This window comes from Tamandua tetradactyla, chromosome X (assembly GCF_023851605.1).
Source record: "Tamandua tetradactyla isolate mTamTet1 chromosome X, mTamTet1.pri, whole genome shotgun sequence".
Lineage (NCBI taxonomy): Eukaryota > Metazoa > Chordata > Mammalia > Pilosa > Myrmecophagidae > Tamandua > Tamandua tetradactyla.
In genome coordinates this window covers 61,118,558-61,406,915 of record NC_135353.1, presented here as the reverse complement: position 1 = coordinate 61,406,915, position 288,358 = coordinate 61,118,558, and the positions used below count along the sequence as shown (strand labels likewise).

The following is a 288,358-nucleotide window of genomic DNA, read 5'->3' as shown; positions in this document are numbered from 1 at the left end:
TCCAGGCAGAGAAAATGGAACACACAAAGGCTCAGAGTCAGGAATGAGCTTGATGTGTTCAAGGAACAGGGAGGCTTTTGTATCTTGAGTTTAGTGAGCAAGGGGACAGTATCAGGAGATGAGGTTTAGAGAAGTCAGCAAGGATTAGATCATGTAGGGCCTTGTAGACCATGGTAAGGAGTTGGGATTATATTCTAATTGTGTAGGTTTTAGTAGATAAAGGATATGATCTGCTCTAATGTTTTTAATGTTAATATTGCTCTGGCTATTGTGTAAAGAACTGACTGTGGGCAGAGGGCAAGAGTAAAGGCAGGGAGACCAGTTAGGAAGTGTTATGCTTGTCCAAGTTGGAAATGATGGGATATAGATTGGGGTGCTAAAAGTGGCCATAAATGGGTGGTCATATGCACAGTTACATGTGAAGGTAGAATTGACAGGACTTGGCTCCTAGATTGGGTGTGGGGGGGGGAGGGGTGGTGAGGAAAAGAACTGTCTTAAAATGACTCCTGTTTTGACCAAACAACTAGGTGGGTGGTGACACAATTTACAAAAATGGGGAGCATTAATGTATTGATGAAGATCACCAGGAACAACCTGTGTTTAACAAGTTGGGTTTATTCCTCATTGCAGCAAGAAAGAATGCACACCATCGAGAGCCATGGGTGTCTCAGGAAGAGGGTGTTAGAAAGGATTTATTATTCAATTGGGACTTATGTTTGGTGATTTGGGGAAGGGTACAAGGGAGCCAGTATTTACTCTGGATTGAGTGCTGTCAGGAAGTGAGAATAATTCTTTGACCGAGTGTCTTAATAAATCTTATCTGGAGTGAGGGTAGTCTAGAGTGATGCTAAAGCTATAAGAGAGGAGGATGTTTGGTATTTTGTGGATTTCATAGTTAACCCTGTTTTTGTCAATGCTTAGAAAAGCTATGAAATGGCCTCGTTTTGTCTCACTTCACCATGGTCATAGAGTGACTCTGACTGATGCTGGTGTTCTGTGAAATTGTTTCTGTCCAACAGGAGAATAGAACGGCCTACCTGAGAGCACCAGATCAGCTTCTAACAACCCTGAGGCCTAGATGTGAGTGTCAGACAAGTTCCCAGATGTCAGCAGTTGCTTTTCCTTTCTCAAGTAGGAGAGTGAATTCTATTTTTCCTTTGGGGCAGCGGGGAGACTTGAGAACTCTGTTTTGGAAATGTTGACTTTGAGGCAAGTTTAGATAGCTGCATTGGATTGCTAATACTGCTGGAATGCAATATAGCAGAAATGGAACAGATTTTTTTAAAGGAACTTATTAAGTTATAAGTTTACCTTTCTAAGGCCATAAAAATATCCAAACTAAGGTATCTAGGAAAAGATACCTTGACTCAAGAAAAGCCATGGGTCCAGAATACCTCTGTCAGCTAGGAAGGTACGTGGCTGTGTCTGCTGATCCTGTGGCTTCTGGTTTCAAACATCTTCCCCAAGGGCATTTTCTTTCTGCATCTCCAAATGTCTGGGTCTCCTGCTGGCTATCTCTGCCAGCTTGGTCGGCTCTGAGCTATTTCCAAAATGTTTCCTCTCTTAAAGGACTCCAGTAAACTAATCAAGACCCACCTTGAATGGTCAGAGTCACATGTCCATCTCATCAAGAAGTCACACCCACAATTGAGTATGTTATATCTCCATGAAAACAATGCAATCAAAAGGTCCCACCCTACAATATTGAATCAGAATTAGAAGAACAAGCCTTTTCTGGAGTACATTACAGCTTCAAACTGGCAAAATACCCAAGTGGAGGTATTAAATGGGCAGTCAGATACGCATGTCTGGAACTCAGAATAGGAATTTTGAGAGTCAGCATTGTAAAGATTCTACTTATATGTAAGCATGGTTTTTACCAGGTTTGGTCTAGTTGACATTACCGAGAGAGAGCAGATGGAAAAGAGAAGAGGTCTCAGGATGGAGCTATGGACAGGTCAGCATTTAGAGGTTGAGGAGGTGAGGAGATAAGGACGAAGCAGCAAAAGAGACTGAGAAAGAAAAGGGCTGGTGAAGAAGGAGGAAAATAAGGGGAGTGAGGTTTTCAAGAGAAGAGTTTCAGAGAGGAAGGAGTGATTGAGTGCATTAAATGATGCTAAATAGTCACAGAAACTGAAGGCTGACAATCAAGCTTTAGATCTGGCAACATGCAAATCATTGGTGACCATGACAAAGCAGTTTCACTGGTATGGTGATGATGACAACCCTACTGCCATGGATTAGGAGAGATGGTTAGGTGAGGAAGTGGAGCCTGAGCGTAGACCACTTATTCAATGAGTTTTACTCTAGGTAGGAGAAGAGAAATAAGGCAATAGCTGAAGTGAGGACTGGGGTCAAGACAGGGTTATTTTTAAGATGGGTAAGACTGATCGGTTTATATGCTAATAAGAATGAGACAAACAGAGTTTAGAGAATAAGGAAGGGTGGAGAGATTGGAAGTCAAGATGAGAGTGAAGTACGGAATGATAGTTACCATTACTGAACCATCACCCTGAACCAGGCACTACGTTTAACATTCAATCTTCACAACACTGGGAAGAAGGTACCATTATTACTTCCATTTTATAAATGTAGAAAGGAGACTTAGAGAAGGTTAAGTAAATTTCCTGACATCTCCCAGCTAGTGAAAGGCAGACCATAAATTTGGACCTAAGCAATATGGTTTTTAGAGTTCATACCCTTATGTACTACAATAATTTTGCTTTAGTGGTAATGGAGAAACTGAAAACATGGGGGCTCTTGAACTCACTAGCACCCCAGAATTGCTACAGTGTAAGCCCAAACCTCTGAGGGATGGTGCTAGTTACTCAGGACCTGGAATAGAATCTAACCCAGTTGACTCTGGAGTTGCCGCTTCCAAGAATGGCTTGGTTTAGTGCAGACTTTCAGGGAGATGGCAGTAAAATGATGAGAATTCTATCCTTATAGTCCTCAGGGGGTGCATCCTAGAATTTTTTTCCTTTACTGACCAGTCAGTCATCTCCTGAGACCTGTTTGCTAAAGTAGCTTTCCAATAGGCAGATAGCTAATTGGGGAGAGGGACAAGAGCTGATCTCCTTTCCCATTTGTTCCAATTACTCCTATCCCTAACCCCACCCTAAGAAATGCAGGTAACCACCTAACTGGCTGAGGGATGCAGTCTGCCAAACTTCCTCAGAGGGAGTCGAGATAAAGAAAAGCCATAGTTCTTTCTTGAGGAGCAAGCCTTATCCCTATCAGGTTTGAGGGTCCTAGGACGAGCCCCTCTTCATATCTCTTTCCTTGAAAGACGAATTGCATTTCTTTGGATTACCATTGGAATGAGTAGTAGATTAGATGTGAATGAGTATGATCATTAGATCCTTGTAGGAGGGAAGGGATAGTTTGTGAGTGAGGGGTGGCAACGGGAAGCTTGGAACAGAAAGGGAAAAATGAGATCAACACCAGTCCCAGAATTTGATCAAGGGCTGTCCTGACTGTGGTGCCCCAGAGAACTGGGGTATGGTAGACAACCCAGCGAAGAGTAGAATTAACACGCTCCTTGTCTCTATTCTTTCTTTGGCTGGAACTGCTGTGTCTACAAACCCTACTAAATCACATTGAGATCCTACAAAGAGTGAAGGGAAGGCCCCCTGTCCCTGAGCTGTTTCATGAATGAGCATCTTTTGGGCCAAGTAGATTGGAATTCTGCATATTTTTACTGAAACCCAGTCATTCGTGGCCACCCTCATTCTCCCCAGGGTTCCAACAGCATTTGGTATTGAGTAGAATGTGACTGGAGAAGTTGTGGAAAGTACACACTCACAGGGCATCCTTCTGAACATGCATGAACATTTCAAGGTATCCCCCCTTCCAGATCCCACTGACATTGACAATTATAGAGTCTTTCCTTGGATCGTACCCTTACATAGTCCTTATTGATCTTTAATAAAATGTGAATATCCCTGGAAAGGGAATTATCTCAAGCAACGATTAAGCCCTCAGCTTATATGTAAAGTTATTTAGCTGCCTGCTTTTTTCTCTGATTTAGAAGGGCACTGTGGGCCTTCAGGTAAAGGAAAGTAGAATAGGATGGTGAGAGGGTTATGTGCAGTTTTCTAGTTATACAAAATTCTGAGAATGGAGGAGATGTGTTCAGAAATCTGGGAGTCAATGGCCAAGAGCCTGCAACCCTCTTTGAGCAATAAAGGTAGACTATATATAGTGGAGAATTTTCTCTTCTGCCTCCCCAGCAGCCCAAAGACACTTTCCCTAGGAAGGAAAAGGAAAATGTAAACCTAACATATAATTTATAATTCTACAGCTGCTATACTTCTTCTGGCCCCTCCCCATATATCTCACTTGATCTTCAAATCCCCACGGCTGTGGAGAATCGGTTCTAGAGAGTTTAAGCAACTCACTCTGAGAAAGAACGCCTGTTAATTGGCAAAGCCAAGGCTGGACCCCAGTTCTCCTTACTTCTGGTCCCTTGCTCTTTCCACAATACCTCAGTGCATTTGCTTTACTCTCCAGGCAAGATTGTTTGGAAAGCAGCCCAATTCCTTTTTTTTTTTCTTTGTGGATACAAACCATATGTAGATCTTGGGATTACAAGCAATTGCAAATTGAAAAGGAGATGATGGTAACGCAAACAAGTGAAAAACCTCATTTATATCACTCTAGAATAGTAAAATCAGCAGCACAGAATTATTTTTGAATTGTTGATGAGCATTTCCAGTCATTGGAACATCTCCTAGTCTTGCTTTGTCAAAAGCCTCAATTTACGAGTGAGGAAGCATGGGTCTCCTGCTTCATTATTATTGCAGAGCAAAGATCTGAAACTGAACTGAAACAGTATCTGCTTACACTAAGGGAAGAAATAGTTTGCTGGGGAGTTGAAAAAAGAATCTTTAATTTATCCGAATGTTTTACATCTTTGAAATTACATTAAAGACCAGGCTATCATTTTCTCCATTTGTAGTCAGATCTTGCTATTTGGGGATTCATTATGTGGGTTGGCCAAGCACCTAGTTGTTTCCTCTTCTCTCTTTTTTGCCGACCACAATTTGGTCACTTCACTGCTGTTGACACCGCAACTGGCTGGTAGAGAGTTGAATGTAGAGAGTTCTGTAGCTACTCTCGTTAAATGTTTTTAATGGGTAACCTAAGTCATCCTAAAAAATGTTAAAATACTTTTAAAAGCAGGGATATTTTGCAACTTCCTTTTTTTTCATAGTAACACATTAATTTTTCTTACAGGTATTGTCTCAATTGCTCCCAGATTCCTTTCTTTTTGGCAATATATTTGTAAAAGATGTCTATGAAAAACAATGTTTCAAATATGGTTTTGGAATTCCAACATTTAAAGTGGTGATTGTGTTTCTGTTATGACAATGGTTTTGTGTTTCCAGCTATGCCAGATAAAGAAGGGACATTACTGTACTTGAAATACAGGACTGGGGATTGAGCCCCCACATGGTCCTGGTGTGCTCATACATCTGTGCCTTCCCTCCACATCCTGCTCAGGCTTCCCTGCCTGGCCGAGATGGTTCTCATAGCATGCCCTTCCTCTTCCCCTCACTCATAGCATGCCCTTTCTCTTCCCCTCATTGTCATGGGCAGCTCCCCAATTCCTGGTTGCTACCTTCCAGGAGAGGGGTAACCTCAGGACTAGAGCTAGGACTGGAGAGGAGCCAATGGGGCAAGGCTAGTGTATCTTTAAGGAGTGAAGCATGGGATGGCAGTAAGTTCATTTATCTTGATAGCTCCAGTAAAACATCAGATAGGATAGACAGTCAAAACTAATGACTAGAATGAGTTTGTGTATTACCCACGTATTTAAGCGACCCAGAATATCTTTGTCCTGTGATTACTGTTAAACCAGCTGTATTTAAGCAAATTGGCTTTAGTACTAAGAGGTGATTTTATGTGTTTGATGAAGCCCCAACAGTCATCATCAGATATAAACATTTCAGCCCTAAGCAGGCAAGTTTCTGATGATCTTCGTGATACAGGGAAAATAAACCAATGAACCCAAACCTCTAATTCTTAGTTGGGAATTATGGGTTGGGAATTCCTAGTACAAGCATTCTTCTTTTTGATTTAGGATATACACTATTTGTTGACTTTTTAAAATCTTTTAATAAGCCACTTTTTTGAGAGAGTTACAAAGGTGACTAATAAAAATTAGCTTTGATGGTTGCTAATTGTAATTAGTATGAGCTTTTTTATAAAGAACACACAGAAAAATTGAAAAAGAAAAGTGGGAAATCCTTATTAGTACTGTGATATTTGCAAGTGCTTCAGAATTAAAGAAAAAAGTGATGGGAAGTAATAAAGCATTGGAAACACAAAGAAACAACCTATTTGGTCATATAAACTTTTTCTTCCCCCACAATCACACCTATTATATTGAAACTGGATATGTAGATAGAGTTACACAGGTATAGATAAAACAACAACCTAATACCCAAATCCAAACATCCTTTCCAATAACAAATAAGGTTTCTTCTCTGGATGATACTTGGTCTCAGGGCTGGGATTTTTTTTTTTTTTTTTGGCATGGGCAGACTCCAGGAATTGAACCCAGGTCTCCAGCTCAGCAGGCAGTGATTCTTGCCACTGGGCCACCGTTGCACCACCCAAGGCTGGGATCTTTAAGAGAAGAGACTTAGGTTATTGTTTCAACAACTTTTATTATCTGCTTCTGACATTTCCCAGAGTTACAGAACAGGGGCTGTCTGAGCCTCATGATCCATTGAGAAGTAGACAGCTGCAATGACAACTGAATCAATACAGAAGAGGCATTTGGAGGTATTGGGGTGATACACCCAGTAATGGCTACCAAGAGCAGAAGATAACAAAGCTACTGAAAATCAGGCAAGTTACCTTGGGGATGATAAGTGAGGATGCAAGAAAACCATACAGTTAGAGCCATAGGTCTTCCCTTCCCTTTTAAGCCCCCCTCCCCCCTCAGTCATCATTAAGTCCATTCTATCCCACAGACTGGTCCTAGTGTCCTGCTAACTCCCTGCTGAAAAAGGGAGGGAGGGAAAAAATGTCTAAGATCTCTTCATTTTCTTTGTCTCTGTCCCTAAGGCAACAGTAAGCTGGAATTGCTGCGGCTGGTCTGGCAGTGATGGCAAGCCTGTTGGCTCTGCAGAGTGAGCAGTCCCTGACGGCCCCTAGAACAGCTGCCAGTTAGACCGCCCAGAGTTTGATAGCCTTCACTGCTTCAGTTCAATGCCAAGTATTGGATTTGTTGGATTCAGCTTCCAGAAGGCTGGAGCATGGTGTCGGGGTTGTCTGAAGACAAGAGAGCAGAGGCAGTTTAGTGCGCAAGGTGGGGGTGGAGGCTTCTGGGGTGAGGTGGGAGAAAATGGCCAGGAGTGTGTAGGGTGGTGCTTCTTCTTCCCAGGGTCTTCCGGATAAGGTCTCCTGGCCTCGCATCATTGCCTGGCCTCAGGTGAGGTGAATCCTGAAAGGGAAGGAAAAGGCGGGAGCCGCGCCCTGGGATAAGCCGGATGAGGCCGGCGCGACCAAGTTGGGGCTGTTGTTCTAGACCCCCTCGGTGCCCCGGGCGAGGGCAGGGATCTCCCCGGTGGCAAGCAGGCGGCGGCCCTCAGCCAGTGAGCGGGCGGCAGTCTCGGCGGCGGCGGCGGCGGCGGCTGGGACGCCTCCGGTGGCCCACTCTTGCTCAGCGCAGAACTGGGAAGGCTGGTCCTTGACCTCGACGAGTTTGCGGGAGCGGGTGTAGGCTAGGATGAGGCCTCCGGCCAGGCAGGCGTAAAAGATCATGATGAGCAGGATGTAGAGATAGGCGTCGTCGCCCTTGGCTCTGGCCACCTCGCGGCCCACGAAGGGGTCAGGCACGACCCCCATGCCCATGCCCATGCTCGGGCCCTGGCCGGCGCCCAGGCCGCTGGCATTACCCCGGTGGTGCAGCTCGAGCAGCAGGCGGCTCAGGAGGGTTCGCAGCCGCTGACTCTCACTGCAGTTCATAGCTGTCAGGGAATGACACGGCGACTCCAGGACGCTGCTGACCTTCCCCCCCCCCCCCCTCCCCGGGCGAGGGGAAGCGAGCGAACAACCAGAGAGCCAGGCGCCGGGTGCGACGGGCGGCACAGTGGCTGGGGGCGCCCCGCGGAGGCCTCCTTATCCTCTCACCCGCGCCCCTCCTCCCTGTCCCCACCACGCCCCCTCCCGCCCTTGTCCGCCTTTTCCCAGGCTCCGGCTGTCTCGCCACTCTGGGGAAAGGGGACAGCTGGTTGGGGGGGGGGGGGGAGGAGACGAGGAGGGGGCGGGGGTTCGGAATGCACGAGTCCCCAGGCAGCAGAGGCTGGCAGGGCAGCTTGCTGGGGCCAACCCTGGACCCTAGGCTGTGGAAGAGAATTCTTTCCAAGCTCTGGCCACCTGCCCTGCCAGCTGGGCTTTTGTCCAGATACAGCATCAGGACCCCCAAGGCAGGCCCTGCCCAGGGGCCCTTGAGCCAGGCTGCAGAAACCTTTTCTCTGCTCTCCTGTAACATGGCAGCCAAGACCCTTTGTCCACATGTTATGGCCATAGACAAGGGCCCTGGCCTGTCACATCTTTCTAACCCTCATGACCTTCCCCCAGCCCAAGGGGAGCATCTTATTCAGAAGAGCTCAAGTCAATTTTGGTGACTTGTTGGCCAGTCACTTGCTAGAAGACCACAGAATGTAGGACTCCTAAGTCTTCCGAAAACGTTTTGATACTCTTTCACCCTCCTTGGAAATATCCCTGCTCTGATCTCCTATCACCCTTTTAGAGGGGCCGACACTCCTGGCATTTAAGAGTACCATCCAGGATGTGGACCCGTTTCCCTTGGGTAAGCTTTCTTTCCAGAAGTGAAGCCAAATTCCTCCATTAAGAGGAGCAGGACCATTAAAAAGCCCCTTTGACTACAGTTTCTAGATGTCTCAGAGTCTGAAAAGTGCCAGTTCTTAAGAATATGCTGACCCTCCCCCCACCCCACTCCCAATTAGGCCAGACAGCCATGTGCTGCTCCAGGGCTTGGTAGCTGTTCTAATTAGCCAGCTGCCAGAATGCAATATGCCAGAAATGGAATGGCTTTTTTAAAAGGGAAATTTAATAAGTTACAAGTTTACAGTTCTAAGGACATGAAAATGTCCCAATTAAAGCAAGTCTATAGAAATCTCCAATATAAGACATCCAGGAAAAGATACCTTAATTCAAGAAGGCTGATGAAGTTCAGGGTTTCTCTCTCAAGTGGAAAGGCACATGGTGAACACGATATCATCTGCTAGCTTCCTCTCCAGGCCTCTTGCCTCATGAAGCTCCCCCAGGGGCATTCTCCTTCATCTCCAAAGGTTGCTGGCTGGAGGACTCTGTGGTTCTCTCAGCCTCGTGGCTCTGCTTGGCTCTGCTGTGGCTTTCTTGTCATTCTCAAAAGGCATTCTCTCAAAAAAATGCCTCCTTTTACAGGATCCCAGTAAACTAATCAAGACTCACGTAGAATGGGTGGAGACAAGTCTCCATCTAATCAAGTTTAATACCCACAAATGATTGAGTCACATCTCTGTCGAGATAACCTGATCATGTTTCCAACCTATAGTACTGAATAGGGATTAGAAGAGACTGTTGCTCCCACAAAATAAATTAAGATTAAAGTATGGCTTTTCTAGGGTACACAAATCCTTTCAAACTGGCACAGTAGCCAATCGAAGTTTGTGGGGCAGCCATTTTTTCTCACAAGGGTATCTTCTTTTCAGGGGAAAACAGACACTAAGACAAAGATCAGTCCAGAGTATGTTAAAATGGAAACAGACTGGGCTTCATAAAGGAAAAGGGTTCAAAGTGTTGACCTATAGATAGTGAGGTAGAAAAACAATGAGATGGCTCTGGCTAGGTTTGTTTGTATATAAATGCCAAATAAGAGATAGAAGGAAAGTGTGATGGTTAGGTTCTGGCGTTAATTTTGCCAAGTGTTGATATCCAGTTATCTGGTCAGGAAAGCACTGGCCTGACCATTGGTCAAGGATATTTTGTGGCTGGTTAATAAATCAGAAGGCTGGTGTATTAAATCATCAGTCAGTTGATTGCATCTGTGACTGATTACATCTGTGATCAAGTAAGGTGTGCCTCCCACCAACAAGCTAATCCAATCAGTTGGAGTCTTTTAAGGGAAAAGAGGGACTTTTTCACACCTTCTTCAGCCAGCAAGCCTCTTCTGTGGTGTTCTAGCTGCCGGAATGCAATATACCAGAAACGGAATAGCTTTTAAAAAGGGAAATTTAATAAGTTGCTAGTTTACAGTTCTAAGGTCGAGAAAATGTCCCAATTAAAACAAGTCTATAGATATGTCCAATTTAAGGCATCTGGGAAAAGATACCTGGGTTCAAGAAGGCCAACAACGTTCAACGTTTCTCTCTCAGCTGGAAGGGCACATGGCGAACATGGTGACATCTGCTGGCTTTCACGTGGCTCTACCGAAAGAAGACTCTCTCCAAAATGTTTCTTCTTTTCAAGGGTTCCAGCAAGCAACTCCACCTTCAGTGGGTGGAGACACATCTCCATGGGAATCATCTAATCAAAAGTTACCACCCACAATTGGGCGGGTCACATCTTCACGGAAACAATCAAAATGCTCCCACCCAGCAATATTGAATTAGGATCAAAGGGCATGGCTTTTCTGGGGTCCACCACAGATTCAGACCAGCACACGTGGATTTCATCCAGACCCTTCATCGGACCAGCTACACAGCCTGCCCTACGGTTGTTGAACACTTCAATTCCCATGGTTGTGTGAGACACCTTTATAAATCTCATATTTATATATCTCCTGTTGGTTCTGTTGCTCTAGTGAACCCTGACCCATAGAGCTTGGTACCGCAAGTGGGGTCCTCAGGTCTAAGAATGATCTCCTGACCGACCCATCCCTTAAGAAAATGGGGAGAAGAGAGACTTAAGGGAAAGTGATTGGAGGCAAGGCATAATACATCTACTTTCTGTATGGATGAAAAAATCAGACTACTAAAAGTAACTTTGCCTTTTTCAGCAGAGACAGTTTTAATGTCTTAATTATATTACTATTTTTGAAAACTTTTTAAAGAAATATTCTTCACTACTTTGTGAAAGTCAGTTTTTTGTTAAAATGCTATTTAAAAAAATTTAAAAACAAACAACAAAATCCAAATAAGCCTAAAGCTGTCTTTGACCTAGAGAAGCATTTATACCCTTGTTAAACTGGTCTACATCTGACCTATTCTTAAAATCACTCAAATGCTGCCTCTGAAGCCATCATGATTCCTGGCCAGAAGTGCTCTGGACCACCTGCGACCTCCTGCAATTCTTGCATCTCTGGAGTGAGGGGAGGTGCCAGTCATTTAGGACCTCATGTTGTCTCCCCCAAGGACAGTGAGATCTTTAAAAGCTCTGAGTTCCCTCTTTCCTTTTTTCACCACTCAAAGCACCTGGTGTCCAACAGTGACACACAGGGTGAATTAATTTGTATGGTCACCCAGGAAATAAGCCTGTTTTTGGAGGTTGATTCCAAAACCGTACATGTTCCTGTGACAGGGGGTTGTCGTTGATTAAGAATAATACTTTTTGCTAGTGGTATATTTCTTTTATTGTTATAAAATTATAAAAATAATAGTGTTAAAATTCTGAAATAATGGCCATCTCCTCTCTGGAAAATGACACCAAGGACCCAACCTTTCCCCTACTATATTATTTTCCTGTTGCTGCTGAAACAAATTACTACAAACTCAGAGCTTTAAAGAAACATGAATATTTCATCTATGGTTCTCTATTCAGAAATCCTGCATTGATCTCCCTGGACTAAAACCAAGGTGTCTGCAGGGCTGTGCTCTCTTCTGGAGGCTCTAGCTGTGACTGTTTCCTTACCTTTTCTAGTTTCTAGAGGCCACCTATTCCTTGGTTTGTAGTCGCTTCTTCCAGTTTCAAACTCCTTCTCACATCACATCACTCTGACCTCTTCTGCCTCCCTCTTTCCACATTCAAGAACCTTTGTGATTACGTTGGGTCCTTATATTTGTAAGGATTTATATAATCTAGGATCATCTGTCCATCCTGAAGTCCATCCAACCACTCCCTCCTTCTCCCCTCTTTGCTAAGTCTGGATTGACACTCAGGGAGCTGATTTTTCTCTCCCACTTTTGAGCTAACACCAAGAAGGATTTCATTTGTGTCCTGTGCTAAAGGTGATGGCACAATTTTGGGTTGGGTTCTCTTCTTCTATACAACCCTGAACAACTTGTCAGGATGGAACATCTCCTGATATAATGAAACTGGCAAATGGCTCAGTCATCTTTCCAGTTTATGATAATGAGCAAAGCAAGATTCTTCTGGGGAGAAGAGTACATGACTCTGGATTCACTTCTTTCAGCAATAATTATTGTCATTGTTTGGGGTAAACATGAATGAACACATGATGTGCAATCTGTCAGTCACCTCGGCTGACATTGCTCAGTTCACAGCAAGAGACCTTCATGCTCAGCAAAAATCATTACTTTCTAGCCAAAGGAGTATTTGATAATCACATTGTATTAAACTTCCTCCTAGATAAACAAAGAGACTTGTGCTATTACTAACACCTCTTGCTATATGTGGATTAATACATCAGGTAGGTAGGAAAGGAGGTGACTAAAAATGTTTGCATTTATATATAAGCAAATATTTTGTTTTCCTCTTATCATAAAAGTTTTTCATGTTATAGCATTGAAGTCATAGGATATGAAGTTTAAAAGTGAATGTTACCTAAGGACTTGCACCCTATTCTAGAGAGATGTAGTGCATTTCTGGTTGTACGTGGGATAGATGAGTATAGTTAGATGAAACATATATCTGTTATTGTTTTCTACTGGGAAATTAAGCATGATTCAAGGTGATGTGTATAGCTGCAAAGTTGACAATTGGCAGACTGTACTGGTTAGATTCTGAGGTCAACTTGGCCAAGTGATGAAGCCCAGTTATCTGGTCAGGTAAGCACTGGTCTGTCCAATGCTGCAAGGATATTTCATGGTTGGTTGATAAACTGGAAGGCTGATTATTAAATCATTAGTCAGTTGATTACATCTGTGGCTGATTACATCTGCAATCAACTAAGGCATGTCTCCCAGCAACAAGATAATCCAATCAGTTGAAGACTTTTAAGGAAAAAGACAGGCACATACAAAGCATCAAATTCAGTTCTTGATATCATTTACTGAGTGCCTATTATATGCCAGGCCCATTATATACATTATCATCATTAACTTTACACAACACTTTAGGGTGGATAGAGGTGATACTAAAACCATATAACAGCAGAAGAACTTAGATACTTTCCAATTAGAATGGAGTAGCAAACAATCATAATAAGTCCTAGCTATAAACAACCTAGCTATAAACAACATCTGTAAGCCTGATGTGTGGCTTACAGAGCCACACATCAGGGAGCAAAGAAGTAGGAGAAGGACACAGACTAAATAGTCTTCCATTGTCCAGAAGATCAAACCAGGATCTCATTTGTTTGGGCTTCAGAGCTGTCCTAGGGTCATTCTTGAGACACTCCTTTGCCCATGCATGTTCCCACCTGATTCCTGTGCTCATTGCAGGTGCATGGAAAGCTCCCTTGCCCACCAAACCCCTAAAGCAGCAACATCTATTGCAGGTGCCCTTTCTCCTAGCCATTTCCTAAGGATGTGACTCCTTGGCTCGAAATTCTTGAACAGGTACCACTGGATTGTCAAATGATCACCTTAACATGGCCTTCAACACTCTCTGTGCTCTGGCTCAAAGATGCCTTCTAACCATGTTTGCAACAATAACTACCCAACATGTCTTCAATGCCAGACATTTTCTCAACTAGATGAAATCTCAGTCTCCATAGCAACCCCACAGTGTAGAAAACAGTGATGTGTAATATGATAAGCTTGTTCAATGTTTCCCATAGTCATTTCAAGGGCAGGTTCTGTATTCTTCCTCTTCGTATTCCTCACCTAGTCTGACACATAGTAGGTACTCAGGTAATATTTACCTGCATCTGAGGTCTGCTTTCCTCCAGTGAAGCTTTATAAGTTTGGATATGGAAAGAGGTTCACTCTATGCAGGATGTGCAATTTTGTGGTTACATTTTCCCTCCAAAATTCTAGCATGAAAAATTTCAAATATACAGCAAAGTGAAAGATTTTGTAGCAGATACCTTGTTACTGATCCACTAGAATCTACCATTAATATTTTACTATGCTGCCTTTATTACATATCTGTTCACCTATTCATTCCTCTATACATTTATCTATCCATTCTCTCTCTCTTTTTAATTTTGAAGTTATTTCAAAATAAGTTGCAACAACCATTACGTCACACCCAAGCACTTTCAGCATGCCTGTTTTATTAACTAGAGTTCATATTTGCTTATTATTCTCTTTTTATTTCAAGGCAAAATTTACGTGCAATGAAGTACACAAACCTTAATGGTGCATTGCTATGTTTTAACAAATGTGTTTTTGTGTAACTCAAATTTGTATTAAGATGTAGAACACTACCACTGATCCAGAAAGTCTCCTTATGCCCCTTCCAGACAACCCCCCACCCCCACCCCCAGTAGCAACCACTGTTCTGATTTTTTCCCACCATTAGTTAGTTTTGCCTGTTACTGAATTTCATATAAATGGCAGTTGTATAGTATGAACTCTTTTTGTGAAGACTTGCCTACTTAGCATAATGTTTTAGAGAAACATCCATGACCTTGTATGTATCAGTAATTGTTCGTTTTTATCACCAAGTAGTACTCCATTATATGACTGCACCAAAGTTTCTTTATCCATTCTCCTATTGGTAGATACTTGGGCTGTTTTCAGTTTCTGCCTATTTTAATTAAAGCTGTTAGGAATGCTTTTATACAAATCTTTGCGTGTGGACGTATTTTTCTGGGGTAAATAGCTAGAAGTGGAAATGCTGGGTCATAGGGAAGATCAGTTTTGCAAGTAACTGCCGGACCTTTTTCTAAAGTAGATGCATCATTTTGCACTCCCACCAACAATGTATGAAGGTTCCAGTTGTTTGTGGTTACTTTTGCATCTCTCTGCTTTAGTCACATACTTTGCTTTGTCTTGCACTTGTGAGATGCATTTACTTGTGTACTTATTAAAGACTCAAACCTGACTATTTGTGGTTCATTATTTAAAGCTTCCTTTTCCTCCACTTTACTGGCTGTTAAATGTACAACCAAACTCTTGAAAGTTGCTAAAACTGTGACAGTTATTTGTATGTAATAAAAGCTTTACCTGAAAGCTTATATGTCAAGCACTGTGTTAAGTATTTATATGCATAATCTCACTTAATCCTTACAGAAACCCTGGGAGATAGGGACAATATCATTCCCACTTTACAGATGAGGAAACGGAGGCCCAGAGAGGTTGAGTAACTTGCCAAATGTTGCATAGCTAGTAGGTGACCAAGGTGAGGCTTGAACCAGAGACAATAATCTTTGTTACCATCATGCTATAATGCTGCTTTATAATGTCCTTTGTAGAGAGGCTAACGGGGGAAAAAATGTCTCTGAGTTGGAAGGCTCATCTAACTATCTTATTTTATAGTTGAGGATACTGAGGTCCAGAGTGGAAAAAAGAACTTGCTTGAAGTCACCTACTGGTTAATTAATGGCAGAAACATCTAAATGTTTCTGCTCCATTCCATGGCCTCCTTCAATGCTTTTGTCAATTCAGATTTTATTTATAGCTTTTTAACAGTGACAAGGGCCCCAAAAGTACTTCAAGATCTTTGAAAGACGTGCATGAATCTCAAAGGTTCAAGTAAGGTCAACCTCTTCTTTTTGGTCAAGCCGTGAGGTCACATATTAAATTGCCAAACTTGTGTCAATTACAGCCTAAACATTATCTTGAAAATATTTCTCCCACCCACTCTGTTTTATCTGGAAAAGGAAAGAGAACAATGTGGGCTCTTTCGAAATTCTGTGGGAAAGGAGTGGGAAAGAAAAAGTCCCGGAAGGCACTTTTTTCTTGGACTCCAACAGCACCATCTGGTGGATGCCTCGGTTTTCATTTCTCTTCATTTAAAATGTTTTCCAGTTTTTTACCCACCTCTGTGCCAGGCACTGGAGATGCAGATGAGACTTGATCCTTGGCTTGATGGTATTAACATTCTAGGGGAAGGGAGGGAGACACCTACCCAGACCATTACAACAAGGTGTGGTAATGTTCTCAGATGTAAATAATAATGCTTCAGAGCATCAGCTCCTGCCTCAGATGAACCCGCTGTGTTACCTTGAGTAAAGTCACTCAACTTCTCTGTGCTCCAGTCTTCTCATATGTAAAATGGAAATTGTAATAAAAAGTGTTTGCCACAGGGTTCTGTGGCAATTCTTGAATAAGATAATGCTTATAAACCATTTAGCATTGTGCCTGGAACATATTAAATATTCAATTTTTTTTAGTTGTTGGTATTTCATCATTAACAATAAGCGTATGATACTGTGATAACCAGAAGAGGGGCATTTAACTGAAACTTAGAGAGCTCAAGGAAGACTTCTGTAAGGATGTGACACTTGAGGTGGGTTTTGAATAAGAAATAGTGACCCAGAAACTTTCTCCATGTGGAAAACAATGTCAGCAGCATATAGGTAAAGAAAACAACAAAATTCATCTCTTCTCACTCCCACATCATGAGTGATGGCAGAGCATTTTTTTTTCCCGTGGGGTTGCCAAGGATTTCAGTGAGGGCCTTTGAGCTAGAAAATGATATGGGAACATTTGGGAATTGTTGGACTTGGGATACAGACCATGTGAGAAATTTCCCATGAAGGGTATGCAAAGCCTGACTTGAGACTAAATGCTAAGAGAAAAATCAATACTAGTGGTGTCAATTGCCATCTGTTTGTTTTAATTTTGACTTTTTTCTTGGGCAATTATGCTTCGTGGTTCTTCGTTCATCCAGCATTAAGTTAATGCTGGGTCAACATGACGGGGCCTCATAATTTCCCTCTGTTCCAACACATGAACAATTCTAGGACTCTGAGCTTCTCTACAGATTGTGCCTGGCTGACATCATGATCATATCTGACTCTATTCATATTGTTCATCTCCCATGGAAATGTTTCCAAATTCTGCTCATCCTTCAAGACCTAGACTTTCTCTTTTATTCAATCATTCATTCATTCATCAAAGAGTTTTTGGGTATATACTACATACCAGGCACAGTGGCAGGCAATGGAGGCATAACAGTGAATGAAGCACAGTCTCGACCTTTACAGAGACTACAGTCTGCCTGGGACTATGGACATAAAAACAAGTCATTGTGACCATGCATTTCCAATGATCTCGAAAAGAGGGATACATCCAGAATGGTGCTTCCTAACAATTTTCATCTCATACCACATGTAGATAATATATATGTCCCACTGGGATAAACAGAAAAGAAAGCAACCTGCTAGTGAGCTCTGGCGGTCTCAAAGGTGGAGGGTATCAATATCACAGAAACAAATCTCTTGGAAATCTCTCATCTAAAACCACAAGCTATGGCCCATGAGAATCTTGTTGCTCTCACCCCTTTTAGCCCTTGAGGGCTGATGGGGCACAGAAGGGATGCTGCTTCAGATAAATGAACACTCTTTGCTATTAGCTAGTATTTGATGAGTCACTTTTGCCCCTTTGACATTAGACTGAGACTGGAGACCCCAAGAAAGCCTTTGCAGATAACTGAAACCTAAAATGATCTCTGTCTTCTCTAAATTCCTACACATTTAGAGTCTTTAGCTCACAGTTAAATTAGAGAATTCACACCCCCCATAGTCTAATATTGTGTAGTGATAGCACAAGACCTGCTCTTGTTTCCCCTCTTGTATCTAGCAATACTAAGAAATTAGAGGACTAAGAAGTACTCTTTGTTAGGTGTCATGTTTTAGGATGAAGGAAATCTAAGAAAATTGGAATTTAACAGCAACTTAAGCAAAAATGGCTTTGCTATCTAAGATAAGTCCAGTGGACTTTTACAAACTAAAATGTTCCCTAAGTTTTAAAAAAGAGAATGAAGTCAGCAGCTCAAGCTAACGTATTTGTACAGACTTACTCCTGGAGACAGGATGCTGAATCCCTGTGGCTCTGGGCCAGTTGGGGACTTTTACTTCTCTGAGGAAAACCAAAAGGCCAAACAAGATATCCCAGAACCCCAGGAGCTGGGGTTGAAAGATATATGGTTTATACCATATCCTAAAAGGACAGAGTTCACAAGCAAAGAGAACCCAGGGGACCTCTGGCAAAGAAGACAAATATTCCTGCTGAAATGAAACCGAAGCCTCCATATCCTTTCCTTTCACTTGGACTCCCTGAGAAAGGTTCATTCTTTCACCACCATTAAACTCAATGTGAATAAAATGCAGATCTGGATGAGAAATGATGCAACTTAGAGGGTAGGTTGGGGATTCAGATTTGACAGATTTTAGCTCATATCTCTCCACATTGCTCCCTCAGTTAGTCCATCCTTCAGTCACTGGGTGGAAACGCTTCCTGATTTATTTCTCTGTTCCTTCCTCATCCATTCTTGGGGAACTACTTTGCAGCCTTCCTGCGCAGATGCTTGCCATTAATTCCGCAGTGAGTGCAGGAATTAGAGTGACCTATCCTAAGGAATCCTAAAGGTGCAGCTGAGGTGAGAAAGATATTTATGAGAAGAGCTGTTGACCCTAAAGAAGAAAACACATGTGTACATATGTGTAATATATATGTTTGTAGCACATATATCTGATTCTGAGCTTCTTGTAACTCCATAGGGCTAGCAAAGAGCTGGGAACAATAATAAATATCCGACTTCAAAAGGATCATTTCCAGATTTCTGCTGCAAAAGTCACAATAGAGAGTCAGACTAGTGGGTGGATTTGCATATTGTCTCTCTCTTCTTTTCCCTTTTCCTTTGTCCCTTGGATATTCTCTTAACATTTTTTATTGTGAAATATAGCACAGATAAAAAGCAATAAATTTTGAAGCATATTGTAACCAAGTCCTTATAGGACAGATTTCAGAGTTTGGTGTAGATTACAGTTCCACAATTTCAGGTTTTTCCTTCTAACTGCTCCAAGACACAGGAGACTAAAAAAAAAAAAGTCAATATAATGATTCAGTGTCATACTCATTTCTTAAATCTTATCTTCACTGTTATAATTCTTTCTTTCCTCTGATTTTTCTCCCAAGCTTTACGGGTGTTTGAGTTATGTGCATTCTGAATTTTTCATGTTGCAAAGAGGTGTTGATAATATGGGATAGGGAAATGGAACTAGTTGATGTTCTTGGAGAGGCTGGCCCCTCTGGATTTCAGGACTTACCTGGCCTAGGAACCATCTGAAGGTTGTAGGTTTCTGGGAAGTAAGCTTAGTGCATGACACTTTTGTAGAATCTCAGATAGAGCCCTAAGTGTTCTTTAGGGTTAATAGGAATGGTTTTGGTTGGGGTTTTGGCAAACTTTGTGTGCTGATTTGAAAGGATGCATGCCCCCTAGAAAAGCCATGTTTTAATCAAAATCCCATTTCATAAAAGTAGAATAATCCCTATTCAATACTGTATGTTTGAAGCTGTAATCAGATCATCTCCCTGGATGATGTGATTTAGTCAAGAGTGGTTGTTAAACTGGATTATGTGACAACATGTTTCCACCCATTTGGGTGGGTCTTGATTGGTTTACTGGAGTCCTATAAAAGAGGAAACATTTTGGAGAATGGGAGATTCAGAGAGAGCAGAGAATATTGCAGCACCATGAAGCAGAGAGTTCACCAGCCAATGACCTTTGGAGATGAAAAAGGAAAACGCCTCCCGGAGAGCTTCATGAAACCGGAAGCCAGGAGAGAAAGCTAGCAGATGACGCCGTGTTCGCCACGTGCCCTTCCACCTGAGAGAGAAACCCTGAACTTCATTGGCCTTCTTGAACCAAGGTATCTTTCCCTGGATGCATTTCTATAGACTTATTTTAATTGGAACATTTTCTCGGCCTTAGAACTGTAAACTAGCAACTTATTAAATTCCCCCTTTTAAAAGCCACTCCATTTCTGTTATATTGTATTCCGGCAGCTAGCAAACTAGAACACTATGGTAATTAACAATATTTAGCTGAAACCTGTGTAAGAATAGCCTCCAAAATAGACTTTCTACACTATTTCAACTCTCTTAGCCACTCATAACTTATTTTGTTACATTCATTTTCCCCCTTTTGGTCAAGAAGGCGTTGTTGATCTCATCATGCCAGGGCCAGACTCATCCCTGGGAGTCATCTCCCATGCCACCAGGGAGACTTTCACTCCGGATGTCATGTCCCACATAAGGGGGAGGGCAATGGTTTCACTTACAGAGTTGGGCTTAGAGAGAAAGAGGCCACATCTGAGCATCATAAAAGGTTTACTGGCAGTAACTCTTAGGCATAATTGTAGGTAGGCTTAGCTTCTCCACTACAGAAATAAGCTTCTTAAGAGCAAGCCTCAACACCAGGGGCTTCACCTATTGACTTAGAAGTACCTAATGTTTGAGATAGTGCCAGGGGTTTCCCAGGTGGAAAACATTTTAAACATTTTAATAGTTCCATATGTTTTCCCCATCCCTCAAGGGACATTGCCAATACTTTTTAATTATCTGCCCAACATACTCTGGGATGTATCCAGATACTTCCTGCCCAACATATTCTGTGATATATCCAGATATTACCTTAAGCTATACAGAATTACAAGCCCTCATTCTCATTCTGGACTCCATGTGTTTGGGTTGTTTAAATGAACTATCCAGACAGGTTGAGTTAGATTATATGCTACAGAAAATTTAGGTTTTGAACAATATAAATTTATCTTCCTTTGGTCTCATGTAGTAGGTGAAGTTCCAAAATACAGACAATGCCATCCTTAACCTTGTATTCTAATTTACCTTAGTCCTGACCAGACTGGCTTGGTTCTTATCTCTAATTGAAGTCTGTTCTCTTTTTTGGTTTCTTTGACAGTTGTTGAATGTAGCAATGTTGACTTTCAGAGGTGCAGAACTCCAACCTGAGTCTTAGGTGTCACACTGTAAGCCAAAGCTCCAGGGAGATACCAGGTTACACATATATAGCACAGCATCTCAAAATCTAGAAATAACATTTATAATTCCATCCTAAATGTGACTGCTATGAGAACTTACAATCCAGGTCCTGATTTTCTTATAAGTATTTCCTAAAAGAGTCCATACAATATTTGTTCTTTTGTTTCTGGTTTATTTTGCTGCACATAATGTTCCCAAGTTTCATTCACCTCATTGCATGCCTCACAGCTTCATCCTTTTCTGTAGCCATGCAATATTCCATCATATGTATACACCACAGTTCGCTATTCCTACTTCTAAGTCAACGTATCTTTCAGCCACCTCCATCCATTGGGCGTCATGGATAATGTCCAAAGAAAACATTCCAAGTCTTACATTATCTTCACTTAGTTGTTCCATCTCCAACACTCTCAATTTAGACAACTTTCATTGCTCCAAAGAGAAAAATAATTGATAAACGCACCCTCACCAAACAGAAAGTCCAAACCTACTCTTAACTCTAGTCCTGCCCTCACCACCAATTATTTACCCCTGGTATTGGTGTCATACTGTTGATGTCTTCCTGTTAAATATAGCCCATAGCATGCAATAGCAGTTTTCCCCCTATGCCCCTAAATTATACACTCTTTGTACAAGAATCATAACTTTGCAGTAGTTCATTCAAGAACATTTATATTTGAAGTGTTAATCATTGGGATACCTGGCTCTATACAACCCCTTTCAATCATGTTCATCTTCAATATGGCAATATTACTTATAAACCCCCTATTGAACTGCCTTCATTTCTATCCATTATCTTACATTTAAGTCTAATCACATTAGTTAACTGTTCACCCATCTCTAGCTGTAGGGTATCGCTAGGTCTCCTATATTCTACATTATATGCCTCTGAGTTTACCTTTACCAGTGTCATAATAGCGAAATCCTACAGTATCTATCCTTTTGTGTCTGGCTTATTTCACTCAGCATTATGTCCTCCAGGCTCATCCATCTTGTCATATGCTTCAGGACCTCACTGTGTTTTACTGCTGCATAATATTCCATCATATGCATATACCACATTTTGCTTATTCACTCGTCTGTTGATGGGCACTTGAATTATTTCCATATTTTTGCAATTGTGGATAATGTTGCTATGAACATCAGCGTGGAAATGTTTGTTTGTGTAACTGCTTTCAGCTGTTCTGGGTATATGCCGCATAGTGTTATTGCTGGGTTATAGGGCAAATTGATATTTAGTTTTCTAAAGAATCACCAAACTGCCCTCCACAGCAGCTGTACCATTTTACATTCCCAACAGCAGTGAGTAAGTGTACCAATTTCTCCATGTCTTCTTCAACATTTATAGTTTCTTCTTTTTTTAATAGCAGCCAATCTTATAGTTGTGAGGTGATATCTCATTGGAGTCTTGACCTGCATTTCCCTTATAGCTAATGAAAATGAGCCTCTCTACATGTCCATTTTAGCCATCTGTATTTGCATTCATATCTTTAGCCCATTTTATAATTGGGTTGTTTGTTCTTTTGTTATGAGTTGTACGATTTCTTTATGTATATAGGATATCAAACCTTTGTACGATGTGTGATTTCTAAATATTTTTCTTCCATTGAGTTGGCTGCCTCTTCACCATTCTGACAAAGTCCTTTGAGGCACAGAAACATTTAATTTTGAGGAATTCCCATTTATCTATTTTTTCTTTTGTTGCTTGTGTTTTGGGTATAAAGATGCTACCTCCTCTTAATAGGTCCTGAAGTTGTTTCCCTATATTTTCCTCTAGGAGTTTTATGGCACTAGCCCTTATTTTTAAGTCTTTGATCCACTTTGAGTTAATTTTTGTATGGCATGTAAGGTAAGGGTCCTCTTTCATTCTTTTGGCTATTCATATCCAGTTCTCCCATGTCCATTTATTGAAAAGACTATTCTGTCCCAGTTCGGTGGATTTGTGGACTTTGTTGAAGATCAATTGACCATAGATTTAGTGTTCTATTTCTGCACTCTTGACTCAATTCCATTGGTCAATTCTTCTATCTTTGTGCCAGATATACATGCTATTGTGACCACTGTGGCTTTACAATAAGCTTTAAATCAGGAAGTGTCTGTCCTCCCACTTAGTCCTTCTATTTTTTTAAGGATATTTTTAGCTATTTGAGGCCTCTTTCCCTTCCAAATGAATCTGATAACTAGGTTTTCCAAGTCTTCAAAGTAGGTTCTTGGACTGATATTGCACTGAATCTCTAGATTGATTTAAGTATAATTGACATCTTAACTACATTTAACCTTCCTATCCATGAGCAGGTAATGTCTTTCCACCCATTTAGATTCTTAATTTCTTTTAGTAATATTTTGTAAATTTCTATGTGTAGGTCCTTTGCATACCTGGTTAAGTTTATTACTAGGTACTTGATTATTTTAGTTGCTATTTTAAATTGATTTTTTTCCTTAATTGTCTTCTCAGCTAGGTCATTCCTTGTGTATAGAAACATTACTGATTTTTGCATATTAATCTTGTATCCTGCCACTTTACTGAATCAGAGAAAGTACTTTGAAAAATTTCAATCTTCTTAAATTTATGAAGAACTGCTTTTTGCCCCATCTTATGATCTATCCTGGAAAATGTCCCATGGGCACTAGAGAAGAATGTATATCCTGGTATTTTAGGGTATAAAAATCTATATATGTTAGGTCTAATTCATCTATCAAATTGTTTAAGTTCTCTATTTCCTTGTTGATCCTCTGTCTGGTGGTTGTATTTATAGAGGAAAGTGGTGTAGTGAAGTCTCCCACTATTACCATTTAATCACCTATTGCTTCCTTCAGTTTTGCCATTGTTTGCCTCTTCTTGGTGAATTGTCCCTTTTATTATGATATTGTGTCCTTCGTCTCTTAAGATGTCTTTACATTTAAAGTCTATTTTGTCTGATATTAGCATAGCTACTCCTGCTTTCGTTTGGTTACAACTTGCATGGAACATCTTTTTCCATATTTTCATTTTCAATCTATTTGTATCCTTGGGTCTAAGATGAGTCTCTGTAAGCAGCGTATAGATGGATCATATTACTTAATCCATTCTGCCAGTCTGTATCTTTTAATTGATGAGTTTCATCCACTAACATTCAAATTTATTACTGTAGAGACATATTTTGATTCTACCATCTTTTCCTTTGTTTTTTATTTGCCAGATCTATGTATTCCTTTTCCTCTTTCTTTTTTTTTTTTTTATCCTTTAAGCTATCCTTACTAGTACTCTTTCATTCTGTGCCCTCCTCCAGACCTCCCGCTCCTGTTTTTCTGTTTTAAGAGGACAGAACTCCCTTTAGTATTTCTTGTAAGGCCAGTCTCTTGTTGATAAATTCTCTCAGACTTTGTCTGTCTGAAAATTTTAGTCTCTCCATTAATTTTGAAGGTCAGCTTAGCTGGATAAAGAATTCTTGGCTGGAATTCTTTCTCTTTCAGGATATTTCATATCACTGCCTCCTCACCTCCATGGTGCCTGTTGAGTAATCTGATCTCCATCTTATGTGGTTTCCCTTTTATGTGGTGTGTGGCTTTTCTCTTGCCACTCTCAGAACATTTTGCTTTTCTTCAACATTTGACAGACTGATTAGTATGTGTCTTGGATTAGGTGTATTTGGGTTTATTCTATTTTGGGTTCATTGGGCTTCTTTGATTTGCATATTTAGGTCTTTTATAAGAGTTGGGAAGTTTTCCCCCATTATCTTCTCAACTAATCTTCCTTGCCCTTTATTCTTCTCTTCTCCTTTTGGAACACTGATGATTCTTATATTCGTGTGCTTCAGGCTGTCTATCATTACCCTGATATCCAATTCAAATTTTTCCATCTTTTTTTGTTCTTTTGGGCACTCAGATTCAATTGTCCTGCCCTCTAATCTGCTTATTCTTTCTTCTTCCTCTTCAAACTTGCAGTAGTGTGTGTCTCTAGTATATTTTTAATTTGGTTTACAGTAGCTTTCATCTCTGTGATATCTGCTATCTTTCTATTTATTCTTTAAAATTCTTCTTTATGCTCTCCTAGTGTCTTCTTGATATCTTTAATGTCATTAGCCAACCCATTGAATTTATTTAGGAGATTTCTATGAACATTTTTTATTTGTTGTTCCAAAATCTGTGTCCCTGCCAATGATTTGATTTGTTCATTTGGCTGGGCCATAGCTGCCTGCATCTTCATATGCTTTGTGATTTTCTGTTGGCTTTGAGGCATTTGATTATCTTGAAAGTGTTATTTTGGAAGTTGATTTCCCTAAGTCATCTAAGGTTTTGTCTTTCTTGAGTTTGTGTAGAAGGTCTTATTTTGCACTTGGTTTGTCAGTAATTCTTTGTCAAACTAAGGCCCAGAATTCATGCAGGGGATGCAACTCTATTTGAGGATCTGTTTGAAGCTAAATGGATAAGCAGTTTCCCAAACTGCACTTTCCATTTCTTCCCAGGAGATGGTGCTCTCTGACCTCCTATTCACCTCAGGCCTGAGGTGACTGCAGCAGTCAGCTGAGCTGGTTGGAGACCTGGTGCAATTCTAGCCAGGTGTACTATTCCCGGTGCACACTGAATGCTGCCAACCCCAGGGCTGGGGGGTTGGCCGTGTGCATCTTATTGAGATTCTGATTGTATGATGGGTCTGGTGGACCCCAGGCCCCTGTTTGGAATGACCTTGGTTTATGGAACTGGGTATTTCAGCTGCCTCTGTCCATAGCCAACCTGGGTATGCTTTCTGGCTAGGTGTGGTAAAGGGCACATGGTACAAGAGTGTGTGGTACATCGTGTGAGGCACAGTACATTGGGTGTACAGTGGGACATTGGGGTGCAGGGTAAGATGGCGCTGGATGTGGAGGGGCATGGCATTCGGTGTGGTGTGGGGTGGGGCATAGGGCATCGCTCAGGTGCAGGGCATAGGATATGGCTCAAGGGTGGGGCATGGGGTATGGGGAGGGGCAAGATGCAGGGTGTGGGGTATGCCAGGGCATGGGGCATGGCACAGGGGCATGGGTGCATGGGGCACAGTGTGGTTTATTCCCCCATCTCTGCTTCCTCATCCATGCACTCCAAGGGACTTAGGAGTCTCTTTGATGCTTTTTTTCTTTTTCAAAAATATGAATTGGGCAAAATTGGTTTTTAGCAACTCCAAACAACCCCACCACAAGTCCTCATTTTTTATTCCTGATACCCTTGGGAATGTCTTCAAAGAAATTTACTGGTTCTATATCTCATCCTCTCAAGATTTCTTAAGGTTTCTTGTGCTGACAGAAATATGTAGTTAACCTGCCAAAGCAAAAGAAAACTCGGTCCTGTACAATAAAAAGCCAGCTAGTAACCAGGAAGTTGTCTTCCTTTGTAACCTGTGAAGACTGTTGCATCTTCTGTGAATTATTGTTATGGCTTAATCCTACAGAAAGTTGCTGATAAAATAATCTACAGATCTGGCAGTAAGGCCACATTGGTCAGTGAGGGAGGATGAGGCATGGGCACTGTTTTCTCTGTGGTTGCTGTATGTATATATATATATATATATATATATTTTGTTATTGTTGTTAACTTTCCCATGTGATTCCTATATGAAGCCAGGGTGTAGAACAACTAGAATGGACAAGCTTGGCATCATGGAGAACATGAAAGGGAAATAGAATGGGCAGTTCTTGCTGAAGAGATAAGGTAGGGCAGGTCTTTTGATTCAGGGACCTGAAACTCAAACTGACATTTTTATTTGAGTAAGAGTGGTATCAGTAAGGTAGTGTTTTAGGCAGGTAAGCTTGGTGGGTATATGCACAAGATTGAGTATATTGGCAATGATGGTAAGAAAAGGTCTGCCAAGAAATCAGGTTGGAGTAATCATTATAGGTGAAAAGGGGTGAGGCTCTTTGACGCATCTACTGTGAGAATGAAGACCATTCTCAGCAACAAGACTGTCGACATTCCAGAAAATGCTGACATCACACTGAAGGGAGGCACAGTTATTGTGAAGGGACCCCCGGGGAACCCTGCGAAGAGACTTCAATCATATCAATGTAGAACTCAGTCTACTTGGGAAGAAAAAGAAGAGACTTTGAGTTAACAAATGGTGGGGAAATAGAAAGGAGCTGGCTATGGTTCACACTATCTGTAGCCATGTACAGAACATGATCAAGGGCTTCCGTTACAAGATGAGGTCTGTGTATGTGCACTTCCTCATCAACGCTGTTATTCAGGAGAGTGGTTTTCTTGTTGAAATTTGAAGTTTCTTGGGTGAAAAATCCATCCACAGGGTTCGGATGGGCCAGTATTGCCTGTTCAGTATCTCAAGCCCAGAAAGATGAGTTAATTCTTGAAGGAAATGACATTGAACTTGTATCAAATTCAGCTGCTTTGATTCAGCAAGCCGCAACAGTGAAAAACAAGGATATAAGAAAATTTGGAAATGGTATCTTTGTATCTGAAAAAGGAACAGTTTAGCAGACTGATGAATAAGATCTAAGGAGTTTGTGGCAATGGAAACAACAAGATACCAGACCTATTTGATTTTAAAGATGCAATAAAGTTTAACTGTTAAAAAAAAAGGAGGTGGGAGGGTGAGAATCTGAATGGGTATGGTAATAGTGGGGAAAGAATAAATGATGAACTTTAGATACATGAATATGTCTTGTCTCTCAAAAACTAAAACTATCTGAGACCACATTGGAATAAAGATTGAAATATACTGGCATAAGTTCAGTTATTTTTAATTCACCCATGTTTCCTGGCCACTCACTTCATAGCTGCTCAGGCCTGCTATCTCTCAATAAGGAATACAGAGATGACCCTCATCAAATGTCCTTTCAGATTAGCCCATACCCTTAATTAAGTACACCTGCTCCAAAGAATGATCACTTTGAGAATTAGCACATGCTGGATAGTATATGGTGGCTCTATTTGGTTCATCCTTTTCTCCTCCGACACACACAAATATACCCACCCTTCAACTTCTCCTCTACACTACTAATCTCACTTTCCCAGACCAGACATGTCTGACCCTACCCAGGATGTTCCTATAAACAAGAAATAGAACATTTCCAGTACCCCAGAAGTTCCCTCATGCCCTTTTCCAGTAGATGCCACCACCCACTTAAAGAAAATCACTATTCTATTTTTCTGTCACCGCAAACCTGTCTTGCCTGTCCTTGAACATGAAATAAATGCAATAATAATGTATTATTTTGTGACTAGCTTTTTTCATACAATATAAAATCTGTGAGATCCATCCATGCAACTGTAAGTAATTTGTTTTATTTGTTATGTAGTATTTCTTTGTATTGATACACTGCAATTCATTTATTCATTCTCCTATTGATGGACATTTTAGTTGTTTCCAGTTTTGGCTATTATGAATAGTTCTGCTATGATCCTTCTTGTACAAGTACTTCTGGTGGTCAGAAGCACTCACTTCTCAGGTATATATGTAGGAGTGGATTGCTAGGTCAGAGGTTAAATGTATGTTTAACTTTGTGGATAGTCAAACAGCTTTCAAAAATAGCTGTACCAATTTCCACTCCTTTCAGCAATGCATGAGAACACACATACATTGTTTCACACTTTACAATCCCTTCATATTGCCAGTCTCTGTAATTTTAGCTATTCTGGTAGATACATAGCTAAGCACCGCTTAGTAACTAAAGTGACAGGTCTCTTCCCATTTGATAAAGAAATCTTAGAGTGATTTCTGGGTAAGGAATAAAGGAGTTCCAGAAAAAAAGAAAGCCCACTAAAAATACAGGAAATTAAAAAAAAACTTTTATTGTATAAAATAATATATATTGGGCAGGCAGTGGTCGCTCCGTGGCAGAATTCTTGTCTGCCATGCCAAAGACCCGGGTTTGATTCCCAGAGACTGCCCATGCCAAAAAATAAAAATAACATATATTAAGAAGCAATAAATTTCAAAGTACACTGAAACAAGTAGTCATAGAACAGATTTCAGAGTCTGGTATGGGTTACAGTTCCACAATTTTAGGGTTTTACTTCTAGCTAGTCTAAGCTACTGGAGACTAAAAGAAATATTAATATAATGATTCAGCACTCATACTCGTTTGTTAAAATCCTACCTTCTCTGTATAACTCCATCATCAGCTTTGATTTTTCTTCCGCTCTTTAGGAGTATTTGGGCTATGCCCATTCTAGCTTTTTCATGTTAGAAAGGGTCTCAATAATATGAGATGAGATGAAACTAGTTGATGTTCTTAAAGAAGCTGGTCCCTCTGGGTTTCAGGGCTTATCTGACCTAGAAAACCATCTGAAGGTTGTAGGTTCCTGGAAAGTTATCCAAGTTCATAGAACCTTGTAGAATCTGATAGAGTCCTAGATGTTCTTTGGGTTGGCAGGAACGCTTTTGATTGGGGGTTGGCAAACCATGGTAAGTAGCAATATCTGGCTGAAGTTGTATAACAGTAGCCTCCAGAATAGCCTCTCCACTCTATTTGAACTCTCTCAACCACTGATACCTTATTTAGTTACAATTCTTTCCCTTCTTCTGGTCAGGAAGGCATTGTCAGTCCCACAGTACCAGGGCCAGATTCATCCCTGGGATTCATCTTCCACGCCACCAGGGAGACTTTCACCCTGGGTGTCATGTCCCTCGTAGAGGGAGAGGGCAACAATTTCACTTGCAGAGTTGGGCTTAGAGAGAGAGAAACCTCATCTGAGCAACAAAAGAGGTCCTCCAGAAGTAACTCTTAGGCATACCTGCAGGTAGGCTAAGCTTTCCCACTACATACATAAGCTTCACAAGAGCAGGCCTCAAGATCAAGGGCTTGACCTATTGACTTGGGAGTCCCTAATGTTTGAGACTGTCAAGTGGTACAGTAAATAATTTTTTAAAGCTATAAACCCAGAAGGACTGGGAAAATAGAAGTGACAACAGTAACAATATTTTGGAAATGAAAGACAAATGGGAAGTTGTATCTTAACAGAATGTTAAACTGGCAGTAGGAAAACAGAAGTAACCTGATTTATTGTGTAGAATATCCAAAAGGTGCTGAAATAGCAGCACTAGATACCTCTAGACAAGATGTAAAGTAGTTGAGGCCAAAAATAAGGATTGGTTGAAAACTGCTTACAAAAAATAGATCCATAGATGACCTCTCTCAACCACACTGCTGGGGAGACAACTGTTCCTCTCCTTAACCCCAGCTTCAGATTTTATCCCCAATAAATCTAAGGAGGTATTGGGCACAGGACAAGGGTACCTTACAGAAAACAAGAGAATTAAACAAATGTATGCATGCTGAATGAAAAAATAACCCCCACCTAGCCCTTTTCCTCCATTTGGCCCCTAGAACACTGCCACTTTGAAATTTACCCTTCAAACAAGAAACAGGAGAATCTTCTCAGGGAAACTGGATTGCTGCTATCAGAAAAATCTAAAAATACTGACATGGATTTCCCAAATAGCTTACCCAAATTCACCTTACAGTGAAGTTCATTCAACAAGCTCCACCCACACTTAAACTTTCCAGTCAGTTTTATAGCACTTCTTTTGAAAGCAGTGAACATGGATTACCAAACCTAATTTGAGATAGAGGCTGAAACAAGCAGAAAAAAGAAAAGTGGAATAAATAAACTCTGCAGAGTAAAGAGAATGTAAAAAAGGAGAAACTTAGAAAAATAGCATGAAATAAGAACAGAAAGCTGCAAAAAATGGAATATGCAGGTAACAAAAAATCACTCTTGGAACATATAAATGTGACAAGAAACAGTGAAAAATTCAAGAGAAGAGTTGAAATAACAAGCTAAGGAACTCTCCTCTGAAAGTATAATCTTTCTTAAGGATGAAAAATAAGAACAAATACATGAGAATATTAGAGGATTATCTGAGAAGACTCATCATTTGAATAATAGGAATTCTAAAGAGAGAGAATAAAGAAAATGGAGGGGAAGATAGCAATAAAATAAGTCAAGAAAATTTCCTAGAACAGATGAACATGAGTTTCAGGACTGCAATGACCTGGCACAATTAATGAAAACATACCCATACCAAAGAAAGGATCAGAGAAATCAGAATATCTTTAAATTGCCAAGAGTAACACTGGAAGCTAGATGACAAAAGAATTGCATCAAAGAAAGAGGAAATAATCCAAAGAACAAAAAGACATGGGATACAGGAGACAAGAGATCCAATACATGAGAAAGGTGAAGGGAAATCCCAGGATAATGTTGAAGGTAGACCTCAAGATAATAGATAAAGGAAAGAAAATAATCTAGATTCAAGCAGGTCCAAATGTTTCTACGAGACATTTCCTCAAGAAGATGAAATTGTTAGAATTCTTACTGGTGGAGATTGGTAAGTACATAGAAAACCGAGCAAATAAAAAAAGACAGTTATTAGTTCCAAGGGGTTAAAAATGTAGGAAAGTAAAATTAATTTAGATTTTCTACTACACATTTCAGCTCTGAATAGCATAATTATTATGATGTAAACATTTATCATTTATCTAAGTAAACATCTCTATTTGGAGGATGGGAAGTGTGCCTATGTATTGTGAGAGGTCAATAAATAGTGATGATTAAAATAAAAGATAATTATGAGAGTAACAGATTCCATGTACCTGGCAGAATCCTTATTTCTTCTGATGACATCATCCACAGCTTTATACCCCACTGTGGGAAACTAGGGAACTGGGACATCATTAAAAAACAAACAAAGCTTGGGACAGCAAAATCACAATCTTACGTCTAGACCTGATGGATCTTATGGACTATCACATCCCCTAATTTTTTTGTCATTTGTCTTTCCCTCTTTGTAAGGAAATCTCCTTTTTTGGGAATCTACTCTTTTTTTAAAAGAGTTTTATTGAGATATATTCACACACCATACAATCCATCTAAAGTGTACAATCCATGGCTCACAATATATTCACAGAGTTGTGTATTAATCTCCACAATCAATTTTAGAACATTATCATTATTCTAAAAAGAAAAAATCCATACCATTTATATCCCCTTATTATTGATGCTGAGCACTGGTGTGATGCCTTTGCTGCAACTGATGAAAGAATATGAAAATATTACCATTTTAGGACTTCCGGAGAAGATGGCGGCTTAGTAAGACGCGCGGGTCTTAGTTCCTCCTCCAGAAAAGCAACTAAAGAAACAGAAACAATACGAAACAGCTCCCGGAGTCACGACAGAGACCAAAAAGACAGCGTACCCCATTCTGGAACAGCTGAACGGGCAGGGAGAATCTGCTGCGGTGAGCTACCCGAGGGGCGCGCGTTTTCCCGGCTGGGGCGGCTGGTGACTGGGGTCCCCTCCACGCACGTGGCTCCCCGGTCTGACTGGGAACGTTGGATAGCGGGGCCCTCCCGTCACGCTTGGCGTTTCGGGCCAGCTGGGCAATTAGGACCGGCACTCTCCCAAGCCGCAGCGGCCAGCGACCCCCACCTCCACGCGCGGTTTCCCGGGCCGACTGCCGTGCAGACAGACGAGCGCCACGAGCGCCACCTACTGGGCAGGAAAAGAAAAACAGAGCCCAGAGATTTCACAGAAAAACCTTTCAACCAGCTGGGTCCCACACCCAGGGAAATCTGATCAAATGCCCAGACACCAGCAGAAAATAATGGATGACGCTCGGAAAATTGAAGATATGGCCCAGTCAAAGGAACAAACCAATAGTTCAAATGAGATACAGGAGCTGAGACAACTAATGCTGAATATACGAACAGAAATGGAAAAATTCTTCAAAAACCAAATCAATAAATTGAGGGAGGACATGAAGAAGACATGGGCTGAACAAAAAGAAGAAATAGAAAATCTGAAAAAACAAATCACAGAACTTATGGGAGTGAAGGACAAAGAAGAAAAAATGGAAAAAACAATGGATACCTACAATGGTAGATCTAAAGAGACAGAAGCTACAATTAGTGAACTGGAGGATGGAACATCTGAATTCCAAAAAGAAACAGAAACTATAGGGAAAAGAATGGAAAAACTTGAGCAGGGGATCAGGGAACTGAATGACAATATGAAGCGCACAAATATACGTGTTGTCGGTGTCCCAGAAGGAGAAGAGAAGGGAAAAGGAGGAGAAAAACTAATGGAAGAAATTATCACTGAAAATTTCCCAACTCTTATGAAAGACCTAAATTTACAGATCCAAGAAGTGCAGCGCACCCCAAAGAGAATAGACCCAAATAGGCGTTCTCCAAGACACTTACTAGTTAGAATGTCAGAGGTCAAAGAGAAAGAGAGGATCTTGAAAGCAGCAAGAGAAAAACAATCTGTCACATACAAGGGAAACCCAATAAGACTATGTGTAGATTTCTCAGCAGAAACCATGGAGGCTAGAAGACAGTGGGATGATATATTTAAATTACTAAAAGAGAAAAACTGCCAACCAAGACTCCTATATCCAGCAAAATTGTCCTTCAAAAATGAAGGAGAAATTAAAACATTTATAGACAAAAAGTCACTGAGAGAATTTGTGACCAAGAGACCAGCTCTGCAAGAAATACTAAAGGGAGCACTAGAGTCAGATACGAAAAGACGGAAGAGAGAGGTATGGAGTAAAGTGTAGAAAGAAGGAAAATCAGATATGATATATATAATACAAAAGCCAAAATGGTAGAGGAAAATATTATCCAAACAGTAATAATACTAAAAGTTAATGGACTGAATTTCCCAATCAAAAGACATAGAATGGCAGAATGGATTACGACCCAGCAATACCACTGCTAGGTATCTACTCAAGGGACTTAAGGGCAAAAACACAGACGGACATTTGCACACCAGTGTTTATAGCAGCATTATCTACAATTGCAAAGAGATGGAAACAGCCAAAATGTTCATCAACAGACGAGTGGCTAAACAAACTGTGGCATATACCTACGATGGAATATTATGCAGCTTTAAGACAGACTAAACTTATGAAGCATGTAATAACATGGATGGACCTAGAGAACATTATGCTGAGTGAGTCTAGCCCAAAACTAAAGGACAAATACTGTAAGGTCCCACTGATGTGAACCGACATTTGAGAATCAGCTTGGAATATATCATTGGTAACAGAGACCAGCAGGAGTTAGAAACAGGGTAAGATAATGGGTAATTGGAGCTGAAGGGATACAGACTGTGCAACAGGACTAGATACAAAAACTCAACAATGGACAGCACAATAATACCTAAGTGTAATGTAACTATGTTGGAACACTGAATGAAGCTGCACCTGAAATATGGTTTTTTGTTTGTTTGTTTGTGTGTTTGTATCTTTTGTTTTTGTTTTTTTTCTTTTTCCTTTTTATATATATATATATATAATTAGTATTATTATTTTAATTCTCTTCTCTATATTAACATTCTATATTTTTTTCTGCTGTTTTGCTAGTTCTTTTCCTAAATCGATGCAAATGTACTAAGAAATGATGATCATACATCTATGTGATGATACTAAGAATTACTGAGTGCATTTGTAGAATGGAATGATTTCTAAATGTTGTGTTAATTTCTTTTCTTTTTTTTAATTAATAAAAAAATTAAAAAAAAAAAAGAAAAAGAAAATATTACCATTTTATAGTCTATTAGCTGGCATTAGGTGTATTTTCCCATATACCAACCTATTGTTAACACTTTGTAAAAGTGATGCACCCTTGATCTAATCCATGAAAGAACATTCTTATGTTTATACTATTAATCACTTTCATCATCCACAACAGGGTTCTCTGTGTTACACAGGGCTATGTTTTATCCTCTACCTTCCCTTCTAGTGACATGCACGAACCTAAACTTTCCCTTTCACCCACAATCCAACAGATAATTTGGTGCTGTTAATTATCAATAATGTGCTATCATCACTTCTATAAACCCCTAAGCATTTATGATCAATCTAATAAAAAATTCTGCACAAATTAAGCATCAGCTTCTCATCCTCTTCTATCTCCTGGTAATCTATATTCTAGATTCTAACTCTATGACTTCGCTTATTATAATTAGGTCATATAAGTGAGATCATACAGTATTTACCCTTTTGTGTCTGGCTTATTTCACTCAACATAATGTCATCAAGGTTCACCCATGCATCGCATGAATCAGGATTTCATTCCTTCTTACAGCTGAATAATATTCCATCATAACTATATACCACATTTTGTTTATCCATTTATCCCTTGAAGGACACTTGGGTTGCTCCATTTTGGGGCAATTGTGAACAATGCTGCTACGAATATCAGTGTGCAAATGCCTGTTCAAGTCTCTGATTACAGATTTTCTGGGTATATAACTAGTAGTGAGATTGCCAGAGCATATGGAAATTCTATACTTTGCTCCCTGAGGAACTGCCAAACTGTCTTCCAGTGGCTGTACCATTTTACCTTCCTACATGCAGGGATGAGTGTTCTCATTTTTTCACAACTTCTCTAACATCTGTAGTTTTCTGTCTTTTTTTTTTTTAATGTGGTCATTCTAGTAGGTGTGAAATAATATCTCATTGTGGTGTTGATTTGCATTTCTCTAATACTTAGGGATGGTGAGTATCTTCTCATGTGCTTTTTGGCTGTTTGTATTCAAGTCTTTTGCCCATTTTTTTAAAACTGGGTTGTTTGTCTTTTTTATTGTTGAGCTGTAGGATTTCTTTATACATTCTGGACATTAAACCCTTATAGGATACGTGGTTTTCAAATAGTTTCTCCCATTCAGTAGGCTGCCTTTCCACTTTGTGATAAAGTCCTTTGACACACAAAAGTATTTAATTTTGAAGAGGTCCCATTTTTCTATTTTTCTTTTCTTGCTTGTGCTTTGGGTGTAAAGTCTAAAATACCATTGCCTACCACACGACCTTGAAGATGCTTCCTTAAATTTTCTTCTCTAGTTTTATGGTCCTAGCTCTTATATTTAGATCTTTGATCCATTATGAGTTAAGTTTTGCATAAAGTATGAGATAGGGGTCTTCTTTCATTCTTTTGGGTATGGATATCCATCCTCCCAGCACCATTTGTTGAAGAGACTATCCTATTTCAGTTGAGTGGACTTGGAACCCTTATCAAAAATCAACTGAGGGCAGTGCAGTGGTGGCTCAGTGGCAAAATTCTCGCCTGCCATGCCAGAGACCTGAGTTCAATTCCCACTACCTGCCCATGTAAAAAAAAAAAAATCATTTGAAGGCTGTGCACTGGTGGCTCAGTGGCAGAATTCCCACCTGCTCTGCCAAAGACCCCAGGTTTGATTCCCGGAGCCTGCCCATGCCAAAAAAGAAAAAAATCAACTGAACATAGTTATGAAGGTCTATTTCTGAACTCTCAATTCAATTCCATTGGTCAATATATCTATTTTTATGTCAGTACCATGCTGTTTTGACCACTTTAGCTTTGTAACATGCTTTAAAGTCAGGAAGTGTGAGTTCTCCAACTTCTTCCTTCTTCTTCAAGATGTTGTTGGCTGTTCTTGGCTACACATTTCCCTTCCAAATAAATTTGATTATTAGATTTTCCATTTCTTCAAAGTAGGCTGTTAATTTTTTATTGCAATTGCATTGAATCTGTAAATCAATTTGGGTACGATTGACATGTTAACAATGTTTAGTCTTCCAATCCGTTCATGTGGAATTTACTTCCTTTTATTTAGGTCTTCTTTGATGACTTTTGTCAATATTTTGTAGTTGTCCTTCACATCCCTGGTTACATTTATTCCTAAATATTTGATTCTTTTAGTTGCTATTGTAAATAGATTTTTTTCTTTGATTGCCTCCTCAGACTACTCATTACTAGTATGTAGAAACACTACTGGTTTTCACATGATGGTCTTGTATTGTACCACTTTGGCAAAGTCATTTATTAGCTCTAGTAGCTTTGTTATAGATCTTGGGGGACTTTCTGGGATCGTGTCATCTCCAAATATGGAAAATTTTAATTATTTCTTTCCAGTTTGGATGCCTTTTTTGTCTTTTTCTTGACTAACTGCTCCGGCTAGCACTCTAGCACAATGTTGATTAACACTGATGACAGTTGGCATCATTGTCTCGTTCCAAATCCTAGAAGGAAAGCTTTCAGTCTTTCACTACTGAGTATGAGGTTAGTTGTGAGTTTTTCATATATGTCTTTTGTGCTAGTTAGAAACTGTTGTGTGCCCAGAAAAGCTATGTTCTTTAGTACTCATTCAATATTGCTGGGTGGGATCTTTTTTATTGTTTTCAAGGAGATGTGGCCCACCTGATTGTGAGTGGTACCTTTTGATTAGCTGGACTTTATGCAGATGTGTTGCAAGCCATTCCAAGTAGGTTGCTTACTAGAGTCCTTTAAGAGGAAAACATTTTGGAAAAAGCTTCAGAGCCAACAGAGCCCACATAACCAGAGACCTTTGGAGATTTAGAAGGAAAATGCCCCCAGGAAAGCCTTATGAAATGAGGAGAGAAAGCTAGTAGACATCATCATGTGCCTTCCAGTTGAGAGAGGTATTCTGGATGGCATCAACCTTTCTTGAATGAAGATAACTGCTTGTTGGTGCCTTAATTTGGACATTTTCACAGCCTTAGAGCTGTAAACTTGCAACTTAATAAATTCCCTTTTAAAAAGCCACTCCATTTTTGGTATATTGCATTCCAGCAGCTTCAGAAAATTAAACACCCTTTATCATGTTGAGGAAGTTTCCTTCTATTCCTAACTTCCAAAGTTTTTTTATCAAGAAAGGACGCTATTTTAATCAAATGTCTTTTCTGCATCAATCAAAATCATCATGTGGTTTTTTCCCCTGTGATTTGATAATATGGTACATTACATTGATTTTCTTGCATTGAAACACCCTTGTATTCCTGGGATAAATCCACTTGATGATGGTGTATAATTCTTTTCACATGCTGTTGGATTATTTTGCAAGTATTTTGTTGAAGATTTTTGCATCTATAGTCATTAGAGAAATTAGTCAGTAATTTTTTGTAGTATATTCATCTGGTTTTGGTATTAGGGTGATGTTGGCTTCATAGAATCAGTCAGGTCGCTTTCCCTTCCCTTCAATTTTTTGGAAGCGTTTGTGCAGGATTGGTTTTAATTCTTCTTGGAAAGATTGGTAGACTTCACCTGTGAAGCCATCTGGTTCTGGGCTTTTCTTTCTTGGGAATTTTTTGATGACTGATTCAATCTCTGTACTTGTAATTTGTCTGTTGCAGTCTTCTATTTTTTCTAGAGTCAGTGGATGTGTGTTTCTAGGAATTTGTCCATTTTATCTATGTTGTCTAATTTGTTGGTGTATAGGTATTCACAGTATCCTGTTATGATCCTTTTATTTCTGTAATGTCAGTAGTAATGCCCACCCTCATTTCTGTTTTTATTTATTTGTATTTTCTCTCTTTATTTCTTTGTCACGCCACCTAAAGGTCTGTGAATTCTATTGATCTTTTCAAAGAAACAAATTTTAGTTTTTTTTTAACTCCATTGCTTTTTTTGTTGTTGTTCCCAATTTCATTTATTTCTACTCTAATCCTTGTTATTTCTTTCCTTCTATTTGCTTTGGGTTTAGTTTTCTGTTCCTTTTTCTCACTCCCATGTGAACAGTTAGGTCTTTAATTTTGCCCTTTCTTCTTTTTTAATGTAACTGTTTAGGGGCCATAAATATCCTTCTCAGCACTGCCTTCACTGCATCCCTTAAGTTTTGATTTGTTGAGCCCTCATTTTCATTTGTCTCAAGATAATAACTGATTTATCTTGCAATTTCTTCTTTGACCCACTGATTTTTATAACATTTTTAATTGTGAAATATAACATATATACAAAAAAGCAATACTTTTCAAAGTACATGTTAACAAGTAGTTATAGAACAGATTTCAAAGTTTGGTATTGGTTATGATCCACTGATATTTAAGAATGTATTTTTAAAAATCCATATATTTGTGAATTTGCCAGTCCTCTGCCTTTATTGATTTTCAGCTTCATTCATTATTGTCAGAGAAGTGCTTTGTATAATTTCAATTGTTTGAAATTTATTGAGATTTGTTTTATGACCCAACCTGTGGTCTATCCTGGAGAATGATCCATGAGCACTTGAGAAGAATGTACATCCTGGTCTTTTGGGGTGCAATGTTCTGTACATGTCTGTTAGGTCTAGTTCATTTATCACACTGTTCCAAATTCTCTGTTTGGTCATTGATCTTCTGTCTAGATGTTCTTGTGTATTGATGAGAGTGGTGTATTAAAGTCTCTAAGCATTATTGTGGAGATGTCTATTTCTCCCTTCAGTATTGCCAATGTTTGGGCCAGGTATTTGAGGCACCCTGATTAGGTGCGTAAATAATTATGATTGGTATTTCTTCTTGGTGCATTGCCCCTTTATCTTTAGTGTGCTTCTTTGTCTCTTATAAAAGCTTTGTATGTAAAGTCTATCATGTCTGATATTAGTATAGTTACTCCAGCTCTTTTTTGGTTCCTCTTTCATAGAATATCTTTCTGCAACCTTTCACTTTCAATCTATTTGTGTCCTTGGAGTTAAGTTGAGTCTCATATAAACAGCATACAGATGAATCATACATTTTTATTCATTCGTCCAATGTCTGTTTTTTGATTGGGGAGCTTAATCTAATAACTTTCAATTATATTATTGAATAGGCAGTACTTCAAACATTTTATCCCTTGGTTTTTACATTTTCTACCTTATTTTCATCTCTATTTTTATCTTTTTACTGCCCTTACATGCAATCTTCATTTCTATATTCTGCTCCAAGCCTCTCTCCTGTATTTTCCTTCAGCCTGCAGAACTCTCTTTAGTATTTCTTGTAGGACAGGTCTTTTGTTGATGGTTGCTTTTCCAACCCCCCTCATTTAAAAAATTTTTTTTTCTTGTATAGTATAACATATATACAAAGCAAAGAAATAAAAAAGCAATACTTTTCAAAGCACTCTTCAACAAGTGGTTACAGGACAGATCCCAGAGTTTGTCATGGGCAACATATGATCCTCTCATATTTTTCCTTCTAGCTGCTCCAGAATATAGGAGGCTAGAGGGCTTAAATATTGTTTTATCACATTTGACTTTTTTTTCCTTCTTTTTTTTAATTAAAAATAACATATATACACAAAAGCTATAAATTTCAAAGTACAGCACCACAATTAGCTGCAGAACATACTTCAGAATTTGATGTGGGTTACAATTTCACAATTTTAGGTTTTTACTTCTAGCTGATCTAAAATATTGGAGACTAGAAGAGATATCAATTTAATGGTTCAGCATCCCTCTCTTTAACGTTGTTTGGGCTATGGCAATTCTACATTTTTGCTATTGAAAGGGTCTATCACTAATATGGGGTAGGGAGATGGAACACTCCGATGTTTTGGAGAAGCTGGGCTAGATTTCAGGACTTATCTGGACCAGGGACCCATCTGGAGTTGTAGGTTTCTGGAAAGTTACTCTAGTGCATGGAACCCTTGTGAAATCTTATATATTGCCCTAGGCGTTCTTTAGGATTGGCTGGAATGGTCCTGGTTGGGAGTTGACAGGTTATGATAGGTAGCAAAGTCTAACTGAAGCTTGCATAAAAGCAACCTCCAGAGTAGCCTCTTGACTCTATTTGAACTCTCTCTGCCACTGATACTTTAATTACACTTCTTTTTCCCCTTTTGCTCAGGATGGAATTGTTGATCCCATGGTGCAGGTCTGGATTCATCCATAAGAGTCATCTCCCACGTCACCAAGGAGACTTCCACCCCTGTATATAATGTTCCTTGTACTGGGGAGGGCAATTTCACTTGCAGAGTTGAGCTTAGACAGAATGAGGCCACATCTTAGCAACAACAGAAGTCTTCCAGAAGTAACTCTTAGGTATGCCTATAAGTAGTCTAAGCGTCTCTGCTGTCTACATAATCTTCACAAGAGTAAGCCTCATGATCGAGGGCATGGCCTATTGATTTGGTTATGTCTAAAGTTTGACACAGTATCAGGGGATTCCCTGATAGTAAGGTTTAATCGTTCCATATTCTTTCTCCCATTCTTCAGGGGACTTTGCCAACATTTTTTGATTATCTGTTTAATATGCTCCAGGATGTTTCGAGGCATTACAATAATCTATACAGGATTAAAGGACCTCTTTCTTATTTTGTGCTACCTGGGTTTCAATTGTTCAAATGAGTATACAGATAAGTTGAATTAGATTATGAAGTACAGAAAATTTCAGTTCCAGATCAAATAAACCTTTCTTCCATTGGTCTCAAAGAGTATGTGTGGTTCTAAAATATAGACACTATCTTCCTTACCCCTATGTTCTAAATTATTTTAACACCAACCTGTTTGGCTTCATTCTTATTTGTAAATATCATGTTACATACATAAAACAGCCTCTCAAAATCCAGAAATAATAATCACCACTCTGGATTTAGTGTTTCTGCTCTAAAAGCTTATAATCTAGGCCTCTGTTTTCTTATAAGCATTTTCTAAAGGTGACCATACAATTCTTGTTCTTTTACTTCTGGCTTATTTTGTCTCACCAAATGACCCACATGTTCATTTACATCGTTGCATGCCTCATGACTTTGTTGCTTTTTGTAGCAGCACAGCCTTTTTTCATAAGTATACACCATCATTCGCCAATCTACTTCTCTGTCAGTGCATCCTTCAGCCACCTTCATTAATCGGGCATCATGTAGAAGGCCAAAGTCTACAGTCCGTCAACATTCTCAATTTTAGATAATTTCATTGTTCCCAAGAGAAAGAAAACCAATAAACACACCCTTGCCAAATAGGAAATCTAAACCTCCTCTTAACTCTTGTCCTTCACCCCATTATTTACCTCTGCTGTTGCTGTGGTCGTGCTGCTGGTTTCCTTTTGAACATAGCTCATAGCATGCAATAGCAGTTTCCCCCCTGTACCCTGGACTCTTTATACAAGAATCATATCTTTGAAGTACTTCTTAAGAGAACTAATTCATATTTCTAGTGTGAATCAGTGGGACATATAGGTCTATACAACCCCTTTCAATCTTGTTCATCTTCAATATGGTAATATTATTTCTAGACCCACTAGTGAATCACCTTCACCCCATCTATTCCCTTACATTGGAGTTCAACCTCATTAGCTAACGGTTCACCCATCTCTAGTTTCTGTGTATCTTTAAGTCCCCTATATTCTGTATTTAATGCCTCTGATTACACATTCATGCTGGTCATAAAAGTGGACTCATACAGTATCTATCCTTCTGTGTCTGGCTAATTTTGTCCATCATTATGTCCTCAAGACTCATCCATCTTGTCATGTGGTTCAGGACATTATTTTCTCTTGCTGCTGCATAATATTCTATCGTATGTATATACCACATTTTTTTGATCCACTCATCTGTTGACAGGCATTTGGTTTGTTTCCATCTTTTGGCGATTGTGAATAATGCTGCTATGAACTTTGGCGTGCAAATGTCTGTTTGTGTCATTGCTTTCAGCTCTTCTGGGTATGTACCAAATAGTGCTATTGCTGGGTCATAGGACAATTTGATATTTAGTTTCCATAGTGGCTGCACCATTATACATTCCCACCAGCAGTGCATAAGCGTCCCAGTTTCTTCACATACTCTCCAACATTTATAGTTTCCTGTTTCTTTAATAGCAGCCATTCTAGGTATGAAGTGGTATCTCATTGTAGTCTTGAACTGCATTTCCCTTATAGCCAATAAAAACGAGCATCTCTTCATGTTTTTTTGTTGTTGTTGTTGTTATTGTTGTTGTTGTTGTTGTTTTACGTGGGCAGGTACCAGGAAACAAATCCAGGTTTCCAGCATGGCAGGCGAAAAATCTGCCTGCTGAGCCACCATGGCCCACCCTTGTCTTGTGCTTTTGAGCCATCTGTGTTTGCACTTCAGAAAAATGCCTATTCATATTTTTAGCCCATTTTATAATTGGGTTGTTTGTTCTTTTGTTGTTGAGATGTATGATTTCTTCGTATATACAGGAAATCAAACCTTTGTCCAATATGTGATTTCCCAATCTTTTCTCCCATTGAGTTAACTGCCTCTTCAGCTTTTTGACAAAGTCTTTTGATGTTCAGAAGCATATGATTTTGAGGAGTTCCCACTTATCTAATTTTTCTTTTGTTGCTGTGCTTTTGTGGTAAAGTTTAGGAAGCCACCTCCTATTACTAGGTCTTGAAGATGTTTCCCCACATTGTCTTCTAGAAGCTTTATGGTGCTAGTCCTTATATTTAGGTGTTTGATCCACTTTGAGTTAATTTTTGTGTAAGTTGTAAGATAGGGGTCCTCTTTCATTCTCTTGGCTATTGATATCCAGTTCTTCCATGCCCAATTATTGAAAAGACTATTTTGTCCCAGTTCAGAGGATTTGGGTGCCTCGTCAATAATCAGTTGACAATAGATTTGGTGGTTTGTTTCTGCATTCTTGATTCAATTCCATTGGTCAATGCTTCTGTCTTTGTGCCATTACCATGCTGTTTTGACCACTGTGGCTTTATAAAAGGTTTTAAGGTCAGGGAATGTTAATCCTCCCACTTCATTCTTCTTTTTTAGGATGCTTTTAGCTGTTCAGGGTCTCTTTCCTTTCAAGAAAAATATGGTAGTTAGCTGTTCTAGTTTGCTAGCTGCCAGAATGCAATATACCAGAAATGGAATGGCTTTTAAAAGGGGGGATATAATAAGTTGCTAGTTTACAGTTCTCAGGCCAAGAAAATGTCCCAGTTAAAGCAAGTCTATAGAAATGTCAATCAAAGGCATCCAGAGAAAGATAGGCTGATGATATTCAGAGTTTTTCGCTCATCTGGAAAGGCACATGGTGAACACAGTCACAGTTTCTCTCTCGGCTGGAAGGGAACATGGCGAGCAAGGCATCGTCTGCTACTTTCTTTCCTGGCTTCCTGTTTCATGAAGCTCCCCGGGAAGCATTTTCCTTCTTCATCTCCAAAGATCACTGGCTTGTGGGCTCTCTGCTTCTCATGGCTATGTCGTTCTTCTCTGCTCTTTCTGAATCTCCCATTCTCCAAAATGTTTCCTCTTTTATAGGACTCCAGAAACTTATCAAGACCCACCCTAATGGGTGGAGACATGTCATCACCTAATCCAGTTTCGCAACCACTCTTGATTACATCACATTGCCAGGGAGATGATCTAATTACAGTTTCAAGCATACAATGCTGAATAAGGATTAGAAGAAACGTTTGCTTTTACAAAATGGGATTAGGATTAAAACATGGCTTTTCTAGGGGACATGCATTCATTCAAACCAGCACATTAGCTTTTCCAAATCTTCAAAATACGTTAGAATTTTGAATGGTACTGTGTTGAATCTGTAGATCAATTTGGGGAGAATTGACATCTTAACCATATTTAGCCTTCCTATCTATGAGCAGGGCATATCTTTCCACCTTCTTTGATTTTAGATCTCCTTTGATTTCTTTTATCAATATTATGTAGTTTTCTGTGTATGAGTCCTTTCAAACATAGTTAAGTTCATTCCTAAGCATTTGATGCTTTTAGTTGCTATTTTGAATGGAATTTTTTCCTTAACTGACTCCTCAGCTAGGTCATTGCTTGTGTATAGAAATGTTATTGATTTTTACACATTCATTTTATATCCCACCACCTTGCTGAATTTGTTTATCAGCTCAAATAACTTTGTGGCAGATTTCTCAGGATCTTCCAAGTATAGTATCATATCATCTTCAAATAATGAAAGTTTTACTTCTTCCTTTCCAATTTGGATGCATTTTATTTCTTTTTCCTGCATGATTGCTCTAGCTAGAACTTCTAGCACAATGTTGAATAATGGTGTTGACAGTGGGCATCCTTGTCTTGTACCTGATCTTAAAGGGAAAGTTTTCATTCTCTCTCCATTGAGTACAATGCTGGCTATTGGTTTTTCATATATTCTCTTTCTCATATTGAGGTAGTTACTTTTGATTCCTGTCTTTTGGAGTGTTTTTATCAGAAAATGATGCTGAGTTTTGTCAAATGCTTTTTCAGCATCAATCGAGATGATCCTGTAACTACACCATTTAGTAGACTACACCATTTAGCCTGTAGTTTTCCTTTCTTATAGCCTCTTTACCTGGTTTTGGTACTAAAATGATATTAGCTTCATAAAATGAGTTAGGTAGAGTTACTTCTACCTCAATTTTTGGGGAAAATTTGAGGAGGATTGGTGTTGGTTCTTTATGAAATGTTCGATAAAATTCCCCTGTGGTGCCATCTGGCCCTGGGCTTTTCTTTGTAGGAAGATTTTTTATTTTTTATTTTATTTTTTATTTTATTTTTTAATTTTTTATTTTTTTATTAACGGAAAGAAAAAAAAAGAAATTAACACAACATTTAGAAATCATACCGTTCTACATATGCACTCAGTAATTCTTAACATCATCACATAGATGCATGATCATTGTTTCTTAGTACATTTGCATCGGTTTAGAGGAACTAGAAACACAACAGAAAAAGATATAAAATGTTAATATAAAGAAAAGAAATAAAAGTAGTAATAATAGTAAAAAACAACAACAACAAACAAACCAACAAGCAAACAAAAACAAAAAAAACCCTATAGCTCAGATGCAGCTTCATTCAGTGTTTTAACATGATTACTTTACAATTAGGTATTATTGTGCTGTCCATTTTTGAGTTTTTGTATCTAGTCCTGTTGCACAGTCTGTATCCCTTCAGCTTCAATTACCCATTGTCTTACTCTGTTTCTAACTCCTGCTGAACTCTGTTACCAATGACATATTTCAAGTTTATTCTCGAATGTCCGTTCACATCAGTACGGATGGCCAAGAGGCACATGAAGAGATGCTCAATGTCCCTGGCCATTAGAGAAATGCAAATCAAAACCACAATGAGATATCATCTCACACCCACCAGAATGGCCATTATCAACAAAACAGAAAATGACAAGTGCTGGAGAGGATGTGGAGAAAGAGGCACACTTATGCACTGTTGGTGGGAATGTCAAAGGGTGCAACCACTGTGGAAGGCAGTTTGGCGGTTCCTCAAAAAGCTGAATATAGAATTGCCATATGACCCAGCAATACCATTGCTAGGTATCTACTCAAAGGACTTAAGGGCAAAGACACAAACGGACATTTGCACACCAATGTTTATAGCAGCGTTATTTACAATTGCAAAGAGATGGAAACAGCCAAAATCTCCATCAACAGACGAGTGGCTAAACAAACTGTGGTATATACATACGATGGAATATTATGCAGCTTTAAGACAAGATAAACTTATGAACCATGTAATAACATGGATGGACCTAGAGAATATTATGCTGAGTGAATCCAGCCAAAAACTAAAGGACAAATACTGTAGGAAGATTTTTTAAAAATAATTTATTAATTAAAAAAATTACAAGAAACGCAAACATCCTTAATATATGCTCATTCCACTCTACATATATAATCAGTAATTCACAATATCATCACATAGATGCGTATTCACCATCATGATCATTTCTTAGAACATTTGCATCAATTCAGAAAAAAAAATGAAAAGACAACAGAAAAATAAAACAAAAACAGAAAAAGAAAAAAAGAATTTTACATACCATACCCCTTACCCCTCCCTTTCATTGATTACTAGCATTTCAAACTGAATTTATTTTAACATTTGTTCCCCCATTATTTATTTTTATAACGTATGTTCTACTCGTCTGTTGACAAGGTAGATAAAAGGAGCATCAGACACAAGGTTTTCAGAATCATACAGTCACATTGTGAAAGCTATACCAGTATACAATCATCATCAAGAAACATGGCTACTGGAACACAGCTCTACATTTTCAGGCAGTTCCCTCCATCCTCTCCATTACATCTTGGATAACAAGGTGATATCTCCTTAATGTGTAAGAATAACCTCCAGGGTAACCTCTTGACTCTGTTTGGAATCTCACAGCCATTGACACTTTGTCTCATTTCACTCTTCCCCCTTTTGGTCGAGAAGGTTTTCTCAATCCCTCAATGCTGGGTCTCAGCTCATTCTAGATTTTCTGTCCCATGTTGCCAGGAAGATCCACACCCTTGGGAGTCATGTCCCACATAGACAGGGGGAGAGTGTTGAGTTTGCTTGTTATATTGGCTGGAGACAGAGGCCACATTTGAGCAACAAAAGAGGTTCTCTTGGGGGTGACTCTTAGGCCTAATTTTAAGTAGGCTTGACCTATTCTTTTTGGGGTTAAGTTTCATGTGAACAAACCCCAAGACTGGGGGCTCAGCCTATAGCTTTGGTTGTCTGCACTGCTTCTGAGAATATCAAGAATTCAACTTGGACAGGTTAAATTTTCCCCCATTCTCACCATTCCCTGAAGGGGACTTTGCAAATACTTTTCCACTCACTGATCAAATCACTCTGAGATTCATTGGGACATCACTCTGAGCAAACCAATAAAATCTAATGTCCTACCCAGGGTTCCATGTACTTATATTTCTCAACCAACTATCTACATAATTTATATTAGGAGATGCACTAGTCAAAATATAAATTTTGTACCAAATAGACATTTTTTAATTTAGTCTCACATGAAAGTTGAAATTTTAAAATATTAATTACCATCTATTTTCAGCACCCTGCAGTAATGACATTCCTTTGTTCTTCCTCATACAAAAACATTTTAAAATTTGTACATTTACTTATTATCATTATACACTCTAGGCATTCCTAGATTGTACCATCTCAATCTTTATCATCTATCTTTCTTTATGATTTCATTTATGCCCCCAGTCCTCCTCCCTCTATCATGCTCACATTCAGCTTCATTCAGTGTTTTAACATAATTGTATTACAGTTAGGTAGTGCTGTGCTGTTCATTTCTGAGTTTTTATATTCAGTCCTGTTGCACAATCTGTATCCCTTGAGCTCCAGTTACCCAATATCTTACCCTATTTCTATCTCCTGATGGTCTCTGTTACCAATTAAATATTCCCAGTTTATTCACTAATGTCAGTTCATATCAGTGAGACCATACAGTATTTGTCTTTTTATTTTTGGCTAATCACACTCAGCATAATGTCCTTAAGGTCCATCCATGTTGTTACATATTTCATAACTTTATTCTGTCTTACAGCTGCATAATATTCCATCGTATGTATATGCCACAGTTTGTTTAGCCACCCATCCGTTGATGGACATTTGGCTGTTTCCATCTCTTGGTAATTGTAAATAATGCTGCTATAAACATTGGTGTGCAAATGTCCATTTGTGTTCTTTGAGTAGAGAGAGCATATAGATGGGTCTTGTTTTTTAATCCATTCTGCCAGTCTATGTCTTTTGATTGGGGAGTTTAATCCATTAACATTTAGTGTTAATACTGCACGGGTAGTACTTTCTACCATTTTGCCTTTTGGATTTTATCTGTCATATTTAATTTTCCTTCTTTTTACCTTTACTCATAGTCTTCCTTTCTACACTCTTCTCCACATCTCTCTCTTCTGTTTTTGTATCTGTCTCTAGTGCTCCCTTTAGTGTTTCTTGCAGAGCTGGTCTCTTGGTCACAAATTCTCTCAGTGATTTTTTGTCTGAAAATGTTTTAATTTCTCCCTCATTTTTGCAGGACAATTTTGCTGGATATAGAATTCCTGGTTGGCAGTTTTTCTCTTTTAATAATTTAAATATAACATCCCACTGTCTTCTCACCTCCATGGTTTCTGCTGAAACATCTACACATAGCCTTATTGGGCTTCCTTTTTACATGATGGATTGCTTTTCTCTTGCTGCTTTCGAGATTCTCTTTCTCTTTGACATCTGACATTCTGATTAGTAAATGTCTTGGAGTACGTCTATTTGGATCTATTCTCTTTGGGGTACGTAATCTTGGATCTGTCATTTTAAGTCTTTCATAAGAGTTGGTAAATGTTCAGTGATAATTTCCTCCATTAATTTTTCTCCTCCTTTTCCCTTCTCTTCTCCTTCTGGGACACCCACAGGACATATATTCATGTGCCTCATATTATCTTTCAGTTCCCTGAGTCCCTGCTCATATTTTTCCATTTTTTCCCTATATTTTCTTTTTCTTGCTGGATTTCAGCTGTTCCATCCTCCAGTTCAGAAATCCTATGCTCTGTCTCTCGAAATCTATCATTGTAGGTTTCCACTGTTTTTTTCATCTCTTCTACCGTGACTTTCATTCCCATAAGTTCTGTGATTTGTTTTTTCAAACTTTCGATTTCTTCTTTTTGTTCATTCTTTGCCTTCTTTATATCCTCCCTCAATTCATTGATTTGGTTTTTCACGAGGTTTTCCATGTCTGTTCGCATATTCTGAATTAAATGTTTCAGCTCCTGTATCTCATTTGAATTGTTGATTTGTTCCTTTTACTGGGCCATACCTTCAATTTTCCTAGTGTGATTTGTTATTTTTTGCTGCCATCTAGGCATTTAATTACCTTAATTAGTTTATTCTGGAGATTGCTTACACTTCTTTTACCTAGGGTTTTATTGCTGGATGAATTTATTGTCTATCTGTTCTTTGACATTCAGTTCAGCTTTATCTGCACCTCTAACTTAAGTTTTGTTTAACAGAGGAGAATTTTTCTGTTCTTTTTTTCTTGTTTCTTGCCTTGCTTGTATGATGCCTTTTCCCCCCACACTTAGGAGGGTCTACTTAGGTATTATAGACCACAGCCAGATTTTCCCAGACCAAACTGGCCTCCTATCAGGAGGAAAGAGTCACCTGCATTGGTTTTCCCCAAAGGTGAGACCCAGCAGGTTGAAAGACTTTCCTGTGAAGTCTCTGGACACTGTTTTTCTTATCCTACCCAGTATGTGGTGCTTGTCTGCCTGAAGGTCCCACTAGCATAAGATAATGCGGTACCTTTAACTTTGGCTGGGACATGGTGGAGACCAAAGAGAGGTTGTAGGCTGGTTTTAATGGTTTCAAATTACCAAGCCCTGGTGTCTGAATTCCTTGAGAGAGGGATTCCACCTGAGTTGGGCTTCACCCCTCCCCTGGGCAAAAATGAACGACCTCTGCTTTGACCAGGTTCACCTGAGCTGGGGGCCTATTTTTAGTGGTCATAATTTGTTAATTAATTCCACAATTGGTGTTTGGTTGGGCTCAGCCCCTGTTGCTGATAAAGTCTCTTTCCTTTCCCCTCAGGGAAGTGACCTGTGGGGGAGGGGCGCTGGCCACCACACTTGGGGAACTCACAGTTCTGGGGGGGCTCACAACCAGTCAAGCTGGTCCAGATTGGGGTATGCTGTGTGTCTGGTCACTGATGTGGCCCCAGGAGCTGTTCTGTATTGTTTCTGGTTATTTAGTAGTTGTTCTGGAGGACGAACTAAAATGCGCACATTGTTAAGCCGCCATCTTGGCCCCATGTTCTGTAGGAAGATTTTTGATGACTAAATCTCTTTACCTGTGATTGGTTTGTTGAGGTCTTCTATCTCTTCCTGAGTCAGTGTAGCTTGTTTGTGTGTCTCCAGGAATTTGTCCATTTCATCTAAGTTGTCTAGTTTGTTGGTGTATAGTTGTTCATAGTATCCTCATATGATTTCTTTTATTTCTTTAGGGTCTGTGGTAACGTACCCCTTTTTATTTCTGATTTCATTTTCATCCTCTGTCTTTTCTTCTTTGTCAGTCTTGCTAGTGGCCCATCAATTTTATTGATTTTCTCAAAGAACCACCTTTTGGTTTTATTGATTCTTTCTATTGTTCTTTTGTTCTCCCATTCATTTATCTCTGCTTTAATCTTTGTTATTGCTCCTCTCCTATTTGCTTTGGAGTTAATTTGCTGTATTTTCTCAAGTTCCTCCAGGTTTGTTGTTAAGTCCTCGATTTTTCTCTTTCTTGTTTTTTTTTTTTTTTTTTTTTTTTTTTTAAAGTGAGAGGGAGGAAGGGAAGGAAAGACAGAGAAGGAAGGAAGAATGGAAGGAAGAAAGGGAAACATTTTTAAACATTTTCTTGTTTTATTATATTTTGTTTGTTTGTTTGTTTTTTACATGGGCTGGGGCCGGGAATCGAACCGGGGTCCTCCGGCACGGCAGGCAAGCACTCTTGCCCGCTGAGCCACCGCGGCCCGCCCTCTTTCTTGTTTTTTAATATAGGCATTTAGGGCAATAAATTTCCTCCTCAGCACAGCCTTTGCCACATCACATAAATTCTGTTAAGTTGTACTCTCATTTTCATTCATCTCCAGATGGCTACTGATTTCTCTAGCAATTGTTTCTTTGACCCACTGGTTGTTTAAGAGCATGTTATTTAATCTCCATATATTTGTGAATGTTCTCATTCTTTCATGGTTATTGAGATCCAGCTTCATCCCATTGTGATCAGAAAAAGTGCTTTGAATAATTTCAATGTTTTTATATTTATAAAGACCTGTTTTGTGCCCGAGCATGTGTTCTATCTGGAAATGTTCCATGAGCACTAGAGAAGAATGTATAACCTTGTGTTTTGGGGTGCAATGACCTATATATGTCCATTAGATCTAATTCATTTATCAAATTATTTAACATCTCTATTTCTTCATTGATCTTCTGTCTTGTTGTTCTATCTAGAGAGGACAGTGGTGTATTGAAATTTCCTACTATTATTGTTGAAATATCTATTGCTCCCTTCAACTTTGCCAATGTCTGTCTCATATTCTTTGGACTCCTTGATTGGAAGCATAAACATTTATGATTGTTATATCATCTTGGTAAATTGACCCTTTAATTAGTATATAGTGTCCTTCTTTGCCCTTATGATGTCTTTACATTTCTTTTGGCTACAACTTGCGTTGAAAACCTTTTTCCATCCTCTCATTTTCAATCTTATTTGTATCCTTGTGTCTAAGATGAGTCTCTTGTAAGCAGCATATAGCTGGATTATGTTTCTTTACCCATCCTGCCAATCTGTATCTTTTAATTGGTAAGTTTAGTCCGTTAACATTCAAAGTTATTACTGAAAAGGCATTTCTTGATTTCACCATCTTATCTTTTTTATTTTATTTGTCAGATCTATATATTCTTTTCCCTCTTTCTCTTTGTATTCCTTAAATTACCCTTAGTGGTACTCTTCAATTTTGTGCCCTCCTCCAGGCCTCCTTCTCTTGTCTTTTTTTTTTTTCAGCCAGCAGAACTCCTTTTTAGTATTTCTTTTAGGGCCAATATTTTGTTGACAAATTCTTTCAGGACTTCTTTGTCTGTGAAAACTTTAATCTCTCCCTCAGTTTTGAAGGATAATTTGGCTGGGTACAGAATTTTTGGCTGGAAATCTTTCTCTTTCAGGATCTTGAATATATCATACCACTGCCTTCTCACCTCCAGGGTGCTAGTTGAGGAGTCTAAATTCAGTCTTATTTGATTTCCCTTGTATTTAGTAGATTGTTATTCTCTTTCTACTTTCAGAATTTTCTGATTCTCTTCAACATTTGACAGTCTGATTAGTATGTGCCTTGGGGAAGGCCTATTTGGATTTATTCTGTGTGGAGTTCTTTGGGATTCTTTGACTTGTGTATTTGTGTTCTTTATGAGGTCTGGGAAGTTTTCCCCCATTATATCCTCAACTACTCTTCCTAGCCCTTTATGCCTCTCTTCTTCTGGGACACAAATAATTCTTATATTTGTGTGCTTTGTTTTGTCTCTCATTTCCCTGACTTCCCATTCAATTTTTTCCATCTTTTTTTGCCAATCACTGTTTTGAGTCTTTGAAGTCAATTATCTGTCCTCTGTAGCATTTATTCTTTCTTCTGTCTCTTCAAATCTGGTGTTGTGTGCCTCTAGTATGTTTTTTATTTGGTCAACAGAGACTTTAGTCTCTGTGATATCCGCTATTTTTCTATTTATTCTTTCAAATTCCTCTTTATACTCTTTTACTGTCTTCTTGATCTCCTTTATGTCATTTGCTGTCCCGCTTATTTTACTAAGTAGAGTTGTATGAACATCTTTGATTAGTTGTTCCAGCATCTAATTCTCCTCTGGTGTTTTAATTTGGTCATTAGGCAGAGCTTTACCTGTCTGCATTGTGATATGCTTAGTGATCTTCTGCTGTCTTCATGACATGTAAATATCTTGATTGATTTACTTTGGGGGTTGATTTCTTTCAGTAGTCTAAGGCCTTGTGCTTGCGGGATGGTTGTACAGCAGGGAGCAGGGTACAGGGTGGGCACTCAGTATGGTGATTTGTTTCAGGGCAGGTATGGGCACAGGTAGGGTATATTATGCTGATGCTTGTGAACGTGGGTGCCCAGAAGCCAGGGAGGATATGCACCGGTCTGGGAGCCATAACCCTGGTGTGTACTGGTCTAAGGCACACAGCCCTTTGTGTACCTGTGTAGAGCTCTGGCAGCAGGTCGGCGTTATACCTTCGTGGATTGGGGGCAGATGTGACCCGGCTGTGCAGGTCAGCACTTTCTCAGAGCTGGGAAGTGTGGCTGAAGGCTGTGCACATGCAAGGTTCTGGGACTGCTGTAAAGTTCAGTTCCCAGAGCTGAATGACGTGATTGGGGGCCCATGCACATGCATGGGCCTTGGAGTGCCGTAAATGGATGTGTAGAGCTCAGGTGGGATGGAGTGGGGCTGTTGGGCTCTATGGGCGAAGGCGCGGGCAGGGGTAGCCTAAGTATGGAGGTTAGTGTCCACAGCCTTTATTCACTGGCAACAGCCTGCAGGGAAAAGGGAGGTGAAGGTAGTGCCCAGGAGGGATGCAGAAGAAGTGGGTTGGGCTGCAATTGGGGTGGGGGTGTGGGGCAGGTATTTGCACTGGAGGCTGGTGGGGTTGGGGTGCCTGGAGTGTGGGGAATGGGAGCATATGATGGGGTTTGGGTGTGTGGGGTGTGGAATGAGTTGCTAGTCATTGGGCTGTGCTGGTGAGGGTAGTGCACCCAAGGAACACAGCCTGGCTTACTTCTTAGTCCCAGGCTCACTTCCATGCACTCCCACAGGCTCCGCAGCCCCACACCACTGCACCAGGCACCAGGCTCCAGCTTTCTGTCTTTCATTTCCTCAGCTTCTGCAACCAGGGCTGCCACATGTGGTGCAGAAGGCTCTCTCAGGTCAGCTGCACTCCTGAATCACCACCTCAGTTGCCCTCCTGTCCTTTCTCTAACTTTTCCATGGATCAGGGCTAAGCTTGAGCTAGTTTATTCAGCCATCTTCCTGGATGTCTGTCCCTCCCTTATTTTTTAAAATCTCCTTCATTAAAAAAAATTTTTATTGTGAAATACAACATATATACAAAAAGCAATACATTTCCAAGTACATTTTAACAAGGAATTAACAAGGAACTTAAAACAGATTCTGAAGTTAGGTATGGGTTACAGTTCCAGGATTTTTCATTTTTTCTTATAACTGCTCCAAGACACTGAAGATTAAAAGAAATATCAATAACTCAGCAGTCATACTCATTTGTTAAATCCTATCTTCTCTGTTATGCTCCTCCTTCTCTTCTTTTCTTTTTTTGTGATAAATAACATATATACAAAAAAAGCAATAAATTTCAAAGCACATCACAGCAATTAGTTGTAGAACAGATTTCAGAGTTTGGTATGGGTCACAATTCCACAATTTTAGGTTTTTACTTCTAGCAGCCCTAAGCTACTGGAGACTAAAAGAAATATCAATATAATGATTCTTTTTTAAATTAACTTTTTATTGTATAATATAACACATATACAAAGAAAAGAAAGAAAAAAGTAATAGTTTTCAAAGCACTCTTCAACAAGTAGTTATAAGAAAGTTTCCAGAGTTGTCATGGACTACCATACCAACATCTCAGATTTTTCCTTCTAGCTGCTCCAGAACATTGGTGATTAGAAGGATTTTTTAAAGACTAAAGTCAACTTTCTTTTCTTTTTTGTGAAAAGTTACATATATATATATAAAAGCAATAAATTTCAATGGCCAGCACAACAATAGTTATAGACCAGATTTCAGAGTTTGGTATGGATTACAGTTCCACAATTTTAGGCTTTTACTTTCAGCTGCTCTAAGATACTGGAGACTAAAAGAAATATTCATATAATGATTCAGAAATCATACTCATTTGTTAAACCTTATCTTGTCTGTATAACTTCAGCATCACCTTTAATCTTTCTCCCACCCTTTAAGGGTATTTTGGCTATGGCATTATAACTTTTTCATGTTGGAAGGAGCTGCTAACAATACGGGATAGGTGGATGGAACTAGTTGAAGTTCTGGAGAGACTGGCCCATCTGCATTTCAGAACTTATCAAGTCCAGGACCCCATCTGGAGGTTGTAGTTTTCTGTAAAGTTATCCTAGGGCATGGAACATTTGTAGACTCTTATATAAAGCCCTAGGCATTCTTTAGGATTTGCCAGAATGGTTTTGATTGGGGTTTATCAAGTTTTGATAGCTAGCAATGTCCAACTAAAGTTTGTGTGAGAGTGACATCCAGAGTGTCTTCTCAACTCTATTTGAACTCTCTCAGCCACTCATACCTTATTTGTTATACTTCTTTCCCCCTTTTTGGTCAGGATGGCATTGCTGATCCCACAGTGTCAGGACCAGGCCTATGCCTGAGAATCATCTCCCACACCACCAGGGAGGCATTCGTCCCTGGATGTCATATCCTATGTAGTGGGGAGGGCAATGGTTTCGCTTGCAGAGTTGGGCTTAAAGAGAGAGAGAGGCCACATCTGAGCAGCAAAATAGATCCTTCAGACATGACTCTAAGGCTTATCTATAGGTAGGCTAAGCTTCTCCACTACATACATAAAAGCCTCAAGACCAAGGGCTTGTCCTATTGATTTGCATGTTCCTAATATTTGACACAGTATCCAGGGTTTCCCCAATGGTAAAGTCTAAGAGTTCCATATTTTTTCTCCCATTCCTCAAAGGACTTTGCCAATACTTTTTGACTATCTGCTTAATATACTCTGGGATGTATCTAGGCATTACATTAAGCTATACAGCATTAAAGGCCCTCATTCTTATTCTGGACTCCCTGCGTATTTGGATTGTTTAAATGATCTATCCAGACAGGTTGAGTTAGACTATGTGCTACAGAAAATTTAGTTTTGGACAAAATAAGTCTTTCTTCTTTTAGTATCAAAGAGTAAGTGAAGTTCTAAAATAACGATAATGTCTTCTTTACGTGTATTCTGAATTATCTTAATCCCAATCTGATCAGTTTTGTTTTTATCTTTAAATACCAAATTATACATAGATAAAACAGCCTCTCAAAATCCAGAAATAAAAATGGTACTCCAGACTAAATGTGACTGCTAGAAGAGCTTACAATCTTAGGCCCCTGTTTTCTTATAAGTATTTTCTAAACGAGATTATACAATATTTGCTCTTCTGTTTCTTGATTATTTTGCTTCAACAAATGTTCCACAGAATCATTTGCATCATTGCATGTCAACTTCGTCCTTTTCACAGCAGCACCCTGTTCGATCATATAGTTACACCATCATTCACCAATCTACTTCTCAGTCAGTGCATCTTTCAGCCACCTCCATCTACTGGGCTTCAGGTATAACGTCTGAAGACAACAGTCCTTCAACACTCTCAAATTTAAATAATTTCATTGTTCCCAAGAGAAAAATAGCCCATAAACATACCCTCACCAAATAGAAAATCCAAACCTCCCCCTACATGTTGCCTTTCCCCCTGTTATGAACCCTCGGTATTGCTGCTGTCCTGTTGATGTTACCTGTTAAACATGGCCCATAGCAAGCAATAGCATTTTCCCCTCTATACCCAGAAATTATACATTCTTTGTATAAAATTCATAACTTTTTACTCGATTTCTTAGAAAAGTTTGAGCAGGTTTGGCATTAGTTTTTTTGGAAATGTTTCATAAAATTCCCCTGTGAAACCATCTGGCCCTGGGCTTTTCTTTCTAGGAAGATTTTTGATGACTGATTGAGTCTCTTTACTTGTGATTAGTTTGTTGAGATCTTCTATTTCTTCTTGAGTCGGTTTGGTTTGCTTGTGTATTTCCAGGAATTTATCCATTTCATCTAAGCTGTCTAGTTTGTTGACGTATAGGTATTCATAGTATCCTCTTATGATTTATTTTCTTTCCTCAGGCTGTGTGGTAATGCACCCCTTCTCATTTCTGATTCTGTTTCTTTGCACCCTCTCTTTTTTTCTTTGTCAGCCTTCCTACTGGCCCATCAATTTTATTGATTTTCTCAAAGAACCAACTTATGGTTTTATTAATTCTATTGTTATTTTGTTCTCCCATTCATTCAACTCTGTTTTTAATCTTTTTCTCTTCTTCTATTTGCTGTGGGGTTAGTCTGCTGTTCTTTCTCAACATACAGGTGAGCAGTTAAGTCCTCAATTTTTTCTTTCTTTCGTTTTGTTTTTTTTTTTTTTTAAATGGGCAGGCACTGGGAATTAAACCTGGGTCTCTGACATGGCAGGTGGGAACTCTGCCTGCTGAGCCACTGTGACCTGCCCTCTCTTTTTTATAGGTATTTAAGGCAATAAATTTCCCTCTCAGCATAGACTTTGCCACATCCCATAAGTTCTGATATGTTGTATTCTTTTTTTCATTCATCTCCAGATAGCCACTGATTTCTCTAGCAGTTTCTTCTTTGACTCTTTGTTTAAGAGTGTTATTTTATCTCCATATATTTGTGAAAGTTCCCATTTTTGGGTGGTTATTGATTTCCAGCTTCATTCTATTGTGATCAGATAAAGTGCTTTGAATAATTTCAATGTTTTTAAATTTATAAAGACCTGTTTTGTGCCCCAACAAACGATCTAACCTGGAGAATGTTCCATGTGCACTAGAGAAGAATGTATATTCCTGGTGCTTTGGGGTAAAACTACCTAAATATGTCTGTTAGGTCTAATTCATTTATCAAAATGTTTAAGTACTCTATTTCCTTGTTGATTCTCTGTCTGTTTGTTCTATCTATAAAGAAGAGTGGTGTATTGAGGTCTCCTCCTATTACTGTTGAAACGTTTATCTCTCCCGTCAGTTTTGCCAATGTCTGTCTAATGTACTTTGGAACTCCTTGATTGGGAGCATAGACATTTGTGATTGTTATTTCTTCTTGGTTAATTATCCCTTTTACTAATGTATAGTGTCCTTCTTTGTCTCTTATGATGTCTTTACATTTAAAGTCTATTTTGTCTGATATTAGTATAGATACTCCTGCTTTCTTTGGGTTACAGCTTGTGTGGAATATCTTTTTCCATCCTTTCAGTTTCAATCTATTTGTATCTTTGTGTCTAAGATGAGTCTCTTGTAAGCAGCATATAGCTGGATTATATTTCTTTATCCATTTTGCCAATCTGTATCTTTTATTTGGTAAGTTTTGTCCATTAACATTCAAAATTATTACTGTAAAGGCATTTCTTGAATCCACCATCTTATCCTTTGGATTTTATTTGTCAGATTACATATTCCTTTCCCTCTTTCTCTTTTTATCCTTTAAGTTACCCTTATTGGTACTCTTCAATTCTGTGCCCTCCTCTAGACTTCGCTCTCCTGTCTTGTTTTTCTCAGCTGGCAGAACTCCCTTTAGTATTTCTTGTAGGGCTGGTCTGTTGTAGACATATTCTCTCAGCCTTTGTTTGTCAGTGAAAATTATAATATCTACTTCAGTTTTGAGGGACCACTTGACTGGGTACAGAATTCTTGTCTTGAAGTCTTTCTCTTTCAGGATCTTAAGTATATCATACCACTGCCTTCTTCCCACCTCTACGGTGTCAGTTCTGTAGTCCGAACTCAGTCTTATGTGGTTTCCCTTGTAAATAGTAGATTATTTTTCTCTCGCCAGTTTCAGGATTTCCTGCTTCTCTTCAACATTTGATGGACTGATTAGTATGTGTCTTGGGGAAGGCTATTTGGAATTCATTGGGCTTCTTTGATTTGCATATTTATGTCCTTTATAAGGGTTGGGAAGTTTTTCCCCATTATATCCTCCACTAATCTTCCTAGCCCTTTAGATTTCTCTTCCCCTTCTGGGACACCTATGATTCTTACATTTGTGCACTTTATTTTGTCCCTCATTTTCCCTGAGATCCAATTCAAATTTTTCCTTTTTTTTTTTTTGTCATTTGCACTTCTGTGCATTCAAAATCAGTTGTTCTGTCCTCTAGTTCACTTATTCTTTCTTCTGCCTCTTCAAATCTGCTGTTGGGTGTCTCTAGCATATTTTTTATTTGGTCTACTATTTGTCTATCTATTCTTTCAAATTCCTCCTTATGCTCTTCTAGTGTCTTCTTGATCTCCCCTATGTCATTAGCTATCCCACTGATTTTATTTAGATTTATATGAACATTTTGATTAGTTGTTCCAAAGTCTGTGTCTCCTCTGGTTTTTAATTTGGTCATTAGCCTGGGCTATATATATCTGCATCTTGATATGTGTAGTGATCTTCTGTTGTCTTAGCGGCATATAAATATCTTGATAGGGTCACTTTGGAAGTTGATTTCCTTCAGTAGTCTAAAGCTCTGTATTTGCAGGATGAGTGCATAGCAGGATGTGGGGCACAATAATGCAGTGATGGGTTGTGGCACAGATATATGCACAGGTTGGTGATGCTACACTGGTGCCTGTGAGCATGGTGTGTATGTAGATCGTGGAGTTGTGGAGGTGTGGTGTGTGGGCCATGGGGGCAAGGTGCAGCTCTGGCAGGCCTTGGAGCACAGGAATAGTGTGGGGCATGGGGGACACCTATGTAAGGTGTGGTGGGGGACTGATAGGGGTGTAGTGTAGATGTGCTGGGGCTGGAATGTGGGCAGGATGGGGAGTTATATGGAGCATGTGCGTCATGGGTGTCACTGTGGGGTACAGGGCACAGAATCAAGGCACAGGTAGGGCAGGGGTCAGGTATTTGTGTGTCCTTGTGTAGGGGGAGGTGACCAAGGGGGCTGGATGTGGATGTATGAGTGTGCAGGGGCAGGATACAGGTCGCAGACATTGTGAGACTTGTGTCAGGGATGAGTGATGTTAGATGGGCAGGGCCCTGGTGCCTATGTGGCAGTGCAGAGTGGTGGGGTGGTGTAAGGGTGCACACGTGTGCAGGGTGGGGGCTATGTGTCATAGATAGAGCACCCGCCAGATGGAGGAGAAGGGTGGGGCAAGAGTGTGCATGTGTGCGGGGCAGCGGGGGTGAGGTGCAGGGGTCAAGAAGTCAGTGCATGAATAAGTGGGTGAGTGTTGCACCTGCACAGGCTAGGGCAGTTGTGGCCATTATGAAGGTGGGCGCCTGCAGGGAGGTGGAGGTGGGGGTAAAGAGGCTAGAAGCAAGTGCGTGGGTCTTGGGAGGGGTGGGGTGAGACTGCACTTACATGAGAGGTGGGTTGGGCGGGATAGGCTTGCATGCACGCATGAGGCAGGAGTGTTGGGCGGGGATGCATCGAGGGGGGAGTTGAAGTGAGGTGCTTAGAGTACGATGGGGGGGCGGGTGCTAGGGTTCAGGTGCATGGAGTTTGGGGGGAGTCATGGTTCGCAGGGCTGGGGTGGCAGGTGTGAGGATAGTACTTTCAAGAAATGCTGCTTGGCTTCTTTCCTTGTCCCTGCCTCTCTGTCCCTGCACTCCTGATGGCTCCAAGCCTCTGTTTGGAAAGGGGCACATTAGGTTATTTGCACTAACTGAACGGTCTCCAGTTCTTTGCATCTCAATTCTTCAGCTTTTGCAACCAGGACCTTCCTTTGTGGCGTAGAAGACCCTGCTAGGTCACTTACACCCTGGAATTGCTGTCCTAGGCGTTTTTCTGCCACGTCTCTAGCTGTTCCTTGGAGTAGGGGTTGAACTCAACTTATCCTATTCTGCCATCTTCCCAGAACTCTATGTCCTGAATCTCCTTCATTTTTTTTTAAATGTTGAGAACTCAAAAAAAATTTTTTTTTAATTTGCATGGCCAGGCACCAGGAAGAAAACCCGGGTCTCCAGTATGGCAGGCAAGAATTCTGCCACTGAGCCACTGTCGCACCTCCCTCTCCTTCATTTTTGAAGGACAGTTTTTCTGGATAAATAATTTATGGCTGGCAGTTTTTCTCTTTCAGTATCTTAAATATATCATACCTCTGTCTTCTTGCCTCCTGTGGAGGCATGGGTGAAACAGTGACTGCCAGCCGCTTTTGTCCCATGCGGGTTTAAACCTTAGCTCAGAGCCAGTGTTCTGAACTCGTTAAGCAAAGCCCATGAACAGCGCTGGGCTGCTGCCACCACCTTTTTGGGGAAGAGCCACACTTCAGAAACTGTTCCCAGCAGCCCCAAGAAGTCACTCTTTGAATTGCCCCCATTTCCACCCCTGTAGTGGGTAGGGTTGAAACAGAGGCTGGTGGCTTTTTATTTTGGGCTGTTCGAAGTTGTAACTGCCCTCAAATCTGGGGTGTAGGCTTCCCTATTTGCTAATCAAAAGCCATGATTGGTGCTAGGCTGTGCCCCACCTCTACCCGCTCTTGGAGAAGAGGACTTTTATTTCTAGACAGAGACTGGATCCTGAGGCACCCTACCATGAGAATGGGAGATGGGCACTAGCCTTCCTAGTGTGAAAAGTAACTCCCAGCTCTTTACTGCAGGTTATCAGTCTCTTCTGCTCTTCCCTGGATGGTGTACAGTTTTCTTCTGTCTCCAGAGTCCTGTTTCAGACAGTTCCTGGCTGTTTACTAGCTGCCCTGGAGGACACACTGATTCTTGACACTCCCTACTCTACCATCTTATCTGGAATCTCCAGAAATGTAGTTTCTTTTATAAAAGTAAAGCAAAACAGAACAAAAACAGGAAACTAGGGTGTGCTGGTTTGAAGCTACTATATACCCCAGAAAAGTGATGTCGTTTAATCCTCATTCAATATTGCTGGGTGGGATCTTTTTTATTGATTCCATGGAGATGTGATCCACCCAGTTGTGGGTGGTAACTTTTGATAAAATGGCTTCCATGGAGCTGTGTCTCCACCCCTTCAAGGTGGGGTTGCTTACTGGAGCCCTTTAAGAGGGAGTCATTTTCAAAAAAGCTTCAGAGCCCACACAGCCAGAGGCCTTTGGAGATGAAGAAGGAAAATATCCCTGGAGCTTCATGAAGTAAGAAGCCAGGAGACAAAGCTAGCAAACTTCCCCACATGCCCTTCCAGCTGAGAGAAAAACCCTGAACTTCATCGGCTCCTTCTTTGGAGTTAAGGTATCTTTCCATTGATGCCTTAATTTGGACATTTTCATGGTCTTAGAACTGTAAACCCACAACTTATTAAATTCCCCTTTTATAAAAGCTGTCCGGTTCTGGTATATCATATTCCAGCAGCTTACAAACTAATATATAAGGCTAATAGGAGTGTTAAGAAATTTGCCCATGGTTACAAAGCTAGTGACAGAATGACCCCAGGTTTCGTGACCTCTAAATCCAAAACTCTTTCCACAGAATCTTTAGACTAGGCAGGCAATCTTCTTAAGGCCCTGAGTGTGCTTAGCTGGTACTTGAAAATAACTGAACTAATGTATATTGTCTGGATACAATAATGATAATAGATAACATAAGTTTATTATTTATTAGGCATGGTTTTAAGCAGTTTAAATGAATTAACTCATTTTAACCCTCACAAAAACCTTCTGAGGAAGATACTGTCACCATCAACCCCATTTTTCCAGGTGAAGAAATGCAGCTCAGAGATGTTAAAACTTGCTCTAGTTACACAACTAACAAGTGGCAAAGCCTGGAAACAGACTGAGGCGGAGTGAGTCCAGAGCTTTTAACACTGTTTTATATACTCCCTCTTGTAACTCAGATAAACTAATTTCTCCTTAATTTCTAACTAGCCTATATATTATATATTATTATATTAGCACCTACTAATAATACACACAACATGGCTATATTTTGTCCCATAATTATAAGCATTACACAGGGGTTCTACTCTATTAAATGTATTAAAGAAACAGAATGGGTTCAAATACTCCAAACTAATGCCTGGGACTGGCACAAGTCAGGTTAACTGATTAATTTCATTAATCTAGAGATGCGTACTTTAAAACTGTGTTCAAAAAATAGTTAATGGCTATAATAAATAATTTGGAAAATATCAAATGTTGGTAAGGATGTGGAGACTCTAGAACCCTCGTAGATTGTTGGTGGGGATGTAAAAATGTTTCAGCTACTGTGGAAAACAGTTTGTGGGTTCCTCATTAAGTTAAGAATAGAATTGCCATATAATACCACAATATTCCCCCCAGGTATTCAAACCTAGGATTTTGAACAAGTATATAAACATGTATGTTGAAAGCAGCACTATGCACAAAAGCCAAGAGGTGGAAAGAGCTCAAATGTCTGCCAAAGGATGAATGGATGAACAAATTGTGGTATATCCATACAATGGAATATCATTGAGGCATGAAAAGGAACAAAGTTCTGATACATTCTACAATGAGGATTAACCTCAAGAACACTAGGGTAAGTGAAATAAACCAGACAGAAATGGTCACATATTGTATTATTCCACTTATATGAAATATCCAGAATGGATAAACCCATAGAGACAGAATACAGATTGGTGGTTGCCAGGTGCTGGTACGAGGAAGCAGTGGGGAGAAAGAGCTTCATGGTATGAGGTTTTACTTTGTCATGATGGAAATGTCTTGGAACTAGAAAGAGATGGTGGTTGCACAACATGTATGTTCTAAATGCCACAGATTTGTTTACTTTAAAATGGTTAATTTTATCTTATGTGAATTCCACTTATATATATATATATATATATATATATGTATTTTTTAAGTTTAGCTAATACTCTTCAAACTCGCAAATTTCATTCTTGACATATAATTAAGCACAAACTGGCTTGATAACATGGGTGGATTTATTTCTTAAGATTCAAGTGCAAACTTAAAAAAAAACAAGAACAAAGCTTTTCATCAAGAATAAACACAAAAATCTAAACAACAATCCTGCAATCGTGCATTTTAACAGAAAGTACAAATATGAATACATTTAATCCATAACTACATTTGAAAATCTAGTATTTCTCTGCAAATCCAAAATGTCACACATTAATCTTTAACCTGTTCTCATATCATTACCGTAGAAACATTTGTCATATGCTATCAGGAAAATATAAGCAAGGATTATTAATCAGTCCCTATGACCAAAGAAACAATACCCTCCTTAACTTCTGACTTTTTGAATAATTCATCTGTATTTCAATTTTGAAAAATCACACAATTATACCTCCATTCTAGAGAAAAAAAGAATGAATACAAATATCAAGGTGGCAGGAAGATATATTTCATTATATCATTAAAAGCAAAATGTCTCAAGTGTTCGGCTTAGAAATGTAAGTATCTGTAAATTTTTAAAGTACTTTGATGGCTGATGTAGTAATAACATTTAACAGTGAAAGATTTAAACAGGTATAAAAATGTGGGATTAAAATCTTTAGCCTCAAATACTTGAAAAGTCACCATGAATATGGAAAGATTTGTTTACATAAACGTATATTTTTAGATGAAAAATCAGGGGGTAGTGGCATCTCCCTGGTCCCTTAATAATTGGATTTTTGCAAAGAATTAACAGCACCCAACCTTAAGTGTTAATTACGTGTTTCTAAAGGACCTATACAACAGATTAGATGGCAGTGTTCCAGCTTTCGGGAGATGGGGATAGGTGGGGGTGCAAACATCTGAGGTACGATAGCAGGCATATATCACACATTTAAAATCACCATTTAAAATGGGAAAAAATCACGTATTAAAAAACTCTAAGAAAATCATACTTAAAGGATAAACAAACGGTGGGCTAGGAGCAGAAGTTGAATAGTAGTCTACTTGATAATAATGGTCTTTCACTCCTCAGAGGCAAGTTGTAAAGAATGAGAATACTCACATACACAGAACTTCAGGGAAAACTTGTCAAGAATTTTATATTGTAGAACAATGAACAGAAATCTTTACAAAAACCTTCATTCTTGTTTATGATAATATCAGATGATTTTTTCCTTTATTACCACCATATACATAACAGTTAAATACTTCTTTATAAATATTTCAGAGCAAAACAGAATTCATTTTGTTGCAGTGGTGGCCCACATCTGTACAATGCAATGTAAGCAATATATATAATGATTAAGAAAAAAATGCAAAGAATAACAGCATTAAGAATTTTTGCCTTTTACAGTAACTATGGTTCAAGTGTGAATATCTATCAGGGATATATGAACCCAAATTATAATAAAGATTCAACAAGAAATCCACACTCCAAGTTGCTGTATAAATATCAGTTCCTTACCGAGTAACTCTTCCCTCCTCCCAAATCTAGCATTTCCAGTTTCTAAACTCTTCATAAACAGGAAAAAAAAATAACAATGTTTTCTTTTCTTTTACTTTACCTTCCCAACATTCATCCAAACTGATAGGTTTAAATAAGAGATTGGGGAAGTCATTCATTATAACCCACTTTGCTAAAATTAAAGCAAAATGAAAGGCTTTCTGAAAATACAAAGTAAAGATCAAGAAGCAAACCAGCAACAGCAAATGAACCTTAAATTACAAAGGTAATTTAATGCAAGTACATTTTTAAATCAATTCCTGTTACTAAAGACAATTTCAGAGTCTAAATATCTTTCCCAGATTCAGTGCTGTGCAAGGGTCACAATTGCAAATATTTATGATTTTATCAGCTTTTTTTAAGAAAATGCTTCCTGCTAAACTTTAACTCTATCCTTCTACTCTTGGTCTCAGGCTATCATTTTGAACAAAAATAGAAAGACAGTTTTCAGCATTTTAAAAGATATATTTTCTTCTTAAATCATTAAAATAATTAGCTACTGATTTTATAACTCAAAGTTCAAAAAGGCAGTTCAATTTCCCTGTAAGTCTATTACTAAATATTTTTGGTGTATACATGTTGTTGTATTCTTACTTTAGGCACTGTAATTGTTCACGATATTACAATGTTTCTACATCTAATCTATGCAACAGTTATGAATCTTAAAATGGTTTCCAGAGTATTATTTGATTCTGTATATTATATTACAGTTGAATTTTCTCTTCATGGTAAATGATTGGAAGAGAATTTTAAAGCCCTGATGCACATTTGCTTTGAGTAGTGTTAATACCTATATTTTGTCATGCTTAATATGTAAGCTTCTTCTGAACGAGGAAGACAATAGACAGTAGAAGCTGCAGACTCAAACTACATTCTACTCCAACTCCACTTTATTTTGTTCAACATTAAATATTTCCTTAAGAAAACAAGTATACCTTAGGCTAATTTTTAAAAACAGAATTTCCACTATAAAATTAATAACAGTTAAAAGGAAATAACTTTTCAATTTCAGCTTTGCTAGAACTATGCAAAACTAAGCTAAAGTAGACAACAGCTATTTCAATCATTTTTGTGTTTTTTTAATTACCATATCTTTAGAATGAAACACCTACATTCTTACAGACAGCTCGACATAGGCTTAAAACTCTACAACTGAAAGCCACCAGCCTCCTCCTATACTACTATAAATAAGACAGCAGAATTTATTTGCCTCCATACATTCGCTCAATGTCCTTGAGGTAATGGTTCTTCAGTTCCTTCCTTTTCAGTTTGAAAGCATCAGTTACCAAACCAGTTTCCGGGGTCCATGGTTCTGGGCTTAAGCAAACCTTGATTGGAATTTCAAATCGTTCCAATTTCACTAAAATGAGAATGGGAGAAAAAAAGAGAGGGAAAGAGAAGTAATTAATAAACAGGAATTTTGCAGGATTTACCTAGATAATGCAGGTGATGAGGCAAATTTATTTAACAGTATGGTAAAATAGATGATCTACTATGGTATTTTATTATGGTAAAATAGTTATACTACTAACTTGCAATTTCATTTTATATTTCTCAAAGTACACAAATTCTTTCAGCTAGATAAAGTTGTAATCTTTAACTTTTTTTTATTCTAATATATATATATAACCCCTCCACTTCAGAGCCTTTATATTTGTTGTTCCCTCTGACTGGGATGCTCTTCCCCAACATAGCTGCATGGCTCATTCCCTCACTTCGCCCAGGTTCAGGTCAAATGTCGCCTCTTCAGAGAGGACTTCCCTGACAACTCTTTAGAAAACAGAAAAGCCCCCTTTGTCTCTCTGTATCATCTTACACTATGTTTTCTTCAAAGTACTTATCACAACCTATCATATTACATATTTCTTTGTCTCACCTACTAGAAGTAAGCTTCAAGAAAGCAGAGCCATTGTTTTATTCATTGCGATCCCTGGGGCCAACACTGAAAGGCCTCAATAAATACATATAAGTTTATTAATTCATTCTATAGAAAGTTAAGTCTCTAGACAAATGCTCTTCATAAGTTTTCATTATACACTCAAATAAGAATCGAAAAGGGGTGTATCAGTTTCACACTTTTAAACAGTTTGAGAATTAATGTAACACGTGTTTGAGTTGGAAAATGTACGAAAATAAGGGCATAGAAAAATCAATACAGTATTCAATAATTTTCAATTTGATAACATATATCCCATAAATAAATGCACTTTCATCCTTAAGATTCTGAAGGTCTATTAACAAATGTTAAGCTACAGATGAACCTTATTTTATGTGAGCATTTAAAACAGTAATTGCAAAGAAGCAAACATCTGTATGTTTAAAAACTACTTCTAAACAGCCTTGGTGACTTTAAAAACAATCTGGTTTCAGTGACAAGTCAAAGAACTCAAATTCATGAAAGTTCTAGTTTTAACACTAGTCTGGGTTTTGATGAAAACTTGGTTAAATTTGTCAGTTTTTCATTCAAACATGAGAAAAACATAAAGCTTATTGTGAAAAACAATCTTTCAAATATTACTTAGAATCAACTTCCTAATAATGCCTGAATATGTAATAAAGGAACATAAAACATGCTTAAGTGAACAATTACTAGCTGCTGATATATTTTAGCGTAGTTACATAGAGGTACAAGCAAAGGAGTTCATTTGCATTTGATCTCAAGGAAACAGTTGAATTCTCAACTATAGTCTTGACTGTAAAACCTTTTATTTAATCTTAATATTTACATGGACTCCATTTCGAAAACACTGACAAAACAGGGTCAAGGCAGAAACATTATTTCAGATCCATACAAGCAAACTGAAGCATATTTATAATGTTCTTGTATTTAATCTTTATTAACTATATTTCTGTTCAAAGGGGGGAAAAGGCTGCTTTAGTAGTATCGTTTTGCAAGCCCCTAAACATTTTCTAGTACGACAAGCTATAGAGCAATGGGCAATCACTCACTTTCCTATGAACAAAATTAATTGTCAGAAAGTGAGAAAGATTAGGGAAAAATCCCATGACTTTACATGTGGGTATTTTTATCCGATTAAATAGAACATTGTGAAATATGACTTGCAAGTGGCAACAAAGGTCAATTTTTACAGACATTGGTCATTGCTCAAATCACTCCAAAACAATTATTTTGCATTCTTATAATAGTACCTATACCTTACACTTCTATTTAAAACATGAAAAGACCTGGTATTAAAGATGTATGGTTTCTGAGAGATTTAGCTGATAAGAGTCAAGACTATTTTACACTTTCTTATTGAAGTCTCTGAAATTACAATTTGAAGAAAAATCTTTTGTGACACACAAAAGTTGATGAATGTACATTTAACTCATGATTAGTGTTCACTATCTAAAGCATTAATTGTTCAATTACATGCCTCATACCAATACAGGGAAGTTATTTGGCCTAGGTATCCTTGGATTATATTCTGCTTTCCACCTGATCATGATACAGCTCAACTATCACCATTAGCGCTGTTAGTTACCCAGTCAAGTGTCCAATGACAAACTACTCAAGTCACATTCTATTCCACTAGCTCATTCAGGTAGTGACTCAGAATCTCTGCAGTACACCTCTGACACATAGCCTATTGGTTAAAATACATTTTAATTTGTTTTATATTTTACTTATATAATATATTCACATACTATGTAATCATCCAAAGTGTTCAATCAATAGCTCACAATATCATCATATAGCTGTGCATTTATCATCACGACTATTTTTTATGAGATTACATATATACAAAAAAGCAATAAATTTCAAAGCACATCACAACAATTAGTTGCAGAACAGATTTCAGAGTTTGGTATGGTTCACAATTTTAGGCTTTTACTTCCAGCTGTTCTAAGATACTGGAGACTAAAAGAAATATCAATATAATGATTCAGCAATCATACTCATTTGTTACACCTTGCCTTCTCTGTATAACTCCACCATCATCTTTGATCTTTCTCTCACCCTTTAGGGGTATTTGGGATATGCTCATTCTAACTTTTCATGTTGGAAGGGGCTGCCAACAATATGGGATAGGTGGATGGAACTAGTTGATGTTCTGGAGAGACTGGCCCCTCTGCATTTCAGAACTTATCAAGTCCAGGGCCCCATTTGGAGGTTGCAGCTTTCTGTAAAGATATCCTAGTGCATGAAACATTTGTAGACTCTTATATAAAGCCCTAGGCATTCTTTAGGATTTGCCAGAATGGTTTTGATTGGGGTTTATCAAGTTTTGATAGCTATCAATGTCCAACTAAAGTTTGTGTGAGAGTGACATCCAGAGTATCTTCTCAACTCTATTTGAACTCTCTCAGCCACTCATACCTTATTTGTTATACTTCTTTCCCCCTTTTTGGTCAGGATGGCATTGCTGATCCCACAGTGTCAGGACCAGGTCTATGCCTGAGAATCATCTCCCACACCACCAGGGAGACATTCGTCCCTGGATGTCATATCCTATGTAGTGGGGAGGGCAATGGTTTCGCTTGCAGAGTTGGGCTTAGAGAGAGAGAGAGGCCACATCTGAGCAGCAAAATAGATCCTTCAGACATGACTCTAAGGCTTATCTATAGGTAGGCTAAGCTTCTCCACTACATATACAAGCTTCACAAGAGCAAGCCTCAAGATCAAGGGCTTGGCCTATTGATTTGCATCAATATTTGAAACAGTATCAGGAGTTTCCTTAGTGGTAAAGTTTAATAGGTCCATTTTTTTTCCCCATCCCTCAAGGGACTTTACCAATACTTTTTGATTATCTGCTTAATATACTCTGGGATATATCCAGGCATTATATTATGCTATATAGGATTAAGGGCTCTCATTCGTATTCTGGGCTCCCTGTATTTGGATTGTTTTAATGATTATCCAAACAGGTTGAATTAGATTATGTGCTACAGAAAATTTAGGTTCTAGACAAAATAAACCTTTCTTCCTTTGGTCTCAAAGAACAGGTTCTAAACTACACAAATGTCTTCCTTACCCCTGGATTCTGAATTACCTTAATCCCAAACTGACTGGCTTCATTTTTATCTCTAAATACCAAGTATTCATATATAAAACAGCCTCTCAAACTTCAGAAATAACAATTACCGCTCCAGACTAAATGTGACTGCTTTAAGAGCTTACAATTTAGGCCCCTGCTTTCTTATAAGTATTTTCTAAAAGAGACCATACAATATTTGCTCTTTTGTTTCTGGTTTATTTTGTCTCACCAAATGTCCCATAGGTTCATTCACAATGTTGAATGCCTCACAAATCCATTCCTTTTTGGTAGCAGCACAATATTCAATCATATGTATATACATCATTCACCAATCTACTTCTCAGTGTATCCTACAGCCACCTCCATTCATTGGGCATCATGTATAATGTCTAAAGACAACAGCCCATCAACACTCTCCATTTTAGATCATTTCATTGTTCCCAAGAGAAAGATAACCAATAGACACCCTCACCAAATAGAAAATCCAAACCTCCCCCTTAACTCTTGTCCTTCCCCCATTATTTACCCCTGCTATTTTGTGATACCGTTGATGTTTTTGTGTTAAACATAGCCCGTAACTTACAATAGCTGTTTCCCCTCTATACCCTGAAATTATACAGTCTTTCTACAAGATTCATACCTTTGCAGTAGTTCATGCAAAAACTTACTTACATTTGTAGTGTTAATCAGTGGGACACATGGGTCTATACAAACCCTTTCAATTATGTTCACCTTCAATATGGTAATATTTTTTATAGATCCACTAGTGAACCACCTTCACTTCTTTCTATTCCCTTACATTTACGTTCATCCTCATTAGCTAACCCTTTACCCATCTCCAGCATCTGTATATCTCTAAGTTGCCTATACTGTCTACTATAAGCCTCTAATTTTACCTTTAATATGGTCATTAAATTGGACTCATACAGTATCTATCCTTTTGTGTCTGGCTTATTTCACTCAGCATTATGTCCTTAAGGCTCATTCACCTTGTCATGTGCTTCAGGGCATCATTTCACCTTACTGCTGCATAATATTCCATCATATGTATATACCACATGATTTAATCTCCAACAGTATCCAAATTGCATAGTGTACCAGTTTGAAGCTATTATGTATCCCAGAAAAGCCATGTCTTTTAATCCTCATTCAATATTGCTGGGTGGGATCTTTGTTATTTTTTCCATGGAAATGGAACCTACCCAATTGTGGCTGGTAACTTTTGATTAGATTGTTTCCATGCAGATGTCTCTCCACCTATTCATGGTGGGGCTTACTGGAGTCATTTAAGAGGGAACCATTTTGGAAAAAGCTTTAAAGTCAACAGAGCCCACACGGGCACACAGTTTTTCTTTAAAGTCAACAGAGCCCACACAGGCAACAGAGCCCAACAGAGGCACACAGTTTTTCTTAATGCATCTCCTTTGGAGATGCATTAAGAAAAACTGCCCCTGGGGAAAACATTGAAGAGGCCTGGGGAGAAAGTTAGCAGCCGTCACTGATGTTGCTTCCTATGAAACAGAACGCGAAGGATATTATGGAATGAGGAGAAAGACAGATGGGATCAGGGATCTGAAGCATAGCAATAACAGACAACAGACAACTTTATTCTTAACTAGCTCCTGCTTATATACTGCAGGGTTTACATGACAAAAAGCATGCATGCATTTCGTGATAAAGCAGAGTGTTACTCTTCAGTATTTTACTCCCTACATACAAAAGATAGGTAAACCTTGGGGTTTAAGAAAAAACAAACATTCGCTCCCTCCCAGACTGTCCTCCAATTAAGCAGACAACAGTCTCCACAGTTTACTCTGAAGCCAGCTGCTCCCAATAAATTCCGCAGGTCTTCCATTAACCCTTGCTCCTACAGGCACCAGGTATCTTTTCAGCTGAGAGAGAAACCCTGAACATCATTGGCCTTCTGGAACCAAGGAATAGTTTCCTAGATGCCTTAATTTGGACATTTTTATAGCCTTGCCTTAATTTGGACATTTTCATGGCTTTAGAACTATAAACTTGCAATTTAATAAATTATCCTTTTAAAAGCCATTCCATTTCTGGTATATTGCAATCCAGCAGCTTAGTAATTGAAACAGATTTTGGTACCAAGAATGGGGTGCCGCTGCAGTTTGCAAATATAAAAACATTGGAATGGCTTTTTAAAGGGATAAGGGGAAGATTCTGGAAGATTTGTGAGGATTTTGATAGAGAAGGCCTGTGTTACTCTGAAGAGACTGTTGGTAGAAATGTGAACTCTAAGGGTAATTCTGATAAGGCTTTAGACAGAAATGATGCATGTGTTATTGCAAACTGGAAGGAAGATGATCCTTGTTTTAAAGTGGAAAAGAATCTGGCAAAATTGACTGCTGGTTTAGACGGAAGGTAGATTTTAAAAGCCATGAACTTGCATATTTAGCATAATGGATTTCCAAATTAAATGTGGAAAGTACAGCCTGGTTTCTCCTTACAGTGTATAGGGAAATGTGACAGGAAAGAGATAAGTTGAGAACTGAACTCATGTGTTCAAGGAAAACAGAATTTGATGGTCTGGAAAACTCTGGACTTCCAGAAAGGGAGATCACAGAGAAAAGTGCCCCATGCAAGGATTTAACCAAACATGGAACCAGTCAGCCATTTCAGAAAAAGCCAGGATTGGAGATGGAGTTATCCAGGAGGATTTGTGGAAAGTCCTTTTGTCTGATGGGCATGATCCCAGCACACTGCATAGAAAACCAACAAGAGAGTTGTGGGATCTGTATAAATGGAACCACTTTTAGTCTGGACTGAAAGGGACAGAAAAGAGACAAATTGAAGGAAAAATAACTTCCATGGCAGAACCATGGAAGCTAAGGTCTGAAGTCAAAACCTCAGGCCAGGAGAGCAGACCTACCCAAGTTCTTGGAGAAGGTGAATTTGCTGCAAAGGCAGAGGGTGGGCCTTCTACCTCGCTGCAATGGGACAGTTGTGCCCCAGGCCTTGGGGAGTGTGGAGCACATTCCTAGGGGGTTGGGGAGAGCCTGGTTGCCACCACATTGTTCTGGAGGGGTTAGATCTGTACCCCAGAGATGACAGACAGATCAGATGTGGTCCCAATGCTTAGAGAGGGTGTACCTGAGAAAAAGGTGGTCTCACCAATGTCCCCCAAGGTTGTATTTGGAAAGAGGTGGGCTACTGCTAGGCCCTTGGAATGGGTGGGAGCTCTATTTTCTAAATCCCCAAGTATAAATGATTCTGAGACTTTGAAATCTAATGGAGTTTGCCTTGCAGGTTTTCTGAGCTGCTTGGGTCTGGTGACCCATGTGTTCCTTCCAATTTCTCCCTATGGAAATGGGAACATCTATCCTATAACTGTTCCTCCTTTGTATGTTGGCAGCAGACAACTTGTTCTAAATTCTACAAGTTCAGAGCCTGAGGAGAATTTTACCTTAGGACAGACCATGCCTGTAGCTGACTTTGTTGAAATTTTGTACTGTTTCTGACTTTGTAAGGTATTTGTATTGTAACTGAAATGGTTTAAGGCTTTCTGATAGTATTATGGAAGGCATGTACTTTCCATTTGGAAAGAACATGTCTTTTGGGGGTCCAAAGGGTAGAATGTGATGGTTTGAAGCTATTATGTACCCCAAAAAAGCCATGTCCTTTAATCCTCATTCAGTACCAATGAGTGGGAACTCTTTTTTCTTCTTTTTTAAAATTATTTATTTTTCCCTCACACAAAAACATTTTTTAATTTGTACATTTAATCACCATCACTGTACACGCTACACATTCCTAGATTATAAGATCTCAGTCTTTACCGTCTATCTTTTCTTCTGGTTTCATGTGTGCCCCCAACCCTTCTTCCTCTATCATTCTGTTTGAGCTTCACTCAGTGCTGGGTGGGAACTTTTTTATTATTTCCATGGAGATGTGACCCATCCAATTGTGGGTGTTAACTTTTGATTAGATGGTTTCCATGGAGATGTGTCTCCACCCATTCAAGGTGGGGTCGCTTCCTGGAGCACTTTTAGAGGGAACCATTTTGGAAAAAGCTTTAGAGCCACCAGAGTCAAACAGAGCCTACACAGCCAGACACCTTTGGAGATGAAGGAAAACACCCCTGGGGAAGCCGCTGAAGAAGCGTGGAGAGAAAGTCAGCAGCCATTACCATGTGCCTTTCTAGCTGAGAGAGAAACTCCAAACATCATCGGCCTTCTTGAACCAAGGTATCTTTCCCTGGATGCCTTAATTTGGACATTTTCACAGCCTTAAAACTGTATACTTGCAACTTAATAAATCATCCTTTTAAAAGTCATTCCATTTCTTTATATTGCAATCTGGCAGCTTACTAACTTAAACACATAAGAAGAAGTAAAGCAATGTCTATCTCGAGACCACATGTTCTATATATAGAAAATCCAAAGAATCTACAAGAAATCTACTAGAGCAAATAAATGAATTCAGCAAAGTTGAAGGGTACAAGATTGACATTCAAAAATCAATTTTTGTTTTCATACGCACAGACAATTTCTTGTAGATACATAATAATAGTTAACTCTGGCAGGTGTATGGATTAGTATGGTACTTTTATTTTAACTTTATATACAACCATTTTAGTTGAATTTTAAGAATAAGCATGATTTTAAAAATAACAAAACAAAAATTTCTAATTACACATGTCAAGTGATTTTAGACAAGAGTACCAAGAGAATTCAATGGTGTAAGAATAGTCTTTTCAACAACTGGTGCCTGGACAACTGGATAATTGCATGCAAAAGAATGAAGTCAGACTCCACATAACACCATACAAAAAAATTAACTCGGAAAAGATCACCTAAATGCAATAGCTAAAACTGTAAAAGAAAAGAACTGTAGAAGAAAATAAAGGAATGTATCTTATGACATTGGGTTAGAAAACTGTTTCTTAGATACAACATGAAAAGCACAAGTGACAAAAGAAAAAATAGATAAATTAGATAATCAAAATTAAAGCCCTTTCTGCTTCAACTGACAATATCAAGAAAGTGAAAAGACAACCCACAGAATGGGAGAAAGTATTTGCAAATCAGACATCCATTAAGGGATTTGTATCTAGAACATATAAAGAACTTTTACAACTTAATAAAAAGACAAATAACCCAAATAAAGAGTATGTAAAGGCCATATGACCCAGCAATTCTATTCCTAGGTATATACTCAAAAGAATGAAAACACTGTACACCAATGTTCATAGCGGCATTTTTCACAATAGCCAAAAGGTAGAAATAACCTGAGTGTCCATCAAAAGATAAACAGATAAACAAAATATGGATTATACATGTAATAGAATATTATTCCTATTATTAATAGGAATGAAGTTCTGATTCATGCTACAACATAGATGAACCCTAAGAATGTTATGCTAAATAAGTGAAAGAAGCCAGTCACAAAAGGACAAATATTGTATGGTTCTACTATATGAAACTCTGGAACAAGCAGAAAAGACAGAAAATTGGTGCGAGGTACTAGAGTCCAGGGAGAGGGAAGAATGGAGAGTTATTGTTAAATGGATACAGAGTTTTTGCTCAGGTAACAAAAAAGTTTTTGTAATGCACTGTGGTAATGGTAGCACTAATGAGGATGTAATTAATGCCACTGCACTACACACATAAAAATGGGTAAACTTGCAAAAAAAAGAAATAGATTGGTTTTTTACACTAGCAATTAACAATCTGAAAAAGAAATTAAGAAAAAAAACTTCATTTACAATAACATCTAAAAGAATATAATATTAGGAATAAATTTAACCAAGGAGATGAAAACTATACTACAAACTACAAAATACTGCTGGAAAAAATTAAAGATGACCTAAATAAATGGCAAGGCATCCCATGCTCATGGATTGAAAGACTTAATATTGTTAAGATAGTAGTACTCTACAAATTTATCTACAAATTCAAATGCAATATCTATCAAACTTTTAGCTGCCTTTTCTGCAGAAATGGAAAAGTCAGTCTTTAAATTCGTATGTAATTGCAAAGAGCCATGAATATCCAAAATTTTTAAAAAGAACAAAATTGGAAGACTCAAACTCCCTCACTTGAAAACTTACTACATAGCTGTATAATCAAAGGAGTGTGGCACTGGCTTGAGGGGTAGATATATAGACCACTGGAATAGAATTGAAAATTCATAAATAGAACCATTTATCAATGGCTAATTGATTTTTGACAAGAGTACCACATACATGCAATGGGGAAAGAATAGTCTCTTTAAGAAACCATGTTAAGAAAATTGGATAGCCACATGCAAAAGAATGAAGTTGGACCCCTACTTCACATCATACACAAAAACTAATTCCAAATGGATCAAGGTCTTAAATATAAGAACTAATAAAACTCCTTGAGGATAACATAGGAGAAAACCTTTATGGTCTTGAATTCAGCAATGTACTCTTATATTTGATACCCAAAGAATACAAAAGAATCAATAAATTCTGCTTCATCAAAATGAAAAACTTTTGTACATCAAAGAAAATTATCAACAAAGTGAAAAGACAATGAAGAGTGGGAGAAAACAGTTGCCCATCATGTATCTGGTAAAGACTTGCTATCCAGAGTATATTAGGAGATCTTACAAAGCAACACTTAAGAAAGAAAAAAAAGAAAAAAAAAATTTAAAAATGGGCAAAAGATTTGAACAGACATTTTTCCAGAGAGGATAGACAAATGGCCATTGTAAGCACATGAAAAGATGCTCAACATCATTAGTCATTGGGGATATGCAAATCAAAATCATAATGAGACACCACTTCACACTCACAAGTATGACTATTATTTAAAAAATGGACAATAGCAAGTGCTGGAGAGTATGCAGAGAAATTGGAACTCTAGTGCATTGCGGATGGAAATGTACCACGATACAGCCACTGTGGAAAGCAGTATGGTGATGCCTCACAAACTTAAATATAGTATTGCCATATGACCTATTAATTTCACTCCTGGGTATATACTGAAAGAAACTGAAAATAGGGACTCAAACATACTTGTACATGAATGTTCATAGCAGCATTATTCACAATAGCCAAAAGTTGGAAACAATCCATGAGTCTATCCACAGATAAATGTGGTAATACATACAATGGAATATTATTCATTCACAAGAAAGAATGCAGTTCTGATACATGCCGCAACATGGATGAAAACATTGTGCTGCATGAAATACACAAGGCACATTAAAGAAAAATACTATATGATACTCAGCATTTTAATGTAAACAATATTTCTTCCTTCAGGAGGAGTGCAGTTTTGACCTGTATGAAGGTTAAGTGAAATCTGGACTTCTATTAGAAAACAGCCATTCACATTAATGGCAACAGAAGGTTAAAGAAGAGAGCCTGGAGATAGTCCTCAAGAGCAGATAAAGGGTGAACTTGACAGTCACTCCTGGGGTTCTAGCCAAAGGAGCTGAGACATTCAGAGAAGCAAAGCAGCTCAGAAGACTATGTAGGGGCTTCACAAACAACAGCTTCAATTTCAAATTCTGGCTCTTTCCATTGGCTGTGATATGACCTTCAACAGCTCATCTGGTTTCTATTGGTCTGTTTCTTCATACAATGAGAGAATTCTTATCATAGAGGCTCATTGGGGAGATTAAAGGAAACAGTGCTTGTATCTTGCTAGACCCATAATGTGCTAAAAGAAAAGTGCATATTGTATAGAATATGGAAAAATTATGTTGTACTGGAACTATGTTTCATTTTAACAAATGTTTACACAGCACCACCTGTGTACTAAGGCACTGTGCATGGAGCAGGAGACAAAATAAGTTAGCCCTCAAAAAGGAAGAAAGAGACAAACTAAATTCTACTGTTAGGTATTTACCCAAGAGAAATAAAAACATACATCTGCACAAAGATTTCAAGAATGTTCATAGTAACTTTATTATTAATATCCTCAAACTGGAAATAGCCCAAGAATCTATCAACAGACAAATGAATGCACAAATTGTACCACATCCACACAATGGAAAACTCAGCACTAAAAAGAAAAGAACTACTAATTTACACAACATGCCTGAATCTCAAATACATGCTGAGTGAAAGAAGCCTTACGCAAGAGTTTATCCCATATGATTCCATTTATATGATGTTCTAAAATAGGCAAAACATGAAAAACCGCAGAAGAGTGACTGCCAGGGGTGAGAGTGAGGGAGGAGATTGACTAGGAAATTGCTGGGTGTCGATAATGTTCTATACGTTAATGGGGTTGGATTATGTAGGTTTGTGAGCTTGTCAAAATTTAGTAAATGTACACTTAAGATTTATGTATTTCATTGCATGTAAATTTCGCATCAAAATTGAAAAAAAATAGTAAGCACATATTGAACTCTGATAAATGATATATATCCAGAAGTATATTTGTAAGTTATACTGAAATGTATCAAATGTAAGATGGATTAATGGATAGATAGAGGCAAGGAGAGATGGACAGATGTCATGTAACAAGTATGATAAAACGTTAATGACAGACATACTAATATAAGATTTTAATAATAGGGGGCCATGTGGAAACTCTCCTTTTTTATGCATGGTTTTACTGTAAACCTGTAACCTCTTTAAACAAAAAATGTTAATGGTAGAAACTAGGTGCTACGGATAGGGTGCTTGCTGTAAAACTGTTTCAACTTTGCTTATGTTTGACATGTTTCAAAATAAAAGGTTGAAGGAATAAACAGAAAAAGTAACCTCACTACCCTCAAATAACTACTAAGCAAATAATTATTACTCTTCATCATAATTTTCTGTCCTTTCCAAATTTTTATGAGTATGGCTACAATTCAATCTAAAAACAATGGACTGAAATTAGGTTAACAGCTTCCAATTATATTAAACATAAAGAGTACAAATTTATCTCTGCTCCCCTAGAAAAGAATTTAAGTAATTTTAAATAATTAAAAACCTAAAAGGTATTACAATGATAAAAATAAAACAAGAATCAAAGTTTCTGTATGGGTGGTGAAAAATTGGAGTAATCGATGTTGGTGGTGATGGTAGTACAATATTGTCAATAATTAATACCATTGAATAGTACACTTGAAAGTAGTTAAAATGGGAAATTTTGTGTCCCATGTATGCCACTACAACAAAAGTTTAGAAAATAATAAAATAGAACAAGAGAAGAGGGCACTGGATGAGAGATTTCAACAAAATTTTAGAAGACAAAAGGCAAACAGATTTAGAGCAGAAAAAGCTAAAACCTAACTGTCTATAGGGAATGATGCTAAGAAGAAGCACACGGACCTCACAGTAACACTTTGGAACGTGCCTCTGAGCCCATGCCTCTGAAGATAGGGATGAGGGGTAAAGCTAAGAACAGGAGGCCTTGTTCCAAGCCAATTCACAGAACTGCTCTCCCTCACCCTGTACAGTCCTTCCCCAACAAGAGTGGAGACAAGAAAACCTGAACTAGAGGATTAATGCTCTAAATAAGAGCTAAAACTATAAAACTCTTAGAAGAAAACGTAGCGAAGCATCTTCAGGACCTTGTATTAGGCAAATGGATACTTAGACTTTACACCAAAAGCATGAACAACAAAAGAAGAAATAGACTAATTAGACCTCATCAAAATTAAAAACTTTTGTGCACTGAAGGACATTATAAAAAAAAGTGAAAAGATAACTTACAGAGTGGGAGAAAATTTTTGGAAACCATATATCTGATAAGGGTTCAATATCTAGAATAAATAAACAAATCTTACAACTCAATAACAAGAAGACAAACAACCCAATTTAAACATGGGTAAAGGACTTAGAGATTTCTTCAAAGAAGATATACAAATAGGTATTAGCTATTTGCACATGAAATGGCCAATAAGCATATGAAAAGATAAGCAACATCATTGGCCATTAGGAAAATGTAAATTAAAACTACAATGAGATACCACTTCACATCCACTAGAATGGCTACTATTTTTTTTTAATGAAAATAATAAGTGCCAATGAGAATGTGGAGAAACAGGATCTAGTACATTGTTGGTGAGAATGTAAACTGGTGGTGCAGCCACTATAGAAAACAGTTTGGCCAGTTCCTCCAAAAATTAAACACAGAACTACCATAAGACCTGGCACATACCCAGAAGAATTTAAAGCAGGGACTCATACAGACATCTATCTGTACACCAACATACAAAGCAGAATTGTTCACAAAAGCCAGAAGGTGAGAACAACCCAAATGCCCATCAACAGGTGAACAGATAATCAAAATGGGGTACACATGCAATGGAATATTATTCAGCCACAAAAAAGGATGGAGTTCTGATTCATTTTACTACATGGATGAACCTTGAAGATATCATGTTGAGTCAAATAAATCAGACACAAAAGGACAAGTACTGTATGGTTCCACTTATATGAAATAACTAGAATGTGCAAACACTTAGAAACACAAAGTAGAGTGCAGGTAGTTACCAGAGGTGTGGGGAGGGAAAATGGAGAGTTAAAGCATAGTGGGTAGAGGGTTTCTCTTTGGGGTGATGAGAAAGTAATGTTAATGGATGGTGGTAAGAGTAGCACAACATTGTCAATCTGATTAATGGCAGTGAATGCTTGGCAGTGGTTAAGACAGGAAAGTGCATGTTACATATAAGTTTCCACAGTGGACAAAAAGAGCAAATAAAAGTACAATGTCAGTTAAATGCAATACATGATCCAGGACTGGATCTTACAGTGGAGGAGAAAATACCAAAAGGCTCTTTACTGAGACAATTTGAAAAAATTAGAAAATAGACTATAAGCTTTATATCAATGTTTAAAGTCTTGAACTTGATAACTGTACTTAATGTTACTATATAAGTGAATGTCCCTGTTCATAAGAAATATGCATGGAAGTATTAAGTGTTCCAGGAGCATGATGAATGCAACCTATTCTCAAATATTTAGAAAATAAACAGACAGAAAGAATGAATAATTTAACAAATGTAGTAAAACGTTAAAAGTTGGTGCATCTGGGTGTCTAGGTAGGGGGTTGTTCTAGTTTGCTAGCTGCCGGAATGCAATATACCAGGAACGGAATGGCTTATAAAAGGGGAATTTAATGAGTTGCTAGCTTACAGTTCTAAAGCCGAGAAAATGTCCCAATCAAGTCTATAGAAATGTCCAATCTAAGGCATCCAGGGAAAGATACCTTGGTTCAAGAAGGCTGAAGAAGTTCAGGGTTTCTCTCTCAAGTGAGAAGGTACATGGTGAACACAGTCAGGGCTTCTCTTTCAGCTGGAAGGGCTCATGGCGAACACGGCATCATCTCCTAGCTTTCTCTCCTGGCTTCTGGTTTCATGAAGCTCCCTGGGAGGTGTTTTTCTTCATCTCTAAAAGTCACTGGCTCATGGACTCTCTGCTTCATGGTGCTGCAGCATTCTCTGCTCTCTCTGAATTGCTCTCATTCTCCAAAATGTTTCCTCTTTTATAGGACTCCAGAAACATCTCAAGACCCACCCAAATGGGAAGAGACATGCCATCACCTAATCCATCTTAACAACCACTCTCGACTAAATCACCTCATCCAGGGAGATGATCTGATTACCATTTCAAACATGCAGTATTGAATAGGGATTATTCTACCTTTATAAAATGAGATTTTGATTAAAACATGGCTTTTCTAGGGTCCACACATCCTTCAAACCAGCACAGGGGTATATTGGAGTTCTTCTGTATTGATTTTGTATTATTTTTCCAATGGTCCAGTAGTTTGAAATAATTTCAAAATTTAAAAATTAAAAGAAATATATTGAATGAGAGAGATGTTGGACTCAAGAACACCAGGAACAACAGAGGTTGGGAGTAAGGCTGAAAACAGGAGGATTCGGTGAGAGTTAAAGCCTGCCATCCCTTCACCCCTTCTGGTTACCAGAATACGGACACCCAGACAAGAGACTGGAGAATTCTTTGGAGAAATGGAGTGAGCAAAAAGATAAAGACATAAATATTTGAATAACTTTTCAGTGACGCCCACTAAAGCCTTCTAAACAGCATTTTAGTACCTCATAAAAATTAATGGAGGGTGCATGGGTGGTTCAGTTGTAGAATGCACACCTTCCATGCAGGAGACCTGGGTTTGGTTCCCAGGCCATGCACCACCCCCCCCCCCCCCAAAATGGACAAGCTGGAAGATGGCAGAGTGGAGTGGACTGAATTTACCCCTGTTCTGTGGGACAAGATAGGGGACAGGGAGAGAATGACTGGGACTGCAGTCACAGGGGGTAATTGAAGAGGGTCTCCAGGGTCTGAGGATGAGAGAGGGGCAGGGGTATCGGGTTAGGGAGAGCAGGACAGGTCAGGGAAAGCATCGTGGGTTGGACTGACAGTGATCCCCACCGGGGACTGACAGCAGGGAGGTGCAGATTGGAGGGAACTGACCGTCCTTACACTCCAACCTACACCAGTAGCTATCTGGGGAAAACTCCCTGAACGGCTCCACCACTACAAACAACTGTGGGGAGTCTGGAGGCACAAAGAGCTGTAGCCCAAAGTTCTGGAAGAGGCTATCCAGCCGGGTGCCACAAATAACCACCTAGTCGAGCATGGCATGTATGTGGATCCATGGGGCACCAGATATTTCAGGTCAGCTGATACCCCCGGGCCACCACAGGCTGGAAGTAGACCTCCACCTTGTATGGCATCTCTCCAGCATGCAGCTGCAGTCAAAGAGGAGGAGCCTGAGGGGCACCACCTGCTGGTTAGAAGTATAAGTGCAGACTGGCTGCTGCAGCTGTGGAGGGGAGGGTCTGAGGGAGGAGGTACCTCAGAAGTGTCACCTTCTAGTGACAAGCAATAAGTATAAGCACTGGACTCCTATCTGCCTAGGTTGTTTTTTTATTTTTTCCCTTTTTAAATTTTTTTCTATTTTTATTATAGTATTATTGTGATTTTTAATTTTATTTTTATTCATATATTTTTACATATTAATATTTGATTTCTTTTTTATTATTCTATTGCATTTATTTACTTTTTATTATTTTCTCTCCCTTCTGAGGTACCAGCTTGAGTACATTCCCAATATATCTTGGGGTGTCCACTTCTTACTTTGGGACGTACTGCTGGTGATCTGTGTTTTTTGTTTTTGTTGTCCATATTTTTATTATATTTTCATTTTATTATTATTATTTTTGTTGTTGTTGTTATTATTTGGATGCATGGGCCAGGAATCAAGCCCAGGTCTCCTATATGGCAGGGAAGTGTTCCACCACTGAAGTACTATGCACTCCACCCTAGCTTTTAATAGACCTTCAAGTAGAATTGTACACACTACATGAAACGTGCCTTGGTTTGATGGAGAATTACTGACAAACCAAGTACAAAAGAAAATCTTCAATGCAAAACTAAGGAAATACAAAACTTTAGATGAATGAAGGAAAATAACTTGCAAAATAACCTTATTAAGATAATCAATTGCCCCAAACACAAGAGAAAATCACAAGCACAAGAAGATCCAAGCAGAAACGGCCCAGCCAAATGACCAAATCAAAACTCCGGAGGGGACAGAGAATATGGAACAATTACTCAAGGAAATTTATAAAGAAATAAAGGGTATCAGGAAGACAGTAAAAGAGCATAAAGATTTAAGAAAAAGAAAAAAGTGCATAAAGAAGACTTTGAAAGATTAAACAGAAGAATGGCAGATCTCATAGAGATAAAAGATACAGTAGACCAAATTAGAAATATTCTGGAGACATAAAATTCGAAGAAGCAGAAGGATGAATAAGTGAGCTAGAAGACAGAACAACTGCATCAGAGCACATAAAAGAACAAATGGCAAGAAAGATGAAAAAATGGAGCTGGATCTTAGGAAAATGATACACAAGAGGTACACTAATATAAGAATCTTTGGTGTCTCAGGAGGAAAAGAGAAGAGTAAAGGACTGGGAAACTTACATGAAGATATAATTGGGGAAAAATTCCCAACCCTTATAAAAGACATAAATATGCAAATCAGAGAGACGCAATGAACTCCAAATAGAATAAATCCAAATAGGCCTACTCCAAGACACATACTAATCAAACTGTCAAATGATGAAGAAAAACAAAAAGTCATGAAAGCAGCACGAGACAAGTGATCTACTACATACAAGGGAAAACACATAAGACTGAATTCGCACTACTCAACAGGTACTGTGGAAACAAGAAGGGAGTGGTATGATATATTTAAGATCCTGAATGAGAAAGGCTTCCAACCAAGAATTCTTTATTCAGTCAAGCTGTACTTCAAAACTGAGGGAGAGATTGAAATTTGCAAAGACAAAGACTGAGAGAATTAGTCAACAAGAGACTTGTCCTATAAGAAATACTAAAAGGAGTCCTGTCAGCGGAAAAAAAAAAAGGAGAGAGAGGTCTAGAGGAAGTCACAGAATTAAAGAATACCAGTAATGGTAATTTAAAGGAAAAAAAAGAGAGGGAGGGAAAAGAATATATAGATCTGACAAATAAAAACTAAAGGATAAGATAGTAGATTCAAGGACAAGCAGAAGAAAAATTGACAAATGGGAATTCCTTAAGATCAAGAGCTTCTGTGCCTCAAGGACTTTGTCAAGAAGATGAAGAAGCAGCCAATTCAATGGGAGAACATATTTGGAAACCACATATCAGATAAAGGCTTGATATCCTGTGCACATAAAGGAATTATACAGCTCAACAAAAAAAGAACAAACAACCCAATTATAAAATGGGCAGAGACACTTTTCCGAAGACCAAATACAAATGGCTAGAAAGTATATGAAGAGATGCTCATTTTCATTAGCTGTAAGGGAAATGCAAATCAAGATGACAATGAGATATCACCTCATACCTATAAGAAAGGCTACTATTAAACAAACAAAACTGCAAATGTTAGAGAAGATGTGGAGAAACTGGAACACTTATTCACTACTGGTGGAACTGCATAATGGTGCAGCTGCTGTGGAAGACCATTTGGCAGTTCCTTAGAACTCTAAATACTGAGTTTCCCTATGACCTGACAATACCAATACTCAGTATATGACCTGAAGAGCTGAAAGCAGTGACACGAACAGACATTTGCACATTGATGTTTCTAGCGGCATTATTCACAATCGCCAAAAGACAGAAAAAATCCAAATGCCTATCAACAGTAGAATGGATAAACAAAATGTGGCATATACATACATTAGAATATTATGCAGCAGTAAGACAAAATGAGGTCCCAAAGCATATGACAACATGGATGAACCTTGAAGACATAATGCTGAGTAAAATAAATCAGACACAAAAGGATAGATAATGGAATACTGCATGATTCCATTATTATGACTCTGGTAAAGGTATTATCCATTAGGCGGGCCACGGTGGCTCAGCAGGCAGAGTTCTCACCTGCCATGCTGGAGACTGTTTCCCAGTGCCTGCCCATGTAAAAAAAAAAAATTATCCATGATGCACAGCAGATGGAGGGAGCCAACAAAAGGTACAATGACTGAGAAGCAGAACAGTGAACTGTGATACATTTATATGATGAAATATGGTATGGCTACAAAAAAGGAAGGATGTCAAGATGTTTATTCACAACTGAATAAACTTTAGGGACAATGTGTTAAGCAAAATAAGCCAGAAACAAAAAGAACATATATGTTAAGGTCTCTTTCAGAAAATATTTAGGAGAAAAATTGAGCCTAGATTGTAAGCCCTTACAGCAGCCACACTTAGTTGTAAATGTATTTCTGGATGCTGAGACACTGAGCTATATGTGTATCAACTGGTATTTCACTGAAAATCTGAATAACTCTGTGACACCTAGGACCCGGAGATGGAGTGCTACAGCCTTGAAAGTTGGCAAGCTATATATAATGACAGTTAAAGTAGCTGAAGGGAAGATTAGGTTCAAATCAAAGTTAAAAATGAAGCCAATCTGGCAGGGTCTTAGGCAAATTAGAATACAGGATAAAAGATGATAGTGTATGTCCTCTAGACCTTCACCTACAGTATGGGACCAAAGACAGGAACCCAGAACCCAGATTTTCTGTAAGACATAATCTAAATCAATCTGTCTGAATAGCTTATTTGAACAACCCAGACTTCTTGGGTCCCGGGCAGGAATGAGGCCTTGTATTTCTGTGTAGCTTGGTGTAATGCAGGGATACATCTCAGACTGTGGTGGGCTGATAGTTGGGAAGTGTTGCAGTCCATTGAGGGTCTGAAGTAAAACACACACACACACACACACACACATATACATATATATACACATATTGAACTTTTCCATCTGGAAAGTCCCGGGTACTATCTCAACCATTGTTGACCCAGGAAAATGGGCCAGGCCCTTGATTTTGAGGCATGCTCTTATGAAACTTGTTTCTGTGGGGGAGAAGCCAAGAATGTTCATGGTGAGTCCTAGGAGCTGCTTTCTGGAAACCTCTTTGTTGCTCAGACGTGGTCTCTCTCTCTCTTTCTAGGCCCAACTCTGCAAAAAAACGTCATTGCCCTCTTCCCTGTGTGGAACATGACATTCAGGGATGAAGGTCTCTCTGGCAGCGTGGGGCATGGCTCCCAGGGATGAGTCTGGTCCTGGCACCATGGGCTCAACAATGCCGTCTGGACCAAGGGGGTGGGGGAAGAGATGTAATAAAAGTATGCATCAGTGGCCAAGAGAGATCAAAAGGAGTTGAAAGGCTATTCTTGGAGGCTACTCTTATCTAAACTTCAGTTAGATAGTGCTGATTGCTCTGGTCTGCTAAACCCCAACCAATATCACTCCTGTTGAGTCTTTTTTTTTTTTTAACTTTTTTTTATTAATTAAAAAAAATTAACAAACAAAACATTAAGATATCATTCCATTCTATATATGAAATCAGTGATTCTTAATATCATCACATAGTTTCATATTCATCATTTCTTAGAACATTTGCATCGACTTAGAAAAAGAAATAAAAAGACAACAGAAAAAGAAATAAAACGATAATAGAGAAAAAAAAGATTATACATACCATACCCCTTACCCCTCGCTTTCATTTACAACTAGCATTTCAAACTAAATTTATTTTAACATTTGTTCCCCCCTATTATTTATTTTTATTCCATATTTTCTACTCTTCTATTGATACAGTAGCTAAAAGGAGCATCAGACACAAGGTTTTCACATTCACAGAGTCTCATTGTGAAAGCTATATCATTGTTCAATCATCATAAAGAAACATGGCTACTGGAACACAGGTCTACATTTTCAGGAAGTTCCCTCCAGCCTCTCCACTACATCTTGAACAACAAGGTGATATCTACTTAATGCGTAAGAATAACCTCCAGGATAACCTCTCGACTCTGTTTGGAATCTCTCAGCCACTGACACTTAGTCTCATTTCACTCTTCCCCCTTTTGGTCGAGAAGGTTCTCTCAATCCCTTGCTGTTAATTCTCAGTTCATTCTAGGGTTTTTCTCAGTCCTATGATGCTGAGTCTCAGCTCATTCCAGGATTTCTGTCCCACGTTGCCAGGAAGGTCCACACCCCTGGGAGTCACATCCCATGCAGAGAGGGGGAGGGTGGTGAGACTGCTCGTCATGTTGGCTGGAGAGAGAGGCCACATCTGAGCAACAACAGAGGCTCTCTTGAGGGTGACTCTTAGGCCTAAATTTTAAGTAGACTTGACCTATCCTTTGTGGGGTTAAGTTTCATGTGAACAAACCCCAAGACTGGGGGCTCAGCCTATAGCTTTGGTTGTCCACACTACTTGTGAGAATATCAAGAATTCAACTTGGGGAAGTTGAATTTCTCTCCACTCCCACCATTCCCCGAAAGGGGCTTGCAAATACTTTACCAGTCACTGATCAAATCATTCTGGGATTCATCGGGGCATCACTCTGGACAAACCAACAAAATCTCATGTCCTACCTGAGATTCCAAGTATTTATGGCATTCAATCAAACTATCTACATGAGTTATATTAGGAAATGCTCTAGTCAAAATATAAATTTTGTAACAAATAAACATTTTTGCTTTAGTCTCACACATAAGGTGACACTTTAAAGAATTAATTATCATCTATTTTCAGCACCCTGCAATAATGACATTCCTTTGTTCTTCCTCATGCAAAAACATTTTTAAAATTTGTACATTGTACATTTCCCTATTATTATACACTCTAGGCATTCCTAGACTATACCGTCTCAATCTTTAACATCTATCTTTCTTTCTGATTTCATTTATGTCCCCAGCCCTCCTCCCTCTATCATTCTCACAGGTAGCTTCATTCAGTGTTTTAACATAATTATATTACAGTTAGGTAGTATTGTGCTGTACATTTCTGAGTTTTTGTATCCAATCCTGTTGCACAGTCTGCATCCCTTCAGCTCCAATTACCCAATATCTTACCCTGTTTCTATCTCCTGATGGTCTCTGTTACCAACGACATATTCCAAGTTTATTCACTAATGTCAGTTCATATCAGTGAGACCATACAGTACTTGTCCTTTAGTTTTTAGCTAGTCTCACTCAGCATAATGTTCTCAAGGTCCATCCATGTTGTTACATACTTCAAAAGTTTATTCTGTCTTAAAGCTGCATAATATTCCATCGTATGTATATACCACAGTTTGTTTAGCCACTCGTCTGTTGATGGACATTTTGGCTGTTTCCATCTCTTTGCAATTGTAAATAATGCTGCTATAAATATTGGTGTGCAAGTGTCCGTTTGTGTCTTTGCCCTTAAGTCCTCTGAGTAGATACCTAGCAATGATATTGCTGGGTCATATGGCAAATCTATATTCAGCTTTTTGAGGAACCGCCAAACTGCCTTCCACAGTGGTTGCACCATTTGACATTCCCACCAACAGTGAATAAGTGTGCCTCTTTCTCCACATCCTCTCCAGCACTTGTCATTTTCTGTTTTGTTGATAATAGCCATTCTGGTGGGTGTGAGATGATATCTCATTGTGGTTTTGATTTGCATTTCTCTAATGGCCAGGGACATTGAGCATCTCTTCATGTGCCTTTTGGCCATTTGTATTTCCTCTTCTGAGAAGTGTCTGTTCAAGTCTTTTTCCCATTGTGTAATTGGATTGGCTGTCTTTTTGTTGTTGAGTTGAACAATCTCTTTATAAATTCTGGATACTAGACCTTTATTTGATATGTCGTTTCCAAATATTGTCTCCCATTGTGGAGGCTGTCTTTTTACTTTCTTGATGGGGTTCGTTGATGCACAAAAGTGTTTAATTTTGAGGAGCTCCCATTTATTTATTTCGTTCGTCAGTGCTCTTGCTTTAGGTGTAAGGTCCATAAACCCGCCTCCAATGATAAGATTTATAAGATATTTCCCTACATTTTCCTCTAACTGTTTTATGGTCTTAGACCTAATGTTTAGATCTTTGATCCATTTTGAGTTAACTTTTGTATAGGGTGTGAGATACGGGTCCTCTTTCATTCTTTTGCATATGGATATCCAGTTCTCTAGGCACCATTTATTGAAGAGACTGTTCTGTCCCAAATGAGTTGGCCTTACTGCCTTATCAAAGATCAAATGTCCATAGATGAGAGGGTTTATATCTGAGCATTCTATTCGATTCCATTGGTCAATATATCTATCTTTATGCCAGTACCATGCTGTTTTGACCACTGTGGCTTCATAATATGCCTTAAAGTCAGGCAGCATGAGACCTCCAGCTTCGTTTTTTTCCCTCAAGACAATTAAGGGAATTAGCAATTCGGGGCACCCTGCCCTTCCAGATAAATTTGCTTATTGGTTTTTCTATTTCTGAAAAGTAAGTTGTTGGGATTTTTACTGGTAGTGTGTTGAATCTGTAAATCAATTTAGGTAGAATTGACATCTTAACTATATTTAGTCTTCCAATCCATGAACATGGTATGCCCTTCCATCTATTTAGGTCTTCTGTGATTTCTTTTAACAGTTTCTTGTAATTTTCTTTGTATAGGTCTTTTGTCTCTTCAGTTAAATTTATTCCTAAATATTTTATTCTTTTAGTTTCAATTATAAATGGAATTCGTTTCTTGATTTCCCCCTCAGATTGTTCATTACTAGTGTATAGAAACACTACAGAATTTGAATGTTGGTCTTGTAACCTGCCACTCTGCTGTACTCGTTTATTTGCTCTAGTAGTTTTGCTGTGGATTTTTCAGGGTTTTTGACATATAGTATCATATCATCTGCAAACAGTGACAGTTTTACTTATTCCTTTCCAATTTTGATGCCTTGTATTTCTTTTTCTTGTCTAATTGCTCTGGTTAGAACTTCCAACACGATGTTGAATAACAGTGGTGATAGTGGACATCCTTATCTTGTTCCTGATCTTAGGGGAAAAGCTTTCAATTTTTCCCCATTGGGGATGATATTAGCTGTGGGTTTTTCATATATTCCCTTTATCATTTTAAGGAAGTTCCATTGTATTCCTATCCTTTGAAGTGTTTTCAACAGGAAAGGATGTTGAATCTTGTCAAATGCCTTCTCTGCATCAATTGAGATGATCATGTGATTTTTCTGCTTTGATTTGTTGATATGGTGTATTACATTAATTGATTTTCTTATGCTGAACCATCCTTGCATACCTGGGATGAGTCCTACTTGGTCATGATATATAATTCTTTTAATGTGTTGCTGGATTCTATTTGCTAGAATTTTGTTGAGGATTTTTGCATCTATATTCATTAGAGAGATTGGTCTGTAGTTTTCTTTTTTTGTAATATCTTTGCCTGGTTTTGGTATGAGGGTGATGTTGGCTTCATAGAATGAACTAGGTAGCTTTCCCTCCACTTCAATTTTTTTGAAGATTTTGAGCAGGGTTGGTACTAATTCTTTCTGGAACGTTTGGTAGAATTCACATGTGAAGCCATCTGGTCCTGGACTTTTATTTTTGGGAAGCTTTTTAATGACTGACTCAATTTCTTTGCTTGTGATTGGTTTGTTGAGGTCATCTATTTCTTCTTGAGCCAAAGTTGGTTGTTCATGACGTTCTAGGAAGTTGTCCATTTCATCTACATTGTTGTATTTATTAGCATAAAGTTGTTCGTAGTATCCTGTTATTACCTCCTTTATTTCTGTGAGGTCAGTGGTTATGTCTCCTCTTCCATTTCTGATCTTATTTATTTGTGTCCTCTCTCTTCTTCTTTTTGTCAATCTTGCTAAGGGCCCACCAATCTTATTTATTATCTCATAGAACCAACATCTGGTTTTATTGATTTTCTCAATTGTTTTCATGTTCTCAATTTCATTTATTTCTGCTCTAATCTTTTTTATTTCTTTCCTTTTGCTTGCTTTGGGGTTAGTTTGCTGTTCTTTCTCCAGTTCTTCCAAGTGGACAGTTAATTCCCGAATTTTTGCCCTTTCTTCTTTTTTGATACAGGCATTTAGGGCAATAAATTTCCCTCTTAGCACTGCCTTTCCTACACTCCATAAGTTTTGATATGTTATGTTTTCATTTTCATTCGCCTCGAGATATTTACTGATTTCTCTTGTAATTTCTTCCTTGACCCACTGCTTGTTTAAGAGTGTGTTGTTGAGCCTCCACGTATTTGTGAATTTTCTGGTGCTCTGCCTTTTATTGGTTTCCAACTTCATTCCTTTATGATCCGAGAAAGTGTTGTGTATGATTTCAATCTTTTTAAATTTGTTGAGACTTGCTTTCTGACCCAGCATATGGTCTAATCTTTGAGAATGATCCATGAGCACTTGAGCAAAAGGTGTATCCTATTGTTGTGGGGTGTAATGTTCTATAAATGTCTGTTAAGTCTACCTCATTTATTGTAATATTCAACTTCTCTGTTTCTTTATTGATCCTCTGTCTAGATGTTCTGTCCATTGATGAGAGTGGGGAATTGAAGTCTCCAACTATTATGGTATATGTGTCTATTTCCCTTTTCAGTGTTTGCCTCACGTATTTTGGGGCATTCTGGTTTGGTGCATAAATATTTATGATTGTTATGTCTTGTTTAATTGTTCCTTTTATTAGTACATAGTATCCTTCCTTGTCTCTTTTAACTGTTTTACATTTGAAGTCTAATTTGTTAGATATTAGTATAGCTACTCCTGCTCTTTTCTGGTTGTTATTTGCATGAAATATCTTTTCCCAACCTTTCACTTTCAACCTATGTTTATCTTTGGGTCTAAGATGTGTTTCCTGTAGACAGCATATAGAAGGATCCTGTTTTTTAATCCATTCTGCCAGTCTATGTCTTTTGATTGGGGAGTTCAATCCATTAACATTTAGTGTTATTACTGTTTGGGTAGTACTTTCCTCTACCATTTTGCCTTTTGTATTATATATGTCATATCTAATTTTCCTTCTTTCTACACTCTTCTCCACACCTCTCTCTTCTGTCTTTTCGTATCAGTCTCTAGTGCTCCCTTAGTATTTCTTGCAGAGGTGTTCTCTTGGTCACAAATACTCTCAGTGACTTTTTGTCTGAAAATGTTTTAATTTCTCCCTCATTTTTGAAGGACAGTTTTGCTAGGTACAGAATTCTTGGTTGGCAGTTTTTCTCTTTTAGTAATTTAAATATATCATCCCACTGTCTTCTTGCCTCCATGGTTTCTGCTGAGAAATCTACACATAGTCTTATTGGGTTTCCCTTGTATGTGATGGATTGCTTTTCTCTTGCTGCTTTCAAGATCCTCTCTTAGTCTTTGACCTCTGACATTCTGATTAGTAAGTGTCTTAGAGAACGTCTATTTGGATCTATTCTCTTTGGGGTGCGCTGCACTTCTTGGATCTGTAATTTTAGGTCTTTCATAAGAGTTGGGAAATTTTCAGTGATAATTTCTTCCATTAGTTTTTCTCCTCCTTTTCCCTTCTCTTCTCTTTCCAGGACACCCACAACATGTATATTTGTTTGCTTCATATTATCATTCAATTCCCTGAGTCCCTGCTCATATTTTTCCATTCTTTTTCCTATAGTTTCTGTTTCTTTTTGAATTTCCGATGTTCCATCCTCCAGTTCACTAATCCTAATCTCTGTCTCTTGAAATCTACCATTGTAGGTTTCCATTGTTTTCTTCATCTCTTCTACTGTGCCTTTCATTCCCATAAGTTCTGTGATTTGTTTTTTCAGATTTTCCATTTCTTCTTTTTGTTCATTCTTTGCCTTCTTCATGTCCTCCCTCAATTCATTGATTTGGTTTTTGATGAGGTTTTCCATTTCTGTTCGTATATTCTGAATTAATTGTTTCAGCTCCTGTATCTCATTTGAACTATTGGTTTGTTCCTTTGACTGGGCCATATCTTCAATTTTCCTGGTGTGATTTGTTATTTTTGCTGGTGTCTAGATATTTAATTACCTTAATTAGTTTATTCTGGAGATTTCTTTCACTTATCTTACCTAGGGTTTTCTTGCTAGATGAGTTTGTTATCTATCTGTTTTTTGACCTTCAGTTCAGCTTTTTCTGGGCCTCTAGCTTAAGTTTTGTTTAACAGAAGGTAATTTTTCAGTTCTTGTTTTCTTGTTTCTTGTCCTGCTTGTAAGGTGCATTTTCCTTCCCCACCCTTAGGAGGGTCTACATAGGTATTACAGACTCCAGCCAGGTTTTCCCGGACTAAACTGGCCTCCTATCAGGGGGAAGGAGTCACCTGTGTCAGTTTTCCCTGAGGGTGAGACCCAGCAGGTTAAAAGACTTTCCTGTGATGTCTCTCGGCTCTGCTTTTCTTATCCTGCCCAGTATGTGGTGCTTGTCTGCCTGCTGGTCCCACCAGCAAAAGATGTTGTGGCTCCTTTAACTTTGGAAGGCTCTCCCTGCTGGGGGCGTGGTGGAGACATAGGAGAGTTTGTAGGCTGGATTTAATGGCTTCCAATTGCCTAGCCCTGGGGTCTGAATTCCTTGAGAGAGGGATTCCACCTAAATTGGGCTTCACCCCTCCCCTGGGGAACAGGTGGGAGACAGCCCTGTAAGCAGTCTGTTTCTGCCTATGCCTGGGGCAGTTGCAGCCCGAGTAGTCCTGCCACTGAATCCAGAGGCAGCCAAGCCTCGGTAGAAACAGCCACAAAAACTTCCGTTTCATCCACTTTCCTCTTTTTCGGTTAGCCCAATAAGCGACCTCTGCCTTGACCAGGTTCACCTTAGCTGGGGGCCTATTTTTAGTAGTCAGAATTTGTTTATTTATGCCACAATTGGTGTTTGGTTGGACTCAGTCCTTGCTACTGTTAGAGTCTCTTTCCTTTCCCTCTGGGAAGCCGCCTGTGGGGGAGGGGCACCAGCCGCCGCAGCTTGGGGAACTCACGGTTCCGGAGACTCGCAGCCAGTCCAGCTGGTCCAGACTGGGGTACGCTGTGTGTCCGGTCACTATCGTGGCTCCGGGAGCTGTTCTGTACTGTTTCTGGTTATTTAGTAGTTGTTCTCCTGTTGACTCTTGAGAACACCTACGGCTCAAACTGAGACTCTATAAAGGTTTCATGCACTAAGTTTGCTTTCCTGGAACCTATAATTCCAGAACAGTTCCTAAGTCAGATAAATCCTGAAACTCAGAGGGACCAGCTTCTCCAAGATTATCAATTAATTATACCCTCTTATCCTTTCGTGTTGACAACCCTTCTCAACATGAAAAAAGTCAGAATGGGCACTGCCCAAAGATCCCTATAGACTGGGAGAAGTATCAAAGAAGAAGAAGGAGGTATAACAGAGAGAATAGCACTTGGCAAACAAGTATGACTGCTGAATCACTACATGAAAATTCCTTCCAGCTTCCAGTGTTTAGGAACAGTTAGAAAGAAAAATCTGAGATGGTAGAATAAGTAGCCCATGACAAACTCTATGATTTAACCTGTAACTACTTGTTGAAGTGTGTTTTGAAAATTGTTGCTTTTTTTCTTTCTTTGCTTTGTATATGTTATATTTTACAATAAAAAAAAGTTAAAGAAAAAAAAAAACAGACCAGAACCTGAGAGGAAGGCTCTTCATTCTTCGGCATTTATACATACAAGAGAAATAAAAACATTTACTCATGTGAAGAAAAAAATAAATGGACAGACAAGGATCAGAAGTCACCAAGAGGCTAAAATTAAAGTAAGCAAAATTGGAACTTGGAGGAAAATGAGACAACAATAGAAGAAAATGTCATTAAAAAATCCCTCATCCTCATAGAAATATGGCACAGCACAATGCACTCATGAAAAAGCAACAAGACGCTATTAAAAAGAACATGAAAGAGCTAGAGGACATGAAAGAGCTCCTAAAAATTAAAACTGTAATAGTAGAAATTGAAACTTAAATAGAACAGAAGATAAAGTTGAAAGACTCTGCCAGAATATAAAACAAAAAGATAAATAGATCCAGGAGAAAAAAAAAACAGACGAAAAAATAGAGGATAAAATCAGGAGGTCTACCAGCCATATAAAAGCTGTCCCTGAAACACACACACATACAAACAAACACACACACACACACACACACACACACACAAACAACTTAGAGGGAATAAATTATGAATGAAAAACAAACAAAAAGATCATAAGGGGACATCAATAGAAACTAGTATCAGAATATCAAGAATTTAAAAAATAACCCTGTAATCTTTGTGAGATAAAATACAAACACAAAGGATTAGGAATTAGAATGGCACTAGACTTCTCAAACAGCAACACTAGAAGTTAGAAGACAATGGCCCCAAGACTTCAAAGATCAAGGAAAATTGATTTTCAATCCAGAGTTCTAAAATATGCCAAATTACTTCTCATATGGATAGAATAGATGTATTCAGACATGTAAGGTATCCAAAATTTACTTCCTATGCACCTTTCTCAGTAAGCTACTGGAGAATGTGCTCTACCCAAATGAGACAGTAAACCAGGACAAAGACAGACATGAGATCCAGAAAACAGAGTCCAACACAGGAGAGAAGAAAAGGAAATTTCTATGATGATACTAAAGGGAAGCCCCAGGGAGCAAACACTCCAAAATTTTTTTGGGGGGGGAGGCTGTACATGGTCCAGGAATCGAACCTAGGTCTCCTGCATGGAAGGCGAGCATTCTACCACTGAACCACCTATGCACCCAAACACTCCAAATTTTAGTATGAAGAGGAAGGGTTCTAAAAAGGATATCTCCAAAAATATCCTTTTTTTTCTTATCTTTCTCTTATTTTTGAGATAAGTTGCTGTTAAGACTTCTCAAACAGCAACACTAGAAGTTGGAAACACATCTCTGATGTGTTTTCTTGTATACGAGGACTTTTATAACTCTTACCAGAGTTTACACTTAATTATAGGTACAAAGGAAACTAATAAAGAAGAGAGACAATTTTTAAATCCAGGAAAAAGCAAAAAGTTGTCCAAGAAAGACCTATAATCATAAAAATACTACATTACTCAGCTATGAATATTTTCATAGTCATAACAGTATAAACATGGATATAAAATGTAAAATTGTACTGTATATCAGGAATGGAAGTGTGTGGACTTGGACACAAGAAAGTGAAATCATCCTCTATGGTAGGAAGCCAAGAGATAACATCTAAAATGAAAACAGTCAAGAAATAGCAATATAACCATTTTCTTTAGAAAATGGGAGACAAATGCCAGAAATTACAAAATAGCTGAAGTGGAAGGGGCATGGGATTTCAGGGTGAAGAGGGACCCATCATGGGCTGATGTTTGAGGAAAACTGCATAATACTACATGATTTTTAAAAACTATGTACATTTTTATTACACTGATAAAAAAATGAAAATTAAAACTTAAAAAAGTTATACAAACCACTCTGTATTTGGCTTATTGAAAGTTAATTGTTAATCTAATTTCCCAATACAATGTTCCAAAAAGCCTTTTCAGACCTATGTGCTAAATTTGAAACCAATGTTTACTTCCTTTTTCCTGAGACTCCCTTAACAGTGTCCCACACTGCCTTTGCTTGCCTTGCTTCTTACTCAACATTTCTCCCATGACTTTTCTTCCATCCCTTCCTTAAATGATGGTTGACCAGAGACCCATCCTCATTTTACATTCTTTCCTCAGTTGAACCCATCTTACTTTTCATGGCTTCAAATATTCTCAAGTCTATATGTAGACCAGGTATCTCTTATAAAGTTTGGACTAACATATACAACTTCCTACTGGACAATTAAACTTTGATTATCCAACTGGTACTTCAAAGTACTTATGTCCCAAACTGACCCAATCACTTTTACATATAAGCCTGCTCTTCCTTATGGACTTTCTAGTGAAATTAGTAGTACTAATCTACCCTATTGTTTAAGCTATAAATCTGGAGGTTAACCTTGACTCCTCTTTCTCCCTTACCTACATTACCCAATTAATCAGCAAAGCTTGCCAATTTTGCTTCATGTTTTTTGACATCTATCACTTCCCTGGTTCCAGCCTTATTCTCCACCCCCCCCATCTAAACTTCTACAGCCCTTTTAAACTAGCCTATGGCCTCAGTCCTGATCCCCTCAAATGTATCTTCAACATAACCATACAGTGAACAGATCTATCTGAAATGCAAATATGACCATTTCAATTACCTGCTAAACTCTATCAATGACTCCCAACTGCCTACAAGATTAAGTCCAAATTTCTGAGCATGGCACACAAAGCACCCTGTGACTTGGCCTCTGCCTACCTCTACAGCCTCATCTTACACTGTGTAACCTTACCAATGACACCAAACTCCTTGGTCGTTCCTTGCACACACTATCTTTTTCACAACTCTGCCTTTATCATGTTGCTCCTTAGCCTAGAATGCCCTCCCTAATTAATTTCCAGTCAAGCCTTAAAGATGAGCTTAGGTGACCTCTCCCCAAGGAAACCTTCCATGACCTCCCAGGTAGGGTTAGGTACCCTCCTCTGTGGTACCATGTTTCTCTATGCTGTTAAGATTGCTGTCCCTCTATGTGTCCTTCTCACTAGACAATGAGTTCCTTCTGTATTCCTGATGCCTAATATAATGCCTGGAATGTACTGTATACTCAGATGATCTCCAATTGGTTGAATTAATGCATCATCTCGGACAGTCCACTTAAAGAGCCAATATACATAAACAAAATATAATCAGGGTTATGATACTATTAACTAAAGAATTATTAGTTTCTACTTTACAGATATAAGGTAGAACTTCATAATAGTTCTATCCAGATTTGGATCTTGGGGAAGTGTAAATTCCATTCCAAAAACAGGGCTAATTTTGCAGGGATATTATAATATGGAATAAAGAACTAGATAGGTTATTTCACTATATGGCATTTAAAGATTCTTCAAACACAAAAATTCATTCTATATAATGTATTTGAGAGGAAGTTTTTTTAAACCCTATATTTTATTATTAAAAGAAGCACACTTCTTTGAAGAGCCATAATGCCCAAGACACCATTGAATGAATTTTAGGGACTTCAAAAGACAAGCCATCTTACTTACTGGCATTTGCAGCTTCTTTAATTTCTTTCAGTATTTCAGCTTCCATGGCAGGGTTATTGCAGATATCAACCCAAGTTCCTTCTACCCCTTTCTGCTGTGCCAAAAGAGTTAACCTTTTCTGATTAGGGACCACAAAACTGATCACATAGGACTGATCACTAAAATCAAACAAAATAGAAATTGGAACATTGAGAACAATTATTTATAAATTACTCAAAGAAACAATACAGTACAGAAAAAGCCAAATATATATTTTTTCTTATTTGATAAAGTTTAATTAAGAAATAATAAAGATCATAATAACAAATACATATTGCCACATAAAGAAAAGGGTTCAATCTCTCAGGCTTTTAATTTACAAAGACCTGGGTTCAAAACTGATATCAACATGTAGCAGTTATGTTACCATCTTGGGAAAATTATGCTAAATGAATAGATATTGAATGAAACAACTTCTGTGGCATAGCCAAATATTAACAAAATATAGTAGGTGTTCAATAAATAGTTAAAATATCTGGATTATCTCAACTGATCTTTAAACTACTGAATTCAAGTACTTTCAGAAATGTATAACATTTTCCAAAACTGATGACTATTCCAAGAAGAATTTGAGATTACCCTTAAGATTATATATAGTCTTATATATATATATATATATATAAGAGTTTGAAACTGTTTGCTAATCACCCTTTTAGTGTAAGTATATGAAACACAAAGTTCAACTTTTGAAAGTTACCTTTTGGCAAAAGCACAGATGTTGTCAATAAGTGGACAGTTCTTCAGTGCAGCCTCTACTTTCCCAAGAGATACATATTCTCCTGCTTGCAACTTTACCAGATCTTTCTTACGATCTAGAAGTCAGGAAGAATGTTAAGTTATCCACCGTTCATTTACTAATGTATGTACAATTCTGATTTTCTTTGAATCTCTTTGCCTTGATCTTTATTTACAACGGTACTTCTTTTAGGGGTGCAATGGTAGTTCAGTGGTAGAATTCTCAACTGCCATGCAGGGGACTAGAGTTCAATTCCCAGCGCATGCACTAGCCCCACAAAAAATTCAACAAACGGTGCTGCAATAATGGGATAGTCACAGGGAAAAAGAAAGTATGCTCCCACCATGCAGTATATATATATAAAAAAGGTACTTTTTTTAAAATCTTGTTATATATAATGCTTGCTCATACACATCAGTTAAAAAGAAAATGCAAAATGCTACATCCTATACCCAAGCCTTTAACATCTTAATCATAATCTTAAATATTATAATGAAGTTATTAGAAGGAACAAAGATTTTGGAGCATTTTTTTTGAATTGCAGCTCTGTTCATTACTTGCTATGTGACTCTAGGCATGACAGCTAATCTCTAACTCTCAATTTTATCAGAAATAATGAGGCCTACCTCAAACAGGCATGTAGCACAATGTCTGGCATGCAGAACATGCTCAACAAATAGTAATTCACCCTTTTCCATATTTCACATCATTTTGCTAAAATGACAGTGCTCTAAGAAAGTGCTGGCACAGGATAACACAGCTTATATAATCATCAGGTTGCTAGAACCTTTGTGTGAGTGCTGATATGACTATCTATATATTGGGAGCCCACCCTATATGCTCAGGAAACAACCTGTAATTCCAGAGAAATTAAGAATCAAGGGAGAAAAAAAAAGGATTACCAGTTCTAGACTGGACCATGTTTCCTGGAAATTTCCCCCGAAGATAAGACTTCCCAATGGGCTGCAGAAACAACCTTCCTAGGAAATTTCTAACTAAATTCAGGCCATGTGAGCTCTAGCGGCAGACTGCAAGGGGTCACGAGATGGGATAGGGGAAACTTTTATGTCTCGAAAAAGATCTGACAGTGATCGTGCAGAATAGTTCTTATCAGCCAGTCAATTTTTATTCTAACATTTGCCTGATTAAAAATGATTAGCATTTAGGGCCCATTTTAGAGAAGCTTTTTGAACTTGAAGGTCTCCTTCAGTAGGCCCCAAAATGGCAATGTCATAGCAACCGGCACTTTCAGAGTAACAGACTAGTATTGAGAGTTTATATCATCCTTTTCTAAAATTCAGGGTTAGTTAGAGCCATATAGATGGCCACCAGAAAAAAAAAATTTTCTCTTAGATGGGGAGGGAAACTGACTACAGGGGTCATATCAGGTAAGAGTAAAATGATAAGGTGGAGGAAGGCCTAGAATAGGTATGGTACAGTAGATAATTATACAGAACTACATGTGGTTGACCAAAAAATACCTCTTCTGACTTCTTTTGCTTTCTCATTACCAATCTGCTGCTTTCCTGCCCATTTCCCCACCCCTGTTGCTGCTGCTGCTTCTGTTACTCCTACTATCTACCAAGTATAGATATTGCTTTAAACACTGTATATATGTCAATGCCTTTAATCCTCATAACAACCCTATGAAGTTGGTATTGTTATCTCTATTTTACAGATGGGAAGGCACAGATATAAACTGAATAACTTGTCCAAAGGTTGAAAAATGGAACCATCAACCCTATTAATGACCCCACCAATATTACCTGTCATACATATTGAAGTTATTAAAAGCAAAAAAAAACAAACAAAAAAACCACACAAAAAGAGAATACACTGACCAATAATCTGTAAACATCCATCGGGATGGAATTCTCCAATATCGCCAGTGCAAAACCACCTTTGACCATTTTCATCCACAGAATAATCCTCTGCTGTTTTCTCTTCATTTTTAAAATATCCCATGGAGATATTCTGTCCACCAATTACGATTTCTCCTCTGGGATTTGGCTTGTCATGAACTGTATAACCACCTGGTAATCACAAATTAGTTAATATTCTAAAACAAAACTGACATTCATTAATTCTTAAATATCCTAATATTTTCTCTGCTGGTCAATTTTACATCACTTTATGTAAGAATATTAATTTATATTTACTCAGATTTATGTGAGGATAGTGACCGCTTGCTGGGTGTGATTTCAGAAGTGCCCAGGAAGGCTCAATGAGAATCGTCACCAAGAACCACCCATCCCAAACCCTCCCATAACTATAAAGCTAAGAAATGAAATCTTACAATTAGACCATCATTCAGCTTAATGATTTATACAGTATTGGTAAGATAAAATTACCCTCAAGAAGGAGGATTTTAAAAAAATTACTAATACCTTGATATTCATGCATTTCAGATGTTTTCTAAGGAGGTTTTAATTAAAGAGAGCAAGAAGTAAGTGCCTAAGGAAGGCAACACCAATAAATGACAGGAAAGGGAGGCTAGGGGAAATAGGAGGAAAATTTTTTCTTAATTTTGCCCATGGCCAGTCATAACTTTAAAAGCTGACGCACTGAAATAATTGACAATAACTACTGAAACATTTTATCATGACCTCTTTATTAAGGAATAAGCATTACTTTAAGGAAAATACATAAAACCCTGAATTCACAAATTTAGATATTGGTTGGATTTTGTGTCATAAAAGGATTAAAAGCAGAGTTCCTCTCAGCTGTTAACTGTTCTTATAAATTTGAAACTTTTCAATATTCCAACATAACAATTCCCATTACATGTAAATCATAAAGATCATTCCTATTGTATAAAGCAAAGGAGTCTTCATAGCAAGTAAACCTCTCCCAAAAAAAGAGCAAACAGACCTACTCCCAAAAACTGACACTAAAGCACAACACAAGAAAATCAGAAAATAAAAATTAATGGTAAAATTCTCCTTACCAATTTTTACTAAAACATTGTTTCTCTGACTCTATTGCCTAACAAATTACCCAGTACAATAAGACAATTTTGATGCTGATGCCCAATATACAGTATTCTGTTTTTATTTCTTCAGGTTTTTATTATAAAATTGGAAAGGCATTATCTGAGGAAAAAGAAGGAAGAGGACTTAGTCCCAACCTGCAAGACTCCTGGGAATATAATTGGATTTTAAATGTGATTAAAGAAAAAAAAGTTATTTGTTCATAGAGCATTGGCAATAACGTGCATATCAAGAAAGTCACAAAGGAGAAACACCTTTAGAAACTTAGTTTACATCAGATAAAGCCCATTCCTGGGATTTGAACAACCTAAGGAAAATGTCTTCCAAGGTAATTAGTTCTTTTATTTTTAGTCCATGGATTCATCCCAAGGTAATATATCTCCTTTAGTATCTTACATGTTTTAATTACTCTTGCGTCATCTGGTGTGACTAGGCTGTTAATTATTGGTTTATTTAACAATCCATCTTATTGCAGTTGAGGTGCTTATTTAATACCTTTCATAAATTCATTATAGAAAGACTGGTTTACTTTTGCCTTCAGCTGATGTGTAAAAAGATTATCGCCATCACCGAGTTTCAATGTCTGTAAAGTGTAAATTTACTCTAAGTGGCTCATCTCTGCAGTTACATATCAAATTCAACTATATAAGTAGCTAGACAATTGAGTCTCAATTACGAAAGTGTTGCTGAGGTCATGATATAAGAAGTGTGTGTGTGAGCATGTGTGCATACACATACACATAATCAGTTACTCCAACTTCTGAAAATCTGAGGTTTCACTTCCTATCTCAATATGCTCACTAGCAAAGTTGAGCTTCTAACAATAGGGCATACATATCCTCACCTTCTCCAAACCCAGGGAAAGCCCCACCAAGCAATTTTTCTCTCTTTACCATCAAGTAGTCCCAAGTTCAGAATTCTCATGCCTAGATTCTAGAAATTTCCTTTCCTCTTGGGAAACCAAAGATAAAAATTTACTGGTGAAAAAGAAAGCAAAAAACAAGCAGTGACAAAGAATCATTTGGTACTCATGCAACCTAGCACTTTAAAGAAATTAACATCTTAAGGCTCACAGTCGTTTTCAACCTATCTAGTATCACTGGAGATTGTCATAAAATTCTTACCTTCCTGCCAGTCTTTTAGCTTAATTTCACAGCAAATAAGAGGGGCTCCAACCCTGCCAGTGGTGTAGTCAGTAACTATGAAGGAAAAAAGTAACAAAGATATTGGCATACCACATTTCAGATCAGCACTAATATGAGACAAAGAATACTGGAATTAGAGCCAGTGTTTGAAGAATGACAAAAGAAGAAGCCATAGTGAAAGAAAGCACAAAATATGATCATTTTTCAATATTTAAACTCCATTTCAACAGTAAAATTAATTCCAATGTTGTTACACCATTTTTACTTCTTATGATTTTTATTTATTTATTTATTTATTGCATGGGCAGGCATCAGGAATCAAACTCGGGTCTCCAGCATGGCAGGTGAGAATTCTGCCACTGAGCCATTGCTGCACTGCCTGATTATATTTTGGATAATTAAGTACAAAAATCTCTGTTAAAAAAGGAGAACTGAGGCTTTGATTGGCATTCCAACTCTACTACTTCTTAGCTGTATAACTTGGGCAAGTTATTTAACCTCTCTAAACCTCGGTTTCCTCATCTATCAAGTGGGGATAGTAACAGAACCTAGTAAGGATTAAATGAGATGATACACAGACAGTGCTTAACACTTTCTGGAACAAACTAAGAGTTCAATAAATGTCAGCTGCTATTATTAAGTATGATGATAATGATCCTATTATCTTTTAGAAATTTGCAATTATTTCTAGTACTAATCAAGAGTTTTTGGGCAGTCTATTACACCATCAGCATTATATTCAATGTTGTGAGGAAAACATATAAAGGAGAAGGAGCTCCTGCCCTCAGTGAGCTTACAAACAAACTATTGGGAACAAATGTACATGAAACAACTTAAAAAACATTTAAATACTAAACAGTGTGGTACTGATTGGTAAGCACAATAGTACCTGAGAGACCAGAAAGATAAATGTAAAATGAGTTAGTTGGGAAATAATTTATTGAAGAGTTAGGCCTTAAAGGACAACTGTGAACAGTAAGCCAAAGAGCATTATAAGACAAGAGAATTGAAAATGTAGAGATGTAAGAGAAAGAATGCTTGCATGAGAACTACTGAGAAGACTGGACTGTTGAGAAACAAAGCCAGGCGTGTGTATATATATATAGAGAGAGAGAGAAAATAATGGAAAGTAATGATGGACAGGTACAATGGTGACAAATCAGAGAGGTCTCAAAAGCTAGGTAAAGGCAAGTTTAGATTTTATACAGCAGGTATCAACAATGTGTGAGGTGCATCCAAAGACATACAGGATAAATTAGAAATGATATAATATAGGCAGACACAGCAGTTGAAAGCTTTACCTCAGAGCAGTGAGAAGTTATAAAAGGTCAGGTGGCAAAGATGGCACAGAGTGAAAGGGGAAACTAATGAAGAAATAGTAAGACCTGATGAAAGTTAAAGACAATAAAAAATAACCAGATGACTGTAAAGCTTATACCCTAAATTACTTTTAGGATGGTAATACCACTGACACAAACATTTTGGCTATGGGGAGACAGTATAGATAATAGCATTGATGAATGACAGAATAAGCTTGAGGTAAAAGTGAGATAATCCAAGGAAAAACAATCTGATAGCCCAGAGATTCTCAACTGGGGATAATTTTGTCCCCCTGGGTTGACATCTGGCTGTTAAATGCCCTAAAGTAACAGGAGAGCCCCCAAACAAAATAGAATTTTCTGGTTCAAAGTTTTGGTAACTCCAAAGTTGAGAAACCCTACTACAGTCTGTTTTAAAATAAAAAACTGAAAGAAAGCAAGAAGACACAGCAAGTATATAAATTCAAGGGGTAACATAAAAGTCATACTTTAAGCCAAGTTTGCAGTTCTGCAAGGAAGTGAGCATTTAGACCACGGAGACAGAATGTTGAGGAATGACACTGTCATAAGTCATTATAAGACTTAAAAACAAGGTACACATGATATTCTAACTCAAAGTTTATAAAACTAAAATCTAGGTAGGTTTGCATAGAATCAGATATTACTTAAGAGATAACATAAAGTTATCATGGTTTCCAAAGGTAATCCAAATGGATTTTATTAGTAGTGGCTAATGTAGAATGATTTGCCACATTAACAATGCTTACCTTAACTACAGAGGCAGTAAAAACACAGTGGTTACCAGGGGATGTAGGGTAGGAAAGAATAAATAGACAAGAGCACAAGGCAATATTAGGGCAGTGAAATTATTCTGTAAAATATGATAATGGTGAATAAATGACATTATGCATTTGTTAAAATCCATAAACATGTACAACACAAAGACTGCACCCTATTGTAAATCACGGACTTTAATAATTTATCAATAGTGGGTAATCAATCATAACAGATGTACCACACTAATGCAAGATGTTACCAACAGAAGAAACTGTGTATGTGTGGAGGGGGGTATATGGGAACTTTACTTTCTGCTCTATTTTTCTGTAAACCTAAAACTGCACTAAAAAATAAACTCTATAAAAATTTGTTTTGAAAGTTGTGCTGGTTTGAAATGATGTATGGACCCTAGAAAAGCCATGTTTTAATCCTAATCCCATTCGTAATTAGATCATCCCCCTGGAGATGTGATTCAATCAAGAGTGGTTGTTAAGCTGCGTTAGGTGGAGGCATGTCTCCACCCATTTGGGTGGGTCTTGATTGATTTACTGGAGTCCTATAAGAGAGGAAACATTTTGGAGAACGAGAGATTTAGAGAGAGCGGAGAAGAATGACATAGTCATGAGAAGCAGAGAGCCCACAAGCCTGCGACCTTTGGAGAAGAAGAAGGAAAACGCCTCCCGGGGAGCTTCATGAAACAGGAAGCCAGGAGAGAAAGCTAGCAGATGATGCCTTGCTCACCATGTGCTCTTCCAGCTGAGAAAGAAACTGTGACTGTGTTCACCATGTGCCTTCCCACTTGAGAAAGAAACCCTGAACTTCATTGGCCTTCTTGAACCAAGGAATCTTTCTCTGGATGCCTTTGATCGGACATTTCTATAGACTTGCTTTAATTGGGACATTTTCTTGGCCTTAGAACTGTAAACTAGCAACTTATTAAATTCCCCTTTTTAAAAGCCATTCCATTTCTCGTATATTGCATTCCGGCAGCAAACTAGAACAAAAGTGCTTTACCTTCAGTAACTGTCCCAGCACCACATGATTCTGTCAATCCATAGCCCTGGCCAATTGGACAACAGAAACAGACATTCATGAATCTATGTGTCTGAGGAGACAGCGGTGCTCCACCAGACAGCATCATCCGGACATTCCCTCCTAGCAGAGCCTTCACCTTTTTAAACAGTATTCTGGATAAAAAAAGGGAATACATTATTTTAATAGATACACACACCAACACTATTCTTACTAATATGCTAATTAAGCCCTGGGAAGGATTTTCGCAACATTACTTGAACACCTCAATTTCAGAATCATGATGATAATGAGAGGTTAACAAAGCAATAACTAGTAACACTGAAAAAATGCCAGAAAAAAACTTTTTAAAATGCAGAAGTATATACAGTGCCTGGAAACTGCTTTGACACACAGCAAATGAAAGAAAATGATGATGTCAAAGAAAGAACAAATTTTAAAGTTATCTTTGGAACATTTAATCACCTATTTTATCTCCCTTCCAATGAAATACGGTTCTCCATTCCCACTCCCCAGCCCCACATTTAAAATAAGTATTATATTTTCATATACTTACTACACTGTTTTATGAGTACAATAAATCAGAAGGCTTCATGCAGAATAAATCTAAAGGTAAAGCTCACTTTTTTAGCTAGAAAAAAATACTGTTTTTCAAATATGTTGATTCAAAAGTCTATTCTAGCTTTTCTTCATGACACCAAATTTTATCATTAAATCTGTTGGTTTTTTATTATGATAACATATATATATGTTATATATATATAAACACAACTTTCCCATTTTAATCATTTTTAAGTGTACACTTCAGTGGTATTAATTATATTCACAGTGTTTGCCAACCAATCACCACCATCTATTACATACAATTAAATCTTACATATTCACTCAATTATTAAAATGTATATGCTGGTTTAAAGCTATTATGTACCCCAGAAAAGCCATGCTTTAATCATGGCTTAATTTTGTGGGGGCAGTCATTTTTTTTAAACCTGATTCAATATTGTAGGGTGGAAACTCTTGATTATATTATCTCCACAGAGATGCGATATGCCCAATTGTGGGTATGACCTTTTGATCAGATGGAGATGTGCCCCACCCATTCCAAGTAGGTCTTGATGTTACTGGAGCCCTTTGAAAAAGGAAACATTTTGGATAGAGTTCAGAGCTGAGACAGATGCTTGAAATCAGACAGAGAGGGCTGATGCAGATACTTGAAGAACTGGTAACTTCAGAGACACAGATGTTTGGAGATGCTTGGAGTGCTGACAGACAGAGAAGATGTGTAGACACAGGCAGAGCCCAGCAGAGGTAGCCATGTGCCTTCTCATGAGATGCTAAGCAAGCCCGAACCCAGAGTTGTGTCCCAGAGGAACTGAGTGAAGGCCCACAGGTGCTTAGAGAGGAAATTATTGGCATCAGAAGCTGGAATAATGAACCGGGAATAAGGACCAGCAGATACTAGCCAAGCAATTTCCCAACTATGTTCCGGCCAGATTCAGCCCTTCTTGAGGGAAAGTAACCTCTTTTTGGTGCCTTAATTTGGGCACTTTGACTTCCTTAGAACTGTATACTTGTAATTTATTAAATTCCCTTTTCAAAAGCCGTTCCATTTCTGGTATATTGCATTCCAGCAGCATAACAAACTAATACACTGTAACTGCAAAGATCAAAGTTCAGGGTTCTCTGCTTGCTATATAAGCAATGAGAATTAGAATTGAATGAAAGAGAAATTTGATCTTATTATTGTGGTGGTGACACTCAAATTAAATTAACTTGTCATGTATTTATTCATCTCCCAGATTTAAAGAACTCAAAAAGATTTAAAGGCTCAAACTACAGAGCCCATGAATTGTACTTACAGATTGCAAAGAGGTGCATCATATCCCTTTTTAATCTGTTCCAGTTTATAATCATACCCTATTTTGAACAGAGTTTTCTGAATATAGTTCATCTCTTGTACTTTGCTCATAACATTCTTATAAATTCTATCCATGATTTCCTAAAAGGTAAACAAGATATTCAATATTCTGAAAAGAATAACACCAACACTGAGACAGTCTTTAGTTGCAGATAACTTATTTACAACATTTCAGTTAAAAGCCTTTAGTATAATAGACATATTTATTTCTTTTATTATATAATTAATTTCATTGGCTTTACTTGTTCACTATTTTAAGAAAGACAAGTATAGGGGTTTCTTCAGTTCTTTATATTAAGTTCATCTAAAATTTTAAGAAATGGTCAACCGAAGTGTAGATCATTCATTCAACTCCCAAAGAAAGGAATTTTTTTAAAATTCTCTTATCTCAAATATATTCACTTATTCTGAAACACTAGCAAACATTCCCAACTATGTTAAACTTGATCCTGATGCTTTTCTCTTTTTTACTGCTAACTTCTGACTCTCTCATAGCATGGTAGAGAGCTCTATAGATTCTTAAAAATCTGACATCCTTAAAATTTAGTGATTTGTATTCCATTTTAATAGAAATAAAGTTGAAAAAAAATAATAGAATTCTTTCTCATAGCTATTTAGAAAATTAGGCAAGACCAGGTTTGGGTTATACTGACTCCCAGGTTAATATTTTCAAAACAAAAACCAAACAAATTCAACCCAGATTATCATTAAATGATATTTTCTTGAAATCACTTAGCAGCAAATTAAGAAGAATTATTCCATAAAGCACATTTATTTATAAATACCTAGCTATAAATATTTTAAAATAGCAATTATCAATATAAATTATTCAACTGTGCTATAATAAATAGCTTTATGGATGGCTCTTTCAAAATTAGAATACAGTCACCCGTTTAAAAGGATATATCATTCAAGCATGGTACACTGCTGTTTTCTCTAGTTCCACAAAAGGAATCACCATTATAAAACTGAAACAAGTGTCTAGATCTGTGGTTGAGAAATCCCAGTAGATCCCTAGAAGGACTTTAACATACTTACAGCTATCCCTCCTAAAAAGTGTGTAGGAGACAGATGAGTAAGAACCACTTCCACTGCTCTCAATTTTAAAAATGAGGAAACCACTCCCACTGTTCCTTCCTTCACTATTTACTAGTCATAGGCATGGAAAGGCCCCAGTGAGTAAGAAACACAATAGAGTTGCAACAAATTGACAGGGTTTATTATTAGCTCATCATTTTTAAAATTAAGTGCTTAACAATACTACCTAATTGTAATGTAATTATGTTAAAACATTGAATGAAGCTGCATGTGAGAATGATAGAGGGAGGAGGGCTGGGGACATAAATGTAATCAGAAAGAAAGATGTTAAAGATCGAGATGGTATAATCTAGAAATGCCTAGAGTGCATAATAATAGTGAAATGTACAATGTACAAATTTTTAAAATGTTTTTGCATGAGGAAGAAAAAAGGATTGTCATTATTGCAGGGTGCTGAAAATAGATGCTATCTAATACTTTAAAATGTCATATTATGTGTGAGACTAAAGCAAAAAATGTTTATTTGTTACAAAATTTAGATTTTGACTAGAGCATTTCCTAATATAACTAATGTAGATAGTTTGATTGAATGTCATAAGTACTTAGAATCTCAGGTAGCACATGAGTTTTTGTTGGTTTGTCCAGAGTGATCCCCCGATGAATCCCAGAATGATTTGATCAGTGACTGGAAAAGTATTTGTAAGCCCCCTTTGGGGAATGGTGAGAGTGGGGAGAAATTCAACCTCCCCAAGTTGAATTCTTGATATTCTCACAAGCAGTGTGGACAACCAAAGCTATAGGCTGAGCCCCCAGTCTTGGGGTTTGTTCACATGAAACTTAACCCCACAAAAGATAGGTCAAGTCTACTTAAAATTTAGGCCTAAGAGTCACCCCCAAGAGAGCCTCTTTTGTTGCTCAGATGTGGCCCCTCTCTCCAGTCAATATGACAAGCATTCTCACCACCCTCCCCCTCTCTGTGTGGGACATGACTCCCAGGGGTGTGGACCTTCCTGGCAACATGGGACAAAGATCCTGGAATGAGCTGAGACTCAGCATCATAGGACTGAGAAAAATCCTAGAATGAGCTGAGCATTAACATGAAGAGACTGAGAGAACCTTCTCGACCAAAAGGGGGAAGAGTAAAATGAGGCAAAGTGTCAATGGCTGAGAGATTCCAAACAGAGTCGAGAGGTTATCCTGGAGGTTATTCTTACGCATTAAGTAGATATCACCTTGTTGTTCAAGATGTAGTGGAGAGGCTGGAGGGAATTGCCTGAAAATGTAGTGCTGTGTTCCAGTAGCCATGTTTCCTGATGATGATTGAACAATGATATAGCTTTCACAATGAGACTCTGTGAATGTGAAAACCTTATGTCTGATGCTCCTTTTAGCTATTATATCAACAGAAGAGTAGAATATATGGAATAAAAATAAATAACAGGGGGAACAGATGTTAAAATAAATTCAGTTTGAAATAGTGGTAGGTGAAGGCGAGGGGTAAGGGGTATGGTACGTATAGTTTTTTCTCCATTATCGTTTTATTTCTTTTTCTGTTGTCTTTTTATTTCTTTTTCTAAATCGATGCAAATGTACTAAGAAATGATGAATATGCAACTATGTGATGATATTAAGAATTACTGATTGTATATGTAGAATGGAATGATTTCTAATTGCTTTGTTAGTTTTTTTTAATTAATAAAAAGAAAAAAATTAAGTGCTTAAACAAAATGATCTGTAAAGTGTATTCTACCTTAAAATACTATAACCACATTTCTCACTAGGTAATTTGAATTAGGTTATTTTCATTACTTAATTTTCAAGTATCGGCAAACATTAACGGGCATACATTACAGAAATTTGCCATTTCATCTTTCTCAGTACTTATAAACCTTTAAGGAACACATCTGCCATAATTTCAACAAAGTAAAATTATCTAAAAATATACAAGCAAATATGGAGAACATTACTTTTTTAAAAGCCCATGTGCAATCAAATAAATTATTTAAGTGATCCTTTTCTATTCATATTCATACCCTATACTCACCGGAACAGCTGCCATAAGTGTAGGCTTCAATACAGTACAATCTCCTTTGCTTCCTTTTTTAATTTTGCTGGACTACATTAAGGAAAAAGTAAATACAATCATGGAAACCAACTTCAGCAACATTGTTCAATTATTAACAATAATATAACCAAAACTGTATTCTAATGTGGCTGTTTCCAAAAAGGCAAAGATTACACATGGAATTTGATCTACTGCTCTGTGTCATAACCTATATATTATGTTATTCCAGAGATTATTTCTTCTAACACCTATTAGACACCTTACAAGAGAAACTGATCCAGAATAAGCAGAAATGGATACTCTGACAAATCAAACATTCTTATAAATAATGTATCAAATATAGCACAGACTACCCAATTTTATTAAATAAAATTTAAAAAACCAGGCGGGCCGCGGTGGCTCAGCGGGCAAAGTGCTTGCCTGCTATGCCGGAGGACCTCGGTTCGATTCCCGGCCCCAGCCCATGTAACAAAAACGGAGAAACAGAATACAATAAAACAAGAAAATGTTTAAAAACGTTTCCCTTTCTTCCTTCCTTCCTTCCTTCTCTCTGTCTTTCCTTTAAAAAAAAAAAAAAAAAAAAAAACCAAAGTAAGGTAGAGCAGACACTAAAACAAAATTGAAAAGAATCTGAACTTTCTTTGAGTAGTCAAAAGGCAAAGCCACATCTCAAAGTCATCATTATGAACATCAATTAAGATCATATAGAATTACTAATTTGATAACATTCTGGTTGGCAGAATTACAAGGACAGGACACCGCCAGTGATCAAGAAAACTAAGTAACCATACTATGCACACATACACACAATTTGTATGTTTTTACTTGTGTGTGTGGGATTTCATACTAGTTGGGATTTCAAATGTCAGAGATCAAAAGGTACAAAGTTGATTAAGAGTGAACCACTAAAAAAGTATATAAAAATAAGAAACTGACTTCCTGGAAGATGGCGGCTTAGTAAGACGCGCGGATCTTAGTTTCTTCTCCAGGACACCTACTAGGGGAGTAGAAACGATACAGAAAGCGCCCAAAGCCACAACAGAGATAAAAAAGGCAGCGTACCCCATCCTGGAACGGCTGGCTGGCTGAGAGAAGCAGCTCGGGTGAGATCGCCGAGGCGCGCGGGCCTTACCGGGCGGGGTGGCAAGCGGCCGGAGTTACTCCCTTCCCCCTTCCCGGGCCGGCTGGGAGAATTGGAGAGGCGGTCCCCTGAAACAAAGACGGCTGGCGCCCACACCACGCGCAGCCCCCGGACCAACTGAGAGAATTGGATCGGAAACCCCCAGGCCGCGGAGAACGGTGACGGGTGGGGGAGGCCCCTTCCAAACCCGTGACTCCCGGGGAACGTGCACTCTCTCGGGCGGGCCGCTGCCGCTGGCGCCCTCCCGCCACGCTTGTTGCCCAGGGCCGACTAGGAAATTCGGACGGGCTCTTTCCCTGGCTGCGGCGACCAGCAACCCTCCCTGCGTTCGGACCCCGGGCCGGCTCAAGCCGTTTCGGCTAGCGAACCCCCCGGACGGCGAGAGTTTTCCAAAGTTTAAGGTCCCACAGCACCTTTTACTGGTGGGACCCGCAGACAAACGTGTGCCACGAGCGCCACCTACTGGGCAGGATAAGAAAAACAGAACCCAGAGATTTCACAGAAAAATATTACAACCTTGCTGGGTCCAACACCAAGAGAAATCTGAATAAATGCCCAGACGCCAGCAGCAGAAGATAACTGTCCACGCTCAAAAGATTGAGAATATGGCCCAGTCAAAGGAACAAACCAATAGCTCAAATGAGACACAAGAGCTGAGACAACTAATCCTGAATATACGAACAGAAATGGAAAACCTCTTCAAAAATGAAATCGATAAATTGAGGGAGGACATGAAGAGGACATGGGCTGAACATAAAGAAGAAATAGAAAAACTGAAAAAACAAATCGCAGAACTTATGGAAGTGAAGGATAAAGTAGCAAACATAGAAAAATAATGGATAGCTACAATGATAGATTTAAAGAGACAGAAGATAGAATTAGTGATTTGGAGGATGGAACATCTGAATCCCAAAAAGAAACAGAAACTATCGGGAAAAGAATGGAAAAATTTGAACAGGGTATCAGGGAACTCAAGGACAATATGAACCGCACAAATATACGTGTTGTGGGTGTCCCAGAAGGAGAAGAGAAGGGAAAAGGAGGAGAAAAACTAATGGAAGAAATTTTCACTGAAAATTTCCCAACTCTTATGAAAGACCTAAAATTACAGATCCAAGAAGTGCAGCGCACCCCAAAGAGATTAGACCCAAATAGGCGTTCTCCAAGACACTTACTAGTTAGAATGTCAGAGGTCAAAGAGAAAGAGAAGATCTTGAAAGCAGCAAGAGAAAAACAATCCATTACATACAAGGGAAACCCAATAAGACTTTGTGTAGATTTCTCAGCAGAAACCATGGAAGCTAGAAGACAGTGGGATGATATATTTAAAATACTAAAAGAGAAAAACTGCCAACCAAGACTCCTATATCCAGCAAAATTATCCTTCAAAAATGAGGGAGAAATTAAAACATTCTCAGACAAAAAGTCACTGAAAGAATTTGTGACCAAGAGACCAGCTCTGCAAGAAATACTAAAGGGAGCACTAGAGTCAGATACAAAAAGACAGAAGAGAGAGATATGGAAAAGAGTGTAGAAAGAAGGAAAATCAGATGTGATATATATAATACAAAAGGCAAAATGTTAGAGGAAAATATTATCCAAACAGTAATAACACTAAATGTCAATGGACTGAATTCCCCAATCAAAAGACATAGATTGGCAGAATGGATTAAAAAACAGGATCCTTCTATATGCTGTCTACAGGAAACACATCTTAGACCCAAAGATAAACATAGGTTGAAAGTGAAAGGTTGGGAAAAGATATTTCATGCAAATAACAACCAGAAAAGAGCAGGAGTGGCTATACTAATATCCAACAAATTAGACTTCAAATGTAAAACAGTTAAAAGAGACAAAGAAGGACACTATATACTAATAAAAGGAACAATTAAACAAGAAGACATAACAATCATAAATATTTACGCACCGAATCAGAATGCCCCAAAATACGTGAGGAATATACTGCAAACACTGAAAAGGGAAATAGACTCATATACCATAATAGTTGGAGACTTCAACTCACCACTCTCATCAAGGGACAGAACATCTAGACAGAGGATCAACAAAGAAATAGAGAATCTGAATATTACTATAAATGAACTAGACTTAATAGACATTTATAGGACATTACATCCCACAACAGCAGGATACACCTTTTTCTCAAGTGCTCATGGATCATTCTCAAAGATAGACCATATGCTGGGTCACAAAGCAAGTCTTAACAAATTTAAAAAGATTGAAATCTTACACAACACTTTCTCGGACCATAAAGGAATGATGTTGGAAATCAATAATAGGCAGAGTGCCAGAAAATTCACAAATACGTGGAGGCTCAACAACACACTCCTAAACAACGACTGGGTCAAAGAAGAAATTGCAAGAGAAATTAGCAAATACCTCGAGGCGAATGAAAATGAAAACACAACATATCAAAACTTATGGGACGCAGCAAAGGCAGTGCTAAGAGGGAAATTTATTGCTCTAAATGCCTATATCAGAAAAGAAGAAAAGGCAAAAATTCAGGAATTAACTATCCATTTGGAAGAACTGGAGAAAGAACAGCAAGCTAACCCCAAAGCAAGCAAAAGGAAAGAAATAACAAAGATTAGAGCACAAATAAATGAAATTGAACACATGAAAACAATAGAGAAAATCAATAAGGCCAGAAGTTGGTTCTATGAGAAAATCAATAAGATTGATGGGCCCTTAGCAAGATTGACAAAAAGAAGAAGAGAGAGGATGCAAATAAATAAGATCAGAAATGGAAGAGGAGACATAACTACTGACCTCACAGAAATAAAGGAGGTAATAACAGGATACTATGAACAACTTTATGCTAATAAATACAACAATTTAGAGGAAATGGACGGGTTCCTGGAAAGACATGAACAGCCAACTTTGACTCAAGAAGACATAGATGACCTCAACAAACCAATCACAAATAAAGAAATTGAATTAGTCATTCAAAAGCTTCCTAAAAAGAAAAGTCCAGGACCAGATGGCTTCACATGTGAATTCTACCAAACGTTCCAGAAAGAATTAGTACCAATTCTCTTCAAACTCTTCAAAAAAATCGAAGTGGAGGGAAAACTACCTAATTCATTCTATGAAGCCAACATCACCCTCATACCAAAACCAGGCAAAGATATTACAAAAAAAGAAAACTACAGACCAATCTCTCTAATGAATACAGATGCAAAAATCCTCAATAAAATTCTAGCAAATCGTATCCAACAACACATTAAAAGAATTATACATCATGACCAAGTAGGATTCATCCCAGGTATGCAAGGATGGTTCAACATAAGAAAATCAATTAATGTAATACACCATATCAACAAATCAAAGCAGAAAAATCACATGATCATCTCAATTGATGCAGAGAAGGCATTCGACAAGATTCAACATCCTTTCCTGTTGAAAACACTTCAAAAGATAGGAATACAAGGGAACTTCCTTAAAATGATAGAGGGAATATATGAAAAACCCACAGCTAATATCATCCTCAATGGGGAAAAATTGAAAACTTTCCCCCTAAGATCAGGAACAAGACAAGGATGTCCACTATCACCACTATTATTCAACATTGTGTTGGAGGTTCTAGCCAGAGCAATTAGACAAGAAAAAGAAATACAAGGCATCAAAATTGGAAAGGAAGAAGTAAAACTATCACTGTTTGCAGACGATATGATACTATACGTCGAAAACCCGGAAAAATCCACAACAAAACTACTAGAGCTAATAAATGAGTACAGCAAAGTAGCAGGTTACAAGATCAACATTCAAAAATCTGTAGCATTTCTATACACTAGTAAGGAACAAGCTGAGGGGGAAATCAAGAAACGAATCCCATTCACAATTGCAACTAAAAGAATAAAATACCTAGGAATAAATTTAACTAAAGAGACAAAAAACCTATATAAAGAAAACTACAAAAAACTGCTAAAAGAAATCACAGAAGACCTAAATAGATGGAAGGGCATACCGTGTTCATGGATTGGAAGACTAAATATAGTTAAGATGTCAATCCTACCTAAATTGATTTACAGATTCAATGCAATACCAATCAAAATCCCAACAACTTATTTTTCAGAAATAGAAAAACCAATAAGCAAATTTATCTGGAAGGGCAGGGTGCCCCGAATTGCTAAAACATCTTGAGGAAAAAAAACGAAGCTGGAGGTCTCGCGCTGCCTGACTTTAAGGCATATTATGAAGCCACAGTGGTCAAAACAGCATGGTATTGGCATAAAGATAGATATATCGACCAATGGAATCGAATAGAGTGCTCAGATATAGACCCTCTCATCTATGGACATTTGATCTTTGATAAGGCAGTCAAGCCAACTCACCTGGGACAGAACAGTCTCTTCAATAAATGGTGCCTAGAGAACTGGATATCCATATGCAAAAGAATGAAAGAAGACCCATCTCTCACACCCTATACAAAAGTTAACTCAAAATGGATCAAAGATCTAAACATTAGGTCTAAGACCATAAAACAGTTAGAGGAAAATGTAGGGAGATATCTTATGGATCTTACAACTGGAGGCGGTTTTATGGACCTTAAACCTAAAGCAAGAGCACTGAAGAAGGAAATAAATAAATGGGAACTCCTCAAAATTAAACACTTTTGTGCATCAAAGAACTTCATCAAGAAAGTAGAAAGACAGCCTTCACAATGGGAGACAATATTTGGAAATGATATATCAGATAAAGGTCTAGTATCCAGAATTTATAAAGAGATTGTTCATCTCAACAACAAAAAGACAGCCAACCCAATTACAAAATGGGAAAAAGACTTGAACAGACACCTCTCAGAAGAGGAAATACGGATGGCCAAGAGGCACATGAAGAGATGCTCAATGTCCCTGGCCATTAGAGAAATGCAAATCAAAACCACAATGAGATATCATCTCACACCCACCAGAATGGCCATTATCAACAAAACAGAAAATGACAAGTGCTGGAGAGGATGCGGAGAAAGAGGCACACTTATCCACTGTTGGTGGGAATGTCAAAGGGTGCAACCACTGTGGAAGGCAGTTTGGCGGTTCCTCAAAAAGCTGAATATAGAATTGCCATACGACCCAGCAATACCATTGCTAGGTATCTACTCAAAGGACTTAAGAGCAAAGACACAAACGGACATTTGCACACCAATGTTTATAGCAGCATTATTTACAATTGCAAAGAGATGGAAACAGCCAAAATCTCCATCAACAGAAGAGTGGCTAAACAAACTGTGGTATATACATACGATGGAATATTATGCAGCTTTAAGACAAGATAAACTTATGAACCATGTAATAACATGGATGGACCTAGAGAATATTATGCTGAGTGAATCCAGCCAAAAACTAAAGGACAAATACTGTATGGTCCCACTGATGTGAACGGACATTCGAGAATAAACTTGAAATATGTCATTGGTAACAGAGTTCAGCAGGAGTTAGAAACAGGGTAAGACAATGGGTAATTGAAGCTGAAGGGATACAGACTGTGCAACAGGACTAGATACAAAAACTCAAAAATGGACAGCACAATAATACCTAATTGTAAAGTAATCATGTTAAAACACTGAATGAAGCTGCATCTGAGCTATAGGTTTTTGTTTTGTTTTGTGTTGTTTTGTTTTGATTTTACTATTATTACTTTTATTTTTTTCTCTATATTAACATTCTATATCTTTTTCGGTTATGTTGCTTGTTCTTCTAAACTAATGCAAATGTACTAAGAAATGATGATCATGCAGCTATGTGATGATGTTAAGAATTAATGATTGCATGTGTAGAATGGTATGATCTCTAAATGTTGGGTTAATTTCTTTTTTTCTGTTAATTAAAAAAAAAAAGAGAAGGGATAATTGGAGATGAAGGGATACAGACTGTACAACGGGACTGGATATAAAAACTCAGAAATGGACAGCACAATACTACCCAATTGTAATGCAATTATGTTAAAACACTGAATGAAGCTGCATGTGAGGTATAGGTTTTTTGTTTTTGTTTTTTTTGTTTTTTTTTCTTTCTATTATTGTTTTAATTCTTATTCTGTTGTCTTTTTATTTCTTTTTCTAAATCGATGCAAATGTACTAAGAAATGATGAATATGCAACTATGTGATGTTATTAAGAATTACTGATTGTACATGTACATTGAAATGATTTCTAATTGTTTTGTTAATTCTTTTTTTAATTAATAAAAAAAAGAAAAAAAAAAAAATAAGAAACTGATATATAGTTCATTTGTCCTTAAGTTCAGATATATCACATTTCAAGCAATGTTCCTCAAGTATTATATTAGCTATAGCATACAGAAAAGAAGAAAACAAACAAACAGGTATTCAGAAGCAGTGTGAGCCCCAGAACCACCTGCTTTGCCATATAGGAAATTCTGCTGGTAGAACTAAATTGCTTTTATCTTGCTTTTCTTCATAAGGATAAATGAAAGAAAAAAATTACATGTATTTTCTATATGGGCAAGTGTGTATGCATTTGCGAATGTAAGTCTACACAGGCACACATACACCATATGTGGAAGGGCTGCTCTGTAAGGAGAAAGATCTCTTTCACGCCAAAGCTGCCTTCAATGTGCTGCTAACTAGGGTTTGCTATCAAAAGTAGTTCCAGGATAGCAGTAGTCACAAGAAGTTCTTCCTTGTTTCTTTGTCACTCTAGGTAATAGCACCAGTTCTTTTGTCTTATTATGATCACAAACACCCTGGTTGTGACAACACAGCTATCATCTGCTGACTTCAAATGTGATGGTTCTGGTCTCTCAAGTCTTTCTGATATCCTTTGTGAGAGAGATTCCTGGATTACAGATTCTATATAAGACTGAGATTCTTTATAAAAAGATTAATGAACAAAAGTGGTTATAAATACCCCTGGCTTTTTAGCAATAAGCTTCTAATGTATTACTTAGCCTAGGACACCAGCAACAGACTCTAACAGCCCCTTCCTTATTGAGGCTATTGCTTGTTTTAAAAAAAGAGTCGTTAGTCACTGGCTTCTAAGCTTCCCCAAAGGGCAGAAAGCAAAAAGCATACTCAGAGTTTATTACATCTGATAACATCTCTGAACATAAGAGAAACCCACTATAATGTATCAAAACATACTCATCATAATTATTTTTAATTTAAAATTTGAGTCCTAGTCTTATTCCTAGGTCTATTTGGGCATTATGGAAACAATTTTTGTTTATTAGTTTTCTTGACAGTTTACTTCTCTCCAGTACTATTCTAGAAGATTTTTAACTTGAACTTTTAGCGGAGTGATATACTTAAATATAGCAGCACCCTATTTTACAAAAAGGTTGTGTTCCTTAAAGTTCTAAAAATAGCCAGTTGTCTGGTGTATAGAACATTTTCTCATTGAAAAGCCACCTTAAAAGGGAGTGTCAATGACTAGGAGGGGATGCAAGGGACCCTTCTGGACTGCTGCAAATGTTCTTTTTCTTGATCTAGATTGTGATGATCACAGCAGCATATGTATGTATATGTATTAAATGTACCAAGCAGTACATTTAAGGTTGGTGCACTTTAAGTTATGCATTTAAAAAAAAAAGGAGGTTGGAATCTCAAATAAATCCACACAAATCTATTTAACTTTTTTGTCTGAGTACCTATCACCTCCCTAAAGTGGTGTTTCTACAAAAAATAAAAAGTATTACAATTTCTAGCTGGTAGCACCCAAGGGCACATCTTGCCAAATACACGCTCCATCAAGACCCTCATGCAAAAGGCAGCTTTGCCTTGGGTTCTAAAAAATAACAATGGGGTTCCAGTATGGGAGTGGCAGAAGCCACATACATAGATAGGCAAGTCATTCCTACCTATACTCAGTTGATCTTTAACATGGTAAACCTCACAGCACCCTAAATAGCTGTTTTTATTTAACCCTGCTTATGCCTGGTTCAGGTTTTCTATAGCAATTATTCCAAAGAGCAGTTTTTCTAATTGTGGACAGTAGATATTAGAGGTGTGATTTCAAATGGGCTTAAAATACATGAGCTAGCCTTATCCACTATTGGATTCCTGCTATGAACAACAGAGAGAAGAAGGAAGAACCTTCAATCAGTGTAATAACCAGAGGGATGCCTTTGAAGATGTTATAGCATTATCCAATAGAATGTTCTATGATGATGTAAATGTTCTATATCCATTGTGTCCAATATGGCCAACACCAATTACACATGGCTACTGAGAATTTGAGATGTTACTAGAATGACTCAGAAACTGAATTTTTAATTTTATTTCATTTTAACTTAGATTTAAATATATGGCTTTTAACTCCTGTATCTGATAGCACAGCTCTGGAGAAAACTGAGGAAAACTGGGATAAAACCTTACATTCACATCCCTTCTAAAAATCCCCAACAATATTCATGGACAATATGTCAAAAAGGCTCACTATATTTGCTATCTTAGCTATCCAGAGAAAAAATTCTAATCAAGACAGACAAGATAAAAATAATGATTAGTTTCAAAATAATTTTTAAATATATAGATGCTACAAATCCACAAATCACTCATGGAAGCTATGTTTGAAGGAGAAAGTTTTAGATGAATTAAAATACCTAATGAGTTTTTAATAGTATGTTCTCAGCCATACAAAGTAACTTAATATGATCATGCCAATGTACTGAAAAATTTTGTCACCTGATCAGAGAGTGTAAGTGGAGAAGAATATCCAATCCTACAGCCATAGGTAAAGCAGGATATCTCTGCTGTCAATTCTAGCACATGTGCCAAAGGCAAGTAGCCAATATATGTGTCATTTGGTCTAAAACAAAATAAGAGAAACATTTTAATTATTCTTAAAAAGACATTTTAAATTAGAAATGTCAATAACTTTTCATTGTAATATAGATTGAATTTAAAGAATGCCAAACATGAGCCCTGACTTTGGAATTCTTAAAAAGTTAAATAATTCTTTCTTACCCCAATCCAGGTATTCTTTCACATTGGCCTGTCATTCCAGCTATCAAATTGCTGTGATGCATCATCACTCCCTTAGGTCGGCCAGTTGATCCACTAGTATACATTACTATAGCCATGTCTGAAGGTGTTGGTCTATTTGGAGGAATGCTTGCTAAATGAATGAGAAAGTAACACGTTTTCTTCAGGTTAAAAGTTAAATTACTAAACAAAGCTATTTAGATTTTGAAATAATGATAGACCATAGACTACTTCTACTGATAATTCAAAGCAAAAATGATTATCAAATTCCAGTTAAATGCAGTGAAGATTTCAAAGTCAATTGGGCCGATTTTCTGGATACTTAGCCCACTCCCTGTCTTCCCATGGCTCTCCACAGTGTAATATTTAGAGCAGTGTTGTGGAACACTCTCTGGGACTTTGGAGATTTGGGAGGATTGTGTATCATGTTTAAGCTCTTCAGGTCTCAAGTTTCCTAATCTCTAAAATAAGATGGTGGAACTAGACTGTGGTTCTTAACCAATGGTGGGCATAAAAATCACCTGCAGAACTTTAAGAAGATACTATTCCTGGACTCTATTTCTGAAAATTCTGATTCAGTATGTCTGGGATGGATCACAGGCTCCACAGGTGATGTTCATGCACAACCCTGGTTGAAAACCAGTGAACTAGATCTTTAAGGTGACTTCGACTCTAACATTCTTAGATGTTAAGTTTTTTCTGCTTTTGTTTGTTTGTTTGCAGGCAGTGCATGGCCTGGGAACCAAACCTGGGTCTTCCAAGTGGAATATGAGCATTCTACCACTGAACCACCCGTGCAACCCCAGATGCTAAGTTTTAAACACCACACTGGAGCTTCAACTTTCAAAATAGTGTATTGTGCTAACCTAGGAATCTCCTTTCCTTTCCAGAAAACACCAAAATAGACAAGAATCCACATATATACCATCAGAATTAAATAAGGGTTTAACAAAATTGTTGGATTACAGAAAGTCAGTTTATAAAAAATAGATTACATTTTTTATATACCAAGCAGTTAAAACTACAGTTTTAAAGAGCATTCTTTACCAAAAGAAATAAGAAGATAAAAGGTACACTGCAGGTAAAGTTATTCCTAAATTGACTATTTCTAATGATTTATAAAGCTATCTACTGTCATAGTTTATAAACCAAGCAGATAGAGAAACTGTAACCCTTCTCAGAGAATTAATCAAAGCATTAGCAGTAGCTATGTTACGCTCTTCTGAGTCTAAGCAAACAATGTGATGGTTGGCTTCTGCCCATTTTTTTTGACAAATATGCAAAAAGTGTCATCATCGTAACAATTTTCTTCTCAAATAAAGTAGCACAAAAATATAGGTATCCTATCTGTGGTAGGTTGAATTGTATACTCCAATTTAGACATGTTCTTAGTCTTAATCATATTCCTGGGGGTATGAACCCATTGTAAATAGGATGTTTTGAAGATGTTATTTTTTTAGTCAGGGGTTGGGGGGGAGGCAAACTGAGCCCTTATAATGGGAAGCCTTACAAGGAGAAGGTCACAAGGCAAAAATCAGTGGAACCCAGAAGAAAAAGGAGAGGACATTTCCATGTGATTGGAAAGCCTATCGTCAAAACTGTGAGCCAGTCAATTCCCATTGTTTAAGCCAAAACCAGTTTGTAGTACTTGTGATAGTGGCTCTGGAAAACTAAGACACTATCAATTAAAGAGATAAGTGGAACGAGGTGAGACACATGGTCTAAAATGATACTGTTCAATCAAGATTATAAGGGCTACTATTTCCTTAGCTTTTTGCTAACACTCTTTAGTGAATCCACAGAATTAGCAACAGATCCCTACCAATCAAGACTTCCTGGTCAAATTTATTCCCATTTTACAGGGTCAATCTGGTGTCAAGAGACAATTCTCCACAGGTCTCCTGCATTGCTGCACATCTTATAAGGACAGCCGCTTACTGCCCTTTATTCCAGACTATGTCTTCAAGTTTGTGTGTACAATGAACAGTCTTGGAAGATGGAGATAATATCTCCCTCTGGAGCAAAAAGCAGGCATGCTTACTATCCAATAAAGATAATATGTCTTTCCAGAGCAAAGGTCAACATGCTTACTGCCCATTATGAAAGATTCAGGTTCCCTAAGCTCAGGGTTTCTCTCTATTGCACAATCCACTGTGCATACAGGTGTCAGCTTGCCCTCTTCAGATTGCCTAATGAAAACTGGGGTGCAAGGAAACAATACAAATGCTGATACTCTGGTTACTGCTATGCTTTGTGTAAAAAACTGTCTTTTATCCCTGACAAGGAGTCTTGTGTCTCTCTATGTAAAACCATGGCTGGCTAACTGTAAGCCTGCAAGTAAAGTGAAATCTCAGTGACTCTTCCCTGTTCTTGACACTGGGTTGAGAAAAGTATCTGTACATATTGTAATCACGTGTTCAGTTTCAAACGGTAAAATATTCAGCAGCTGAGCAGACATTCAACCAACATTTTCCCCTGCCAAAATAATCCTTTCCTCACATAGTAGGGTATCTGACCTTCACATTACACACAAGAAGGAAACTATTCAACCGGAGTATTATATCCCCAACTCTGTCTTGATGACCAATTTTTTAACATACTTTTGGCTACAAGATGCATTTACTTATTTCAAATATAACACCAGTGTCATGGTCAGGTTCATGTGTCAACTTGGCCAAGTGGTGGCACCTGTTTGTCTGGTGGGCAACTGCTGGCCTGTCTGCTGCAATGAGGACATTTCATAGAATTAGATCATGATCATGTCAGCTGCATCCACAGCTGATTCTATTTGTAATCAGCCAAGGGGAGTGTCTTCTGCAATGAGTGATGCTTAATCTAATCACTGGAAGCCTTTTAAGGAGGATTCAGAAGAGACAGGCTCTCTTCCTGCTTCGGCCAGCGAGCCTCTCCTGTGGAGTTCATCCAGACTCTCCATCGGAATCGTAAGCTTCACAGCCTGCCCTGTGGATTTTGGACTCTGCATTCCCACGGTTACGTGAGACACTTTTATAAATTTTATATTTGAGAGTGTTTCCTGTTGATTCTGTTTCTCTAGAGAACCCTAACTAATACAACCAGCTACCAAATCCTTGGTAGATTAAATCCAAGCATGACTCTTGGTAATCAGCAATGCATTCTCTGAAACACTGTTAAGATCAATACGCTTTAAGCATTAAAAAAACAATTCATGGAATAAAAGGCCTCAGATTGTTTCCTTATATGAGACCCCAAATAGATAGCTATGATAAGTTATTTACAAAAAAGAAAAGTTTGGGAGCAATTGCCAGAAAGTCTGAACCCCTGAGTGCATCTCAACTATTTAGTAAATTTTAAACAGTTGTTATCTTTCTGTGGAGAAATGAGGATTAAAAAGCCATTATATATTATCATGATAGTTTTTAAATATTTAAAAACATATTTTTATATCAAAGAACTTTAGCATTTTCACTTGAGTCACTTCTTTTACTAACTTATTGAAATATACTCCAAACAGATTAATAAACTTGCTTTACTTACAGTTTTCTGGCTTGGATCCCAACTCTTCTACTGTTTGCATGCTGTGAATCTCAAATCCTTCAGGGTATTCTGTTTTATTGATAGTCTTGTTGTCCACATAAATGATATGTTTAACACAATTGATTTCTAACAATGCTGTCTGTTGAGCAGAAAGAAAACCCAGCATTAAATTTGGGCCTGTAATGAAAACTAAATTACTGAACATTTTCCTATCCTGCCAGATGGGTTAATGGGTTAATGAGAAGGGGTTAATGAGAAGGTGATTTCTCATTGGTTAATGAGGAGATTTCATATTTACCTTAAGTTTATTTTCCAGCAGTTCAACACTAGTAATCAGATAGGAAGCCTCAGATTCATTTAGTCCATGAACTACTGCCTCTTTGCCAAGTGTGGCATATAAAGTCACAACTACATAATAAAAAAAACACAAAAAGTAAACAAAAAAAATTTGTAAGAATGACATATTAAGTTGGCCTTTAATGCCACGTATACTCACACACATAAAAACCTTTTATAATTTAACTTGATTTCCAAGTCTTGCTATTGCCCTTCAACCTTGCTCAAGCACCCCAGAAGCTTGAAATTTTCGTATAAATTCTCAGGATTCTAAACCTAGAGAAATCCAGAATTACTAGAAGTCTAAAATCATCCGATTAAGATTCTCAAGGCCAATAGGTTCTAGATGAGTTCTTAATTCAGGATAGAGCTAGCCCAGCTAGGGCTCCCTTGTGGTACCCACTCTCATTGGTTATAACCCCAAAGAATGGGTAACTCCTTAAAATTCCTCAAATTTTGAGGATCTCAAGTCAGAAGATCAACCATGAATCATATTCTCACTCCTGCCAAAAAGCTTTTCAGTGGGTCCACTGTCCAATCTGATTGGTGACCTCCGTGTCTGAACTGTAGTGGCTGATAAAATTTACTCCCTAGGAGCCACAAGGCAAATATAACATAAACTGAAACCAAAAGAACAGTTAGAATTGAAGGATATCTGCTAAACTTAAAACAGACTGGGATATTCACCTCTAGGCTATAACTAAAAACAGTAATATCGTTAAAATGGCCACTTTCCAGGAGTGATGTAGTGTTGAACTTGGATGATGGGTACATAGAGGAGCATTTTCATATTACTCATTTTTGTTTCTTTGAAAGGCAAACTTTTGATTACTACACTAAGCCTACAGTGTGAAATTTCATTCAATAGATAATTGACTGATTAGTATTGACAGGCACATACTCAACACAATTGCAAAATAAATGCTTAAGTAGCAGAAATACACCACATTTTACAACTCTCCAGTGTATCTAATGCCAGTTCACATGCTTATTTCACACGTAAAATGGAATAGGTCAAGTAAGAGGTCTCAAAGTGAAGCAATGAACTAGAATTCGCCCAAGCAATATTTTTAATGTTTCAATCATTATTTTGGGTATCACCTTCCAAAACATACCCCCAAATCCAAAATCATTTGCATATAATTTGATTCCAATTCAAAAACAAAATTCTAAACTATATCCATAAACTGCCAATTCCCATACTAGTCTTAGAAGTTCTTACATTTACTAGGATTAATTAGATAGCTTTTAACCACATTACATACTGTCTTATGGACATAATTTATGTGGAAAAATAGCTAAAAAGAATATCTACTTTGAAAGCAAGAGCATCACAGGACAATTTTCACATATAAGAAAAAGCCCTCCCCCACCCTCTCTGAAAACACACCACACCAGGAAATACACTTACGAGGAAAGTTGTACTTAAAGCAGGTCTGTGCTGCAATCATCCACTCGGCCCTGGTCTCACAGAAAATGGCGATAGTGTTCTTTGGTTTTAGTCCCAATGCAGTGAGTCCACTACCAAAGTTATTCACTCGGCAGTTCACTTCAAGATAGTTAATCCATTTATAATTCCCAAGTATTAACTGTTAAAGTGAGACATTCTCTAATATTAGTACATTTATTCAAGCAAACATGTAAATTACTACTTGAAATGTAGAGCTTTAAAAACTTCTTTAAGTGAATATACAAAAGCTATGAGTACCTGTAGAATAAGTTATACCTACTGTAGTAGAAACTCTACATATTTGAAATGCATTCCACTTATGATAAATCACAATGTACCTTCCCCCTTAAAACGAAATAAAAAGCACAAAAATTCTTCACCTTCTTAAAAACCTTTCCATTCGGCTGCATTTCATTTTCTTCACTCAGGATTTCCCTGGTCCCAAGGCTGTCCTTCTTCCCAAACTTGGATACAGCATGATCAAACAATTTATCCAGGGTGTCTGCTCCAGGGATGTCTATGACAGCTAGCGAGTCGAAGTGCGTGACAGAGCGATATGGACTTCCAGGTTTGTCAGAAGTGGGCTTAGCTTTTATTCTCTTTGCCATAGCGTTTTTCTTCTTGGCATTGGTAAGAAAATACCATGGAATAAATATAAGGGCACTGTATATTGTTATTAACAAGTGGACAGGCAGCAAAATAATGGTGAGAACATTTAGCTTAAGTTTCATAGTGGATATGCTTCTAAAACTGGTGTTTATTTCTTGTTATTCTGTGGCTTCTGAAAGGCTTATTTTGCTGAAGAAGGCAATAAGGGAAGCAGCAGTAAGAGCAGCAGTATAGCCAAGGCAGTTCAATTTTAATATTATAGATAAAAGTTAGTAATCTTTGGAAGCCGACAATAAAGTACACCTGTAGGTGAAGACAATGAACCAGGCTGAGAGCAGGAAAAAAAAAAAACAAAAAACAAGAGAGTGTTAACAAGTTGATAGCACTGTTGATTTAAATACTCAGGTCTTGATTAGTTTACATAATTGATTTGATTCAAGAAGCTGAAATAACTGGTCTGAAAGACTGGCATTTTCCATTTTTTATCATTATTGCCATAAATTCTTTTTAGTGCACCACATCTGAATTTAATTTTTCTCTAGGCTATGAGGTGTTCTGCACATCATTCTATAAGTTAGTTGAATAACACAGCTTCAATGCTACATGAATGATTGAATGAATGAATGATATTTAAGTTTGCCCAAACAATGGTGGTTTTCTCTTAAATATGTTTATATAACCCAGACTTCTCTAAATAGGATTAAATTTTGGATCCAAAAGGGGAAAAAAAAAAACACCAATATATGTTTATTTCTCAAAGATGAACCAGAATTATTCTGGTTTCTTCATTAAGGTAAATGTCTGAGGTAATTCTATTTACTATCTCCTACCCCCATAACTGGACCAATACAATCACTAAAATAATTTTCCAAGTGTCCACTTTGTGTTCAAAATTGTACCAGTTGCCTGAGAGCAATAGGATAAGTCTGAAGTAGGGTAAGGCACTTAGGAGGAAATTAGCATGCAAGATAGATCCGGTGTTTTCAAACTTTGTCTTCAAATATAAATTCACACAGACTGCCAATACATAGAACTAAAAGTGGAGCTGCTCTGGCTAAAACAGGGACTGGGAGGGTGTCCAAGGTCCCATCCTGGATTTCCCTGAACCACACTACAAAGGTGATCACTGAAGCATTTCCAATGAAAAACACAGAGGTAATAATAAATAAGTGCTAGAGCATGCAGTACAAGCAATAAATGCAATAAGAGTTCAGAGAAAGTGCAAACTGGCCAAGAGTAACTGAGGGAGACTTTGTGGAGACAGTTTAAATTGGACGTCATATCGGGGAACCTGGAAATGAAGGAGGAAGAATAGAGGGCATTTCAGGCAGGGTAACCATATGAAAAAAGAGCCAGAGACTGTAATAAAAGGACTTTGAGAGAGCAAAGAATTGCTTATTCAGTGGAAACACTAGCCTGTCTGGGGTATAGGGTACATGTTGGTTAAATAGGCTATGGTAGTACAGGACCTGACAAACCAAGTAAAACAGATTTTATTTGATTAGGCAGAAAACTAGGGACCACTGAAGGTCCAGTAAAACAGTGCCAAGTGGGAAAGAGCTGTGGAATGAGCCTCAGGGATAATAATTCTCTCAAGGAATTTGCCTTCACCTGAGAGGGCAGGGCTCTGGCACTATTTTGATGAGTGGCAGCATATTTCAACCACAAAAACTAAAATATTAGTTCACATTGAAAAGACAAACAAGTCCATCTTTCTGCAGCACTTAATTCAGTTAACCCCACTGTTGGGGATTCAATCATGTTCCCCACAAAGGGCATACTCAGGTCCAAACCCCTGGTCCTGTGAGTGTGAACCCATTTGTAAATAAGACCTTTGAAGATTTTATTAGTGAAGATGTGTCCAAATTGAATGAGGGTGGGCCTTAATCCAATATGGCTGAAGTCTTTATGAGCAAAGGAAATTGGACATGGAAGGAGAGGACACGGGGAACAGCCAGAAGAGAAAGAAGGCACAGCCATGTCCATTGAAAGGGCAAGGAACCCCAAAGAGTGTCAGCCAGCCAGAAGATACTGGCCACGGGAGGAAGCAAGCCTTCTAGCCTCTGAAACAGTAAGCCAGCAAATTCCTGTTAAGTCAACCGATAATAGGTTATTCGTTTTAGGAGCTAGGAAATGAATACACCCACCTTAACAACCATATTCGGGCTAGGTGTTTAGTTTCTTTGCTTTTACACCAAATTGATAGCTTAATCCTGTTTGTGCCTTTGCTCCTGTCCTTCAGCTGAATATGGAGGAATGAACAAGAAACCAGAGGTGGAAAGACCTGGTATGCCGATTTGAATCTGTTGTGTACCCCAGAAAAGCCATGTTCTTTAATCCTCATTCAATATTGCTAGGTGGGATCTCTTGTTTCCATGAAGATGTGACCCACCCAACTGTGGGTGATTCCATGGAGATGTGTCTCCACCCATTCAAGATTGGGTTGCTTACTGGAGCCTTTTAAGAGGGAACCATTTTGGGAAAAGCTTTAGAACCAACAGAACCCACATAGCCAGAGTCCTTTGGAAATGCAGAAGGAAGGTGCCCAGGAGAAACCTGATGAAATGAGTAGAGAAAGCTGGCTGATGTTGCTGTATGCCTTCCCAGCTGAGAGAGGTGTCCAGAACCCAAAGACCCCAGCAGACACCAGTCACGTGACTTCTCAGCTGACAGAGTTGTTCCTGACAGTATCGACCTTTCTTGAATGAAGGTACCTCTATTGGTGCCTTAATTTGGACAATTTTCATGGTCTTAGAACTGTAAACTTGCAACTTAGTAAATTCCCCTTTTAAAAACTTTTCCAATTTCTGGTATATTGCATTCTGGCAGCTTAACAAACCTAAACACCTGGGTTTCAGTCTCCACCTCTGCCACCAAGCGTCTGTGTAACCTTAAGCAAACCATCTATTAGAATTTGGGCTCAGACTATATCAGTGGCCCACTTTAACCTCTTAGAGGTGATGATCCCCCCTGAGAATCCAACGAGAACTATGAACTCAATATTCTCCTCAGAAAAATATGCAAAATTGTATATACAATTTTAGGGGATTCATGAGTTCCCTGAAATCTATCCACAAATCCCAAAAAGTGACACCAACCCTGACCTAACAATTTCTGGTCTAGATGATTTTTCCAGGGCCCTTCCAACTCTAAATTCTATGAGTTACCCAACTTAGAAAGTGTTTTCCCAATTTCTCTGACAAGTCTGGTCGTTCTTTTTTCATGATAAGGTATGTCATGTGTCTCAACATGGGGCCAGGTCCTCAATATGCGAAATCCCCTCTTACAATTCTTTCCTTCATGCACCATTTCATAACTACCCAAGTTCACAACAGTCTGTCTTTTTTTTTATAAGTTTCTATATCACTAGAAATATCTGCTACACATTCTGATACCAGATTATACTACCATTATTTCCAAACATCTGAGCTTAAGTATAGAGCATAGACCAGTAGTTCTCAATCCTATCAAACTCAACACCTCTTTCATTTAAGAATTATTTTGTTATACTGCTTTATAAATCTTAAAGGAAGGTCATAGATGATAGCTTGCATACATAATTTTTAAAATAATATAATTCCTTAATGGTAATAAAAAGGAATACCAAAAGAAAACTAATTAGAAATAAAATAATACTTATTTAAGTATGTAAATTCTCAGGGACAATACCAAAAGACCAAAACCAAAATGCCCTCACATTCATAAAATGCCTCTAGAAATGAGTACTACTCTATCCTCAATTGAAAAACTGTCAGATTTAGGACAGAAGATAAATAAAGAAGCAGGACTTATAATCTGGTTGGATTTAAACTCTATTGTATTTTTCAGTTCTCCATGTCTGACACATACTTTATCTTTTATACATATTTGCCTTAAGCCTTGGTGGAAGTGATATGCCTTCTACTTAATCCTCATGATGCTTTGTACACACACACACACACACACACACACACACACACACACAATAGCAAGGCATGGTTTTCTATTTTTAAAAAGTCTTACTTGATTTCTACCCTTTCAAGTTAGCATTACCAATTCAATTATCTTTTGAGGATACTGCAGAGGAAGGATCCAACCAGAAAAGGTAAAACTCCTAGAATAAAATATATGGTTGGGATATATTTCAAACACAAGCAAATCCCTATAGTTTGAGAAAGGTAGTGGGTGAAGGGGGTAGACATAACAAAGGAGCATATGGAGGAAGTCTAGAAGGCACTAACGGCAGGCATGCAGACAGACTAAACCCAAGGTACTGATCCCACATCTTACAAAGAAGTAATCAGTAGCAGAGTATAAATTGACTGTGGCCCATCTCCAAGTCCAGTGTTCTTTTAAGCATGCCAGCCAGCCTCTAACTAGTTTTGCCTATCATCTTAAAATCCTTTCTTATCAAAGGCTTTTTGTTTTGGTTATACACAGTCTGTTGATAAATTTATTTCAAAAACGATTTGAACATCTACATCGTATAAAGGTATGGTGTTGAGCACTTAATACAGGGATGAGTAGAACTCACTCTCAATCCTGTAAATGCATGTACGCACACATGTGCTCATGCGTAGTAGGGGGGCAGGGAGATCAATTTACAAATAATTATAGGACAGAATATGATAAGTACCATGAGAGAAGCAAGAATAAAATGCTAAGGTTATTCAAAAGATGAGGAAAATACATAGTTTTGGGAAAAAAGAGATGAGGGAGGAAATGCAAGATCAAGAAAGGCTCACAAGAAAACACAGTATTTGAGGTAGACACGAAAGGTGAGTATGTTTTCAAAAGGAGGGGGAGAAGTCTGGGATATGAGAAAGACAGTCCTATCAGAGAGAACAAGTGGATGAACAAATTAAGGACAGATCAGTACAAGACACATTAGAAAAACAGCAAGCAGTTTAGCAATGCTAATGCTTTCTGTGTAAAGTGCTACTCTACTTTTATGATGGAAGTCAACGGGAAAAATTGAATTACTTTGTAGTCAATCTTCTAGAACATCACTATACCACAAAAGACACATGCATTTGATAAATGGCAACCAAAAATTAAACACCCTATTAATGTATTAAAGGAAAATGAACTATTCTATAAAGAAAAGGAAGTCTGGTATTCTGGGGGACTTCTGCTAAACTGACTTAGGAGATCTGAGTTCTAACCTCAATGTCTGCTGTCAAGGGTAACTTTGAAAAGTTATATGCCTTCTCACTTAAAGGCTCTATATCACAGTGACTTCATCTGTAAAACGGAAATACTGCTTGTATTGTGTACCTTGTAGTATTATTGTGAGAATCTTTTTTCTTACCCAGTTTATAATCTATGGGCAATCATTATAACCAGTTCTTGGCATACACCCTAAACCCTCTTGCTTCTTCCTCATTTTGTGGATTTAGCTAAACCACAACCTGGTTAAATCCAATTCTCTACCTCATCTACACCTGTATCCATGCAGTTGCATATGACCGGAGAAAAACAGGAATGTGCTAAGTACCTCTCTACGTTCATGATTGCTACCTTAAGTGGGCCCTTAATGTTGCACAGAAACCATACTGTATTTCTCAAATCTATTCACTGGCCCACTCTCTAAGATGACTATTTTATACTTTATTTTCTCTCTTCAGACCACCAACACTCCTCCTCCATCCTTATTCTTAGCTCTTGACCTGGCTTCCTATTTCATTGAGAAAGCAAAAGCAATCCAAAGAGAACTTCTACAGACTCATACCACTATATCTGCCCACCTAATTTGCATCTAGGGCCAGATACTCTTTTCCTTCCTGTGACAGGGTGAACTGTTGATGCTCTTAGCTAAGGCCAGCTACTTCACTTGTCTACACAAGGAACTCATAGTGCCCCTCTATCAATGCTCCCCCCTCCTACATCATAAATTTCCATGTTCTACTGAATCATTCCCATCAGCATCATAAAAGGTCACATTTCTTTCATCTTAAAAACACTTGATCCCACCTTTACCTCATGCTGCAGACCCATTTCTTCTCCTTTCCTTTAAGACTCCTTGAAAGAGTTGTTTATGCTCTCGTCTCCCATTTCTCCCTTCCTATTTTCTCCCAAACCCATTGTTCTAGTTTGCTAGCTGCCAGAATGCAACACACCAGAGACGGATTGGCTTTTAATAAAAGGGGATTTATTTAGTTAGTTCTTCAGAGGAAAGGCAGCTAACTTTCCACTGAGGTTCTTTCTTACGTGGAAGGCACAGGATGGTCTCTGCTGGTCTTCTCTCCAGGCCCCTGGGTTCCAACAACTTTCCCCGGGTGACTTCTTTCTGCATCTCCAAAGGCCTGGGCTGAGCTGCAAGTGCTGAGATGAGGAATGCTGAGCTGCTTAGCTGTGCTACATTGCGATCTCTCATTTAAGCACCAGCCAATTAAGTCAAACATCACTCATTGCAGCAGACACGCCTCCTAGCTGACTGCGGATGTAATTAGCAACAGATGAGGTTCACGTACCATTGGCTTATGTCCTCAGCAACAAGACCAGGTATGCTCACCTGGCCAAGTTGACAACTGAATCTAACTAACACACCCACTAAACTCGGGCTTTTGCCACCCCCACGACCCCTGCCCACTCCACAAAATTGTTCTGATCAAGGTTACTAATTACTTCTGTGGTATTAAACCAAAAGTTAATTAAAACTCAGGCTTCATCTTCCTTGACCCATGAGCAGCCTTTGAACACAATGGATTCCTCTTCTCCTGCTTGAAACTTCTTCACGTGGCTTTCAGGATACCAGATTCTTCAGGCTTTCTTTCTACTTTTCTAGCCATTCCTTTTCTGTCTTCTTTGCTGATTCTTCATCTACCTGATCTCTAAATGCTAGAGTACCCAAGTGCTCAGTCCACGAAATCTCTTCTCTTCTTTATCTATACTCACTCCCATGGTGATCTCATTTAATCTCGTGGCTTTAAATACCATGTATGTGGTGATGACTACCAAATTTCTCTCTCTCTGGAGATGGCCCTTATATACCAGATATGCATACCCAACTGTTTCCTCAACAGATCCTCTTAGATTCAGGTAAGAATCTCAAACTTAACATGTTCAAACCTGAGCTATTGGTCTCCCGTCTACAAACCTATATTCTACTAGTCTTGACCATCTCCACAAATTCTAGTTGCTTTGACCAATAAACCTTGGGTTCACCCTTTTACTCATCTCTCTTTCTCATACATTCCCCACCCAATCATTAGCAAATCCCATCAACTCTACTAGATAATCTAATTAAACTATTTCTCATCACCTTCACTGCTACCATCCTGATTCAAACCACTCTCATCTCTCTGGATAACTGCAATAGCTGACCTGATCTTCCTGTTTCTACCTTTGTATCCCTATCATAAACCATTAAAATGTTAAAAGTTAGATCACGTCATTCCTTTGCTCAAAATCTTTCAAAGAATTCCCATATGATTGAGAATAAAAGCTATAATCATTACAATGACTTTCAAGACTACATGATCCTTTTTACCCCTTACTTCACATCCTACCATATTTACAGTTGCTTATTCTGCTATAGTCCTACTTACTTCTTGATGTTCCTGGAACATACCAAGCATGATCTTGTTATAGGGCCTTTGTATTTGCTATTCCCTCTGATTGTAATGTTATTCTAAGATACCTGAATAGCTCCCTCCTTTTCCCCCATTTCATCTTTATTCAAATTTCCACTTCTCAGTGAGGACTTCTCCAGCCACCCACTCTAAAATTACACCCCCAAAGCTTCTTGTCCCTTTTCTGTTTTATTTTCCTCCTTAACACTTATCACTAAAACCATGTTTTATTTTTATGTTTATTGTCTATGTCCCCATTAGAATATAAGCTCCATGAGGCAGAGTTTGTTGTTTGCTGCTGTATCTTCAGTGACTAGAATAGAATACTAGAATATAAGTTGTTCAAATAAGTTGCTGAATTAAATAAGAACATATATGAATTGCTCTGAAACTATAAAGTAAAAACGTATGCGAGTACAATAGACTGAAAGTAACTAACCTTAGTCATCTTAAAAAATTACTTGTCCATGCCAATAATCTAGGAAATAGGATACTTATAATCTCTGGTAATTAAAATAAATTTGAACATGTTATTAGTTGCTTAATAGAAAATATGGAACTGGAAAAACTGCCTGTTGCACAGAGGGAAAAGATGATGCTGTAAAAGCATGAAGGTTACACAATTGTACTATGTACTTTTTCACTGATTTGCCTTTTATAAAGCTATGCTGTCCTTCGATGTATGAGGAGTGATACTACTGTCCCTTAATGAGTAGAACATGAATTCTGAGTTATACTTTCTTGAGATCAAGTAATGTATCTTTATGTCAGCTAGCAAAAGTCAGAAGTCATCTTCATTCATGGAATAGTTAGTCACTCTTGTACTTTAACATTTCATATGGAAAACAGATTAATAGCCATTTATTTATGTGCTTTGCACTGTGCTATGTCCTTCAGATCCATTACTGCATTTAATCCCTCAGAAAACACCTTTAGGGTAGTACCTTCATTTTATAGATAATTTAACAGACTCAAAGAGATTAAATATGATGTCCAAGCTAACAGTTAAGCAGAGATTTGAACCCAGTGCTATCTGATTTGAACGTCACATTGTTTGTGACCCTAGCAATTTTGATATAATCTAAATAGATGAGAGTGGCAAACCTTGTGTATGAAGAAGTCCTGGTAACAATTTTGAACACTGATGTTTATCCTACACAGCTAAGACATTTTTACAGAAAAATAAAGGCCCTTTAGATATCTAGTAAATATGCGATGTTTCAGTGTAAAGTCAGACACAATTTTCTTTTTTTTTTGAGGTCCAATTTACTGATAAGTGTTTCATTCCAGTTACTTCAAATACTCGGAGATAGTAAGGTTACAATTTTTAAAAAAAGCATTAGTGGTACAAACAAACACTAAATACTGAATTTAAAAGAAGAAATCATCTTCCCAGAGCATATGACACAAAAACAACTTCAGAATGAAAGAGAAAAATTAATAAACTGAACTCAGTTAATGCCAAGTTGTTTTTACAAATGCTTTAGAAAATGGACTACACCAACATGGATCCATGTATCTGCCAAGTTCAAACATATAGTAGTAACTAATTAACTTTACCTGTCCTTAACATAACAGCTTATGAAAATATAAATAAGGCAAGTATGAAAAAAGGATTATATAAGTACTACTTTAAGAAATCACATTTCCAAGTCATACATCATTTAAGGATAATTTTAATTCCAAATAAAGTGATAAACTGCCTTCTGAAAAGGATTTTATCTGTATACACTAAACATTAAATTAGAAAACTATCACAAAAAGTTCCAAGAGATTAAACAGATAAAAATACCTGTTGTACTTTAAAAGATCCTATTTCTAAATAGATGTTGCATCATCAAGATTTTTATAAAAGGGTGGAGTGCTTTTCAAAAAAATTAAAAACTTGGAAATGATTTTAAAACATACAGGAAAAAGCTCAAATACCATGTGAACAAAGAATGGACTGCATTTGGTTAATGAACTCCAACTTTATAAGAGATATATTACAATAAATTAACTTTATAATATTAAAACTTACAAAATGTTAATATTTTAAGAAAATAAAGGCATCAAGACCAGCAGGATCCTTTGCTATTGGACAGTCTGCAAGACTGAATAATCACGTGAAATGTTTATCAGTCTTTCCTTTGGAAGTCTCATTTGATTCAAATTGCTATACTGCAACTAATGATCAGTCTAATCAACATGAAATAGCTTATCCAATCACACTTTAACCCCCGTATAGAGTAATTAGAATAAACAAACACATTTGAAAAGAAAAGCAAAGCAAAAGCATAAAACCTAAAATTAATGTATAGATGCCTCACACCAACACATTATACCTGTACCAGCTATTTTTGACTAGCTATGACTGATCTTTGGGTGCGTCTCTCACAAGGTTAACCAAACCTGTTTACTTCATCACCTGAAGTGATATTAACTCCTGAAGTCGCCATCCTGCCAGTCTCTTTCCAGCTTTTCCCAGCAAAGAAAGCACCTTGGCAGCCATGATAAAGATGCTCTTTCATGGTCTAGCAAGAGTTCCCTCCCATACTGACTTAAGAACAACCCCAGCATGCATCAGATACTTTTTTTTCTAGGTCATAGGATGGAAAATTGGGATCCTATCTATATATGTTGAAATGAAGGGCTCTAGAAGCCAATGTTGCTGCCTACACACTTCACACACACCATGTATAATTATATTTAGCTATTCCTCATTTAAAGTGATCACAACACACTTGATTTTAAATATGTAGATTTCTAAAGTTAGATATTAGTTCTTAAAAAAAAAGAAATCAGTTCTATATAATTTAATCACAAGCTTAAATTTAAGGAATTTTGAGGACGAATCATGCTGGTACTGGCACCTACTGGATAAGTATGATGTCATAAATCCAACTTTATTAGACATCATGAAAAAGAGGGGAAAACTAAATTCTGGCAGTTATGGGTTTGGGGAGTAACTGCTATAGATCCCTGTAGACAAAACCTTGTCACTAAATTAGACTGCCAATTGAGCTATCGTGTAGACTTTTCGTTTCACCTGTAAAGTATTCCTTACTGGGTTTTTTTTCTCTATGGGAACATTTTTATGATTTTAACATAAGTTAACAAAAAAAAATGAACTGCAGAATTTAATTTTAACACTAACTTAGTTATAATAAATGTGTTTTGTTCATGTAGGGAATATATACACTATATCTATAGGTTACACAACTATCTCCAGTCATCTTACATATTTATTATAATAAAATAATATAACTGAAGGCTGCCAACCATGAATACAGATTCAAAAAAAAAAAATCTGTAACCAACAGTAGGAGTACTTCTTACAGGAACGTATTGTCTTTACAGGGAGAATTTTGCAATCATATCCTCTACATTTGCTTGAGGAAAGCCAATTTAAAAGGTTAGTTCTTTGCTAATGTTGTTTCCCAGTACTTCACACTGTTAAAAATTATTCAGCAACAACAACAAAAAAAAAATTATTCAGCAATGTGGTCTTAAACTTATTTCTTAGAAAATGGCCAAAACAAGTCACCACAATTCAGTTGCCTGGCTACCATAAAGTAAAACTGTATCATGGCACAAAAGCTCACTCTGTTCTTCAGTATAAAATATATCTTGTAAATGAGACTAATAAAAGAACTCAAAGACTACTAAATCTGTTAAAGATTGAAATCTTATGGCCATTCAGTCAACTCTCAAATATCAGTGCTAATAAAGACCAGCGGCACATATATTCCAAAGACTGCAGATAATTATAAAAATGTATTTTTATCCTTAACATTTGTATCAGACATTTCAGAAATTAAAGAATTCTTAACTAAATAATGAAGCCATACAATGGTCAAATATAAGAAGCCACAGAAGAGTACTCCCAGAGTTAATGTAGCTATGCTAGGGATGGGAAATAATTTCCATACTGTTCTCTCTCTTTTTTAATTCATTGGTTTACCTGGCCCATACTTCAATAAAGTGAGTGAAGCCAGGGAAATAAAGGAATTAAGTATTTCCATTTTGAAATGCATTTAGAATAGCTGAGGGAAAGGTATGCCAGTTGAAAGGGGAGCCTATAAAGTGTCACACAGTACACTCTGTAAACTCCTGAACACAACAGGCCAGATGTTCCTGCCAGTGCTAGTTACTTCCACTCTTTACCTTTGTCATTTATCACCTTCCAAGTCTAGATGGGCCGCAGGCCTATTGCCACATATGTGTGTGTGTATGTGTGTGTGTGTGTATGCAAAGTAGGGGAGGGAAGGAGGGGGAAGGAGGAAGAGGGAGAGGGAGAGAGAGAATGCACTCTGTGGATAAATAAGATAACTACAGAAGCTTGACTAATACTACCCTCATAATGTAATCAGTCTGTCAGTTTCCCAAAGGCAACACTAAACTCTTTTGATAATTTACTTCCTTTGTCAATCATGCAGGTAGTATGGTTCCTAACCAGCAGAATTCAGAAACAGCTAATTCTGTCCTGCTGATGGAAATCTTTAATCAGGTTTAAGATTTTTCTGATGCTGGCTAATTGGTGAACTTGCTACACAAGTACATATGGTCTTTTGAATTTCTCTGCTTGCAATTCAAAAATAGTCATTAGCTCATAAGAGACAGTAGATATTTTTGTTTTAATTTTACAATCTATTAAAATGAAATTTATTCTCTGAAGACCAAAAATACAAGAGAGGCAGCATCGCATACAGAGTTTTAGTCCTGCTTCAACAGCTTTCCAGCTCTAAGATGTGGGGCAAATTAAATAACCTCTCAAGATCTATTTTCTCATCTGTAAAATGAGAAAGTTGGATCTAGATTTTAAAATATCACAGGCCAGTAAAATTTTTAAAAAGAAAAACAGGATGGTGGTGGGATTAACACAAGGCTGCCAATGTTTTGCCAGGTATGGACATCAAAAAAAGCAATACAAACACACACAAAAAATCTATCAAAATCATTTCAAAAAACAAGGATATGTTTAATCTCCTTAAATTAGAAGGATACAGCTTATAATAAAAGGAAATCCTTTAAATTGAATAAGTTTAGCTTTAAAAAACTCAGGACCTAATTGTCCTTATTTTCCTCACTTTCCCCTGAACCAGTAAGAACTTCATCACTGTTCAGCATTGGTTTAAAAATCTATGTTTGGGAAACACTGGACTAGACAATTTTAAAAGTCCAAACCTCAAACACTATGGCTCTAGTTATAGGTGCTTTTTTTATTTCTTTAACTCTAGATTACAGTCTAGAGAGTAGACAGTTCAATGAAAGACAGTGTGAATACTTAAATTTTTAAAGATCAGAAATATACTTAAATTAGTCTGAGAAATAGCCATTAAGCTAGAATAAGCTTCTATTTATTGGGGCAAGTATAAACTGATAAAGATTTAAATTCATCAATAATAAAGAACCATTCATTATACACTTACTATGTGAGACAAATCCTTTTTGGGTATTACTCAAAGAAATCCTTTATACAATACGTCCTTTACTCCTCAAAAATTCTGTGGAGAAAATATTATAAAGCCCTTTTACAGATGAAAAAAAGTGAGGCAAAGTGAAGCAAAGTGAAGCTCAGTAGCTTGCCAAAGTCTCACAGCTGATAAGCCTTAATAGTCAGAATGAGAATCCCAAATTGATGACTCCATTTTTGGGGCATTACTTAAAGAAAATAATTTTAGTTTAGTTGGATTTTTAATGATTATTTTCTGATTTACAAATGAGTGGCAAGTACTTAAATTTTAGAACTTGCACAGGATAAAAAATTTTCCTATTTTACTTTTTCAAACATTGCCTTTTTAACGGAAACATAAATATCGGTAGGTTTTTTCACTATAAAGAGTCAAGATGGAAGTTCCAGGTAAGATGGCAGAGGGGGAGCAGCTCAGTTTATCCTCCAGGGCAGTCAACAGCTAGGAACTGTCTGAAACAACTGTTTAGGGGCTCCAGAGATCAGAAGAACACTGTACAACTTCCAAGAAAGAGCAGAAGGAAGAGACTGATAACCTGCAGTTAAAAGACTGAAATTATACAACACACTTTCTCTGACCACACAATGGAATGAACATGGAAATCAACAACAGGCAGAACTCTGGAAAATTCATAAAAATATGAAAGCTAAACAAGAAATTCTTTAAAAAAATCAGTGAGTCAAAAGAAATTGCAACAGAGATCAGTAAATATCCAGAGATGAATGAAAACATGTATACAACAGATCAAACCTATGGGATCCAGCAAAGGCAGTGCTGAGAGGGAAATTTATAGCCATAAACGCCTACATTAAACAAGTAAAAAGAGCTAAAACCAAAGATCTAACTGTACCTGGAAGAATTAGAAAAAGAACAGCAAACGAACCCCAAAGCAAGCAAAAGGAAAGATATAACAAAGATTAAAGCAGAAATAAATGAAATTGACAATAAAAAAAAGATAGTATTAACAAAACCAAAGGTTGGTTCTCTGAGAAGCTCAATAAAATTGAAAACATATAGCCAGATTGACAAAGAAAAAAAGAGAAAAGATTCAAATAAATAAAATCAGAAATGAGAGGGGGGCATTACCATTGACCCCAAAGAAATAAAAAGGATCATAAGAGGGTATTTTACACAACTGTATGCCAACAAATTAGACAACACAGAAAAAAACAGACAATCTTCTACAAACACACAACCTACACTGACACTACAAGAAATGGAAGACTGCAAAAGACAAATTACAAATAAAGAGACTGAAACAGTCATCAAAAACTTCCCAACAAAGAAAAGCCCAGGACCAGATGGCTTCACAGGTGAAGTCTACCAATCATTCCAATAACTAAAATCAATACTGCTCAAACTCCAAAAAAGTGAAGAGGAAGGAAAGCTACCTAACTTCTATGAAGCCAACATCACCCTAATACCAAAGCCAGATAAAGATACTACAACAAAAATACCAATTTCTCTTATGAATATAGATGCAAAAATGCTCAGCAAAATACGTGCAAATGAAATCCAACAGCATATTAAAAGAATTATACACCCTGACCAATGGGTTTTATCCTAGGTATGTAAGGGTGGTTCAACACAAGAAATTCCATTAATGTAAGATACCACATCAATTAATTAAAGAGAATAATCCACATGATCATCTCAACTGATATAGAAATGGCATTTGACAAAATCCAGCATCCTTTCTTTATAAAAACATTTTGAAAGATAGAAGGAAACTTCCTCAACATAATAAAGGGCATATATGAAAAACCCATAGCTAACATCATGCTCAATGGTGAAAACCTGAAAGGTTTACCACTAAGATCTGGAAAAAGACAAAGATGCCTACTGTCATCACTGTTAGGCAACATTGTGCTAGAAGTTCTAACTAGAACATTCAGCAAGAAAAAGAAGTAAAAGGCATCCAAAGTTGAAAGGAAGAAGTAATGCTTTCCCTATTTGCAGATGACATGATCCTACATACTGAAAACCCCAAAAATTCTACCCAAATTGACTTACAGATTCAATGCAATCTAAACCAGAATTATAACAGCCTACTTTGCAGAGACAGAAAAGTCAGTTATCAAATTTATTTGAAGGGCGGGCCACAGTGGCTCAGTAGGCAAGAATGCTTGCCTGCCATGCCAGAGGACCCAGGTTCGATTCCTGGTGCCTGCCCATGTAAAAAAATAAAAAATAAAAAATAAATTAAAAAAAAATTTATTTGAAAAGGTAAAGGGGCATGCATAGCCAAAAACCTCTTGAAAAAGGAGCATGAAGTTGGAGGACTCACATTTCCTGAGTTCTGAGCATATGACAAAGCTATAATGGTCAAAAGAGCATGGTACTGGATATAAATATATTGTCCAATGGAATCAATGAGAGTTCAGAAATAGGCCCGTACAACTATGGTCAACTGATTTTTGATAAGGCTGCCAAGTCCACTCAACTTGGACAAGACAATCTCTTCAACAAATGGTGCTGGGAGAACTAGATATCCATAGCCAAAAGAACGAAAGAAGACCCCTATCTCACACCTTATGTAAAACTTATCTCAAAATGGATCAAAGACTTTATATAAGAGCCAGGACCATAAAACTCCTAGAAGAAAATTTAGAGATGCGTTTTCAAGGTCTTGTGGTAGGCAATGGTTTCTTAGACTTTACACCCAAAGCATAAGCAAGAAAAGAAAAATAGATAAATGGGACCTCTTCAAAATTAAATAATTGTGTACATCAAAGGATTTTATCACAAAGTGGAAAGGCAGCCTACTCAATGTGGATATGTGGTATCTGTAAACCACATATCCACAATACCTGTTAATAATGTCCAGAATATATAAAGAAATCCTACAACTCAACAATAAAAAAAAGACAAACAACCCAATTAAAAAATGGGCAAATGACTTGAAAAGACTCTTTACCAAAGAGGAAATATAAATGGCTAAAACACACGTGAAAAGATGTTTACTATCACTAGCCATTAGGGAAATGCAAATCAAAACTACAATAAGATATTATTTCACACCTACTAGAAAGGCCAGCCTTATAAAAACAGAAAAGTACAAGTGCTGCAGATGATGTGGAGAAATACTAATACTCATTCACTGCTGGTGGGACTGTAAAATGGTGTAGTCACAGTGGAAGACAGCAAGGATGCAAACAAATATTTGCACACTGATGTTCATAGTCACATTATCTACAACTGACAAAAATGGTAGCAACCCAAGTAAGTGCCCCACCAACCAATGAATGGATAAAGAAAATGTGGTATATACATACAATGGAATATTATTCAGCTGTAAGAAGGAATGAAGTCCTGATGCATGCATGGAAGAATCTTGAGGACATTATACTGAGAAAAATATGATAGAAAAGGATAAATATTGTATGATGTCATTGATATGTACTAATTATAATAAACAAACTAATAGAGTTAGAATATAGAATATAGGTTACCAGGAGATAGAATAAAGGTAGAAATGTAGCACTCATGCTTAATTTTTACATAATGTTTAATTAGGTTGATTTTAAATGTTTGGAGATGAATAGAGGTGATGGCAGCCCATTATTGTGAGTTTAATTAACAGTGCTGAATTATGGTTTTCATTGTGTCTGAAAGGGGAAGTTTAGGTCGTGTATGTCACTACAAGGAAAGCTAGAGGATAAAACACGAGACTATATAACACAGTAACTCTGTTGTGGCCAATGACTGTGGTTAATAGTACAAATATAAAAATGTTCTCTCCTGAACAAGAATAAGGCATATCACTATAGCAAGTTGTTGACAACAGGGTGATATAAGGGAAAATGTATACCTGGTGGGAAGCTATGGACTATAGTTAATGGTAAAAGTTTTAGTATTCTTTTATCAGTTGTAGCAAACGTACCACACCAATGCTCAGTGCCAATAATAGGGGAGTAAAAGGGGTATGAGGTTTTTCTTTTTGGAGTAATGAAAATGTTCTAAATTTGATTGTGCTTATGAAGGCACAACTCTGTGTTTATACTGTGAGCCAACTGTACACTTTGGATGGACTGTATGGTGTACGAATATATCGCAATAAAATTTGCTTTAAGAAAGCATCACAATGCCTGTTAATATGGTCACTGGGTTTTCTCAAAAAAAAAAACATAAAATTTCAAATTTAGAATTTTTAAAGGACAAATACTTACAGATTTCCTCTTTTTTTCTTTAGGAAGAAAATATGTATATCTTCTGTGATTTTAATCTGCAATAAGAGACAAAAGTTGTTAGTACAGAAACATGAGAAAAGAACCCCTTTACTAAAATTGAAGTGCAGCTTCACTTCACCTGTGCACCTTGGCCCATGATAAGCCAGGCACCAAAGGAAAAACAAGAAATTACTAGAGATAAGTGTCTGACTAGAGGCAGTGCTATTAGGTTCTCAGAAAAATATCTTAAGCCAGATTCTAAAAACTTATAGTCAAAAGTGAGAAAAGCACAAGAAGCAAGAGTCATATTCTTAATGGTTTTATTTATACCTTTACCCCACCACTTCCTCACTGTCAGGATAAGAGCAAAGAGACAATGTCTGACCATAGCAAACTTTCAGTTAATCTACCAAGACAGGCATCCCCATTCTCAAATATCTATAGATGCCTAGCTATTTTTCCCATCAAACCCAAAAATGAATAATTTCCTTTAAAAATGTGGTTCTTTCCAAAATCAAATACAGCACTGTTCTAAGAAGAACCCTAAATATATTTTCATCTTCCCTGAATTTATATACAGATCAATTTGCAACATTTTTCAGGATATACGTGCCAATCAGGTTTAGGATCAGTTTACAATCAAGGATTGACGTGGTTTGGACAAAGCAAGAGAAAACTAGTCACCTTCTGAATACCTGAGAAGGTAAAATAGGGTCCTTCAGTAAATTGGATACTGCTTACTAACATTTCAACACTGTTGGCATATTGGACATGATTGGCCTTAGTCTGGAGAAGAACTGTGGTTTCATTTCCATTTAGTAGTATTCACTGCTGCTTGAATATAATTATATTATAAAAATAACCCTTCAGGTTAAAAAAAATCTGGACAGCCAAACAGAAGTCATAAAAATAAACATCTACATAACTGCAATTACTATACTAACTAGCTGGAGTTATTTTCCCATTTGATACTATTAGAAGGACAAAGGAAAGATGATTGTACCCAGATCTATGACTAAGTAAAAGAGTATGCCTTTTGTTTTATGAGAACTAATTCTCAACTTCAAGTTAACCACAATCTAATTTGGGGGGGGGGCTTGTGTGTGTGCTATAGACAGTATCAGTACATGAACAAAAATGATTATATCTACTATAAATAGAATGGATGCTATAATATTTTCTTACTTCTTTCTCAGAGGGCTAACATTTGATATTAACAGGGAGTGGGTGGGAGGTCTATATATAAATATTAAAATAAGGTCCAAAGAGTTCCTGAGGAAAAGAAAAACTTCTCATTTCTATATATAAATGTATGTGATTTCCCCCACATATGATTCAGATAACTGAAAAACAAGCCTAACCTTCCATAAAATCATTTAAAGACCTTTATGTGGTAGGGAGTAGTGCTGGGGAAAATACAAAACTATCCACTAGTTTGCTTGATTTGCAAAGTAATTTCATCAGTAAATATTTGCAAAGTACAGTCAACACCTGATCCCTTTGCGCTGGCGAGGGAGAAGTGGGAAAGGAAAATCTAAAACATCACTGAATTCCTCAACTGGATTAGGGCCCCAACTTCAACCACTCATCTCCAGTCCAGTCTAAGCCCAAAAATCAGTTGGGCAGGAAGAAGCAACTCTCTCTCACACACATGAAAAAACATTAATATAAGAGAAAGATACAATTTTTTCTCAGTGCCTGTAATCTTAAAGGACATTTATTTCATGAGTAAAAAAAAAAAAAAGACACAACCAGCTACCCAGCAGATAAAAAGTAACTAAATTAAATCTTTGAAAACTGACCTGCGCCCTCCTTTCTTTTAGCCTCCCCACTAGAAAATTAGCATACTTCTCTTAAAGTCATTCTATTAAAATAAATTGAATAAATAATTTAATATAAAATAACCAAGCAGATTATCATCATGCAGGTTCTATTTACAGATGATCAGGAATAGGGATGATTTGGCTAAAATTATAATGAAAACTTGAGTCACATTTTTCACATTATGTAAGTTTTTGTAATATAAAAAAATTAGAAAGCCTTAGATTAGATGAGTTTCAACAGACTAAAGCATAAAATATGGTTTCTTGCAACTTAACAATAACCTGATGGCTTAAAAAATAAAAGAGATCTTACAGATTCAAAAGTTTATCTTCTTACAAAGGAAATAAAGCAGCACTGCAAAAGCCTGATTCAAAAAATAAGAGAGAGCAAAGCAATGTCTGTGCAGTTAAGAGGACAATAACTTAGGTAAAAAGTGAAACAAATTCAATGCAGTGTTGTTCAACTTAAGACAGCCTCACATTGTAGGACAAATTTAAAACAAACCAATACTGTTCTTTTTTTTTTTTTTAGGTTTTGGCCTCTCTGAAAATAAGTTATTCTGCTAACCAATATTTTAAAAAAATTCTTCCATAAGTAAAATGTAATAAATCTGAGATAGCAACATGTTGGAAATGCTTCAAGCATAATTCATCTTTACCTTTACTTAATGTCAAAGTCCAGTCTTAATTAAGTTTAAAATTGCATGTTTCAGAAAGAGTAAAAATATTATAAAAGCCCTTAGCATTTAATTATAAAATATTAATGTAAATTCTAGCAAATTCTTTTCAAAACAATTAGCTAAGCAATGATCTTTTATAGGTCTTCTTTCAGAAATATGTGTGTGTGTGTGTGTGTGTGTGTGTGTGTGTGTGTATAAATCATATATTGGCAAGTACTAGTGGATGAAAACTGCCATACTACAGTACAGTTTAAAGTTTAAAAATGTTGATATCAAAAAATATAGGTGCAAAACAGAGAAACGACAGAAGCCAACAGAAACTTCACAGCAGGGCTGACATGGATATGGACACGTGGAGAACAGAGACATGGATGTTTGGAGCTGCTTGGAGCTGCAGACATGAGATGTTAAGCAAGCCAGAACCTGGAAAGAACCAAGGGAAGCCAAGAAATGAAAGCCAGACCTGGAGAAACAAAGTGAGGAACCTCCATAGGCTTAAAGCAATGGAACTCAAGAGTAAGGGACCAGCAGATGACAGTCTTGAGTGAAGACAGTGCAACATAAGCTAGCAGAATTAAAAACACACATTTGTGTAGCCAGAGCTTTTGTGGACAGCTGTCTTCAGCGGCATGAAGTGAAACGTCTGGACTCTTGCCACTGCTCCCATGGCAAAATATTGGGCATCTGAGTTACAAAATAGTATAGCTTATGACTGTGTACAGTTCCACGGAGGTTGGGGATACATGTGGGACTACCCAATTGCAAAAGCTTATGTGGATGCCCGAGTTCAGCCAATCTATGGTGGTACCAATGAAATAATGAAGAAGCTGACTGCAAGATAAATTGTCCATGACAAACAGATCTGCCCACATCCTGGAATCCTATTACTGCTAATCTGGTTTTAAATCTACTCTAGAAAAAATGTTACCTGGAATAGGGTAATACACTATGTTTTTATATGTTCTCTCTATAGAGAAAGAAATCAATGTAAATGTAATAGGTAACAGAGTAGAAAGAGATATCTTTGAATCCAAAGATTTTAAAATTCTTTAATATAAGGTTTAATTTTTAATTTTTTATATAGCTAAAAGTCAACGATTTTCTGGTACTAGAAGCCTTAGTACTGCATTCATCCTTAAAATTCTTTAAAAAAAAGTTATTGCTTGATGCTTTAATATTGAGGCAAAATAAATTTGTATTGTGATACTATAAAAACTGATAATACAGCACATTAATTTTTATAGGGAAATACAGATATTATTTAGAATGTTCAGTAATTTTAGGTTTTTGCTCCATAATCCACAGAACAGTGGTTCTACCAACACCCCCTTCCCCGATTTTAAGCACTGGAACCCTTTCTTCAGACAGAAGCTTATGCAGAAAGTCTCTGTTAACACTGACAAATGCAGAGCTGCTCTGGCTGAAGCCAGAAGCCTTCCTATCTTACTGTCTTGGAACCCCAAGGACTTGGCTAAGCATTTGCCTCATCTCAAACAGAGGATGCCCTTGGTTCTCTCAACTTCTGACACCTGGGCTTTCAACAGATTTCCATTTCAGTTTAAATTATAGGAGAATACAGAATATAATGCTGTAATTTCAAGATATTGGTATATATCAAGCAATGGCTTTTATTTTGGAACCACATACTTAATTATTTTAACAGATGTTTTGTGTTTTCTATAAGGGAGGAGGAGATTAAAAGTACAGTGGTAAACAAAACTGGAAGACCATTGTTAATAAAAAAAGAGAATAAGTTTAGTAATAGTAATAAGGTAATAATTAAACAAGATAATTTCAAATTGTGATAAGGTCAATAAAATAAATAAATAAAAATAAGAAAATGAGGAAATGACATTTGAGATTTAAAGGATAATTGTTATTGAGAAATAAACCATTAATTTGTAAATAGCCAGTCTCATTTCAGTACTTGTTTTTCTTTGCACATACTGGTGAGACAGTGAATAAAGTAACTTTTAAATGAAAAAAATATTTATATAGGTGCAAAACAGTATGTGTGAAGGGGAAAGGGGAGTTAATGCTCAATTGATAAAGAGTTTCTTTTGGGGGGTGGTGGAAAAGTTTTAGCAATAGATGATGGAGATGGAGGCACAACTTTGGGTAATTAACATCACTGAATTGTATATTCAAAAACATTAAAAAAAGGTTGTCCTTTTTTGTTTTATATAAGGTTGTATATAAGTTACCACACACACACACACACACACACACACACAGAGAACTGTAAAAAACAAAGAATGAACCCTAATGTAAACAGCTGGCTAAAGTTATAAGCATAATTTCATGAATTGTAACAAAGTTATCAAATTAATGCAAAATATTAAGAATAGGGAGAGGGTGGTACATGGGAACTCTGTATTTTTTTCATGATATTTCCATAAAGCTATAGTTGCTCTAGTAAAAAATGAAAGAAACATTTTAAATGGTAGGAAAAGCTCATGGCACCCTTGTGCCACATCCCTACACCCTTCAGTGTGGAGCCTGCCTAGACTCTTGGTTTTGGTCCTTCGCTTCATTCTGGAGGTACAGAGTAATCCCTATGTGCATACTGGGGTGCATGTATGGCTGTGCCAATCTGTCTGGTGGTAGCCTGAAGGACTAAATCAGGATACTCATCACTGGTTCACTGTCCCAAAACTTACATGCATGCAGAAGTAGCAGGGCACACAGCTTGCAGACAGCTAAGTCAATGTAAGAAACAATGAAATCAAAGCAGCCTGGGGCAAAGAATAAATGGCTTTAAGACCAACAAGAAAGCATCTGGGAGGGGAAGAAAGTCTATTTCATAAGGAGAACAGTGGACATTCAGATCCCTGTAAACAGAGGAATTCCTAAAGCCAGGAGCACATGTCCAGGACAAGATGCATTCTCAGAAAAGGCCAATGAGGTCCTTGTGCTTTGCCAATGGCGGATCTTCTATGTAGGAGGACTAAACTCTGAAAGTGAGCATTGGCCAACACAAAGAAACCTGTGAGACACCATTAAGCATAAGAGTGGGCACATAATGAGAGTCCCAGAAGAAAGAAAGGGGGCGGAAGGAACGTCTGGTGAAATAATTGCAAAAAAATGGCCCAAACTCAACAGAAGACATGAATATACACAGTTGAGAAATCTAACAAACCACAAACAGGATAAAGTCAAGAGATCCATCACCAGACACATTATAATTAAACTGTCAAATGCCAAAGACAAAAAGAGAATCCTGAAAGCTGCAAGACAAAAGCAAAATGTCATTTATAAGGGAAGATCAAATAAGATTAATTGAAAATTTCTTATCAGAAACCATGGCGGCAACAAGGCAGTGGGATGAAATATTTAAAAGAAAATAACTGCCAACGAAAAATTTTATTGTTCAGTGAAACTGTTTTTCAAAAATGAGGGAGAGATAAAGATGTCTGCAGATAAACAAAAGCTGAAGGAGTTCATCACCACTAGACCAGCCCCACAATGAACGCTAAAGGCAGTTCTTCACATTTAAAGGAAAGTACACTAGACAGTAAATCAAAGCAGCATAAAGAAATAAAGATCTCTGGTAAAGGTAACCACATGGTTAATCACAAATGCCAATACTAATATTGTGTTTTTGTAACATAACTACACTTTTTACTTCTCACAGGATACAAAGTTCAAAATCCTAAAAGTAATAATAAATGTTTGGTTTGCAACACACAATACATGAAGGTATCATTTGTGACAAGAACAAGAAAAAAATTGGGGGGATGGGGAGGTATAAGAACATATATGCTACTTTGTGTATGCTACTGAAGTTAAGTTGGTATCAAATCAAATGAGCTTGTTGTAGATTTAGGATGTTAAATATAGGCCCCATAGTAACCACAAAAAGAATATCTGAAAAACACACACAAAAGGAAATAAGAAGGGATTCAAAATGATTCACTGCAAAATATCAAATAAATACAAAAGCAGATGTAAGGGAAGAAATGAGGGGGTAAAAGGTATAAAACATAAACAAATAGCAAAATGGCAGCAGAAAGGCCTGCATTATCATTAGTTACATTAAATGTAAATGGATTGAACTTCTCAGTCAAAAGGCAAAGATTGACAGAATGGATAAAAAGCATACCCCAATATAGGCTCTTTATAAGAGATTCACTTTAAATTCAAAGACACAAGTAGGTTAAAAGTAAAGGAATACAAATAATATTCCATGCATGTAGTAGCCAAAAGATTACCAGTATAGCTAGTAATACATATTATTTAGTATATATATAAACATGTATACTAAATATTTATTATATAGTATATATAATAAAAGATTACTAGTACATAGCTAGTATACTACACTAATATAGCTGTATTAATATCAGATATAACAGACTTTAAGTAAAAAACTGCTGAAAAGGACAATATACTGATAAACAGTTCAGTTCAACAAGAAGATGTACACAATTATAAATATATAAAGATGCACCTAACAGCAGAGCCCCAAAATATATAAAATGATTATCAGCAGATTTGAAGGGATAAATAGATGGTTCTACATTAACAGGAGACGACTTCAATATACCACTTTCAGTAAAGGAGAGAACATCTAGAAGAAAGTCAATAAGGAAACACACAACTTGAATGATACTATAAACCAACTAGACCTAACAGACATATAGAGAACACTTCATCCAACAGCAGCAGAACAGACATTCTTCTCTAGGGCACATGGATCATTCTCTAGGGTAGACTATATGCAAAGTCACAAAACAAGTTTCAATAAATTTAAAAATATTAAAATCATACAATGTATCTTTTCTGACCACAATGGAACAAAACTAGAAATCAACAGCAGAGGGAAAATGGAAAATTCACAAATATGTGGTAATTAACAATACCCTCTCAAACAACCAATGCATCAAAGAAAAATCACAAGGAAAACTGCAAAATATCTTGAAACAAATGAAAATGAAAATACAACATAAAACTTATGGGATGCAAAAAGGCACTGCTAATAGGGAAATTCACAGCTCTATCTGCTTACATTAAAAAGAAGAAAGATCACAAATCAGAGACCTCATCTCACAACTGAAAGACCTAAAGAAAGAAGAGCAAGCTAAACCCAAAATGAGCAGAGGAAGGAAATAACAAAGATTAGAACAGATATTTTCACAGTGTGTTCACAGCAGCGTTATTCACAATTGCCAAAAGGTGGAACAACCAAGTATCCATTAACAATGAATGAATTGACAAAATTAGGTATATTCATATAATGGAATATTATTTAGTTGTAAGAAGGAATGAAGTTCTGATAAATGCCTCAACGTGTGTTCCTTGAAGACATCATGTTGAGTGAAATAAGCTAGACACAAAAAGACAAATGTTGTATAATATCACATATGAAATAATTGGAATATGCAAATTCATAAAGTCTGAAATCAGAACACAGTTTACCAGGGGCAGGAGTGGGGAAAGGGAATTTGGAGTTAAGGCTTAATTGGTACAGATTTTCTGTTTCTGGTGAGAAGTTCTGGCAATAAATGGTGGAAATTATAGTCCAACATTCTGAATGTAATTAATACCACTGAATTGTACACTTAGTAGTGGTTAAAATTGAAAATTTTAGGTTATAGATGTTACCAATATAAAACTTAAAAAACACACAAAACATGGAACCATTCAACATAAATGTGAACCCTGATGTAAACTATGGACTACAGTTAATAATTATAATATCGGTTCATCAATTGTAACAATGGTTACACACTAATGCAAAATGTTAATAGTAGGGAAAACCAGGATGGTAGAGGTGGGATATATGGGAAATCTGGATTTTCTGAATGATTTTTATGTAATCCTACAACTATTTTCATAAAAAATAAAATTTAAAATAAAAAAGGACAAAACAGCCAATTTGAAACCCAATGGGTAAAGATGGCACAATCTGAGCAAGAAAATAAATAACAAGAGCATTAGATTGTATCCCTGGGAATAAAATAAATAATTCATGAGTCTATACTAATACAAATAAATGACTTAAAAAAAACAAATAAATGGGGAGGAAGGGACAAATCTTCCTTACAGAATAACTCTAATAGATGTAGAAGGAATGAGAGAAAGAGAAAATATACATTAGAAGGCCAGAGGAATAACTGCCACAGACAAAACCCATCAATGAATACCAATATTAGTGGGCCAGAGTTAAAAGTTTAAACTGGATATTTACATGGTCTCAAAGTATCTCCTCCCAAATATTTATTAACACAAGATAATAAAAATATTAATATTCATTAATTACAAGGGGAAAAATAATACTGTGAAGAAACACATTTGATACTACCTCAATCAAGTAACCAAAGTTAACATCTCCAGTAACAAGAATACTGATATATATCTGCTAACATGATGTACTAAGAAGGGCACATCATCACTTCTGTGGTATTCTTTCTCAAAATGTATAACCTCAATTTAATCATCAAAAGACATCAACCAAGCCACAATTAGGGATATTCTACAAAATAACTGACTGTTTAAAACTGTAAAAGTCATGAAAGTCAAAGAAGAACAGAAGTATAGGGGACAAGATGAAGGCTTAGCAATGTGCGTGATTTAGTTCATCCTCCAGAACGCTACTAAATAACCAGAAACAGTACAGAACAGCTGCGGGGCCACGTCAGTGACTGGACACACAGCATACCCCAGTCTGGACCAGCTGGACTAACTGCAAGCCCCCCCCAGAAACGTGAGATCCCCAAGCTGTACAGGCTGGCGTCCCTACCCCACAGGCTGCTTCCCACAGGGGAAAGGAAAGGGGCTTTACCAGCAGAAAGGGCTGAGCCCAATGAAACGCCAATTGTGGCATTAATCAACAAATTCTGACTTCTAAAAATAGGACCCAGCTCAGGTGAACCCAGTTAAAGTGGAGGTCGCTCATTTTTGCCCTTGTACCAAGGGGTCAGGGCAGATGGAAAAAGAAAAAAAAAAAGAAACAGAGGTTTTTGTGGCTGTGTTTCTACAAAGGTTTGACTGCTGTTGGATACAGCGGAAGGAATTCTCAGGCTGCAACACCCCAGGGATAGGCAGAAATAAGCTCCTTTGAGGGCTTGTCTGGAGCATGTGCCTTCCCCAGGAGAGGGGTGAAGCCCAACTCAGATGGAATCCCTCCCTTAAGGAATTCAGATACCAGGGCTTGGTAATTTGAAGCCATTAAAACCAGTCTACAACCTCTCCTCTATCTCCACCACGCCCCAAGCAGGGAGAGTCTGCCAAACTTAAAGGTACCACATCATCTTATGCTGGTGGGACCTGCAGGCAGACAAGTGCCACATACTGGGCAGGATAAGAAAAACAGAGTCCAGAGACTTCACAGGAAAGTCTTTCAAACTGCTGGGTCTCTCCCACAGGGAAAACCGATGCAGGTGACTCTTTCCTCCTGATAGGTGGCCAGTTTGGTCTGGGAAAATCCGGCTGGGGTCTAAAATACCTAAGCAGATCTTCCTAAGGTGGGGGCGGGGGTGGTGTGAGGCACCATACAGGCAGGGCAAGAAACAAGAAAACAACTGAAAATTTTTCCTCTGTTATACAAAACCTAAGCTAGTGGTCCAGAAAAAGCTGAACTGAATGTCAAAAAACACATAGACAACAAATTCATCCAGCAAGAAAACCCTAGAAAATCAATTAATGTAATACACCATATCAACAAATCAAAGCAGAAAAATCACATGATCATCTCAATCGATGCAGAGAAGACATTTGACAAAATTCAACATCCTTTCTTGTTGAAAACACTTCAAAGGATAGGAATACAAGGGAACTTCCTTAAAATGATAAAGGGAATATATGAAAAACCCACAGCTAATATCATCCTCAATGGGGAAAAACTGAAAACCTTCCCCCTAAGATCAGGAACAAGACAAGGATGTCCACTATCACCACTGTTATTCAACACTGCGTTGGAAATTCTAGCCAAAGCAATTAGACAAGAAAAAGAAATGCAAGTCATCAAATTGGAAAGGAATAAGTAAAACAATCACTGTTTGCAGATGATATGATAGTATATGTTGAAAACCCCGAAAAATCCACAGCAAAACTACTAGAGCTAATAAACGAGTACAGCAAAGTGGCAGGTTACAAGATCAACACTCAAAAATCTCTAGTGTTTCTATACACTAGTAATGAACAATCTGAGGGGGAAATCAAGAAACAAATTCCATTAACAATTGCAACTAAAAGAATAAAATACTTAGCAATAAATTTAACTAAAGAGACAAAAGACCTATACAAAGAAAACTACAAGAAATTGTCAAAAGAAATCACAGAAAACCTAAATAGATGGAAGGGGATACCGTGTTCATGGATTGGAAATATAGTTAAGATGTCAGTTCTACCTAAACTGAGTTACAGATTCAACACAATACCAGTTAAAATCCCAAAAACTTACTTTTCAGAAATAGAAAAACCAATAACCAAATTTATCTGGAAGGGCAGGGTGCCCCAAATAGCTAAAAGTATCCTGAGGAAAAAAAATGAAGTTGGAGGTCTCACGCTACCTGACTTTAAGGCATATTATGAAGCTACAGTGCTCAAAACAGCATGGTCCTGGCATAAAGATAGATATATTGACCAGTGGAATAGAATAGAGTGTTCAGATACAGACCCTCTCATCTATGGACAATTGATCTTTGATAAGGTACTCAAGCCAACTCACCTGGGACAGAACAGTCTCTTCAGTAAATGGTGCCTAGAGACCTGGATACTCACATGCAAAAGAATGAAAGAGGACCCATATCTCACACCCTATGCAAAACTTAACTCGAAATGGATCAAAGACCTAAACATTAGATCTAAGACCACAAAACTGTGAGAAGAAAATGTAGGGAAATATCTTATAAATCTTATACTTGGAGGCAGTTTTATAGACCTTACACCGAAAGCAAGAGCACTCAAGAAAGAAAGAAAGAAATGGGAACTCCTCAAAATTAAACACTTTTGTGCATCAAAGAACTTCATCAAGAAAGCAAAAAGACAGCCTACACAATGGGAGACAATATTTGGAAACGACATATCAGATTCTGGTATCCAGAATTTATAAAGAGATTGTTCAACTCAACAACAAAAAGACAGCCAACCCAATTACAAAATGGGAAAAAGACTTGAACAGACACTTCTCAGAAGAGGAAATACAAATGGCCAAAAGGCACATGAAGAGATGCTCAACTTCCCTGGCCATTAGAGAAATGCAAATCAAAACCACAATGAGATATCATCTCACACCCACCAAAATGGCCATTATCAATAAAACAGAAAATGACAAGTGCTGGAGAGGATGTGGAGAAAGAGGCACACTTATCCACTGTTGGTGGGAATGTCAAATGGTACAACCGCTATGGAAGGCAGTTTGGTGGTTCCTCAAAAATACAGAATTGCCATATGACCCGGCAATACCACTGCAAGGTATCTACTCTAAAGACATGAGGGCAAGGACACAAACGGACATTTGCACACCAATGTTTATAGCAGCATTATTTACAATTGCAAAGAGATGGAAACAGCCAAAATGTCCATCAACAGACGAGTGGCTAAAGAAACTATGGTAGATACATACTATGGAATATTACGCAGTTTTAAGACAGAATAAACTTTTGAAGTATGTAACAACATGGATGGACCTTAAGGACATTATGTTGAGTGAGATTAGCCAGAAACAAAAGGACAAATATTGTATCGTCTCACTGATATGAACTGACATTAGTGGATAAACTTGGAATAGTTCGTTACAGAAATAGGGCAAGATATTGGGTAATTGGAGCTGAAGAGATACAGATTGTGCAACAGGACTGAATGTAAAAACTCAGAAATGGACAGTACAATACTACCTAACATTTTTGTTAATTATGCTAAAACACATGAGAATGATAGAGGGAGGAGAGCTGGGGGCATAAATGAAATCAGAAAGAAAGATAGACGGTAAAGATTGAGATGGTATATTTATCTACCTTGTCAACAGATAAGTAGAAGATATGGAATAAAAATAAATAATAGGGGGAACAAATGTTAAAATAAATTTAGTTTGAAATTCTAGTGATCAATGAAAGGGAGGGGTAAAGGGTATGGTATGTACAATTTTTTTTTCTGTTTTTGTTTTATTTCTTTTTCTGTTGTCTTTTTATTTCTTTTTCTGAATTGATGCAAATGATTATGATGATGAATATGCAACTATGTGATGATATTGTGAATTACTGATTATATACGTAGAATGGAATGATCAATATATGAATGTTTGTGTTTATTTGGTGGTTTTTTGTATTTAAAAAAATAAATAAATTATTAAAAAAAAGATGAACACTAATGGACTGGAGGAGATGAAGGAGATGTGACAATCAAATGCAAAGTTAGATCCTTGGATTGGATACTGGGACAGAAAAAGGACATTAGTGGAAAAACTGATGAAATTTGACTCAAGTCTACAGCTTAGTAGTATTTACTGTATCAATGTTAATTTCTTAGTTTTGATAACTGTACTACAATTATGTAAGATGTTAACACTAGGAGCTGGGTGAAGGGTCTGTGGAAATGCTGTGCTATTTTTGCACTCCTCTGTAAAAGTCTAAATTATTTCAAAATTAAAAAGTTAAAATGCCCACTATAAAAGAATGTTCTATTTCACGTTCCCACCAGGAGCATATTAATGTTCCTATTTCCCCACAGCCTCTTCAACAGTGAATTTTTTTGATAAACAATATTGACTTTAATGAACTTATTATTAGTTATGGTTGTCCAACTATTTTCAAGGTAATATTTTCCATACTCTTCGTTCTATATTTTGTCTCATCTTTCCCTCTGAATATCCAAAGAATATATAGAAATAGCTTATTTCATCCAATATATTAAATTTTGGTGTCATTTCCAATAATCATCAAGTTATATTCCACTTTTTTAAAATCCAAAAGCATTGTCAATCTGCTTAGACTCCTGATAGTTTAAAATTTAATTTCCAATATATCTAGACCTTTCCTTAAAAATTTTTTGCATTGTAACATCACATTTAGAGTAATTACCAATTATTTTTGGAATATGTAACATAACATAAAAACATATAATTAATAATAATTAACACTTTACAGCTTATACTACATGCCCGGCATTGTGCTCTTATGTACTCATGTATTCTAAGAAATTAGAAAAGCACTTTGAAAATTCTGCCCTTTATATTAAAGAAAAAAAATATTAGATGCTTCGATGATGAACTTTTTAAAAATGCCTAATCCTTTTTTTTGAGCTACATTAATATACTATATATTTATCCAAAGTCAATCGTTTGATTGTTTCAATTGCTTCAATTGTTTCAATACATTGATTGAATCAATGGTTCACAGTAACATCATATAGTTCATGCATTTATAATAATAGATTTTTTAACATTTTCATTATTCCATAAAAAATAAAAATAAAAGTAAAAAAGAACACCCAAAACATTCTATACCCCCTACTCCTCCCATTACTTATTTATTTTTTTGTCTTTATTTTCTTTCTCATCTATCCATACACTGGATAAAGAGAGTGTGATTTATAAGGTTTTCACAATCACATTGTCACACCTTAAAAGCTCCATAGTTATATAATCATCTTCAAGACTCAAGGCTACTGGATTACAGTTCAGTGGTCTCAGGCATTTCACTCTAGCTTCTACAATACACCATAAATTGAAAAGGGCTATCTATATTTGCATACGAATGACCTTCAGAATCACCTCTCAGCTCTATCTGAAACCTCTTAGCCACTGTAACTTTATTTTATTTCATTTTTCTTCCCCCTTTTGGTCAAGAAGTCTCACTCAATCACATTATGTCAGGGCCAGAGTCATTCCCAGGAGTCAGACCCCACGTTGCCAGGGAGACTTACACCCCTGGGAGTAGTGGGAGGGCAGTGAGCTCACCTGCAGAGTTGGCTTAGCAAGAGAGGCCACATCTGAGCAACAAAAGGAGTTCTCTGGGGGTTACTTTTAGGCATAATTATAAGTAATCTTAGCTTCTCTTTTGCAGGAATAAGTTGCTTAAAGGCAAGCCCCAAGATGGAAAACTTGGCCTATTAAACTGTTAATCCCCAATGCTTGTGAGAATATCAAGTCTTCCTCAGGTGGAGAAGTTTAATATTTCCATTTTCCTCAGTCCTCACACGAGGACTTTTTAAGTACTTTTTTTATCTTCTGCCCAGATTACTCTGAGATGTATTACAGCATCATTCGAACCTCCAACAGTGAATTTAACTACATTTGAGAGGTGCTAAAAAAAAGCCTGTTTGAATTTGTCTGTTTTTCATTATTAGCCAATTAACATATGAAAACACTTCACGATATCTAAATTTCTTCTATGAATAATTTGTTCAAGTCTTTTACCTATTTTTCCATTTTATTATTCATTTTTTTTCTTATTGATTTCTAAGAGACATTTGTATATTAGGGATATAAGCCCTTCGTCTGATGTACAGCAAATATTTTTCACAGTATGGCTTTTCTCTTTGTTTTCAGTGCTTCTTTGGCCAAATATTGGATTTTAAATTTTAAGTAGTAAAATGTATCAATAGTCTTTGTGGCTTCTGATTTTCCGACATCAAGATTATAATATGCCCTCATATTTCTTAGAAGTGTGATTATCATATCAAAGATGCATCTATTTTTGATATGGGGTGGGGGGAATAGAAGGGAAGGCTTTTGCTATATACAACAAAATTACTTTCAAGAAAGGCTGTATATATATATATATACACACATACATATATATGTAATATGTATATATTTCCATCACAACACTTAATATTTTACAATCATTTCATTAATTGAATAAACAAAAATATCTACCTTACCTGTACTCTATGCAAAAGAACACAACTATTACCCACAAAAATTCATAGTCACATTTTCTTAAGTATAATTGATTCTGAGACATTATTCATACCCTTCTTTCTGCCCAAATTTGTGATCAGAAGTCACCTTTTCTTTGATGCCTTCATGAATACTTCTAGTTAAAATGTCTGGCCTTCTTTTTGAACTACTATTGCATTTTCTTTCTACTTCTCTAATAGCTCTTACCTCATATTATTTATGAATTTATCTTAATTACTTATGTAAACTGTAAGCTCATTCAAAGCAAGGACATTGTGTTATCCCAGTATCCTACCTTTACTTGTAAATAAGAGCATCAATTATTTTTTGGAATGGATAAGAGAAATAATTAATACTTGTCACAGAATACAACCGGTTTACAGTTTTTCATTTACAATATCAGTCTTCATTTGTTCATAATTATTTTCAAGCTAGGATTTTTTTAGGTAATCACTTTCAATAGATATTTTGGAAAAGTACTTATGACACAAAGCCATTATTATTTTTCAAAATAATGATATTTTAACTTAGCCAAACAGAAAATCCTTGGTTTGACTGAAAACCCACAAATTATTATTTTCGGTGCTAGAAGAACACATCTTAAATTGCATATCCATGACAACAGTAAGTCTTCCTTTGCATATTAAATCTGCAGTATTCTGGGAAAGACGTTTTTAAATTTCTCTTTATCTGTTTTGAGGCAATGCTTATTTATACTAGACTTATTGTCTTCACCAAAGCTCAAAGACAGGGCCTAATTAGTATGCCAAGAGAAATATTCAAATTCTAGCTAATAATTCTGTTATCGCAAATTCTGTTATATAACTTCTCCCTCTAATTTTGGTATGATAAATAAGAAAAGTATATAACAAGCGCCCAATCCACAAAATGAGTACCAGACTTCATATGGGACAAGAAAACTACGTGCTTATTAACTGCCACTCCTGACTTAGAAAGTTGTAGAAATTCAGAGCTGAAATAGAATTTTAAATGAGAGTGAAATAGTCTCTAAAAATACATCCCCCGACTGCTGCACATCATACTAAATGACCACAGAAGCTAGAATAGGGCCTGCTTTCTAGAACATTAGTCAGGCACCCTATGTGATTCCCTAATCAGTAAAATTAAGAATTTCTTTCTAATCAGTTTTGATCATGGTTTTACTCTTAAGATCATCCTGAGAGACCAGATAGAAGATAAGTATGAGAATATAGGAAAACAACAAAAAGAAGTGTACTGTTTCTAACCTTTTCATTAGTTACCTAGGATGAAATTAACAGAATCAACAGGTAAACAAACACATTCTCTCTGTAAGCTCCTAATATATCTATTGTATTATAAGATTTGTTAAAAGTCATAAATATCAATAGACTATACTTTTGAGGTTCACTAAGATGTAGCGTAAAATCGGTGTAAGACTATTATGAAACGACCACTGGAGGGGGATGTTTCAACAGATGAAAAGTGCTGTCACACTCATAATTCTTGACTCAGGAGATTAAGAATCTTGCATTACTGATTTTAAAATATGTTAGACAAATAGCATAATATCAAATATTGAGCATACCAAGTTTATTCAAGGAGTGTGTTGAAACATAAATAAATCTAAACTTACAAGGCTTTAATTAAAATACTAAAGACAGAACAGCATTTGAAGGAAGTGTTTGTTACTTTAAGTGATCTCGACTAGAAAGTACTCCAGCATGACAATCAAACCTTTCACAAAATTTGTACAATTTTTACTGGAAATCATGTAAAACACGACTACTAATAAATATACACATGGAAATGACTAATAAAAAAAAGCAATAAGCACTCATGAAGAAATAATTTTAGGAGAAAAAAATAGCACTTCCCCTAAATTAAAATTGAGATCGATAAACTAGTTGATAAAGGAAAAATATAGAAACTAGACTCTTAAGAGCTAAAATATGGTCTGTTACAATAATTCCTATAATATCACCTGGGACCACCAGTTCCTAACAGTATTATGGTTTATAATATTACACCCACACTTTCATTTCTGCTATGAAAAATTTACATTTGCTAAAACAGACAACAATGCACCAGGGTTACATCAAAAGTAGTGCCAATTACGAATAAAGACATTACCCAGTGCTGCCAAAGGTATACAAAAAGGCACTTTTATGTACTATTGATAGAAATGTAAATTAGTACAAGCTTTATAGAAAGCAATTTGGTAATACTCATCAAGAGACTTTAAGTCATACCTCATGACTCAGTAATTTCATTTTCTACTTCTAGGAATATCCTAAGGAAATAATCAGATGCACACCCAAAAAATCTAAAGGACAAGCACTCCCACTTCTTGGCATATACCCAAAAGAACTGACAGCAGGGCCTAAAACAGGTATTTGCACACCAGTGCTCATAGTGGCATTACTCATAATTCCAAAAGATAGAAGCAACCAAAATGTCCATTAAAAGATGAACAGACCAAAAAAAATGTGATATATACCCACGATGGAATATTATTCATAAAAAGGAATGAAGTTCTGATACATGGGACAACATGAACGAACCAGGAAGATAACATTAAGTGAAACCAGCCAGGTACAAAAAGACAAATATTAGACGAGTTCATCATATGAAATAATGAGAATATGCAGATTCATAGCACTAGAAAGCAGATTACCTGTTACCAGGGGCCAAATCTGAAGGGAATGGGGAGTTATTGCTTAAGGGGTGCAAAGTTTCCATTTGAAGTGAGAAAAAAGTTAGGGTTATGGATGTAGGTGATCGTACTCAATATTTTCAATATAATTAATACCACTGAATTTTACACTTGAAAGCAGTTTAATGGGGACATTTCAGTTGCATATTCATTACTATAACAAAAAGTTTTAAAAATGTAAAGGATAGTCATCATTGTTTTATAGATAGCAGAGGAAAATTAGAAACAATTTCAAATGTGCTACCATCAGAGGTGTTTAAATAAGGATATATCCATATGATTAAATGTTACCCAGCCATCAAACTCAGCATATATGGCAAAATGTTCAGGATATATGAAGTAAAACTGGTTAGAAGATGAAATTAAAAGTCAAATATCTTTTAACTAGAATTCAGTGTTTATTTACAGTTTCTTTCGAGAGAGAACTAACATAAAGTGAAAAGCACCACTGTAAGTATGCATTTATTGAATTTTGACAGAAAACTGTCTTTTTCTACAAGGTAGGAAGCCAGAGGCTCTGAGGTAAAATAGGATCTTTGCAGCCTTTGACCTGCTTGCATGATTTTTGTTGTGAAATGGAATCTCTTCTGGGTTTCAGCTTAAACCACCCCAAGTATTATGACCCATTCCCAACATACATGTATTTGTTGGTGAACCCTACTCAGTGGCTTCTCCAAAATGAGGGTTTCTACACCTACTGTGGCATTGTTGCCAAACAGCACAGCTTGGGTAGTAGCACGGAAAAGAAGGTGTGTCTGCTCCTCTTGCTCATTTCCTGCATTCTTAGATAAATCTAAAGTGAATGAAACCTATTTTTCATACCAAACTTGCTATAACATCATAGGGAGGTTTTTTTTTACGAAATCTAACTTATTTTATAAAATAGGGTACCAGATGATGGCCAATGTTCCTTGTACGAACCCTAAACGGATCTGAAATGGCACCTGCAACATTGTTTAAAGTTAAGAAAGATGTTATAAAAAGCTTCCATCACCTGGTCCATGGTTTCATTGTTTTTTTTAATATTTTTATTGTATACAACAAACATACAAACATTCTTGACATACAAACATTCTATACATGTTATACAATCAATGGCTCATAATACCATCACATAGTTGTATATTCATCACCATGATCTTTTTTTTGAACATTTGCATCTCTCTAGCAAAAGAAATAATAAAGAAAAACTCATACATGTCATACCCCTTACTTTTCCTTCTCATTGACCACTAGTATTTCAATCTATTTAATTTATTTTAACTTTTGCTCCCCCATTATCAAATATCAACTTTTAAAAATACATGCAGACTACAAGTCAAACTGTTACTCTCTAGGTTGTGGAGTTACAGGCAATTTTTAGTTTTATCCTTATATTTTTCCTATATTTCCTAAAACATCTACAGTGAATATATTATTTTTATCAGTTAAAGGTAAAGTAGAAAATACAGCATCAGTCTTTCAATTAATTCTAGTGTGTGTGTGTGTGTGTGTGTGTGTGTGTGTACATTTGTGTGTTGACAATGAATATGGCCCATAAGGCATTTGGCTCTACTCAAGTGGCAGTGATACTGTAAAAGGAACCACAAGTGTTTCACTGCACTAAGTTAAAGAAGATTAGACACTTCTGTTTTTAAGCTAGACTCAAAGTAAAATAAGCTCTTCTTTTGCTCATATGATATAATCAATGTGGCAAAACAAAATGAGGTTGTTTTTTCTTATATAATGGCATAATAAATGTTTTCTAAAGCTAAGTATCCTTGTGTTTCCCTATGTCAAACAGAAACCCAAATGCCAGATGATATCTGCATAAGATTTAAGAGGCCCCATTTCATACTCAAACTCTTCTGCCTCACAATGAAAATATTTTGCAGCCCCTAGGAGGAACAAGGCCTGCCCCAAGAAAATATATCACAAGCAAAAGGCACCAAAATGGGTCTCTCTACTTTAATTATTACTATGCCCAGAGTGCTGCTTTCCAAACATATGATCACAGTGAATATAAAGAGAGGGGGTTTTAGAAGTTAGTTCTCCATCAGTCCCCTATAGTTTACAATTTGAACTCTAGGACCAAATACTCAAGAGTTCAGAGGATCTCATCTTACCTAAGGTTGGCCTGCTTCAGAAATTCCAATCAACCATGATATCACATTACAAATGTGTACTAGCTGACTTCAAAAACAAGTAGGAGGTACAAAAGGCTAAATCATCTCTTTCCCTCAAAGTTTTCATTTCAAAATGTTTCAGGCAATGATGAGGTATCATTAAGTAATCTCATTTCCTGTTAGGGCCCACACACATTTAAAAAAAAATGTCCTGCAATAACCTCTACTGGGTCTAGCAGCAAGGCCACGATAAGAAAAATTAGCAAAAGAATGCAGCTGCTACACATAACAATATATAATACTTTTAGTCCAAAGTAAAGGGAAACCTACCTGTGGCTGCTGGTTACCCAGGATTGGCTTGATCACTCGAGGAATCATTTAAAAGAAGGTTGAACGCATTTTCCAGATTGCCAACTGGCCTCTGGTTTAAGTCTGTTATTGCAGTGTAATTATTAGTATTGCAGTGAAATTACTGCCCTTTCTTCGGCAAAAATATCCCTAGTGATGACCTTATTTATAATACTAACTGTTCCCCTAGAAAACAGTACAATAATGCGTGACTACATCAGCAGAAACCAACTTTCACTACTGGCAAAACACTTCCAGGTACATACTATGGCTTGAATTGAGTCATATATGATGAGTAAGTAACAAATAAAAGCAACTGCTATGTGCCATTAAACACACACAGAGTTCTTTAATTCCATTGTTTTAACAATATCAAATGATAACAATCTTAAATAGTTTAGGTATAAGAGAGTATTTATAATTCACCTTCTAAAATCTAGATTAATATCTTAACTTATGATTTAAACTGAAATCCATTCCTCATCTTACAGAAAACGCATTTGTATTTTAAGTACATAAAGGGTAAATGAGAACTACTGTAAGAAAATATCTTCATTTATAGTTTATTCATTGACTTTTAAAGACGGTAGTCTTATTTAAAAAGATGTGTTCACCCTTTAACTTTTAAAAGCCAGAGAAAAGGATACTGCCAAATTAACCTTAGCAATCAAAGAGAAACTCAAGCCACCTTCCAGGGAATGCATATCTTACACTAGGTTTATTTTTTGCAAAAAAGTATAACCAATTAAAACTTTCCATCTATGATTTTCTGGAAAATACAAGTTAGCAAACTTGGAGTTGCATACCAAATGATGTATTTAATCAATGATAATGGACTAAAACACACCTGAGAATTTCTGGGCTAACCCAGATCCTGCAAGCCTAAGGAAATTTTCAGATATTTATAAGTTCTGGTTCTTAGAATAGTCTTTGCCTAGTATAGTCTAACATTCAGTTTATTAAGAAATATTTTACGTAAAATGTCCCATCAGAAAAAAAATACCACAATTTATTGGAAAAGGTATACCAAAATACCCCAGCTGAGAAGCCACGACAATAGAGCCAGATGGCTTGTGTTCAATTCTTGGCTGGGACACTTACTAGAGATAGGTGACCTCAGACAACTCATTTTTGTCTCATTTTCCACCACTACAAAATGGAGAGAATAATAGTATCTACTAAATCTATTGTGAGGCTTAGAGTTAATCTCACAACTCTGGCCATTATGACCTTTCAATGTCCTTTTGTTTTCTCAAAAGCACCAAGCTTAAATCTCTCACCTCTGGTTCTAGCACATACTTTTCCCTCTGCCAAGAACATTCTCTTCATCTTTTTCCTGGCTTCCTTTAGGTCTTAGCTTAAATGAAACCTCTAGAAAGCCTTCCTTGACCTTCCCACACTATGTTTGGTGCCTACGCTATTTGCTCCTAAAGCACCCTATATCCTAGCACTTAAACATGTTTAAGTTTCCATTCCCCTGTTCCTTAAAGGCAGAGGTCACATCTGTCTTGATCACCACCATAATCCCCAGTACCTTGTACAGTACAGGTACACAGTAGGTACTTAATAAATATTTCCTAGTGAACACAGAATGGAATGACAAGTCATATTATGGAGAAGGGAAACCAAAGAAGAATTGCCAAGTTAAATATTTCACTCTAGGTAGATGTTTATACCTCTTCTTATCTGAAATATGTAACAGTGCTTCCTCTCATATAGTGAGAGGCTTGAAAGTAAGCATGGGAAGTGTCCCTCTGAGAACAACTTTAAGCCCATTTGGGGAAAGAGCCATGACTTTACAAGCAGAACGAGTAAGTCTGTTTATTGTGTTCATGCTTATTATTTCATGTCCTATATTCCATTAAAATAAAGACATCACAGCAAAATTACATGACATATCTTCCTAGATATTATCAAATGGGCTAAATGAAACCAATAAATGCCACTGGCATAGGTAGGGAAAAGAAAAGGAAGGTGAGACCATGAAGACATAAGTATAAAAAAAGAAAGAAAAACAAAAGTTAAAATATTTGATATGGTAGAGAGTGGTGGAGTAACATAAGCAGCTTGTCTATAAGGTACCACTGGGTGGCATCAGTGCCATGGTCTATCCAATGCAGATATGGAACCAGGAGACTGTCAAAACAAATCAGGCTACCTTACAGAGCTCAAGTTGAATGCTCATAAGTCTATCTCCAATTTATTAACTGGAAGGTGCAATTCACTGGAGTTCAAAAGTTCCCTGCATGTTACCAACACAAGGATAAGTCTTAAGGATATGTTTATCAGACACCCCTTGAAGGGGAGCTTGTATAGGCCAGAAATTCTCAGTGGAGTGAGGGTGAGAAAGGGATTAAAGTAACTACAAGAGCTTTTTCAAACTATTAGTTTGAACTGGATAAAATTACCAATAATCTAAAACGTGTGACATACCAAAACCCAGCAATTTCATACAGTTCAATATAATCCCCTACATTTAGAATCACTGGCTTAATGAGTCATCATTACTGATGAGAGTACATCATATTTCTCAGGTTTGTTAGAGGAATAAAGGTTGGGAACATATGCACGCACATTTCTTAAAGTCATGAAGAATGAACTGAGTAAAGAAGTGGGAACAACACAGTATCTAAGGATAGGGAACAGATTAAATGATAATACATCTGTTAAAAACAGCAGACATGGGAAGATGTTCACACCAAAAAGCAAATGCTATATTAAGTGCTAAAAAAAAATACAAAAGGGAACATATGATAGATATGTTTGGCAACCTGTCTTTTACAGAATTCCAGTTTTGGAGGGACTGGATATACATTCTCCACAGAAAAAAGTATAAAATGATATATATTAAAATATCAGTAGTTGTCTCTGGGTAAGGGATTACCTATACATTGTTTTCTTATTTTTTTATCCAACATTTTCTAAAACAAACATGGATAATAATTGTCTCTTAGAACAAATAAAAGACAGTAACAGAAAAACTAGGAAAATCCATTCTATAGTTTAGTTAATAATATTGTACCAATGTTAGTTTATCAGTTTTGACAACTGCACCATGGTTATGTAAAATGTTAAAGGTGAAGGGTATGTGGGACCTTTGAATTATTTCTGTAAATTTTCTGTAAATATAAAATTATTCCAAAATAAAATATCTATTTTATAAAATAAGTCATGTATTAAGATCACATCTTAAAAATCTAAACGAAATAATCCATTTGGGTAAGAGATACCTACATATAAACTAGAATGCTTTGGAATAAAGCTTCTTTGGTAATGAGATGCCTTGTAGCTTTACAAAAGAAAGTTTAAAGACAGGTACAAAATATGGCCTTGCCTAAATAAGATGACAACACATTGGGTACAGACTCACATCTCTGTTTTGTTTGGTTTGGTAAACGTCATTGCTGAAAACTAAGTATCATAATAACATGTCTATTTGAGAGGAGAAGGAATTATAAATAATTATAGGAATAACCAACAATAACTAATATGAACGTCTTTCTTAAAACTCCAGAAAACATTTAAAGGATGCAGTAACCGGGCAAGCAAGCACTGAATCAAGAAAATGTCCCTAAGCCAACTTGGCAGGTGAGCCCACTGCGCTCCACTCTACGTGGTACACGACTCCCAGGGGTGTAAAGTTCCCTGGCAACATGGGACAAAACTCCAGGGATGAACCAGCACCTGGCATCATGGGAATGAGAAAGCCTTATTGACCAAAAGGGAGAAAAGAGAAATGAGACAAAAATAAAGTCTCAGTGATTGAGAGATTTCAAATAGAGTCAAGAGGTTATCCTGGATATATATCCTGCAATATATAGATATCCCTTTTTAGGTTATGGTGTATTGGAGTGGCTAGAGAGATGTATCTGAAACTGTTGAGATGTGTTCCAGTAGCCCTGATTCTTGAAGAAGAGTATAACTATATAGCTTTTACAATGTGATTGTGAAAACCTTGTGTCTGACGCTCTTTTTATCCAGGATATGGACAGGTGAGTAAAAAAATATAAATAAATAAAGATAAATAAACAAATAAATAATGGGGGGTAAAGGGTAAAAATTGGGTAGATTGAAATACTGTGAATGAGAGGGAGGGGTAAGGGGTATGGGATGTATAAGTTCTATTTTTTCTTTTTATTTATTCTTCCGGAGTGATGCAAATGTTCTAAAAATGACCATGGTGAAGAATACACAACTACGTGATGATATTGTGAGCCACTGATTGCATAACATGGTTGGATTGTATGTGTGTGGATATTTCTCAATAAAAATATTTTTATAAAAAAAAGAAAAAGACCTTAAAAGCTATAGTATTTCATGCTGCCCTGGCTAGCCCCACTCCCACTCTCACCTGTTCAGCATAAAATCTCTGCTCCCAGTGTGGACCTTGGTCCCAGTACTAGAGGGAGCTGAATAACCCTAGTACACATACTCATTGTCTGGTCCAATCTGTCTGATGGTGGCCTGAGGGACTCACTATCCCAGAACTTGCCCTGCACATAGAGGCAGCTCACTGAGTTCTCTTATAGAATGCTATGGGAGAACACTCAAGTGGCTACCTAGGACAAGGGATTTCTGGCTCTGGGGCATACAGTACAGTACCTGGGACTGTGTGGAAACTGTTTTCGAGGGGAAAGGGTACATTTATATTCCTGTAAACAGGGGAACTTCTAGGGCCAAATGTGCATGCCAAGACAAGACTCAAGTACAAAAGGGATGATGGAGGCCACAGTGCTTTTGCCTGCAGCCATTGTCTAAACTGTTAAGAATAAACTCTAAAGGAGAGCACTTGTCCAGGTCAATCTGCAAAGAATGGGAAAGGTATTTCTTCTTTTCCTCATTGTTTTTTTGCTTTTGTTGCTAGCTCCAAGCATTCAAGTAAAGCACTGTCAAAACACTGGATGGATACAAACTTAAGGAACAGACACCTCAGAGTATAAATTCCAGTGATAACAATTAAAATATCAAAATGTCTAGGTTTCAATCAAAGATTACAAACATACAAATAAATAGGAAGTCATGGCCCAAGCAAATGAAAAGATTAAAGTATTCAAAACTATCAATGAGGAGGAAAAGATATGGGACATACCAGACAAAGACTTTTTAAAAATGGCCCTTAATATGCTCAAAAAGCTAAAGGAAGACATGGACAGAGAACTAAAACAACAGAGGAATAGAAAGAGAGTATCAATAGAGAGGTGGAAATTATGAAAAGGAACCAAACAGAGGTGAAGACCACTGAAACAAAAATGAAAAATTCCAGAGAGGGGTTCAACAGCAGATTAGAGCTGACAGAAGAAAGAATCAGAGAACTTCAAGATAAGACCAGTGAAATCATTCAGTCTGAGGAATCAAAAGAAGAATGAAGAAAAATAAACAGAGCGTGAAGAACCTGTGGGACACCATCAAGCAAATCAATATACAGATTACCAGTTCCAGAAGGAGAAGAAAGAGAGTAAGGGGCAGAGGGAATATTCAAGGAAATAATTGTTGAAAATTTCCCAAATTTAACAGGAGACATGAATATACATATCCAAGATGCCCGACAAACTCCAAATAGTGTAAACCCAAACAGATTCATGTTGCAGTATATTATAATCAAACTACTAACTGCCAAAGATAGAGAATTCTGAAAGCTGAAAGAGAGAACCAATGGTGTTACATACAAGGGATACTCAATTAGATTAAGTGCCAATTTTATCATCAGAAACCATGGAGGCAAGAAGGCAGGGGAATGACATATTTAAAGTACTGAAAGCAAAAAAGTAACAACCAAGAATTCTATATCCAGCAAAACTGTCTCTCAAAAATAAAGGAGAGATTAGGATATTCCCAAATACACAAAAACTTCAGTTCATCACCATTAGACCAGTCTTACCGGAAATGCTAAAGAGAGCTCTACAGGTTGAATAGAAAGGACAACAGACAATAGATGGAAGCCTCATGAAGAACTAAAATCTCCACTGAGAATAATGACAGATAACTATAAATGCCAGTACCATTGTATTTTTGGTTTAACTCCACCTTTTACATCCTATAGAATCTAAAAGGCAAATACATAAAATATAATGATGAATCAGTGGTTTTGAACTCATAATGAATAAGCATGCAATATGTGACAAGAACTAAATAAAGGTGCGGGGTAGAAGAATATAGGAACATAGTCTGTATATACTATTGAAGTCAATTTGGCATCAAAGCAAACAAGATTGTTACAGATTTAGGATGTTAAATTTAAGCCCCAAATTTAACTACAAAGAAAATATTGGAGAATATGCAAGCTCACTGAGACAGAAATTAGAATACAGGTTGCTGGGGGTGGGGGTGGGGTTGCAGGGAGAATGGGTAATAGTCAATAGGTATAGGGTTTCCTTTTGGGTATATGAGAGAGTTTTAGTAATGGAAAGTGGTGAGGGTACCACAGTATCGTAAAAGTGATTAATCTCACTGAATGGTAAGCTTGGGAATGGCTGGGATGGGAAAGTTTATGTTGTGTATAAGTTCCCACAATCAAAAAAAAAAGAAAGAACAACTAAAAAGACAATGACAATTAACTGCAATACATGATCCTGGATGGGATCTACCAAAGGAAGAGAAAAAGCTCAACAGGATATTATTGTGACATATGGAAAAAACTGGAATAGAGACTATAAGTTTTATTTATATGAATGTTAAATTTCTTGAATTTGATAACTGCACTTAAGGTGCATGCATAAATAAATATGCATATACTTAGGAAATGACTATGCAGTAGTAAGTGTTCAAAGAGCATGATATATACAACCTACACTCAAGTGTTCATAAAATGGATTAATGGATGGACAGACAGACAGGTAGAGAGAATCATATGGAAAACATGGCAAAATATTAAAATGGTACATCTGGGTTTCTGGGGGGGGTAGGTGTATACTGGAGCTCTATGTATGGGATGTGTATAATTTTTGTAATGTCCTATAAGTTTGAAAGTATTTCAAAATAAAAAGTAAAAAAAAAAGTATAACCAGTAACAATCTTTTTTCTTCATATATTTAAAAATCTAGTTTACAAATCCTCTGTTATTACAGGTATATGTTCATGTGTTTGTTCAAGAAATATTCAGTGATAATATGTTATGAATAAGGTAGCCTATAATGCCTTGCCCTCACTGAGCTTACTGTTCAATAGATCATTATTTTAAAGGGATAGCAGATTAAAACAGAGAATAGGAAAAGAGAGCCACCATGAGGGAGCCATCAACAGCACATGAGACCTAGCCAGAGGACTTAATATTTTTTTAAAGTTAATAATAATAGTTACCTTCTTGGATTATCCAAGTTATACCTATAACTGCTTAGATATCAGCTGGCTTGCCTAAAAATGGATTTTTTAAAAAACAAAAACTTCCTTCAAATTATGGAGAGAAATTGATTGGGGTAAGAAAAAGTATGCAGAGCCAAAGGATTAAAGTGAAATTCTGAAAGAGAAAAATAAAAACACAAATCCAAAAAGCACAAACAGAAAAATAAAATGTCTTGAACAATTTCATCTATAGTGTAACCTAGCCAGCTACCCTCTAGTTAGAATACTACCAGAGAGTGTAACCTTTGGAATATGTTAGTTCCATTGTACAATACACTGTACAATACACTCAATGGAGGTTTCACTATTTAAGTTATTTAAAATTCCTCAATATAAAGTTATTTAAAATTCCTCAATAGAAAGTACCTTTGCATAGAATGGGATCCAAGAACTAAGTCAAAGAGAAACTCTAGAGGACTAAAAAAAAATCCAAGCAGAGCAGGAGTCTTTTTCTCATCTTGATGAAATACTATTTAAAGAAGGGGAGCTATGTACTTCATCCAATTGCTAGCTAATAAAAATGCTGCAATTCCAATCATGTTGATATTTCATACTAGTAGGTATTTTTCTCTGATGCATTTAGCTTCTATATCTGCAATATAATTTGCCTTTAAAACATCCCTTTGCAGTTATTTCTGCAAATATTAATTGAAAATATATCATCTTTAAACCAGGTCATAACTGAATCCTCCTTAAAGTGTCTGAAATCAAGTTGAACAATAGTAAGAGATAAGAAGATGGTTTGCTTTTTCATATATGAGGCAATCTGTGATTACTCCTCTTCAAAACTAAGGTCAACACAGAGAACAGTTTTGAAAACTGTCTTATTCTTCAAAAAAAACCTGACCTGTAAGATACTGTCACAAAACCATCAGAAAGGAATGGTAAGAAAGGACATTTTAAGAATAACAAGACAAGATATTATCAAAATGGTTTGAACACCCCCATCTTATGGTTTCTAGGACTGCTATGCCTGGAAGTAGAAGGGAAAAGCACTGAAGTTCAGAGCCTGGTGCCAAGCTCAGACAACGTTCTGATCTTTCAGTAGCAATGGCACAGTGTCAGGAAAAACAAGAGAAAAAAAAAAGAGATCTAGCAATAGCAGGACATGGTCCCAGACTTGGTCAGTTACAAAACTCAACATGAATTATAACAGTTTAGAGTAGCATTCCATAGAACAACTTTATGCAACTTTAAGTACCTGTGCAACTATGAAATTTCATTGATTTTCTTTAATATAAGAGGAAGAGGTCAAATGCAGAGTCAGCAAATCTAGGAAACCATTTTCATCCTAAACAAATTCCTGCTTATTCCTCCCATGTAGAAGAAATAGTTTCCCATGATTTCATACAGAATGTTACAACATCTAAAAAATAATGAACAAATAAAATGATCTTAGTGTTATATTAGACAGGAATCATACAAAATTAGAGAAATCAATCTAGGTTGAAAAAGCATTCTTTCAACAAAAATAGTCGTTTCACCTTACAAAACATTCAAGACATTACATTTACGTTTAAGTATTACATAACAATAATCTCACCTTTGAAAAAGAAATAGCATTTTCACTCAAATTTGCAGATATTTTTCCTGAGACTTTGACATTATCAATTTAAATACTATAGAGCTTCCCAATACACTACTTAGGTTTAAGGAATTCCATGGGCTACAACTTGTTTTTGTTTTTTTTTTCCACTATTAATGTTTTGCTGTATTTCTTTCTATTTACTTTTTTTAACTTTTTTTATTAATTAAAAAAAATTAACAAACAAAACATTTAGATATCATTCCATTCTACATATACAATCAGTAATTCTTAATATCATCACATAGTTGCATACTCATCATTTCTTAGTACATTTGCATCGATTTAGAAAAAGAAATAAAAAGACAACAGAAAAAGAAATAAAATGACAATAGAGGGAAAAAAGACTATACATACCATATCCCTTACCCCTCGCTTCCATTTACCACTATTTCAAACTGAATTTATTTTAACATTTGTTCCCCCTATTATTTATTTTTATTCCATATGTTCTACTCTTCTGTTGATATAGTAGCTAAAGGGAGCATCAGACATAAGGTTTTCACATTCACAGAGTCTCATTTTGTGAAAGCTACATCATTGTTCAATCATCATCAAGAAACATGGCTACTGGAACACAGCACTACATTTTCAGGCAGTTCCCTCCAGCCTCTTCACTGCATCTTGAACAACAAGGTGATATCTACTTAATGCGTAAGAATAACCTCCAGGATAACCTCTCGACTCTGTTTGGAATCTCTCAGCCACTGACACTTTGTCTCATTTTACTCTTCCCCCTTTTGGTCGAGAAGTTTCTCTCAATCCCTTGATGTACAACTTGTTTTTAAAATGTATTTTATATACAGACTGTATTTAAGGTTCCCAGTTTTCAAAACTCAAGGTACACTCTGGCTATTCACCATGAATTAAATTGCTACTTTCTCATCTTTGCTAATGTCCTAGTCTATCATTCACCCCCTCTTCCTGTCTGCAAGGGGATCCCTCAATCAAGGATGGGGGAGAGCAGTCAACAGTCTTTTTCAATTGAGGACAATTAGAAACAAGATTAAAAGCAAGAATTTTTCCCTATGAGGTTAAAACAAAAAAAGGAAGGGCTTTTTGTTTTTTTGTGTGTGTGAAAAAGATCAGCATTCCGAAATGAGTTAGGAACAAATCTTCCATTTTACTGGATGTTATCATTGCAATCAGGCCAAGCACTCCACAAACATTTCATGTAACCAGACAATAAATAAATGCAGGGTACTTCAGATATGAGACAGGAGTGGGGGAGCTATCAAACACTGGAATGTCCTCCTCCCAAAGGGGTCAGCGGTGCCACTTTTGTACAGATGGCATTTCTGCTTACAGCAGATCAAGGATGACCCCACTGACCTAGGTTTCAAGATTGCTACCAGAGATGATGCAAGTGTCTTTCTAACCCCACCGAATATTTTATACTCCCAGGGTTGAAAATCAATTCTCATTCAGTTCGATTCACCCAGTCCCAAAATGATTGCAAAGATTTGACTGAGCTGTAAAAGTGATGTTGTGGAATTCCATCTCAACACAGAAGTAAAAAAGGAGCAGGGCATGCAGCAGGTGGCAGCATTCTCCATGAAGGTCTTCATTTTACAGTTGTTTCATCTATAACAGTCTATACTTTAAGGGATACCACTTGCGCATTATTTGGGGGATACTTCCTTAAGAAAACTACTCCCCCACAAACTTTATAATGTTTATTCTCTTGGTGATTGGGGAATGCTAAAATTAATGTAAACAAATATATAAATAAACCTCCTAACATATGAAAATTCTGGACTTATACTTGACGTTAAGAACAAAATCTAAGTAAAGCAGTCCACCAAATTCTAGGGGAAAAATCGAGTTATGTAATGGCCTTAGGAATTCAGTCATTTTGCTTAAAAAATGTGTAACATGTAACTATATTTGAATGAATACGCTAATGCTATCGTTTCTTTCTATTCAGGGAAAAAAACATTACATGGCTTCCCATCTGCAGGTTGCTATAATGATAGGAACATAGAGCTCTCCCCCTCAGTGGTTCTGAACCCTGACTTTTCTAGTTTCCAAGATAAAGAAACTACTTGCTTCACAAAAATTCTAACTTACTGTTGTAAGGAATCAATACCTGGGCACAGAGGAATTGTCTGTGGGGACTCACTGTCTTCCAAAACCTTCTGGGTCTTGCCTTGGTTCCTGATACTTTCTGAACCCCAAATACTCTTCCAAAGACTTTAAAACATCCTAGGTTATCCTTGCAATTGACCTTTGACAAAATCTGAGGGTTTCTGTGGTTCCAGGTGTAGGAATTTCTCTCTTTTGTCTGAAACATATTCATCTGGCAATTGTTATGGCTACTTCTGCCCAGTTCTAAGTTCTATCCTTCAGTAAAGTTAGGATTTTTAAATGTTTCTTTTAAGCTACTTCCTTAACCTAGTATCTTCTATGGTCATGTGGAACATAGCATCTTTTACTTGGCTTCATCCCATGTTATATTAGTGCCCATTCTCTCTCCTCTTCTTTTCTTTTCAAAGCCACAACTGAATTTTATGTTCATTTACCTTAAAGTAAGTTCCTGCTGCCTGTCCAAGGGAACCTTTTAGCTTTCAGTTCATTTGAGAAGCAGCAATGACTAATATATTCTGAACACAACAGATGACTGATGGCCATCTCATCAGTACCAGCTCTGACCATTTCCCCAAGTTTTTTTGGATGACTCAGATACTCCTAGGGGAGTGGTCTTTCAAAATTCTATTGCTTCTTTTCTATAATATTAAGATAATTTAAGCATACATTAAAGTTAACAAACAGAATATCTAAGAGAAGACAGGTCTTTAGCCATGCCTTCCAACTTCATTAGCCTTTTAATAATCACTAGAATCCATCATTAACATTTTCAACACTCTTCTAATATTCTAATCTCTCATGCCCCTCTCATTAATCAAGTGAGAAATGGGGAACATCTATCCTTTCTTTCACCCATAAAATCTGTTAACTTGGCAGCACCTATGAGAAAGAAATTCTAGTGCTGTGAAACCAACTCCAATAAGGCCAAGATGCACAGCCTTGGAAGACAGAGACTCTGTTTCAATTACCATAACAAAAAAATGGACAGCTATACTGGGCTCACATTAAAACCACTGTCTTCAAGGTCGAATCTTTTTCCTAAAACTCTACTGGATTCAGGGAAAATGATTTAGGTATCAGTCTTCAGCACAAAGTAAGGTACTTTTGCCTTTTAAGTCCCATGGCATACATCAGGAGGAGGTTATAATGAGGTTTCAGTGGGACTGTTTAATAAATGCTTCTAGTGATGTGAGAAAGCAGAATACATATTGCCTAAATCAAACTTGGACCTCCAATACAGTCCTCAGAATATTCAACTGCATATACTGTAAACTAATAAAGACCAAGATTTTTGTTGCTACAGATACCCACAGTTTCTTTATATTTCTAAGTTTTAAAATAATGCAACCACACCCAAACCTTTACCAAAAACTGTCAGAGCAATTGGTTTTTCTTTGAACAAAAATATCTGCTCAGGTTCAGTTTTTAAATTTTCATTAAAATTAAACTCCTGGGTGGTTCAGTGGTAGAATGCTCATCTTCCATGCCGGAGACCCGGGTTCAATTCCCAGACCATGAACTCAAAAAAAAAAAGAAAAGAAAAGGTTACAACTAAACTCCTACCAAAAGATTCCTAATGACATTTTAATGCATTGCACTTATATAACATCACTAGTAACTATAATTTGAATAATGTGCTCATAGTTAAATTCAAAACCGAAGTGAACTGGTTCAGCATTGAGAACTTAAAAATGCCTTGGTGAATTTTTCAAAATTCCTTTTTACTTTTGGTGATCATGACTTCTTTTTTTCTTCTAAGATTATAGTTTGTCCTAGAAACCAGTTATCTTAACTAGAACATTGTATTTACATAGCACAGTGTTGTTCTTTTCCCACCAGTTGTCCTCTTCATTTATTTAGGGTTATGGACTAGGAAATATGCCTACAATATAGTGTTAAGCTAAAGAAAGCAAGTTATAAATCGGCATGTACAGTAAGATCCCATTTTTGAAGAAGATACATTTATGTGTGCATACATGTATACATGAAGAAGTGCACAAAAATATATATCAAAAGGTGGACAATTAATCTCTCTAGATATGGGATTATGGGATTATACCTATATTTTCAGTGTAAAAAATACAAACAGTACTAAAGCAAAGGGGGTAAAGATATTAAAAAAAAAAAACCTGAGTGCTCACTAAGCACAAGGCACTGGATTTCTAGCACAACACCACTGTATAATGCATAGCAAAGTATTGTTAAGTAGCTTCCAGTGTGCAAAATGTTTTATTACTCTGCATAGTTACTATGAGAATAGTAATTATAATTTTTTAAGTATATTATAGAATTATATAGGGTAAAATGTAAAAGCATCCCACCACTCCCTTTCTGTAACACCACTCCCTTTTCTCTACTCTTGGTATGTATCAATTAGACCTTTTTGTATTATCTATAAACACAATAAGGTTTGTTTTTAAATATTTTTTTTTAGTTAAGTGGAATTATGATACACATATTGTTCTGATTCCCAACTCTACCCCTCTCCACTTAACGTACTTTGGAAATCCTATGCTAATATATACAAATCTCTTTGAGTTTTTTTTTTCTTTAATAGTTTCATGGTATTTTTGAGTATGGCCTATTATTTAAATGGCTCCCCTACTGACGGACATTTGGACTGCTGCCAAGTTTCCACTCTTATGAACAATGCTGCAGTGAAACCGTGTATATATCTTTATATACATGCGCGGATATTTCCCTAGACTACTTTCCTAATAGACTTGCTGGGTCAAAAGACAAACACATTTAAAAATGAATGGATTTTGATATTCTCTATCAAAGGTCTGTACCAATTTACACTCTTATTCACAGCATATGAGAGTGTCCATTTCTTTGCTAACAGTGGCTATTATAAATACTTAATTTTTGCCCTATATTGGGTGAGAAATGGTTTGCATTTGCCTGATTACTTGAGTGAAGTTGGGCATCTTTTTGCGTTTATTAATCAACTGTATTTCTTTTTCTGGGAAATGCCAATTCATAACTCTTTGCTACTTTTCCTAACTTGTGCCTTTTCTTATTAATTTGCAGGAGCTCTTTGCACAGTTATGGATTATTAGCACTTTGTTATATAATAGAAGCTCTTCGATCTAATGAAATTTGAAACAGTTGGCTGGTTAATTGAAAAGGTCATAAGGTGAGCTATCATAAAATAATGTGTGCATAGCTTACATATTTTATCTTCAATTCTTTAACGTACAATCATTCACTAATCTTTTGATACAAGGCCGTGATCTTTTTCTTTGACTCCAACACCACTGATTATAAAGAAATTAGTTTAAATTTAAATTTTTAATTTAAAGTTTAAATTCCAGTTTAGAATTCTTAGGGTAGAACTTCATAGTGGAACAGAACTTAAAAGAAACTTGCAAAGCAATTTGAGTGCAGAACACTTCCTGATTTTATATTTCTTTTACACAAAACTCTTACTCAAGCTAATTGTACAGCCAATTTTTAAGCAACTTACTTTCACCAACTCTTTCCACTCACTCATTTTGTTATAGTGAACCTAATGTACCTATATCTAGCTTCAACAATGACCAATATATGCTAAATTTTGTTTTTATGATATCCCTGCCTGCTCCCCAACTCTACCTTCCTCGTATTGTTTTGAAGCAAATCCAAGACATCGTATCATTTCATGTTAATTTTCAGTAGAGAAGGACTTCGCTTCCCCCATTTACATTTCATCATATTACAAAATATTAAAATAAATGATTTATAAAAACGAATACAACCAGCATATACAGGTTTAGTAATAAAAACATCACCTCTGCTGGTAGGTATGCAAAGATATTGGGATATCAGAGAACAACCTACTAATAGCAAATGTTTAATGTATTTTGCAAAGGAAAAGAAGAATATTATTTAATCATCTGAGTGAGTTAAGCAGAAGTCAATTAAAGTTTCTACTGCATATGTGGATGCTATTTCCCCCCGTTCTGTCACTTATTATATCACATAAATTTATTACGGGGCTTTATGTTTTTCTGTTTTTAAAAATATATACTTAATTTTTTAAAATACATTCATAATTTATTTTTGTGTATGATATCATGTGGAGATCCAGTTCTTTCCAAAAGAATAGCCAAATATCCTAACTCAATTTCCATTTTAAGCATCTCACTTAGGGCATTTAAAAGACATGTCAATCTCTAACTTATAAAAAAAAGAATATGTACAAACAAACTAATAAAACAACAGTCTAAGTTCAACTTGATAAGATCATACCATACCACTCCTGCTTCCAAAGGCTTTTAACTTTAGAAAGGGGTACCTTCTGTCCTACTATAAATGTAAAGATTGCACAGCAGTCCCAGGAGCAGAAGCAATGACACTGTCATACCTGGTTCTCTTCTTACCACTCTGACTCACAATGGGATTGCCAAAGAGCAGTCATCACAATGGCAAAGGCCTCTTTCTGAATCTCAGTGCCACAACTGTAAATTTATATTCATATTGAAATAATCGATACTTCACAACAAAAAAAGTCAAACTTTCTAACTCTCCATCCAGTCCTTAATACTGCCCCTCGAGTACAAGGTGTCCTGTAGATATTGCTGAATGAATGACTTAGGAAAGAAGATGCATTTACTTTTCCACAATCCAATTTCCCATGGAAAGGTCATGAAAAGGCAGTAAAAGTCAAGGTAAAGTTTATTAAATTTCCTTTTTAACATAGAAATTCAATCATATATCAGGCTGCCTTACCTCGGGTGTCAGCACACTTCTTTTTCTGTAAAGGGCCAAATAATAAATAGGCTTTGTAGGCCATAAGGTATCTATTGCAATTACTCAACTCTGACACTGTAATGTGAAAACGGCCATAGAAAACACATAAAAGAATGAGTGTAGCTGTGTTCCAATAAAACTTTACTTACAAAAAGAAGTGGTGGGTGGGATTTGACCCACAGGAGTATTTTGCTAACCCCTGCTCCTCCCTGCCTTATACAAATGATTGATCTTTTCCAAACAGCACTCCATTATTCCGTACACTTATTTGACAAAATACAATGACACCAAAGGAACCAGAAATAATTTCAGTGCCACCTTATAGATGTGAATACTTTCAAAATTAATCACTAACCTTTTTCTGTAAGTTCTTCTCATGATGAACACATAGGCTTTTCAAAAATACAAGATTGTAAATCACTTTAAAGATAATGTTTACTTTAAAAGATGGTTAAAGTGAATATTAAATAGTTAGTAAAAAAGGGAAATAGGCCATCTGAATAAATTGAACAATCTTCCATCCATTATTCTGACAATTAAATATGAGTAGTAAAAATCCCACTAAATACATGGTCATGATTCATAACATCACTACTCAAAATGCATAAGGAGACTTCAAAGAATACTTAAGTGAGAACACACATTTGGACCTCTGATTACTACCATAAACCTTGATTGTAAAAAAAAAAAACTATACAGCTTTGCCAAAATATTTTTAATTTAGAAAGTGAAACAAAAATCTTCCTTGGCACAGTGTGCATATTTAATTTAAAAATACTAACTTTAATGTTTCATCTTGACAGACTGGTAAGATCAACTTAACATGTTAAAGGCACACAAGGGTAGCAGCCATTTTAATGTAGTTAGAACACATGTAAGTATGCATTCTCACTCTAAGCCATCAAGGCTACTTGCTCGCAGAATATATTTGAAGTCCAGGATTGTCGAAAAAGAAAATGCTTCCGTTAGGGATGTTCACACTGCATACAGAAATATTGGGAGTTATACAAAATATAAGGGAAGAAAAATAATTGACAAAAGTATATAAGACATCTTAACATCAAAAGCACAGCCCATAAAAGAAAATTAAAACCTTTTGCTCTGTAAAAGGTCCCATGAAGAGGATGAAAAGACAAGCTACAGACTAAGAGAAAATGCTTGCAAACTACACATCAGGCAAAGAACTAGCACGTAGAATATATAAAGACCCCTCAAAACGCAACAGCAAAAAAAGCCAACAGACCAATTAGAAGATGGGCAAAAGATATGAATGGACATTTCACCAAAGAAGATTTACGGAAGGTATATAAGCACATATACATACATATAAGCACAAAAAATGTTCAACATCATCAGCTATAAGGAAAATGCAAAATAAAACTACACTGCAGAACAATCAGAAAAACTAAAATAAACAAAATTGACAACACCAAATGCTGACAAGGATGCAAAGAAACTGGTTTACTTTTATATTGCTGGTGGGAATGTAAAATGGTACAGTCATTCTGGAAAAGTCTAGCAGTTCCTTACAAAATTAAACATGTAACTACCATATAACCTAGGAACTGCACTTCTGGGCATTTATCCCAGAGAAGTGAAAACAAGTTCACACAAGACCTTCACATCACTGTTCACAGCAACTTTATTTGGAATAGCCAAAAATTGGAAACAGCCCAGATGTCCTTCAACAGGTGAATGGTCAAGCAAACTGTGCTACATCCATACTATGGAATACCACTCAGCAATAAAAAGGAAAAACTATTAAGATATAAGCAATGTCAATAAATTTCCAGAGAATTATGCTTAGCGAAAAAAAGCCAATATCAAAAGGTTATATACTGTATGATACTATTTATAAAGCATTCTTGAAATTACAAATTACAGAGATGGAGGATGGATGCCAGGGATCACAGAAGGAAGGTGATCGATGTGGCTATGAAAGGACAAAAACAAGGGAACCTGTGGTGATGGAGCTGTTCAGTACCCTGACTATGGCAGCGGTCTCACGAATCAACACGTGATAAAACTGCACAAAACTAAATACACACATGCTAATGAGTGTATGCAAACCGGTAATATCTGAACAAGGTGGATGTAGCGTATCAATTTCAATCTCCTTGTTGTGGTATTGTACTATAGTTATACAAGATGCTACCACTGGGGGAAACTATAATCTGTAGTTATCTCAAAATAAAACAAAACAATAAAGAAAGGGAAAAAGTATATACAAAACTAGCCAATGGTAGAAATAGAAAAATAAAGCTTTTATTTTTGCTAATGGCTCAGCAACTGAAAATGGGGGGGGGGGGGGGTAGCAGGAAGGATTACCAAAAAGAAAATCTACAGTCTACAATTAACAAAATCATCTGCCTCTCCCCTATGGAGCCTTACCCTCCCCAGGATTTTGTTTATATCCCTGATTTGACTGCTATTATTGTTTTTTTATATAAAAATAAATAGTATATAATTTGTCTCTCCACAACCCTACCACAACTACCACCACCACCATTCCAGACCATAAACTCGTAGAGTAGGGATAGTCTTGTCTTCCTAATCTTCATCTCTCAAGACCCTGGTACAAAATAAACAATAGATGGAGGAAGAAGTTGAATGAATCAATGGATGAATGAGATGTGTGCATATTCTTTTAATGTACCTAGTCATTACAGTTATATAAGGCAGAACACACACATTTTCTTATAAATTTCTAAAAGCCATAAACATTAAAACCATTTCGCTTTGCTTCCAAGCAATAGTTAACACTACATCAATATCTTACTTATGTAAAATGCTTCTTGATTTACAGTCTTCCAAGGATTACATATACTTTGGTTGGAACTAGTCTATGCAGATCTTTCAGGAAAACTGTATAAACACCTTGCATAACTAAGGATTTATAACACAGCCTTAAAAAGTATGTATATGTGTATACATACATATATGCACATGCATATGTATATGTATATATAAAATCAGTCAAGAATACAGAATTTGAATTGGGAGGTGGGGAGCCTATAGATCATTCTACCCAACCATCAAGACTTATATATACTAAAACTGAGAGGTAAAATGACTTGTTCAAGGTTATACAACTAGTTAGAGAGATAGGACTGGTACCTGAGCCTCTCTGGAGTCCCAATTAGTTTCTCACTGAATTGGGCCGAGGGTCTCCTTTATCCACTCACCCTCCCTATCAAAAATAAACAAACAAAAACCTTAATCTGAATCACTTGTGGTTTGCAAAATAGAAATTTTTTTTCAAAAATAAACTTTTAATTGCTGCATTATACCTTCCACGGATTTTTTAGGTGTCAAATTATTTCTCCTATCAGGCCCAAAAGGTTCTTTATTCTATGGTGCAAGCATACTGATGTTTTAATGTTTCATCCCCCATCTAAATGGCAGGAAGGGTTAATTCTAACAGGAGTCTTACATATCTTACACTTTAGCAGCTTCAGTTGATAAAATGAGCTATTTTACAATTTAACGAAGAGCCATTACTCTATTAAAATCTTTAGTTGATATGCTCATTGATGGTAATTTATTTGAATCGGTTTCTTCTCCACTTGCAGCCACTTGTATCAAGAACAGTTAAAACTTCAAGTGACAAGCAACTACCTGGAAATCGGGCTTTTTTATCATGTTAAATATCCATTACGCAGCAACGTGTTACTAAGCACGAATTCAGAGATCCTAAAATCTAAATACTAGAACGAACCTCAGTTGTGCTCTGGTCCAACATCCTCATCTCATTTCTGTATATGAGGAAACGGAGGTGTTGATTTAACCAATAAAACAAACAGCTTACTTTTTCAAAAGGATTCATTTAAATGCCATTTCACTCTTACAAACCCTTATTCTACATCCCACCGTCGTTTCTTAGAACGATGGTTGATTTCTTTTTAAGGTGAAAAGAGTGAACAGGACAAATTAATTTCAAGAGATTGAAAAAAAATGCCTTTGAAGGAGGCGATGCTGGAGTGAAGAGGAGAAATGACGTCTTAGTTAAAATATGCAACCCCTTGATGGATTAGGCAATGAATCATATTCTCCTAGATTTTTCTATGTGCTAAAGACATCAGCCACAGTTCTGTCCGGCACTCAAATGAGAGGAAGAGGAAGTGAATAAAGCTAATACTAAATATATAGCACCCACTGAAGGCAGAGATGCACACAGAAAGAACAGGAAAAATTAAGACCATGCTTCTGCTAGAATCTAACCGTTTTCTAACATACCTGATGGTACGGAAGCTAAAACGCGACCGGGAGCCAGAGCATCCCTCAAATTCGACAGGGCGATGCTTCTAGGGCCAGAGGGACCCCCTAGCCCTCGGATATGGAGCGACTGGGAGGGGACAAAATGGAGTTGAGGTCTAGGGGCGTCCGAAAGGTCGTTTGGAGGTCTAGCAAGCACTTGACGTGCTCCTCTCGAAAGGGTGGAGGCTAAGCAGAGTACCCCGATGAGGAAGATGACTTCTGGTTCTTGGGCGGAGGTGAGGATCAGGAAGAGGCAGGCCGGCTTCTCAAGGTCCCCCGACTCCAGTTGGGGAGTCGAGGTGACCTCGGGACTCTTTCCCGCCCCGGGTGAGGAGGGAGGGTAAATCGCCCTGGTTTAAAAAGAAAGCTCGTCGATTACGGGAACCGGCATCCCCACTCAACCTCCTCAGTCCTCAGGTAAAATCGACAACGCAGGGGTGAAACCAGGGTCGCAGCCTTACCGGCAGGGGTTTACTCACCACAGGCACTGCCCACCACAGCTTCCCAGCCGGCCGGCGCCTTGCACTCGGGAACCTAACGAAAAGGAACCGCGTGCCCGCTAGCGCTAGGACTAGGAGGAGAGAACAGCGAAGGCCAAAGAAAAAACCGCAGCAGCGCGCGCGCACCCGGAGGACCGACGGGGGCGGGGCGCGGCACGGCGCGAGCCCGGAAAAGACGCGCCCGAGGGGCGGGCGGAGCGGGCACGCGCAGTGGTGTGGCTGAGCCCGCCGAATCGCGGGCGGCCTAGGGCTGGGCCCACCCACGCGCCGGCCCCCGCTCGGCTGACTACGTCACCGGAGAATATGGGGCCTAGAGGGCTTCTAGCGGGAAGGGAGGGGCGTTGCGGTGGAGCTGAGTCGGGTAACGGCTACCCGCGGGTTCGCCTTGGCTTGTTGATCCTGCTGGTCTTGCTTGCAGCATTATTAAGGTTGTTTTTCGGAAGGTCCTGATGCCTAATTTCAGCGAGGTGAAAAACGGGCCCAAGCCCGCACCTGCGCTTGGTTCTCTGGACTCCACCCCTGGATAAAAGTTACCCTCAGGTCATCTTCCAGCTGCCCTTTAGAGATATTCATCTGTGAATTACACTGTGCTTCCTTTAGAGAGAGATCTTAACTTTCTTTAGCTTGAAGGCATTCTGCTCCTGGAAGACTTGAGTTAATGCTTCTCTTCCATTTCTCTTTCCTCTCATTGCACTAAGACCCCACCCCCGCCCCCCGCCCCGCGCTCCCTCCCACTAATTAAAATTACAATGCATGATTTTCATCTTTTGCCCCCTATTTTCACGGTGGCGGAATGGCAAAAGAGCCAGCAATTTATAAGGAAAAGTCACAGCAGCACTATGACATCTTCGTAGCCTCTGATCGCTGCTTAAGGGCCAGTCTTCCAAACACCGTTCCCAAGAGATTCACGAAATTGCTCTCTTAAAAATAAAATTCCAGTGGAATAGTCTCAAGACTTCAAAAGGGACAGACCATAATTGCAAATCAGTCCCTACAAATTGCCAAGAATATTTCACCAAAAGAAATAAAGCTCTAATAGTATACTCTTCCGGTTCCCTGATGCATACTGGTGGACTAGCTTTCTCTTTCTGCTAGTAATGGACATTTCACTTCACTTTACCACAGATTCCTCTCAATTTCCTTAGAAATTTTTCTATTATTGCTTTATTTCATAACTTACTATTTTCTATTTTCCCATAGAGTTACCAGACGTAAAACAACATATATCACTGCCTCGGATTAGAGACCAGAGTAGTCAAACTTTAATAGATGTCAGAATCATCTGGGGTGCTTGTTAAAATGTGAGTTGCTACAGCCAGAACCCCCAGATATTTTGATTTGGATCTGCGTACGGCTGAGAAATTTGAATTTTTAATAAGCATCTCAAGTGACACTACAGAGGATTGGAGACCCACAATTTGAGAAGCACAGAACTAAACTTTTGTGTGTTTCTACCCTGAAATTGGATTACTCATCCAATTTCCAACAGGGCCCACCCACTTTTAAATAATGCCTGTAAATGTTGCTATGGAAGTCATGTAACTTCCTTTTTCAGGGTTGACCTAGAAAGTTCAGAACTTCAAAGAAGAAGTTTAATTGTCATATTTATTTTATGAGGTCTTGTTGTAATACCAGAAATAAGTAATCATTTTGTCAGCTATAACGCACTGGGTACCTTCAGTGTATGGAGCACTGTCGTCTGCAGTAGGATAATGTAAAATAAATCGAAGAGATGATCTATCTGTGCCCTAAACAAACTTAGTGTCTTTTTGTGGAATTAAAAACACAGACACAAAACAGACCCCGTGCAGCACATAGATCAATCTATTGAACCAAAATGAAAAAAGAACTTGTCATTTAAGTGTGCTTTTGTCAGTTTCCTTTACTATCAGTCTCTTAGCCCAGACCTTTTCAATTAGCTAACTTCCTCTGAACAGGGAGTCCGCGGCTTACTGAAGTTCCTCCAACTTTACCAGGTAAAAAGGAAATAAATCACCGGAGTCTGAAGAAACTATCAGGGTTTTTTTTTGTATGTATGTATGTATACACACACATATATTTCATCAGACCAAGAAACCACTTGAATTTTTAGGATCTTTATCACTTAATCTGTTAATTAATGCATGCAGTTCTAGCTACCTTTATCAACTACTTTATCTCACTTTTTCCTCCACATTTAGCCATACCCAGCATGAAGAGGAAAGAAGAGCTACATCTCCAAAAGGAAAATAAAGTGTGTCCACAGTATCTCCTGCTTCTTTTTTTCCTTTTTCAAGGTCAAAACAAACTCAGCTTAATTTCTTGTCATCAGAAACCCTCTGAAACAACTACCCAGGAGCAAAATATTCTCCAAGCCAGCTGTTTGACATTTTAGAAAGAACATTTGCATCATTGTTTACTAGTTAGGAAGACAAGAGGTTACTATCCGTGTTTTACAGATGAAGAAACAGACACAGGTTAAATGGCGTATCTAGTCATAACTAAATAGCAGTAGAGCCTGGATTTCCTAGCACAAGTCTTGGGACTTCTTAGACCAGAGCGATTGCTACTATGTCAGGCTCCCTCTCTAAATCCTACCCAGAATTACCAGTCGAGTTAGAAACTGAATATATTAACCCATGGCAATGGAAAAGAGGAAATATACAATGTGATTAACAGTTTCAAAGTACAACTGAAAAATGTACTGAAAGCCTGAAAATTAAACTGTTCAAAGCTAGATAGAATAGAACAGGAGAGCTCTGTTAGCAGGCACTGATATTTAGGCCCAGCCCATTTTGCTCTCCTGTAACAAGAAGCTGAAATGGATAGCCAAGTTGCTCTTGGCATTAGTTATTTATGGAAGGACGAAAACAACTGGTCTTCAGTGACTGGATAGCAAGCTTTTACGTGTTAAACATACTTCAGAGGTTTGTACAATAATAATTTCCTCCTGTGGTCCAACTACAAGCAGCAGGACTTTTTAATAATATTTTATAGACAAGTTATATTAGGTTTTGTCATTAACAAAACCTTATTCTTTGTAGACCCCATAACTATCCAAATACTGTCTTCAGTGGTGTGTCTTTGAAGGTTTTTCAACTACTGGTAAAATCAGAAACCTAGGCAGAAAATGATCTCACGAAGAACATAAATAATAACCTAAGTCCCTCCTTTCAAAAAAATGGTCAAAGGCATGGTTGTTAGAAGTAAATGTTATTTTTAAAGAAACAATTCTTTCATCTTTCACATAACCACTACTTTTAACTCCAGCACATTTTACAGGTTTTTAAATTAATTGAAAGACCAAAACAAATGAAAAGACATAATGCTTCTAGATGAGACACAGTATCATAAAGAGGTTCAGTACTTCCCAAATTAATCGATAAAATCCCAGCAGGATTTTAATGGAACTTGATTTCACTTTCTCTCACTAAACTCATTCTTTGCCTTTTTTAAAGCTGACTCCTATTCCCTCTAGGTAAAATCCTCCATAGTTATCCTTGCAATTTTCTTTAGCAACCATCCCAAAAAGGAAAGAAAAAGAACAAAATATTCACATTATCCGTAAGGCCCGAGGCAAGTGAAATGGGCTGTGGTTGTGTCACATCTGCAAGAATGTTATCTTTGGTACATTTTTGTCCATGTTCACTAGTGACTAGGCCATCAACACCACAACTCACCTTAAATCTCTCTTTATTACTCTGTCCTTTTCATATGCAAAATATTCAGTTATCTCCCACTCTAAAAGACAAGTAAAAAAAATGACAACCAATTCAGACTCATGGACTATTAAAGCTGGGAGACCACTTAGAAGCAGAGTGACAGTATGGAAACCATGTAGATGGGCTTTGCGTTAGACAACCCTAAACCAAGTTATATAATCTCTTTCTGAGCCTCAGCCGCCTCTTCTGTAAATTGGGGATAGTAATGGTACTTCCTTCATTGGGCTCTTCTGAGGGAGGATTAAATGAAATTGTGTTCATAAAATGCCTTATGGCAAGTGAATAGAAAATGGTGGTTGTTAATTACCAAGTTCAGTCTCATTTTACAGATGAGAAAAAATGAAGCCAGAACAAGAACTCACATCCTTCCATTACACTACACCAGTTTTCCTCCAGATTCTCCTACTTATTGAATGACTTTCTTTAAAGCCAAGGGCTTAATTCCTTGAGATTATGATCTAGAACCAGTCTTCACTTTCACTCACTAAGTCACTCTCTGACCTCCAAGCTAGTCCCCATTCCCGTCAATCCTTCAAATATATCCTTCGTAAATGCCTTCTATGAAATGGACAAACCCCATAATTATACCTCAACATTTACTCTGCTTAAACCTTCAGACATTCATTCAGACATTTATTCAAAGCAATCCTCTTTCAAACTAAAATGCTGTAATAAAGCTGTCTTCTTCACTTGGTACATATTATGGTACTTCATACAGGCCACGTTAATGTTATGCAAATGATAAATCTTTAGCAGCGTATTTGCATGACATAACCACCATATATTGAGCACTTACTATATACCAGGCACTGCCCAAGCTCTTTACTTCTGTCACTTCACTTAACCCTCAGAATAACCCTATGAGGTAGGTACTATTATTATTTCACAGGAAACTATGCATATTGCTCAGTAAGCAGTGTCTCATATGTCCATCTTATTATCACAGAAACCAATCTAAAAGAGAAGCAAAGTCTCTTTTCAGACCGCCCTGCTTACATATTGGACCCAGGAGGAATTCCCCCCCGTGAGTAGACATTTATAGTAACTATATTGAAAAGGAATGCATGGACTTTGATAAATAAAATTTTAGCTATTATATGGATGTAATTCAGACTGTCTATATAGGAAGTTTTCAGAATTAGTGGCTAACATCAACATTCTACAAACTCACATCCATAGTATTTATGTCATAATTCAATAAATCTGATTTTGTTGCCACTGGACAAGAATTTAGGTATGGCGATACAGATCAGTTTGTGAATCAGTTCCTCCCTGGGACTATACTCTCTTTATTGAGCCATTGTGCACATTAGGTCCCATGTGAAAGTGTCCATACTCTTATGTTGCATTACATTACTGTACATAGACTACATATTTTCCTGAGAGGCTCATTATAAAGTAATAAAGAGCTTTATTTTTTCATGCCATAAGCCCTACGTTCCTTCTGATGGCCTCTTTATTATTTTTATTATAAAAAGGTTCATTATGAACAATTCAAAGAAATTTACCTTATATAAGGTAAAGAATCTCTAATCCCACTCCATAGAGATAACAACTGTTTATATTCTGATATGTATCTTTCCAGATGTGTCCTGTGCACATATATGGTCACATATAGGTATTTTTTTCAAAATGAAAATATTATGCAGATTGCTTTAATAATACACAAACATCATTCCATGTCATTATGTTTGTATGCAGAGATATAAACAAAACACTTCATTCTTTATTTTTACTGATATGTAGTTTTCACAATATGGGCATACCATAATGTATTAACCATATCCCTGTTGTTGAGCATTCGAGATTTCTTGCCAATTTCACTATTACAATTATTCCTACAATTAATATCCCTGTACATATATCTGTGTGTATTTGTTCAAGCAACCATGTATAGTGAAAGCCTATAAGTGAAAATAATACTCGATCAAAAACTATATGCACTTAAATTTTAAAGGATACTGCCAGGGCAGTGCAACAGTGGCTCAGTGGCAGAATTCTCACCTGCCATGCCGGAGACGTGGGTTCGATTTCCGGTGTCTGCACATGCAAAAAAAAAGAAAAGAAAAAATACCACCAATTTTCCACCTTGTGAAGCTTATGTATGTAGTGAAGAAGCTTAGTCTACCTATAGGTATGCCTAAGGGTCACCTGCAGAGGACCTCTTTTATTGCTGAGATGTGGCCTCTCTCAACTCTCAAAGTGAAAACATTACCCTCCCCTCTACGTGGGACATGACATACAGGGATGAAAATCTCCCTGGCAGGGTAGGAGATGACTCCCACAGGGATGAGTCTGGTCCTGGCACCGTGGGATCGACAATGGCATCCTGACCAAAAGGGGGAAAAAGAACTGTAACAAATAAGGTATTAGTGACTGAGAGAATTCAAATGGAGTCAAGAGGCTTCTCTGGAGGTCACTCTTATATAAGCTTCAGTTAGACATTGCTACCTATCATAACTTTACGAACCCCAACCAAAACCATTCCTGCCAATCCTAAAAAATACTAAGGGCATTATATAAGATTCTACAAAGGTTTCATGCACTAGGGTAACTTTCCAGAAAACTATAACCTTCAGAAGGGTCCCTAAATCAGGTAACTCCTGAAATGCAGAGGGGCCAGCCTCTCCAGAACACCAACGAGTTCCATTCCCCAATCCCATATTGTCGACAGCCCCTTTTAACATGAAAAAACCAGTATGGCCAAAGACCAAATACCCCTAAAGAGTGGGAGAAAGATTAAAGGTGATGGTGGAATTATAGGTTTAACAAATGAGTATGATTGCTGAATCAGTATATTGATATTTCTTCTAATCTCTAGTATCTTAGAGCACTTACACATAAAAACCTAAAACTGTGGAATTGTAACCCATATCAAACTCTGAAATCTGTTCTGCAACTAAATTGTTGCAATGTCCTTTGAAATTTATTGCATTTCTGTATATATGTTATTTTTCACAAAAAAGAAAAAAATGAGAAGGAAGAGTATAATAAAGATAATATTAAAAAATGAGGGTGGGCCACGGTGGCTCAGCAGGCAAGAACGCTTGCCTCCCATGCCAGAGGACCTGGGTTCGATTCCTGGTGCCTGCCCACGTGAAAAAAAAAAAAATGACCGCTGAATCAATATATTAATATTTCTTTTGGTTTCCAGTTTCTTGAAGCAGCTAGAAGAAAAAATGAAATATCATGGAACTGTAACCATTCCAAAACTTAAAATCTGTTGTATAGCTGCTTGTTAAAATGTACTTGGAAATCTATTGCTTTTTTGTATATATGTTATTCTTCACAATAAAAAAAAATTGAAAAAAGATACTGCCAAATTGCCTTTTAAAAGGGCTGAACTGTTATTCACTCTTACTCAGAGTGGATAAGAGTATTAGTTTCCTCTCATCGTTGCCAACATTGACATTCTGACAGGCAAAAAATGCTATCCTATTAATTGGCTTTCATTGCAAAAATTTGTAATCTTTTATATCTATTTCTGAAAGTAGTAAGTATTCATTGTAGAAAATATGGAAAACACCAAAAATACATAAATAATGCTTTTTAAATCCATAATTCTACCACCTTGGGAGTGCCACAGCTAAAATTTTGATATTTTCTACCAGTTTTTTCTTATGCATGTTTTTTTTCCAAAATTGAGACTATTCTGTATATGTAGTTTTATATGCTTTTTTCACTTAACGTTTTGTCCTGTGCTCTTTCCAATGTTATTAAATATTCTTAAAAACATAATGTTTGGGACTGCATAATATCCTGGTATGTAGATGTCACAAACTTTTTAAGTAGTCTCATATTGTCTGTGGGACATTTAGGTAGGCTTCTACATTTTTCTAGTATTATCAATGATGATTACTATAAACATGCTTGAATAAAAATTTGTATGCATCTCTATTTTCTTAGAATAAGCTCCTAAATGTAGACTTGCTGGACAATATGATAGATTTTAAGGTAATTGACTCAATATCACCAAAACACTTTCTTTCTGATTTTCAAGCAAATTGAGAATAATTTATAGTAATAGTTCTATTGATAAACAGACCTCAATAATAAACAAATTAACACACCAATTTGTTGTAAAATCACAAAGGTGATTTTAAATTAAATTAAATATCAATGATTCATTAAATAAGTCATCAACCCAAAATAAATAGAATTTGATTCAGGAGTAGAGAAATTGTTTCTTTTGTTTAGGATTTGTGTTCAGAGAATTTCTTGCAGGAATGCAATATTTTAGCATTCTACTGGGAAAAGGGAGAATGGGAGACAGATTAATTGGATAGAACACAGTAAATTTACTTAAAAGTCCCTTCAGCTTCAGTTACACTTCCCTCCCCATACTCTATCTTATTTCTCAGCATCTTGTAGAGGCTGCTGCTTTCTTGCAATCAGCTGACCTAGGGCTAAAGGGAAGACTAAATGCAGAAACAGACAAAAGCACTGGTGCAGGTACGACCTGTAAATTAACAAAAAATAACCTAGAGGTAATAAAAAATATCAAAAACAGGTGTTCAAATAATGCAAATCTGATCGGTTTGCTGATAAAATACTGTGATATTGAATTTTGATAGATCCTTCATCTGCTACAGTTTTTAAAATGAGAAAATCTCTAAAATTGGGAATAAATACTAATGCAATCACCATGTCAGCTACACTTACCTGAAATGACCAGCCTCACCCTTTCCATTGGCTTTTTATTTTAGTCCCAGGATTATGAACAAATTCATGTACCTAAGTGTAACATAATCCTTCCCAGGTAGATTTGACACTCTTGACTTGTCATCTGAGGGTAAAGTTACCAATTGTACTGTCTTGGCAATAAGATAACCCAGAGCTAGCTGGAGGCCTTTGTTAGAAGGCCTGGAGGGGCACCCTTATGATAGCAGGCCAGAATCACCTCACTGTTTTTTATGACTATTCTTAAAAGTGAAGAAAAAGAAAGAGTTTCAAAACCCGGTAACTTCCTGCAGGACATAAAATGCATCATCAGAGTAAAAGTTTCCTTATTTGAGGTCACAGAAGCCATGGAATGAATGACTGTAAAAGTTCAGGAGATGAGAAATGTTTTAGCTACTGATAGAAAATAGTGCTGTGTCCTAAGGCAGTTGTGCTATATTTGTTAAAGAAACATCTATGACACACATTGCAAAATATAGATTAAGTAACCTCAGGGCAGATGGCAGATCATCACTCATACAACTGTACTGAGGCACTTGCCCAGAACACAAAATGGAGCATGTTTCAGCACTCCAGAGTCTGTGTCCCTAAGCTTTCTGTTTAACTTGCTCTGTTGAAACAAGATTGAGCTGAGGCAGAAGTTTTAATTTCTGCACATGTAACAAAAAAAGAATATGAACTTTCTTTTGATATTTAAAATACATAATAAATTAACTTCTCAAATAGAATTTTAGAGCCTGAAGGCTCTTTAAAGACCACCTAGAGTTCAATCATCTATTTATGAATGATACAGGGAAGACGAAGAGGACACTCCAAGAGGTTAAGTAATTTATCCAAGGCTACAAAAGTAGTTATTTCATAACTGGGGCTGGAACACAGAACTCTTGACTCCTGTTTCAATGCTTATTCTACTCTGCCACATTGCCTATTTCATACCAACTTCCCAGAGGTTATGTGATCTAACTGGAAGCTAAATTACCATGACCATGTTTATTAAAGTGCCTTGAGTTACTTGGATAAAAATATCAGGAGTATCCAAGGAAAACTGAAAATCAGGTCTGTTCAATTTATGTGGAAAATGACTGTGAAGCGAGTGGAATTTTTGAGGGGGGAAATGATTTCTTCTGTCTACACAATTCGTGAAGGAATAAAAACAAACTTTTCCAATACATTTGTGGATCATGCTTTCTACTCCTGTAGTAACTCCGGATTTCAATCTTCTCCTTACCCAGTGAATGCATGGGGTGATAGACCGCTTGCTCCATCTACCATTGTGTTTCTTATTTCCCATTTGCCACTTTTATGACATCCTTGCTACTTCCTTTCACTGTATCAGAAATAATAAAAGTGTTAAGACGTGATATTAGAAAGGTACTTTCCAGTATTACAGAAAATGCAACCTCTACAAGGGTTAGGGCCAGAAAGACATCTGCCAAATATAATTTTGTAAAATAGCTCAACCTCTCATTCTTGTTTGCTTCTGATACTTCCATCTTCTGCATTATATAAAAGAAACTCTGAGGGCTCAAAAATATCCTAAAGTAAGAAATAATCCACATTAAAAGAACAAAGCAAGGGCGGGCCGCGGTGGCTCAGCGGGCGAGGTGCTTGCCTGCTGTGCCGGAGGACCTCGGTTCGATTCCCGGCCCCAGCCCATGTAGCAAGGGCGGAGAAACAGAATACAATAAAACAAGAAAATGTTAAAAAAAAAAAAGAACAAAGCAAAAGATTGTGAACTTTCCATTTTCAGAAGTTCGTGACATGACGCATCAAGGAAAACAGTACTGATAGTATTATTCCAGAAAATAAAATGAATAGACCAATTCCCTTCAGATAAAAATTTGTATTCAGTGAGTTTTGGGGTGTTTTTCTTGCTCATTTCTCTCTGCTCAATTTCTAAGAATGAATCTTTTTTGTATCTTCTCAGGATTCTAAGCCCTAAAACCTAACAGCTTCATTTATTTTACATCAGTGTTTTCATCTCTCTTTGAGGGTTTTCTTGCTTCTCTTAAATGAGCAAAAACTAGAAACAAAATTTTATTTAAAAAGAAAATTCAACAGTAAATTCATAATTACTTGAATTATGCTTCATTTGCATACAATATAAAAAGTATAATCATTTTTTACCTAAACAAATTTACATACTATATAGTATGTACCTAAATTATGAAGCATTGAAAGTTTTAATGGTGTTTTGAAAGTATTTCATATTTTGAAATTTAACCCCCAAGTTTCCATTTATCCTTAAAAAGCAAAGAGGCAAAAAATGTTTTCTATAAATTTAGAAATTATCAGCAATTTTAAATCTCTACCCCAAACTCATTCATCCATCCATTCATTCAGCAAATATTTATTTAATTCAGACTCTGTGCCATTCTAGGTATGGGGCACTATTCACACAGCACTGCACTGAAGAGACATGTTCTCTGCTTTCAGGGAGCTTGTATCTTAATATAGAAAACAAACAAAAGATAACATCAATAGGTGATAAGTGCTATGGGCAACAAGAAATGTGATTATAAGATGAAGGGTGTGTTTTATATGAAGGTTCACTTTAGGCACGGTGATTAGGAAAGGCCTTTCTAAGAAGGAAACATTTGAATCGAGGTGAAATGATGAAAATAAACCAGCTGTGCCTCAATCCGGAGAAGGGTGATCCAGGCAGAAGTATCATCAAGTGCAAAAGTCATAAAGACAGCCTGGCCTTGAGTCTTGCACACTTGGACACATGATAGAGACCCAAGGGTAGAGGGATATGGAATAATGTTTAAGAAGTGGGGAGGGGCCAGTTTTTCAGGTGTTTTTTTTTTATGCCAGTGTAAGGAATTGATTTCACTCAAAGTGTACCTACACTCTGAAATGTCTTTCAAACAAACAGTAATTTGGTAAAAGCAGTAGATAAAAGGGGTGATGAAACATACAAACACACACCTGCACACACACAATATTTAAAAGGGCATATACCAAGACAACTATAACTTGTTCTGGTTATGAGAAATCAATTTGGTCAACCCAGAAGACAGTTTTCCTTACCTCTAGCCCAGAGTTTCTCAACTTAGGCATTATTGACATATTGGGTAGGATAATTATTTATTGTGGGCAGCTGATAAATGTACTACAGGATGTTTAGCAGCATCCCTGGATTCTACCCACCAAATGCCATAGCAAACCACCTCTCCCCCAAGTTGTGACCATCAAAACTATCCCCAGACATTGCCAAATGTCTTCTGGGGGGGAGGGTGGGACAAAATTGACCTCAGTTGGGAAACACTATTCTAGTGCAAGGCAAGGAAGTGAAAGGGTGCCATGTAGAGGAGGTACACTTTGACAGAAATGGTATTTTCTTTTTAGTTTCCTCTTTCCCACTTCCAGGCTCATTCCAAAGGCTCTCTTGATTTCACAGCCTCTGCAACTCAAACGTTCGTGCTAAGTAAGTGTTCAGTAAATTCATTCAATACAGACTGCCACTCTGTACACATTGAGTCAAAAATTTTCCTCAATAACAGAGTAGTGGGTGGAGGATATCATTGGACTTGAATTATGTGGTAACTGCTTAACCTTCCAGCTCATTTTGTTTATACAGAGCCTTAGAGAGACTAAACCTCCTACAGTATGTCTACTGGATACCAAAAGAATTATTTATTTTATGCATTCCAACAAAGTTTTCTAAAAGCACCACTTTTATTCACTGACTTCAATTATAAAATTAGAGCTGCATTTCTATATACAACATCTCCTAACACAATAGAATATTAGAGGCTCTATAGCAGGGTTTCTCAACCTTTGCACTATTGACATTCTGGGTCAGATAATTCTTTGTTGTGGGGAGCTGTCTTGTGCATTTTAGGATATTGCAGCATCCTCGTCTCTGCTACTAGATACTAGTATCACACTCTCCCAACCCTTCATGAAAATAAAAATTTTCTCCAAAAGAATCCATTATCCTGTACTGCTATAAAAAAATTATTTAATAAATGAATAAATGTGGAAGCAGAGAGAAATTTCCCATACAGAAGAATTGCAAATAATTTAGATAGATGTTTCCCCCTCAAGGAAGTGAAGCATAGCTCCTTACCCTTGAAGTGAGGGCTGCGCATAAAGACTTTCTTCCAAAAAGCAAAGTATGCAAAGGGGTGGGGGGAAGTATCTTTACAATGGAGAAACCTCTCAAGCACTACTTTGGAAAGGTGATCAAGGTTAACACTATCAGTGATAAGTCATGACAATAGCCCATATCTTAAATATGATATGATGAAAATGGTATTTCACCTCTATGGTCTTCCCCCCCAAAAATCCAAAATCCCAATCTAATCATGAGAAAAAACATCATACAAATCCAATTGGGAGAAACTCCACAAAATAAATGGTTAGTAGTCCTCAAAAGGTCATGAAAGCCAAGGAAAGTCTGAGAATTGTTCACAGACCAGAAGAAGCAAAGGACACATGATGACAAAATGAAATGTGATAATCTGGATTAGATATTAGGTAACAATTTAGGAAATTGGGATAAAGTATGGACTTTAGTTAATAGTAATATATCAATATTTGTTCCTTAGTTGTAGCAAATGTATCATACTAACGTAAGATTTTGGCATTAGGGAAAGCTAAGTGGAGGTATGCATTATACAGGAGCTCTACTTTATAAGGAAACTACATTATACAGGAATTCTGTACTGTGTTCACAACTTTTTTTTATAATTCTAAAACTATTCTAAAAGAAAAAATGTATGGTAAGAAATATTTATAGACATTGTCAAACATCTCCTGGGGGCAAAATTCCCCTCAAAAGAGAACTACCACTCCAGGCCAATTTAGCCATTTGCTTTTTGTTACAGCACGTTACATCTTTAAAATATTCTTCCAACTCCAAGTTCTCCTCTATCTTGTCTGCAACAATTCATATTAAAAAATTCTTCTAACCACTTTAAGATTTCTCGTGTCATAATACTGGTCTTTGATAATGATTGTCAAACTAAATCGCAAAAGGGGAAAAAAGTCAGTTGCCCATGTTTGTGTGGATTTACTTCTGGTTGTTTTGTTCTGTTCCACTGATATATATACACGACCGTATTATACTGTTTTCATTAACCTACCTCTATGGGGTAGAGTCCAATACTAGTGGTCAATAAGAGGGTGGGGGAAAGGGATACAGGATGTTGGTTGTTTCTTTTTTCTCCTTATTTCTTTTTCTAGGGCAATGCAAAAGTTCAGAGAATGATCATGGTGATGAATGCACAATTATATGAAGATACCATGAACTGCTGGTTATATACTTTGGATGGACTGTATGGTATGTGAATATATCTCAATAAAACTGAGTTTAAAAATATATATATCTCCTGTATCCCCACTCATAGCTTCCAGAATTTTCTTCTTCTCCACTTTTGGCTGGCTATCCAAAACTTACCAATGGAAGTGGGTTTCAATATAATTTACTTAGGAATAACACTAACAAATCAGTCTATAAATTCTTCTAATTTAAGACTGGCGGAAATGGTTTGGCTATTTTTTTTCTTTTTTTTAAATTTGAAAATCCGCACGCTGAGATGATTGAGTCAAAAGGGCTACTTGGATCAAAAACTTAAATTTAAGGGATAAAACTATAAAACTCTTGTAAGAAAACAGGAAGATATCTATAAGACTTGTATTAGGCCACAGATTCTTAGATTTTACACCAAAAGCACAGGCAGCAAAGAAAAAAATAAATAAACTGGACTTCATCAAAATTAAATCCTTTTTGCATCTAAGGACATTATCAAGAAAGTGAAAAGACAGCTAATAGAATGGAGGAAAATATTTGAAAACCATACATATGATAAGAGTTTAATATGCAAGTCATATAAAGAGCATCTACAATTCAACAACAAAAAGAGGGAAAAAAAACAATTAAAACCGGGCAAAAGATGCTACAAAAAGGAACGAAGTGGTGAGGCATGCAATGTTGTGAGTGAACCTGTGGGACATTTGGTGAGACAAAATAAGCCAGAAACAAAAGAGAATATATTGTATGGTCTCCTTTAGAAAATATTTATAAGAAAATTGGGGCCTAGATTGTAGGCTGTTTTGGCTGTCACATTTGGTTCAGAGCAGTAACTGCTATTTCTGAATTTTGAGAGGCTGAGTTAAATGTGTATAACCTGGTGTTTAAAGATAAGAATGAAACTGATCAGGTCAGGATTAAGGTAATTCAGAATACAGAGGTAAGAAAGACATTACCTATATTTTAGAACTTTACCTACTCTATGAGACCAAAGGAAGAAAGGTTTATTTTATCAAGAACCTAAATTTTTCTGTAGCACATAATCTAACTCAGCCTGTCTGGATAGATCATTTAAACAACCCAAACACAGGGAGCCCAGAATAAGATGAGGGCCTTTAATCCTGTGTAGCTTAATGTAATGCCTGGATACATCCCAGAGTATATAAGGCAGATAATTTAAAAATATTGACAAAATGCCTTGAGGGATGGGAGAAAAAATATGGAACCATTAAACTTTACCACTAGGGAAAACCCTGATACTGTGTCAATCATTAGGGACACCCAAATCAATAGGCCAAGGCCTTGATCTTGAGGCTTACTATTGTGAAGTTTATGTAGGTAGCAAAGAAGCTTGGCCTACCTATATGCAAGAGTTACTTCTGGAAGACCCCTTTTGTTGCTCAGATGTGGCTTCATTTTCTCTAAGCCCAACACTAAAAGTGAAATCATTGCCTTCCCCCCTATGGGGGACATGCCATCCAGAGGTGAAAGTCTCCCTGGTGGCATGGGAGATGACTTCCAGGGATGAATCCAGCCCTGGCACCATGGGATCAACAATTTCATCCTGACAAAAAGAGGGAAAAGAAGTGTAACTAATAAAGTTTCAGTGGCTGAGAGAGTTCAAATAGAACCGAGAGACCACTCTGGAGGTCACTCTTATGCAAGCTTCAGTTAGACATTCCTACCTATCATAACTTGCCAAACCACAACCACAACCATTCCAGCCAATCCTAAAGAACACCTAGGCAACATATAATATTCTACAAAGGTTCCATGCACTAGAGTAACTTTCCAGAAACCTATAACCCCCAGATGAATTCCTGGGTCAGATAAGTCCTGAAATCTAGAGGGCCCAGCCTCTCTAGAACATCATCTAATTCCATCCCCCTATCCCATATTATTGACAGCCCCTTCCAACATAAAAAAGTTAGAATGGGTGTCATGGTCAGGGACATGTGTCAACTTGGCCAAGTTGTGGTACCTGTTTGTCTGGTTGGGCAAGTGCTAGCCTGTCTGCTGCAACGAGGACATTTCATAGAATTAGATCATGATCACGTCAGCTGCATCCACAGCTGATTCCATTTGTAATCAGCCAAAGGGGAGTGTCTTCTGCAATGTGTGATGCTTAATCTAATCACGGGAAGCCTTTTAAGGAGGATTCAGAAGAGACAGGCTCTATTCCTGCTTCGGCTGGCCAGCCTCTCCTGTGGAGTTTGTCCAGACCCTTCATCGGAGTCGTCGGCTTCACAGCCTGCTCTGTGGATTTTGGACTCGCATTCCTGTGGTCATGTGAGACATTTTTATAAATTTTATATTTGCGAGTGTTCTCTGTTGATTCTGTTTCTCTAGAGAACCCTAACTAATACAATGGTCATAGTCCAAATACCCTTAAAGAGTGGGAGATAGATCAAGATGATAGTGGAGTTACATAGAGAAGGTAAGGTTTAATAAATGAATATGATTACTGAATCATTATACTATTTCTTTTAGTCTCCAGTGTCTTGGAGCAACTAGTGATAAAAACCTAGAATTGTGGAATTGTGACCTATGGCAAACTCTGAGATCTGCTCTACAACTAATTGTTGTGGTATCCTTTGAAATTTATGGCTTTTTTGTATATATGTTATTTTTCACAAAAAAAGGAAAAAAACTTGATTATGATAATAAATACACAGCTATATGATAATACGTGAACCATTGATTGTACACTTTGGGTGATTACATGGTATGTTAATATATAATATAGCAATAAAATTGCATTAAAATAAAAGAATAAGTTAGGTGCATCTATAAATCCTGAAATAAAATGAGCTTCAAAATACACACACACACACAAAAAAAAAACCAGGCAAAAGGTTTGGATAGACATTTCTCCAAAAAAGACATGCAAACGGCCAGTAAGCACATGAAAAGATGCACAACATAATTAGCTATTAGGAAAGTACGAGTCAAAACCACAATAAGGACGGGCCATGGTGGCTCAGCAGACAGAATTCTTGCCTGCCATGCCCAATACCCAGGTTTGATTCCTAGTACCTGCCCATGCAAAACAAAAAAAACACAATAAGATATCACTTCACACCCACTAGAATTGCTATCACTAATTTTTGAGAAAGAAAAATAATGAGTGCTGACAAAGATGCAGAAAAACAGGAACCCTCATAGTTGGTGCAAAAGTAAAATGGTGCGGCCACTGTGGAAAACCATTGGGCCATTTCTCAAATTGGGGATCTGGGTATGTGTGTGTCTGTGGGGGGTATTTTGGAGTTCTCTGTATTCATTTTGTTTCACATTTTCAACTGTTCTGTAAGTTTGAAATAATTTCCAAATAAAAAGTTTAAATAGAACAAAAGGGCTACTTGCTCTTTATTGCTGTTGCAATAACAGTGTTTTGAGAGTAATTCTGTCTTCCTATTAAGCATGTTTTGCCCTGGAAAGATATTCCACTGATTATGGAACAAAATTCTTCAGCTGCCATATGAAATTGAGTTAATTTAAGGCAAAGATGTCTATCAAACCCAATGTCATCAATCACTTTCCATAGCATTTTGTGATGAAAAACCACCTTATTTAATGGTTGTTCAGATCTGAAGTCTTATTTCTATCCTCTTTTAGGTCGAAAGGTGAAGAAAAAGTGTTTGACTCAGTATTGAAATTAAATCTGAAAAACTGAAAGCAGTATGAAAGACAAGGGTAGTTTCTGACTTTTATGAAGTTTAATTCTTTCTGAAGTGGAGTTTCCTTTTACAACACAGTTTCCTTCCACTAATAATGCTCTGCATATTCCCACTCAAGGCCCTATTTTAAAAGAATAGCCTATGTTTTATTATAAGTGCAGCAGAGTGTCTTGGCTGGGCTGGAGCTAGTGCTAGAATCTTGACTGCTAGGAATTAGGTGACACTTTCGGGAATTAGGTGACCATTTTTTCCTCTATTAATTTATATTAAATCTATGTGCATGGAGACTTTGGAATGTGGGCTGAAGAAGGAACATTAAGTTGGTTTCAGTTGTTGTTTATTTCAGAAGTGCACAGAAGAAGAGACAGAGCTTGAAAGAGTATAAGAGAAGATAGAGTGTCTGTGTCATCGCTGGCCCTTTGGATTCAAGGCCCAGTTGGGAGAGGGGTGGAGACAAAACTAAAGGAAACATTTTCATGAAAAACTTTTTGTGCTTCTGGACTCAAATAATGCTGTTCAGGGGCCTAAGGGACAAAATTATCATAGAGTTTGGTTAGGACCCAAGATCCCAGTCCTTCAAGGACTGGCAACTTTGGGATATTTAAGAGGAGGCACCCTTGACAAGAGATAATGCTGGTTTTCTGGAGGGCATCCACTGCAGATGCTGTGATAAGGTGCCTTGCCTAGTAGGTTGGGGCATAGGAACATGAATAGGATCCTTACAAGCACATGGTGAGGACCATCCTGCTGAAGACAGCCAAAAATAACTGGAGAGTCTTTGGAAGGGGCTTAAATTCTTTCGTGAGCAGGTGGGGACTTGCAGTAGATGAAATTTGGATGTTGGTTTTCATGTGATCTAATTTCACATGAAATATGGGATATTCGACTTATATATTCCTTGTTTTCTAGGCCTCACTTCTAATAAGAATGGAGATTTCTTAAATCTACCTCCATTTTAGAAGAGTACTGCTCCAAACCCAAGCCACCATTCCCCTCCCAGTCCTAAAAGAATCTTACTGTACTTTCTATTGAGAGCCCTTTGGACTATCTAGTTTGATATCATAGTAACTAGCTGTAGCTTGTATCCTTCTGTAAGTTCCCCAGAGTTAGTCTTCCTCAGGTAGCCTCATGAATCAACAAGGACATTCCTTCTTCAAAGATAGCTTATTTTTACTTTATCCCCCTTGGTAAGCCCCAAGTATCCTTTTATAAACACTTCCCATAGGGAGTCATTTGCTTCTTTCAATGACCAGGGTTTCTTTTTATGAACATAGATTATTTCGACCATTACTTTGCTGAAAATCCAGAATTTTGTAATGCTTGGATAACCACAATCATCAGTTTTCTACTTGTCTCATTTTATTTGCACCATCTAGCCAACATGGAGTAGCAGGCATTTATGTTCTTAGCATTGTGGCAGACACAGAAAAAAATTCAATGAACATCAAGACTTCTAAACTATATTATCAATTGATAAGCTATTTAGAAAGCACAAATGTCCCTGGAATCTAGCAACATGTGTTGTTGCCTGAGAATTTCTTTAAGATCTAAAGGTATGCTATAATAATATGGTCAGTTGTACTGTAGATTTTGGTATCCTGACCATTGCCCTCTATCACTAAGGGGGTGCAAGGAAGTTGTATAGTACACTTTTTTTTATCTTTGGTAGTTAGGGTTAATTACCCAAGGAATTTATAAACTGGTAGTTGGAGTAGGCTTCCAGTCTGTTTCTTAATTGACATGTAATTCATACAATATCCAAGAGCTCCTGTAGTCCAAGTGTGTGCTATAGAAATTATTCACAGATTGATGTGCAAAGGATCAAGAAAGTGATTATGAAGATGACTGAGGTCATATACCAGTCTATATAATGGAAGTCTTACATAACATCCTAAGATAGTCATGAAGATAGGCAGCTGAAATCTAGTGCTGAATTCTGCTATCTAGACAAAGCAGAAAACCAAAATTATAAAATTGATGTCACAGGAGATTTGGGTAAATGGAAATAGCATTAAAATAGCATTAATCTTTAGACCAATTCAAAAGCCTTCAGAGTTGGATCTCGGGTTTCTTTATTAAGTATATCACCATTGCCTTTAAAAAATCCTTAAAATCAAAGGATAAACCTGGATCGCCAAAAAAGAGGTTTTAAAATGAAGGAAAGTGGAATTCTATAATATCTGGCACAGAGTTCAACAGTTTCTACATGACAAAGGCAAGTTGGATAATTATAAACAGATTCCCCCAAACTCTAAAACACCATGAAGTCAAACTAAAGCAAAGCTTTGAGCATTTTCCCATAACCATAGGATTTCAGATATCCAAAGCAGTACACACCAATGTGGCAGACAACAATGAGACAACCAATCAACAAGCAGTAGCTGTTATGTACCTACCACTATACCATATAGGTGTTGTGGGGACTATTAAAGAGATATAAGATATAATCTCTTATTGAGGAGGCAATGGTTGAATACTTAAACAGAAGAAACTATAAAGCAGAATAAGTGGGCTCAAAGATGTGACGCAGACTAGAATTGGAAGAACAAGTCCAAAAAGGGAGAGATCACTAAAGGCCAAAACAGTCAAGAGTTTCACAGACAAGGCTGGATTTGAGCTGGATGGACACTGAAGGATGGCAGATAGGACAAGAGAGTACTTCATCGGAAGAAGAAACAATTAGGGTAATTAGCCCTAACTACCAAAGATAAAAATAAGTGTACTATGAAGTGAGGGTAGAGACTGGGCATGAAGAAGACTTGGAGAGAGTCAGGAGTCTGGTCTGTCTGATAGTGAAGATTCATGTTGAAGAATGAAAGGAAGTTTGGGAAAGGTAGGCTGCAACTAGGACTAGATTTTTAGAACTATAAACCTTGACCTTTCACAGCAATGGCACCTAAACCTCCATACACACAGCAGCATAGAGGGGTATGTACTCCTGCCACAGTCCCACCACTCCTACATGCTTTTATATATCATTTATATTAAAAAATAATAATAAAGGGTTCCTGAGTCTTCTTTATTTCCCTATTCCACATGGAACTGGATTATACTAGAGAGTGCCAAGCAATGGAGGCCACCATCTAACCTCAGACCTGCCTCCTACCTCCCTGGGACCCACTGAAGGATGTCTGGGCCTGCTTCCTAATGGATAAAAAGTGCCAGGAGATATGATCTGAGGACTTATCAGCTACAGGACCTGAACAAGCCACAAGAGAACAGACTGATGTGAATATAATACACAGACGGAATCAAGGAAAAGGTGGCATTTCTACCTTAAAATTATTTACTTCATCTAAAAGACCCTTACCTCATTCACTGATTTCTTCAGCATATTTCCTTATCGATCTATACAAAAATGTAATAAAGTCTTCACAGTTCAAAACATAAATTATAGTATTATTAAACCTAGCCATAACTGGGTATGCCATGACAAAACTAAAGGACATAATATTATACACATATAATGCTGGATTCAAATTTAGGCTGTTTATAGAAAATTGTGATATAAGACATTATAGTGAAAGAAATTAAACAATTTTCATGGAATGACAAGGTGCATGGAAGAAATTCAAGATGAAATCTGATAAAATTAAAAATTGTGTAAATCTTCTCTTTGTAATCAGATTTTTTTTCTAACAGTATTTTGTTTTCTGCTATGCAGTATTTCAGAGTTTCAGATATTTCCTCTCCTCAACTTAAAATTGTCCTTAAGAAGATTAGAAGAATTGAATAAAGTAGAATTTTCCCAATATATTAGAAGCAAAAGCACATGATCTATGAGTGCAAAACACCTAGGACAGGACCTAGAATTTCAGACTCCCATGATTGGTATTTAATTCTTCATTTGACCCTAATATGCCAGGCATTGAGCCCCTGAGTCTCAACGAAAATGAATGCTTAATTACCCCCACATATGCTGCTTTATGGAATTCATTATCACCATTTTGCATCATGCTCATTTCCACTCATTCTCCACTGGAATCAATGCCTCTCTGTACTTAACCTTCATACCATCTGGTTCAAGTGTCTATTAGATGCTAGTTTGTCCAGCAATATTTGGTGACTCCCCTATGCCTTGATTTTCTTGATATATACACCAGCAGTCTCTCATTCTTTTACTTTGTCCCTTGAGAATGGTTGTGGCACATACTACCCACCCTAAATCTCAGACTAGCATTATGAATTGCTCCCTAAGCATTTCTAATATAAATTGAATTCCTCCTCTTCTCCCAGCTCCCATAATCTGTCTCTCATCTCAGTCTGTTTTCCCTGTAGGCAGTACCAATCCTTAATTCAGACAACAAACAATGAATTTCAAAATTTTCCAGGGCCATCAAGAAACCAGTCATCAGAAATTCTAACTGAATTAGCGGCAACATTAAGCACCAATATGAAAATATTTCAGAGACAACATAAGCTAAAACTTCCTTAGATTATAATTTATGCCCTACCTAGAAGAAAGGAAGCATTAAATTTGAAGTCAAAACATTTTATTGAAATCTTCTAAATCCTGACAGTCAATGTCAAAATCAAAAGAGATTATAATATTAAACTGGTTTAGGATGATTAATCTACAGCAAGAAAAAATAGAAAAGATTTTTGAAAATTTCTAATTTAAGTGGTAATTAATGCTTCAAAGTCAATTTTGGGTAAATCACTAAGGCAAATACCTTATTTTGGAATAAAATTCTATCTACTCATTTCATAAACATGCACAAATCTACTTATTTTTTATAATGTCAATAGCAGACATTTCATAATAAATATGATAAAGCATCATTAACCTGAAATCACACATTTGTCAATCCCTAAATGGAAACAGGAGTTTCAGAACCAGGAATTTTTTTAAAAGCCCATGTGCAAACAAAAAGTAAAAGCAAATCTTTGGACTGATAATCACTGCTTTCACTCACCAGGAAGCTTCTTAGATAATTTACTCAGGGTTGGATATTGACTGAACTGACAAATTTAGTAAATCAGGGCATATGATAGTCCCAGAAAACTAAGACAAAATCATCAGATCACATTGGGAGGGGGACTGCTAAAGTAAACACACAAGCAAGAAGAGAAATGACAGCTAACATCTCCAGAGAGGGTGAAATGTTCTTCATAAAGCCCAGTCATCCTCACATGACATCAGTGATTTACAGCTTAATAAATTTCAGGCAGATATCCTAGAGTAATTTGGGCAGTGAATAAAGAAGTATTGGCACCATCCCCTTGGGGGACTGGGGAGAAAGGAGGAAACATTCAATTTCCCCATTTGGAGAATTTCTGATATTCTTACAAGCAGTGGGGACAACCAAATCAATAAGCTTACCCCTCAATTTTGGGCTCGCCCTTATGAAACTTATTCCTGCGAAGGATAAGTTAAGCCAACTTAAAAGTAGGTCTAACAGTCATCCCCAAAGAACCTCTTCTGTTGCTCAGATGTAGCCTCTCTCTCTAAGCCAACTCAGCATGTGAACTCACTGCCCTTCCCGCTACGTGTGACTTGACTCCCAAGGGTGTAAATCTCCCTGGCAATGTGAGACAGAACTCACAGGATGAGCTGGGACCTGACATCAAGGGACTGAGAAAGGCTTCTTGACCAAAAGGTGGAAGAGAGAAATGAGATAAAGTTTCAGTGGCTGCGAATTTCAAACAGTTGAGAGGTTATCCTGGAAGCTATTCTTGTGCATTATATAGATATCCCTTTTTAGTTTATGGTATTTTTGGAGTGCTAGAAGTAAGTACCTGAAACTGGTGAGCTGTATTCTAGTAGCCTTGATTCTTGAAGACAATTGTTTAAAGATATAATGTTTACAATGTGACTGTGGGATTGTGAAAACCTTGTGTCTGTTGCTCCTTTTATCCAGGGTATGGACAATTCAGCAAAAAAAAAAAAGGAAAAAAAATAAATAATAGGGGGAACAAAGGGTAAAATAAATTTGGTAGATGGAAATACTTGTGGTCAATGAGAGGGCAGGGTAAAGGGTATGATATATATGAGTTTTTTCTTTTTATTTATTTTTCTGGAGTGATTAAAATGGTCTGAAAAATGGTCATGGTTATAAATACACAACTATGTGATGATATTGTGAGCCACATTGAGTGTACACTATGTATGGTTTGTATGTGTTGAAGATTTGTCAATAAAAATACTTAAAAATTAAAATTAAAAAAAGGGAAACAGTGGGAACTCAAAAATACAAATGGAATTGGGGAACGAATAAGAATTCCCTTTATTTCAAAGTGGTATTGATGTGAGCAGTTAAAACAAATTGTGTTTTAGTTCAATTTTCTTCTATGATTCATGCATCTAAAATTAGTGGCCAAATTAATAAAAGTAATGTGAGAAAAATGTTTTGACAAAGATTGTTAGAAATTAAGCTATTTTTCTGCAACTCTCATCTTTACTGTTATGTCATATTTCTCAAATATATTTTACAATGTATGTTAGGAATAATAAAATAAATTTTAACCTGCTTTAAAAAAACACAGTGGGCAAATGTTAAAAATTAAATTATTTGAATGGCACTAACGTGCCGTTCTTTATGACAATTTATCATCAGAAATTCCAATTGCAAAACTCTATTTATTCCTCTTATTATACTAGTATTTAAATTTATGGGAGCCAAAACTAGATCTATTTTTTTGCCATTATTCAATGTACTGTTACAAAACATAGGCATCTATTTGAACTTGGGCAGGGTTATTGAATCCAGTCAATGGTTTAAGGAAAGTCCAAAACTGAACAAGTCCAGTTTTTACCCCAGGGGCAAAAATACTGACCCAATATACTAAACACACTGAGACATTAACTCAACAAGTATTTCAAAATATTAAGGGTCTACTATGTGCCAGACACTATGGTAGGCACTAGGGATACTGTGGTGAGTTCCTAGTGAGGCAAGACAGACAATGATCAAGTTATCACACTAAAAAATGTAAAAATGAACTGTGACAAGTGCTACAACTTGAATACATAGTGCTATACTTTATAACACTAGTAGTTGACCTGTTCCAGGGGTTCAAGGAAGACTCTTCTGAGGAAGTTACTCATCTGAAGGATGAATAAAAATTAGGTGACAGAGGAAGGAAAAAGGACTCTAGGTAGTCAGAGAAAATATGCAAAATGTACAAGGGCCCCACGGCTGGGGGGATGTTGACATGAAGAACTTAAAGCAGACAAATGTGGATGTAGTGTGGAGAGGGAGGGGGTTTGAGATGAGGCTGGAGAGATAAGCACATACCAGATTATGCAGGGTCTTGTAGGCTGCATTAGGAGCTTTAGGTATATTGGAATAAAATGGATGCTCTAAAGGTTTTAAGCATGAGGATGATATTGTGATTATTATGAAAAGACCACTCTGATTGTATTCAGGAGAACATATTAGGAGGGAGCCAGAGTAGATGTGGATGGATTAGGAGCTACTGAGGTAGTCTAGGAAAGAGGTGATAGTAGGATGGCAGTAATGAAGATGGAAAGAAGTGGATGGATTCTAGACATCCTTAGGAAGTAAAATAAACAGAATTTGATGAAAGGTAGGATATAGGGGAGGGGGAGAACAAGATGTCAAACGAACCCTAAGTACAATTACATAGAATGGTAGGGCATCCACTGAGATAGGGAAAGCTGGAAGACAATCAGATTTGGGGAGCAAGTTGAGTTTGAGGGGACTTTCAGATATCCTGGAGGAAAGGTCAAGTAGGTAGTTAGATATATCAGTCTGAAGATCAGATGAGCAGTCTGAGATAGAAATACAGATTGGGGAGATCTACATATATTCTTTGTCCAATAATATCATCCCGTTTCCTCTGGAGAGAAGGAAACAGTGACTGGTTCAAGGGAAAGTGTTCATGTGATACATATTGAATGAATTGTAGTTCTCCCCCCAGATTTTCTGAAATAAATGTACCTCCCTCACTTTGACCATGAGCTGTAAGCATATATGATTGGGGGTGCCACTAACTGTCTTTACTGTGATGTCGAGTCTATGTACATAATGAATGCAAACATATAAAACAGAAATAAAGATGAGTTGAGAAATTTCTGGCAATGTCAAGCTCTTATTCCAATCTCTGAGGCCCTGGTTCTTGCCACTTTTCCTTCCTTCACTTATGCCAGCTATCACTGAGTTATGTGAATGAATAAATCCCCTTTTGTGTTAAAGTTACTCTTCCAGTTGAAAGAGCTTGGAATAATATATTACAGGAAGTTATTTAACCTCCTTTTGAACTTAGTTTCCTTATGGGCACATCTATTCCCTCATCTCATAGAGTGGGAGGATTTACTGAAACAATATTAAAACATACTGAAAACTGTAATGTGTTGTACACATGCTGAATATAGTAAATATTTTCTTTTACACCCAAGTGGCAAGATAGCTAGCCTCTGCTTGACCCAGAAACTATTTTTAGACCAGTGAGTATACTTATCCCAAACCCTTGGGTTTGTCAATGACTTAGGAGGCCCTGGAATTTCCTCTTGAAGTAAAGTAAAGTTTAGAAACCCTTTCTATCATGGTTAGCCTGTCTAAAGGGTTCAACCTGCTCTTAGACTAGTTAAAAAATCATGAAGAATCCAGGAAATCAGTGACCGTTCAAGGACCTGTTTGGAGGTCTGGATGAGCTCTAAAAGGCCTTTAGGAGGTCTAGACCAAAAAGAGGAAAGAGAGAGGAATAAAAACACCTGTGACTTATCCTTGCTGAGGTTTATTCAGCTGAAATTAAAGAAATAAAGACTAGAAAAGCTTTAGGAGATTGTCACATGTTAGCAAAAGAGGACTGCTATACAACTCAATGTCACTTACTATAAAGCATAAATGAATGAACCACCCCACCCACCACCACCACCAACAACAAAAAACTCAAATGGTGGGAGGAACAAAGCTAGGTAAATTATCTGTGGCATATGGAATTTGGGGTGTAGGTGAGATCCAAATGCCATGGGAATATTAGTGACCTCTAAAGCCTGCTTGGCAGCTCTAGGGTGCAAGGATATTATAGACAAGTATTTTCACAGTCGTGTAAGCTATCAAAGGACTCTACTGGATCAGAACCAAGGAGTTTTAATTAATTAGTGTCTGTTTTACACTGTATCACTTTATAAAATGACATGAGGAAATCTGATGCCTCCTGGGGGACACTTTTTGGTTCTGACTTATCAAAAGACTGATTTCCCCTTAAATGACTAATGTTTCTCATTGCCCTAGTAATAGAATTTTAATATGTGGCTACAGAGAGCACAATTTCTTAGGTAAGTCTATCCACCAGGAAGTGAATCATTTCAACACCAATGTGTGATAAAGCACCCTGTAAGAACATGGGAGCATCAGGACAGCAATTTTACTTCAATTGTCAAAATAGGAATCCTTCTCACTCATCTCACAAAATTCAAGGACAGTGAGACAGGCATTTATGGTTTATATTCAGAGTAACCATATGCCATTTTTATTCATTAAATGAGGAATAAGAATGGTTTTTAATTTTAATCAAGGACCTAATAATTAAAGTTCTTTGTTTCTTTTTCAGTTCTGCTAAGGGTCTGCCAGATGACCTTGTTTCCTAGGGAAAATGTCTCACTCATAATCCAGCTTTCTTTGATGTAACAATGTGATAATTCTCCTTCCATTTGTATAGTCCTTAGGCCCTCTTTACCCATCAGTAAGAAATCACAAGCTTCATAATTGTTAAATCCAGACATGAACATAACAGAGCCACCTCTTGAAGCCCTAAATTTATAACACCTCCAAAATACATTGAACTTATTCTCCTTGTTAAAAAACAAATTTAATCTCTGAGAAATTTTTATTTGTCTATGTCAATAGATAGTATTTCATTTATAACAACAAAGAATCAACTTTGCAATGCCTGGAAGTAAATTTGGAACATGAAACTTGTAGCTTCACCATTTCACATGAATGAAATAAAGATGTCAATTCAGTTAGCCACAGAGAAAGGAAACTCAGCACATCAGTGAAGCCAGAGGCATATTCTTAACAGTTCCCATGACCCAAACTACCTACAGTTTGGCCTAAAGACTGGATAGACCAGAACAGTAAAAGAAAATACTTTCATTAGCTCTGCCTTACTGAGAAGCATGCTGTTTCCTTACCCAGAAGCATGTTTGTTTGCTTGATATGGGGTAAGAATAAGTTAATGTTCCGTGTCATTCAGGTTTAGCTTTATTATTACTCTAATAAAAAGAAGTAGGTTTAGCTGGTACAGAAAATTGCAGATTAGGAAATACCAAGGTAAAGGCTAAGGGTTAGGGTGGTGTTGGAACAGTCAGCCACATCTCTGAAAAATATAAATCTCTGTTTAACTTTGGTACAAGGTCATTTGGCATACTTTGTTTCCAGACACAACTTGGGTACTGTCTAGGCCCCAGGGCACCCTCAACCCACTCCACGTGACTCCAAGTTGTTACAGTACCATGAATGACTTCCAGGCCTTTTTTTCTCATAGAAAATAGAAGCAATATTTTAGTAGACAATATTAAGTTGCACTAACAAACATTGCAAATGTTCACAGAGAATTTGCAGTGATCCACTGAGGCTAGATCTTTGACTATGACTATTTAGTGCATGTGAGAGCTATATTAAAGATGAGCCAATGCAGTCATTAAATTCAGTAAGTTTTCAGGAATTATTTCTTCAAATATTCCTTCTGTCCCATTCTTTCTTTTTTCTCTTTCTGAGACTCCCATAATGCATATTTTGGAATGCTTGATGGTATCCCATAGGTCACATAGGCTTTGTTCATTTTTTTGTTGTTCTTTATTTTCTATTCCTGTATGAATAATTTCAACTGTATTATCTTTGAGGTCACTGACTCTTTCTTCTGTCAGCTTCAGTCTGTTAATGAACCTCTCTAGGGAAATTGTTATGTCAGTTATTGTGGTCTTTTAACTCCATTATTTCTGTTTTGTTCCTTTTTATAATTTCTGTTTCTTTATTGAAATGCTCATTTTGTTCATAAATTATTTAGTACTTTGTGTTTTCTTTTAGCTCTTTGAGAATATTTAAGACCAATTTTTAAAGTTTTTTTCTGGTATGTCCAAAATCTAATGTTCTTGACTGATGGTTTCTTATGTTTTATCTTGTGTCTTTGGGTGGGTAATCATATCTGTTTGTTTTCTTTACAATCTTTTGTTGGCACACTATACATTTTAATATTTTATCTAGTCCCTGAAGTGTCTGTTCCTTAAGTACATATCTAGCTAGTGATATGACAGAGATTTACTTTAATGCCAGGAGTTAACGAAGACAAGCAAACAAACTAACTTAAAAACCAACTATCACAGTCTTGGCATTTGGGTTTGTATTGGTTGGTGATCTCATTCAGAGCTTAGCCCTCCTAACAATGAGCTTAAAGAATAGCCTGAGGTAAAAACAAAAGGTCTTCTCTGTTTTTTGTTTTTTTTTTTTTTTTTTTTTTCTGAGCATGTGTCTTGGTCTGGACATGTATGCATGGCCTTAGGAATTCTATTGTTTGTATGGACCCAAATTCCCCCTTTTCTCTTTATGAAATATTCTTTCTTCCTAGTCCTTGATGCTATGACATAAGCTTTAAAGCCAGTAATCCTTTGCCCCAGGCTGCTGCAATTTTTTTTCTCTACAGAAGTTGTAGATTTACAAAAAAATCGTGCAGAAAATAGAGTTCCCATATATTCCCCTATTATTAACATCTTTCATTAGTGTGGTATATTTGTTACAATTGATGAAAGAATAATATTATAATTTTGCTATCAGCTATGGTCCATGGTTTACATTAGGGTTTCCTGTTTGTGTTATTCAGTTCTATGTTTTATTTAAATTTTTATTCTAGTAATGTATATGCAACCTAAAATTTCTCTTTTTTTAAACCAAATTCAAATATATAATCTAGTGCTATCAATTAAATTCACAATTTGTGCTACCATCACCACCACCCATCACCAAAAGTTTCCCATATTCCCAAATAGAATCTCTGTAGAGATTAGCATTAACTCCTGTGCTGGTTTGAAATGATTTATGTACCTTAGAAAAGCCATGTTTTAGTCCTAATCCCATTTTGTAAAGGCAGCCGTTTCTTCTAATCCTTATTCAGGCTGCATATGTGAAACTTTAATTAGATCATCTCCCTGGAGATGTGACTCAATCAAGAGTGGTTATTAAACTGGATTAAGTGGAGGTGTGTTTCCACCCATTTGGGTGGGTCTTGATTAGTTTACTGGAATCCTATAAAAGAGGAAAAATTTTGGAGAAAGCCAGAGATTTCTGAGAGAGCAGAATGACACAGTCATGAGAAGCAGAGTCCACCAGCCAGCAACCTTTGGAGATTAAGAAGGAAAATGCCTCCTGGGGAGCTTCATGAAACAGGAAGCCAAGAGAGAAAGCTAGCAGATGACACCATGTTTGTCACGTGCCTTTCTAAATGAGAGAGAAACCCTGACCATGTTCACCATGTGCCTTCTCACTTGAGAGAGAAACCCTGAACTTTATCAGCCTTCTTGAATCAAGTTATCTTTCCCTGGATGCCTTAGATTGGATATTTCTATAGCCTTGTTTTAATTAGGCCATTTTCTTGACCTTAGAACTGTAAACTAGCAAATTATTAAATTCCCCTTTTAAAAGCCATTCTGTTTCTGGTATATTGCATTCCAGCAGCTAGCAAACTAGAACAGGTATATACCTAAAATAATTGAAAATCAGACTTGAACAGATATTTGTACTCCAATGTTTACAGCAGCATTATTCACAATAGACAAAAGGTGAAAGTAACCTAAGTGTCCATTAAAAAAATAAATGGATAAATGAAATGAAGTACATACACAATGAAATACTATGCATCTGTAAAAAGGGTTGAAGCCCTGATACATGCTACAATATAGATGGATCTTGAAAACATAACATTGACTGAATAAGCCAGACAAAACAAGATAAATATTGTGTGGTCCTGCTTAAAGACATAACTAGAAGAAGCAAACTTAATAGAGAAAGATAGTGTATACTAGGTTACTAGGGGTAACAGTTTGATAAAGGTATAAGAAGAAGGGGTAGTTACTGTTAATGGACGCAGAGCTTCTGGATAAGGTGATGAAAAAGTTGGGTAATGGGTGTGGGTGATGGTAGCACAATATTGGGAATGTAATTAAGACCACTGAATTGTACACTTGAAAACAATTAAAATGAGAATTTTTTAGTTGTATGTTATTACAATAAAAAAAACAGAAAAAAAAATTTCAGGTTCTGCATTTGTTTAATTTTATCCCACCATGGAATTGTCTACAGCATTATAAATTCCATGAAAGCAGGGGAACATGCATGTGTTTCATTCATTTGCAAACACTCAGTATACCAAGAAGTATTTAGAGACTGCTGTATTTGACAGAACAGTCATTTAAAAATGAGGGAGTATTTAAAATATTCACAGATAAACAGAAACTGAGAGAGTTCATTGCAAGAGAACTGCCATACAGGAAATACTAAATGAAGTTCTGCAGGCTGAAAGGAAAAATCAAGAGAGAGAGGATTGGAGGAGCGTGTAGAAATTATAATTACTAGTAAAGTTAACTAAAAGGGTAAAAAGAAAGACAACAATAAGGTGTGACATATAAAAACCAAATGATAAAATGATTGAAGTAGGTACTGCCTTTACAGTAATAATATAGAATGCTAATGGATTAAACTCCCCAGTCAAAAGACACAGACTGGCAGAATAGATAAAGAAGTATGATCCAACTATATGCTGTTTATAAGAGACTCACCTTAGACACAAAGACACTAACTGGTTTAAAGTGAAAGTTCGAAAAAAGATACTACATACAAACAGTAATGAACAAAGAGTTGAGATAGGTATACTAATATCGGACAAAATAAACTAAATACAAAACTATTTCAAGAGACAAAGAAGAACCCTAAATATTAATAAAAGGAGCAATCCACCAAAAAGAAGTAACAATCATGAACATTGATGCGCCTAACATGTTCCCTCAAAATACATGAGACAAACACTGGCAACACTGAAGGGAGAAATAGACAGCTCTACAGTAATATTTGGAGACTTTAATTCACCACTTTCATCAATGGATAGAATATCTAGACAGAGGATTAGTAAGTAAAGATAGGACTTGAATAACATGATGAATGAACTGGATCTAAAGACATAACAGAACACTACACCCCAAAACAGCAGGATATATATATTCTTCTCAAGTGCTCATCGATCATTCTCCAGGATAGACCACATGTAGGGTTACAAAACAAGTCTGAATACATTTAAAAGGATTGAAATTATACAAAGCACTTTCTCTGACCATAATGGATTAAAGCTGGAAATCAATAGCAGGCAGAGAATTGGAAAATTCCCAAATATATGGAGGTCAAACAACACCTCCTTTTAAACTAAAAGTAGGTCCAAGAAGAAGTTGCAAGAGAATTCAATAAATATGAAAAGATGAATGAAAATGAGAACATGACATCAAAATTTATGGGATGCAGTGAAAGCAATGTTGAGAGGGAAATTGATAGCCACAAATGCCTACATTAAAAAGAAGAGGAGAGAAAATCAAAGACCTAACTGTACATCAGGAGGATAGAAAAAGAACAGCAAACTAATCTCAAAGTAAGGAGAAGAAATAACAAAGATTAGAGCAAAAATTAATGAAATTAACATTAAAAAACAAGAGAGAATTAACCAAACTAAAAGTTGATTCTCTAAAAAGATCAATATAATTGTCAAATGCTTAGCTAGATTGACAAAAAAAAAAGAGAAGATGAAAATAAATAAAATCCAAAATGAGAGGGGGAACATTACTAATGACCCCACAGAAATAAAAAGGGCCATAAGAAACTGCTATGATCAATTCCATGCCAAAAATTATACAACCTAAGTAAAATGGACAAATTCCTGAAAATAAACAAATGTACCACTATGACTCTAGAAAATTAGATGACCTCAACAGACCAATTACAAGTAAAAAGATTGTATCCATCATCACAACTTTCCCAAGAAAGAAAAACCTAGGACCAGATGGCTTCACAGGTGAATTCTATCAATCATTGCAAGAAAAATTAATACCAATCCTTCTGCTTACTTTGAGGCCAACATCACCCTCATATCAAAACCAAATGATAATACTGCAGAAAAAGAAAACTATAGAACAATTTCTCTTATGAATGTAAGTGCAAATATTCTCAACAAAATACTTGCAACTGATTCCAACAGCACATTAAAATAATTATACACCACAATCAATAGATTTTTATACCAGCTGTGCAAGGGTGGTTCAACAAAAGAAAATCAAAACACCACTCTCATCAGTAGATAGAAAATCTAGACAGAGGGTCAGTAAGCAAAGACCATATGTGCTGGCTTGAATCTATTATGTTCCCTAGAAAGGACTATGTTTTTTTAGTTCATTCTTGTGGGTGCAGACCTACTGTAGTGGGACCTTCTGATTAGGTTGTTTCCATGGAGATGTGACCCAGCCCATTCAAGGTGGGTCATAATCCTTTACTGGTGACTTTTAAGAGAGCTCATGGAGACAGAAATCTGAAAAAGAAATGCCTGAAGAGAAGTTAAGAGAGAAAGAAATACCCAGAGACATTTTAGAGACAGCCATTGAAACCAGAACCAGGAGAGAAGGGCCAGCAGTCATTGCCTTGTGCCTTCCCATGTTACAGAGGAACCCCAGATGCCAGCAGCCTTTCCTCCAGTAAGGTATCTTCCTCTTGATGCTTTCATTTGGACATTTTCAAAGCCTTAGAACTGTAAATTTGTAAATAATAAATCCCCATTGAAAAAGCCAACCCATTTCTGGTATATTGCATTTTGGCAGCTTTGGCAAACCGAAACACTACATTAATGAATAACAGGGGGAAAATCACAATGATCATCTCAGTTGATGCAGGAAAGGCACTTGACAAGATCCAGTATCCTTTCTTGATAAAAACATTTCAAAAGAAATGAATAGATGGAAATTTCCTTGACCTGTTAAAGAGCATATATGAAAAACCCACAGCTAACACCATGTTCAATGGTGAAAGACTGAAAGCTTTCCCTCTAATATCTGGAAAAAGACAAGGATGTCCACTGTCACTACTGTTATTCAACATTCTGCTAGAAGTTCTAGCCAGAGCAGTTAGGCAAGAAAAAGAAATAAAAGACATCCAAATTTGAAAGAAAAAATTAAAACTTTCCATATTTGCAGATGACATGATCTTATATATTGAAAATCCTAAAAATCTTCACAAAGCTACTAGAGTTAATAAATAACTTCAGCAAAGTGGTGGAATACAAGGTTAACACATAAAAATCGGTACTGTTTATGCACTAGTAATGAGCAATGAAGAGGAAATAAAGAGCAAAATCTATTTATGATAGCAACTAAAAGAACCAAATATCTACAAATAAATTTAACAAATGATGTAAAAGACTTTTACCCAGAAAACTACAAAACATTGCTAAAAAAAGTCAAAGAAGACCCAAGTAAATGGAAGGTCATTCCATGTTCATAGATTGGAAGACTAAGTATCATTAAGATGTCAATACTCACAGTTTGATTTACAGATTCAATGCAATTCCAATCAAAATTCCAACAGCCTACTTTGCAGAAATGGAAACAGCCAATTATCAAATTTATTTCGAAGGGTAAGGGGCCCTGAATAACCAAAACCATCTTGTAAAAGAAGAACAAAGCTCCCATTTCCTGACTTTAAAGAATATTTACACAGCTACAGTGGATGAAACAGAATGGTACTGGCATAAAGACAGATATATTGACCAATGGAATCAAATCGAAAGTTCAGAAATAGAACCTCACATTTATGGCCAATTGATATTTGATGAGACTGCCAGGTCCACTCAAATGAGACAGAATAGTCTTTTCAAGAAATGGTGCTTGGAGAACTAAATATCCATTTCCAAAAGAATGAAAGAGGAACTTGATTTCACTCCTTATACAAAAATTAACTTAAAATGGGTCAAAGACCTAAGTTTAAGAACAGGACCATAAAACTCCTAGAAGAAAATGAAGGGAAGAATCCTCAAAATCTTGTGGTAAGCAGTGGTTTCTTAGACTTTACCCCCAGAGCACAAGCAATGAAAGAAAAAATAGATAAATGAGACCTCCTCAAAATTAAAAACTTCTGTGCTTCAAGGAACTTTGTCATGAAAGTAAAAAAAACAGCCTTCTCAATGGGAGAAAATATTTGGAAACCACATTTCTGATAGTGGTTTAATGTCCAAAATACATAAAGAAATTCTACAACTCAAAAATAAAAAGACAAGCAACCCTATAAAAAACTGGACAAAAGACTTCAATAGACATTTTTCCAAAGAGGAAATACAAATGGCTAAGAAGCAATGAAGAGATGCTTAACATCACTAGCTATTAGGGAAATGCAAATCAAAACCACAATGGAATATCATTTCATATTTACTAGAATGGCCACTATTTAAAAAACAGAAGACTACAAGTGTTGGAGGATGTGGAGAAATAGGAACACTCATTTCCTGTTGGTGAGAATGTAAAACAGTGCAGCTGCTGTGGTAGACAGTTTGGTGGTTCCTCAGGAAGCCAGGTATAGAATTGTCATATTATCCAGCAATCCCACTACCAGGTTAATACACAGAAGAACTGAAAGTAGAAATTTGAACAGACATTTGCACTCTGGTGTTCATAATGGCATATTGACTATCGCTAAAAGATGGAAGCAACCCAAGTGTCTATCAACCAATGAATGCACAAACAAAATATGGCATATACATACAATGGAATATTATTCAGCTCTAAGAAGGAATGAAGTCCTGATCTACATGATAATGAGGACATTTTGTTGAGTGAAATAAGCCAGACACAAAAGGACAAATATTGTATAATCACACTGATATGAACTAATTATAATAAGAAAGCTCATAGAGTTAGAATCTAGAATATAGGTCACCAGGAGAAAGAATGATGGTGGTGATACTTCATTTGTGCAGAATTTCTATTTAGGTTGATTGTAAAGTTTTCGAAATGGATGGTGGCAATGGTAGCACAACATTGTCAGTGTAATTAACAGCACTGCATTATATATATATACATGAATGTGATTAAAATGGGAAATTTTAGGTTGCATATATATACTAGAAAAAATATAAAGGTAAAGCTTAGGACTGTGCAACACAGTAAACCTTGTTATGGACGACGACTATGGTTAATAGTACAAATAAAAGAATGTTTTTTCATGAATTATAACAAATGTAAGCCACTATCACAAATTGTTAATAATAGGGTGATATATTGGAAAAAATACACCTAATATAAACTACAGACTATTGTTAACAGTAATATTTCAATGCTCTTTCATTAATTGTACAAAGGTACCAGACTAATGCAAGTGTCAACAATAGGGGGGTATATGGTAGTGTTGTAGTTTTACATGACTTTTTTGTAAACCTACAGCTACTCTAATTAAAAAATATAACAATAATTTAATTAAAAGTCACCTTATATTGCCATTCTGAATAAGCAGGCACCAACTGACGCTAACCATGGATGTCAAACTATTTGGTGTGCTGTGACATAAGTTCTGTGTTTATCCAAATAAAGTCTTAATTAATGTCACAGGGGAAAGAAAAGATCATTTGCCTCAGAAGGCATTAATTAGACTCAGACTTTGCAGACATTCAGACCAGGCATTTTCCTTTACCTAAGCTACTACTTCTATTTGGCTTATTAAAGGGCCAAAGGTAATTTTTAAAATTTGCTTAGCATCAAGAGGCAACAATTGCAGAAGGGCATGTTTGGTTAATCCTTAGATCATTCCCTACTCCTGCTCCTTTATCTAGGAATCTTCTAGGACTTATTGTACAAGAACAGCAAACCAAAGAATTTAGAACAAAAATGCAGTGAAATACGGTAGGGTTCAGTTCCCAAGGAAGGTCACGTACTTCACCAATATGCAAGTCAATGAGCTCATCTTACTAAATAAACCATGTTTTGGAGTTCATAGCAGTCTGAGCTTTCCTTCTGAAAACATAAGAAGAAAGTGGTTTAGTGGGGAAAAGGTAAATTTCCTGTTTCAGAACCAACCTAGACTCCTTCAGACCAAACTTTCACTCAGTGTGAAACTAGCAGAAAAGAGTAACATTTATTTAAGCCAGCTGGGTGCCCCTCTAAGACAAAACTTTTTAAAATTCAGTAACCCCTTAAAAAGGTATTTCTTACATGTTAGAATGTTTATTTGGTACAATGTATGAGCATACATAAAATCACATTTGAATCCCAGAAAGATGTGCATATAATAAACTTTAAATTAAAAAAAAGAGAGAGAATGCTTTAATCCTAATTATGATGAGGATATAGATGGTGGTAAAGATGTCTCCCTTGACTATTTGCATTTCAGTCCTTAAGCTTGGATGACAAACCAGTTTTCCCACTTCTATTCTTGTTTTCTGGTAATACCTGATTTGCAACTTTGATTCCAGAGTATCAGTTCTCAGCCAAGTACTTTTCAACACCCTACTAGTATTAGGAAAATTAGAAGCCGCTCACATAATATGTGACTTGGCCTTTTTTTTTTTTTTTAGGGTTTTTTTTATTAATTAACGGAAAAAAAGAAATTAACCCAACATTTAGAAATCATACCATTCTACATATGTAATCAGTAATTCTTAACATCATCACATAGATGCATGATCATCGTTTCTTAGTACATTTGCATCGGTTTAGAAGAACTAGCAACACAACCGAAAAAGATATAGAATGTTAATATAGAGAACAAAATAAAAGTAATAATAGTAAAACAAAACAAAACAAAAACCTATAGCTCAGATGCAGCTTCAGGGATACAGACTGTGCAACAGGACTAGATACAAAAACTCAAAAATGGACAGCACAATAATACCTAATTGTAAAGTAATCATGTTAAAACACTGAATGAAGTGACTTGGCCTTTTGAAACTCAATTCTTCTATGGAGTAATTCCTAATGTGTTTATGTTGTTGGGTGCTGTTACTGAGCCATCACAACCATTTGGTACAGTTAGGTTTGTCTTCTAATGCTTCCAATCTTCTTGTCTTTTCCCCTTTGTCATTGTTCCTCATCCCAGGTGCCTACAGTTTCCATGACACCTCCAGGTCTTCTCAGAGCTGCCCATGTGGCATCCTTCTCAGGCCTGTCTTCTCTGCCTGCCCTCTAGACCATTTCTTGTCTCACTACTTTGTTAGTCCTCTTTAAATGTTCCTGTTGCATTTTAACAAGTGACTTCTGGAGCTAACTCTTTCCTCAAAAAAGTAACAATTATGGTGGGAATGTCATGTATTGTGGCAGTTCAAGAGGGACATTTTGGGGTAAGGAGATTGTTGATCACCCTTCAGATCACACCAGGTTAGTGGCTGCCTACATGTAAGCCCGAGTCCATGTATTAGCATTTGTATCACCTGTAAGTATATAATTACATTTTAAATGTTTAACTATATATTCTCATATATGGATATGAATATAATTTTCATAGTTGCATGTCTGTACAAACCATTCATTTAGGCATCATTAAAACATCTTCTCTGCTCACCTAGTATCACTAGTTTCTGGAAAGAGTATGCATGTTGATCTCATAAAACTAATTGCTACTTTCTTTACAAAAAAGAAAAAAAAAAAGCCGTACTGGATATACTGCTATAAAAATGGCCAGCCTGGAATACACCCACCTCCATCTATCATTTAGCAACCCGAATCCCCACCTTCATGCCTCTCTTGAACTTAAAACTGCCTTGGCTTAGAGTAGACTTCTCGGAGTGACTCTTCATCACATAAAACCCACTTCTCTCGCCCTTAATTAGGTTCCCGGTCCTAGGAAGTTCCAGACCAGCTTCAGAGTCCAAGGTAAGATACCATGTATCTCTAACTCCCACCTCCAACCCTGTGGCCTTCAACCATTTGCTATTATTTCATTTGTATTCTGCTTCTATCTGTAATTCAGATATACAGGGAAATTTGTAATAAGCAAACAAGATCACTGTGCATCCCTTTGGAAACTGTGCACTGTTTAGAGCAGACTCTTTCAGGTCATTTAACTATAGCCATTCATTGTCTTTGAGCTACTTTAAAACTCTCAGTTGAAAAAAAAAACTCTCAGTTGTAAATAACCCATAAGCAATGCAAAATAATTCTTATCCATAGATATAGAAATAATTCTGTCTGGTGAAGACAAAATTTATTTCCCTCTTCTCTTCCCCTCCATGGAATAAGCCAGTTTCCAATCTATATGTAAATTCACTTCAACATATAAATGTGTGTTTCTTTGAATACTCCTTTGAACTGGTTGTAACATCTTACCAGTTCTCTCATTAATAATGAATTTAAAAAATTCTTTAGCACATGTTCATTTTATACCTGTCTCAGAGTCATGGTTAATGGGTGTAAACTCGTTGCAGGTTGAGGCTCAGTGGGAGCTGGAGTGGTGAGTGACTTCCACTTACTGTTTGTATACCTCGGGAAAGTTACTTAACCACTTTTTGCAACAGGATTCACCTATCAGTCAGGATAAGAATGTTTTTTCTGTCTGCTTTAAGGGCTTGCAATGAGAATAAAACTAACCTATATATGGAAAAAGTTGTACAAACAAAAAGTGTCAAAAAATGTAAAATATTCACCTTTATCCTCTCTGCCAGTCTGTTAAGACTCAGCAAAATTTCTGCTTCTACCATATGAAAGTTTCTTTGCCTGCTTTAGCATCACATTGCTCTCAGTTTCTCTAAACTTATAAAGTACTCATATGAGTATATATGAGTAATAATATACTGATCATTATATATTCCCAACTATTGATCCCATATGTGTATGTTTCATCTTTTCAGGGAGATTTTAAAGTTCTTTAGGGCCAGGAAAATGCTTTAAACTTGCTGCATGTAACAGTGTAAGGTCCCCGGTAGGGTGAGTTGTTTGATTGAAACGGGGTATCATTTTGGTGTAAACACAGTACCACCTTGCAAATAATATGCACTTTTGAAGATGATGATAGTGAAGAAGTTGAAGATTATCATGTTCACCATCAATCAAGGGTTTATTGATGGAAAAGATGATTCAGAAAAGTGAACAGAAAAACTAATTGTTATTAAACTATTACTGTGTGTTTGGCTGGTATTTTGTAAGCCCTTTATATATATATATATATATATATATATAAACCCATTTGAGCCTTACAACAATCCTTCAAGTAGAAAAGTAGATATTGCTATTATCACCCATTTTGCAGATGAGGAAACTGAGACACAGAGAAAGTAAGTAAGTTGCCGCAGTGTCACCCAGCTATTGAGTAGAGGCAGGTTCCCAGAGTCTGTACTATTAACTACCATGCTGATTATCAAATCTGGGATTTGACCCTGCTTGTAAGTGAAGAAATTAACTTGCTGCTGTATCATAGAGGCTGTTCTTCTATGAACTCCTCTAATTTCTTTTCCCTGATTGCAGATGTAGTTTCCTCTGACTCTTGCTTCAAATTTTACTTCAGCCAAGACATCATAAAACCTTTTAATCTCCTTCTTCCCTCTGAAATAGGTATTTTGAAAAAGTATTAATTATGTGTAACCGGAAGGGGTGTATTATCTTAGCATAACATCTCAGTCTAGATGTTTCCATATGGATCTGAATAAAGTGTCAGTTTCTGGGCAAGATGAGGCTGTCTCCAGAATGAGCTTTGAAGATTTAGGATCAATATAAACCTCATTGGACTGCCTTGAATAGCCATATATATTTCACTGGATATTATACATGCCTGACACTGTTAACGTGCAACATTTGCCAGAAATTCTTTTCTAATCAGAGTCACAAAGTGTTAGTATGGAAAGAGAACATAAGTATTGAGTGATCTAAATTTTTATTTCACAGATGATAAAACTGAGGCACAAAAAGATTATGAGGTACCCATAGTCACTAGTCTTCAAATTTCATGTCTTTTTCGATTTTGGACCTTTCCCATCTTCTCCTGTAAGGACTGCTTGAGCCCTCTCACTTTACCTAACTTCTTGTACTTTTAACCCATTCTCTGTGTTGACTTCTTAAAAATACTTTTTTATTTGAAATGATTTCAAACGTACAGGACAGTTGCAAAAATAATACAAACTCCATAAGAAGAACTCCAACATATTCCCACCCTCTCCCAGATACCCAGATCCAACAATTTAAATATTTTTCCAAAAATAAATAAATAAAAGAAAACAAAACCAAAAATAATTAAATAAATGTTTTCCCACCTTTGCCATATTATTCTATCTATCCATCTATTAACTCTCTAACTATCTGTCTATCATCTATCTGTTTTCTGAACATTTGAGAGCAGGTTTCGCGCATCATACTCTTTGAACATATATTACTTTCATATACATTTCCTACAAACAAGGGTATTCACTTATCTAATCACCTTAAGTACAGTTATCAAGTTTAAGAAATTTAACATTGATATAAAGCTTACATTCTATGTTCCAACTTTTTTTTTTTTTTTTAACATGGGCAGGCACCGGGAATCAAACCCAAGTCTCTGGCATGCCAAGCAAGAACTCTGCCTGCTAAGTCACTGTAGCCTGCCTTCCAACTTTTTCTAATGTCTCAACAATGTCCTTTTGAATCTTTTTTCTTCTATTCTTAGATGCCATCTAGTATCATGTATTGCACTTAATTGTCATTATCTCTTTAGATTATCTTTCTTTCTTTCTTTTCAAATTTGGAAACATATATACAACATAAATCTTCCCACCCAATCCCTCCCAAACATACCATTTAGTGGGATTAATTATTTTCACAATGTTGGAATAGTCTCATCATCATCCATTACTAGAACTTTCCCTTCTTCCCAAACAGAAATGCTACACTACTTTTCATTAACTCTCCATTTCTCCTCCCCCTCCCCTTGGCAAACGGTACTCTGACTTCTGGTTCTGTGAGTCTGCATATATTTTCTTTGTGGTTACTTTGGAGTTAAAATTTATAATCCTAAATCTACAATAATCTCCTTTCCTTTGAGACCAACTTAATTTCAATGCCATATATAAAGTATGTTCATATACACCTCCCCCACCTTTATATTGCTCTTGTCATAAATTACGTATTCCCACATTATGAATACAAAACCATTGATTTATCATTACATTTTATGCATTTGCATTTTAGATCCTGTAGGAAATAGAAAATTGAACTACAAATCAAAAATACAATAGTACTGTTAGTTATATTTATCCAAGCCATTATCTTTATTGGAGATCTTTCTTCATGTCTAGTATTTCTTTCCTTTCAACATGTGGAACTTTCTTTAGCATATCTAATAGTGCCAGTCTAGTGGTGATGGACTTTCTGAGCTCTTGTTTACCTGGGAATGTCTTAATCCTTTCCTCATTTTCGAATGACAGTTTGCCAGATATAGAATCCTTGTTTGACACTTTTTTGTTTTCAGCACTTTAAATATGTCTTTTGACTACCTTCTTGACTCCACCACTTCTGATGAGAAATCAGCACATAATCTTATTGAGGCTCCCTTGCATGTGACATGTTGCTTATCTCTTGAGGTTTTCAGAATTTTTTCTTTATCTTTGGCATTTGACAGGTTGATTATAATATGTCAATGTGTGAGAATATTTGGGCTTATCCTGTTATACATCTTGAATATGCATATTCATGCTTCTCATTAAATTTAAGAGGTTTTCAACCATTATTTCTTTGAATAGCCTCTCTGGGGCTTTCTCTCTTTTCTTCTCCTTTTGAGATTCCCACAATACATATATAGGTTTGTGTGACAGTGTCCCACAGGTTCTTTGGACCCTATTCATTTTTCTTCATTCTTCTTTCTGTGCCTCAGACTAGATACTTACAATTGTCTTCTCTTCAAGTCCTCTGATTCTTTCTTTTGTCAACTCCAATTTGCTGTTGAACCCCTCTAGGGAATTTTAAATTTCTATTACTGTGGTCCTTAGCTATATTTGGTTTCTTTTCATAATTACTATCTCTTCATTGAGAATCTTTTTTGAGTTCATCTATCATTTTCCTGGTTTCCTTTAATTCTCTGGCATATTTTCCTTTAGCTCTTTGAGCATATTTAGAACCATTTTTTAAAAGTTTTCATCTGGAATGTCCTGGGCCTGATCTTCTTCATTAATGGTTTCAAATATTTTAATTTTCTCCATTGCCTGGACCATTGCTTCCTGTTTCTCTTCATGTTTTGTAATCTTTTGTTAAAACCTAGACATTTTGATATTTTAATGTGTTATTACTGGTGTGTAGACTCTGAAACATCTATCCTTACCCTTGTGTACAGCTAGTGTTATGGCAGAGCTTTCTGTGAATTCCAGGAGTTAACCACTACAAAAAGAAGGGAAGAAAAGAAAATACCTTTCCCATTCTTTGCAGATTGACCTATGTTAGTGTTCTCCTTCAAGACATATCCATACAAAGAATTTAGAGAATGGTTCCAGGCCAAAATGTAGATGCCTCCAAGGTCCTTTCTACACATGCAGCTTATCTTGGTGTGCTCTTTTGGCCCTAGGAATTCCGCTATTTACAGAAATACCAAGTCCCCTCTTACTTAGCAGTTTCCTCATGGTCCTGGGCACTGCATTGTATATCCTACAGCCAGTAATTCCTTGCCCCAGGCCACCATTTGACTTTCCCACAGTGTTCTGTGGGAGAATTCTGTGAGCTGCTTTCTACATGGTGGGCAAGTTCTGGGATAAAGAGTCCCTCAAGCCACCATCAGACAGATTGGGCTAAACATACATGCTCCCAGTACATGCATGGTGGTTACTCTGCATCCTTTAAAATTGGGATCAGGAATCTAAGCCGAGAGTGTAAGCCAGCTCCACAGCAATTTTAAGAGAATGAGGGAGGGGCCAGTCAAGATGCCATAGGAGCCTACTGCTTTTAAGTGGCCTTTATCTTCATTTAGTGCTCATCCTGTTACTGCAGTCCTTTGTTTTCCAGAGTTTTGAGAAAGATGTTTCTATCAGTTCTTGCTGGTTGTTCAAAGCTTCTGTGAGGTGAGAAAAAGCCCTGAAGCTTCTTGTTCTGCCATCATGATCGAAGTTTCTGAATTGACTTTTAATATTTTATCCACCATCCCTTCCTGAGTCCCACTCTGCTGAATGACCCTTGCCCTGATGCCACCCATACCCAGGAGTATAGGCAATAAGAGGTGTCCTCACATCACTGAATATTCCAACATAAAGAGACAATAGGCATTTAAATGCATTTATGGCTTTGCTTCAGATGATTGAGTCAATATGAGTCTCTTGGGGAACATGTTGGCCAGGACAAAATTAATATAGGCAGTGTTCCTATATGGGACAATTTACTGTTGAAATTCTTGGAATGGTAGCTAAATAATAACCATAAAACTTAAAGTGATACAAAACAAAGTAACATAAATGATTGAAGTCTTTTTTCAGAATATCACAGGGCAAGTATGAACATGTGAAAGCTTTGGACCATCTCATTTTAAAGCCTTTTTCTGGCTGAGGGGATTTGGTCATGTTCCTCTGTGGTTGTAAAATACTCAAGTGATTCAGAGCTTCCTTTGTGGGTTAATGGCTCAAAAGCCAAACCCTCTGGGCAGGCAAAATTTCCTTTCGACTTCTTGGGATATTTTTCTTTACTTAATGCTGAAGGTATTTCATGTACTAATTAGGAAATATTTGCCTTCTCATTTTAACTAAACTGTAAAATACCTATACAAAGACTGTATCAAGTTCACACCTATCACAGAATGGATTTAGCAGTGTTATTTGACATTATTGAAACATGTAAAAAACCTCTTCTACTGCTTTTAAATTCTGAAAATGTTAACTACATGGGGAAAAGGGAAGGAGAGATATTAGCAATTAGTCAAATTCTTAAAATTTAGAAAAATAGCATAGCACTTTCAGGATCTAAGGAACCTTTTTTAAAAAGCTGTCTTACACAGCACAGCACTCATTTTTGCTTCCAGAGTTCATCAAATTTCAAAACTAGGGTCAACTGGCAGGGTTAATTAGGTTGCTACTGCATATTGGAGCAGAAGTGGTAGAGTTGGTTCCTCAACTCTACCATAACCCACATCCATTATTTTGGGTCTTAAGTAAAAACAAAGCTGTGGACTTCCTTTAATATCCAGACTGAAGTTGTCATGAACATAAGTCAACCCTATTCAAAGGTAGATATGGTACTGTGGTTTAATAGGAGCCCTAAAGTCTCAGCTACCCTAAAGCCTCTTTTCAATGGCCTACTCTATTACCTAATAATTTCCCCACCCTGATTAGAATCCCTCATTGAGGTAAAAGCACTCTCTAGATCAGGTCTCCATTTAAAGCATATATGGATTTGCAGGGGGAGAACAGAGAGTCAGATAACTATTAATGAACTACTTTATTAAAAATGTGTAGGTGAATAAGTACATGGAGCCTTAAGTAGGGTATGAGATTTTGTAGATTTGTCCGGAGTGATGCCTCGATAAATCCCAGAAGGATTTGAACAGTGAATAAAAAAGTATTTGTAAAGTCCCCTTGGGGAAATGGTGAGAAAGGGGGAAAATTCAACTACCCCAAGTGGAGAATTCTTGATATTCTCACAAGCAGTGTGGACAACCAAAGCAATAGGCTGAGCCCACAATCTTGGGGTTTGTTCATATGAAACAACCCCACAAAGGATAGGCTAAGCCTACTTAAAATTAGGCCTAAAAGTCACCCCCAAGAGAACCTCTTCTGTTGCTCAGATGTGGCCTCTCTCTCCAGCCAACACAACAAGCAAACTCACCACCCTCCCCCTGTCTATGTAGGACATGACTTCCAGGGGTGTGGACCTTCTTGGCAACGTGGGACAGAAATCGTAGAATGAGCTGGGACTCAGCACCAAGGGATTGAGAAAACCTTCTCGACCAAAAGGGGGAAGAGAGAAATGAGACAAAGTAAAGTGTCAATGGCTGAGAGATTCCAAACAGAGTCAGAGTTTAGCCTGGAGGTTATTCTTACGCATTAAATAGATATCACCTTTTTAGTTAAGGCATAACAGAGAAGCTGGAGGGAACTGCCTGAAAATGTAGAGCTGTGTTCCAGTAGCCATGTTTCTTGAAGGTGATTGTATAATGATACAGCTTTTGCAATGTGACTGTGTGATTGCGAAAACCTTGTGTCTTATACTTCTGTTATCTACCTTATGGACAGATGAGTAAAACATACGGGTTAAAAATAAATAAATAATAGAGGGACCACAGCGACACCAGCACCTGTGCCCTGAGAAAAGCTGGCTCAGTGTGTGCCACCTCAGATAGGAGCTGACACTCAAAGGAGCCATGTGAGGCAAAATAGCTGTACACAGAAACTGACGTACATTTAATCAATAACACAATCAAAAAGCAAAAGGCATGTTTATTCCATTTGCAAAGTAATACTCATAGTGATTTAATCCAGTCAGAGACTTAAAGAAGTTATATTTTCTCTATAAGTTAACAAATGTACAAGTCAGTTTTAATGAATACAACTGAGATAAAAAGACACCAATATAAAATTGGGCAAAGAGCACCTGAGACATAGAAACACTCAGGTAAATTTGAAACTATTTCATTTCTTTTGTCATTATGCAAATGCTGGTATGCAGCTTGAAATTATGTATGTTTTACTGCTGGAACAATTAATAGTCAACTCATTTAATGTCATTTTTGTTTTTGTTACCTTTGCAATCGCTTAGATGTATTTTTAATTGTACCTGTGTCCTGCATATTAGCCACAAATTCCCCTGTACTGGTTTGGGAATGCTCTTGTTCTTTGATCACAGATGTAGTACAGTGACTTTTCTGTTCGAGATAATCTTTTGAACTAGTGGGTGCAGTCCTAGTGGATTTACTGATAGAAATAAGTTGATTTTCTCCAGCTGAACCAGACAAAAGGATCTGGCCATTTATCAATGCAAGTTCTTCATCAGGTATTGAATCATTTTCCAAAAGAGAGATTTCACTACATTTTTTTAGGTGGAGTCATCCGAGGAGATTTCAATTCTTTTTTCTTGATAGGTGTTTCATATTTGGTGCCACAACTCCGTGGTGGCTGAAATGCCTTCTGTGCAGCTGGAGAAACAAACGTACAAATCGGACTAACCGGTGGAGGTAAAGGGAATCTACTCAGGAAATCTAAGGCTCTTCTCTTTTTGCAGATTTTTGGTTCATCGATTTCTTTCTCCCCTTTATAAGACTTTGAAGTCATTTGGGTGGATAGAGGTGTAGGAAAAAACTTCCCTTTTGGATTACAAAGTGATAAAGGACTTTGATGATTTATCCATTAATAAGAGGAGACATCAGAAACTTATTTCCTGTACCAAGGACTGCTTGGGCAGTATGTGGCTCTGATGTATAGTCTTTAATTGGGGTAGACCACTTGGGATCATTTGCATTAAGTATATGCATAAGCTTGTCTTCTGCATCCTGGCCAAAGTCAAGACCAAAGAGGATATTATGGTGGCGTTTGCTTTTGACCAGTTCTTCACCTTTCTTTCAGTCAGCGTGACTCTAAGAAAAATAAAGCCATCAGTGTAAGTCCTTTTTATGATTTCAAGTGTGATCTCTGAAATTAAATTGTTCAGTTAAAAATTCAAAAAAAGAATAGAGGAAAGTGTTAAAATAAATTTAGTAGATTGAAATGCTAGTGATCAATGAAAGGGAGGGCTAAGGGGTATGATATGCATGAATTTTTTTTTCTGTTTTTTTATATCTTTTTCTGAATTGATACAAATGTTCTAAGAAATGATCATGATGATGAGTAGACAACTATGTGATGAAAAATAATGTTCATATTGTATGTTGATTCATTTTATTAATAAAAATTTTAAAAATAAACATTAAATAAAACAAAACAAAAAACATGTGTAGGTGAGAAATTAAGACAAACTACATAATGTTTGTTGGAAGACAGGAATCTAGAAAAATTGGAAATATGGGATACCAGGAGAATACAGACTTAGGAAGGATGAGTGAGGTAATAGAGAGGTAAGAGTTGCTAGGACAGAAGGCTAAATCATTAATATGAATGCTGAAAGTATTTAGAAGTATAACTAACATGCTGTTTATATAATGCACTATCAAATCTATGTTGACACTGAATCAAAACTAAGAACATGAATGCTGACAATGTTAGGGACCAGGAAAACAGAAACCAATGTTAGATGCCCAAGAAAGCTGGTTATGCAAGTAAGTCATACCTGGTGAAGAGTCCATAAATATTTTCTTCTGGTAAAGCTAGAAATCTGAGAACAGGTCAAGATAAAAATATCATTAGAAACAAATGGGGTTCAGAATAAGGTACTCAGACAAGAGTGAGGGTTTAGGAAAGGTTAAGGTTACAACAGAGAGCACTTCTGGGATAGCACTGGACTGCGGGGACTTTGTATTCAGGCAAACAGCATGTTATAAGAATTTAGAAACGAGATTAGGAATCTTGGTGTCAAATATTGGAATAAAGTCAAGAAGTCCTGTCAATGTGTAGTCGGGATAAATAAGGACTTGATGCTGATCCAATTTTCTGTCTCAAATTAGAAGCTTAATATAATTTCTGTTAAGGAAAGAACTAACCCAGAAAATCTTCATCCAGGTCCTGTAAGAGAAAGTAGCTGTTTGGGACTCCCTGGCTGAGAAGTAAGTGTGTGGGAAATAGCATAATTTATGACACAAGGATTCTGACACTTTGATATTAAGGACACATGGCAAGGAAAGTTATCCTAAAAGCATAGGCTTTTAATTGTTTATTTTCACTGCTTCTTAGACCTCCATGTTGTTCTGTTGTTCACTTGATATTTAAAGTTAACATATACCCTTTTAATTTTGCAATTTTGCTGTCTTTCCCCATTTATTCAGCATTTCCTATCAGTGTCTGGACATGCCAACACAAGAGCCCATATGCAGTCTTATGTTCATCGTGGGCATTCTGTGAGAGATGTTTTGTAATTCTGCCTTAATCTGGTAATCATCATGCATAGTTTTATTTATTTATTTATTTATTTTGTATGCTGTATGGCAGGGTCACATCTTATTATTTTTTGATGTAAGTATCCCATTATTGCAGCACCACTTGTTGAATTTTTTTTTATTGTTTGTTTTGCTTGTTTGTCTTCTGGGAAGTGCATGGTGCCAGGAATTGAACCCAGGTCTCCCACATGGCACCACCCATGTATAGTTTTTATATGAAATATACAGAGTGCTGTCAAAAATGTGCATGGTTTTGAGCAGTGCAAGGGTAGTTTAGTGGTAGAATTGCCTGTCATGCAGGAGACCCAGGTTTAACCTGAGTTTGATTCCTGGACCATGCATCCCCCCAAAAAATAAAAAATAAAAAACACAAAATGAGGAAGATTTAACAACAATTATTACACCCAATTAGTTGTTATTTAAATTTGATGTAGAGTTGTTTTGTTTTGTGTTTTTCTTTTTTTTGTGTGGGCAGGCACCAGGAATCGAACCCAGGTCTCCAGCATGGCAGGTGAGAATTCTGCCACTGAGCCATCGTCACACTGCCCTGATGTAGAACTTTTAAGGATAGCAAGGGGTAGATGAAATGACCTGGTTAGGTCATTTAGACCTCACTTGAAGACACAGCTCCATCCTGGTCTCGAGGACCAATGGTGATCTTAGTCAAGGAGATTTAAGGAACACTGCACCAGTAGTTCTCGTGTCTCAGCATTAAATCAACTGTGGTGTTAGTTTTGCATCTCCTTTCCCTGTCAAATGGGAATGAGACAATGGATATGACCAACTGGGCAACTCTAGTGGAATTAGAACACAATTTCTCCATGGCTAAAGAGAGCATTGCCAGATTTTCAAGTGCCCTGGAAGACATCAAAGACCACAGTCAAGATAGTATGTGCAATTACAGAGGTAACATTCCATTGGGTTATATATAGTGTAAGACCTGAGACTCAGAGTTAGAGCTCTTAAGCTATGAAAGTCAGCAGTACCCCATACAGGAATTGTTTAAAAGTTTAAAAAGTAATCAGATTTCAAGTAGAAACATGAATGAAGCTGATCTGGACAGGACTAGTTAAATCGAAATACAAAGTAAAGGTGGATATTGTCCATATTTTAAAACATCAACTTCTATGTGAGACCAAAGGGAGAGATGTTTATTTGGTGCAAAATTTATATTTTGAGTAGCATATTACCTAATTTAGTTTAGGTGAACACCATAAGTACATGGAATCTTGAATAAGGCATGAGATTTTGTTGGTTTGTCTAGGTTAGTGTGATTCCCCGATATATCCCAGAGTAATTTGAGCAGTGAATAAAGAAGTATTTGCAAAGTCTCCTTGGGACTGGAGAAATATTCAACTTCTCCATTTGGAGAATTCATGATATTCTCACAAGCAATGGGGAAAACCAAATCAATAGGCAGACCCCTTGATCTTGGGGTTTGCACCTATTAAACTTATTCCCACAAAGGATAGGCTAAGCCTACTTAAAATTATGCCTTAGTGTCACCCCCAGAGAATCTCTTTTGTTGCACAGGTATGGCCTCTCTCTCTAAGCCAACTCAGCAAGTGAACTCACTCCCTTCCCCTCACTATGTAGAACATGATTCCTAGGGGTGTAAGTCTCCCTTGCAACATGGGACATGACTCCCAGGATGAGTGGGGACTCAGCATCAAGGGATTGAGAAAGCCTTCTTGATCAAAAGAGGGAATAGAGAAATGAGACAAAATAAAGTTTCAGTGGCTGAGATATTTCAAACAGAGCCAAGAGGTTATCCTGGAAGTTATTCTTATGCATTACATAGATATCCCTTTTTTAATTTATGGTGTATTGGAGTGGTTGGAGGGAAGTACTGAAACTGTTGAGATGTGTTCCAGGAGCCTTGATTCTTGAAGACAATTGTATAAAGATACAGCTTTTACAATGTGACTGTGTGATTGTGAAAACCTTGTGTTTGGTGCTCCTTTTATCCAGGGTATGGAAAAAATTTGTGTATTTTTAATAAATAAATAATAGGGGAGAAAAAGTGTAAAATAAATTGGGCAGAAGGAAATACTAGTGATCAATGAAAGGGAGGGGTAAAGTATATGGTATATATGAGTTTTTTCTTTTTTCTTTCTATTTCTTTTTCTGGAATGATGCAAATGTTCTAAAAAATCCTCATGGTGATGAATACACAACTATGTGATGATATTGTGAGCCATTGACTGTACAACATGTATGGAATATATGTATGTGAAGATTTGTCAATAAAAATATTTTTAAAAAATATAGTGCAGTGGTTCAGTGGTACAATGCTCACCTCCCATCCAGGAGAACCGGGTTAAATTCCCAGACCATGCACCACCACCAATCCTCCCCCAAAATATATATATATAGTACAGGGGGGTTGAGAGTAATTCAGTGGTGGAATTCTTGCCTGCCATGTGGGAGAACCTTGTGTCTGATGCTCCTTTTATCTACCTTGTCAACAGACGAGTAGAACATATGGAATAAAAATAAATAATAGGGGGAACAAATGTTAAAATAAATTTAGTTTGAAATGCTAGTGATCAATGAAAGCGAGGGGTAAGGGGTATGGTATGTATAATCTTTCTATTTTTCTGTTTTTGTTTAAATTTTTTCTGTTGTCTTTTTATTTCTTTTTCCAAATTGATGCAAATGTTCTGAGAAATGATGAATATGCAACTATGTGATGATATTGTGAATTACTGATTATATATGTTGAATGGAATGATCATATGTTAATGTTTTTGTTCGTTTGTTGTTAAATTTTTTTAATTAATAGAAAAAAAATCCAACAAGCCGATGATAGCTGAGTTCATTGGAATCAAACTTAGAGAAATTCTAGAGATAAACTGAGTGCAGAAGCCTCCCATCTTTTTTTTGCCCTATCACGGCAAGACTTAAGTGAGTTGATATATCAGGTTCATATAAAGTGGTTCAAGCAGATGGAAGAGTCTGACCTCTTTGTACACAGATTTTTTTTTGACATGGTCAGGATCCAGGAATCAAACCTGAGTCTCTGGCATGGCAGGCAAGAATTCTGCCACTGAGCCTCTGTTGCCCACCCTGTACTCAGATTTTGATAATTAAATTCTTGCTTTGTTTCTTGTAACAGTGCCCCATCTTGAAATTTAGTCTTCATCTTGCTCCCTTTTTCTTGCATATCGTATTTGATAATCTCAGAATCCTAGCTCCTTTAGACCAGAGACCCTGAATCCCCCTTCCCGTCTGCATCACAGCTTGAACTTCAGTCTCTACCTGTTTCTTGATACTCATATCAAGGACTTTAATTATAGCCAAATACTCCTTTAAGTGGATTCTGCCAGGCTACTAGAGGACCCATCTATCTCCTTTAGCAAATCTCCCCTGATGCCAATTATCTGTTTACATATGACCTGTTGTCATACTCTGCCAACGTGCTGTACACTGATCCAGATGTCCTCTCATTGCACAATAATTTTTTATTGAATTTAACTTCCTGGAAATGTCCCATATTGCCATGCCTGCTCCAGTGGGTCTAGCTCTCCCCAGAGAGGTTGCCAGGTGTCTGATTTTGATGGTGGACAGTCTGGCATTTGAACTTGGTAGTCCTTTAAAAAATTCCAGACATATGGCTGTTCTTTTTAACCAATTAGATTAATAATGTCATTATAACAGAATGTTATAACAGAACTTGTATACAAATAAGAAGTACAATCTAATAGAAGTTAGAGATTCTTATTAGTGCATTTTCTATATTATGCCTTTTAAAAATTAGGGTATGGGATTTTGATCCAACATATCCAGTATATTTCTGGATATAATCTAACAAACTTATCTAGGCTATCTTTCTTCCAACTGCATTTTACAATTGAAAATAATGAGAGGAGAAAAATTGGTCAGCTTATAACTTAGAAAATAAGTTTAATTATCAGAACGCCATTATCATCAACAAAGATTTTGAGCAACCTGCTTTAGTGATTTGAGCACAGCTTTAGAGTAAATGCTATGATTACTATTATCTCTGCTTCTTAAAGAAGAAAAAAGACTTTATCTGTAACTTCCTTAGATAGCTTTCTTTAGAGATATATATATAAATAAATATATAAAATAAGCATGGGCACAGATTTAAAAAAATAAAATAGGTGACTTCTGTGTCTGGGAAGATGGAATAGACATATATTTTCCTAGTTCTCCCACTAAAAACAACTAAAAATCCTAGACACGGCATATAAAACAATGATAAGAAGACTTTATAATGTGAAGAGAAGAAGACTGACTGGCTAAGGGCTTCAAGCCCTGAGGAACAACATGGTAGTGAGTTCTTTGAGTTTTCTTTTTGCCTCCTATGTCTCAGAATTGGAGTTGAAGAAGCCAGCAACACAGAAATGTGAATGGGCACAGACAAAATGAATCACAATAAAGAAGCCTGCTCTCTCTAGCCAAAGAAACAGGTAAGGGTCAGTCTAGCAAGATAGAGAAGTTTTAGAAAAATGACTGCTCTACTCCAGCCAAATACCACGGGGAAAATATCTTTGACCCCACTGCCACCCACACCAGCAAAGTGGAAAGCCTAGATTTCCCCCTTACCAGGCTGTAATGAGGCAACCAAATATTTATATATGGGTGGTATCAGAGAAGGCCAGGTAGGGAGCCTGGACTTTCATCTCAGCCAGCCCCTTCCCCATGGTATCAGTGGAGACCAGGTGGGCAGCTGGAATTCCCACCCCATCTGACTGTAACAAGCATCCCAAACCCTTCCCCTGCCAGAAGTGTGTCAGAGACAGTCAGTTAAAACAGAAAATCCAGCATCTCATAAAATAAAAATGTACAAGTCTTGATTGAAAGTCAGTCATCATATCAAGAACCAAGAAGATCTCAAACTGAGTGAGAAAAGACAAGCAACAGTTACTAACACTGAAAAAATATGTTAAAATTATCTTGTAAACATTTTAAAGCAGCCATAGGAATGTTTCAATAAGCAATTATTAATACACTTGAAGCAAATTGAAAGCTTCAGCAAAGAAATAAAAGACAAAGTAGAACCAAATGGAAATTTTAGAACTTAAAAATACAATAATAGAAATAAAAAGCTCAGTTGATGGATTCAATAGCAGAATGTGGTGAGAGAGAAAAGAATCAGTGAACTGGAAGATGGAACAAAAGAAATAACTTATCTGAAAAAAAGAGAGAAAATAGATCAAAATCTATTGAATGAACAGAAAGTCAAGGATCTGTGAAACTATAACAGAAAACCAAAATGGCATAGCATTCATGCCATCAGAGTCCCAGAAGGAAAGGAGAAATAAAGAAGAGCTGAAAAAGTACTTGAATGAATAATGATAGAAAACATATTTGGCAAGAGACATAAACCTACAGAATCAAGAAGATGAATAAACCCCAAACAAGATTATTTGAAATGAAATCTGTGCCAAGACATACCATAATTACACTTCTAAAAACTAAAGATAAAGAAAAATATTGAAAGCAGTCAAGAAAAAGCAATACTTTGCCTAAGGGGGAAACAATTTAAATGTAGATTTCTCATCAGAAACAGGAAGGTGAGAAGTAAGTGGTACAATATTTTTCATGTATTGAAAGAAAAGAATGGTCAACTCAGAATCTTATTCCCAGAAAAAAAAATATCCTTCTAGAATGAAGGAGAAATACAGACATTTTCAGATGAGGGGAAACTAAGAGAATTTGTAACTAAAAGAATAAGTGACAGAAGTTGTCTAAACAGAAAGAAAATAATAAAAGAAGAAACCTTGAAATATCAGGAAGGGAGAAAGAATACACTAAGAAAAAATGTGGATAAATACGAAATACTTTCCTTCTTCTTTTGGGTTTACTGAATTATGCTTGATGATAGTATCAAAATAACACTGATGTAATTCTAAATGTATGTAGAGTAAAAACTTAAGACAAATATATTATCAACAGGGAATAATAAAGAGACATGAAGGAAGACAAAGTTTCTATGCTTCAATCATTCTGGTAAAATGACAGCATAAGTAGACTGCAGTAATATATAAATATGACTTAGAATAGTCACACACACACACATACACACACATACACACACACATACAAAGGAATACACCCCCAAAACACTAGATAAACAAAATAGAACTCTAATGAATGTCCAAATAAGTCACAGGAAGATAGCAGCTGAAAAACAGAAAAATGAAAAATAGAACAGAGAGAAAACAAAAAAAATGACGTATGTAAGGCCTAACATATCAACAATTACATTAAATTTAAAGAGACTAAATACCTCAATTAAAAGACAGAGATTGGGAGAGTAGATTTAAGAATATGACACAACTATATACTGTCTAAAAGAAACTAACTTCAAATGTAATGATACAGGTAGATTGAATGTAAAATTATGGCAATAGTTACATTATACAAACATTAATCAAAGAAAAGCAAGAGTTGCTATATTAATGTCAGATGAAATAGACTGTGGAAGAAAGAAGCTGACCAGAGACAGAGAGAGATATCAAAGACAAAAAGCCCAATCCACCAAGAAGATACAGCAATAACAAATGTGGATCTAATTGCATTTATAGTACACTCTACACAATGGTAACACAATACAGACCATACACTTGGCTGCAAGAAAAACTCAACAATCTAAAGGATTTATAATAATACAGAATGTGTTCTCTAACCAATATGGAACTAGAAATCAACAACAGAAAGATAACAGGAAAATGCAAACTACTTAGAAACTAAACCACATTCCTCTAAACGACCCATGAGTCAAAAATAAAGTCTTAAGGAAAATTTTTAAAATACATTGAACTGACAGAAAATGAAAATACACATATCAAATTCTGTGGAACACAGCTTAAGCATTGCTGAGAGGGGAATTTGTAGCACTAAAATGTTTATATTTGAAAAGAGCTAAGTCTCAAATGAACAGTCTAAGTTTCCACCTGAAGAAAGTAAAAAAATGAAGAGAAAAATAAACCCAAATAAGCAGAAGGAAGGAAATAATAAAGGTATGAGTTGAAATCAATGAAATTGAAAGCAAAAAACAATTAAGAAAATCAATGAATCAAAGACATGTTTCTTTGAAAAGATAAAAAAAAAATTGACACATTTCTAGTAGGATTGACAAAAAGAAATGAGAGAAGTCACAGATTACCAATATTAGGAATGAAACAAGGGATATCACTTGAACCTGCAGACACCAAAAGGATTTAATAAGGGAATACTATAAACAACTCTACACATAAATTTGACAACTTAGAAGAAATGGACTAATTCCTCAAGAAACACAATCTACCGCAATTCACCTAATACGAAATAATTTGAAAGCCCTAAAGCAATTAAGAAAAATAAATTTGTAATTTAAATATTCCCCTCAAAAGTCTTCAGGCCCAGATATTTTCATTGGCGAATTCTACCAAATGTATAAAGAAAAATTAACACCAATTCTACACAATCTACTCTCTGAAAATAGAAGAGGGAACACTTCTCATTTCATTAGAAGTAGCTAGTATTACATTGATACCAAAACCAGATTATTAAATACAGCATGAAAATACGCACTACGAGTTAATGTTCCATATGAATATGCATAGAAAAATTCTTAATATAAAAAAATAAAAATTAGTATTAAATAAAAAGAATCATATACTATGAGCAAGCGTGTTTTATTCTAGAGATGTAATTCTGCTTCAATATTTGAAAATCAATTAATATAATCCATCATATTAGCAGGCTTAAAAAGAAAAATCACATTATCACATCAATCAATACAAAAAAAATGTGGCAAAATTTAGCACTCATTCAAGATAAAAATTCTCAGTAAAATAAGAATATGAGAGGGTCTTCTTTAATTGATAAAAACATCTATCAAAAAATGCCACTTCCATTTTACTTAATAGTGAAACACTGAAAGTTATTCTCCTAAGATCAAAGAAGGAAAGGATGGGGCAGGCCACGGTGGCTCAGCAGGCAGGAATGCTTGCCTGCGATGCCAGAGGACCCGGGTTCAATTCCCGGTGCCTGCCCATGTTAAAAAAAAGAAGGGAAGGATGCCTACTCTCAACAATTCTAGCCAATGCAATAAGTCAAGAGAAGGATATAAAGTACATATGTTGAAAAGGAAGAAATACAAATGTCCCTATGAAGATGACATGATTGTCTATGTAGAAATCCCAAGTAATCTACAAAAAATTCTAGCACTAAGTGAATTCAGCAAGGTCACGGACACAAGAAAAACATACAAACAACAATTGTATTTCTATATACTAGTAATGAACATATAGACACCAAAATAAAAGATACAATATCATTTATAACCATTGAGAAACCAATATTTAAGTGTAAATCTAACAAAACGTGCAAGATTTTATGCTGAAAACAACACATTGCTGATTAAAGAAGTAAAAGAGTATCTAAATAAATAGAGAGGTATGTTCATGGACTGGAAAACTCAATTTCATAAAGAAGTGAGTTCTACGCAAATTAATATATATGTTTAATGCAATTCCTATCAAAATCCCAGCAAGATTGTTTACAATATAAACAAGATTAATCTACAAAACACATGGATAGGAAAAAGAACTAGAATAGATACATGTACTAGTTTCCTGTTGCTGCTGTATAAAATGACCACAACTAAGTGGGTTAAAACAATGCAAATGTATTATGGTACAATTCTGGGGGTCAAAAGACTTAAGTCTATCTCATTGGGCTAAAGACAAAGAATTAGCATGACTGCATTTCTTTTGGAAGTTATAAGGGAGAATAAATCTTGCTTTTTCCAGATTCTAGAGATGTCCTGCATTTCTTGGCTTCAAGTCCTTTCCTCACAATAGCATTACCCCACCTCTACTTTAATCATCACATCTCCTATCTCTGACTCTGTTCTTGCTTCCTTCTTATCAAGACCCTTGTGATTACTTTGGGCCTACCTGGATAAAACAGTATAATCCCCCGTTGCAAGATTCTTGACTTAATCATATCAGCAAAGCCCCTCTAATCATGAAGGGTAATATTGAGAGATTCTGGGAATTAGGTTATGGACATCTTAGAGTGGCCATTTTTCAGCCTACCAGACTGCATTAATTAAGACTTTGTGGTTTGGGAGGAGAAATAGACACAGATCAATATAACAAAACAGAGAAACAAAAAAATCGACCCCCACAAATATACCTGAATTATTTAAAAAAAATTTATTGTGGTAACATATGTAACATAAAATTTACTATTTTAACAATTTTTAAGTTACAATTCAGTGGCATAAATTACATTTACAAGATTGTGCTAATATCAACACTATCTCTTATCAAAACTTTTTCTTTCCCACACATAGAAACTCTATATCTATTAAGCATTAACTCCTTATACACCCCTACTCATGGCACCTGTTAACCTCAAATATAATTTGTCTATTAATTTTCTTATCATAATTTAAGTGGAATCATATGATATTTACCTTTTGGTGCCTGACTTATTTCACCTAGCATAATGACTTCAAGCTTCATCCATCATTTAAAAAATATTATTATGGAGAAATATCCACACACATACAGTCCATACATGGTATACAATTAATGGCTCAAAATATCATCACGTAGTTGTATAGTCTTCACCATGATCATTTTTAGAACATTTACAACAATCAAACAAATTAAAAAATCAGTGTTTCTGGTATAACCACATAGCCATGACTTCACCACCACAATCTATACAAAGAAACTTTCTTTTCTTCCACAAAGATTCACATATCCTTCCCCCATATCCCCTGCTTGCCAACATTTGCTTCTGGCATAATGCCTCTGTTACATTCAGTGGAAGCACATTACAATGTTACCATTAAGTATAGACACTAGCATGCATTGATTGTATTTTTTCCTGTACACCATCCCATTTTCAACACATTGCAAGGTTTATATTCTTTTGTTCTCCCCCAGGCAAAAACATTTGTACATTAAATCATCATCATTGTCCATGCTAGGCATTCATAAGTTATACCATCTCAGTCTTTATCCTCTCTATCTTTCCTTCTGGAGTCATACATGCCCCCAGCCCCTCTCCCTCAGCCATACTCCCATTCAGCTTCATTCAGTGTACTTCTGAATTTTTACAATCAGTCCTGTTCACATTCTGTACTCCTTCAGCAATAAATACCCAATATTTACCCTGTTTCTATCTCCTGATAACCTGCGTTGTTAACTTTATATCTCAAAGTTCACTCATTAATGTTAGTTCATATAAATGAGGTCATGTAATATTTGTCCTTACGTTTCTGACTAATTTCACCCAGCTTAATGTTCTCAAGGTTCATCCCCATTGTTACATGCTTCATGACTTTATTCTGTCTTATAGCTGCGTCTTATACCATCATATGTATATACCACAACTTGTTTAGCCACTCATCATTGATGAACATTTGGGCTATTTTCATCTCTTGACAATCATGAATAATGCTGCTAAAAACATTGGTGTGCAAATGTCCATTTTGTGTCCCTGCCCTCAAGTCCTCTGAATAGATACCTAGTAGTAAGATTGCTGGATCATATGGCAATTCCGTACTTAGCTTCCTGAGGAACTGCCAAACTGTTGGCCATTTTTGAAAAATTTTTTGATTGTGAAATATATATATATATATATATATACACAAAAAAAAATTTCAAAGCACATGGCAACAATTAGTTGTACAACAGATTTCAGAGTTTGATATGGGTTATAATTCCAATATTTTATGTTTTTCCTTCTAGTTGCTACAAGACACTGGAGACTAAACAGAAATATCAATAAAATAATTCAGCAATCATACTAATTTGCTAAATCCTAACTTCTCTGTTATACCTCCTCCTTCTCCTTTGGTCTTTTTTCCCAATTTTCAGGGATATACGGGCTATGCCAGTTTTAACATTTTCATATTAAAAAGGGGTGTCGACAATATGCAATAGGTTGATGGAACTTGCTGACATTCTTGGAGAGGCTGGTCCTTCTGTGTTTCAGGACTTATCTGGCCTAGGAACCATCAGGAGGTTATAGGTTTTGGGAAAGTAAACTTAGTGTGTGAAACTTTTGTAGAATCCTAGGTAGAGCTTGTGCCACTTTGAAAGTATTATGTACCCCAGAAAAGCCATGTTTTAATCCTGATTCAATCTTGCGGTGACAGCCACTTTTTAAAATTCTAGTTCAATACTGTAGGCTAGACACGTTTGATTAGATTATCTCCACAGACATGTGACATGCCCAATTGTGGGTGTGATCTTTTGATTAGATGGAGATGTGACTCCATCCATTCCAAGTGGGTCTTGATTAGTTTACTGAAGTCATTTAAAGAGGAAACATTTTGGAGAGAACAGAGCAGAGCTGATAGAGAGAAAATAAACAGAAACTTCAGAGCAGAGCTGACACAGATGCTGACACTTGGAGAACAGAGACACAGACGTTTGCAAATACTTGCAGCTCATCAGATATCAACATTAGATGTTAAGCAAGCCAGAACTTGGAGACAGCCAAGGGAAGCCAAGAGATGAAAGCAAGCACTGGAGAAGCAAAGTGAGGAACACCACCCCTCCTTCCCAGGAACAGACACTGAAAGCAATGGACCCCAAGAGCAAGGGACCAGCAGATGCCAGTCACGTGACTTCCCAGCTGACACAGATGTTCTGGACCCATTGGCGTTCCTTGAATTAAGGTATCTTTTTCTGGATGCCTTAGTATGGACATTTTACATTTTCAATCAAAATCCCAACAACCTTCTTTGCAAAATTGAAAAAGCCAATTATCAAGTTTATATGGAAGGTAAGGAGCTCCAAATCTCCATAACCATCTTGAAGAAAAAAAACAAAGCTGGAGGTCTCATACTTCCTGATCCTAAAACTTATTACAAAGCTACAGTAAACAAAGCAACAAGGTATGAGCATATAGACAGATGTTCAGACCAACTGAATTGAATTGAGAATTCAGAAATCAACTCTCACAAATTCAGCCAATGGGCAGGCTCTGGAAATCAAAACCTGGGTCTCCAGCTTGACAGGCAAGAACTTTGCCACTGAGCCACCATTGCATTGCCCCAACGAACTGATTTTTGATAGGTGTGCCAAGTCCACTCAATTGGGAAAGAATAGTCTCTTCAACAAATGTTGATGGGAAAACTGGGTGTCCACATGCAAAAGAATGACAACCCTTTCTTCACAGCATATGCAAAAACCAACTCAAAATGGATGAAAGACTTAAACATAAGAACCAGAATTATAAAACTCCTAGAAGAAAACATAGGGAAACATCTTCAAGACCTTGTGTCAGGTAATGGTGCATGAGAGATTATGCTCAAAACACAAGCAAAAACAGAGAAAAAATAGATAAATGGGACTTCATAAAAAATAAAAATTGTTGTGCTTCAAGGGACTTCCTCATGAAAGTAAAACAATAATCTATGCTTTGGGAGATGATACTTGGAAACTACATATCTGATAAAGGTTTAATATCCAAAATGTATAAAGAAATCCTACAACTCAACAAGCAAAAGCCAACTTAATTTTAAAATGAGCAAAACACTTGAGTAGACATTTCTCCAAAGGAGTAATGCAAGTGGCCAAAAAGCACATGAAGAGCTGCTTATCTGAATGGGTGGGTGGGTGTGGTGGGCAGCATGAAGCCCAGCCCCAGCCGGAGCTGGAGCAGGTGGTGGGCAGCGGTGGCTAGGATGGCAGTGGCGGGACAGGTAAAGCTGCTGCTGCTAGTGATCTGGAGGTGGCAGCTGAAAATCATCTCAGGTTATTGTCCGCTGTGACCTAAGCCTTGTGCCAAGGCTTAAGTCACCATCTGCTGGGTAGATTGTGGTGGCCCAGAGAGTAGAAAGTTGTGCAAGAAGTTAACCTGAGCCCAAAAGACAAAAAAGTCAGTTTATTCCATTACCAGGATGGTGCATTTCATACTGAATATAACTGAACTGTAACATTTAAGTCCATGGTGGCCTTTCTGAAGGATCCCAAAAGGCCCGTACTGTGAGAGGAAGATCCTGGAGCCAAAGTTGTCGTTCACATAGACAGTGAAAAAGACTTTAGATGACTCCTGAAGAAGGAAGAGGGGCCTCTCCCGGTGATGTTTTATTAAGATCCCTGGTCCATCATGGGCAAGAGGGACATGATGCATTTCCAGGAGGCTATAACTGAGCTTCAAGGCAACTTCCTGCTACCCCTCCAAATTTCAGAACCTCAATGTGGAGTACAATGTGCATGGCTACCTGACCATCTGCTATTCTGAGAAGGGAAGGTTTCTGTTCTAGTACAATAACTACATATCCGTGGCCAAGGACATTGTGGAGTGGCGAAAGAATCCACCGCTGCCACAGCCCCAGGTCCCTGAGACTCCCTGGGCAAGAAGTGTGGCTTTGTTTATCACTTGACTGTTAAAGACTTTGACCAGTTTGTAAAGGAACATTCCTCTGTCCTCATCTTGTTCCATGCCCCATGTGAGTGAAACACTGCTCCTCCCCCTCTAATCCTTCTCTCTTTCAGAGCAGGATTTACGCATGGAGCCCTACCATCTTGAATGACCCTCTGTACTGAGCCCAGAGATGTGGCAGTCAGCATGACAGGCAAGGTGCCTGCCCTCCCATCACATGCAGCATCATTGTCATTATTGCACAGAAGTCCTGATTAGGCTGCACATGCCCCTGCAAGCTCCATGAGGCTGCACCACCTGGCCAGCCTGAGCCAGCTTCCTCTAAGAATTGGAGGAATTCGGACCAGAAGGAACCTCAGGTATTGCGAGGAATGGTAATTGCCTCATCTTATGGGTGGGAAACCAAAGAGCCATGAAGTTTTGTTTCTTGCCCAGCAGCTGAGAGGGCACAGTGAATCCTGGGCTGGAGCCTCTGGTCTGCTGGCTCCAGAATGCCTTCTCTCTGTTTCACCCTGACAGTGAATCAAGGAAGTCTGCTGAAAAAATTTTTGCAATGACGAAAGACCTGTATCTGAGGATTTTTCTTGGGGAAAAATCCTCACCATTCCCTTGGAGAATGGAAAATTGACTGTAATTGGTTTCCACCAGTGAGAAGGCTGCTTTTGGGGGTGGTGGGGGTGGGTAAGCAAGGCTGAGACCTGAAGGAAAGCCAGGGGATGATGGCCTGGGACAGAACATCCTGGAACCATCTCCTGGGAAAGGACTGCCCCATTCCCATAGGTGAAGAGAGGCGGGTCCTTAGCACAGCCTGAGTGGGATGGGAACGGGGTGGGGTGGGGGCGCTCCTCTCTCTCCTCTGCTTCCTTCTCACAACCTCTCTGCCAACTCTTTGGCCCACTAATGGTGGAAAAGAAACTGTAGAGAAGAAAAAATGCAAGAAATAACTCTTTATGAATCATTGTCATAATTATAAGACCACAGTGCCTGAGGCTAGTTATTCTAGATCATATTGACATATTCAATGAAGAGAATACATTGTGAATTCTCCCTATCACGACTCCTCGGGCCTAGCAGTTGTATTGCACCTATGCTTACATAGTGGCTTCCAATGGAGTAATCTCCTTTCATTTTAACCCGGTGCTGCAATGTAAGTATTATTAGTGCATTAGCAGAAAAGGGAATAGTTCTACAGATAAGTGACACAAGTTGTTCACTGTTCCGTGAGTCCCATATCACCAGAATTCACTGAGCCCAAGAATCCCAGAGGAGAAGTCTCCTGCCAACTTTCCCTTTCCTTCAGTACCCAATGTATTTTGGCCATTTCTGAATTGTTCATAAACAAGTCATTGCCATGCATTTCCTTAACTCCTTTCTTACAAGGCCAAATTCTTCAGAAAATCCAACAGCAAAGTATTCCCCATGGCCCCTCTCCTTCTGAGTTTCTACATAAAAGGCAAATCCACTAAGTTTCCAAAATCCTCCAGCCTCATGGGACCCTCCTGCAAAGGGCAAAACAAACCAGGTCTTAGCAGCATGTTCAACCCTCAGCTCTGCCACGGCCTTAGTGAAGGTGTCCCCAAGGTTGCAGGTGCCTGAAAAACTTCCTGCCATAAGAATTTGGATTTGTTCCCAGCCAGTATAGAGCGTAAGAGTAGGGGAGGCTTCTAAACTGACCAAGAAAATGATTGTCCCCACTGAGGGTAGTACTGGAGTGTCTTGGAATAGGACACTCTAGAGGTCTGAAAGTGGGATGATGGAACTGGGCATGGACTACGTACTCTTTGGTTGTCTGAACCCTCTTATCATTCCCCAGGATCAGTACATTTAGTCCAGACAGGCAGCACTGCAGCCAGATTCCTTGTTAAAATAGGCCCTCCTGGCCAGTCTCAGAGCTGCTGATGGAAGCAAGTCTTGGAGGAAGTTATTATACTGAATCTAGAGCTGAAATCACCCTGACTGCTTCCCTATCCCAGCAGGAAAGGCAAATATTGCCTGACTGTTTTCAGTTCCCCACTGGGGAATCAGGCTCATTCACCTGCTCCCCACCCATGTGTCTGTCTTTCCTGTCTGAGTCAAGGGAGCTCGGTCAGCTCCTGGAAGGGCAAAGAGTGATTTGAGCAGCAGTTTGTGTTTTATCCATCACAGTATAAAGAGTGTGTGTATGTGGGTCCCCTTGGATGAATCCCATAAGTTATCCAAAACAATGTATGCCAGGTAGATATGAATTATTTCATAATTGTTTATTAAGCCCCTTCTTTTTAAGAGCACTGGTTGCAAAACAGAAATATGTTTTGACCCATATTCTTTTTTTCATTCTTAAGTTATTAGCAACCCATTGTAACAGCTGATGTTTTCAGAGCCTGGGGATCAGAAGCTAGCTTCAGGGTTCCTCCCATCTTCTCCCACTTGTAATACATCATCATGCCTCCCTGAACCAGAAAGTTCTCACTCATTTTCTTGCTCCCTCACATCACCTATCAGGCATAGAGGAACAGCTTAATGAAAAATGAAATAAACAAATGAAGTCGTCACAGGGCTAAATTAGAGAACGAGAACTAGAAATTAGATGACAGCTTTTGTTTACCCTGTCAAATCATTGTTACTAACAAATATTACTGAACCTCAACCTGCTGTATGTACAGCCCCACTGAGGGGTGTCTGATTTCAGACATAGCAACTGGACACATCTGAGCTTGTCCTAGTGGGTGTCTGCCCCGTTAGGAATGCTGCATTCTAGGATGATGTGTCCATCCGCCATCATTCTCCCTTGCCTGCCCCAGCCATGCATGACTCTGCATGTGTATGAAGGTGTAGGTTTATTTCTACTTAACTGGCAGACTGAGAGGGATCAGGGCAAAAGAAAGTGGCTAAGCCTCCAATGAACTGTCCATTGCAATTCCTGTCAGATAGGAATGACTTAGTATTAAATAGCCTCTGTACACACTCTTTCTCCTTTATCTGGAAGCATGGTCCTTAGCCTGGAAAGGGATCGAGTACACATGGCTTAACAGGAATTTGGAGCCCACACGGGTGAGCCCAGAACTGTCAGATAACCCTTGGCTGCCTACCTTTGTACCTTATACAAGAGTGCTCCAGAGATGTGGTCAGGAAACTGCTTCTGCATTACTGGAGGGACCTCAGGGGAAAAGAAATGTCATGAGGCCAGAGACCAGCAGAGCTGTCCTAGGTTTCCAAAAGGCAGAAAAGGTGAATAGTGGAAATCATACTCTTATAGGTGTCAAACCCAAGCCAATATAGAAAAGGTTTTGAAACAGATCATTTTGGAAACTTAGAGTGATAAACTGGTATATGTCAAGATAGTAGACTATAGAGTCAACTAAGGATTGCCTGATGATCTTGATTTGCTCCTTGGGGTCCTATTACTTGATTGATGAATTAGCCTGTCTTTTTTTATGAAGACACTTGACAAAGTGAGTTGATGTTCTCCTGGCTGTGATCTGTGATGGGGAGAACTGGATGGGAAGAATCCACCCTGAAGGAGAGCATCGACTTGGTGTTCTGTGATTCTGAATCTGGCCTGCTTCTCTTTAGAGGGTATATGTTTGTTTTTGAAGCTATAAAAAGCAAGGCATACTTTCAAGCTTGCAAGTGTCAGAGTTGGTAAAAGGATAGCTAGCTAAAATATCGAGTGAACTACGTTAAGATTTTAAAAGATCCCAACAGATTGAAATAGTGAGGGGCAAATTGAATAGGGCTCAATTTATTTTTATGACTTTTTGCTAATTATAAAAATAATACATGCACATTTTATAAAAGTGTAATACAAGAAGGCAGAAGGAAGAAAATGAACTTATTCTTTTTTATTTTTTAATTTATTTATTAATTTAAAAAATTAAGAGCAAACAAAACATTAGCACATCATTCCATTCTACATAGATAATCAGTAATTCTCAATATCATCACATAGTTGCATATTCGTCATTTCTTAGAACATTTGCATCAATTCAGAAAAAGAAATAAAAAGACAACAGAAAAAAATTAAACGAAAACAGAGAAAAAAATAACGATTATACATACCATACCCTTTACCCCTCACTTTCATTTATCACTAGCATTTCAAACTAAATTTATTTTTAACATTTTAAACTTATTCTTTATACTGACAAAAAAGATGCTTATCATCATCAGCCATTAGGGATATGCAAATCAAAACCACAATGAGATACCATTTCATAACCACTGAAATGGCTACTATGAAAAAATGAAAAATTACAAGAGTTGGAGAAGACGTGGAGAAATAGTAACACTAATTAATTTTTGGAAGGAAGAGGAAATGGAGGAGCCAGAGTGGAAGATAGTTTGGTGACTCCTCAAAAAGGCTAAATATAAAATTACCGTATGATCCAGCAATCCCGCATCAAAGTAAATTCCTAAAAGAATTGAAAACAGGTACTGAAACAGATATTTTCTCACTGATATTCATAGCAGCATTATTCACAATTGCCAAAAAAAGCCCCACAAAACAACCCAAGTATCCGTAAATCTATGACTAGATAAACAAAATGTGGTATGTATGCCCAATTGAATATTATGCAGCCATAAAAAGGAAAAAAGTTCATATACATGCAATAACCTGGATGAAACTTGAAGACATCATGTTGAATGAATAAGCCAGACACAATAGGAAAAACTTCTATAATCTCATTGATGTGAAGTAATTAGAAAAAACAAATTCATAGAGTCAGAAACTAGTCTAGAGTTTACCAGGAGCCAGGGTGGGGAACAGGGAACTGATGCTTAAATTGTATGGAGGTTCTATTTGGAATTATGGAAAACTTTCGGTAATGGATGATGGTAATGGCAATGATACATTGTGAACATAAGTTACAGCACTGAAATATATATCTGTATGTTGCTAAAAGAAAAAATTTGATTCGTATATGTGTTACTATAATAACAATTTAAAAATCGATAGTACTGTACAACACAAACAGTGAACCCTAAGATGAACCACGGTCTATAGGTAATGCTACAATTTTTAAAATGTACTTTTATCAATTACAACAAATACACCACACTAATGAAAGATATTAATAATAGGGTGGTATATGGGAAGTATATATTTTATGCATGATTTTTCTGTAAACCTACAACTTCTCTAATAAAAATAGTTTTTTAAATAACCATAAAAATGAGGATGAATATAGGACATTACTATATAAACAAATGAGGGACTGGCCCTAGAAGAGATGTTAAAAAGAGTTCTGTAGGTTGAAAGGAAACACAATAAACAATAATTCAAAGCCACATATAGAAATAACGATTTCCAGGAAGGGTAATGATATGGGTGTATATAAATGCCAGTACTACTATATTTTAGGTTTGTAACTCCACTTTTTATTTCCTATAGGATTTAAAAGGCAAATGCATAGTATGTAAGTATAACACAGTGGTTTAGAATTATAATATATAAACATGCAATTGTGGCAAGAATTACATAAAGTTGGGGAAATGGAAGGTTATAGGAGCATAGTTTGTATATATCATTGAATTTAAGTTGGTATCTAAGTAAATGAATGTGTTATAGATATAAGATGTTTAATTTATGCCCCATGGTAACCTCAAAGAAAGTATCTGAGAATATGCAAGCTCATAGAGACAGAAATCAATGTACAGGTTGCTAGAGGCAAGGGCAGGGGGAATGGGGAGTTAATGCATATTTGTAGGGTTTCCATTTGGGGAGCTGGTAAAGTTATATTAATGGAAGATGATGAGGCTATGGAAACATTGTAAATATGATTAATCCCAGTAAATGGCATGCTTGGGGGTGGATGAGATGGAAAAGTTTAAGTAGTAAATATGTTCCCATAATTTAAAAACAGAATGAGCAACTAAAGAATCAATGATAATTAAATGCTATACGTGATCCTGAATGGAATCTATCAAGAGAGGAGAATAGCTCAAAAAGACATTATTGGGGCAAATGAAAAAATTAGAATATAGACTGCAAGCTTTATATCAATGTTAAATTTCTTGAACTTGTTAACTGTACTTAAAGTGGTTATATAAGTGAATATCCTTTTTCTTAAGAAATGTACAAGGCACTATTGAGTGTTCAAGGATCATGACATGTACAATTTACTCTCAAGTGTTTAGAAAATGGATTGGTGAGTAGACAGACAGAAAGACAGATGTACAGGCATAATGATATGGCAAATGTGGCAAAATGTTGGAATTGATAGATCAGGGTATCTGGGGATGGGAGAGGCAGAAGGTGTGTTGGAATTCTTAGTATTGAGTTTGTGTTATTTTTTTATATGTCCTGTGAGTTGAGAATATTTAAAAATAAAAACTTTAAAGACAAAGAAACCACATTAGATATCACTATACACCTATCAGAATAGCTAAAATAAAAAATGGTGACAACAGAAATTGGTAGTGAGGATGCAAAGAAACTATATCATTCGTACATTGCTGGTGGGAATGTAAAATCATGCAGCCACTGTGGAAAATAGCTTGGCAGATTCTTATAGTACTATACATGCAACCAGAATACCACCCAGCAATTGCACTCTGGAGCATTTATCCCAGGTAAATTAAAAACTTATGTTCATGCACAAAATGTGTAAGACAAATGTTGGTAGTAGCTTTATTCATAATAGTCCCAAATTAGAAACAACCCAGATGTCCTACAGCTGGTGAACGGTTAAACAAACTGTGGTACAATCCATACCATGGAATTGTAGTCAGCAATAAAAAGGAATGCAATATTGATACACACAAAAACCTTGATGAAACTCCAGAGAATATATAATGAAAGCAGCTAATCCCAAAAGTGCACACATGCATGATTCCATTTATATAACAGTTTCAAAATAACAAAATTATAGAAATGGGAAATCAGTTCAGTGGTTTTAGGTGTTAATGGAGGGTGGGGGTAGGATGGAAGGAGGTGTAGCTATAAAAGAGCAATATGAGGGATCCTTATGGCCATGGAAATGTTCTAAATCTTGACTATATCAATATCAATATCTTGGCTATAATATTGCACTATAGTTTTGCAAGACTTTCCACTGAGGAAAACCGAGTAAAGGGTGCAATGGATCTCTTACAACTGCATGTGAATCTACAATTATCTCAAAATTAAATGTTTTATTAAAAATATATAAACAATGACAGGAAGATATATTAGAATCCATTGAATAAAAGAGGAACTCAAAGACTGTACTGACATAAAATAAACAAAACTATAAAATAAAATGCTACTAAAAAGGCTCATAATGAAAAATGAGTCTTTTCCCCTTCCTCAACACCTGCCCCCCATCACATTACCCCGCTTTGGATTCTTTTAGCTGGGCTCTTCTAGTATATATCTACTTATTTCTATTTACAATCATTAAGTTTATGTTATTTCTTTATCAGACTCAGCATCAAGGGATTGAGAAATACCCTAGAATGAGCTAAGACTCAGCATCAAGGGATTGAGTAAACCTTTTCCACCAAAAAGGGGAAGAGTGAAATGAAACAAAGTGTCAATGACTGAGAGATTCCAAACAGAGTCGAGAGGCCATCCTGGAGGTTATTCTTATGCATTAAGTAGATATCACCTTGTTATCCAACATGTAATGGAGAAGCTGGAGGGAACTGCCTGAAAGAGTAGAGCTGTGTTCCTGTAGCCGTGTTTCTTGATGATGATTGAATAATGATATAGCTTTCACAATGAGACTGTGATTGTGAAAACCGTGTCTGATGCTCCTTTTATCTACCTTGTCAACAGACGAGTAGAACATATGAAATAAAAATAAATAATAGGGGGAACAAATGTCAAAATAAATTTAGTTTGAAATGCTAGTGATCAATGAAAGGGAGGGGTAAGGGGTATGGTATGTAAGAATTTTTTCTGTTTTCATTTTATTTCTTTTTCTGAATAGATGCAAATGTTCCAAGAAATGATCATGATGATGAATATGCAACTATGTGATGACATTGTGAATTACTGATTATATATGTAGAATGGAATGATCAAAATAGGAATGTTTGCGTTTGTTACGTGTTTTTTGGTACTTAAAAAATTAATTAATTAATTTTAAAAAAATTAGAGGATGAGCGGGAGGCAAAATTTTTAAGTTTTTCCATACCCTTTCATGACTGACAATGACTTTAATCTCACTGGGTATAGAATTTAGGGTAAAAATACATTTTACTTAGAGACTCTAAAGTATTAAAGTCATTGACTCCAGGCTTCATACTGATGTTGTAAAATTAAGTGTAGTTTTGGTTCCCGTTCTTACCATGAAAAAGAAGAGTCATAGCTACATATGTCAAAGCTGTAAAATTTTAAAAGCATAAAGGATAATATAAACAACTTTGTGTAAATAAATATGAAGACAGATGAATAGTCTCTTTATAGAAAAAACATAAATTACCAAAATTGACCAGAATAGAAACATTTATACAAACCAATAACAACCAAATAAATTGAACCCTTGCCAAAAGGCTCTTCACCAAATAAACCACATGCTCCAATTGTTTTAGTGGTGGATTTTGTCTTAACTATTTAAGAAAAGGTGAAAAGTTTCTCAAATTCATTTGTTGAATATATTTTAACTTTGATACCAAAAACATGTAAGACAACTATGAGAAAAATTATAGACCAGATACCCAAATATAAATGTAAAAATCTACAGTAAAATCTTCTCATTTATTCAGCAGAGTGTTAAAAATACGTATTATGAGCAAGTAGCCTTCGTTCTAAGAATATAGAAATATTTCAGAATAAAAATACTATCAATGTGATCACATTTAACATACTAAAGAAGAAATATGACTACATCAACAGAGCAGGAAAATTTTATTATATTTTGACATTCAGTCATGATTTAAAACAACTGCAAACTAGGAATAGAATGAAACCTATTCTTAACCTAATAAATCTGTGTAGGCTCTACAGAAAACATACTTGTTGTGGATAGAATCATGTTCCCACAAAAGCCACATTCAAATCCTAATCCCTGGTCCTGTGGGTATGAGCCCATTTATAAATAGGACCTTTGAAGATGTTATTAATTAAGGTGTGTCCAAACTGAATGAGGGTGGGCCTTAATCCAATATGGCTGAAGTCCTTATGAGCAAATGAAATTGGACAGAGAAGCCATGTGGAACAGCCAGAATCTGGAAGCCAATTGAACCCAGAAAATGAAAGAGATGATGCCACTACGTGCATTGCAGTCTGACAGAAAAGCCAAGGACCACAGATCACTGGCAGCAAACTCCACAATGCCATAGTCTTTGGGGAGAAAGTATAGTCTTATTGATATCTCAATTTTGAACTTCTCCTAGCTGCAAAACTGTGAGCCAATAAATATCCATTGTTTAAGCCAACCCACTTTATTTTGTTTTAGCAGCTAGGACGTTAAAACTGGTTTTGGTACCAAAAATTGGGGTAGCTGCTATGAAAAATATCTAAAAATGTGGAAACAGCTTTGGTGTTGGTTAATGGGTAGAGGCTGGAAGAAGTATGAGGTGCTTGATAGCAAAAGCCTAAATTCCTTATAAGAGATTTTTGGAAGAAATATGGGCATTAAAAGTATCTCTGATGAGGCTTTAGAAGGAAATGATGAGTGTGTTATTAGAAATTGAGAAAAGTTGATCCTTGTTATAAAGGATGTTATAAAGTGGCAGATAACTTGGCAAAAAAATGTGTTCTGATGTCAGAGTGAAAGTGGGGCTTGTAAGTGATGCACATGGATGTTTAGTTAAGGAGATTTTCAAGCTAACTGTAGAAAGTAGAGCCTGGCTTCTCCTTGCAGCTTATAGTAAAATTTGAGAGATAAAGGATAAATTGAAATTAAACTTTCAAGCACAAATGAATTAACACTTGATGATTTTGAAAATTCCCAGCCTATCCAGATAGTATGTTCTGAGACTAGGACCAAAAGAAGCTCTATCAGGGATTTTTCTGAGCTTTCTGGAAGTGAATCCCCAGGAACAGGGTTCCATGTAAGGATTTAACTTAAAAACACTTTCCTAAAGAAGGTATAGCTGATTTTGAGGCTTGCCCTTAGAAAATTTATTTTTGTAGTGGAAAAGGTAAGATTACCTATAAATTATGCCTAAGAGGTGCTTCCAGGAAACCTTATTTATTGCTCAGATGTGGCCCCCCCCCTCTCTAAGCCCAACTCTGCAAGAAAAATCATTACCCTCCCCCCGACATGGGACATGACATCCAAGGGTAAAAGTTTCCCTGACAACATAGGACATGACTCCCAGGGATGAGCCTAGCCCTGGCACCATGGGATTGAGAATATCTTCTGGACCAAAAGGAAGAAAAGAAATGTAACAAAATATGGTATCAGTGGCTAAGACAGATCAAATGGACTCGAGACGCTGTTCTGGAGGCCACTCTTATGCAAACTTCAGCTAGATACTGCTAATTGCCACAGTTTGCCAACCCCCAACCAACATCATTTCTGTTAACCCTAAAGAACACTCTAGGGCTCTTTCTGAGAGTCTAAAAAGTTTCATGCACTAAGTTTACTTTACAAAAACCTAAAACCTTCAGATGAATCTTAGGCCAGATAAGTCCCGAAACACAGAGGTGCCAGTTTCTCCAGGAACATCAACAAGTTCCATCCACTTATTCCATATTGTTGACACCCCTTTTCAACATGAAAAAGTTTGAATGGCCATAACCCAAATATTCCTAAAGATTGGAGGAAAGATCAAAGGAGAAAGAAGAGTTATACCAAAGAAGATGGGATTTAACAAATAAGTATGACTACTAAATCATTATATTGATATTTCTGTGTAGCCCCCAGTGTCTTGGAGCAGCTAGGAAGAAAAGTTTGAAATTGTGAAACTGTAATCCATGCCAAACTTTGAAATTGTTTCTATATACTTTGTTAGAATGTACTTTGAAGCGTAAAAAAAGAAAGGTATGGCTGATTACGGATCCAGTTAGCCATGTCAGTATGAGTCAACATTTGAAATGTAATCATCCAATAAGGATCCGTGGAAAATTTTATTGTTTGATAGTTTGAACTCCCTTGAACTGCATGCAAAGTTGACAAGGTTTTTTTGAAATGTGTATGAACTGACTATGCCTGAAAGGAACAGAAAAGGTATAAAATGAAGGAAAAATGACTTCAAGAGCAGAGCCATGGATGTTGAAGTCTGGACCAAAGAGATCTTAGGCCAAGAGAGTGGCCCACCCATGTGCTTGAAATGGATATGTCTGCCACTGCACTCAGAGGGGTGAGGCCATCTGCCCAGACACTTAGAGGGAGTGGACAATGTGCCCATCATTCAGGGAAAGTGCTGCCACCCCAAGGCTCAGAGATGATGGTGCCTGTGCCCTGGTATTCAAGGAAACCCTGGCCACCATTCTGGTGCTTGGAGAGGGTGGGGTCTTCACCCCAGTGTCCAAGTGAGAGCGTGGGTATTTTACAAGCCCTTGAAAGGGGTGGGGTTCCTGTTACATCAGGCTGGAGGACAAGGTATTAAACCAAAGATGGCTCTCAGACTTTAAAATCTAATAAAATTTGCCCTGATGGGAGATTTGTTTGGGATCTACGACCCTTGTTTTCCTTCCAATTTCTCACCTCTGGAATGGAAATGGGAATAGGAATATTTATCCAATGCCTGTCCCAGCGTTGTATATTAGAAGGAGACACAACTTGTTTTCTAGGTTTTATAGGTCCAGACAGAAAGGAAATTTTGCTCTAGGATAGACCCTACCCATAGTAATTTGATAAGACTTAGGACCAACAAGGCACAATTTAGAAACTTCCAATTGCTCTACCAGGAAGGATGCTACCAGGGGTCTCCAATAAGAGTCTAAAATTAGAAAAAAATCCAGAGGAGTATTTCTGATGGCTCCTCGTGAATTAACCAACACCCTTGATCAAGCCACGCATGAGGTTGATTCTAACAGAACATGTAAGTTTGCAGTGTGCTATAAATTGCTTGCTTTACTTAAATAGGTTCGTGCTTTTTTTTTTCTTGTCAGTAGCAATGAAAGGATCCTAAATAATATGGACTGCTTTTCCTGGCCCCCAACCCACCTCAAGACAGGATTTCAATTTTTTACAGTGCCCTGATTATTAGGCCTACCAGTCACTTAGTTCCTGCGTATGAAAGGAGGGATATCAGACAATTCCTCTACCACAGCAATATGTAAAGTGGGGTCCCAAGTAACTCACAAAAAATGGCATTAAACAGTTGTGATCCTTTTACTGAAAAGTTATAAAGGAATTGGTGATTATAAAGGCTGCAAAAACTTCTGTAACTTTGGCCACTTATAAAAATACTCTAGTTATTAAAATGCTTGCCTTACATGTGGGAGACCCAGGTTTTATTCCTGGACCATGCACTCCCTCACAAAAAAAATACTGTGGTTAAGAAAATACCACAGTTATAAAAATATTACAGTAAACTAAATTCAATTCTGACTTTACCCAGAATTAGGACAGAGTCCACATGTTATGGGCAATCTTTCACAAGACTGTCCTCATTCAAAACACCAGCCACAAGTTTGGGGACCCAGACCATCCACACTTCTGACCAACTGACTACAAATTCAGTCCTATCCAGACCCCCTTGGGTTCAATAATTCACTAGTATGACTCACAGGACTCACTGAAAGTGGCATACTAATGATTATAGTTTATCATAATAAAATGATATGAATAAGAAGAAACCAAAAGAAAAGTGTCTAAAACACAAGCTTCAATGTTCTCTCCACATGGAGTCAGAAAGCAGCACTGGAAAATTGATGTTTATTATCAATTGCAGAATCTCCTCTGAGTTTCAAGTGGAGTTTATATAGAGTTACATAGGTATGACTGGTGGAATTAATGCCCAAGTGGTTGAATGCAATCTGCAGCAACCCCTCGTCCTTCCAGAGGTTGGGGGAATTGGGTTGACAGATGTGGCTTAAAGCTCCAACCGCTAATCACATGCTTAGTCTTTATGGTATGCCCAGCCCCCACCCCAACTCTATACAGGTATGGCTGGCTCCATCAGCTCATCAGCATATGCACTATTAGGTATGGTCTGGAGCCTACTATGAATAACAAATGATGCAACTATCAAAGGAAAAATGTAGAGGTTACTTACTCAAGAACTGGAACAAAGACCAGTCAATTTTTTTCAATATACCACAGTGATGGAAGAATGCAGGGCAATGCTACTGGATTCAGGAGTTATTCTCATCTTACCCCAAAGCAAGAGTGGTTTATTGTTAAGACGTGGGCAAAGAGTGCGCAGGACTCAATAACCTGGAGAAAGGGTAAATAAGGATGGCCTCTGAGAATTAAAATAGTAGAATCCCCACATTAGGAATGCCATTAGCCATCTGTGAAAGCCAACCAAGAAAGTGCCTATAAATGTGTGACTTGAGGTTAGGAAATATCTAAAACTACAATCAAGGTTGTCATCTCAGAGAGACCAAAATGGAATGCGACAGTAGTTGTATAATTATGCTCTCTTGTACCGAGCCTCCGCGTGAAACAAAACTGACTCAGTAGATATTTGTTGAATGAATGAATGAACCTGCTTCAATAGAAGGCTCAACAAAGAAAAGAGAAATCTAGGGAGCCCAAAGCAATCAGTCATCTTCCACGTGCAGTCAGGGGATAAGGTATCTTACATAGATAATGGCATAGGTATGGATATGAATGTGCATATGGATAGAGACAATAGAGGTATAGGTATATATGGAGACCTGGTTCTGTGCGCTTCATTAATGTGCAGCTACAACTGGACTACCGACCCACTCTCAGTGTGGGGAATAGACCTTGGACCCTACTGCACTGCTTAATGCAAATTTCACCTTCTGTGGCCTCTTGGCAGTGAGCCAGTTTGCTTTCATCTAGTGATAACCTCGGCATTTGCCATGGCCTGAGCTAGTCTTTGCTTGGCAACTACTTCATTTTTTCTGAAAAATCCTAGCCACTGAGCAGTGAGAAAAGCAACCACATCATCGAGAAAGCTGTTTAAAAAGTAGAAACCATGCGAGATAAACAGTGTATGTAATTTTTGCTTCTTTCTGCAATCTTATGTTGGGAGCCCTTGAAAGTGGGTTGGGTGAGAATATTGCCTATGCAAAAATAGTCCTAGTCCCATGGTAGCAGGAAAAGTAGGACCGAAGGGCCCTCCCCTATCTCCATTGAGGACACAGCAGTCACAAAGGCACTGCTACATCTCATATTTTGGATAAAAACATGCTCCAGACAACAAGCAAAAGCAAGTTTTCTATTTCCAACCCTACGAGGTCAACACATGGCCTTGCTTTGCTCTGTTGTGAAGCTGCACTTTCTTTTCAAAAGGAAACAGAAGAGTCTCACTGAGTTTTCTGTGTCAATCATAAATAGAGAAAGGGAGTTTGAGCCCACCTTGATTTATATCCTTTCTTTCTCTCTCTCTCTCTCTCCCTCGCTCGCTCGCTCTTATTTTTGTTCAAAAGGTCAAAAAAACACATTTGCTCAGAGAGAAAGAATATTATGTAAATTAGCCCATTCCAAGATTAAGTTGCACATATATAGTAGAGTGGAAAGCTTAAAAAAAGGACTTGAATTTGCAGTTGGAAAGGACAGTTCATGAATTTGGGAAACAAGAATAGTCTCTATAGTTCTGCTTATCTAGAATGCATGAAAAATGGATTGTGCTGGTTACAATAATCCCCTAGCCTACATGTGGATTTTCAACTCATAAAGAATCAGAAATCAGTGAGGGAGACCGAAACGCTAATACCATACTGAACTGAACAGAATCTCTTCATCAATTGATAAAGATACTGTGTTACACCCTAGAATGATGTAGAATCTGGGTCATTGGTATGTACACCAATTCCTCCATATTAAGCCAAAAAGAGAGAGCTTGAGAAGAGGCTTTGACAGTGCATCTCTAAGATAACCAGGTAAGGGTCTGATCAGACTGGCACCCAGGAGCACCTGGTCAGGCTCATCTTGATGATGCTTTCTTTCTCTGATTTTATAGGCTCAACTACAACTTTCTCACTTATGAGTTAGTCCTCAGAGACTGAATTCTAAAGATAGGTACCTTTAGATAAAGGTAACAATTCTAAAGGCTTTACATGATAATTAGCCATCTTCTCTATACCCCTTAAGTACAAACAGGAATATTTATTCAAATATCTTTGTGAATTTTTTCCCCAGTGTTGTCCTGTTTTCAAAGAAAACAGTGCCAATAGCAAAGGCTGGTGAAAATTGTGCCACCCATCAATAATTTAAGGGCATTCAGGGTCCTCAGTAGATCTACTATACTGAGAGTGGAGCATTTTGTGGAAGGTTATGGAGGGCTACACTATACTAAAAATGCCAGCTGCCAATAAGAACAGAAGTGTCACACCCTCACCTTTTTCCTGACCTCCTCAATCTGCTCTGCATTCCTCTTCCTACTTTGTTTCAGGTATCCTTTCCTTGGGGCCTAATCTTGATTTCAGCCCACAGTACTGATGCCTCATACTCTTCTTCTGGAGAGGACTTTTTGCTAGGCCTCACCACAGCTCACATTTGCCACTTGGATTACTCTTGCTCTCTCTTTGAGGTGAACACTCTACCTCTTTCAGAAATGAAAACAAAGCAAAGTTTGAGCGTGGAGAAACACATGGAAAAATATATTGTTCACATAGAGGCTCTGAAGATCCCAGCAAGCATCATAGATCCAGCTGCAGGAACACCAGCACCAGCAGTAGCAGGTCCTACAATTCTAACTCCACTTGAAGATGCTACTTCCATTGCAAGTAGTGGGGTAAATATGGGGCAGAAAAGCAGCAATCAAATAGACAGTGAGGAGATCGGGAAAATGTCAGACCCATCTTCAGATGGTCTTCAGATCAGGCTATATTTGAAGGAGCAACCCCTGCTGCTAACAGTGGGGGGAGCATAGGGAAGAAAAACAGCCATAAAGGAGGAAGAGAAAATAAAATAAAATAGTGTATTTTCCTTGGCCTCTGACACTACAGACTTAGACATCTTTTGCAACTCCAGGTCTGAATCAGACTTGTATCTTGGAGGCTTTACTAGTTACTAATAGTGGAGTAAAAATGAGGCATGAAAGCAGGGAACAAATGGCAAATGGTGAGAAAGAAAAGAAATCAGTTCTCACTCAGCCTTGGAAAGCACTGGCTGATGCCCTGTTCCTAGCATCAAGTCTAGTTCAACCCTCTCTTGGGGGGGGGGGGGCTGAACTAGAAGCCAATAGACAAATAAATATGGAACAGAAAAGCAGCATAAAAGGAAAATAAAAAGAGTAAAAAAATTGTGGCTAGTTCCAGGCCTCTGACAGTGCATCCTTGGGCATCTTTCACTGCCCCAGTTCCAAAACAAATCACTTTTGCAGAGACTTCACCAGTTGCTAACAATGAAGTAAATGTGGAGCAGAAAAGCAGGGGTCAAAAAGTGAGATGGATGAAATATCAGTTCTTCCTTGGTTTCAGAGCACATATGCTGATGCCCTATGCCCAGATGCAGCTCTGGGACAGACTTCACTTGAGGACTGTTTCCTTGCTCCTAACAGTTAGGTAAATCCTGGGAAGAAAAGCAAGCACAAAAGGAGGCATAGGAAGGATGAAAGTATCTTGGGTTGTCCTTGGTCTCTGACAGTACAAGCTTGGGCATGATGCACAGCACCAGATTCAGATCAGATTCCTTTTAAGGAGAGTCTTCTGCTGCTACTGCAGGGGTGAATGCGGAGCAGATAAGCAGGAATGAGATAGAGAATAGTGAGGAAGAAACAAAGCCTGTTCTTCCTTGGTCTGTGGAAGTACAGTGTGGTGCCCCCCTCTCAGCAATAGCTCCTGTGCAGACTTCATTTGAAGGGGCTCCTTCTCTGGAAAAGCTACATTTCAAGCCTAACAAATCCAGGAGAAAGAGGCATAAAAAGGGTGATAGGGAACAACTACAGTGCAGTGCAGAACCAACCTTAGATTTCTCTCTGGTTGGAGAAATCCACAGAGATATCCAGATAATCAGGACTTTTGGGAATATATGATGATGAACTTTGCTAGGCAAGTTGACTTTTATTATTGTGGGGAACTCTGCTCACAGGAGAGAATGGAGGCTTTGACCTTGACCAAAGACCACACCAGATCAGTACTATGGCAATGGGAACTAAGGGATCAGAGAGGTAAAGGGCTCCATTTCGGTCTGGACAGGGAAATTGGGACGTTTGTAAGATATGGAAGAGGAAAAAAAAGAGACTTAAGGAGAACTCTGGATCTTGAGGGGCAAATGCCTACATTTGTTTGGGAAAGAGGAATATTTAAAATACCGCTCTGAAGAAAAAGAGGCTCAATGCACAAATAGTAAATGTCTCCCTATTATATTGCAGTACCACAATCACTTTCTTGATGGGCAATTTCTCTCCCAATTAAATATTTTAAGTTTAAAGGTAGTTGCTACATACAGGGTAACACTTCAGATGAGAAAAAAACCTTTTTTCTCTATCTATCTTCTTTTCCCTAAGTTTCATTATAGCTTTGAGAAAGGTCTGCTATTTATGGCTGATAAAGAGTATTGCACGTTTAGATCATAAACCAATAACATTGTATGTTGGATTCTGAGAACACTTCTCTTGACTAGAAACTGTTACTGTATATTAGGTTATAAGCTGCCTCGATGAAAGCATTTAGTTCTAGGACAGGTCAGTTTACACAGTTGTTAAGAGACCAGATTCTAGAGTCACCATGCCTGGGTTCAAAGCCCAGCTTTGCCACTCACTACCTATGTTATTCTGAGCAAGTTACTAATCTCTCCTGGGCCCCACTTTCCCCCTCTGTCAAATGAGACTAATGACAGGACTTGCCTGAGAGAGCTGATGTGAATAGTAAATTAGTTAATACATGTGAAGCACTTAGAAGAATACTTGGTATATAATAAGCCATCATACAATGTCATCTATAAATTACTTTATCTTCCAGTGCAACATTTCATGGAAAGGTCTGGTGCCTGAAAGTTTTATAAATGGCAATGCATACATAAGAAGAATATGATGCCTCCATTTAAAATTATGATAGTGATTCTTAAAGTAATGGGGGAAAATGTTTGTTATAAAATGCTTAAGGGGAAAAAGCAGGTAATAAAATCATTGCTAACATTTTGAGAGTATGACCTGAACTATGTCAAGAAGATGTGTACATAAAAAGACTGGGAGATAAATATGCTACCATATTAGCATTGGTTATTTCTTCATGTGGGATTATGGGTGATTTCTTTCTGCTTCTTAACCCTTTTCTTAATTTCCAACTTTCTACTATACCGTACCGCATTTTATAACAAATATTCAAGAAAAAAAAAATGAGGGGAAAACATCAAGAACAAAGAGACATCTCCATAGTGGACTGAATGGAGGAGAGTACCCAACATTGGAAGTGCTGAGGGTACAGGACTTTTGTTCAACATGCTCAGTAACCAATTCCAGAGACACTGGGCTTTCAAAGAGAGAAATAGTTTACTACTAGGTACGTAATAGGAGAGCAGATGGCCTAGCAGTCCAAAATCTGTCTCCCTGAACTGCAGTAATTCTGATGGTTTTATTAGAGAAAAGATCGGCAGGATTTAGGATAATGAGCACAGTGGCCCCAGATGATGTTCCCCCAAGGGGACTTTGCAGATACTTTTTATTCACTGTTCAAATCACTCTGGGATTTATCGGGACATCACTCCAAACACTAACATTCTTAACGTATGAAAATTCCATACTTGGTGTGCAATCAATGGCTCACAATATCATCACATTGTTGTATCTTCATCACCATGATCATTTCTCAGAACATTTATATCATTCCAGAAAAGGAAATAAAAAGGAAAAAGAAAAAACTCATATATAGCATACCTTTTACCCCCCCGTCTCATTGACCACTAGTATTCCCCTCTACCCAATTTATTTCATCATTTGTTCCCCCTATTATTTATTTATTTTTAATACGTATTTTTTACTCATCTGTCATACCATAGATAAAAGGAGCATCAAGACAAGGTTTTCACAATCACACAGTTACTTTGTGAAAGCTGTATCATTATACAATCATCTTCAAGAATCATGGCTACTGAAACACAGCTCTATAGTTTCAGGCACTTCCCTTTAGCCTCTCTAATACACTTTAAAACTATAAAGGGGATATCTATATAATGCATAAGAATAACCTCCAGGATAACCTTTCGACTCTGTTTGGAATCTCTCAGCCATTGACACTTTATTTTGTCTCATTTCTCTCTTTCCCGTGAACTGAGGTTTTTTTTGTGTGTTTTTTTTTCAATTATGTACCTGTGGAAGATAATTTGAGCATACACATACGTAATGTGTGTCTATATATGTTTTAAGTTTATAAGTTTTGTTTACCAGTAGAGTAAACTAGACTACAGGGACAACTTTGAGGAACAGCATAAACAGTGAGAATTCTTCTCTAAATTGAGGAAGGCATGTACAGTTCATTGAAGGATGTGATGAGGCTGTAGTAAGTTTTTTCATCATCTGTTAATCCTGCGTTGCCAGGTCTCACCATTACAGCTACATGCATACCTGCTTCCTCAAATGCACTGGCCTCTAGAGAAACAGAATGTTGTTGGTTGAGTACCCAGTGCTGTCTGTGATCACTCAGTAACTCTCATTCTCCACTTTGTGACCAATCTTGGTATCAGAGTGACCATCAACAAGCTCAAAAATATCTCCCTCTGTAGAATGCCCAAATAATAGTTTCTGTGCCTCTACACTCCCTGAAGAATAGATATACACTTTCATTCCAGCCTCTCTGCATTTCTTGACTGCTGGAACTATATCTTCAAATAACTCTGCTTTTATGCACCCAGCACTGAACGCCACCCTCCACATGTGGCTGCTTCAATGCCATGGTCCTTCAGTCCAGAGATATCAGCCAGCACATGTTATCTGCCACAGCTTGGATCATCTGTTGCAGGTCATCCACCCCATTTCCAGAAACTGCAGGGATTGGAACAGCCCAATACAGATGGGAATCCTCTTCAGCCTGTTTCCTCAAAAGATTGACATCTTGCTGGCAATCTTCTTCCCAAATGTGTCTGCAGATACTCTAACATTTTCTTTTGTAGGGAAATAAAGTGTCCTTCACGAAAGCAATCGGGATTGTGGTACCTTTGATATCTAACAGGATGGCAGTGACTTCCATGGGCACTGAAAACACGACCATTTCCCTGCCAGATGCAACTATGGTTTCAACCTAGCAGTAGGGAGGGCAGAGGGTTGTGGCGGTAGCCTCTGCTCCCCCAGAACCAGCCTGAGTTTTGGACAACCCAACAAGGACGTCGAAGCCTGCAACTGCACATGGAGAAGAGGCCACTTCAGACTTGGAAGTGGGGAAAGAAGCTGCACAGAATCATGGAACTCATGTGCTGCTCAGGGGCTGCCCCAGTATTCTTATGTAAGTATTTTCTAAATGAAGTCATACAACATTTACTCTCTTGTTTCTGGCTTATTTTGCCTCAACAAATGAGACAAAGTAAAGTGTTAATGGCTGAGAGATTCCAAATGGAGTTGAGAGGTTATCCCGGAGGTTATTCTTATGCATAAAATAGATATCACCTTGTTAGTGAAGATGTAATGGAGAGGCTGGAGGGAACTGCCTGAAAATGTAGAGCTGTGTTCCAGTAGCCATGTTTCTTAAAGATGATTGTATAATGATATAACTTTCACAATGTGACTGCGTGATTGTGATAACCTTGTGTCTGGCACTCCTTTATCTACCTTATCAGCAGACAAGTAAAACATATGGAATAAAAATAAATAATAGGGGGAACAAATGTTTAAATAAATTTAGATTGAAATGCTAGTGATCAATGAAAGGGAGGGGTAGTGGTATGGTATGTATGAATTTTTTTCTGTTTTCTTTTTATTTCTTTTTCTGAATAGATGCAAATGCTCCAAGAAATGATCTTGATTATGAATACGCAACTATGTGATGATATTGTGAATTACTGATTATATATTTAGAACACAATGATCAAAAGTTAGGAATGTTTGCATTTGTTTGCTGTTATATATTTTTTTAAAATTAAAATTGATAAAAAAAAAGAATGGAATGATCATATAAGAATGATCATGTTTGTATGTTGTTTAAAAAATTAATTAATTAATTAAAAATAATGTTTGCGTTTGTATGTTGATTGGTTTTATTATTAAAAGAATATGTAAAAAATTAAACAATCAAAAACTTCAGTTCAGTGAAATGAAAGCATATTTAATAATGTGTTATATGTAGAAATTATTTGAAACCACAACTCTAACCCTTATTAAAGTCGACGTGTAGTAGATAGAAGAAATTACTAAAACACAGGTCAAAAATACAGATCAAAGGTGTTAGGTTTATCAGGTCATGTACCAAAATGGAAAACTCAATTTTGAGAAGTTACTCAGAAGCCTTGTTAGTTTAAAAATTCAAAGAATTATTTCTAAAAATAACCAATTGCCCCATTTAATTGTTGACTTAGTTGTCTGAAGATTACAGCAGCTGTATTTCACAATATTTGCCTCTCTGTGTTCACAAGACAAAGGTATTTGGTTTTGCTCCAAAAGATAGCAAAATTGGGAACGAAAACACTTCAATCATGATGAATCAAGTATCTGTTACTGAAGAAGATACTTGCTGTTCATCATTCACAGCAAGTAATTGCTTTACAGTGAAAAAGGTACATTGATATAACAGCTAAAAGAGAGATTAACATTTGTTAATGTTTAACAAAACAGTCCTAATCTTGCCGGTTGTCATTATTAGAGAATTTATAGTTACCTTTCCAAACTACTTTGCACAATTTAAAGATATACTTTTTTATAAAAGCAAAATGGTTTTACTGAAATCAGTCCATAAAGTCAATAAGAGCTCTAACATGTATTATTTCCCTCTGAAAGGGATAGGAGAAATGTAACGGCATTATTTATCCTTGTTCAATTCTAGTAGGATGTCATGTCAATTTCATGTTGTTATTAATAAAAACATTTTCTTCACTCAAAAACAAACAAACAAACAAAGAATACTGGGGCCTAGACTTGTAAGCTGTTATAGCAGTCCCATTAAGTTTGTAGTGGTAATTGTTATTTCTGAATTTCGAGGGGCTACTTTACGTATGTATGTTCTAGTTTTCTAGATGTCAGAGTGCAATATACCAGAAATGGAATGGCTTTTAAAAAGAGGAATTTAATAAGTTGCAAGTTTACAGTTCTAAAGCCGAGAAAACATCTAAATTAAAACAAGTCTATAGAAATGTCCAGTCTAAGGCATCCAGGGAAAGATACCTTGGTTCAAGAAGGCTGATGAAGTTCAGGGTTTCTCTCTCAGCTGGAAGGGCACATGGTGAGCAAAGTGTCATCTGCTAGCTTTCTCTCCTGGCTTCCTGTTTCAGGAAGTTCCCAGGGAGGCGTTTTCCTTCTTCATCTCCACAGGTCACTGGCTTGTGGACTTTCTGCTTCTTGTGGCTATGTCATTCTCTGCTCTCTCAGAATCTCTCACTTTCTCCAAAATGTTTTTTCTTTTATAGGATTCCGGTAAACTAATCAACACCCACACAATTTTTCTAAGGTACATGCATCCTCTCAAACTGGCACAATGTATAACTTGGTATTTAGAGATAAGAACAAAGCCAATCAGGTCAGGATTAAGGTAATTCAGAATACAGGGGTAAGGAACACATTGTCTGTAATTTAGAACTTCACCTACTCTTTGAGACAAAGGGAAGACAGTTTTATTTTGTTCAGAATCTAAATTTTCAGTAACACATAATCTAACTTAACCAGTCTAAATAGATCATTTAAACAATCCAAACACAGGGAGCCAGAATAAGAATGAGAGCCTTTAATGCTGTATAGCTTAATGTAATGCCTGGGTACACCCCAGATTCTTTAAAACAGATAATCAAAAAGTACTGGCAAAGTCCCTTGAGGTATGGGAGAAAAACTATGGAACTATCAAACTTTACCACTGGGGAAACCCCAGATACTGTGCCAGACATTAAGGACACCCAAATCAATATGCCAAGCCCTTGATTTTGAGGCTTGCTCTTGAAAAGCTTATGTACGTAGCAAAGAAGTTTAGCCTACCTATAACATGTCTAAGAGTCACCTCTGGAGGACCTCTCTTGTTGATCAGATGTGGCTTCTCTCTCTCTAAGCCCAACTCTCCAAATGAAACCATGCCCTCCCCATTATGTGGGACATGACATCTAGGGATGAAAGTCTCCCTGGTGGTGTGGGAGATGACTCCCAAGGATGAGCCTGGTCCTGGCACCATAGGATTGACAATGCCATCTTGACAAATAGGGGTAAAAGAAGTGTAACAAATAAGTATCAGTGACTGAGAGAGTTCAAATAGTGTCAAGAGGCTACTCTGGAGGTCACTCTTATTCAAGCTTCATTTAGACATTGCTACCAATCATAACTTGCCAAACCCCAACAAAACCATTCCTGCCAATCCTAAAGAATAACTAGGGCATTATATAAGATTCTACAAAGTTTCCATGCACTAGGGTAACTTTCCAAAACCTACGATCTCCAGATGGGTCTCTGGACCAGATAAATCCTGAAAGGCAAAGGGGCCAGCCTTTCCAGAACATCAATTAGTTACATCCCCCATCCCATATTATCAACAGTCCCTTTCAATATGAAAAATTTAGGCTAGGCATAGCCCAAGTACCCCTAAAGAATGGGAGAAAGATCAAATGAGATGGTGGAGATATACAGAGAAGGTCAGGTTTAACAAATGAGTATGAGTGCTGAACCATTATATTGATATTTCTATTGGCATCCAATATTCTGTAGCTGCTAGAAGAAAAAACAAAAAATTGTGGAACTGTAACCCATACCAAACTTTAGAATCTGTTCCATAAGTACTTGTTAAAATGTACTTGGAAATTGATTGCTTTTTTGAATATATTTTATATTTCACAATAAAAAACATTAAAATAAAAAGAAGCCATGCATAAAAAAAATTATATACTATGATCAAGCTAGTTTTATCTCAGGCATGGACAAAGTGCTTCAATATAGGAAAATCAATTAGTGTAATATGCCACATTAATAGAACAAAGAAAAAAAATAACATGACCTTCTCAATTGATGCAGAAAAGGCATTTGACAAACTCCAGTGCCTCTTCTTGATAAAAATGCTTAGAAAACTATGAATAGAAGAAAAATTCCTCAACATGATAAAGAACATATATGAAAAACAAACAGTTAATATTACCTTCAATAATGAAACAGTGAAAGCTTTCCTCTAAGATTAGAAACAAGATAAGGATGCCCACTGTCACCACTGTGATTCAACATCATAAAGTTATAGTATGGAAAATCAACTAGGTGAGAAAAATAAATAACAGACATCCACTTGGAAAGAAAAAAGTAAAACTTTTGTTATGTGCAGACAATATTATCTTATATATATATATATATATATGGAAAATTCAGAAAAACTTACAACAAAGTTCCTAGAGCTAATAAATGATTTCAGCAATATGCAGGGTATAAGACCAAGACACCAAAATGAGTGACATTTTTATACACTAGTAATATACACTTTGAAGAGGAAAATATTCCCTTTATGATCGAAACTAACATTATAAAATATCTAGGAATAAGTTCAACCAAGGATGTAAAGGATTTAAACACAGAAAACCCCAAAAGATTGCCTAAAAATCAAAGAAGGGTGGTGTGATGGTGGCTCAATGGCAGAATTCTCACCTGCCACGCCAGAGACCTGGGTTTGATTCTGGTGCCTGCCCATGTGAAAAAAAAAAATCAAAGACCTACATAAGTGGAAGGAAATTCTATGCTCAAAGATCGGAAGACAAAATCTTTTCAAGATGTCAGTTATCCCCACAATCAGTTACAGATTCAATGCAATCCCAATCAAAATTCCAACAGCCTTCTTTGCAGAAATGGAAAAGCCAGTCTCAATATGACATGGAAGAGTAAGGTCACAAATAACTAAAGCAATGTTGGAGGACTCATACTTCCTGATATAAAAGTTTACATAACTATAGTACAATAATCAAAACCAAGGAATTGGCAGTGATATACAGCAATTAACTCAATTATTCATTTTATTAAAATTCATTAGTTTTAAAAAAAAACATTAGACAGTTGTTTTATATTAAGAAACCATAACAGAAGCTTTGTTGTTTCACATTTACACATCTGATAGGCTCCAAACACCTCCAAACATTGATGTCTCTGTTCTCCATGTGTCTACATCTGTGTCAGCTCTGCTCTGAGGTTTCTGTGATTTCTCTCATTTCTGACTGTCTCCAAAATATTTCTTCTTTTAAAGGACTTCAGTAATCTAATCAAGACCCACCTGGAATGGATGAAGTCACAGCTCCATCTAATCAAAGTCACACCCACAATTGGGTGTGTCACATCTCCCTGCAGATAATCTAATCAGAAGTTTCCAAATTACTGTGTTGAATCAGGATTAAAAGAAATGGCTGTTCTCATAAGATTGAATCAGGATTAAAACATGACTTTTCTGGGGTACATAATATTTTCAAACCAACACATGAGGTAAGCCTTTTAAGCTGGTATTTCCAATCACAAAACTATTTCTTCCAATTTCAAATCTAATAAGAACTTCTATATGCTGTGCTCCCCTAAGCGTACTTTAGATTTTGCTATAGCTGTCACTGCTCCCAAACAGGAACCATCAACTTCAACCAAGTTCCTCCCCTTAGTGTTCCCCAAATACTCTGTGAATATCCCCACTTCCAGTGCTTTGCTCAAATTCTCCCCTATGCCTGGCCACTCTTGGTAGACCAACCTATTTTCCCACTCCTGTTGACAAAGTACAACCAGGCCTTCCCCTCAGCCTAGTGATGCATTTTCATTGTTTCATCCTGGGCTTTCTTTTTTCACATGAACCAAAGCTGTTTACTCTTTTGCTTTGGGGACTTGGTGAAGCTTTGCATTACAGGAAGTATTCCTGCAGGATATATATTGTTTTAAGACTGAATCAACCTGTTGGGGGCCACTTCCTGTATACAAGAAGTGGGCTGGGTGTCCAGGGGACTATTATTTAATTTCACAGCTAGGTAAAGAAATTCCTGAATATCACTCATTTCCTACAGTAACAGACACAGGCCCCTTAGGGTCGTAGTGAGGAATCCTGTGAAACACAAAGACTCTTTCATGGGACCTGCCTTAAATAACAATCCTGTACTACCCAGAGTTTATATAGTTCTTAGTTTAGGAGTTCACAGTGCTCTGTAATATCAAAACAAGCTGCCCTTCATATATGAATATGACATAAATGACACATTAGCAGTAGGATATGGGCTTGGAGTTATTTTGCCAGGAGCAGGGTTGAGGTTGCACTTAGTTTTTTATTCTCTTATTCAGGCTTCATGTGATCAAGGTTAACCATTCTCCACCAGTGTTAGGTCTTAGAAGGGTGCAGAACTAATTGATCTACAGCATGCACTCCCCTGCCCCTGAGCTGTAACCACCTCAGCTAACCAGCCTTAAATGCTTCAGTCTTTCCATGCTTTTATGTTCATCATTTCCTCACACAACTCTGGAGTGAAGGCTCTGGAGTCTATGTTCTTACTAGCTTGGGTAAATTACTTAACCCTTTAAGCCTCAGTTTCTTCAACTGTAAAATGGGACTAATAATAGTATCTACCCCTTAAGATTGCTGTGAGGATTAAATGACATAATATATGTAAAGTGCTTGGAGAAGTGCCTGGTATGTATTTAAGTGCTCAATTAATATTGCTATTATTAATATCATTTTTTCTCCCAATAAGGAAACAGAACTGAAGCATCTTGCCCTGCAGGCATTGCTTTGCTCTATAAGCCCTTGCCAACTTCTTTCCCTACTTCCTTTGGTTATTCATCTTGACTACCATGTAGCACCCATCCCCAGCCCTCACTTACTGCCCATACTCACAGCATTGCTCAAGCACTTTTCTTTTTAGTGGACATTGCCAAAGGTATTGTGAAGCAGCACCAAGGAAATATTATCTCTGCCCTCAATGAGTTCAACATTTACCTGGGTAGATGGGCCAAAAGGAAGGTGACTTTAACAGTATACCATATTACATTAATCATAGCCCAAACCCACTAGGGGACTGGCTTAGACCCAGTCCCATTTTGTCTTGGGAAAACCACAAGAAAAGGTCTGGTAGATGTCTTATAGGAGATTCCTGATTTACAACTTTTTTTCTTGACTGTTTTTCTGACAAAATGAGTGAAATCTACATCTATTAACCATCCAGTTGAGTACTGTGAGGATGCGTGTGTGTGTGTGTGTGTGCACATTTGTTTATCATTTTTACAGCATGGTACTGAACCCTTGAAGAGTTACCAATCTAGAGGCTTTGAAATGTATTTTCAAAATAATGAAGCAAGATAGTAAAAAAAAAAAAAAACACTCAGATAATTGCTAATTTATACGATCTGTGCTATAAGACATTTTAGGCCATAATGAGCTCATAATAAGGAAAGATCAAAGAGGGCTGGAGCAGCTGAGGAAAGTTTTCTAGAAAAGATAAGATATGACCTGGGCTTAGATGAAAGGGTAAAATTTGGAGAAGAAGAAATAAGGAGATAACAGCTGGAACAGAGGCCTCCCAGTAGAGATGAGTATGGACCAAAGAATGAGCAAAGTAGCTTGATTGAAAGAGGTATGTGTGCATGACAGAACAGTGGGAACTGTGGCTGCTTGGGTGGGGTATGGAATGAACAGAAAGAATTGAACACAGGCAGAGACATTTGAATCAGAAACTTTGGACACTGGGGATTCATTATAGTGTTTTAAAATTAATTTTTTACTGATGAAATCTTATCAAGATCTTTAATGTAATTAATTGTAGTAAGCCAACTAATTTCTTAGTATTTCCATGATAATGAGCTATAATTATGTGAGATGCTACCATTTGGGGAATCTGGGTAATGGATACAAGGCACCTCTCTGCACTATTTTCATTTCTTTTTTGGTTTTCTCTCTGTACTATTGTTGCAACTCCTTGTGAGTTTATTAATATTTCAGAATAAAAGTTAAAAAATAATTTTTGAAAGATCAATCTGTCAACTGCATGAGAAGAAGAAAAAAAATAGAGGTAGGATAAGAAGTTGTTCCAAGCAGAAATTTCTTCACTTAAACATTAAAACAGAGTTCATTCAGAAAAACAGATTGGCCCTGAATAAACTCTCACTCCCACTATTCAGCCAAGGAAAAGGACTTTGAGCTTACTAAATTTTTGAGACAAATGTTGTGTTGTTGGATGAAGATATGTGGTCTTGGGAGTTAGCATTTGAGAGTGACTTTCTAGTCAGCAATCTAAAGTGAGGCAGACAGCAACCTGTCTATAAACAGACTGTGAAGAATCTGTCTGCTCAGCTATTAAACCAACTCAATTAGAGCTTATTCTCAAGTGAAACACAATAGATATATCTCTAAAGGTCTGTAGCCTACAGAGAGCATACTGAGTTTGGCACAATCTTCTGCAGCAAGTGAATGGGCATTTAGCTATACAGTGTGCCCATCCTGAGTGATGGAAACTCAAAAGTTCATCATCCTACCATATCTGCTGGCCCAGCCAAACACATTCTGCCTCCAAAATCTGCCAAGGAAAAAGCCAGAGGCCAACAACCAAACTTCCCACTGCTTTCCTTCCTTGTGTTTCTTTTCAGAGATCAGATATTGGTTGAGATAAACAATGAAGTGGTATGGGATGTATGAGCTTTTTTTCTTCTTTTTTCTTTTTATTTCCTTTTCTGGAATGATGCAAATATTCTAAAAATGATCATGGTGATAAATGCACAACTATGCGGTGATATTGTGAGCCATTGATTATATACCGTGTATGGACTGCGTGTGTGAAGATTTCTCAATAAAAATAATTTTTAAATAAAGATGAACAATGAGGGAAGGGGCAGGAGTTGGAGGGCATCCAATTATCTCTATTTCCCCAGCCTTACCACACCTCACGCTGGGTGGGATCCCTCAAAAGCCTCTTGAAATAAATCCTGCCAGCTGGCTTCATCTGGTTATCTGGATACAGACCAAAAGAGGTGGGGAGAAGTTGCCAAAAGGAACCAGAAGATCTTTTCCTTCTTTTTGTTTTCCCTCTGGCTCTTCCTAAAATTATGCCCTTCATCCTATTCAGTTTGTTGTTTCAGCATTCCTTTCCCGGGGACAGGGTTCCTGCTGCCAGTTAAATTTGTTTTCTGCCTAACACAGCAGCTGACTTCCTTAATGCTTCCGAGATAGCTCAATTATCTTGATTGTTTCAGTTTGGGCTGCAGAATTAAACCATCTCGTCATGAATACACAGAGGATTCATCACTTAATAGCTGAACTGTTTGGGTCATTAAGGAGTAGGAAAGACACAGCCAAGTGATTGTTAATGCTGCGGAAAATTTAACATGAAAATGGCTGCCTGCTTCCTGTAGTATCCCTAAAAGTTTTCCTCTGTGAAAGGAAGTCTTGTACTTGTCTTTGCTGGCCTTAGCAGGGGGAAGTGCTGAGAGGCATGGCAGGGTAAAGGGAAAGCAGATGGTCCCCTGCTTTTTTGGCTTTTTAAAAATATTCTTATTGAGATATCTTCACGAACATATAGTCCATCCAATGTGTACAATCAATGTACACAATACCAACACATAGTTGTGAATTCATCACCATGATCATTTTAGAACACTTACATTACTTCAGAAAAAGAAAACAAAGTAAAAACCTCATACATCCCATACCCTTAACGCTCCTTCACATTGACCACTAGTACTGCAATAGGCCAATTTCTTTTATACCCCTTATCCTCCCCTATTATTTATTTATTTTTTGTCCTAACTTTTTTTTACTCACCTGTCCATACCCAGGATAATGGAAGCATCAGTACAAGGTTTTACAATCACATGGTCACATTGTAAAAGCTAAATATTTATACAATCATCTTCAAGAATCAAGGATACAGGAATAGAGTTAAACAGTTTCAGGTACTTCCCTCTAGCCACTCCAAAACACCATAAACTAAAAAGGGATATCTATATAATGCATAAGAATAGCATAAAGGATAACCTATTGACTGTATTTGAAATCTCTCAGCCACTGAAACTTTATTTTGTTGCATTTCTCTCCCCTTTTTTGGCCAAGAAGACTTTCTCAATACCATGATGCCAGAACCCAGCTCATCACTGGGAATCCTGTCCCACATTGCCAAGGAGATTTACACCCCTGGGAGTCAGGTCCCATGTAGGGGGATGGCAGTGAGTTCACCCACCAGGTTGGCTTAGAGAGAAGTGTCACATTTCAGCAACAAAAGAAGTTCTCTGGAGGTGACTGTTAGGCATAATTATAAGTATATTTAACTTCTTATTTGCAGAACTAAATTTCATAGGGGTGAGCCCCAAGACCATGGGCTCAGCCTTTTGAATTGGTTGTCCCATTGCCTGTGAGAATATCAGAAATTTGCTAGATGGGGAAGTTTATTTTTTTTATTTATTTATTAAATGTAACTACATACAAACAAAAGATTCTTACCATATGATCATTCCATTCTTGATATATAATCAATAACTCACAATATCATCACATAGTTGTATATTCATCATCATGATCATTTCTTAGAACATTTGCATCAATTCAGAAAAAGAAATAAAAAGAAAAAAGAAAAAGATTCATATATACCATACCCCTTACCCTTCCCTTTCATTGATCACTAGCACTTCAATCTACTAAATTTATTTTAACATTTGTTCCCCCTATTATTTATTTATTCTTAATCCATATGTTTTACTCATCTGTTGATAAGGTAGATAAAAAGAGCATCAGACACAAGGTTTTCACCATCACACAGTCACATTGTGGAAGCTATATCATTATACAATCATCTTCAAGAAACATGGCTACTGGAACACAGCTCTACATTTTCAGGCAGTTCCCTCCAGCCTCTCCATTACCCCTTAACTAAAAAGGTGATACCTATACAATGCACAAGAATAACCTCCAGGATAACCTCTCGACTCTGTTTGGAATCTCTCAGCCATTGACATTTTATTTTGTCTCATTTCGCTTTTCCTCTTTTGATTGAGAAGGTTTTCTCAGGCCCCTGATGCTGAGTCCCAGCTCATTCTAGGATTTCTGTCCCACGTTGCCAGAAGGTCCACACCCCTGAGAGTCATGTCTCACTTAGAGAGGGTGAGGGAGGTGAGTTTGCTTGTCATGTTAGCTAGGAGAGAGAGCCACATCTGAGCAATAAATGAGGCTCTCTTGGGGGTGATTCTTAGGTCTAATTTTAAGTAGGTTTAGCCTTTCTTTTGCAGGGTTAAGTTTCATATGTACAAACCCCAAGATTGGGGGCTCAGCCTATTGCTTTGGTTGTCCTCACTGCTTGTGAGAATATCAAGAATTCTCCACGTGGGGAAGTTGAATTTTCCCCCTTTCTCACCATTCTCTCAAGGGGACTTTGCAGATACTTTTTTATTCACTGTTCAAATCACTCTGGGATTTATTGGGGCATCACACTGGACAAACCTACAAAATTCCATGCCATATTCAAGGTTCCATGTACTATGGTGTTCAATCAAGCTGCCCACATAAGTTATTTTAGGAAATGCACTAGTCAAAATATAAATTTTGTACGAAATAAACATTTTTTGCTTTAGTCTCACACAAAAGTTAAAGTTTTAAAATAGTAATTGCAGATGGGGAAGTTTAATATTTCCTACTTTCTCCTCAGTTCCACAAGCAAACTCTGCAAATACTTTTTTATTCTCTGCCCAGATTACTCTGGGATGCATCAGGACATCACACTAACCTGGACAAACCAACAAAGTCTCACATCCTATTCAAGATTTCATGTAATAATAGAGTTCAAATAAACTGACCGTACACATTAAATTAGATAATGTGCTTCCAAAAATATAATTTTTATACCAAGTAAACATCTCTTTTTTTAGTCTCACACAGAAGTTGAAGTTCTAAAATACATACCATATCATCTTTTACCCTGTATCCTGATATACCTTAGTTCTATCCAGATCAGCTCCATTCATATCTCTAGTCGAAGTCTGATCATTTTTTCAACTTTTTAAACAGCTCCTGTATGGGGTACTGTTCACTTTCATACCTTCAGAGCTCGAATTCTGAGTCTTAGGTGTTACATAAATGCCCAGAGTTTCTGGGAAAGACCATCTTATATACAGCTCAGTATCTCAGAATTTAGAAATAACAGTTACAACTCAAGAATATATGTGAGTGCTGTAAGAGCTTACAATCCAGGACCTTTTACAATAGGCCCCAACCTGACAGCCCATGTGCTAAACTTCAATTCACTGAGTTTTTATATTATAGTTAGTCCATATGAGTGAGGCTTGATAATATTAGTCTTCTTGCTTTTGACATTTCATTCAACATGATGTCCTCAATATTCATTCATCTAGTTGCGTGCCTCACAACTTCATTCTTTCTTGCAGCCACTCAGTAGTCTGTTGTATGCATACACCACAGTTCCCCACTCCATTCCTAAATCAATCTACCCTTAGGTCACCTCCATCCATTGTGAATCTTGAAGACCAGTGCAACACTAGTGTGCAAATGTCCATTCGTGTCCCCACACTCAGTTCCTCCAGGTATATACTAAGCAACAGGGTTTCAGGATCATATGGCAATCCCACTGCTAGCCTCCTGTGGAACCATCACACTGCCCTCCAGAGGGGCTGCACCTCTCATTTCTCTACCAACAGTGAAAAGGTACATCTTTTTCTCCATATTTTCCTGAACACTTTTTTCTCTCTGTTCATTTCTAAACAGTTTTATTCACACATCATACAATCAAACCCAAATTTAAAAAAATCAATGTTTCCTGGTATAATCACATAGCCATGCTTTCACCAGTACACTCTATATAAAGAAACTTCCTTTTCTTTCACAAAGAATCACATACCCCTTCCCCATATCCTCTGCTTGCTGACATTTACTTCTGGCATAATGCATTTGTTACATTCCGTGGAAGCATATTACAATGTGACGGTTGACTATAGACACTAGCATGCACTGATTCTATTTTTCCTGTACACCATCCCATTTTCAACACCTTGCAATGTTTACATTAATTTGTTCTCCCTCAGGCAAAAGTGTTCTTGTGTTTGTACTTTTAATCACCATCATTGTCCATGCTAGGCATTTCTAAGTTATACCATCTCAGTCTTTATTCTCTGTCTTTCCGTCTGGAGTCATACATGCCCCCAGCCCCTCTCCCTCAATCATACTCACATTCAGTTTCATTAAGTGTACTTCTGAATTTTTGCAATCAGCCCTGTTGCACATTCTGTACCCTTTCAGGAATAAATGCCTAATCTCTACCCTCTTTCTATCTCCTGATAACCTGTGTCCTCAAATTTAACTCTCAAAATTCACTCATTAATGTTAGTTCATATAAATGAGATCATGCAGTATGTGTCCTTACATTTCTGTTTAATTTCACTCAGCATAATATCTTCAGGGTTAATCCATGTAGTTACATGCTTCATGTCTTTATTCTGTCTTACAGCCTGTAATATTCCATCATACATGCATACCAAAGCTTGTTTAGTCCCCCAACCATTGATGGACATTTGGCCTGTTTCAATCCCATAGCAATAAAAATTAATGCTGCTATAAACATTGATGTGTAAATGTCTATTTGTGTCCTTGCCCTCATGTCCTCTGAATAGATACCTAGCAATGGGATAAATGGATCATATGGCAATTCTATACTTAGCTTTCTGAGGAACCATCATACTGTCTTTCAGAGTTATTGCACTATTCTACACTCCCACCAACAGTGAATCAGTGTGCCTCTTTCTTCACATCCTCTCTACACTCCTCGTTTTCTGTTTTTTTATTTTTATACCAGCCGTTCTAGTGGGTATGAGATGATATCTCATTGTGATTTTTATTTGCATTTCCCTAATAGCCAGTGAAGTTAAGCATGTTCTCATATGCATTTTAGCCATTTGTATTTCCTCTTCTGAAAAGTGACTGTTCATGTCTTTTGCCCATTTTTAATTGGATTCTTTGTCTTTTTGTTGTTGAGTTATATAATCTCTTTATAAATTTCAGATGTTAAACCCTTTTATGAAATGTGGCTTCCAAATATTGTCTGCCCTTGTGTAGTCTGCCTTTTTACTTTCCTGACAAAGTTCTTTGATGCACAAAAGGGTTTAATTTTGAGGAAATCTCATTTACTTATTTCTTTTTTTCATGCTTGTGCTTTGGGTGTAAGTTCTAGGAAACCACCTTCTGTCACAAGGTTTATATGATATTTCCCTTAATTATCTTCTAAAAGTTTTATGTTCTTAGCTCTAATATTTAGGTCTTTGATTCATTCTGAGTTAATTTTTGTATAGAGTGTGAGATATGGATCCTCTTTTATTATTTTGCAAATGGATATCCAGCTCTCTAAACACCATTTATTGAAGATGCTGCTTTATTCCAGCTGTGTTCACTTGACTGACTTATCAAAGATCAACTGTCAAAAAAAAAAAGATAAATTGTCTTTAGATGAGGAGATGTATTTCTGAACACAAAAATCAGTTCCACTGATCAATACATCCATCTTTATGCCAGTACCATGATGTTTTGACCACTGTAACTTTGTAATATGTTTTAAAGTCAGGTAGTATGAGACCTCCCACATTGTTCCTCTTTCTCATGATATTTTTAGCTATTCAGGCTACCCTACCCTTCCAAATAAATTTGATTATTGGTTTTTCTATTTCAGCAAAGTAAGTTGTTGGAATTTTAATTGAATCTATAAATCAATTTGGGCAAAACTGACATCTTAATTTTATTTAGTCTCCCAATCCATGCACATGTTTGTCCTTCCATTTATTAGGCCTTCTGTGATTTCTTTTGGCATTTCCTGTACTTTTCTGTGTATAAGTCTTTTGTGTACTTAGTTAAATTTATTTGTAACTATTTGATCCTTTTGGTTGCTATTGTAAAAAGATCTTTTTTCTTGCTTTACTCCTCATATTACTCATTACTAGTGTATAGAAACAATACTGATTTTGGGGTGTTGATCTTGTACCCTGCTACTTTGCTGAACTCATTTATTATCCCTAGTAGCTTTACTGTAGACTTTTCAGGATTTTCATGTCTTCTGCAAACAGTGAGAGTTTTACTTCTTCCCTTCCAACTTGGATGCTTTTTATTTCTTTTTCTTGTCAAATTATTCTGGCTAGAACTTCAAGCACAATGCTGAATAGCAATGGTGACAGTAGGTATCCTTGTCTTGTTCCTGATCTGTGTTTTTCTCATATATTCACTTTATCATGTTGAGGAGGTTCCCTTCCATTCCTATCATTTGAAGAGTTTTCATCAAGAAACGGTGTTGAATTTTGTCAAATGCCTTTACTGCATCAGTCGAGATGATTATGTGCCTTTTCCACTTTGATTTGTTGATGTGGTGTATTACATTAATTGATTTTCTTATGTCGAACCATCCTTGCATACCTGTAATAAATCCATCTTGGTCATGGTGTATAGTTCTTTTATGTGCTGCTGGATTCAATTTGCAAGCATTTTCTTGAGGACTTTTACATGTATATGCATTAACAGATTTGTCTGTAGTTTTCTTTTTTTGTGGTATCTTTGTCTGGCTTTGGTATTAGGGTGATGTTGGCTTCAAAGAATGAGTTAGGTAGCTTTCCCTCCTCTTCAATTTTTTTCAAGAGTTTGAGAAGGATTGATACTAATTATTTCTTGAATGCTTGGTAGAATTCATATATGAAGACATCCGGTCCTGGACTTTTCTTATTGGGGAGCTTCTTGATGACTGATTCAATCTCTTGTGCTTGCTTTGTTGTTGTTGTCTATTTCTTCTCGGGTCAGTGTTGATTGTTCATACCTTTCTAGAAAGTTGTCCATTTCATCTATGTTGTCTAGTTTATTAACATAGTATCCTCTTATTATCTGATTTATTTCTGCAGAGTCAGTGGTTATGTCCCCTCTTCCATTTCTGATTGTATTTATTTGCATCCTCTCTTTTATTTGTCAGCCTACGTAAGGATCCATCAATTTTATTGACATTCTCAAAGAACCAACTTCTGGTTTTATTGATTTTCTCTATTGTTTTCGTATTCTTAATTTCATTTATTTCTGCTACAATCTTCATTATTTCTTTCTTTTCATTTCCTTTGGGGTCAATTTGCTGTTTTTCCTTTAATTCTTCCAAGCAACTAGTTAATTGCTCAATTTTTGCTCTTTTTTCTTTTCTAATATAGGCATTTAGTGCAATAAATTTCCCTCTCAGCATCACCTTTGCTGCATCCCATAAATTTTGATATGTCATGATTTCATTTTCATTTACCTGGAAATATTACTGATTTCTCTTGCAATTTCTCCCTTGACCTCTTGGTTATTTAAGAGTGTGTTGTTTAACTTCCATATATTTGTGAATTTTCTGGTCCTCTGCCTGTTATTGATTTCTAGCTTTATTCTGTCATGATCTGAGAAAGTGTTCTATATAATTTCAATCTTTTTATATTTATTGAGACTTTCTTTGTGACCCAGTATATGGTGTATCCTTGAGAATGATCTGTGAGCACTTGAGAAAAATGTATATTCTGCTGCTGTGGGGTGTAATGTTCTGTAAATGTCTGTTAAGTCTTGTTCAATTATCATATTATTCAAAATCTGTTTCTTTATTGATTTTCTGTTTAGATGTTCCATCCACTGCTGAGAGTAGGGAGTTAAAGTCTCCAAATATTGTTGTAGATGTGTCTACTTCTCCCTTCAGTATTGTCAGTGTTTGCCTCATGTGTTTTGGAGCACTCTGGCTCTGTCCATAAATATTTATGATTGTTTTGTCTTCCTGTTGAATTTTTCTTTTTAGTAATACATTGTGTCCTTCTTTGTCTCTTTTAATCTTTTTACATTTAAGTCCAATTTCTTGATATTAGTAGAGCTACTCCTACTCTTTTCTGGCTGTAGTTTGCAGGAAATATCTTTTTCCAACCCTTCACTTTTTAGTCTGTTTTTGTCCTTGGGTCTAAAGTGAGTCTCTTGTGGATAGAATATAGGTGGGTCCTATCTTTAAATCCACTCTGCCAATCTATCTTTTGATTGTGGTGTGTATTTCATTTACATTTAATATTATTATTGTAAAGGCAGAACTTTCTTCTACAATTCTGTCTTTTGGATTTTGTATGTTGTATGTTTTTTTTTTCTCTTTCTACCTTTACTGATAGTCTTCATTTCTACACTCTTCTTCAGACCTCTCTCTCCTGCTTTTTCCTATCTGCCTGCAGTGTTCCCTTTAGTATTTCTTGTAGACCCAGTCTATTAGTCACAAAATCTCTCAGTGACTGTTTGTCTGAAAATATTGTATTCTTCCCCTCATTTTTGAAAGAGAGTTTTGCTGGGTATAGAATTCTTGATTGACAGTTTTTCTGTTTTAGAATTTAAATACATCATACCATTGCTTTCTCATCTCCATTTTTTCTACTGAAAAATCTACACATAGTCTTATTGAGCTTCTCAAGTGTGTGATAGATTGCTTTTCTTGTTCTGCTTTAAAGAGTCTCTCTTTGTCCTTGATATTTGACAATATGATTAATAAGTGTCTTGGAGTAGGTCTATTTGGATCTATTCTGTTTGGGGTATGCTGCACTTCTTAGATGTATAATTTTCTGTTTTTCATAAGAGATGGGAAATTTTCAATTATTTTCCTCCATTATTCTTTCTCTTCCTTTTCCCTTTTCTCCTCCTTCTGGGACATCCTAACATGTGTATTCATGTGCTTTATGTTGTCATTGAATCTCCTCTGACCCTGATCATACTTTCCCATTCTTTTCCTTATCTGTTCTTTTGTGTGTAAGATTTCAGATGTCTTGTCCCCCATTTCACTAATCCTTTCTTCTGTCTCTTCAAATCTACTGTTATAGGTTTCCATTGGTTTTTTTTATCTGTTCTATTTGCCTTTGTTCCCATAAGTTTTTCCCTTTCATTTTTCAAACTTTCAAGTTATTCTTTATGTTTTCCCAATGTCTTCTTTATATCCTTTATGTCTTTTGCTGTCTTTCTTCAACTCATTGATTTGCTATTTGATGAAATTCAGCATGTCTGTTTGAATATCCTGAATTAGCATTTCAATTCCTGTATCTTATTTGAAATATTAGTTTTTTCCTTTGACTGGGAATTAAGTTTTATTTTTCTAGTATGCCTTGTTATCTTTTGCTGGTGTCTAGGCATTTGATTTTCACATTTAGTTTATTCTGGAGATTGTTCTGACTCTTTTATTTAGAGTTTTCCTTTTGGATGGCTTTGTTCTCTATCTGTTCTTTGGCATTAGTTCACCTTATCTAGACATCTAGCATAGCTTCTGTTTAACTGATCAGAATGTTTCAGCTCTTGTTTTTGTGTTTCTTGCCCTGCCTATATGGAACCATTGTTTTGAGGAGGGTCTCCTCAGATATGTTCGACCCCAGTCAGATTTTCCCCAACCAGACTGTCCCACATCTCAGGAACAGAAAGTAGCCAGCATCAATTTTCCCTGAGGATGAGACCCCACAGGTTGTTAGATTTTCTCATGAAGCCTCTGGATGCTGTGCTTTTCCTATTCTATCCAGGATGTGGTTCTTGTTTGGCCATAATTTCTTACCAGTGTAAAGTGATGTGATGCCTTTAATTTCAGCAGCCTCTCTGTTTTAGTTTATAAGCTGCTGGAATGCAATATATACCAGAAATGAAGTGGCTCTTTAAAAGGGAAATTTTTTAAGTTGCAAGTTCATCATTCTAGGGCTCTGAAAATGTCCAAATTAAGTCAAGACTATAGCAATGTCAAACTAAGACATCTAGAGAAAGATACCTTCAAGAAGGCTGATGATGTTCAGCGATTCTCTCTCAACTGGAAAGGCACATGGCAACCTCTGCTAACTTTCATTCCAGGCTTTTTCAATGGCTTCTCCTGGGCATTTTCTTTATTCATCTCCAAAGGTCTCTAGCTGTGTGGGCTCTGTTGGTTCTGTTGGCTGTCTGCTTTCTCCAAAATGGCTCTCTCTTAATAGGCTCCAGTGATGGACTTGGCATCAAAGGATTGAGGAAAAGAGGGAAAAGAGAAAAAAGACCAAAAGAGGGAAAAGAGAAATGAGACAAAATAAAATGTCAGTGGCTGAGAGATTTCAAACAGAGTTGAGAAGTTATCCTGGAGGTTATTCTTGCACATTATATAGATATCCCCTTTTCAGTATATGATGTATTAGAGTGGCTAGAAGGAAGTACCTGAAACTGTAGAGCTGTGTTCCAGTAGCCATGTTTTTTGAAGGTGATTGTATAATGATACAACTTTTGCAATGTGACTGTGTGATTATGAAAACCTTGTGTCCGATGCTCCTTTATCTACACTGTGGACAGATGAGTAAAAAATATGGGTAAAAAATAAACAAATAATAGGGGGAACAAAGGTTAAAATAAATTGAGTAGATTGAAATGAGAGGGAGGGATAAAGGATATGGCGTGTATGAGATTTTTCCTTTTATTTTTTTATTTCTTTCACTAGAGAGATATAATTGTCCAAAAAAATTATCATACATGAATATACAGGTAAGTGATGATATTGTGAGCCATTGATTGTAACCATGTCAAGAATATTTGTATGTCGGGCAGGCCATGGTGGCTCAGCAGGCAAGAATGCTTGCCTGCCATGCCAGAGGACCAGTGCCTGCCCATGTAAAAAAAAAAAAAAAAGGAATGTTTGTATGCCAAGAATGTTTTTATGTTTGTTTGTTGCTTACAATAAAAATATCAGAAAAAAAAGACTTCAGTGAGCAACCCCACCTTGAATGGGTAGAGACACATTCCATGGAAATCATCTAATCAAAAGTATGACCCACAGTTGGGTGGGTCCCATATCCATGGAAACAATAAAAAAAACTCCCACCCAGCAATGAGGATTAAAGAACTTGGCTTTTCTGAGGTACACAACAGATTCAAACTGGCACACTCTCCCTGCCAATTTTCTGGTTGAAACAGAGGCTGAGATAGGGGACAGGCTGTGGTTGATTCTGTTTTCCACACACTGGGGTTTGAACTCCCTAAAGGAGCACAATCACTTGAGCTGGGCCCTGCCCACCTTTTGTGGGAGAAGATGCTACCTTTAGGGAATTGTCCCTGTTCACCTGAGTATTTACTTTGTCTCTCAAATTTGCCTTAATTCTGCCCTTGCCTGAGGTAGCCCTAAAGTTTAAGAGTGCTTGCAGTTCTACCTAATGAACTGTTAAGAAGTTAAAAAAAAAAAAAAAAGACAAAAAAAAACATTTTCAGACATGGACCCCAGATCTCTGGTCTTGCCAATCAAGAGCTGGATTTGGTACTTGGCTCTATGTGGGGATTTATGTGCCCCCTTTACTTGGAGTCCAGTCCTTTTCAGTATTTTGTGCTTTCCAACTCAAAAAGCCTCTGTTTTGTTTTTGCTTCTGCCAGCCCTGCCGCCTCTCTGCCAGGGCAAACTCCTGGTGCTAGGTATCTACTCAGAGGAGATGAGGGCAAGGACACGAACAGACATTTTCACACCAATGTTTATAGCAGCATTATTACAATTGCCTAGAGATGGAAACAGCCAAAATGTCCATCAACACATGAATGGCTAAACAAGCTGTGGTATATACATATGATGGAATATTATGCAGCTGTAAGACAGAATAAAATTATGAAGTATGTAACAACATGGATGGACTTTGAGGACATTATGCTGAGTGAGATTAGCCAGAAATAAAAGGACAAATATTGCATGGTCTCGCTGACATGAACTGACATTAGTGAGTGAACTTGGAGAATTTCAGTTGGGAACAGAGACCATCAGGAGATAGAAAATAGGGTAGACATTGGGTTTTTGGAGTTGAAGGGATACAGATTGTGCAACAGAACTGATTGTAAAAATTCAGAAATGGATAGCACAATACTACCTAATTATAACACAGTAATGTTAGAACACTGAATGAAGCTGAATGTGAGAATGATAGAGGGAGGAGGCCTGGGGGCACAAATGAAATCAGAAGGAAAGATAGATAATAAAGACTGAGATGGTATAATCTAGGAATGCCTAGAGTGCATAATGACAGTAACTAAATGTACAAATTAAGAAATGTTTTTGCATAAGGAAAAACAAAGGAATGTCAATATTGCAGAGTGTTGAAAATAGGTGG

General features: G+C 37.1%; 2 protein-coding genes and 2 pseudogenes across 4 annotated transcripts; 1 reads left to right on the top strand and 3 right to left on the bottom strand.

Moving 5' to 3' along the window:
- Positions 1 to 7,536: 7,536 nt before the first annotated feature.
- Positions 7,537 to 7,980, bottom strand: KCNE5 (potassium voltage-gated channel subfamily E regulatory subunit 5). The gene has a single exon (XM_077147063.1). It carries the CDS (start codon positions 7,978 to 7,980, stop codon positions 7,537 to 7,539), a length of 444 nt encoding a protein of 147 aa, XP_077003178.1.
- An 18,942-nt stretch (positions 7,981 to 26,922) lies between these two features.
- On the top strand, positions 26,923 to 27,488 carry LOC143670695 (large ribosomal subunit protein uL6 pseudogene; annotated as a pseudogene).
- Positions 27,489 to 63,620: 36,132 nt separating this feature from the next.
- Positions 63,621 to 185,661, bottom strand: ACSL4 (acyl-CoA synthetase long chain family member 4). Of its 3 annotated transcripts, none has more exons than XM_077147066.1 (16): positions 185,602 to 185,661; positions 144,626 to 144,681; positions 127,222 to 127,458; positions 126,803 to 126,980; positions 125,354 to 125,463; positions 125,056 to 125,194; positions 121,522 to 121,672; positions 121,240 to 121,363; positions 111,417 to 111,488; positions 108,276 to 108,415; positions 106,399 to 106,571; positions 103,268 to 103,342; positions 100,995 to 101,186; positions 99,115 to 99,229; positions 98,379 to 98,536; positions 63,621 to 66,461 (listed from the first exon to the last, which is right to left on the bottom strand). In XM_077147066.1, the coding sequence occupies exons 3-16, from the start codon at positions 127,447 to 127,449 to the stop codon at positions 66,304 to 66,306; spliced, it is 2,013 nt and encodes a 670-aa protein (XP_077003181.1). In that variant the 5' UTR covers positions 127,450 to 127,458; positions 144,626 to 144,681; positions 185,602 to 185,661; the 3' UTR covers positions 63,621 to 66,303. The 3 variants fall into 3 exon arrangements, with proteins under 3 accessions (XP_077003181.1, XP_077003180.1, XP_077003179.1); XM_077147065.1 differs by having other exon boundaries at positions 127,222 to 127,461; positions 185,602 to 185,660; XM_077147064.1 differs by having other exon boundaries at positions 127,222 to 127,778; positions 185,602 to 185,656.
- Positions 185,662 to 266,624: 80,963 nt separating this feature from the next.
- On the bottom strand, positions 266,625 to 267,383 carry LOC143671850 (enolase-phosphatase E1 pseudogene; annotated as a pseudogene).
- Positions 267,384 to 288,358: the final 20,975 nt, after the last annotated feature.

Coding starts and splice junctions, on each gene's coding strand:
- ACSL4 (XM_077147064.1), bottom strand. CDS start 127,572: ATGAAACTTAAGCTAAATGTTCTCACCATTATTTTGCTGCCTGTCCAC. Junction 103,343..106,398: donor TGCTGGGACAGTTACTGAAG/GTAAAGCACTTT, acceptor TTTCCTTCATAG/TTACTGACTACACCACTGGC. Junction 98,537..99,114: donor ATCTGTGCTTTTGCCAAAAG/GTAACTTTCAAA, acceptor GTTTGATTTTAG/TGATCAGTCCTATGTGATCA.
- KCNE5 (XM_077147063.1), bottom strand. CDS start 7,980: ATGAACTGCAGTGAGAGTCAGCGGCTGCGAACCCTCCTGAGCCGCCTG.